Source organism: Canis lupus, chromosome 6, assembly GCF_011100685.1.
Source record: "Canis lupus familiaris isolate Mischka breed German Shepherd chromosome 6, alternate assembly UU_Cfam_GSD_1.0, whole genome shotgun sequence".
NCBI classification, from domain to species: domain Eukaryota; kingdom Metazoa; phylum Chordata; class Mammalia; order Carnivora; family Canidae; genus Canis; species Canis lupus.
In genome coordinates this window covers 17,439,257-17,717,435 of record NC_049227.1, presented here as the reverse complement: position 1 = coordinate 17,717,435, position 278,179 = coordinate 17,439,257, and the positions used below count along the sequence as shown (strand labels likewise).

Here is a 278,179-nt window from a genome sequence, read left to right as displayed (position 1 = left end):
TTCAGGATAGGGTAGCTTGGAAAACCACCACATGATGTCACCTCTCCTAATGGGACGGTCTGTTCTAGCCACTTACGGTAAGGCAGCCAGCGTGGTGGAAGAGACTACAGTTCAGGGCTCTGTAGCAGGACACCTGGATTTTCTGTTCGGACTCTGCCTTGCCTGACCTGGGGCTTCTGCTTCCCTTCTCTGGGCCCCTCCATGAAATCAAATGAACCTCTTGGGTCCTTCCCCTACTAAAGCGCACTGCCCTTCTGGCTGGCGCCCCCTAGAGCAGATCTAGAGCTACAGTTCGGGGCCCTGGGGCTACACTTGTGGACTGCCAGAGACCACCTCTGGCGGAAGCACCGGCCGCACTCCAGGCAGGGGAAGGGCTTCTCCCCTGTGTGCAGGAGCTGGTGCTGAGCCAGGTGGCTCCACTGGGCAAAGCGCTTGGCACACAGGTCGCAGGCATAAGGCCGCTCGCCTGAGTGCACGCGCCGGTGACTAGCCAGGAGCGAGGGGTAGGCGAAGCGGCGGCCACAGTCCTCGCAGGCGTGTAGCTTCTCCTCCGTGTGCGTGCTGCGGTGGATGGCTAGGGAGCCGCTCCGCCGGAAGGCGCGGCCGCAGTCCGGGCAGGGGTAGGGCTTCTCTCCTGTGTGCAAGAGCTGGTGCTGGAGCAACGTGCTGCGCTGGGAAAAGCGGGCCTCACAGTGCTCGCAAGCATAGGGGCGCTCCCCGGAGTGCACCCGCCGGTGGCTGACCAGGCGAGAGGATGAAGAGAAACGCCGCTCGCAGTCTGGACACGGGTAGGGCTTCTCGCCTGTGTGGATACGCTGATGGATGACGAGGGCGGTGCGCTGCCGAAAGCGGCGGTTGCATTCCAGGCAGGTGTAGGGCTTCTCTCCCGTGTGTGTGCGTTGGTGGATGGCTAGCAGGGAAGGATAGGCAAAGCGCCGCCCGCAGCTGGGGCACTGGTGGGGCTTTTCACCTGTATGCGTGGTCCGGTGATTGGCCAAGGAGCGGCTTCTACGGAAGCAGCGGCCACAGTCGGGGCAGTGGTAGGGCTTCTCCCCTGTGTGGATAACCTGGTGCTGCGAGAGGTTCTTGCGTTGGGAGAAACGTTTGCCACACTGGTCACACACGTAGGGACACTCACCAGAGTGTGCCCGCCGGTGACTGACCAGCAGGGAGGGATAGGAAAAGCGGCGCCCACAGTCTGGGCAAGGATAAGGCTTTTTCAGATTCTGGGCACACTTGTGGCTCTCCAGGGCCAGATGATCAGGGAAGGTACAACCACAATCAGGGCAGATGGGGCCCCCAGATGTCTGCCTGGGGATCAGCCGGGGTTTGCTGGGCCGCCGCCCTCTCTTCCCTTTTCGGGGTGCCTCCTTAGGCGGGAATACTTCCTTCTCTCCATTCTTCTTTCTGGTTCTGGTTTCTATAGAAACACAGGGAGAGATTAATTTAACAAATACTACTCCCCTATCCTTGCCCCTGACACTGTTACAGGTGAGAAGACAAACAGGCTCAGCCCCTCTTCAAGGAGTGTTAGTGCCAAGGACAACAAGCTGTGACATACTACTAAAGAAATAGGGAGGATATTCCAGTAGTCCCCAGCTCTATCTGGAGAAGTCAGGAAGAGTTTCTTGGAGGTTATGCAGATTTAAGAAATTACAAATTTTTGAAGAGGTTAAGTGTAAGGCAGGAAGTAGAAGCATGAGGTGTGAGATGGCAGTGACTAGGTCATAAGGCCCTCTAGGCCAATGGTTCTCAAATTTTATTGTGATGAGAATTATTTGGGTAGCTTATTGAAACAAGTTTGGCTTCAGCAGGTCTGGCATGGAGCCCAAGATTTTGTATTTCTGATTCTTTCCTGAGTGATGCTGCTGCTGGTCTGAGGACCACACTCTCAACCACTGCTGTTGAGGACCTTAAACTCCAGTGCTTCTCAAACGTAAACATGCATGCCAATCAACTGGGGCTGTTAACAAAAGAAATACAAGGTCCTAGATATCCATCAGAGTAAATTAATAGTTCTGGGTCCAGGAATCTTTTTTTTTTTTTTTTTTTTACTGAGTTCCTCAAGTGACTGCGCTATAACTGACAGCCACATGACAACCTGCCATGGCAAAAACGGAAAAGTTTTAAGCAAGGAAGTATCATGGACAGATCTGAATCTTGGAAAGACAGCCCTGGTCTCAGAGAATCCAGCACACAAACAGCAGCCCAAGCAGTTATATCCACCCCTATGGGTGAATCTGGGACCGGTCCACCTTAATGGCATTAATCAGAGCCTTGCTTGATCCTGAGAGCAGATTCCTGCACCGATTAGGGGTTGCCCTGCCAAAAGGGCAAAAAGAGGACCCTGCACCCCAGGCAGCTGTTCCCCATGAGATCCCTTCAACCCAAATCCAGAACACCCAGACAGGTACCAGGTGTCTCAGTCAGAGCCCAGTTCAGAGCAGACTGGAGGACAGGGATCCTGGGAAGGAGGCCAGAGGGTAGCTCCTTCTAAAAGCTCACCAATTCATTCACACAACAGAGAACTGCAGGCCCTTGGTTTGCAAACTGACATGTAAATCACTGTATGGTGGACCCACCCAACACCATCAGAGAGACAAGATCCTAAGGTGTGAAAATGAACACAGAAAATCAAGCATTACAGCATGGGCCACAGGCTCCCCAGGCCACCAACACTCTAGACTAAGTCGTTAGAGGTTGCAGGCCCTTTGCAGGCATTTTACACTCACTTCTTTGGACTGTTACCCGTCTTGGGCACTCCTGCGGATCCAGGGCAGCCGGTTCCCAATCATCGGTATTTCGTTCCAACCAGGAGATGAGGGCTGGTTTGGGGCCTGCGCACCCTGGGCGAGGAGAACCAGTCAGACTTCCAGCTCCTAGATAACGCTCGGTAAAGATCTACCCGGTGTCATCTCCTGTCCTCCTCCCCTGACACAACCTGGTCGCAGGCCAGGTCCCTGGACACTCTGGTCTCCCTGCCGCCCTGCCCTTACCCCCCGCCCGCTCCTAACCTCCTCCATCCCTTCGGGCCTCGCGGACGCGAACGGGGCCGGGCCTCACCGAGCGCGCCCAGGTGGCCGTAGGTCTCCCGCATCACGTCCCGGTACAGGGCCCTCTGCGCGGGCCGCAGGCAGCCCCACTCCTCCGGGGAGAAGTACACGGCCACGTCCGCGAACTTCACCGCCCTCGGCCTCCTTCCCCTTCTCCGGCCGGGTGCGGCCTCTCCTTGTCCCCGCGCGGACAGTGGAGCCGAAGGTGGCGCCATTGGACCCCAGAAGCCAGCGCCACGGCCTTCCCCGTCCCGGCCTGGACCCCTGGCGGACCCCGGGATTTGGGATCCCCAGCCGGGCCGGGGCTGAGCGTGCCTGGGGAGGCCCGGAGGGAATAGGAATCGGCCGCCTTGCGGGGCTAACGGAAACCTTTCGCTGTTATTCAGGAAACTCCTGCCCGAACTTGGGTGAAAGGCACCGGAAGATGCCTTCGGGGAAGATGGCGGCGCTGCTACCGCACCGCCTTAGCCTGGAACACAGGCGGCTTCCAGCTATCGATTTTATTGACCGGAGCGCCATGCCGGCTTCCTAACCTCTTTGCCCTCAAGTGTGATGGCGCTGCGATTGGGCTTCACGCCCTTTTTTCCCCCATTACACGCGCCCATTGGGCGGCGGCCGAAGATCGGGCGTTCTGATTGGATGGTGGCGAAAGCGGCCTGTTTGAACGAAGCCAACCGAAGCTTAAGGGCAGGAAGCCGAGCCTGGGCGCCGGGGCCCTGCAGCCAGATCGCAGGCGGGCGGCGGCGAGGCGGCTAGGCGGCTAAGTGACCGGCCCTGTTCTCTGGCAGCCGCTGCCTCCCTGAGGAAGGGAAGGATTTGAGTGACGGAGCCACCCCGGCCAACTTGGGGCTGAGAGTACCCTGGTGGCTTTCTCCGAATTGGACAACTTCCTGGTGCCCTTTCGGGAGGGGAAAGAACGTTGGCGTTTCCTGCACGCAGGCACCGTTCCCCTATGACACATTTCATCTTTTTTTTTTTTTTTTCTTTGCTACCGTTGTGTAAAGTTCGTGATGGTTATCCTCCGTTTCTACTGATAGGAAAAATCTCAAAGGGATTCTGCTTGTAAGGAGAAGAAACAAAGATTTAAACCCGAGGCTGACCGGCCCTTTATTAAAACCGCTGAAGTCGGCTCCCTTCCCCCGCACTATCAGAATTCGCTTGTCAATGATCTGACCTCCTGGCCTTTTCTCAGGTTCTATCTTCTGCACATTTCTCCATAGTTTATTTTTACGTGACATTTGTCCAATGTACAAAGCGTGGTGCTGGGCATTTTGGAAATGAGTCGTGCACCATGCTCTGAATGGAGTTAATAGTTGAGTGAGGCACATGCATTTAAAAGTAGTAACAGTGCTGCAAGCATCTATGTGAAAGGCATAGGAAAATTGCTGATGGAACCAGTCAGCCCTCACTCCATCGGTCCCCACTTCTCTGTGGCTGTGCAGGGTTTCCCAAGGATCTGGGGATCAGAGAATATGCCATTTGCTACAACATTTCAGCTATCTCTCCAGCCCATTAATCAATTTTTTAATTAAAAAAAAAGATTTTATTTATTCATGAGAGACACACAAAGAGAGAGGCAGAGACATAGGCAGAGGGAGAAGCAAACTCCAAGCAGGAAGCCCTATGCAGAACTCAATCCCAGGATTCCGGGATTACACCTAGCCAAAAGCAGAGGCTCAACCTCTGAGCCACCCAGACATCCCTAATCAACCTTTTTTAAGTACCTACTCTTAGCAAAACACCTACCCCCAAAGCCTGCAATGAGTAAACACAATGTGTCAGGAATTCGTAGGATAACATAGGTAGTAAGGGGTTCCAAGGAAGATGACTTTTTTTTTCAAGATTTTATTTATTTATTTATGAGAGACACACACAGAGAGAGAGAGAGAGGCAGAGACACAGCCAGAGAGAGGGAGAAGCAGGCTCCATGCAGGAAGCCCGATATGGGACTCGATCCCAGGTCTCCAGGATCATGACCTGGACTGAAGGCGGCGCTAAACCACTGAGCCACCTGGGCTGCCCAGGAAGATGACTTTGAACAGCGGAAGTAAGGGGGGAAAACCTGCAGTAAACAGGTTGAGTTCTCTGTTCCAAGCATAGTGACTGTTGATTGAACAAACTACTGGGGATGCAGGTGGAATGTCAAGATTGCCAAATGAATAAGACAGGGTCCCTCTGACGTTCCAGATTGATGCATCAGGTGAAAAATGAGTTTGGTCTATGAATGGGTAGGATTTAGGGAGGGCAGTGGTGCTCAATGTACACCCATTGAATAAACAGCTGAATTCCAGGGCCATAAAGATCTCTGGTACAAAACAAGGAATTCAGGAAAGTTCTGAGTGTGGAGGGAATGAGTCCACTTTCTGATGCAGTACAAAATACCATTAGGGTAAAACTGAAGGATCGAAAGGATAGGCTGGCACCAGGTATTAGATGGCTTTATCCTGCACACTGGGGAGTTCCAAATCAGTTTAGAGGAGTGAATTGCTTTCTGATAATGTTTTTGGAAAAATACTCTGGTAGTTTGCAGGGCTGATAGCTTTGTGCCTATGCTTTCTGCCTATACATAGTTCAGTTTAAAGAAATAAGAAGGTAAACTTGGGCTGCTAAGGGAATACAAAGGCCAATGGATAGCAAACCATTTCATTTGGAAGAAAGTGTTCAAACAATGGAAAGGCATCTGTGGGAATTTTGCCTAAATGGTAATGATGTGCTGTCAATGATGCTGATACCGAATAGGAAGGATAGGAAGGATGATTAAATACTGAGATGAAAAGGTGCTGAGCCCTCTTCCCACATATAGCCCGTTAGCCCTGGGTTGGAAAGGTCCCATTTGGCCTAGCTTATTTTTGTCTTGGTGGGAGCTACGAAGGCAGGATCTAGGAATCAGGCAGAGTCAGATGCTCTTAACCATAGGGAAACATTTTGGAGGGAGAAGCACCCAGAACTTAATGTAACAACAGAGGTTCGGGATCCCTGGGTGGCGCAGCGGTTTGGCGCCTGCCTTTGGCCCAGGGCGCGATCCTGGAGATCCAGGATCGAATCCCACATCAGGCTCCCGGTGCATGGAGCCTGCTTCTCCCTCTGCCTATGTCTCTGCCTCTCTCTCTCTCTCTCTGTGACTATCATAAATAAAAAAAACAAAAAAAACAAAAAAAAACAACAGAGGTTCTTGCTCCTTTCTGTATAAATTCCTGGATCCACATTGGGTACAAAGACAAGCAGGGCTCCGCCTTTTTATTTCCCCTGTAGAGAAGAATGGAGAAGATCCATGGAGTCTGCACACCAAGAAGCCACATAAGGACCAAGGACACCTTGTTTTGGGTAAAGGAAAATGGTGGTGAGGGCCAAAAAAGTACCAACTAAGTGCCACCATGTAGGCACATTGATATAGATGATCTCAATTGAAACTCACCTTCCAGGAGTGCCCAGCTGACTCAGTCATAGTAGCCTGTGACTTTTTTTTTTTTAAGATTTTATTTATTTATTCATGCAAGACCCAGAGAGAGGCAAAGACATAGGCAGAGGGAGAAGCGGGCTCCCCTCAGGGAGCCAGATATGGAATCTTTAAACAGGGTGCAGAACTCTGGGATCACACCCTGAGCCGAAGACAGACGCTCAACCACTGAGCCATCCAGGTGTCCCTAGCCTGTGACTCTTGATCTCAGGGTTGTGAGTTTGAGTCCATGTTGGGTGTAGAGATTACTTAAAAAAAGAAAAAAGGTTGGGATGCCTGGGTGGCTCAGTGGTTGAGTGTCTGCCTTCAATCCAGGGTGTGAATTTGGAGTCCTGGGATCAAGTCCCACATTGATCAAGTCCCCACATCCTGCAAGGAGCCTGCTTCTCCCTTTGCCTACGTCTCTGCCTCTCCGTGTGTGTGTCTCTCATTAATAAATAAATAAAATATTTTTTTAAAAAGTAGCCACGATGTACTTTAACAGATGAATGGATAAAGAAGATGTGGTGTGTGTATATATATGTATATATATATATATGTATATATGTATATATATACACACAATGGAATATCAGCCATTAGAAAAGATGAATTTTCACCATTTGCTTTGACACTGATGGGAGTGGAGGGTATTATGCTGAGTGAAATAAGTCAGAGAAGGACAGTCATCATATGGTTTCACTCATACCTGGAATATAAGAGATAGTGAAAGGGACTATAAGGGAAAGGAGGGGAGCTGAATGGGGAAAAATTAGAGAGGGAGACAAACCATGAGAGACTCCTAACTCTGGAAAACATACAAAAGGATGCGGAAGAGGAGGTAGGTGGGGGGATGGGGTGACTGGGTGACAGGCACTGAGGAGGGCACTTGATGGGATGAGCACTGGGTGTTATACTAAATGTTGGCAAATTGAATTTAAGTTTTAAAAATGTAAAAAAAAAAAACTTAAATAAGAAATTCACCTTTCAGAGTCCTTATGAGGACAATTATCAAACAGTGGAACAGCTTGCCCAAAACTTGTTAGTAAAGGCAGAGATGAGATTTGAACCTAGAGTGTCTTCTGCATTCCACTGGCAGCTCTAAACAGGGTGCAAGTCTTTGAGATTAATTTCTCCTTGTTTCATGCTCACTGAGAGGGAAGTACCTGGCAGTCCAACCTTTGATTTTTGTACACCATGGACTTCACCTTATAGACTAACTATAACCTAACCTTTGCCTCAAATGTCATTGCACCATAAACCCACACTCCAGCAAACAGTAGTCCTCGGAGAAAGTTATGTCATGAATAATGAAGGAATCTTACCTTCCCTTTTCAAGATTTTATTTATTTGAGAGACAGAGAGCGAGAGAGCATGAATTGGGGGAAGGGCAGATGGAGAGGGAGAGGCAGACTCCTCGCTGAGCAGGGAGCCCAATGCAGGGCTCAATCCCAGGATCCTGGGATCATGACCTGAGCTGAAGGCAGAAATTTAACCGACTCAGCCACCCAGGCACTACGGAATCTTCCCTTTTCCCAACAGATTCACATAGTCCAATTCTAGCCTGTGTGTTCCTGGGTGAGGTAACTCACTGGTACATTTCTGATTACCTCTATATACTGTTCTCTGAGGGAGGACGTCAAGGCACCTACAGATCTTTTCACTTTGTACATCTCACCCCTACCCCTCTTTCTTCTGCCTCTACTCGCTCTGTGTGGCTAACACTTGCCGAGAAGGGATATCTTCCGTTATAAGCTCCTTCACAGCACCCACATTTCTGGAATTTATCTAATAGTGGACATGAACTGAAGGGTCCTGATCCCCAAAGGAGGAGGGTGGGGCACAGGTCTCCCACATTTTGACCTCTCTGTGTTTTGGTTTTGTTTGTTTGTTTGTTTGTTTTTAAAGAGAGACAGAGCTCAGAATGCCTGGGTGGCTTAGCAGGTTGAGCGTCTGCCTTTTGGCTCAGGGCGTGATTCCAAGGTCCTGGGATCAAGTCCCACATCGGGCTTCCCATGGGGAGCCTGCTTCTCCCTCTGCCTGTTTCTCTGCCTCTCTCTGTGTGCCTCTCATGAATAAATAAAATCTAAAAAATAAATAAAATAAAATCTTTAAAGAGAGAGACAGCGCTCAGCGTGAGATTTGGGGGGGGCTGTCTGTGAGGGGCAGAGGGAGAGGGAGAATCTAAGCAGGCTCCACCCGCAGCATGGAGTCCTACATGGGGTTCAACCTCACAACCCCGAGATCATGACCTGAGCTGAAATCAAGAGATGCTTAACCTACTGGGCCCCCCAGGTGCCCGTGGCCTCTCTATATTTGCCTGATGGCTTCACTGGCCGGCTTTCAGGGTATACTTTCTTTTGGAGCTTTCAGCGCGCTCAGTGCAGGGAAAGGGCCTCTCATCAGAGCAGATATGCCTGTGGCTGAGCAGGAGGGAGGAGCAGGAGAAGCAGATGCCACACCCAGGCAGGGGTAGTTTCCTGGGGGGGGGGGGGGGGGGTGTGCATCTGTGAATGGCCAAGGGAGCCTATGGTGGAAGCACCACCTATAGCCACAGCACCATTAGACAATGATGGCGGGGCTTCCTCAGGTGCACAGGCAGGTGGTTGGCCAGGAGAGAGGGCCATATGATGTCACACCCATAGTCTGCCCCTGTGTCCACACGGGCACACAGGGCCCTACACAGGTGGATGTGGCAGCTACAGTGGACACAGGTGTGCCCTGTGTAGAACAGCTAGAGCTAGACCAGGTGAGCCCTCTGGGAAAAGTGGCCCCCGCAGGATCTCCCCGCACACACACACAGGGACAGTCACCAGAGTGGATCTGCCCATGTCTAATGGTGAGGGGATGGCAAAGAGCTGCCGACAGTTCAGACACATACAAACCTCCTCCTTTATATGGGTGGCCAGTACCCTACTTTGTTAAAAAGCAGCACCCCCACTGGGGGCAGGGGAAGATTGTCCGGCTGGTGTGGAGGGGCTGATCCTGGAACAGGTCCTTGTACTGAGAAAGGGGCATCCTCACCGTAACGTGGAGACAGAGACGCTGCTCAGCACAGCAGGCCTGCTGGGTTTCTCTGGAGCCTGACAGCACTGCTGTTGTGGCTCAGGAGCCCTGAGTTTCTGGCCATGCCCCCTGGAGCCAGGGCCCTCACTTACTTGAAAGGTGTCTTGCCACGCTGCCTTACATGGTAGCCTCACATAGGCTGCATTAAGTTCCTTTACCCTCCACTTCTCCCTTCTTTTCTTTACTCTTGCTTTCTGTGCAGACAAGAGAATTGCAACTATAGATTGTGGGGTGCTGTGATCACCACAGATGGAGCGGCACTGGTAACTGAATGCCCCGTTCACTCAGGGCAGAAGGATCTAAGTGTGAATCCCTCCCCAGCGATGCCCCACCTGCCTCAGGCAGACATTTCCCATTTTCAGAAAGAGTATCATTCCTTCTCAGTTCAGGCTTCCAGAACTAGAGAGGGTTCTCATAAAGAAGGGGCTGAATGCATTTCAGGGGGAAGCTGGCACCTCTGGTTATAGACCTTAAATATAGACATTTCAGTGGAAACATTTCTCAAAAAACAGACCTTCGCACCTTTGGAGCACACAAAAACACCTGTTTTCGTTCTAAACGAAAGATGGCAAGTTATTAAATTCTACAGGGCTCCGGGCAGTTTCAAATGGCAGGATATGACCTGAGACACGGGGGTAGGCCAATAAGCCAAACTGAACTTCTGGCCTCTTTCCAAGGCCAGTCAGAAATACAACATGCATATCTCTAGGCTTAAGTTAATTTTTAAAAAGATTTTATTCATGAGACACACAGAGAGAGGCAGAGGCATAGACAGAGGGAGAAGCAGGCTCCGTGCAGGAAGCCTGATTCAGGACTTGATCCTGGGACTCAGGGATGGTGCTCTGAGCCAAGGTAGCTGCTCAACCTCCTAGCCACCCAGGCATCCCTAGGCTTAAGTTAATTAAAATGAAAAATTCACTTCCTTGGGCACACTAGCTGTATTTCAAGCACTAAATGACCACATGTAGCTAGTGGCTTCTGTGTTCTACAGCACAGATAAAACATTCCCACAATCGAGGAAAACTCTAATGGAAGCAATAATCTAAGTACTCAGAGGAAAGAAGGCAAAGATCTCAATCCTCGACTGTTTCCCCAGTTGGTACCAGGGGGACCCACTACCCTTGAAGGCAAAGAGCCTCCAGGTCTGGGACAGAGAACTTTAGAAGAGAAGGTTCATCAGATTCTTAGGAATATTGGCCTTTTTTTCTTTAAGATTTTATTTATTTGTTCATGAGAAACAGAGAGGCAGACACAGGTAGAGGGAGAAGCAGGCTCCTCAAGGGAAGCCCAACGCCGGACTCAATGCTGGGTCCCCAGGATCACGCCCTGAGCCTAATGCAGACGCCAAACCACTGAACCACCCAGGTTGCCCTGGAATATTGGTATTTAAAGAGAGGGGTGTAGGTGTAGCTGACAGGACAAAGGGCCTGCCCTGCTGGCTCCCAAGAGAGGCTCCAGTCCAGCTCAGCCCCGCTTTCTTCACCTATCCCAGATCCTGGGTGCCTCATCCCCTCCACACCTCCTTTTTGCATTGCTAGATGAGGGCGGGTTTGAGGCCAGCGATCCCAAGCACAGGGGCCAATGGCGGGCGGGGTGAGAGGATGGAGCCTAGACTAGGGGAAGTGGGGTGCAGCCTCGTGAGCTAGAGTGGAGGGGACCCTCCCCAACAACAGGCACTGGGCACATCCGGGCCGATGCCGAAGGTGCCCCCTCTTTCTAAAATGCGGAGAAGGGGAGGGCTGGGACTTTTAGGTCACTCCCAGGTGGTCCTGGGTTCGCCGCTTCGCGTCCCTGCAGAGAGCCCAGGGCCTAGCGCCGGGACCTTAAACCCTTAGCCCTCAAGGATAATGGCGCCGCCGGGCTTCACGCCCTTCTCCCTCCCGCGCACCATCATTGGGCGGCGCGGGCCAGGAAGCCGGGAGCCGGCGTTCTGATTGGGTCGCGCGGAATCGCTCGGTTGGAGGGAAGCGGGCGGCAGCGTGCGAGCCGGCCTCCTTCCCGAAGGCCTGGCGAGCCCGGGATGCTCCTGGCCGAGCACCTGCTCCGTTCCCCGCGCGCTGGCGCGGCCCGGCGGGAGGCCCGAGGGCCCAGAGCACCGCTCCTCTTCCCCCGCGGGCTCGGCCGGGCCTCGCCAGAGCCCCGTCTGCATCGCCCGGGGACGGGGGTGGGCTCTCTGCCGGCTGTGCCCTCGGACTTGGACGACGTTTCCGCTCGCCTTGAGCGCCCCAGTTGAGCTCAGCTCCGGGAGCTGGGTACAGAGCAGGGAGCTAAACAGTCTCCCCGGCCACGGAGGCCAAGTTGCTCTCCACGGCCTTCCAGATTCCCAGGTCTCCGCTGGGTGTGACCCAAGGCTTAGTCCCATCGCCTGCAGCTCCCTTGGGCTGATGATAATTAAACGCGCGGCATCTGCAAACATAATGCTGGGGACTGAAAAGAGGTTGCTCTAAGCGGGTCTGTTCTCAGTGGTGCTTACAACCCGGGGAGGTACAGGGTACCTGGGTGGCTCAGTGGTTGAGCATCTGCCTTTGGCTCAGGGCATGATCCCGGAATCCTGGGATCAAGTCCTGCATCAGACTCCCATAGGGAGCCTGCCTCTCCCTCTGCGTATGTCTCTGCCTCTTTGTGTGGGTCTCTGATGAATAAATAAATAAAACATTAAAAAAAAAAAACAGGAGGTAGACACATGATATATAAGCAAAGGTCTGGGTGCCTAAGCCACAGTGACACATTCCAGGGAATTATGAGACCTGAGTTGAGCACCAGAAAAGATAAGCATTGTGAGTACCAGGGGAAAAAAAATAGGCAGAATATTAGTTTGTAACTTATTGAATCATGTAAAAGAGCTAGAAAATTTACATTAACAGCAGTTGTATTCAGCAGGAGTAATTAGGTAAGGGTGTCCTCAGTATTCAAACAATTCTGCAGGTGCAAAGCTTGGAAGGATATACACAAGTGAAAAGTATTGTACTAGACAGTTTTGACTGACTATATATTATTTAATCCTCACAACCACCTAGTATTAATGTATTCATTTTATAGTCAGATGTTGAGGATGCAAGAGATGAGCCAAGATTGAACATGGGATAAACTGATTCAAAGTCTATGATCCTCCTCTTACACTATGGCCCTTGGTCCAAGCTGTGATATGTTCTCCTGAGATCTAGAGTGAGGGGAAACCCAGAGCCGAAAGGTCTGAGGTCAGCAGTCAGGGCTGGGAGGAGACTGGAGGAGTCTCATGCTTTTCCTGGCAGGTTCTTCACTCTGGATGTCCTCCCTCTCACCTCCCATATCTCATAGATTCCAGACATAGATTAGCCCCCACCTCCCCATTTTGATCCCTTTTTTCTTTCCTCTCCTATCCCTTGCCCTCTGTGCACTTCCTTCCCAACACTTGATGAGGGAGACTCTTAAAACATTTGTTGCTAGTGGCTGCTTAAGTCTGTCATTCCCACTACTGGAACATGTCAGGAAAATGCTGGAAGTGTACTGATGGTTCCTGACCCTCAGGAACAGAAGCCTGGGCTGGGGGTTGTAACAGAGGTCTGTCACCCTTATGACTTGTCCCACCTGTACGATGGATCCATTGATGGGCTTCCAGGGCACTCTTTCGTTTAAAGGTCTTCCCACACTGGGAACAAGGGAAGGGCCTCTCAACAGAATGGCTGCGCCTGTGGCTGTTGAGGACACAGGAAGAGGTAAATTGGTGCCCACACTCGGGGCAGGAGTAGGGTTTCTCTCCTGTATGTGTGCGCCTGTGAATAGCCAGAGATCCGCTTTGCCGGAAGCAGCGGCCACAATCAGGGCATTCATGGGGCTTTTCACCTGTGTGAATGAGCTGATGCTGGAGCAGGTTATTTTGCTGGGCGAAGCGGGCACTGCAATGGGGACAAGGGTAGGGGCGCTCACCAGAGTGGACTCGCTGGTGATTGGTCAGGAGGGAGGGGTAGGCAAAGCCCCGACCACAATCAGAACAGATATGGGGCTTCTTCCTAGTATGGGTGCGCTGGTGGATAGCCAAGAGGGAAGGGTGTGTAAAGTGGCGTCCACACTCCATACACACGTATGGCTTCTCCCCACCATGTCTGTGTCTATGGATGGCCAGTGCCCCAGTCTGGCGGAAGCAGCGGCCACAATCTGGACATGAATAAGGCTTGTCCCCTGTATGAAGCAGCTGATGCTGGACGAGGTGAGCCCTCTGGGAGAACTGAACCCCACACAGCCCACAGACATATGGGCGGTCTCCAGAGTGGATTCGCCGATGTCTGACCAGCATCGAGGGATAGGCAAAGAGCCTCCCACAGTCTGGGCAGGAGAAGGGCTTCTCCCCTGTATGTATGCGCATATGGACAACCAGATTGCCTCTTTGGCGGAAGCAACGTCCACACTGGCCACAGGGGAAGGGCCTCTCCCCAGAATGGACCCGCTGGTGGCTGGCTAGGAGGGAAGGGTAGCTGAAAGAACGGTTGCATTCCAGGCAGGGGTAGGGCCTCTTGGGAGTCTCAGTGCACTGGTGTCCCATGTCTTTGGACACCTGAGGCAATGGATAGTTGTAGTCCCTGGAACTAGGGACCAGCCTGGCCTCTACTGGTGGCCCATTCTTCACAGGGGCATGCTCAAGCTCCTTGGCCGCTATTTTGCTGCTGGGTTCATTCTTCTTTTTCTTGCTTTCTAAAGAGACAAGAGAATTGAAATGCAATTCTGTGCTTTCTCTCACCATGGGGAGATGGAAGTGAATGGAGCAGCAGGGCATTTCTCTGGACTAGTCCGTGTTTCAGAGCCCCCAGGCTCATCTCAGACAGCAGCTCCCCATTCCATGGCCACATGCCCTTTTGTTTCCCTCATGTAGGGCTTAGAAAATTGTGGTTTTTGTCAGAAGCTGAAGGATGGTAGTGCCTGTTGGAAATAAGCAATCACCTGCTGTGTTAAAGCCCCTACATGCGGGCGTTTCAGCAGGAACAGAGATTTCTCCTGGTATAGGAATGAGCTGCAGGTCAGTGTCTACCAAAACAGTGGTCACCACCTCAGCCAAAATTGCTGTTCTCACTCAGTGAACTTCTGGCCGCTTTCTGAGGCCTGCAGACACGCCAGGAACATAGAGAGGAAGGTTCAGTAAATTCTCTTCCCCTAACTTCTCTTCCCCCTGCCTAGCTATCCTTGACCCAAGGAAGACACGAGGTCTGATAAAGGGAACTTTGGAAGAGAAGGCTCAGAGGATTCTTACCAACTAGAGTGTTTAAAAGAGGCTGTGTGTGGGAAGCGGGCTGCCAGGAGAAAGGGCTGGCCCCAGGCTGGCTCCAGGCTGGCTCCCAAAAAGCGGCTGCAGTCCAGCTCAGCCCAACTTTCCTCACCTATCCCAGATCCTGGGTGCCTGGCCCCCTCCTCGGGATCCTCGGCCTCCGGGGTCCACACCTCCGCCTTTCTTTCCAGCCAGGCGATGAGAACGGGTTTGGCGTCTGCGAATCCTAGGGGAGAAGAGGCCAACAGCAGACCGGGTGAGAGGATAGAGCCTAGACGACGGGGGCAGTATAACCTCCTGAACCCGGAAGAAGACCCTCCCAAATTACACACAGGAGCACCCAGACCCTAAGTCTAAAAATCTGTGTCATAAAAAGGGAGAGAAGGGGCGGGTGGGGCCTCACCGAGCGCGCCCAGGTGGCCGTAGGTCTCCCGCATCACGTCCCGGTACAGGGCCCTCTGCGCGGGCCGCAGGCAGCCCCACTCCTCCGGGGAGAAGTACACGGCCACGTCCGCGAAGCTCACGGCGCCGGGCCTCCCTCGCCCAGATTGGGTTTTTGCCTGCCTGCCGGCGAGGCGCGGGCCCCAGGGTGGCACCATGGGTCCAACGCTTTCCTCCCTCCCCCACCCCACCTCGGTTCGCCGGCGGGTCCGGGGTTCTGGAAGCCGCGTGGCCCAACCCGGCCGGTGCTCGGGCTCACAGCGCCGCCCCGGAGGCCCGAAGGGCACCAGGACCAGCCTCTCGTGGGGCCGTGGCAAACGCCTCCGGAGTTAATCTTACGGGTCCTTCATGGACCTGGGTTAGAGCACCGGAAGATGCCTGCGGCCACGGTGGAAGCACAGGAGACGCCCACCAACCCCTCCGCTGCACCCGGGCTCGAAACCCTTCGCTCGCCCTCAAGGATAATGGCGCCGCCAGGCTTCACGCCCTTCTCCCTCCCGCGCACCATCATTGGGCGGCGCGGGCCAGGAAGCCGGGAGCCGGCGTTCTGATTGGGTCGCGGGGAATCGCTCGGTTGGAGGGAAGCGGGCGGCAGCGTGCGAGCCGGCCTCCTTCCCGAAGGCCTGGCGAGCCCGGGATGCTCCTGGCCGAGCACCTGCTCCGTTCCCCGCGCGCTGGCGCGGCCCGGCGGGAGGCCCGAGGGCCCAGAGCACCGCTCCTCTTCCCCCGCGGGCTCGGCCGGGCCTCGCCAGAGCCCCTCTGCATCGCCCGGGGACGGGGGTGGGCTCTCTGCCGGCTGTGCCCTCGGACTTGGACGACGTTTCCGCTCGCCTTGAGCGCCCCAGTTGAGCTCAGCTCCGGGAGCTGGGTACAGAGCAGGGAGCTAAACAGTCTCCCCGGCCACGGAGGCCAAGTTGCTCTCCACGGCCTTCCAGATTCCCAGGTCTCCGCTGGGTGTGACCCAAGGCTTAGTCCCTAAGCGCCTGCAGCTCCCTTGGGCTGATGATAATTAAACGCGCGGCATCTGCAAACATAATGCTGGGGACTGAAAAGAGGTGGCTCTAAGCGGGTCTGTTCTCAGTGGTGCTTACAGCCCCGGGGGAGATAAACAAATATACAAAGGTCTGGGTGCCTTGAGGGGTGGAAAAGGCCTGGATTGGAGCCAGGAGTTCCAAGGTAATAAGGGCATCATAATGCAGTGCAGACTTCACTCCTAGCTCAGTGTGACTTCTGTAAACATCTGAGGGCAGGGTAGTTGGCCCCTTGCATATTATACCTTTGTCCAATATATTTACCTGTGAAGATACCTATGGGATCTACCATGGGAAGCCACAGTGGTAGCACTGATACACTCCAGGGAATTATAAGACAGTCTCTTCTTCTTCTTCTTCTTTTTAAAAGATTTCTATCCATTTATTCATGAGAGAGAGAGAGAGAGAGAGGCAGAGGGAGAAGCAGGCTCCATGCGGGGAGCCTGACGTGGGACCCCATCCCAGGTCTCCAGGATCAGGCCCTGGGCCGAAGGCAGCGCTAAACCGCTGAGCCACCCGGGCTGCCCAAGACAGCCTCTCTTCTGAGTTGAACACATAAAAAGACAAGCCCTGTGAATCAATTAGGAAAAAACTGGAGAAAGAGCTAGAGAAGTCACATTAAAAGCAGTTGTTTAGGGGCGCCTGCGTGGCTCCATTAGTTAAGCATCTGACTCTTGGTTTTAGCTCAGGTTGTGATTCCAGGGTGATGGGATTCCAGCCCAGTGTGGGGTTCCCTGCTTAGTGAGGAGTCTGCTTCTCTCCCTCTGCCACTCCCCCTGCTCTCAAAGGTGCTTTTGGGCTCTCTCTCTAAATTAAAAAAAAAAAAAAAATAAGCAGTTACTTAAAATAGGGATGATTAGATAAAGCTGTTCAATATTCAAAAAACGGTGCTGTTTTCCAAACCATTAGGATGCCTACCATTAAAAAAAGAAAGAAGAAAGAAAAGAACAAATGCTGGCCAGGATGTGGAGTAACTGGGATTCTGTGCACTGTGGGTGGAAATGTAAAATGGTGCAGTCACTATGGAAAACTGATAGATTCTGGGATCCCTGGGTGGCGCAGCGGTTTGGCGCCTGCCTTTGGCCCAGGGCGCGATCCTGGAGACCTGAGATCAAATCCCACGTCGGGCTCCCGGTGCATGGAGCCTGCTTCTTCCTCTGCCTGTGTCTCTGCCTCCTTCTCTTTCTATATCTCTCATGAATAAATAAATTTTAAAAGTCTTTTAAAAATAAAATGCCATTAGTACTTGGGTGCGTGGCCCACTCAGTGGGTAGAGCATATGACTATCTTGAAGTTGTGAGTTCAAGCCCCACACTGGGTGTAGAGCTTAGTTTGAAAAAGAAAAAAAAAGCCATTCGTACAGCTATTTTATAAGACTAAACATACTCTCAGTATATGTTCCAGCAATTATTCTCCTTGGTATTTACCCAAATAATCTGGTAACTTCTATGTCCACACAAAAACCTGCAGACAGATGCTTATAGCAACTTTATTCATAACTGCCAGAGCCTGGAAGCAACCAACATGTCCTTTAGTAGGACATGGATAAATAACCCATGGTACATTCACACAGTGAAATATTAGCATTAAAAAGACATAAGCCATGGAGTGCCTGAGTGGCTCAGTCGGTTGGGCATCTGCCTTCGACTAGGGCATGATCTCGGAGTCCCAGGATAGAGCCCGGCGTTTGGCTCCCTGCTCAGCCGGGAGTCTGCGTTTCCCTCTGCCCCTCCCTACTGCCTTTGCTCTCTCTCTCTCTTTCTCTCTCAGATAAATAAAATCTTTTTTAAAAAGACACGAGAGCCTGGGTGGCTCAGTGGTTTAGCGCCGCCTTCAGCACAGGGTATGATCCTGGAGACCCTGGATCGAATCTCACGTCAGGCTCCCTGCAGGGAGCCTGCTTCTCCCTCTGCCTATGTCTCTGCCTCTCTCTCTCTGTCTCTCATGAATAAATAAATAAAAACTTAAAAAAAAAGACATGAGCTATTATTGATACAAAAAAACAAACAAACAAACAAACAAACAAACCCGGGGATCCCTGGGTGGCGCAGCGGTTTGGCGCCTGCCTTTGGCCCAGGGCGTGATCCTGGAGACCCGGGATCGAATCCCACTTCGGGCTCCCGGTGCATGGAGCCTGCTTCTCCCTCTGCCTGTGTCTCTGCCTCTCCCTCTCTCTGTGACTATCATGAATAAATAAAAATTTTTTAAAAACCCATGTAGCCTTAAATACATTATTACTAAGAGAAAGAAGGCAATCTGAAAAAGCTATATACTGTATGATTCCAACTATATTACATTCTGGGAAAGGCAAAACCACGGAGACAGTAAAAAGATCAGTGGTTGCCAGATTTTGGGGAGAGGGAATAAATAGGTGGAACACAGAGGATTTTTAGAGTGATACGATAATAATTGGTGGATACATGTTATTATACCTCTGCCAAAACTCATAAAATGTACAAAACCAAAAGCGAACCCTAATGTAAATCGTGGGTTTTGGGTGATAATTATATATCAATCTAGATTCATAAATTATAACCAATGTACCAATTTGGTATGAGGTGCTGATAGTAGAGAGGCTAGGATAGGGGGTAGAGGGATATAGGAACTCTCAGTACTTTCAACTTAACTCTAAATTACTCTAAAAAAAAAAAAAACAAAAAACAAAAAAAAAAAAACATCTAGGGACGCCTGGGTGGTTCAGCATCTGCGTTTGGCTCAGGTCGTGATCGTGGGGTCCTGGGATGGAATCTTACATCAGGCTCCCTGCAGGGAGCCTGTTTCTCCCTCTGCCTAAACCTCTGTCTCTCTCTCTATGTCTCTCATGAATAGATAAATAAAATCTTAAAAAAAAAGAAAAACTATTTTAAAATGTCTAAAAAGTAATGATTCATAATACCACGTGGATGAACCTTCAAAAGAGTATGCCAGGTGAAAAAAGACACAAAAGACCACAGGGATCCCTGGGTGGCGCAGCGGTTTGGCGCCTGCCTTTGGCCCAGGGCGCGATCCTGGAGACCCGGGATCGAATCCCACGTCGGGCTCCCGGTGCATGGAGCCTGCTTCTCCCTCTGCCTGTGTCTCTGCCTCTCTCTCTCTCTCTCTCTCTCTCTCTCTCTCTCTCTCTCTCTGTGACTATCATGAATAAATAAAAAAATTAAAAACAAAAAAACAAAAGACCACATATCTAATGATTCCAATGATATGAAATGTCCAGAATAGGCAAATCGATAAACAGAAAGTAGATTAGTGGTTTCCAGGGACTGGAGGAGTAGAGAACGGGGTTGTGATGGCTAAAGGGTTTCTTTCTGGGGTGATGAAAATGTTCTGGAGTTAGATTGTGGTGATTGGTTGTACAACTCTCTGATAATCCTAAAAATCAGTGAATTGTATGCCTTAAAGGGATTAAGTTTATGGTGTGTGAATTATATCTCAATAAATGTTTAAAAAAAGAACTCTGGGGGATCCCTGGGTGGCTCAGCGGTTTGGCACCTGCCTTTGGCCCAGGGTGTGATCCTGGAGTTCCAGGATTGAGTCCCACATTCGGCTCCCTGCGTGGAGCCTGCTTCTCCCTCTGCCTGTGTCTCTGCCTCTCTCTCTGTGTGTCTCTCATAAATTAAAAAAAAAAAAACAACAAAAAAAAAACTCTGTTGTAGTCTTAGACAAGGAGATGGTTGTGTAAATTATTTAAAAAACAAAATAGGGATCCCTGGGTGGCGCAGCGGTTTGGCGCCTGCCTTTGGCCCAGGGCGCGATCCTGGAGACCCGGGATCAAATCCCACATCGGGCTCCCGGTGCATGGAGCCTGCTTCTCCCTCTGCCTATGTCTCCGCCTCTCTCTCTCTCTGTGACTATCATAAATAAATAAAAAATTTAAAAAAAATCTTAAGATTTGTGAAATCAGAAAAGACCTTATTCAGCCAGGGGAATATTGGAAAAGAAAACCAGAGCCGGGGACATCACAATGCTGGATTTGAAGTTGTACTACAAAGCTGTGATCATCAAGACAGTGTGGTACTAGCACAAAAACAGACACATAGATCAATGGAACAGAACAGGGAACCCAGAAATGGGTCCTCAACTCTATGGTCAACTAATATTCAACAAAGCAGGAAAGACTATCCACTGGAAAAAGGACAGTCTCTTCAATAAATGGTGCTGGGAAAATTGGACATCCACATGCAGAAGAATGAAACTAGACCATTCTCTTACACCATACACAAAGATAAACTCAAAATGGATGAAAGATCTAAACCTCATCAAAATTCTGGAGGAGAACACAGGCAACACCCTTTTTGAACTTGGCCACAGCAACTTCTTGCAAGATACATCTATGAAGGCAAGGGAAACAAAAGCAAAAATGAACTACTGGGACTTAATCAAGATAAAAAAACTTCTGCACAGCAAAAGAAACAGTCAACAAAACTAAAAGACAACCTACAAAATGGGAGAAGATATTTGCAAATGACATATCAGATAAAGGGCTAGTATCCATAATCTTATTAAACTCAACAGCAAAGAACCAAACAATCCAATCATGAAATGGGCAAAAGACATTTCACAGAGGGAGACGTAGACATGGCCAATAAGCACATGAGAAAATGCTCTGCATCACTGGCCATCAGGGAAATACAAATCAAAACCACAATGAGATACCACCTCACACCAGTGAGGATGGTGAAAATTAACAAGACAGGAAACAACAAATGTTGGAGAGGATGTGGAGAAAGGGAAACCCTCTTGCACTGTTGGTGGGAATGTGAACTGGTGCAGCCACTCTGGAAAACTGTGTGGAGGTTCCTCAAAGAGTTAAAAATAGGGATCCCTAGGTGGCTCAGCGGTTTAGTGCCTGCCTTCGCCCCGGGGCGTGATCCTGGAGTCCCAGGATCGAGTCCCATATCGGACTCCTTGCGTGGAGACTGCTTCTCTCTCTGCCTGTGTCTCTGTTTCTCTCCCTCTCTCTGTGTCTCTCATGAATAAATAAATAAAAATCTTTAAAAAAAAAAAAAAAAGAAAAGAACTGCCCTACGACCCAGCAATTGCACTGCTGGGGATTTACCCCAAAGATACAGATGCAGTGAAAGACCGAGACACCTGCACCTCAATGTTTATGGCAGCAATGTCCACAATAGCCAAATTGTGGAAGAGCCTAGGTGTCCATCAACAGATGAGTGAATAAGGAAGATGTGGTCTATGTATACAGTGGAATATTACTCAGCCATTAGAAACGACGAATACCCACCATTTGCCTCAACATGGATGGAACTGGAGGGTATTAGGCTGAGTGAAGTAAGTCAATCGGAGAAGGAAAAACATTATATGGCCTCATTCCATTGGGGAATATAAAAGATAGTGAAAGAGATTAAAGGGGAAAGGAGAGAAAATGAGTGGGAAATATTAGAGAGGGTAACGGAACATAAGAGACTCCTAACTCTCGGAAATGAACAAGGGGTAGTGGAAGGGCAGGTGGGTGGGGGGATGGGGTGACTGGGTGACTGGCACTGAGGGGGGCACTTGATGGGATGAGCACTGTGTGTTATACTGTATGTTGGCAAATCAAACTCCAATAAAAAATATATTTAAAAAATCAAAATAAAAATCACATTAAGGGGATCCCTGGGTGGCTCGGCGGTTTGGCGCCTGCCTTTGGCCCAGGGCGCGATCCTGGAGACCCGGGATCGGATCCCACATTGGGCTCCCGGTGCATGGAGCGTGCTTCTCCCTCTGCCTATGTCTCTGCCTCTCTCTCTCTGTGACTATCATAAATAAATAAAAATTAAAAAAAAAATCACATTAACGCTTCCAGGAGGCACTCTAACAATCCCTTCCTAAGCCTCAGCCCCGCCACTTTATTCCCTCTGTCCCCTATCCCCTCTAGGTCTTTTGCACATCCCAGTGGTTTCCGTGGCTGCAGCTCTCTCCCAAGAACTGGTTTAGATACGAGGTGAAAAATGAATGAGCAGCAAAAATGGGCAAAGCGAGCGCCCCCAAGTGGCCTTAGGTCTCTGGCGTCACATCCGCCATAAGGCCTTCTGAGCCTTGAAATCTGTGCATTCCTGCAAGAAAAAAATACACGACCTCCGCGGCGACGCTGGACAGGCAGAGCCTCCTCGGCTCGGGTGCAGGTTCTGCGCTCCAGATGGGGACGAGACCTGGAGCCGAGGCTTTGGACATTTCCAGTCCCCAGATCCTGGATCCTCCAACCCCGGGGCCACTGTCTTTTCTGGGCAGAGGAGATACCGCCCTCTGGGCCTGGCGTCTGAGCTGGCTGGGATCCCGCTTCGCGTGGGGCCAAGCTCTGCCTGGAATAGAGGAACCACGGCATCGTGGGTCACCCTGGTCCTGGGTGGACAACGGTCCCGGAAAATGCCTCAGGAGAATACGCTGCGACCTGCCTTCACAACCGTCATTCAGATGCACTCGGAAGCTGGTTATTCGTTTTGTTTGACCTTTTCTGCTGAGAGTCAGCTCCTAACACTCAGCTCCGGCTCTTAAAATTCCTAAGCCCTCGTTGGCGCTGGCGGAGATGGGCTAGACGGTGTTGGGAACGGAGCACTCCATCACTGAAATAACAAGGTCTGGGCCGCTGGGACGCTGTTGCTAGGTGACGCCTGACCGAAGGCTGGTTCCCACGTGCAGGACCAGGCCCGCGAAGTTACTCTGCGGTGAGGCCACACTGGTCAGCGTCCTCTGCGCGATGCTACCGTAGCCCCTTCCGTTCTGTTGGCCCCGAGGCCTCCTCCTTCCTGTCCTGAGAGAAGCCAATTCTAAGGGGCTCAGCACATTTATGGAATTTCTTCATTGTCCCAGGTTGCAACAGTCTTCTTGTGAATCATCTAACTCTGAGCAACGCTCCCTGTGAGGGTAGGGAGTGTGGTCCCTGTTTAAGAACAAGAACATTGAGACTGGCTCGTTGGTACTCAGGCCTATCTGGCTCCTGGCCCCGTGCTCTTTCTACTGACCTTATCAGGAGGGCTTTCCCTTCTGAGCCATCTCAGCCCGTGAGCAGTTCACACACACTCCTGGGATAGAAGTCCTGGCCACAATTGGACTTCAGTGGCTTACAGAGATGCCCTCTTCCCTTTTTTTTTTTTTTTTTTTTTTTTTAATTTATGGTAGTCAGAGAGAGAGAGAGAGAGAGAGGCAGAGACACAGGCAGAGGGAGAAGCAGGCTCCATGCACTGGGAGCCCGACGTGGGATTCGATCCCGGGTCTCCAGGATCGCGCCCTGGGCCAAAGGCAGGCGCCAAACCACTGCGCCACCCAGGGATCCCAGCCCTCTTCCATTTTATCCACAACTCTGAAGCAGTGAGAAATGCCATAAGTATATATTTTTTATTCTTAGAGAAGCCTTGAAGATTGGGGGTATGGTCTTTGCCCCATCTTTTTCAGAGTCCTATCCCTTAGTTATTCAAGTATCTCCCCAACCCATATCCTTGGTGTCCCCCTCACCCTCCCAGGATCAATTAACCTAGATTTCTGGAAGATATCTGGATAGTGCTTAATGGTCTCAGGTGAATCTGAATCTAAGAACTGAGACCTTAGTTCTTTTTGCTACTACTTAACATGTTTCTGGATTTTTTTTCTCCTCTACTGAGGGTGATTCTGCTGATGCTTAATCAGAGCTAATAGATGGAAAAATGTCAGGCCTTCGTGAAAGGTGTGAGCTCACTTCCCATTAACTCATTCAGGTGAGGTCCTTGAAAGAGCTGAAAAGGGCCTTGCACTTCCTATACCAGGAGTGAGATATTTCCAGGTATTGCTTCTGTGGCTAATCAGTTTGCAGGCCCTGGAGAAGCAACAGTCATACTCAGGAAAGAGGCAAGGCCATTCACCTTGGTGCAAATCCAAGGTAGAAAGTTTCTAGATCGCCCAATTACAGTCAAGGTAACATATCTTATTCTAGGGTTTACTTATTCTTATTCTAGTGGGGAATTAACACAGACTTGGATGCAGACCGTAGACGTCCCAAGACGCCAGAGCCTCATGCATGCCAGGCCATGGTCCTCAGTCTCAGGGTGAGACATCTGCTCTGGCACTGACATTTCTATCCCCCATGGTTTCTTGGCTTTTAGTCCCTTCCTTCTGCATCTGCTTCCTCTAGTTTTCTACTGGAAAATTGGGAGAATCTCAGAACTTAGACTGTAACCATTTTTGGTCCATGAAGGCAGTGGGCAAATTCAAAGACTTGAGGCAGAATTTCCCTGGATGGTTGTTTAAGAGAGGTGCCCAAATCCCCACGGCTGGGTCATAGTCCTATAGAATCCTGGGACCATTAATCCCTTATCAAGAGCCCATCTTGTCCATGAGGATTGACAGAATGCCTCAGTTGAAGCATTATTCTCCAACCGTGAAGGTAGCCTTCCCCCAACACGCCTTTCCAATAATAGGAACCCTCTAGGATTAGCTCAGGAAAAGACAACGGTCTTGAGAACTTCATCCTATAGAGACACTATTTCAGTATTCTTTACATTTTAGATTTCTAAAAGCCCAAGATTAGTAATACATGAGTATTCAGAAAAATGTAGCTGGAAACCTAAGAAACAAACAAGCACCACTAGATTCTAACAACTGTTTAATGAGTGGCATACTAAAATCCTGATCTTCACCTTGAAGTGATCACGAACATCGACTGACCTTGTACAACTCTCTCAATCCAACCAAAATGTACTGAGCTCCAACACTTAATTCACCTTTGGGACCCTTTCCAAAGAATCCATGTTTCCTTATGAATTCCCATTTGATCCTATGCCCTCCATTAGCAAGGGACTCAAATTCTCTGCCTTCATTTTCTTACCTATTAAATGGGGATAATTGTTTCTTTTTCTTAGGGATGTTGTGAAGATTAAATGAGATAACATAATTAAAGATCCTCTTTGGAACACTGAGGATCAGGACTTGAGTTCAGTTAGTGTTGATCAAAATTTATCTCTCCCCCAGTTCCATATCAGGACAACCTCTCTATATATCATTCACTGGAGGAAAGATGTGTAGAGAAAGAATAGTCAAGGGTTAGTTTTAGAAACTTATTGGGATGCCTGGGTGGCTCGGCAGTTGAGCGTCTGCCTTTGACTCAGGGCGTGATCCCAGTCTGGGGATTGAGTCCCACATCGGGCTCCCTGTAGGGAGCCTGCTTCTCCCTCTGTCTATGTCTCTGCTTCTCTCTGTGTCTCTCAGGAATAAATAATTTAAAAAAAAAAAAAGGGAAAGAAACTTATTGTTATATCCTCCAAACCTAGAAGAAGCGTGGTACCATTTGGAATCTGAGAAAATGGAACTAATTTAGAAAAAGTACGTAAATTGCATCAGATAGTTCCTTTAGAGGGAGATCTTTGTGAACGATGTGAGGTTTTCCAAGAAGTGTGACTTCAGGCATGCACTGATCCCCTCAACTCAGCAGACTTCTCTGAGATGTGCCTTATTTTGGTATCCTGGGCTTCAGAGGACCACAGACATCAACATTTTGTCCTACCCAAGAAACAAAGCTTCTCTCAGATCCTGGGGAAGAAGAAATGAGTCAGGGACGGTATAGGAGTCTCAGGAAGTGTGTGTATAGTAGGGAGTTGTAGGAGGATACAACTCTTGCAAGTCCTCAGCTAGGCATTATTGGAACCATTCTAACATTTAAAAACCTGGAGGCTCAGAGAAATTAAGTGGTTTGCCTAAGCCCACACCACATATAAGAAAGAATCAGAAAAAAAAAAAAAAAAGAAAGAATCAGGACCAGAATTCAAGCCTGTTTGATAACAGTCCCCAAGCACTCAACCACTTGGAAGTACTGAATGTGCTGACTCTGTGACCCATAGTTTTAGGATCTCAGAAGCAAGGGCTAGGCAGGTGGGAGGCAGAGGGTCTTTGGCCCCAGGCCTTACTTTCAGGAAACTCTGAAATGTAAACTTGATTTTATTGTCAAACAAGTACTCTGGACCCAGAGACCATTACTGGACCCTACCTTATGTATTATTTTTCTCTAATAGTTATTTCGTGAGTAGCACAACTACACTGCACTATATATTTTTTGTACTATATTTTTGTGTTAAAATCATCAGTATGGGGCAGCCCGGTTTAGCGCCTTCAGCCCAGGGCCTGATCCTGGAGACTCGGAATGGAGTCCCACGTCCGGCTCCCTGCATGGAGCCTGCTTCTCCCTCTGCCTGTGTCTCTGCCTCTCTCTCTCTCTCATGAATAAATAAATAAATAATATTAAAAAAAATAAAAAATAAAATCATCAGTATGCTAAATGCACTTAAGATACACCACTGTTACACTTTGTCTCCCCTCCCCGCCATCCCCCTTTAAAAAATTCGGCAGCTTGGGAGGAGCAGGGCTTGTAGGGATAAGGTATCTGCCGACCTTTTAATTAGGCCCACGACTTTTTAATTAGGCCGTTGGCCTGGGGCAGCACCTTCCCGCCCAGGAATCTTCCCCACTCGGAGCCCCAGGCCGCCCTTAAGTTTTTTTTTTTTTTAATTTTAAAAAAAAATTTATTTATGATAGTCACTCAGAGAGAAAGAGAGAGAGAGAGTCAGAGACACAGGCAGGCTCCATGCACCGGGAGCCCGACGTGGGATTCGATCCTGGGTCTGCCAGGATCGTGCCCTGGGCCAAAGGCAGGCGCCAAACCGCTGCGCCACCCAGGGATCCCCTGGCCCTTAAGTTTATGAGCTCCTAGAGGAACTCTCATTTTGGGTCCGTATCCTGACACAGTCGCGTAGAAAACCTGGCGACACCAGCTTCACCGCCGCTTCCCCCAGAGCTTTGTGATGACCTTTCCTCGGTAGGTCAGGTTCACCTTTCTGAACGGAGCCAGCGCAGCTGCAGGTCCAAGCTCTGGCGGCTCCGGACTCGGGGACACCCGGGGGCGGGGAGAGCTGGAGGCCGTCCCGGCATCGCGCTCGTTGATAGGCTGTTTCCAGCAGAACGCCGGAACGAGCTGCGCGGTGATTGGGCCTCGGCGCGGGGGCGGGGAGTTGTGAACTGCGCTTGCGTGCAGTGACCCGTCACCGCGGCTCTGCGTCCTCGCGGGCGAGCGACCGCGGTGCTTGGAGCAAGAGGCGGCCGGTGGCTGCCCTCGCTTGCAGTGCAGCCGGAGTCGGTGGGGGGAACCCGGGCGGCTTTCCCCGCGGAGCTCGGGCTTAGCTCCCCCGGCGCGGCTTCTCTTCCAGCGGGACTGGTGGATGGACTACGGCGGACTTCCCACTCCAGAGCTTAAGATAAACAGCTCCTCTACGTAGCGAACCCGAAATCCGTGTGCGACTTTAGGTTTCACACATCCTCAGCAACGGTCAATTTTCTCCTGTAAAATAGGAGTGTTGATCCTCAAGGATCATTGTAAAAAAAAAAAAAAAAAAATTCCCGCAAAGAAAAGGCTTGTGGAAGTCAAATAAAAATGTGTGAAGGTTTATATGAAATGACTAGAATAAACAAATCTGTAGAAGAAGGGCTGGGAAGGAGGTTGGGGAATATAACTGACAGTAAATGGATATGCAGTTTCTTCGGTGCGTGGGGAAAATGTGGTAAAATTAGATTGTAGCGATGCTAATAGATAAAACGCCTTTGAATTGCACTCTTTGAAGAGGGGAGTTCCGTGATGTGTGAGCTCTACCTCAGTAAAGCTGTTTTTAAGTATGTGAAAGTTCTTTTGTCACTTCGCTGAAATTTGAGGGCACTCTAGTATTACTAAACTTCCCCATGTGTTATCTAATTTGTCCTCCATCCAGTCCTTTGGGTTGAGCAGCGTTTTAGAAGGGAACACAAATAATTGCAGGGCGAAAAGGACAGTGAGAAATGTCCTCCTAGGAGATCAGAAGGCTTCAGGGAAGAGATGCCATTTGTCTGGGTGAGGATGGAGAAAAGGAGACATGAGGATGGCCTGGGAGATGGTGGGAAAGCATAGGATATATAGCATGGTAATAATTAGAACACTTTGGCTCTACTGTAGAGTATCTGAGGCAGAGATTTTGCGAACGTCCCCAGAAATATCCAAGTCGTAATCCCCAACAGCTCAGAATGTGACCTTATTTGGAAGTAGAGTGTTTGTAAATGTAATCCAGTTAAGAGGAGATCAGACCCAATTAAAGTGGGCCCTAATCTAATAGAAGTGATGGCTTTATTTACTTTTTAAAAAAAAGATTTTTATTTATTTATTCATGAGAGATACAGAGAGAGAGGCAGGCTCCATGCAGGGAGCCCGGCGCAGGTCTCAATCCCAGGTCTCGATCCCAGGTCTCCAGGATCACTGGGGCAGGCGCCAAACTGCTGAGCCACCCAGGCATCCCCATCTATTTGCTTTTTAAAGTATACTCTATGCTCAGCTTAGGGCTTGAATTCATGACCCCAAGATCAAGAGAGGCATGCTCTACCAACTGAGCCAGCCAACTGCCTCAGTGACTGGTGTCTTTATAAGAAGGGAAAATAGACATACAATGGCAAACTCAAGGAGAACACCCTGTGATGACAGGACAGAGATTAGAAGGATGCAGCTTCAGGCCAAGAAATGCCAAGGATTGCTGGCCACCATCAGAAGCTAGGAAGAAGCAAAGAAGCATTCTGCTCAGGGTCTCAGAGGGAACATGGCCCCGCTGACACCCTGATTTGGGACTTCCAGTTTCCAGAACTGTGAGGGAATAAATTCCTATTTTTTAAACCACTTAAGCCACAAGCTTGTGGTAGTTTGTTACAACAGCCCTAGAAAACTGATGCACTTAGCATATGCAAGGCATTAATAAGTGTTAGTTTCCCCCCTTTTCCCTGAAAATGAAACAAGAATTTTGGTCCTTACACTGTAGGTGGCAGGGAGATATTAAATGTTCTTGAGCAAGGGAGTTATATGGTTCTAAGATGTGGAAGAGGAGAACCTGGAGGTGAGAAAAGCTTTTGCTTTAGTTCATCCACATCAGAGCAAAAGGGGGTCTTAACTCATGGAAGAATAGTAGAGATGCACAGGAGTGCATTCTTTCCAGAATCTTCTGTGGTCTACTGTGTTCTAAAAGAATGGCATGGTCTCATACTGTTCCATTTCCAGAAAGTTCTTTTTTTATAATTTTAATTATTATTTTTAAAGATGTTATTTATTTATTCATGAGAGACAGAGAGAGAGAGGCAGAGACACAGGCAGAGGGAGAAGCAGTCTCCCTGTAGGGAGCCCGATGCAGGACTTTATCCCAGGATCCCAGTACCATGACCTGAGCCAAAGGCAGACCACTGAGCCAACCAGGTGCCCCGTGGTTTTTTTGTTTTTGTTTTTTTTAATTTAATGTTTATCTGTTTTTTTAAAGTTTTATTTATTTAAGCAATCTCTATGCCCCACAGGGGGCTCAAACTCATGACCCCCAAATCAGGAGTCGCATGCTCTTCCAATTGAGCCAGCCAGGTGGGCCCCCAGAGAAAATTCTTATGGCTCCCAATCCCAGGAGCCATCTCTTGAAATTAGTCTGAGGAAGCAAAGGATCAGTTCCATATTCCATTTCATGCTTTATTCCAACTTAATTTGTTCAAGCTCTGCTCCCTTCTTCCTTCAACGAATATCCTCTTTCTCTCTCGAGAAGGGAAAAGATTGATACTCTGTCCTTTCCAAGACTCTCCAGGGATGAGGAATGGCAGTGGAATACATCTTTGCTTTCTCTCTTCTCATTTCCCCTGCAGCCTCCACCTCTCTGATTCTTCCTCTTTGCTTTTGACCATGTTGTTCTTTATTTGCCTGGTCGCTTTCTTGTTGCTAGCAACCAGACTTCATCTACTCTTTCATCACCGGTCTCACCTAGGACTCATAGGTGTGCACAAGCACACACAAAAACACTGCAACCAGGGTTTTGTCACATTATTCCATTAAAACAATTCTCTCCCAAGACCTGCCAACATCCTCATTAAAACACTCTGCTGGGACTCCTGGGTGGCTCATTGGCTGAGCGTCTGCCTTTGGCTCAGGTTATGATCCTGGGGTCTGGGAGGGAGTCCCACATTGGGTTCCCCACAGAGAGCCTGCTTTTCCCTTTGCTTATGTGTCTGCCTCTCTGTGTGTCTCTCATAAATGAATAAATGAAAAATCTTTTAAAAATAAATTAAATAAATAAAAATAAACACTCTGCCACTTGTTTTTATTGACTTCTGAATCCCTCTTTGTTTTGTTCGTTTTACTTTTTGGTTCTTCTGTCTCTTTAACAGCCCTCATTTTTTTTTAAGTGGACTCCACACTGGGGAGCCCAATATGGGGCTTGAACTCATGACCCTGAGATCAAGACCTAAGCTGAGATCAAGGGTCTGATGCTTTTTTTTTTTTATAAAAGATTTTATTTATTCATGAGAGACACAGAGAGAGGCAGAGACATAGGCAGGGAGACTGATATGGGGCTCTATCCCAGGACCCTGGGATCACGACCTGAGCCAAAGAAGGCAGATGCTCAACCACTGAGCCATCCAGTTGTCCCTTTTTCTTTTTTTTTAAGATTTTATTTATTTATTCATGAGAATACACAGAGAGGAGAGAAAGAAGCAGAGACACAGGCAGAGGGAGAAGCAGGCTCCATGCACGGAGCCTGATGTGGGACTCAATCCCGGGTGTCCAGGATCACACCCTGGGCTGCAGGCAGTGCTAAACCGCTGAGCCACCGGGTCTGCCCTTTTTTTTTTTTTTTTTTTTTAAGAAGGAGTCTGATGCTTGACTGAGCCACCCAGGTGTCCCAAGAAGAAAGAAGAAAGCAATCTTTCTTTCTTTCTTTCTTTCTTTCTTTCTTTCTTTCTTTCTTTCTTTCTTTCTTTCTTTTTATTTCTTTCTTTCTCTTTCTCTTTCTTTCTCTCTCTCTCTCTTTCTTTCTTTTTCTTTTAAAATATTTTCAATTTGGAATGCCTGGGTGGCTCAGTGGTTGATCATCTGCCTTCATCTCAGGGCATGATCCCAAGCCCAGGGATCAAATCCCGCATCCGGCTCCCTGTGAGGAGCCTGCTTCTTCCTCTGCCTGTGTCTCTGCCTCTCTCTGTGTGTCTCTCACAAATAAATAAATAAAATCTTTTTAAAAATAAAATAAAATATTTTTAAGTTTATTTATTTATTTATTAAGTAATCTCTGCACCCAGCATGGGGCTTGAACACAAGATCCAGAGATCAAGAATTCCATGCTTTTCCAACTGAGCCAGCCAGGTGCCCCTGATAATCCCTAAAGTGCATTTCCCCAGGATTCAGGCATCCAACCCCTTTCCCTTGGTTTCACTTATCATTATATCCTCTAGGCCTGTGATTCCCAACTGGGGTGGGGAGGGTGATCTCCCTTCTCCAAGAACATTTTACAAAATCTAGAGACATTTTTGGGTTTTGAGGAGGATAGGGAGGGGATGTGTGTGTGCTACTGACATCTAGTGGGTAGAGGTTAGGGCTACTTCTACTAAACACCTTACCATGTTCCTCGACAAAGATTAATCTGGTTCAGACTATTAATAGTGCGGAGGTTGAGAAATCCTCCCTTTTGCCTACACATCTAACTGGCTACTTGTTACTTTTTCTAGATATTTTAATTAACTATTCAACTATACTTCACTCCTGTTACTGGCATATCAGACCTACTGTTCTTTCATCTGACCCCTTTTTCATGGCTTTTCCCTGCCAATCCTGAGAACCTATTATATACAAGAAGCTTAAGATAAATCAGTGAAGTGGTGCCTGGATAGGTCTGACTCTTGGTTTCGGCTCAGGTCAGGAACTCAGGGTTCTGAGATCCAGCTGCATGTCAAGCTCCTTGCTCAACAAGGAGTCAGGTTGAGATTCTTTCTCCCTCTCAAGCCGCCCCTCTGGCCACTCACTCTCACTCTCTCAAATAAACAAAATCTAAAAAAAGAAAAAAGATAAATCAGTGAAAAAATAGGCAAAGATCCTTTCCTCAAGAAGCTTACATTGCAAGGGGAGAGTATAGATAATTTCTGATAAACAGAGGTAAGAGATACTCCCAGATGATTAATTTACCTTGCTTTCTTTTCCATTTCCATCATTCCACCTGTGTGGAATACATTGCTTAAAGTTGAGTAGTTTAAACAATAAACAGTTACCATCTTGGTTTCCATGTGTCAGGATTTTGAGAGAGGCTTAGCTGGATGGCTGTAGGTCAGGGTCTCAATTGGTGGCAGGCAAGATATTGACCAGGGATGCAGCCATCTGAAGCCTTGACAGGGCTGTGAAGGATTTGCTTCCAAGCTCACTAACATGGCTATTGGCAGGAGGCCTAGGTTTCTCTCAAGTGAGTCTCTCTATAGGATTCCACAGAGCTACTTACAACATGTCATCTGGCTTCCCCCAGAGCAAATGATCCAGGATAGAAAGAGCAAAAGAAGGTGTCTTTTTATGACCTGGTCCCCAAGGTTGCACACTGTCAGTTCTGCCTTCTTCCATTTATTAGATTCGAGGCACTAGGTCTAACTCATGTTCAAAAGGAGAGAATTAGGCTCCAACTCTGAGGGGAGAAGATTCTAAGAATCAATGGATATATTTGTAAAACCACCACACCTCCATCCCTATTACAGCTAGTCCTTTTAATTTTGTTTTTTATTTTTTTAAGATTTTATTTATTTATGAGAAGACACACACAGAGAGAGAGGCAGAGACACAGGCAGAGGGAGAAGCAGGCTCCTGGAAGGGAGCCCAATGCGGGACTCAATCCCGGAACCCCAGGATCACGACCTGAGCCAAAGGCAGACGCTCAACCACTGAGCCATCCAGGCATCCCTCGCAGCCTTTTTTAAATAACTTTCCCCTCATATATACCTACTCTCAAACTCATCATGCACAGGAGTTGCTAAATCTTCCTAAAACGTGATCTTAATTTTGTCTTGTCCTTCCTTAAAAATCTTAATTATAAAACACATGTGCTAAGTCACACATATGTAAAGGTTATCATTGAAGCATTGTATTGAAACATAGAAAACAACTTAAATCCCATCAATAGAATGATTAAAGAAACTGTGGTATATTCATACAAAGGCCAACTAGGCAGCTGTTGACAATAACACAGAAGTGCTCTATGCACTGCCAAGGAAAAAGCTAGATGATGGAATGAAGAGCAGAACAATGTGTGTGGAGTGCGCTACCTCTTAAGTATAAATAAACAAGGCAGGGGGAAGAAGAGCAGATATGGATATTTGCTTTTATATGCACAAAGAAACTCTGGAGGATAGCTAAGAATCTAATGAGAATGATTTCCTATAGGGGGCCAGGACTGACGACAAAATTATTTTTAAAATGTAAACCATGTGAATGTACTACCTATTAAGAAGTGAAATTTATTTATTTATTTACTTTTAAAGATTTTACTTGTTTATTTGAGAGAGAGGGTGCACAAGCAGGGAGAGGGGCAGAGGGAGAGGGAGAAGCTGAGCAGGGACTCAGACTTAGGTCCTGATCCTAGGACTAAGCCAAAGGCAGATGCTTATAAATAAAATCTTTAAAAAACCCACCACATTTATAAGTATAGTTTTAATTCGAGGGGTACCTGGCTGGCTCAGTTGGAAGAGCATGTAACTCTTGATCTCAGGGTCATGAGCTTAAGTCCCACATGGGGTGTAGAGATTTCCTAAATAAATAAAATAAAGTAAAACTGTTTAAAAATGAATACAGTGGTTTTTTTAGATTTTATTTATTCATGAGAGACAGAGAGAGAGAGAGATGCAGAGACATAGGCAGAAAGAGAAACAGGCACCCCACAAGGAGCCCAATGCAGGACTCGATCCCAGACCCCAGGACCATGCCTTGAGCTGAAGGCAGATGCTCAGCCCATGAGCCACCCAGGCATTCCTAAAAACCAGTACAGTTTTAATCCTGACTTTTCCAGAGAGGCAGACACCTGTGTATATCAAGGGAAGATTGTATTTTGTTTTGTTTGGAATTTCACCAAGAATTGTCTGTCATTTTGGAAAAATCATGGCACAGATGGCCACACTTGAATTTGAGTCACCAGTGCAACCCATCTGTGACAGTCTGAGTTTGTATCTGCTGAATTTGTAGAACTCCTGTATGTAGATGCAAGCATGCGATGACTTCATTTTGACTATTTCACTAAATCTTCTGCCAAAGACCTCCCCAAGTGCTTACATACTGAGATGTACATTATTTAATTTTTAAAGAATAATATAATACAAAAAAGCACGCAATTCTTAAGTATAAGCACAATGAATTTTAAGCTCAGTGAATACGCCCACATCCCAGTACCCAGATCAAGAAACCAAAACATTTCTAGCACTCTAGACCCTCCCATGCACCTTCTGGTCACTGTCCTTCCCAAGGGTAACCAGTAGTCTAATTTCTAACATTATAAATTAGTTTTGCCTCATACACACACACACACACACACACACACACACACACACACAGAGGAGAGCCTGGGTGCTCTCCATTTGCTTCAGATCATGATCCCGGGGTCCTGAGATTGAGTTCTGCATTGGGCTCCCTGCTCCACAGGGAGCCTGCTTCTCCCTCTCCCTCTGTTTCTCCCCCTGCTTGTGTATTCACACTCTCTCTCAAATAAAGATTTTATATATAGATAGATTCTACTACTTCCCCAAATTTCTCCCCTCCTCCAACATCCTCACCATAAGCCCTATCACTTTACTCTTCAGTTCTTCTAACCTTGACTCCTTCCTATCATCTCTCCATCAAAAAAAAAAAATTAAAAAAAAAATTTTTAAAGGATGCAAGTACAGAACTGGTGGAGGTGGCTCTAACTGGGGAAGCAGAGTTAGATCAGAGGCAGAACCAGCTTTCTCAGACCAATACAAATTCTAGCAACTCACAGCAGCTAACCAGACTGGAAAGCCCCCAGAGGTGGATCTTGAAAGCTCCTCACCTGGGGAATTAAATTGGTCAGGAATTGCTGACACCTGACTGACAAAAATCCTTTAAGGGGGAGCGGGCTGAAGCTGTGGGAAGTAGCAGAGCCGGTGGCAATTTTGTGAGCAGGGAGGTAAACTCCAACCTCCCCGAGATAAGCACCTGTCTATCCCCAGGCATAGCATGTAGGTGTTGAAATCTTGTTAAATAGTTGATGCCAACCAGAACAGCAACCCAAACTCAAAGCTTCCTGTCATTTTTCAGAGGTGGTTCTTAGCAAAGGTGCAGTAGCTGACCATCCCACCCCTCCCAATACCCTGAAGCCACAACCCACCTCACCGTGGCTGATCTGGAGCTCAGCCTAGAGGCTTCTGCAGACAAAAGTACTGAGCAGAGCTGGCCCAAGGGCCAGAAGGGATAGGGTACTGAGAGAAAGAAGAGGTAGTTTTGTCATTTGAATTTTACCTGTGGCCTGAGAATTTACCAGGCACATTCAGATGTGTCTTCTCATTTGATCTTGATCTTTCAAGTCTATTTTGAAATAGACATGACAAAGTTTATTGTTCCCATTTTACAAGCTAGGCCACTGAGGCCAGGAATGGTTAAGCAGATGGGAGGCCCAGGTCTAAAGCGGCCCAGAGTTTCTGGAGAATGATACATCCATGTGGCAACTTCCAGCCACATCACCTGCCCCACTGGGAGCTATGTGGGACCTCTTGCCACTGGATCAGCATACATTGGCCATGCCCTAGAGTGTGTACACAGGTGGTAGGTAAGGTAAGAGTTGTTGAAATGGTAGTCACAAAGAAGGCAGAGGTGAGACCATAAGGCTATTAGGCTCAACATTGTGGCCTGGGCTTAGAGCGAAGACATCACAGTCTACATTAGACTCCAATTTGATGAAATCAAATTCATCACCCCACCTTAGGGTCTTAGGGCTACGCCTTCCCTACTAGATTCTCAGGCCCAGGCCCTGGCCCTTTGCTTAGGCTACATCCTTTGTCCTTGGTATTGACTTCTTCAGGAGACCCAGGGAATCAAAACTCTGATTAGGCATGTTCTGCTCTTGGGAGCTTTTCTTGCCCTGTGAGGCTTGAGAGGCACCTGTTCAAACAGGAAAGTGAGGGCAGCCCTGGTGGTCCAGCAGTTTAGTGCTGCCTTCAGCCCAGGGTGTGATCCTGTAGACCTGGAATCGAGTCCCACATCGGGCTCCCTGCATGGAGCCGGCTTCTCCCTCTGCCTGTCTCTGCCTCTCTGTGTGTGTGTGTCTGTCATGAATAAATGAATAAAATCTTAAAAAAAAAAAAAAAACCAACAACAGGGAAGTGAGAGCCTACAGAGGGGCTCTCAGCTTATCAAGATTGAGAAGGTTCTCCAAGCACTCACAGCTGGATGCATCTCTGTACCCCTAAGGAACATCTTCAAGCCCCATAAAGCCAGCAGGAATCCAAGGGAGAGAGGACACTTCTAGCTGGAAGAGCTGCCACCTACTCTCATCAGAAGTCTTATCATGGATTTCCAGAGGACCCAGCAGGCCTTAGGAAGAGAGTTGGCTGTAATCCTGAGAGAGCTATCTGGATGAATCCTTGCTTCAGAGTTGGGGAGTCTTCATTTTCCACACCACCTTGCTGATTCTTTTTCTTTCTTTTTTTAAAGAAAGAGAGACACACACAGAGAGGCAGAGACACAGCAGAGGGAGATGCAAGCTCCATGCAGGAAGTCGGATGCGGGACTCCATCCGCGAACCCCAGAATAACGCCATAGGCCGAATGCAGGCGCCAAACCACTGAGCCACCCAGGGATTCTGGGTGAGCCACCCCTGATTCTGCTCTTTCTATATCATCCTCTCTGTGTCATTTTTATCACTAAGTCCCAGAAGAGAGAATTATACTGGCTGGGTACTCGGCACCCTCATCCCACAGACCCAGGATTCTAGGCTTCAGGCTTTCCTGTTCCACCAAGAAAGTAAGTACAGGGAATTCTGGGATAGGAGAATTCTGGGTATTAGTGGAAGCACAGCCTCTGGTTCGGCGGTGAAGGTGCCTTCACCGTGCAAGAAGCTACTACATCCCCACTTCCTCGCCACCAGTAGTCTGGCTCCAGGTAAAGGTTGCATGATACAGCCTCTCAAGCAGCTCGATTCCATCCCCGATCCCTTACTACTAAGGACTAGTAGTAGTAGTAGTACTGTTACTAAGGACTATTTCCCTTGACACTGGCTTCGTGGGAACCTGGAACAGAGAGGAAGGCGCTGGACACCACCGAGCACGCCAAGGTGGTTATTGATCCCCTGCGATGTCGCCCCTATACTGAGCCCTCGGCGCGGGCCGCACAAACCCCCACACCTCCGGGAAGGTCAATGTCCCCAGCCTCTTCCCAATTTCGGCTCCGCTCAGTCTCTTCGGTACATCGCTCAAACCCTGGAGCCGGAGGCGGCACTATCCCTAGTCTCAGGTTCTTAGTCCCTCCCCCCACATCTCAGCGCCTTGGGGGGACTCGAGGATTCCCGGAGGGTAGCAGAATCGCTCTCAGTGAGGCCTCTCTAGGAAATTGGGAATTTCACATGTCGTTAGTATTCAGCTCACGTTTATTAACCTAAGAACCAAAGAACCGGAAGATGCCCTTAAAAAACGTGGCGGCACTCTATTCACTACAGCTGCCTCAGTAGCTCAAGAAACTTGGTCTAGTCTTCGGCCACTGACTGGCCTTCAGAAAATGACACCATCCGGTCCACTTCGGTTCATCGAGGACAGAGCTACCTGCCCTCAGCTATAATGGCAGCGCTGCCCAATTTGGCTTCTTGCCCCTAGGGAAGATGGCTGCCAGGTGGCTTCACTTAGTTTCTCACCACTCCGGAAGACGGGGACCGGCGATTGGGCGGTGCCCGAGGGCTGCGAGAAGAAGGCCCTCGGCGGTTGGGCAGTGCTGGCTAAGGCTGGTTTTAAAGGAGCCGGAGGTGGGAGCCGTCGAAGACCCGGGATCCGCGGGAGGCGGCGGTGAGCGGCGCGCGGAGGAGGGCACCGAGCGGCTGGAGAGAGGGCGGGAGGAGGGAGGGAAGGAAACATTTGAACCATCTGGTCCTGGGCTGGGGAGAGCGCTGGGTGGGGAGCCGGGGAGGGGGGAAGGAGAGGGTCTGTGGGCGGGACCTCCCCGGATTGGAGTGAAGGGGGTATCTGCTTGACAGTGGATCCCTGGGGATCCGGACCGAGTTCGTGATGCTCAGGCTCGGGCTGCCCCTGTCTGAGTGGAGCTTTGCGGAGCCCAAACTCACAGGGAGAGGAAGATCCTCGCGGCGTCTGATTGGAGCAACCGGGCTGTAGGATTCTTTCCGCAGGGATCCAGTCTAAGGGATCCGTGGGGCGGGGGGCACCGTCAGTGTGTGGGAGTATTGCTTCGGAGTTCTTGGCCACTCGCTGGCCGTGGATGAGGATTGCAGAGGGACCCGGCGGAAAGTGAGCCTCTCAGGACCGGGATCCCAGCTGATCCTGGGGGATCTCAGGGCGGATTCTGCGGGGACAAAGGCCCCAGAAGCTCGGGCCGTGGGAGAACCGGGGCCACTGCAAGCCAGGTTCTCCTGGCAAGTGCCAGTCCGGGTGCGCGGGTGATCCACTAATCTCGGGCGACGGCAGCGGGAAGACACCCGCTCCAGGCGGCCAGCCGGGGGCGCCCTTTCACTCCCTAGGGCTCTGGCCCATGGGCTACCCGGAGCGGCGGGCTGACCATTGAAGGGCGGAGCCCCTGGGGAGGGACTGGCCCTCACTCCCCGCTCCCCCGCTCCCCCTCCCCATCCCAGGCTGCAGCCTGGGATCCCCCAGGGACTCCCCGGAGCCGCCGCTTTCCCCATGGACTTGCCCGGGGACTCGAGGTGAGAGCGCACCCCGCCCGCCTGTCTTGAGCACGGGAAACGGGGAGCCTGGCGGCCGTACCGGGGAAACCACAGAGCCAACGACAGTCTCAGGCGACCGTCCTCTGCTTCTCTCATCCTCCAGCCCACCTGGCCGGCCACGTCTGTGCCGCCAGCCCCTGGCTCGAGTACTATGGGGAGCCAGGAGCCCCAAACGGCCGAGACTGCAGTCTCTGGCGGCCCCTTCACCTTTGGAAAAGGCCTCTCGGAGGGTCCTGGCTGTGGTGCTGGAAGATGTTATGACTGCCCACATGGTGAGCCCCTTGAACTGAGAGGCCTCCTTCCTCCCTCTGGTCCCCTCTTCAGTATCAAAGTCAGACCAGATCACTAATGAGGATAGTTGAGATCCAGATACCTCATTCTCACACCCATTGCTCAGGCAGCCTCCCTAATGCTAGAGTTCTATTTGGCTCTTGCTGAATCTACCTATATTTGGACAGGGTCTCTAGTGCCCATTCCCCGCCATCAACCGTGTTGGGCATAGAACCACATGGCTACAACTCTCTAAGTATGAGAAACCCTTGCTTTCTTCCCCAGCCCAACTTCCAAGCTATTCTTGGGAAGCAGGCTGAGGTCTTTAGCTCCATTGCACAGGTTAGGAAAACAGGCCCAAAATAGGGCAGTGACTCACCTAAGGTCACTCCTTTTCATTTCTCCAAACAGCCTGGGTGAGATTACTGCAGCTCAGGACACTATAATATCTGGCCCTGGAACTGATTCCGTTCAACTCATTTCTTTGGGTTCTTAAGTGAATTCTAGCCACAATCTCTATCACTTTTGTGGCATACGGCACTGTTAGGTTCAGTGAGGTCCTGTCCTGTCCCATCTCATTTCATCACCTTGCTCTTGACACTTCCTTCTCAATTAGGTTCCCCTGGTGCCCCAAGAAGAGACTACCACCCTACGGCACCGCAGCAACCAGCGGGATTCTATCCAAAGCCAGCCACCTGCTTCACCACCCCAACAGGCCACATGGTCCTCACAGACCAGGTGAGTATGGCAGGTTGAAGGGTAAACTAGGGGCATAACTGAGCCCCTCTGATCTTTCTGTTTTCTCTCTAGGTCTCCTGACCCACTGCACTTATGTCGAGAGCCCTTGAGCCGCATCCACCGGCCTTCTACTCTGAAGCGGCGATCAAGGACAACCCATGGCCCAGAGGAGGGCCCTTCAGAAAAGGAGGACTGGGTCCCCCAGCCCACTCTGGTGGTGATGCTAGAAGACATTGCTAGCCCAAGACCCCTGGCTGAGGTATGAGAATTTTGGGGTAAGGATGTCAGGGGTTCAGCTGGGGTAGATTTTGCTCAGAGCAAGGAGAACAGCATTTTAGATGGAAGACACTGAGGAAAGACCTGTAGGAAAAAGTCTTGGGTGTGAATGCTGGCAGGGTTCTGGAGACTTGAGAGGGTCAGAACGTGAGGAGCTAAAAAGGCCAAAGGGGGCTTCCCTGCCTCCCCCCAAAACATCCTTTGTTTACATCCAGGGCTTTGCTGACAAGACTCCCAACTTCATCATCCCAGCGAGAAGGTGAGAGGGCTGGGGAAGGGATTATCAAAATGTCCAGACAGCAACTGTTATCCCAGGAGCTAAAGCTAAAGGCATCAGAATTTACCTGTCGGATCCTTCCTTATAACACCTTCAGAAGCTTTCAGGGAAGAGGAGGTGCTGGCTCAGGTGGGATCTGGACCTGAAACCTCCCTGAGCCTTTATTTTGCCCCTTTACCCCAGAGCCGAGTCCATGACGATTGTTCACCAGTCAGTGCCTCCGTCCAGGGACCTGGATCCCCCATTCCAGCCATCTGCCCTGCCTGAAGGCCCTCCGGAGAGCCCACCACCAGGTAAGGACTCAGAGGGATAAGATTTAGGGCCCTGGAAAATCCTGGCTGAGCTTAAAAGTATCAGGGGCAGAGGCGGGGGTGGGGCTTAACTCCCCCCCCCCCCCATGGGAGCTTGGTGTGTGAAGTTGGGGTGTAGACTTCAGAGGCCTGATGTTCAATTCCTAAATTTAGGGCTTAGTATTTTAGGTGTGGGTTTATACTTCTGTGGGCAAAGGTTAGTGTCTGGGGGAGGGGCTGAGTCCACTGAAGTAGGGCTTAGACACTTGCAGCCAAGGAATGCCCACCTGAGCCTCTCCTTTTCCTCAGCCCCAGATCCTGTACTGGAGCCCCCATCGATCCCACCGCCGTCCAGCCTTTTACGCCCCCGCCTCAGTCCCTGGGGCTTGGCCCCCCTCTTCCGTTCTGTCCGCTCCAAGCTGGAGAGCTTTGCTGACATCTTCCTCACGCCCAACAAAGCCCCACGGCCCCCACCCCCATCACCCCCCATGAAGTTGGAGTTGAAGATTGCCATCTCAGAGGCTGAGCAGTCTGGGGCCACTGAGGACACTGCGTCTGTCAGTCCCCGGCCCCCTATCCACCAGTGGCGGGCCCAAGACCACAGTCCCCCAGCACCTCTCTCTAAGCCCTCTCTGGGCCGAAGCCACTCCTGCCCTGATCTGGGGCCCCCTGGCCCAGACACCTGCAGCTGGCCCCCCACTCCACACCACCCAAGCCGGTTACGGCCCCGGCGGCACACTGTGGGTGGTGGAGAGATGGCCCGAGCCCCACCACCCCCTCGGCCCTGTCTCCGGAAAGAGGTCTTCCCTCTTGGAGGAGTGGGAGTCTCTCCTCCCCTCATCACATCTTGCTCATCCACTGCGTCTACTTCCTCCTTCTCTGAACCTGCAGAACCCAGGTAGTGCTCTCGATAAACCCTCCTTTTTTTTTTTTTTTAAGATTTTATTTATTAATTTGAGAGAGAGATGGAGACAGAGAGCACATGCCCAGATGGAGGGAGGGGCAGAGGGAGAGGGAGAAGCAGACTTGCCACTGAGTGGGGAGCCCGAGGTGGGGCTTGATCCTAGGACCCTGCAATCATGACCTAAGCCTAAATCAGCTGCTTAACTGACTGAGCCACCCAGGTGCCACCCTTCTTAAAGCCCTGGCACAGGCTGGGCTCAGCCTCCTTCCCTACTATCCAGTGTGTGGGGGGGGAGATGGGGATATTGCTCTGAATGTTATTTGTCCCTGAGCCTCGACCTTCTCTGCAGGTTGAGCTCAACCAAGGGGAAGGAGCCAAGGGCCTCAGAGGACCAGGTGCTTTCAGACCCTGAGACCAAGGTAGGAGTAGATGGAGGGAGAAAATGGGGGGAGAAGACAAGTGAGGACCTGAGGCCATGCTGCACTCTTACCTCTGCCCTATTTTCACAGACCATGGGAAAAGTTTCTCAATTCAGAATACGCAGGACACCAGCCCGTCCTCAGCTAAACCTTACACCAATGGGGCTGCCTCGACCAATCAGGTGAGTGGCTCACTGTACATGGAAATACCTTGGCCAAAGGTGTAATAGGCTCAGATCCCCTGAAGTGTGGCTTTGTTTCTTCTCAGGGAACACAGTCCAGCTTGGAGGAGTCAAGTTGGTCTGGACATGGTTTGCACTTAGAACTTATCTGTGTGCCTTAGGAAGCACTCCTGGCCCTAACGTGTCCCAGAAACTGAAATGTAGACCAGGCCTTGCTTATCCTTTTTCCAGAGTACAGTGGCCTTCCGTTTTTCAATGGCCTCTGCTCTTTGTTCCCAGGTTGAACAAGAAGGAGTTCAGCTTAGAAGAAATTTATACCAACAAGAATTACCAGTCACCTACAACCAGGAGGTGAGAAACTTTGAAGGCATGGGGGTGATAGAGGGAAGGCTGGAACCAGGGGCCATGCTGGTAACCAGCACCCCTCCCTGCCTGGTCCAGGACCTTTGAGACCATCTTTGAGGAACCCCGGGAGCGCAACGGGACTTTGATTTTCACCAGCTCAAAGAAGCTTCGGCGGGCTGTAGAATTTCGGGACAGTAGCCTTCCTCGATCCCGGCGGCCATCTCGTGGGGTCCGGGCGACAGCTGGCAGGACCCTTACCTCCAGCCTGGCCCCCAGCCCAGATGTGGGACCTCTGCTGCAGCAGCGGTTGGAGGAGCTGGATGCCTCACTCCTGGAGGAGGAGGAAGTGGATAGGGAACTGCCCCATCGGACCTAGGAGCTCCATTTGTCTATCCATCCTGAAGCATCTGAGGCAGTTATATATTTTTCTCTATATTTCTAGTAAAGTTTTCAATATGTTTCTGATCTTTTTGTATGTCTCTAGCTGAGTTTGAGATTTACTATACTGGCTGTTTCTACTTTGGCCCCGAAAGACTGGGAAATGGAGGAGGTGCCAGGGAAGGCAATAAGGGTTGGATACAGGGAAGAAGTAGGGGAATGGTCGTCAGAGTTACTTTCATGATTTGAGAATTTTCCTGTGTGGAGTGATACTTTGGAATCTGCTCCAGAAGATATTGTGACCCTGCACCCTAGTAAGGGTTGTCTAAATTCACATATATCGAGGAGGGGACTGAGGGACCCAGAGTGGACCAAGGCCTTCATCAAGATGGCCCTGAATTCCACCTAACATGCAGGTACAGACTTTCCTCTGGATTCAAGAGATAAAAGTAATCAACTCTAACTGAGCACCTACAAACAACCTGTCATACATATTTGACCTGCATATAGCACTGTGAGAGGGAATCACACTCATTTTACATATAAGAAAGGAAATTGAGGGGTGCCTGGCTGGCTTAGTTGGTGGAGTATGCAACTCTTGATCTCAGCATGTCATGAGTTCCAGCCCCGTGTTGGGTGTAAAGATACTTTAAAAAAAAAAAAGCAAGTTGAGTGTGTAATGTGATGTCTTCATTAAAACGCTAACCCAGAGGCACCCAGAGGCCAGAAATAGCATTCTCCATCTTTCCAAATTTAAAGGCAGAATAGCAGTAACTAAGAGCACAGACTGTGGAGTTAGGCTTGAGCCAAATCCTATGTAGGAAACCAAATGTGCATCGATTCCCCTCCCCCTCTGTAAAATGGGGCTAATAGCAGTACCTTACTTTTTTTTTTAAGGATTTTTATTTATTTATTCATGAGAGACACAGAGAGAGAGGCAGAGACACAGGCAGAGGGAGAAGCAGGCTCCCTGCAGGGAGCCGGACGTGGGACTCGATCCTGGAATCCCGGCATCACGCCCTGAGCCAAAGGCAGACGTTAAACCGCTGAGCCACTGAGGCATCCGCAGCAGTACCTTCCTAAAAGAATTCTTCCTGCCAAATAAGTTAACGTGAAAAAGTGGCCTGGGCACGAACGCAAAGCGTTTCTTTCCTCATTAGCACGCAGACACCACAAGCCAGCACTCTCCCACTGAACGGAGCGATAACGGGAAGCGGATTCCTTCTAGCGCGTCTGGCGCTGGCAAGGCACGCCGCGTGCTCAGGCCACCCGGCACCGCGGGGGATCCCGCTGAGCTGCCAGCCGCTCGACAGTATCACCACGCGCGTGCGCGAGAAGCCAGGCGGCCTCTGGGCTAAGCCGAGCGGCGGAAAGGGAGAGACGACGTAACTGGCAGCCGAGAGGAACCTTCCGCCGCCGCACGCCGCCCAGCGGCCAACCGCCCCCTAGAACTCGCGCACCACATCCCGACTCCTAGTCTCGACGCCGTCTGAAGACGGACCAATGAACAGAGAGTAGGAAGAGGCGGGGTCACGTGGGGGGACCGCCCCAAGCGCCTACTTCTAACCAGTCGAGTCACAAGACCCGCTGAGGGGCGGGGCTAATATGACGTATACCCAATCCAAGATTTGAGGGCGGTTACATATTACCCACTCCCCAGTGCTTGACTCCGCCCCTCGCCTTGACGTACACTTCTCAACCTATCAACGACTAAGCTTGTGGAGGGGTGAGGGGAAGGGGGCGGAGAGTGGGAGGAGGCCGAGAGAGGAAGGAGGCGTAGGCTGAGGAGGAAGAGGGAGGAGGGGCAGGGAAGTCCTGGCGGAGAAGAGGCCCAAGACTCCAAAGGAGACAACAGAAGGGTGCGCTGGAGCTCCCTCGCTGCCCAACAGCCGTTCCGGATCCCTTACGGCGCAAGTCAGACAGAGACGGAGGAAAGGAGGAAGAGACTTTTATGTCGGCAGACAGAGAAGCTCTACCCGTCACCGTTGCCTCACATCCGGGACTTTGGAGGGCTGGCCCCGCGGCCCCGCCCCCCCCCCAGCCTTTCATGGCGACCGGAGGCGGAGGCTGGAAGAGCAGGGCCTGGAGGAGGCCCCTTTAAATCTCCTTAAAGGGGTGGCCGCTGAACTCGGCAGACTACATCGGCAACCTTAAAGGGGAAGCCATCGAACAGAAGCTGACAAATTCAGAACTGTGCTGTTGGGAGTGCTGGAGCGAGTGGGGATTCTCACCTCCTTTTCTCCCCCTCGCAAGAAGTTCTTTAAACTCAGCTTAAAGGGGAAGTGGCCGCTTGTGGAGGACCAGAAACTTCACTCCGAGCCCTTAAAGGGGCGGCCTGCTGTTTGGACGACCCTGGACTCCTTAAAGGGGTGGCCCCTTTTAGCCGGAGGACTTGAGACACTTTTAAAGGGGAGGTCTGCGTTTCGGGGCGAGCTTTCGGTCCCTTTTAAAGGGGTGGCCCTTCCTCTTCCTCGGGAAGACTTGTCTCGACCCCTGGCAGGGGGCGGCCACTGCACTAGGCCGGCTGGACACCATCGGGTCGTCTTAAAGGGGTCAGGGGCTGGACAACTTGAGGCCTCGCCTTAAAGGGACGGCCGCCCCGTTTTCTCCGTCTCGGCCCCGCCGGCCCCACAGGGGGGGCCCTCGGGCTTGTCGCCCCGGGGGCGGCGCCGGCTCCCCGGGCCTTGGCCTTGGGGCAAGCGTGGGGCCCGTAGATCCTGATTTAAAGGGAAAGCCGTGGCCTTTTCGTCCCTGTGTAGCCGCCACCGCCGCGCCTGCGACCCCGGGCCTGCGGACAGGCCGCTTCGGGCCCCGCCGCCTCCGGATGCGGCGCTGAGGGCGGTCGCCATGGAGACGGCAGCGGCCGCGGCTCCCGGCCCGGGCTGGGCCGCCGAGGGGGAGCGGCGGCGGCGGCGCTGCTCGCGCCGAGACCGAGACCGGGAGCAGCGGCGCCGCCGAGGTCCCGGCGGCGACGCGCCCCGGGCTCTGCTGGCTGCCCCGCGCGGCTCCTCGTCCTCCTCGTCGCCGCCACCGCCCGCCAGGCCTTGGTCGTCAGCTTCGTCCGGAGAGCGGCCCGGAGGCCCGAGACGACGGCGGCCCCGTCCCAGGCCTCGGCCCCCGCGACCCCGAGCTCGGAAGCGGCCTGCCGGCTCGGGCAGCCGCGGGGAGGAAGAGGAGGAGGAGGAGGAGGGGGGCGCCGACGACGGGGAGGCCGAGGAGGAGCCTGAGGAGGAGGAAGAAGAGGAGGAGGACTTAATCGATGGCTTCGCCATCGCCAGCTTCGCCAGCCTTGAGGCCTTGCAGGTGGGGCCTGATGGAGCCGGGGACCTTTGGGGGCTTCACAGGGGCAGAGAGAAGGGTATGGTACCTGGAGTGGGTGGAGTTGAGGGGGGAATGCTGGCACCCCAAACCAGAGCAACCGGCTCCTCTGGCCAGGCCTCTGCCCCACCCTGGGGTGGGAGGAGGTAGAGTTAGTCTCTAGGGACCAGCCAGGTTACCCGGCCTGAGAGCCACTTTGGTAGCCTGGTCACCCCTAGAGAGGTGGGGAGCTTTCCTTTCTCCATCTGCTTTAGTCCCACCTCCTCCTCCACAGAAGGATGCATCTCTTCAGCCCCCAGAGCGACTGGAACATCGACTGAAGCATTCTGGGAAGCGGAAGAGGGGGGGTTCCAGTGGGGCCACTGGGGAGCCAGGGGACAGCTCTGATCGGGAGCCTGGCCGGCCCTCTGGGGATCGGGCCCGAAAATGGCCCAATAAGCGGAGAAGGAAAGAGGTGAGCTTGTCATAGATCCTTGTCCTTTAAAAGTCTGGATAGGATACCCTTTACATAGACCTGTTTTCCATCAGCAATGCCACTGTCCATCATAAACAGTAATTTTATTCTGTAAGGGCAGGGAGAAGGCAGAGCAAATTGGAACCCTCACTCCTCAGTCCCGGTCTGACAGAGACATGCCCACAGTCAGACTTTTTTGCTTTTGGCGGCCCTATTCCAAACATGTTGGTTATTTAGAGATGTATCAAAAAGACTTAATGGAATCATGAATGAGTTAGATATGGTCTCAGATGTCTCCAGGCAATAGCAGTGTAGCAAGAAAGACACAATCTGAACAAATGCCTAGATCAAAACCTGAGAAGCTACAGAAGGCAGAGATCTGGGAGAGATGCTGCAGAAACCCACATGAGGAAGCCACTCATTCTGCCTGGGGGATGGGAGGAGGGTTGTGGTTAGGGAAAGCCCCCTAGGATGGCTTAGTCAGGCCTTGAAGGATAGTCATAAGCTTGCTAAGAGGAGAAATGGGCAAAGTTGTTTTGAGCAAAAGCACAGAGATAGAATATACTTGGAAAATGACAAAAGCATTGGAAACAAGGGTGGGCCATAGCAGGAGAAGCCGCTAGGAAGAGATTGAGTGTGTGTCATGAGGGGCCTTGAGTTCCTTACTGGGGAGTTTAGACTTTATCCAAAGGCCTCGTCAGTCAGCCTCCCTTACCTCTGGACTCTGGTCTTTCTCAGGCCTCCTCCCGTCATTCTCTGGAAGCTGGATACATAGTAAGTGCTCTCTACCTGTACTGGCCCCTCCCCTCTCAATTCCTCTTTGAAAGTCCCCACTCTCCCTTGGGCCACACTCTTCTTCCCTCTTGTGACACCTCTGTCTTTCCTTCTCCCCAGTGTGATGCAGAAAGCGATCTGGATGAGAGGGTGAGTAGGGCTAGAACTTGTTGGGTGGGCATGTTACAACTTGTAAAATGAACTGCAGCTTAGAGGTCTTCTACACTCGACAGAGCCTCCCCTTGAGTGGGCAACATAGGTTTAGCCGTGACTGGATTTGGGGCAGTGTGGGGGTGGGCAGATTGAATGGGTAAATGACTTTTTTTCTTTGGCAACTAGAGCCAGTTGACCAAAGAATAAAAAGCCCTTGCCTTGGTATACCATCTTTTCCAAAGCCCTTGGAGGTACCAGTGGTTCTCCACGGAAATCCAAGGTGGCTGTTGAACAGAGCTGGTCGTTCCTGCTAGCTGTTCGTCTGCTCTCACAGATTAGGATCTGAGCAGAGACCAGGGTTACGGTACTGAGAACACTAAACCATTGTGGTCAGTATAAGAACATGTCTTACAAAGTTATATTTCAGTTTATTATTAGGTCAGATGTGTCTGTTTTGAAATAATGTGTTCTAGCAGTTCATACTCTACCCCTGTAACTAAATTTGTATTCCATGATCTATATCTTGTTTTAGTTTAAAAAGTTGGCTGGACAGGGACTGTGGTGAACCAGAGAGTTCTTGTCTGTCTAAAGGAGGTGACCACTGTCTAGTCTAATTGTTGCCATGCAAGAATAGGGCCAATTCTTAAGAGAACCTACAAGTCTGAGTTTTTATGAGGAATTCCTGGGTTTGTAAATATCGGCAATTTTAAAAGTTTTTGCTGACACTAGTGGCCCCAACAGATCTGTAAGTCAGGTAGGCATGTGGGCCAGCAGTTAGCAATAACAGACACTTTGGCTTTAATGTGCTTATGTCTCTGCTATGTAAGTGTGCCTCAATTCAGTCCTACTGGCCTAATAGATTCTCAGGCTCAGCTATTCTACCCCTTTCCCCAAGCACAGGTCCCCCTAGAGCCCACGGTCCTTGCTGGATTTCAACTAAGCTGTTGGAGTAGACTTGCCACCTGCTGCCACTTCCTAGTAGGCTCTGGAGGCTTTTAGGCTTCTTGGGTGAGGGCCTCAGCAGACCAGAACCTGACTCTCCCAACCCTTCTTCCCCAGGTCTCCGATGATGACCTCGACCCATCCTTTACTGTCTCAACCAGCAAAGGTTGGTCTGAAGGGCTGGTGCTGGAGACAAGGGAGGGAAATGGGGTGAGTATGGGCCTCAACTGAACACATCTACTGTCTTGTCCTCACAGCCTCGGGCCCCCACGGCGCCTTCAATGGGAACTGTGAAGCAAAACTCTCCGTAGTCCCTAAAGTGTCGGGCCTGGAGCGGAGCCAGGAACAGCCCCCAGGGCCCGACCCGCTGCTAGTGCCTTTCCCCCCAAAGGAACCACCGCCTCCACCGGCCCCTCGGCCTCCCGTCTCACCCCCTGCACCCTTGCCGGCCGCCCCCAGTCTGCCACCCCCACCCCAGCCCCAGCTGCAGCTTCGGGTCTCGCCCTTTGGCCTCCGCACTTCTCCCTATGGCAGCAGCCTGGACCTCAGCACTGGCAGGTGAGTGGTCCAGGGGTTTGGTCTGGTCTGGAAGGACCTGGTCATTTTGGCACCAACCCCTGCATTCTCTAGCTGGGACATGGGAGGGTACCTGTGGAATGTGACTTGAAAAAAGGATTCTGAGGCTGAAAAGTTTGAAAGACACTGGGTGAAACAAAGTTAAAGTGATTACTTGCTTATAGGAACTTGTTAGAACTGTTTCACTCAATCTTTGCGTGCAGGGAAATCCACTGTGTGCCGTTTCCCAATTTTATGTGCTGGTGAGACCTTTTTTGCAAGACACATTTGCTAGGAATCGTGTTCTTCAGAACATACTTTGGGAAATGCTGACATGATGATTAAGAGTGCTGGCTTTGGTGTCAGTCAGACCTGGATTCAAATTCTTGCTCTGCCACTTAGTGGCTGTGTGATTTTTGACGAGTCACTTAATCTCTCTGAGCCTCAATTTTCTCTTTCTGTGGAAAAGAAATGACAGTAGTACCTTTGTCTTGATAAAGCTGTTGTGAGGATCAATTGAGTTAATGCAGTGTTTCCCAAAGTGTGTACGTGCATCATTAGTGGTATGTAAGATCATTTCAGCTGTTACGGGAGTAAATTTTTTTTAGCTGTTAATGGGCTTTAGAAAAACATGACTAGTATCTCAACCCCTTGATTTCACGTGTATTGCTGGGCGAGGCTAAGTAATTATAAAAAAAAAAGAAACTGAGTTAAAGAAAGAAGTAAATGGTACAGGTGGTTACGTGGATGCGGCAGCAATTGGAAAGGTGGTGTGACATGGTGGAGATTTGGATTAGCATGTAAAGCAGGTGTCAGCACTTGGCTACAGTAAGTGCTCGTTAAAGGGTAAGAATCACTGATACTATTACTACTATCGGTGCTATTTTTATTATTGTCATCATCGTTACCGTCCTTTTTCTTGTTCTTGAGAAAACTAAGGCTCAGAGAGGGGCAGTGACTTGCTCAAGGTCACCCAGGGTGTTAATGGCAAGACGGGCCTAGAATTCAGGTCGCCTGACATCTAGGCCAGGCCAGCAAGGTGCTGCTTCCACTGTCTTAGGGTGGGAACCCAGGTGGCCTGTTGTAATGAAGCGTCAAAGTGAGTGACATGTTTTGTGCCGTGGTTGAGTCAGGAGAGGGCAAGTCATGAGACCAGAGACGTCCGAGGTAGCTGTGTGGAAGAGACCTTGAGAGGGAGAGAGGGGGTTGTTGGGTGTGGGAGGTACCTCAGTCTGAGGATGGTTTCCCTGGGCGGGGGTGGGTTTCCTGGGGGCCGGGTTCTACCACCTTCCATGTTGGAGAACCAGGGTCAAGGTATCGCCCAGGCTTCTGACCCCCTCCCGTCAGAGCTGGCACCTCCCAACCCCTCACTCATCTCCCCACTTCTCTCCCCAGCTCTTCACGGCCGCCCCCCAAGGCCCCGGCCCCTCCCGTGGCTCAGCCTCCCCCCTCATCATCCTCTTCGTCCTCTTCCTCCTCATCTGCCTCCTCCTCGTCCGCGCAGCTCACCCACCGGCCCCCGACGCCCTCACTGCCCCTGCCTTTGTCCACCCACAGCTTTCCCCCCCCTGGGCTGCGGCCCCCCCCCACCACCCCACCACCCCTCCTTGTTCTCCCCTGGCCCCACCCTGCCCCCACCCCCACCCCTGCTGCAGGTGCCAGGGCACCCTGGGGCCTCAGCTGCTAACGCCCTTTCTGGTGAGTTTGGGGTCCTGGCCGGGGTGGGTGGGGGGCCATGGCCCCGGGCTTGGGCCCAGTCGGCTTTGGGGCATCTGGACCTCAGCAAACATCAGGGCTTGAGGAGGGAGTGGCTCAAGGCCAGAAGGGAAGGCCAGTCACCCGGGCCCAAGGAGGCTGACCTGGTGGCAACAGATGTTAAAGCCTTCTCCCCCTCCCCTCCCACAGAGCAGGACCTGATCGGCCAGGACCTGAACTCTCGCTACCTGAATGCCCAGGGTGGTCCCGAGGTGGTGGGGGCAGGGGGCTCGGCCCGGCCCCTGGCCTTCCAGTTCCACCAGCACAACCACCAGCACCAGCACACCCACCAGCACACCCACCAGCACTTCACCCCTTATCCCCCGGGCCTGCTGCCACCCCACGGCCCCCACATGGTGAGCTCCTCATTGGGCCAGTGATGAGGCTCAGCAACTTGGGGGGAGGGTGTGGCTTCCACGGGAAGGTCCTAAGTCCCTGGCTGGCAGCTTACTCTTCCCTTCTCTTCCCCAGTTTGAGAAATATCCAGGAAAGATGGAAGGCCTTTTCCGGCATAATGTGAGTGTGTGTGTGTGGTGTGGTGTGGTGTGTGGGCATGGATGCATCCATGTGTGTGGCCCCGACTGTTGGGGTCCAGTCTTCAGCTTCAAAAGCAAGAGCCTTGAGCCTGGGAGAGCTCCCCCGGGGCGGGTTTTAGGGTGGAGGCCCCAGGACTGACGGGCAGACCAGATGTGGGCCGCACCTCCACCCCCAGCTTGGACTAGCGCCCTTCTCTCCACAGCCGTACACGGCCTTCCCTCCCGCAGTGCCCGGCCTCCCTCCGGGCCTCCCGCCGGCTGTCTCCTTTGGCTCCCTGCAGGGGGCCTTCCAGCCCAAGGTGAGCTCCCAATCCAAATACCACCACCTCCCACCCCCTACAGACCCAAAGACCCCAACCCCCCACCCCAGATCCACATACCTTCCTCCGTTCCCCAAAGCCATACCCGTTCTCCTGCCCTCCCCTCCTGGACCCAGCTTTCTTCAGAGCCATGCTCCTCCCTCCCTGTCCCAGCCCTGGCCCCCATCTTGGTCCTAGACCCCTCTTATGCCTGGTGCCGGCTCTCCTGACTGATCACTCCCCTTTCCCAGAGCACGAACCCCGAGCTGCCACCACGACTGGGGCCAGTGCCGAGCGGGCTTCCCCAAAAGGGGACACAGGTGAGGGGGGCCAAGGCAGGTCCTGGGGGAACTAGAGTATCTGTTGAGGGAGAGCAGAGTTGATTGAGAGCGAACTACTGATCCTTTTTCTTTAGTGTGTGATCAGGGGTATCCCTGAGAATCTGACGAGAGCATTTCTGTTAAGTGACAAGGTTTCCCATGCGTGAGGAATAGAAATTTCATGAAGCTGCTCTAGAAATAAGATTACTAGGACAGTGGTTTTTGTAGGAGTTTTCAAATTTTTTAAGTTACAAAATCCTTTTTCTTAAAATGACATCATACCAGGAAGTCCTGTCCATAAAACAATGAAATGATAAGCTGCCCCTTTGTGAAGTGGGACAGGGAACAGCCTTCGAGCTCACGGCTCTGGAAACATTGGGAAGAACACAGGATGTGTTTCCTAAAGGGTAGACTAGACCAGATATCTTGCAACGTCTTCTAGCAGCAGTAAAGACTTTTTTTTTTCTAAAGAAATCTTAAGTAGAGACTCATGACATAAAGCTGTTAATAGGATAGCTTCTCTGGTTGAGAAACCCATCCTGCCTGCTTGCTAACCCACTCCCCAGTGTTCCAAGCAGGGCACGTCCTTGGGGCTTGGCTCAGAAACTTAGTGCTGGAGGGGAGATGCCCAGAGTGGGAGAGATGGGGAATGGAGTCTTGACAGAAGCAGGAATGGCCTGAGGGAGCTATGCAAGGTCTCTGGTGTTTGGGTGGGGATTAAAGACTGTGGAGATGAGGTGCCCAGGACAGTAAACAGGTCTGAATCGCCGCCAATCTCTGCTTTGCTATCCCCAGATCCCCGACCATTTCCGGCCACCTTTGAGGGTGAGTTTGGTGAGGACCTCAGGCTGCATGAGGCTGGGGGCTGGTCTCAGGGTGTTTGGCTGAGGGCGGGTCTTGCTTGGGAGTGAGCGAGAAGCCCAAGACGTGGAGGCAGTCAGATGTGGAACAGCAGAAAGGGCAAGGCTTATAAGCCACAGACCTGGGTTCCGATGTAATTGGCTGTGGGACCTTGGGCAAGACAGTTTATCTCTCTGAGCCTCAGTTTCCTAGGCCATGAAATGAACCTAGTCATCCCTCAGTTGTAGGGATGATGATTGGGGATGTGTGGAGAGGCTGGGCCGAGGACCAGGCCTAGAGTGGGTGATGAGTGAACGTTCTTTCCTTCCCTTTCCCTTTGGTTATCCTTCTGGGGCGGCAGAAACCAGGGAAGTGGTGTGCCATGCACGTGCGCGTGGCTTACATGATCCTGAGACACCAGGAAAAGATGAAGGTACTGGGGTGGGAGGGCTGGGGAGAGCGGGCTGGCCTGAGCCCTGGGCATCTGCCTTTGGCAGGTCTTGGCCAAATCTTGGCCAGACACATCCTCTCCTGTCCCCGGTCACTGCCTGAGTGCTTTCACAGTTTAGGTTCTTTGGCTTAGGGGGGTGGCCTGAGAAGGCTCTGAGAGAGGCAGAGGCGAGGCACCCAAGCCCCATCTTGGCACTAGCCAGCCCTCAAAGGGGACCTAGGGGTGGAAGAGCAAGAGCGGGACCCCACCTGGCTCCTCACTCACCACCCCTCTCCCTGTCCCATGCAGGGCGACTCCCACAAGCTTGACTTTCGGAACGACCTCCTGCCCTGCCTTCCGGGGCCCTATGGGGCCCTGCCCCCTGGGCAGGAGCTCTCCCACCCGGCCGCCTCCCTCTTCACTGCGACTGGTGAGTCTGGCCAGCCCTCTCAGGGCCTGAGGTTCCCTGTCTATAGCCCAAGGCCCACCTTGCGCCCACTCAGCCTCACCAGAATCTCCCACCTCTCTGCCCCAGGTGCCGTCCACGCTGCAGCCAACCCTTTCACGGCAGCTCCCGGGGCCCACGGACCCTTTCTGAGCCCCAGCACCCACATTGGTAAGAGCCAAGAGCATTTGGGCAACCCCAGCCTTGTCCCTGACTTCCAGGAGTTCTCAAGCTGGGGATGGAAATTAGACCTGAGAGGCAGCTGGAATGGGGGTAGGCCTGGTTCCACTTGGTTTGTGACCTTGGGCAAGTTACTCCAACTCCTCTGAGCCTTGATCTCATCGCCTGTGAAATGGGATAGGGGCAGAGCAGAGTGATTGGCCCGCACTGCCAGCTCAGATGCCATCTCTGAACTAGCCAGTGGTAGGGGCTAGCGTGCCACCTGGGAGAGGAGGACAGAGGAAGGCTGTGCAGGCCCGGGCAGAAGGTGGTCATTGGCTCCTAGCAGTCTTGGCAGGCTCTGCAGGGAGATTTAACTTGGGTCTGGGTAGACAGGAGGGCATCGAGCCTGATGGCATTGGGGAAGGTGTTCCCGTAGTAGAATAGGTTAGTAGTTCCATCTGTGCATGAAGTTAGAGTCAGGTCGGGAAGGGCCCTGCATGTCAGGTGGGAGGAAGCTAGCAGAGATCTTCAGGCGAACGGCTTGCTATAGAGCTGATCTGGGTGGCTGGTGTGGGGGATGGTGGGGCTGGAGCTCTGGAGTCAGGGAGGCCCTGGGCTGGGGGTACCACTTACTGGCTAGATGACTGACCGTTGGCAAGTCACTTCACCTCTCTGAGCCTGTTTCATCATCCTTAAGTGGGAGTGGTCCTGTCTGCCTCATGGGGCTTGTTGTTTGTGAGGTTAAACTACATGATGCATGTCAAAGCTCAGTGTCTCACAGGGGCCCAAGGAAGTGCTCAGCACCCAGTTGTTAAAACCAAGACCAAGCAGCGGGGGCTCTGGGGCCTGCTCCCTGAGCTGCCTCTTCCCTTCTAGTCTTGGTACCTGCTCCCAGCTGGCTGCCCAATGCTCTGACCACCCCCTTTTTCTCCTACAGATCCCTTTGGGCGTCCCACAAGCTTCGCCTCCTTGGCTGCCCTCTCCAACGGGGCCTTTGGAGGCCTGGGCAGCCCTACATTCAGTGAGTGCGGGTGGGGCTGGCCGGGTGGGTGGCCGTGGCAGTGGGCTTAGGAGGCCCCAGACATGGGACCTCCTCCTCCCTGTGGCGCCTGTCACTCTTTGCTTCACCCTCTGTCTAGACTCCGGCGCCGTCTTTGCCCAGAAAGAAAGCCCAGGGGCCCCACCAGCCTTCGCCTCCCCCCCAGACCCATGGGGCCGCCTGCACCGCAGTCCTCTGGCCTTTCCTGCCTGGGTCCGGCCCCCTGAGGCCGCCCGGACACCAGGCTCAGACAAGGAGCGGCCTGTGGAGCGGAGGGAGCCCTCTATCACCAAGGAGGAGAAAGACAGGTGCGCCGACCCTCCGACCCACTGCCCTGCTGCCCGCTACCCACATCCCGCACCGCCAGCCCTCCTGCCACCCCGCTCCCCACACCGCCCACCCTCCTGCCGCCCTGCTGCCTGCACCACCTGCTCTCAACGCCACTCGCAGTCTGGTCGGGTCGGACTGTTGGAGGCCCCCTCTCTCTCCCCAGGGACCTTCCCTTCTCACGGCCCCAGCTCCGAGTTTCTCCCGCTACTCCCAAGGCCCGGGCTGGCGAGGAAGGGGCCAGGCCTGCCAAGGAATCCGTGCGGGTAAAGGAAGAGCGGAAGGAGGAGGCCGCTGCTGCTGCTGCCGCTGCTGCCGCTGCCGCTGCCGCTGCCGCCGCCGCCGCTGCCACCACTGGGCCTCAGGGCCTTCACCTGCTGTTTGAGAGGCCCCGGCCACCCCCTTTTCTGGGCCCTAGTCCCCCAGAGCGCTGCGCGGGCTTTCTGGAGCCAACCTGGTTGGCAGGGCCCCCTCGCCTTGCCAGGCCACCCCGCTTCTATGAGGCTGGCGAGGAGCTGACTGGACCGGGGGCCGTGGCTGCCGCCCGCCTCTATGGTCTGGAGCCGGCCCACCCCCTGCTATACAGCCGCTTGGCACCGCCTCCACCGCCTACTGCAGCCCCAGGAACCCCTCACCTTCTCAGCAAGACCCCCCCAGGAGCCCTTTTGGGGGCCCCACCTCCACTTGTGCCCGCCCCCAGGCCTAGTTCCCCACCTCGGGCCCCTGGTCCAGCCCGGGCTGACAGGTGAGGGAAGGGCAGGGGCGGGGGCAAAGCTCCATCCCCCTTTCCTTTTGACAAGGTCCTAGAGCTGAGGTTTCAAGCCAGGGCTGGAGGGCAATGGTCATGACCTCACCAGCCACCTTTGAGGTCATGGAACCTGGGAGCGGAAGCCCCAACCCCCACGAGATCAAGCATCAGATGGACCTTGGGGTCACTGGGAGGGCAGAGGTCACAAGCCTCTAGAGAGAGGGGGTCTGTGTGTGTGTGTATGTGCACCTCTGTGCACATGAGAGATGAGAGTGGGGGTCATTTCAGAGGTCATAGCTCATGATCTCCTGAGGTACACCATCGCCCCCTCCAAGGGCCCCTAGGCCCTTGGCCTGCCTCCCCAAGGGCTCATTAAGCCAGAGGCCAAAGTGCCCCCCCTCCCCTTCACCTACCACCCAAGTCCTCATGCCCTCTCAGGGCTAGGGGAGGAGGGGCTAACGGAAGGGGGGTTCCATGTACATATTTATCTCTCCTTCCACATAGCCCCCCAGACCTTTTGTACATTTTTACAGGGGTGCCCCTCCCAATAATCTCCCTTCCTGGTTAATTAAATCCTCAGACTGGTGCTGTGTTCCTAGCCTCTGGCCTCTCTGTGGGGGGAGGGGGGATTGTAGAGGGAAGAGCTGGGAGGGGACAGGCAGGAACCCAGGGCTTATCCCTGGGAATATGGAGTCAGCAGGAGACAGAGCAACAGAGGAAGGGACCTGGGTACCTAGGCTGGAAAGAAGGGCAAAGGCTTCCTGCTTGGCTGACAGCCCAGGTTCCTCCCCACTTGTTCCTGTTACCTCTGTGTGCCACCATCCCCAAAAGGCTCAACCTCTAAGCTTCAGACTCCACCTCTTAGTGGCTCAGTCCCCCACTCCATTTCCAAGTGCCCCCAGGACTCCTGGGCCCTGCCCTCCAGAACCCTGTTCCCCGGAACCCTGCCCTAGGCTGGGGGGGGTGGGCAGAGAAGGTCACCATGTACCACACACCAAAGAAGGGGGTCGGCCCGGGGGTGGGCCACACAGGCAGCTTCTTCAGCGGCCTCTCGGCGGCAGTCCCAGCCTTCCCAAAGCAGCAGGTGCCCCCAGGCTGGGGCCCAACCTAGAAGGCAGGGGTCAGTTTAACAAAAACATAACGTTGACTTTTTTCCCCGGTGGGACTTATTCTGTAACATGACTTGCGGATATTTATATAAAAATGAGTGTTACAATGAGGCCCCTTGGCTGCTCTTTCAGTGTGTGGGGGTCATGTGGGTTGGGGGACGGGTGGGGGATTCGGATCAGGGAGGGATGGGGGAGGACAATACTAGCCATGTCCTATGAGGGTTCCCCCTCCCACCTTACCTGGGAGACCTGTTTTCTTACTTGTGGATGGATGAATTGGAGCATTGGGCATTGAAGTTTTCCATATTTTCTACAACCCAGGCATACATATTCTACAAGATTCAAGCAATATGAAAGGATAGCAAAACTAAATTTCCCATTTACCTGCCAACCTGTGCTATGCCCCATGCATTTCCTGAGGTAACCACTCCATCATTTGGTATATGCTCTTCAGGCCTATTTCTGTGCTTACCTACAAGTATGGACACATATAGTTCCATCAGAAAAGATCTGCAATTTAAAACAAACAAAAAAAAACCAACATTGGTTTTTCTTTTAGATCCAGTCACTATAAAACGAACATAGATATATACTACAAAGGGAAAGTGCCTCGTAATCTCAGCCCATGGAGGTGACCACTGCTAAGTGTCATGGATATCTTCCTCCAGTTATTTTTCTGGATATATATTTCAAATATTGTGGGGGGAAAATGGGGTCCTGTGAGATGTACTATTTGCAACTACCTTTTTACACTTAACATTATTTTTTGATGTGGTCATTAAAAACCAAGTAACTAAACCGAGCTAGAGAGGCTGGCACCCACCCGAGCTGCCCCAAATTGTCTTGTTCCACTATACCCATCACCTTAGGAAAGAGGTAGCCAACATTCATTCCTACCATGCCCAAGGCCTCTAGGGAAGGCTCAAACCTAAGGATGTTCCAACAAATCAGAAACAGGTTGACCAGAAGGACATGGCAGTCCTTGTTTTCAGCTTCTTTAGAAAAATCTAAAAATCTGTTGACACTGTACATGCTTTCCCCATGACTGCCCTTGAAATGGAGCATGATCCTCTTTCTCCAGATTGCCACTGTCTCCTCCACTCTTGTTTAGGAATGAGCCATTGTCACTATTGAGGTACCTCCCTGACCCCCATACACATTTGGGTGTGGAACTCTCAGGAGAATATGTTCTAGATACGTATATCGAACCTCTTCTAGATCCCCCCAAATGTAACTCAGATACCCAGTCATCTCCTATATCTGATGCTGTGTCCCCCAGCCTGAGCCACTTCCATCTGTTATCAGCACCCAAGTCAGAAAGCTCTCTCTTACCTCACTTGATTCACTATCTGAACTGCCTTTTATTCTTTCGACCACTGTTCACTTGATCATACCAGGCAGGCACTGACCTTGTAGCTGGGGCGCAGAGGTAAACAAAAATCCCCAGCTTTTCCAGAGCTTACATGCAGGTCCTGGGAGGAGCAACAGCAGCATGCTTCCTGAAGAAAAAGGGTGAAGGGCAGGAATCCCCAGGGCTGCCTTCTTGGGGCCTGTCCTCAGAACCACTACTTTCCCTTGATCCATCTCTGCATGTCCTGATCCGAAATCAGGAGCTCCTCAGGCAGAGGTAAAAGAGGAATCCAGAAAGACCAAATGCTGGTTGAAAAAGCAAAACAAAACCAAAATCATTTCACCATCATGAGGCTGCTATTCAGAAATGCATTTCTTTGTTTTGAATGAGCTTAGAAGTGTAGCTATGTAGTCTTAAACAATGTGCTTATTTCTGTGCCATGATTTATTTGTAGAATTGGGTTTTTTAAATTTGAAGATCTAATGGGCTCTGTTAAATGATTCATGATTGGGCAGCGCCCCATCTAGCAAATGGAGAGGCGCTCCTAAAATGGAGGGTTTTTAAAACAACTTTATTGAGATATAATTCATATACCACAGAATTCACTGTCTTTTATGACTGGCTTCTTTAACTTAGCATTATAAGCATTCGGGGTGCATCCAAGTTGTAGTTGTATCAGTCCTATGTTCCTTTTTATTGCCAAACAATACTCCATTATATAGGTGTACCACATTGCATTTATCCATTCTTCAACTGATGGACATTTGTTTCTTTTTTTAAGATTTTAAAATTTATTTATTTATTTATCCTGGAGGGGCTGGAGGGGGTAGGAGTAGAGGAAGGGAGCAAGCCAACTCAGCAGTGAACGTAGAGCCCAATCCTGGGGCTCAATTCCAGGACCCTGAGATCATGACCTGAGCCACTGAAACCAACATGCTTAACTGATTGAGCCATCCAGGCTCAATATTTTATATACCCACCAGCAGTGTATGAAGATGGAGGCTTGGATTTTTTATTTTTATTTTTATTTATTTATTTTTTGAGGTTTGGGTTTTTTTAAAGATTTTATTATCTATTTGAGAGAAAGAGAGAGAGAGAGAACATGAGGAGGGGGAGGGGCAGAGGGAGAAGCAGACTCCCTGCTGGGCAAGGAGCCCAATCAGAGGCTTGATCCCAGGACCCTGAGATCTGGACCTGAGCTGAAGGCAGACACTTAACCGACTGAGCCACCCAGGTGCCTCAAGATGGAATTTTATAATAGTTTTTTCTGGTATTGCTGTATGAATCCACAAAGTTAATTAGCACAAACTTCTTAGAACAGTGCCTGGCACAGAATAAGTGCTCAAAAAAATGATTGCTGTGATTATCAGTAATGCCTTTCTGTTTTGAAACTCTAAGAAGTAGATCTTAGGGCTCAATTAAGGAGAATGGCTTACTTACATGCAGTTTATTGGGAAGGCACATCTTTCAAAACAGACTTTGAGGTGAGGAGCATCTGTCTAGGGGCAGAAGGAGTCTGAGCCAGTGAAGAAGAATCCAGGTTTAAAGCCTTCTTCATCAGTCAGATCAGAGTTTGAGTTTGGCCTCCACCAACCAGCTCTGTGACTTTGGTTGGTCTTTAGCCTGTTTCCACTTTCCAAAGAACATGACCAGCCCAGCCCACAGGTTCACTGTGATAATTAGTTACATAGAATAATGCAGGTATAAGGTACTGAGCACAGAATTGAGTACACAGTAGACATTCACCAGATGAGAGTGTTGTTACTGATTGCAGTGGTCAAGACTATAAGCAGGTTCCCTATTTCAGGATGGGTAGGTTAAAGTTCAGAGAACTTTATATGATGTACAGAGTTAGGAGAAGAAAGGAGATATACACATTCAAGGAGGAGATTTTATTTTATTTTTAAAAAGATTTTATTTATTTATTCAAGAGAGACACGGGGTGGGGGGGCAGAGACACAGGCAGAGGGAGAAGCAGACTCCTTGAAGGAAGCCTGATGTGGGACTCAATCCTGGTACTTCGGGATCACATCCTGAACGGAAAGCAGACACTCAACCGCTGAGCCACCCAGGCATCCCTCAGAGAGGAGATTTTAAAAAATAAACTTGATGTTACAACAGTTTTAGCTGGACAAAAAAAAATTAGCAAAGATAGTAAAAGAGTACGGAGATTTCCTATGTGCCCAAAACTCAGTTTCCTGTTTTAACACCTATTAATATTTCACATTTGTTACAATTACTCAATCAGTATTGGTGCATTATTGACTTAAGTCCATACTTTATTCAGATTTCCTTTGTTTTTTTTTTTTTTAGATTTATGTATTCATTTTAGAGAGAGAGAGAGAGAGAGAGTACCAGCAGGAGGGGCAGGAGAGGGAGAAAGAATCCCAAGCGGACTCCTCGCTGAGAGCCAAAGCAGGGCTTGATCTCAGGATCCTGAGACCATGACTTGAGCCAAAAACCAAGAGTCAGATGCTTAACAGACTGCACCCCCAGGTCCCTCAGACTTCCTTAGTTTTACCTACTGTCCTTTTCCGGTTCCAGGATCCAACAAGACACCACATTATATTCAGTCATCATGTCTTCTTAGGGTCTTATTGATGACTTTTCTAGACTTTCCTTGGTTTTGATGATCTTGACAGTTTTGAGGAGTATTGGTCAAGTAGTTTAGAAAACGCCCCTTATTTAGGATACATATATTGTTTTTCTTAGGATGAAACTAGAGTTGGGGAGGAAGCAGAGGTAAAGTGCTGTTTTCATCACATCATATCAATGGTACATGCCTTCAAGATGATCCATGTCTGTGGCTGAGGCATGCTTGTCAGGTTCTATTGCAAAATTTCCCTTTCCCCCTTCTTGGCATATTCTACTCTTTGGAAGGAAGTTACTCTGTAGCCCAGACTGTGGGAGTAGGGAAATTATGCTCCACCTCCTGGAAGGTGGAGTTTCTACATAAATCACTTGGAATTCTGCTTGGGAAATTTGTCTCTTCTCCCTTTATTTATTCAATAATTTATTTATATTATAATGGATTCATGGATATTTCTTTTCTACTTTGGATTATACGCTAAGACTATGTTTTTGTTACTCTGCAGTTTTCTGTTGGCTCCTGTGTCCCTTTCATTGTGGGTTGCCTTTTTTTTTTTTTCCCTTAGCAGAGACTGTTTTACTGTTTATCCTTTTATATCTTTCTGCTTTTGTCTCATGTGCATGTATTGTCTGGCCTTAAAATTTAAAAACAACTGCCCTTGTAATTAACATAAAAAGTTTGTAGTTTATAAAAAAAGGTAGGATGGGGTGGCTGGCTGGCTCAGTCAGAAGAGCATGGGACTCTAGATCTCGGGGTGGTGAGTTGGAGTCCCACGTTAGGTGTAGAGATTTCTTAAACAAAAATTATTTTAAAAATTATTTATTTTTTACTTTTAAAAATATTTTATTTATATTTTTTAAAATGTTTTCAAAGAAGGTAGAGTAAAAAGTTTTGATCCATTCTCCTGATCATTCCTGCCTTGCTCCATTTCAGCTTTCCAGAGATACCATGTTGATTTCTTGTTTGTTTCTCCAGCACAATTCTTTTTTTTTTCTTCTTTCAAATATTTACATATAGGACATACTGTTCCCTATGCTGTTTTTCTCAGTAACTATCTCTTGCGGGTTGTAACATTACTTTGTAAGGCTACACCATAATATGTTTAACCACTCTCCACTAATGGACATTTATGTTCTTTCCAGTCTTACTAGAACAAGGAGTGCTGCAATGAATACCCATCTCCTTGTATACCTGAGCAAATAAATCTGCAAGATAAATTTCTAGGCAGAGAATTGCTGAGTCGTGAGTATATGCTTTCAAAATTTAGATGCTGCTGAATTGTCCTGCACAAACCTTGTGCCAATTGCCAATTTTCACTCTCGCCAACAACGTAGTAAGAGAGGACGTGTTTCCCCACACCCTTACTGACAAGGTTTTTGATCTCTGCCAATCCCACAGGTGAAGGACAGTGACTCACAGAAGTTTGAATCTGCATTTTTTTCATTGAGTGAAGCTGAAATCTTGCTGGACATTTACAAATCCTTTGTCTTTTTGTTTTCTGTGAATTGCCTTTTTAAATATCTGCCCATTCCTCTCTCCCCCTGCTCTTTGGGTTTGTCTATAACCTTTGTTCTGTGCCTCAGTGAAAGCTACTCATTCATTTCTTCCATTAACACATATTTATTTACCTACTGTATATCAGACTCTGTTTTAGCGATGTGACAGTAACCAGGAAGGGCAAAGATATTTTTCTCTGGGAGATTAAAATTCTAGAGGGGGTAGGCAGTAAAGGAACAAATACACGTTATGGAGGCAATACCTGTTATGGAGGGAAAGGTAGGGTATGGGCTAGAAAGTTCTGGGGCGCTATTTTATAGAGATGGATTAAAGAGGATTTCTCTGTGGGATGCTAAGGGAGCAGAGATGGAAATAAAGTGAGGAAAGGCTGTGTGCAATCATCTGGGTGAGGGAGCAGCAGTGAGAAGCCCATGAAGTAGGAATGTGCAGGGTGGGCTGGGGGATCAGCTGGAGGGCCAGCGTGACTGGAGCAGTGAGTGCGAGGCAGAGGGGGTGGGAGATGAGGTTCCAGAGATAAGTGGCCACTGGATCATGCATGGCCTTGCAGGCCGTTGTAAGGACTTTGGCTTCTACTCTGAGTAAGGTGCTAGCCATTGCAAAGTTTATTTATGTTGGCTGTACTATTTTTTTTTTTTTTTGGAGAGTTTTGAAGCAGAGGAATGGCATTATCCAATTTAGGGTTTTTTTTTTTTAAGACTTTATTTATTTATTTGAGAAAGAGAGCACAAGTAGGAGCCACAGAAGGAGAGAGAGAAGCAGGGTCCCTGATGAGCAGAGGTCCCTATTTGGGGTTCTATCCCAGGACCCTGGGATCATGACCTGTGCCTTCCTGAACCTTAGTTTCCTCAAATCACGATAAAGCCTATCTCAGCGGAGATGTTGTGAGAATTTTTTGTATTCTAAAAGTAGTTAGAATTACTGTGAATCTTAGTCTGCCTCCAGCACTCGCTGCTTGGGTTGCCTGTTGAATAATAAGAGTATAATTATTCTCACAATTATACAGAGAGGCAGGCAAGGCTGGTATGACTATGCCCATTTTATACATAAGTACAGTGAGGTACAAAGATGAAAGGGGCTTTCGAACTTCATGAAAAATTCAAGACAGGCAGAGTTTAGGGTCGTACAAAATATGAGTTTGAATCCCTGCTTTGCAGGCTATTTGCTCTGTGACTTCAGGTTTGTTAGCCTTCTCAGTCTGAGAGTTAACCACATAGGTGTCTATCAAAAAGGGACAAGGCCTCAGACCTCACAGGACTTCAAGGATTAAAAGCTGCTAGAAAAGAAAAAAGCCTCCCATCGTGCTTGGAGCCTGGCAGCTGTCCAGGAAATAGCTGCTATTAGGGTAATTATTCTGTAAATGTTCTGAATGATAATAATATTTATGGACTGAGGTGTCACCTATGTTAAGTGCTGAGGTCAGAGGAGAAACTAGGCCTTGTGGTCTCTAACTCTTTCCCTAATACCAGCTCCAGCCCTTCTGAGCGCCACTGTGAATGAGGAGGAGAGACCCTCAGTGATGCAAATGAATGTTGACCTTTCATTAACAAAACAATGGGCTCGTTGACACGTAGGGTAGAAATGTTAAAAACTTTGAAAGGAGAAAAATTGGTTCACAAGTGTTTGTTGATATACTCACCCTGCTCTACTTGTCAATAAACATTTCCCAAGGCCTGCTGGAACAGCTCCAGGTTGGACTCCTGTTGAGGTCTCTTAAATGCTGTTTGTACTGGGGCCTTAGGATGTTTCAGCCTAAATGATGCTAACTCCTCAGGGCTGACCGGGTTGGGGGCGGAGGCGGGGGATGGAGGGCTTTGATGAAATGTGTATGAAGAGCCTGGGACCACTTAGAAACTAAGCCATTTTTCTTGTGTATAAGGAAATCAGTTTCCTTTACCCCAAACCTCCCTACCCCACCCTTAATTTCAGGAGGACGCTGACCACAAATCAATAAATAAGCAAAACTCAACAATTCAGGAAGGAGTGCCTGGCTGGCTCGCTTAGAGGATGTGCCTCTTGATCTTAGGGTTGTGAGTTTGAGCCCCACATTGGGTTCAGAGATTTCTTTCTTTTTTTCTTTTTAAAAAATATTTTATTTATTTATTCATGAGCGACAGAGAGAGAGAGAGAGAGAGAGAGAGAGAGAGAGAGAGAGAGAGAGGCAGAGACACAGGAGGGAGAAGCAGGCTCCATGCAGGGAGCCCGACGCGGACCTGATCCTGAGTCTCCAGGATCACGCACTGGGCCGAAGGCGGCGCTAAACCACTGGGCCATCCAGGCTGCCCGGGTCCAGAGATTTCTTAAATAAATAAGCTCCAGGGGTACCTGGGTGGCTCAGTGGTTGTGTCTGCCTTCGGCTCAGGTCATGATCCCAGGGTCCTGGGATTAAGGCCCGCATCAGGCTCCCCAAAGGGAGCCTGCTTTTCCCTCGGCCTATGTCTCTGCCTCTGTCTCTGTCTCTCACGAATACATAAATAAAATATAAAAAATTAATTATATATAATATATAATTAATATATATTATCGGAGGAGTAAAGGGCTAAGAACAGAAAGATGCTTCTGAAGAAGAATAAAGAGAGAAGGCTTGCTCTACCAGGATTGTTAAAAAGCTGTAGTAATGAAGATAAAGTAGTGTTGGTAATAATAGTAATCTACCAAATCCAGCTCAGAATATAAGAAGCTCTGATAAATGACAAGAGTGGCAGAGCACATCGAAGGAGGGACTATTTGATAAATGGAACTAGAACAAAAATGGTCATCCATATGGGAAAAAACGAAGTTAGATCATTGCCTCACACTATCCGCAAAACCGAGTTCCAGATGTAAGAACTTAATTATCAAAAACAAAACTTTAAAAGTTTTAGAAGAAAGTCTAAGGGAATTTCTTTCTGGACTTGGAGTAACAAAAAATCTCTCTTTTTTTCCCCAAAGATTGTGTTTACTTATTTTAAAGATTTTATTTTTAAAAATTTATTTGTTTGTTTGTTTGTTTTTACAGAGAGAGAGTATGAGCAGGGAGGGGCAGAGGGAGAAAGAATCTCAAACAGGCTCTGGGCTTAGCATGGAGTCCAACATGGGGCTCGATTCTATGACCCTAAGGTCATGACATGAGCTGAAATCAAGAATCAGACGTTCAACTAACTGAGACACCCAGGTGTCCCCCTTGGTTTTTTTAAAGATTTTATTTTGGGCAGCCCGGGTGGCTCAGCGGTTTAGCGCCGCCTTCAGCCCGGGGCCTGATCCTGAAGACCTAGGATCGAGTCCCACGTCGGGCTCCCTGCATGGAGCCTGCTTCTCCCTCTGCCTGTGTCTCTGCCTCTCTGTCTCTCTCTGTGTCTCTCATGAATAAATAAATACAATCTTAAAAAATATATACGTTAAAGACTTTATTTCTTTATTCATGCGAGACAGAGACACGGAGAGGCAGAGACTTAGGCAGAGGGAGAAGCAGGCTCCCTGCAGGGAGCCTCCCAGACCACTCAGGCACCCCTTAATGATTTTAATTTTAAGTAATCTCTACGGGCAACATGGAGCTCACACATATAACCCTGAGATGAAGAGTCCTATGCTCCATTGACTGAGCCAGCCAGGAGCCCCACAAAGAATCTGTTAATTAAACAAAACACAAAAGAGTAATTATAAAAGAAAATATTAATATGTGAATTATATATTTTAATATGTAAGAAAAGAAAATGAAATTATAAGCTACAAATTTGCAGAAGAAACGTGCAAACACAGAAAACCATTCAAGTACCTATTGAGATACTCTAGACATTTCTGCAAATCAAGGACAATAGGCCAAGTTAAAAAAAAATGGGTAAGAGACTTGAAAATGCACTTGAAAGAAAAAGAAACATGACTAAAAATCTCACGAAGAGCTCAGCATCACCACTAATCAAGGAAATACAAATCAAGATCACGATGAGATGCCATACTGATTTATATGCAGTCTATGGCAACAGTTAAGTCAGATAACACCAAGTATCGGAGAAGGGCAATAGGTCTTTTGTACCTAGTTGGTGGGAATATATATCCATACGGCCATTTTGGAAAGCAATTTATCACTTTTTAAAAATATTTTATTTATCCATTCATGAGAGACACACAGAGAGAGGCAGAGACACAGGCAGAGGGAGAAGCAGGCTCCCTGCAGGGAGCTCAATAAGGGACTCAATACCAGGACCCCAGGATCATGACCTGAACCAAAGGCAGACACTCAACCACTGAGCCACACAGGCGCTGCCCAATTTATCATTTTCTTGTATAATTGAACATTCACATACCTTAAAACCCAGCAGTTCCACTCTTGGGCAAATATCCAGGAGCAAATTTTGTGCGTGTGCTCCAGGAGATATGTATATGAATATGCATAATGGCAGTGAATAAATGGCAAAAACCCCTCACCCAACAACAACAGAAAGAATTCCAACTTCCCTTCAACAGGAGAATGGATAAATACATGGGGGTATATTGACCAAATGAAATTACAGAAGAGTGAAATTTGAATGAACCACAGCCACATATCACCATTTAGATTATTTTTATTAACATAATATTGTAAAAAAAGAAAACAGGAACCCAGGGACTACCTACACCATGATATTGTTTTTCTAAAATTCAGAAACAACTACAATTAAACAATATATTGTTTAATCATCATATTGAGGACAAAGCTGCAAAATTAAACGCAAGAAAACAATAAACACAAAGTTCAAGTTAGTGGTTTCCTGGTTTGTAGAGGGGAGAAGTATCTTGAATAGGATAGAGGTAGACCCCATCAGAAGATATGAATTGTTGTCAATATGATTTTAATATAAATAAGTAAATATATAGGGGTGGCTCAGTTGGTTAAGTGTCTGACTCTTGATTTCAGCTCAGGTCATGATCTCAGTGTTGCAAGATCCAGTCCCAAGTAGGGCTCTGCACTGGGTGTGGAACCTGTTTGGGATTCTCTCTCTCTCTCTCTGTCTCTGTCCCTCCCCTCCCCCCTGCTCTTGCACACTCTCTTCCTCAAAAAAAAAAAAAAAGTAAATATAAAAACAAATGAACAAACAAAAACATAAAACAAGTAATTAAATAAAAGAGGACCATGAATGAACAGAAAGTAACAATGTGGCACAGATTAAGGATTTTAACTAATCGAATTCTTTATATCTGAAATACTTTCTTTAAAAAAAATGATCATGAACCATATGCCACCACTTGTGTAAAAAAATCAGTGGGGGACTATCCATTATCCATACATACAAAATGTTACTCATAAAACAGTCTTTTACAAGGTAATTGGGGATTGGTTGGGATGAGAGATTATGGATAGGGAGACTTTCTTTTTTTTAATTTTTATTTATTTATGATAGTCACACAGAGAGAGAGGGGGGAGGGCAGAGACACAGGCAGAGAGAGAAGCAGCTCCATGCACCGGGAGCCCGACGTGGGATTCGATCCCGGGACTCCAGGATCGCGCCCTGGGCCAAAGGCAGGCACCAAACCGCTGCGCCACCCAGGGATCCCAAGACTTTCTTTTTACTTTATACCTTTGTGTACTGTTGGAACTTTTATTTTGTGCATGGAATATCTTTTCAGCAAGAGCTGTGTCAAAATAAAGAAATTAAAATAAAAATGAAGCTTTTTATTCAGTACAGTTGATATTTTATCGCAGATGTTTTAAAGCTTGGTAATTAGTGGTATTGATGAGGGAGGGGCAAACAGGCACCCTTCATACCCTGTTGGTGGCAGAAATTGGAGGGCAATATTTAGTTGTATCTATGGAAATCTTAAATGCACATATTCTGACCTAGTAAGTCTCTTCCACTTTAAGAATCTTCTTTACAGAGTGCCTCGCTTGTTCAGTCAGTAGAGCATGAGACTCTTGATCTCAGGGTCATGAGTTCAAGTCCTGTTATGGGCATAGAGATTACTTTAAAAAAATTTACAGGTTCACTTGTACAGCTCAAGATGTAAGTGAAACAGAGTTGCCATCATAGTACAGTACAAAATTCAGTGCAGTACACACCATGGTGTATTCAAACAAGTGAGTATTCAGAGTCTATTTAAAAGTAAGAGATAAAAAAAAAAGTAAGAGATAAGTTTGTATGTATTAACCTGAAAAGATGTTACACATATATTAAGTGTAAAAAGGCAAAATGTGGAACAATATATATAGTATGATATCATTTTCAGGCATAAAAGATATACATAATCATGGAAAATTTCTAAGCAAATGCAAACAACTGTTAACACCAGTTACTTCTGGGGAGTGGAATTAAAAGAGTGAAGGGAAGGACATACTTTCTGGTTTATATTTAATATTGGATTTTATTTTTTATAAAGAGCCAGCATTTATTACTGCTATAATAAAAAAAATCTATTTTAGGAGTGCTGAGTGGCTCAGTTGGTTAAGTGTCTGACTCTTGAGTTCCCCTCAGGTCTTGAACTCAGTGTCATGAGTTCAAGCCCTGCGTTGGGCTCCACGCTGGGCATGGAGCCTACTTTTTAAAAATTCAAAAAAATAGGGATCCCTGGGTGGCGCAGCGGTTTGGCGCCTGCCTTTGGCCCCGGGCGCGATCCTGGAGACCCGGGATCGGATCCCACGTCGGGCTCCCGGTGCATGGAGCCTGCTTCTCCCTCTGCCTGTGTCTCTGCCTCTCTCTCTCTCTCTCTGTGACTATCATGAATAAATAAATAAAATCTTTAAAAAAAAAAAACCATAACACAAAAAATAAAATAAAAAAAATAAAAATTCAAAAAAATATATATTTTAGAAGTTCAAAACAAAGTATTATATGTCAATTATATCTCATTGAAGCTGGGGATATAGTTTATAAATCAAAAAGAAGGAATATGGGGTGCCTGGCTTTCTCAGTCCATAGAGCATGTGATTCTTTTTTTTTTTTTTTAATTTTTATGATAGTCATACAGAGAGAGAGAGAGAGGCAGAGACATAGGCAGAGGGAGAAGCAGGCTCCATGGACCGGGAGCCCGACGTGGGATTCGATCCCGGGTCTCCAGGATCACGCCCTGGGCCAAAGGCAGGCGCCAAACCGCTGCGCCACCCAGGGATCCCAGAGCATGTGATTCTTGATCTTGGCGTTGGGAGTTCAAGCCCCATGTTAGATGTATAAATTACTCAAAATCTTAAGGGATACCCGGATGGCTCAGTTAGTTGAGCATCTGACTCTTGGTTTCAGCTCCGGTCATGATCTTAAAGGTTGTGAAATCGAGCCCCCACCCCCACCCCTGCATGGGGCTCTGTTTTCAATGGGGAGTCTACTTGAAGATTCTCTCCCTCTGCCCCTCCTCCCACTTGTACGCACACATATGCACGTTCTCTCTCTCTCTCTCTCTCTCTCTCTCTCAAATAATCTTTTAAAAAATAAATAAAATGTTTTTTTTTTAATTTTTATTTATTTATGATAGTCAGAGAGAGAGAGAGAGGCAGAGACACAGGCAGAGGGAGAAGCAGGCTCCATGCACCGGGAGCCCGACGTGGGATTCGATCCCGGGTCTCCAGGATCGCGCCCTGGGCCAAAGGCAGGCGCCAAACCGCTGCGCCACTTAGGGATCCCTAAAATGTTTTTTTAAAAAGACTTTATTTATTTATTCATGAGAGACAGAGAGAGAGGCAGAGACACAGGCAGAGGGAGAAGCAGGTTCCATGCAGGGAACCTGATGCAGGACTTGATCCCAGAACTTCAGGATCACACACCCTGAGCCAAAGGCAGACGCTCAACCACTGAGACACCCAGGCGTCCCAAATAAAATATTTTTTTAAAAAGAAGCAAGGTGGGGTATCTGGATGGCACAGTTGGTTGAGTGTCCAACTCTTGGTTTCAGCTCAGGTTGTGATTTCAAGGTCATGAGATCAAGCCCCACGTGGGACTCTGAGCTCAGCATAGAGTCTGCTTGAGATTCTCTCTTCCTCTCCCCTGGCCCCATGCTCATGCTCTCTCTCATGCTCTCTTAAATAAATATAGACGTCTTTAAAAAAAAGAAGAGATGTAAAAAAGAAGTAATTTTTTGCTCACTACAAAAATTTTTTAAAAATATTTTATATATTTATTTATTCATGAGAGAGAGAGAGAGAGAGGCAAAGACACAGGCAGAGGGAGAAGCAGGCTCCATGCAGGGACCCCAATGTGGGACTTGATCCCGGGTCTCCAGGATCACGCCCTGGGCCAAAGGCAGGCTCTAAACCACTGAGCAACCCAGGGACCCTACAAAAATTTTTTTTTAAGGAAAATAGAGAAGCATTTGAAGAAGAAAAGTTTTTTTTGCCTTCTTATCCTCAACAAGATATAACATTTAATAGTTTGGGATATATTCTTTTAAAAAATTTGTCTACTTTATTTGCTTATTTAGATATGTTTATTTTTTACAGAATGGAATCATCTGTGTTATTTTTTCACATTTTACCATGTCAATGATATATATGTACAATATTAGTTGTTTCCAAAACCAGAAATAATTATACTTTTTTTTGTCCTGATAAGAAAAATCTGGGACACCTGGGTGGCTCAGCGGTTGAGCATCTGCCTTCAGCTCAGGGTGTGATCCCGGAGTTCCAGGATCGATTGCTACATCCGGCTCCCTGTGAGGGCCTGCTTCTCCCTCTGCCTATGTCTCTTCCTCTTTCTGTGTGTCTCTCATGAATAAATAAATACAATCTTTAAAAAGGGGGGTGGGCAGCCCGGGTGGCTCAGCGGTTTAGCGCAGCCTTCAGCCCAGGGCATGATCCTGGAGACCCGGAATCCAGTCCCACATCGGGCTCCCTGCATGGAGCCAGCCTCTCCCTCTGCCTGTGTCTCTGCCTCTCTCTCTCTCTCTCTCCCTCTCACTCTGTCTCTCATGAATAAATAAATAAATAATCTTAAAGTGAAGAAAAAAGCAAATGTGAGTGTGTGAAGATCTGAAAAAACCGTTTATGAGGCTAGCCATTAGGCTCTGTTCACAGTAGTTATATGTGGGCGATTGGATTGAGGCAGTTTGGGATTTTTGTAATGCGTTGCTTTCATAATAATCATACTTGCATGTGGTCACAATTTTTGAAAATTCAGACAAGCATACAAAAAGTTGAAATCATCCCCAAATCCTACCACTGAGATAACTCCAGTCAGCATACTAGTGCACGTTCTTTCTTCTTTCCTTCTCCGCCTAGAGAAACATATTCATCCTCTCAATTGAGAAACTGGAATCATACAGAATACACTGCTCTGTGCCCTGCTGTTTTCAATATGTTCCATGTCAGTACATCATAGTAATGACTGCACATTTTGCCATTATAACAACTATCCCATAATTTAATCAAGCGATCTCTTGCTGTTGCATATTTTTTAAACCTGTTTTTAAAACCTTTTCATTGTAAAGTATAAAGCATGTTAGAAGAATGTCTAAGATACATGTATTCTTTAAAAAGTAGTCATAAAAGAAAACATTTTTGTTACCTCTACTCTAGAAACATTTTAAAATTTTTAGTTTTTTAAAAAGTTTTTTTAAAATTTATTTATTCATGAGAGACACACAGAGAGAGGCAGAGACATCGGCAGAGGGAGAAGCAGGCTCCCTATGGGGAGCCTGATGTGGGACTCGATCCCAGGACCCTGGGATCATGACCTGAGCCAAAGGCAGAAGCTCAACCACTGAGCCACCCAGGCGTCCCAAAATTTTTAGGTTTTAAAAAATAAGAAAAGCATAACAAACACCTGCGTACCTCTCTAGAATTAACAAATACATGTTCTGTTAATTTTTTTGCTTCCTTTTTTAAATTAACAAGACAATAGAATACATAAAATAGAATGCATTTTATCCTAACACCTTGTTTTAGAATACAATACTTTATGTTCACTCTTTTGTGACTACTTCAATGGACCAAGGCCAATATTGACAGCTCAATATTCTTTTGAAGTTTCAATAGTCTTAGAGTTGGCTCTTAGTATAGGTTCTTGTGTCTTTCCAACAAGAGTTCATTAATCTTTGAAAAATTCCTTGCTTTCTGGTTCAACAAGGTATTGCAGGCTCACCTTGTACCTTTCAGCTTTAGTCACACACCTGGCCTTTTTGGCAACCAGCCCTACCCAGTTCCTTTTAGAGACTATGATCTGGATGCTAAGATGCTTTGTTAGGATGTAGAATTGTCAAAATAAATGCAACTTTACAGACACAGGTGAAGTTCTCTTTGCTCTGTGAAATGATTGTCATCAGTTTCACATTTCCCTGATTATTCATGAGGGTGACCATCTTTTCAATGTATTTATTGGCCATGGGGGATGTTTTTGATTGGCAAGCTTGCTTAAGATGTGCTGGATTCAACCTGTAAAGCTCCTGCACTGTGTTGGCCATGTTCTCAAAAGTTCCCAGTCCTCCCAGAGAGGAGAGAGGTATTCCAACAGCTCCCCAGCCTCTCCTAGTCTCCTTGGACCTCAGCCACTTTACAGCTGCCTTCTGGAGGCAGAGGTCCCCTTGGAAGAGCTATTTGCTATATCTGGCAACCCTACCACCAGGTTCCTGTTCTACTCCTCTCACTGAGCCTGCAGCAATCATCTCCAGATTTCACCCCTACTGTCTATTGTCTCCAGCAGCCTCTGCCCAAAGCCCTCCTGCTACACTGAGAATTCCACCTAAACTCCTTAGCTGGGCCTTCAAAGCCCTTCCAAATCCAGGCCTGGCCCTTCTCTCAGACCTCATTCCAAATGTTCCCCAGCCTCCTGGAACACTCTGGGCCTCCTGGTTGTTTCCAGTTAGGATAAGCTGGGCCAGCCTCAGAGTCTTTGTACTTTCTTACCTCTGCTCAGAACGTTCTCTCCCCAAAGCATCCTCTGTTCAAATGTTGCCACATCAGGTAGGCCTTGCCAGACCACCTGGCCTGAGACAGCATCTTCCATGCCCCAATCCTGCCTTACTTTTTCCCCCAACACACACCACTCACCCACCTTTATTTTATACTTTGACTTGCTTAATACATATGGCCTTTGTCTTCCCTCACCGGGAATGCAAGCTTGATAAAAGCGAACCTTAAAGTTATTGGTTAGTTTTTCCAACATCATCTCCCTGGTGCCTAGGATAATTCCTGGCACCTTTCAGACTTGGATCCGACAGGCCATCCTGCACAGCAGTTAAGGGCACAGTTGTGAGTCAGTCTCTCTTGATTCAAGCCCCTGCTCTGCTTGCTGCTTTCCAGGTGTGTCACCTGGGGCCAGTAACTTAACTATCCTTTTTACAACCTGTGAAACAGGGACGATAATCTGCTTGAATTGGGTTATTGTGAGAATTACTTTTTGAAGGTTTTATTTATTCGAGAGAGAGAGAGAAAGAGAGAGAGAGGCAGAGACACAGGCAGAGGGAGAAGCAGGGTCCCTATGGGGAGCCTGATGCAGGACTCGATCCCAGGACCCCAGGATCACGCCCTGAGCCAAAGGCAGATGCTCAACCACTGAGCCACCCAGGAATCCCACTATTACAGCTTTTGCACGAATTTAACACATATCGGTTTTTACTGTTACACACGCGCAAACATCACCCACCCCAATCTATTGACTTTGGGAAGGGAGAGAGACTGGCCCCAGGGAGATGGATTAGGAAGTTGGTAGGATGGACCAAGCTCTAGAACTCTGACTTACTAACAGGGTTAGGAGCAGCTGGCTGGATGGTAGAGAGCAGGAGGCTAGAGGACTTGAGAGCTTGAAGTTTCATTTGTGTAGCACCTTACACAAAACTGAGAAAACAGCAATTGTCCATACCAAAGAATGGAGTGGGGAGGCAGTGGAGATGGTGGTAGTGAGGAAGGGGGACTAAAGTCCCAGCAGTCCCAGGGTGCCTGGCTGGCTCATGTGGTCCCAACAAGCCAGTTCTTGGTACTGTCACTGATTTTGAGTCACCAAGGGCTAAGGATCAAGTGTGGGGCTGAGGATATATAGAATATTGAAATATTTAAGATGTGGGGTTCCTGGGTGGCCAGTCAGTTAAGCATCTGCCTTCAGCTCAGGTCATGATCCCAGGGTCCTGGGATCGAGCCCCACATCAGGCTCCCAGAGCAGCAGGGGAGTCTGCTTCTCCCTCTGCCCCACCCCCTGGCATCCTCTCTTTCTCAAATAAATAAAATCTTAAAAAAAGAAATATTTAAGATGTAATGGACAAGACTTGGTGGCTGGATGTGGGGCATGAGGGAAATGGAAGGTGATGGCTATGTTTCTAGTTTAAGCAACTGGGTGGATGGTGGCACCACCCCCTCAGAGCAGATTTTGTGGTTCAACTCAGTGAGTTCAGTTATGGAAGTATGAGTCTCCGGTGCCTGGGAGGCCAGGAGGAATCCAGTAGTTAGACAGATGGGAACACAAGTTCTGAGATGGGGAGAATGCTTGGCTTAAGAGGTGATAGTTGGAATGCACAATGAAATCATGACAAAATGCTTTTTTCTTCTGGGATCTCTTTAGGCAAATTACCAGAAATGCTTACATCTAAATGCTTTCTGGTTGCAGACTGGCTTCTCCACTTCATCTAGACTGCTCTATAATCCCCCTGATACTTCTAGCAATGGAGGGTCCCTGTAAAGAAGGGGTCCAGGAGCTTAAACTTCCTTAGCTTCAGAGTATCTGCCTCTGTTCCTGTGGATGTGTTGGATGAGAAAAGACAATTGAGGCAAGAATCTTGAGGAATGTCTACAATTGGTGGAGGGGTCCAGGAGAAGTGGTCTGTAAGGGAGACTGAGAAGGGGCATCCAGGGAGGTAGGAGTTAGGAGGAGACTGGGAAAGGCTTCACAGAAGGCAAGAAGAATGGCTGTTCAGAGGATCATTATCACTAGCAATCAACTGTCTGCCAAGTTCTAATGATTCCTCTCCCTCTATCTCTGCTGCCACCTCCTGGCCAATAGTCCCCATTACAACTGGGTAATTGCTCTGGCTTCTGGTGTCCAGCCTCTTGTGGAGACTGGGTCATGTCCATCCCTCTTCAACAACATTCAGTAGCTCCCGGTCACGTCCTAATTAATCCCACTAGGGCCTGGAATGCTGGACCTTTGGCCGCCTGGTTCCAGGTGACTTATCTGTCTCAATCTGCTCCCTTAGAAGATAAGCTAATCTATTCACTATCCCCACAACCCTCAACCTTGTAGCTGTGTCATCTTCCTGAATTGCCCACCCTTCATGCCTAAATTTTTCAAAGTCAGGCTCAAATGACATCTTATCTAGGAAGCCCTCCCTGATACACACTGGATCCACCTGACCCTTGGCCACCTTCTTCTGTGGCATCAAAACACTGCCCTGATATTCACGAAGTTCACAGATCACCCTCCAATAGACGAAATTCCTGGGAGTAGAGACTGTGTCATCTTCTCTCCTGTCTTTCCCATTTAACCCAGCATAGGGCCTGATACTCAGTGGGCAGAGGAAATGCTGATCAGGAAAGCACACTTACTACCTACTCATATGTAGGAAAAAGAAGTCGCAGATTCAACTACCCTCAAGAGCCAGACACAGATATGACAAATGCATGAAGTTGCCCAGTGCTCGACGATGAGGAATGGTGGGGCCTATGGCAAGTAGGAGCCTTCATTCTTCTGCTTAAAGTATTAATAACACTCAGAACATTAAAACACTATGGAAAGCCTGTCTGAAAACGAATCTTGTGGTGCCTGGGGGCAGGGGGGAGCTCAGTTGGTTAAGCAGCTGCCTTCAGCTGGAGTCATGGTCTCAGGGTCCTGGGATCTAGCTCAATGTTGGGATCGCTGCTCAGTGGGGAGCTTGCTTTTCCCTCTCTCTCTGCTGTTCCCCCTGCTTGTGTTCTCTGGCTATCTCTCTCTCTGTGTCAAATAAACAAACAAACAAACAAACAAACAAATAAATAATCTTAAAAAAAAAGAAAGAAATGGGCAGCCTGGGTGGCTCCGCAGTTTAGCGCCACCCTCAGCCCACGGCATGATCCTGGAGACCTGGGATCGAGTCTCACGTCGGGCTCCCAGCATAAAGCCTGCTTCTCCCTCTGCCTGTGTCTCTGCCTCTGTGTGTGTGTATGTGTGTGTGTGTGTGTCTCATGAATAAATAAATAAAATCTTAAAAAAAAAAGAAAGAAAACTAAACTTGACCTGAAGACTCAGGAGTTTGAGACTCTGAAATATGAGTCCAAAACACACTCCTCTGTTTAGGTGGCTCTTTAGAGCTTTCAAAGCATTTTTACATCAGCAACTCTATCTCCCCTTTACGTATGAGAAAAGTGAGGCTCAGAGAAGTGAGGTGCTTAAGATGACATAGCAAGGAATTAGTAGCACAAGGCTAGGTCCAATCCATTTGGACTCCAGCTTGGCCTCCTGTTTTCTGAAGGTGATGGGAAGAGGGTATAAAAAGATAAACATAATTCACTTTTTAAAAATTTTTATTTATTTATTTATGATAGTCACAGAGAGAGAGAGAGAGAGAGAGAGAGAGAGGCAGAGACATAGGCAGAAGGAGAAGCAGGCTCCATGCACCGGGAGCCCGACGTGGGATTTGATCCCGGGTCTCCAGGATCGCGCCCTGGGCCAAAGGCAGGCACCAAACCGCTGCGCCACCCAGGGATCCCCACATCATTCACTTTTTAAAAATTAAGGCTATTTTTAGAGCAATACATTGTTCATAGCATTGAGGGGAAGATAGAGATTTCTTTTCTTTAGGATTGTATTTATTTATGCATGAGAGACACATACACACAGAGGCAGAGACAGGCAGAGGGAAAAACAGGCTCCATACAGGGGGCCTGATGTGGGACTCAATCCCTGAACTCCAGGATCATGCCCTGAGCTGAAAGCAAAGCTTGACCACTGAGCCATCCAGGCGTCCCAAGATAAAGATTTCTTATATATGCCTGGTCCCCACACATGCAAAGTCTATTATCAGTGTCCTTCACAACAGTGGGACATTTGTTACATTTGATAAACCTACACTGACACAGTATAGTCACTCAAAGTCCATGATTGACATTACAATTCACTCTTGGTATGGTACTTTTTGTAGGTTTAAACAAATGTAATCACATGTATCCACCATTAGAGTATCATAGAGAGTATTTTCTGCCCAAAAAATCCTCTGTCCTTTCCTCCTATTCATTTCTCCCCCACTGACCCCTGGCAACTGCTGATACTTGTAGTCTCCATAGTTTTGCCTTTTCCAGAATGTCATGCAGTTGGAATGATACAGTATGGAAACTTTTCAATTTTTTTTTTTTAGATTTTTATTTATTTATGATAGTCACAGAGAGAGAAAGAGAGAGAGGCAGAGACATAGGCAGAGGGAGAAGCAGGCTCCATGCACCGGGAGCCCGATGTGGGATTCGATCCCGGGTCTCCAGGATCGCGCCCTGGGCCAAAGGCAGGCGCCAAACCGCTGCGCCACCCGGGGATCCCCTATGGAACCTTTTCAGATTGGTTTCTTGTATTTATGTTTATCCCATGTTTTTCTTTCTCTCTCTCTCTTTTTTTAAAGATTTATTTATTTATTCATGATAGATGTAGAGAGAGAAAGAGAGAGGCAGAGACACAGGAGGAGGGAGAAGCAGGCTCCACGCCGGGAGCCCGATGCGGGACTCGATTCCGGGACTCCAGGATCGTGCCCTGGGCCAAAGGCAGGCGCCAAACCGCTGAGCCATCCAGGGATCCCTTTTTCTCTCTCTTTTTTAGAGAGAAGGTGGGGAGGGGCAGCAGGAGAGGGGGAGAGAGAATCTTAGGCAGGCTCCATGCCCAGTGCAGAGCCCCATGCAGGGCTTGATCTCACAACCCTGAGGTTATGACCTGAGCTGAACTCAAGCATTGAACGATTAACAGACTGAGCCACCCAGGCGCCCCTCCTCCATGTTTTTCTGTGGCTCAATAGCTCACTTCTTTTTAGTGCTGAATAATATTGCACTGTCTAGATGTATCACAGTTTGTTAATGTATTCACTTATTGAAGGCCACCTTGGTTGCTTCCCAGTTCTGGCAATTAGGAATTAAACTGCTTTAAACATCAATGTGCAGGTTTTGTGTAGACATAAGTTGTGTGTGTGTTTTTTTTAACTCCTTTGGGAATTAAAAGGACTGTGACTGCTGGATTGTATGGTAAGAGTATATTTACTTTTGTAGGAAACCACCAAACCATCTTCCAAAGTGGCTGTACCGTTCCCACCATCAATGAATGAGAATTCCCATTGTTTCACATCTTCGTTGGCATTTGGTGTTGTCAGTATTCCTAATTTTGGTCATTCTAATAGATGTGCAGTGGTCTCTCGTTTTAATTGGCATTTCCCTGATGATATATGACGTTGGACCTCTTTTCATACTTTCATTTGCCATCTGTACGTCTTCTTTGGTGAGGTGTTTGCTAAGGTCTTTGGCCCATTTTCTTAAACAGGTTTTTTTATTATTGAGTTTTAAGAATTCTTTGAATATATTGAATAACAGTCTTTTATCAGATGTCATTTGTAAATATTCTCTCCCAGTCTGTGGCTTGTCTTCTCATTCTCTTTACATTGTTTTTCACAGAGAAAGGACACCTGGGTGGCTCAGCAGTTGAGCGTCTGCCTTCGGCTCAAAGTATGATCCTGGAGTCCCGGGATCGAGTCCTACATCAGGCTCCCTGCCTGGAATCTGCTTCTCCCTCTGCCTGTGTCTCTTCTTTCTCTCTGTGTCTTTCACAGAGAAGTTTTTAATTTAATTTAATTTAATTTAATTTTTTTTAATTTACTTATGATAGTCACAGAGAGAGAGAGAGAGAGGCAGAGACACAGGCAGAGGGAGAAGCAGGCTCCATGCACCGGGAGCCCGACGTGGGATTCGATCCCGGGTCTCCAGGATCACGCCCTGGGCCAAAGGCAGGCGCCAAACCGCTGCGCCACCCAGGGATCCCGAGAAGTTTTTAATTTTAATGAATTCAAGATCATCAATTGTTTCGTATATGGATCATCCTTTTCATGTTATTTCTAAAAAGGCATCAACACCACAGTCCAGGTCATCTAGGTTTTCTCCTACATTATCTTCTAGGTGTTCCACAGTTTTGGTCTTTACATTGAAGTCTGCAATCCATTTTGAATTAGTTTTTGTTAAAGGTGTAAGTCTAGATTAATATTTTTGTTTATGGATGTCCAGTTGTTCTAGCTCCATTTGTTGAAAAGTACTTTTGTTCCATTGTATTACCTTTGCTCCAAAGTCAGTTGATCCTATTAATGTGGGTCTATTTCTGGGCTCTCTATTGATCTATTTGTTTCATTCATATATCTGTCTATTCTTTTGCCAATATTACATGTCTTGATTACTGCAGCTTTATAGTATCTCTTGAAGTCAGGTAGCGTCAGTTTCCGACTTTGTTTTCCTTGAATAGTATCTTGGCTATTCTGGGTCTTCTGCCTATCAGTATAAACTTTAGAATCAGTTTGTTGATATTCACAAAATAGCTTGCTGGGATTTTGACTGGGATTGTACCAAATCTATAGATCAAGTTGGGAAGAACGGACATCTCGACAATATTCAGTCTTCATCACTCGCTTTTCATTTAACCATTTTCATTTGTCAAATGGACCAATCTCCTTTTCACAGGGTTGTTTGAAATTTTTTTCATATTTCAGTAATTATTTAGAGTACCGTAAACCCTATGACAATGTCCCTGCTCTTAGGGAGCTTATCTTTTAGAGGGTGGAGTGGGGTAGGCAATAAACAAGAATACAAATAAATTAGTAATTTCTTTTTTTAAGATTATTTATTTATTAATGAGAGACACACAGAGAGAGATCGGCAGAAAGAGAAGCAGCCTCCACGCAGGGAGCCCGATGCGGGACTCCATCCCCGGTCTCCAGGATCAGGCTCTGGGCTGAAGGCGGCGCTAAACCGCTGAGCCACCCGGGCTGCCCAAATAAATTAGTAATTTCAAATAAGTGTTGTGAAGAAAGCATGTAATAGGGAGTGACTGGCAGTGAAAGGGCTATTTAAAGTCAGGAAACTTCTCTAAGAGGCAGCAATTGAACTAAGACTTTCATGAAAAGAGAGAGCTAGCCATGAGGAAAAACTTTCAGATAGAGGAAACAACAGAAATAAGGCTCTGGAAGCAGAAATGAACTTGATGGATGATTTGAAGAAGGACATGGCAGTTACAGTAGTGAACAAGGGGTAAATGAAATTTTAAAAAAGACAGGTTATATCTTGTAGGATATTTATTTTTAAAATTTAAGTATAGGGACACCGGGGTGGCTCAGTGATTGAGCACTTGCCTTTGGCTCAGGTCGTGATCCTGCGGTCCCGGGATCCAGTCCCGCACCATTAGTAAATAAATAAATCTTAAAAAAAATTTTTAAAGATTTTATTTATTTATTCATGAGAGACCCAGAGAGAGAGAGAGAGTCAGAGACACAGGCAGAGGGAGAAGCAGGCTCCATGCAGGTAGCCTGATGTGGGACTTGATCCTGGGACTCTGGGATCACGCCCCGAGCCAAAGGCAGCCGATCAACCGCTGAGCCACCTGGTGTCCCTTAAAATTTTTTTTTAATTTAAAGTTTAAGTATAAAATATGTGCTTTGAGGTACACAAAGTATACACATTTTAAGTACACAGCTCAATGGATGTTTACATCTGTGCATACTCATGGAAATGATCTCATCTAGATCAAGATATAGAATAGTGGTCAGCAGACATTTTTGGGAAAGTACCAGACAGAAAAAAGTTTAGGCTTTGTGGGCCTATGGCCTCTGTTGCAACTACTCTGCTCTGGTACCGCAGCAGGAAAGCAGCCACAGATGCCATGTTAACCAATGAGTATGGTGGAATTCCAATAAATCTTTGGTTACAGACACTGAACTTTGATTTACATGGACTTTCCATGTGTCACGAAAGTTTTCTTTTGATTTTTCTTCAAACATTTGTAAACGTAAAAACCATTCTTAAACTTTTGATTTAGACTTGTTAGCATCTTAGCTTGTATGCTTTACCAAAACAGGTGCTGTACAGGACCTTTGGGCCATAGTTTACCAACTCCTGATACAGATTTCTAATATCCCCTTGTGGCTCTTCCTAGGTAAAATCTGCCCCCCTCTCAATGGTTATTATTTTTATTTTTATCACCATGAATTAGTTTTGCCCCCTCTTGAACTTTATATAAATGTAGTTACATGTATATACTCTTGTGCCTGGCTTCTTCAGCTCAATATAATGTCTGTCCTGTGGAGATTTTAAGTGATAATACATAATTTGGCTTTTCATTTAAATGAATTAAGATGCCAATTGGAGGTCTTAAGTGTTAGAGCAACATGATCTGATTTATATGTAAAGTTCACTCAGATTGCTCTGTGGAGAATAAAGAGAAACAGGAGTGGGAGTGGGAAACCTAGTCAGGCATAATTCAAGCAAGAGATGATGGTGGCTGGCTCAAGGGTGATAGTCATGGAAATAGAAGAGATTTCGGTTTTGTTTTCAGTTTGAGCTCATTAATCCTATACTGGTTATTGTTTTTTAAAGATTTTATTTATTCATGCGAGACAGAGAGGAAGGCAGAGACATAGGCAGAAGGAGAGGCTCCCCACGGGGAGCCTGATGTGGGACTCAATCCCAGGACCCCAGGATCATGACCTGAGCTGAAGGCAGACACTCAACCACAGAGCCACCCAGGCGTCCTTATTTTTGCTTTTAATCAAGTATTATAACACAAGTGGTTATACTAATAAATTTCCTTAATAATCTGAGACTGGTGTAGTGGATTTACATGAATAAACCATGTTTCTATCTTCAAGAGGTTAATAATACTTTTGGAGGGGGGGGGGACGGGCAGCCCGGGTGGCTCAGCAGTTTAGCGCCACCTTCAGTCCAGGGCCTGATCCTGGAGACCCGGGATTGAGTCTCACATTGGGCTCCCTGCATGGAGCCTGCTTCTCCCTCTGCCTGTGTCTCTGCCTCTCTCTCTCTGTGTCTCTCATGAATAAATAAATAAAATCTTTTAAAAAAAATAATACTTTTTGGGGTAGGGGTGGACAGATCATAAATCTAGATACAATGCAATCAGCGCTTTATGAAACCCAGGAGGCTATAGAAGCCAACAGTATGAAAACCAGGCTAGGGGTGGTCAAATGAGATCACCTGGGGGTGTGTGGCCCTGGAGCTCAATTTTGAAGGAAGAATGGCTGAAAAAGGATGAAAAAAGGTTTATGGGAAGGCCAAGACATGTGAAGTCTCTTGGGAGCTCAATGTGGTTCTATGATAGGGCCTCAGAAATATGTAAGCTTGGTATGGAAAAAAAAAAAAAAAAAGGACTTTGAACTGGGCCTGAATGGATTGGCATTTATCCATTTTTCAATCAAGCAATTTGGGTGCTTCTATATACCTTGAGGCTCCAGGATAGGCCAGAGGTAGCAAATTGGCAACCTGTGGTTAAATTTGACCCTTAGATGTATTTCGGACTGCATTCCTGCAGGATGACCACTGGAACAACCAGTGGTTGTTTCTCCCAGACAAAGCCTATAGTCTCCAGCCCCTCACATTCCTCTCCTGACCCTCTTCACTTTATTTACATCACCTTCTTGGCTTTTTTAGATATCTGAGTTTCCTTTTTTAAAACTTATTTTCTTATTAAAGTATAATTAACATACAATGTTATATTAGTTTCACGGGTACAAGTTTTTGAGTTTTCAACCCCTGATCTTTGCTGTAAGAAAAATAGAACTTCAAATCAGTGACACTGAGAAAGATCAACTGAGTAAAACAGTTAAGAACTAAACTGAGTGGATGAAGAGGCCCTGAATGAGACTTTATCAGGGTTTCCTAACCTGGTTCCCAGGGTGGGTTTTAGTTGGTAAATTTTGTGTGTGTATCCTTGTGGTTTATTTTTTTTTAAAGATTTTATTTATTTACTCATGAGAGACAGAGAGAGAGAGAGAGAGAGGCAGAGAGAGAAGCAGGCTCCATGCAGGGAGCCTGATGTGGGACTCGATCCCAGGTCTCCAAGATCACACCCTGGGCCAAAGGCAGGCAGGCGCTCAACTGCTGAGCCACCCGGGCGTCCCTATCCTTGTGGTTTAGACTGCTTGCCTATGAATGTTGGCTTTAGGCTCAGTCACAGGTTAATCCATGAGCTTGATTCATTTGTAAAATGGAGCATTGTTGGGATTAAAAGAGAATTAGTGCACAAAGTGGTCTCAGTAGAAGATAACTGTTACTATTCTATTCTGGGGTGAGGGTATCTCAAAGGAGTTCTTAACCTAGAAAGTTGGCCAACAAATGGCATATCGGTGCTTGGGAGCTATTGGGAATAACACCCTTGTGTTAAGCGAAGCAGCTATGTAAGTACACTGCCGTAGGAATCCAGAGGCCCAGGCTCTACTGCTAACTTGCTGAAAGTACCTGACAAATTGCTTCAGCTCTCTGGGTGATCTATTAAAAAACGGGGGACTGGTCCGAATTGGCAGCCGCAATGCAGCTCCACTGGCACTTTCTCCTGTGGAGAATAAAGACGCTCTGCCGCGGGGCAAGCGCGGAGTCTCCAGAGGACTACATCACCCAGCCTGCTTTGCGCTTCGGACAGCGCCCTACGCTAGCACGCGAGCCTCCCCGATCCTCCAACCTCCAGTTACTGTCTCTCGCGAGAGGACGGGCCGCGCCGGCGGTAGCGATAGAGAGCTGTGGTGGTGGTGCTGGTGGTGGTGGCGGCCGAGACGGCGGCGGCCATTTTGGTGGGGCCTCGGAAGCGGCGGCGGCGGTTCGCTGAGAGTAGCGTCTTCCATTTTTCCCACCCACCGCCCGCATCTCTGTGTCGTGAGAGGAGGCAATGGAAGCAAGGCGGTGGCAGTAGCCGCGGGCCCCAGGGGAATTTAAAGGCCGCAAAGGCGGCGGCCAAGAGGGGGCCCTCCCCCCTCCTCGGCGGGAGGGGGGGTGGTGCGCACGCCCCCGAGGACGCAGGTAAGGAGAGGGAGACAAGATGGCGGACACTCCACAGTTCCCCCTCCCCTGACGGGAGACTGCGCGCGCATCTTTCCGCCACCGCCTCTCCTCCCACCTTCCCGGGGTGCTGCGCGCGCACCTTCGGCCGGGGCCCCGGGGCCGGTGCGCGAGGCTGTCGGCGCGCGCCCATAGAGACAGGCTGAGGGGGGCCAGGCCGGCCAGCACAGGGCCCAGGCGCATCTCCTCTCCCCTCCCGTCCGTCTGCGCACGCGTGCCTGAGCGAGCGAGCGAGCCCTGAGAGGACGGACCCAGGTGCGCTCCCGCCCGCCCACCAAACCCAGGCCCCCCCCCCCCCCAGGGGCGCGCGGGAAGAGGAAGGGGGGCGTGGGACGAGGAGTCGGGGCGCGCGCCCACCATATCCAGTCAGTAACCAGGACCTGGCGGCACGAACCCTCCCTTATGTCAGCCCTTCGCGGTCTGGTGGTGGGGGGCTCCCTGACGGGTAGGGATGAGAGACTTCCCAGCCTGCGACCCTTGTGTGCGTGGGTTTGGGCTCTGGCGGGAGCCCCCGGGCGGTGCGCGCAGCCGGCTCTCTCCACCTCCAGGCGCGCACGCGCGGGCCCCTCCCCCAGTCTGTCGCGCACGTTGGGTGGGGTGGGAGTCTAGGAGGGGGCGGGGCTAGTTTAGGTTTAGTGGCAACTTGGGGTAGAGGTCAGGGGTCACGCCGGGTCAGTCTGTTGGAAGGAGTTGGGAGGCAGCAGTGAAGCCAGGGGTCAAGAGTTCAGGCGTCTTGAATTCTGGTTAGCTCGGGTCTTGTGAATCTGTTGTGGAGGAAGGAGTGAATCGAAGGCTGCACTGTGGCTAAGGAATTTCCTTAAACACTAGGGAAACACTTCCGGGCCTTTGGTGGGTTTACCCTACCTGTTTCCGGGGCATGGTTCTTTGCCGAGCGGTCTTTCTCACTTCTGACTTCTCCTCTAATGTCTCCTGCTGCAATTCTTGTGTTTGAGGAAGTGTCTCATGGGGCAGGTATAGGAGTTACGGGGCCCTGCCCTGAGGAAGGGTGGATTCTCCTGTGATTCTGTTCAATCCTCACTTGAAAGGAGAGCCAACATCTTTCAGAGCTTCTGGATGTGACAGCTTTTTTTGCTGTTATTTGCCCTCTGTTCCGTGGTTAGAACCTTTTACGCTTAAGCTTTTTAAACTTTTTGTTTCTTGTTCTTTGCTTCACTGCAGTGCTTCTCTTCCAGCCAGAATCTTAGCTCTCTTAGGGAATTGTGTTTTTGCAAAACATGATTTGCTTTTATTTTTTCTGAAACGAGAGCTTTCCTTACTATAATTCTCTTCAACCTTTGATTTTGGTGTATTTAAAAGCTTCAAAAGTTGTCGTAAAGAAGGCTTTGATGTTCGTAGATCATCGTGGAATAAACCGATCGTGGATCAGTTCCTCACTGCCTGTTTTCCTTCCCCTATGCTTGTTTCAGGCGTGATTCCTCTCAGTACGGCGGCACCGTGGAAGTACAGACTTTCACAGGGGGTGTGGTCTCAGCTCACACAGGTGAGGGTTCAGATACCATTTTGTGTACTGATGCTAATGGAAAAGATGTTTGAGATGAGAGAAATTATAAGTATTTTTCGTTTTTTGATAGTGGCACAAGCACAAAAGTTGACTTGTGAATAGAGAAAGGTCTGATAACCCTGATTTTCCCAAGGAGAGTAGCACCTTCTCCGTGGTTTTGGCATCAGACTACCTCAGTTTAAGTCTTTCTATCAGTTCCTTACTGTGTGACCTTATGCAAGTCATTTAGGTCTCTGTATGCTGACTTTCTTACATAAAATAGGGAAAATAGTAGAATGCAGGCTCCATTTAGGTCTGGGATGTTTTCTGTGTTATCTAACTTCAATATATTGAAGAAACTAAACGTTTATAAAGGTGTGAAAAATAACGTGGTTTGCAAGGTAGGTATGAAGATTACAGAATGTATCAAGTCAGTGTTTAGTACGGTATGACACATAGCGGAAGCCCAAGAAACATAGGCTTTAATCATTGTTTCTTTACTTTTGTTCTTTAATGTTATTCTTGGGTTTGTTTTTTTTTTTAAAGGTTCATTAATCTTATTAAAACCCATTTTTACTCTTTTTTACCCTACTTAGGTGCTCCAGAGGCCGGTGGACCTGAGCGGAGGCTGGGACGCCCTAGTGGGCCCCGGGCCCTGGAAGGCGGGTCCCGGTGGCCGGTGGCCCAGAATGAGGCCAGCTCCCAGCATGCCCTGCAGCCGGACGCCAGCCCCTCGGCCAGCAGCAGTGGTGATAACAACCCAGTCATTCTTCAGGCGTCCAAAGAGGAGCCTGGGAGTGGGACCATGCAGAGCAGCCCCTCCCCTGCTCACCCTCAGCTCCCAATCTTGCAGACACAGGTTTGAAAGTGGACGGGTTCCTTCTCTGCTTTTGCTTTGTGTGTTGTTGGCTCTGAGGCAGAAAAAAATGTGGCAAGTTTTAGCCACATTTCCATGATCCTAGCTAACTGGAAAATTTTTGGTGCTTATGTTGACCATCAAGCCTGTTAGATACATTCTTTTTGACATTAGTGTAATATTGGTCACTAAGAGTGTGGAACCTCCTTGTTACCTGAAATGGTTTCAACTAGGCCAGGTTGGAAATGGGTTGGCACAACATGCTTCTAAGACAGAGAGCTTTGAGAATAGCTCAGTTTCTTTAGGAATTGAAGCATTATGGATGGTGTGTAGCATTTATACTTTCCTTGTAATATAGCACCAAGGAAATGGAAAAGTAGAAAAAACATGGCTTTTGAGAATAGCCATATATAGGTTTGCATAGGTAGGTTTTTAATTGGTATGGATTTGATACTTAAAATTTTCCTGAGCACCTGGGGAATTTTGTGACATACAGTCTTTTGTCATTTAACTGAGGTAGGAATTTCAGTGGCACACCTGAGGCTAGTGTGCCAGAGTGATTTTTTTTGGTTTTCCTCACTACCTACATTTAAGTGAGATATTATTTCCTACTTATTACTGTTTGTGCAGTAGCTTGTAAAGTAATAGGTGAATACTTGAGAATAGTGACTCCCTTTCCTTCCCACCTTCCTAGTAAAGGAAACTACCAAGATTGTTGAAGAACATAAAAAGATTTAAGTGATCTTGGTGGTGGTCTTTGTTGCCTTTTGAATTTGGTGGTAACTCAGATTTGTTCTAATAGGTCCATATGCCACACTTGATGTATAAAGGAGGGAAGAAGAGGGAGTTGTTCATGTGAATGAAATTCTTGAGGTTCTGAAAGGATCATTAGCGTTTGAAATCATCTACTCTAGTATGTTCTTGAATTCATAAACTGTAAATGTCAAGCTATAACTTTTCTTGCATCTGTAAACTTGGCTTTGTTATCTTGAAGGTCTTTTTAAAATGATATCGCGTATATTTGTGTTTATAAAAACAAGATTGGGCAGCCCCGGTGGCGCAGCGGTTTAGAGCCTCCTGCAGCCCAGGGCGTGATCTGGAGACCCTGGATCGAGTCCCACGTCAGGCTCTCTGCATGGAGCCTGCTTCTCCCTCTGCCTGTGTTTCTGCATCTCTATGAATAAATAAATAAAATCTTAAAAAAAAAAAACAAGATTGATCATTTACTCTGGAGTTTTTCCTTGTGAAGGTAGAATGAAATAATATCAAGAATTTTTTTTTAAAAGATTTTATTTCAGAGAGAGCATGCACAAACAAGCAAGCATGAGTGGCGGGGAGGGGCAGAAGAAGAAGCAGACTCCCCACTGAGCAGGGAGTCTTACACGGGGTTTGATCCCAAAGTCCTGGGATCATGACCTTAGCCAAAAGCAGACACTTAATCAACTGAGCCACCCAGGCGCCCGATGAGAACTGCTGGTATGGTGCTAAGTAAAGTAAACATTCATTTTATTTATCATTTTTGTTTTTCTAGATGGTGTCGGACGGCATGACAGGCAGCAATCCTGTGTCCCCTGCCTCATCCAGTTCCCCAGCCTCTAGTGGGGCAGGCGGCATCTCCCCCCAGCATATAGCTCAAGATTCCTCTCTGGATGGACCTCCAGGGCCCCCAGATGGTGCCACAGTGCCCCTGGAGGGGCTCAGCTTACCCCAGGCTGCTGACCTGGCTAACAAGGGCCCAAAGTGGGAGAAGAGCCATGCTGAGATTGCAGAGCAGGCCAAGCATGTATGTATTGGGGAGGTCTCTGAGGATTCTTCTTTCTTCAACTCCTATGTCCTTTGAGCTTTTTACTTTTCTTTCCGTATGGATGGATGGATTTATTTATTTTTTAAAGATTATTTATTCATGAGAGACAGAGAGAGAGAGTGGGAGAAAGAGAGGCAGAGGGACAGGCAGAGGGAGAAGCAGGCTCCGTGTAGGAGCCTGACATGGGACTTGATCCTGGGTCTCCAGGATTACCCCCTGGGCCGAAGGCAGCACTAAACCGCTGAGCTCCCCCTCTTTGTGGATTTAGAGTATAGGCTCTGCCTTAACTTACATGATCTTGAGTTGCTTAATCTCTGAGCCTTGTTTTCTATAAGGTTGTAGTATGGTGTAGTAGTCTATAGAGTGTTGTGAGGTTTAAGTTAAGGGAGAAATAGACATAAAAGTGCTTTGTAAAGCTGTAAGGCTCTTTAAGATTTACTGGTTTCTACTTCTCATTTTTATTCTCCAGTCTCTCTTGCCTTATCCAGTGGTAAGTTTCATCTCTGGACCAGCAGCATTGGCATCACCTGGGAAATTTGTTAGAAATGCAAGTTTGGGGGATCCCTGAGTGGCTCAGCGGTTTAGCGCCTGCCTTTGGCCCAGGGCGCAATCCTGGAGTCCCGGGATCGAGTCCCATGTCGAGCTCCTGGCATGAGGCCTGCTTCTCCCTCCTCCTGTGTCTCTGCCTCTCTCTCTCTCTCTCTCTCTCTCTATGTGTATCATAAATAAATAAATCTTTAAAAAAAAAAAAAAGAGGGGATCCCTGGGTGGCGCAGCGGTTTGGCGCCTGCCTTTGGCCCAGGGCGCGATCCTGGAGACCCGGGATCGAATCCCACATCAGGCTTCTGGTGCATGGAGCCTGCTTCTCCCTCTGCCTATGTCTCTGCCTCTCTCTCTCTGTGACTATCATAAATAAAAATAAAAAAAAATAAAAAAAAGAAATGCAAGTTTGTTGGTACCCACCTATCTATTTAAAGCTGGAGGGGTGGGGTCCGTCAATCTGTCTTAAAAAGCACTCCAGATGATTTTGATGCATGCTTAAATTTGAGAGCCATTGATCTAATACCCCCATCTTGATGTTTCTTTCGCCATCAGGCCATTTAGTTCCCTCTGTCTTTGCTGGCTGTTTTTTCCTCTGATTAATTTTTGTTTGGAGAGGATAAGAATAATGACGGCAGTTGTCTTTTGAGTTTGTCTTTTTAAATATTTATTTTAGAGAGAAAGTATGGGAGGGGCAGAAGGAGAGAGACAGGGAGAGAAGCTATGTGGAGAGCCTGACCGCGGACTGGATCCCACAACCCTGAGATCCTGCCCTGAACCAAAATCAAGAGTCTAATGCTCAGCTGAGCCACCAGGCACCCCAGTTGTCTTAAGGTTTTTTTTGTTTGTTTGTTTTTTAAGATTTTTATTCATGAGACACACACACCCACACAGAGGCAGAGACACAGGCAGAGGAAGAAGCAGGCTCCATGCGGGGAGCCCATTGTGGGACTTGACCCTGGGTCTCCAGGATCACACCCCGGGCCAAAGGCAGTGCTAAACCGCTGGGCCACTGGAGCTGCCCAAGTTTTTAAGTCACCTTTGTTGATTTCAGATGCTTTTACTTCTTTATGAATTTAACCATTGTAGAAATAGTGTTCTCTTTTGTTATTTAATTTTTCTATGTGTAACTTCAATATTGTCATCAAAATGTATGTTTTTATAAAAGTAGTATTTTTCAGGCAGCCCGGGTGGCTCAGCGGTTTAGTGCTGCCTTCAGCCCACAGCCTGATCCTGGAGACCCAGGATCTAGTCCCACATCGGGCTCCCGGTATGGAGCCTGCTTCTGCCTCTGCCTGTCTCTCTCTCTCTCTCTGTCTCATGAATAAATAAATAAAATCTTTAAATATATATGTATTCTAAAAACAAATAGGATTATGTAAATTGGGCCTTAAATTTCTAAGCATGAACATACTCTTTCTCAAGCAGAATTCAACAGCGATGATGATCTTTTGTCCATAAGGAAGGGTTCATTCCCTGCTTCTCTAGAGGCTTCCCTTGGAATATGTTTTCCTCAGTCTTTCCTATATTCATAGGGCATGGATATTGAGTGAAATAACAGAATGTGAAATCTGGTGTCTGGAGTCATTAGACCTATTTTTAATTTCCAGCTCTTATCACTTCTTGGTTGTGTGATCTCAAATCACTTTTATCTTCCTATCTTCTCTCTTTTTTTTTTTTTCTCACTTGAAAAAGTTGTAATACCTGCTTACTTTCAGGATTGGTAAGAGGACTTAAGACATGTAAAATGCTCAGTCCAGACAGTGCCTATATATAATCAGTGCCCAGGAATTCAGCTGTATTTGTGAGGTAGGTTTTATTTGCAGTGGTTGACTTAGCTCCTCTTTGTTAGGAGGCTGAGATTGAGACTCGGATTGCTGAGCTGCGGAAAGAGGGTTTCTGGTCACTGAAAAGGCTGCCTAAAGTGCCAGAGCCTCCCCGCCCCAAAGGCCACTGGGACTATCTATGTGAGGAGATGCAGTGGCTCTCTGCTGACTTTGCTCAGGAGCGTCGTTGGAAACGGGGTGTGGCCCGTAAGGTATGTCATCAACTGGGCCTACCTTCCTTATTTCTTTTCCCAGTTTCCTTTTCGTTGATATGTGGGTTGAAGAAAACCAAACTGAAACAGTATAGGGTGGTTATTAATGCCTATAGTCTCAAGACACAAGCTGATTTCCCAGATTTCTTGGACTTGATTACGATCTTTGCTTTTGATTTGAGGAAGGAGTAGGAGATTGGCCTTGGAATGTTTTCACTCTGGTTCCTTATTCCACAGGTTGTGCGCATGGTCATCCGGCACCACGAGGAGCAGCGGCAGAAGGAGGAACGGGCTCGGAGAGAAGAGCAGGCCAAGCTACGCCGAATTGCCTCCACCATGGCCAAAGATGTCAGGCAATTCTGGAGCAATGTGGAGAAGGTAGGCAGCAGGGATTGGAAGAGGGAAATGCCTTAGGTTTGCTTGGTATGGTTAGCATGGTATCAGGAACGATCAAAACTTGAGAGAGAAATATTTTAACTTCAAGTGATTCTAGTGAGATTTCCATTGTGCATTGGATCTCTCTAGCATTGGGTGCCAGGAAGAAGAAAGAAGTAGAGTGGAAAAATATGGCCATACCTTAGGGGATTGTTAATAAGACTTTTTGATCCCTCTAGGCCACTCGTCCTCTGCAGGGCATTCTGCACACTTTTCCTACAACCTCTTAGTGCCATTTAGCTGGTTAAATACCATTGAAGTTCTCAGTAATCAACTTGTTCCCTTATGTTAAGTTTTATTGTTTCTCAAGTGCTACTTGGTTTCTGTCTATGTTTTCAGTCTTGTCTCCTGTTAGTTCCTTTCCTTTTCTTTCTTCGTTTCAAATATTCTTTCTTTTGCCCATCCCTGCTAACTTACCTGTGCTTTTTCTGCTGCCTGGAATGCATTTCTCGTCATTCCCACTTTGGGAACACCTACTAGTCTTAAAGATTCAACTCCAGATACATTTGTATATTTTTCCCTGCTACCTGAAGTTAAACTGGCTCTTCTCTTTCCTTTGTTCCCTTTGTGCTTTCCTTAAGGAAAGGTCATTTTAGTTCTTCTCTTTTGAAAAGCTAGTTCATAGTCTAACATAGAGGAAGTTTCCTTAAATGTTAGGTAAAAGGGTACATGAATAAAAGATTGTTAGTGACCTGTTCATTTCATGTTGTGGCAGGTGGTGCAATTCAAGCAACAGTCCCGGCTTGAGGAAAAGCGTAAAAAAGCTCTGGACCTGCACCTGGACTTCATTGTGGGGCAGACTGAAAAGTACTCAGACCTTTTATCTCAGAGCCTCAACCAGCCACTAGCATCCAGCAAAGCTGGCTCTTCCCCTTGTCTAGGCTCTTCCTCAGCTGCCTCTAGTCCTCCACCCCCGGTTTCCCGGCTGGACGATGAAGGTGTGTGTCCTCTTTGGCTCTGTTACTCTTCCTCATGTACCCTTTCCAGAGCTGAAAACCCACCCTGTGGCTTGCAGGGCCCCGTGGACTTTGTGACCTTGTTCTCCTGCTATAGATGGGGACTTCCAACCCCAAGAGGAGGAGGAAGAGGATGACGAGGAGACGATTGAGGTTGAAGAACAACAGGAAGGCAATGATGCAGAGACCCAGAGGCGTGAGATTGAGCTGCTTCGACGTGAGGGAGAATTGCCATTGGAAGAGCTGCTCCGTTCCCTCCCCCCTCAGCTGCTAGGAGGGCCTTCCAGCCCCTCGAGGACCCCCTCATCTCGTGACAGTGATATCCGAGATGGGCCTGAAGAAGGTGGTGAAGAAGAGCCCTCTCAGGTGATACAGGTATGGGGAGAATGAGTAGAGGGAGGACTCAAAAGTGGGAACAGAGGTAGAGGTTCAAGGACTGAGATCTGGTTTATAAGGTTGGTTGTGGTTTTCAGGAGTCCTCTCTGGTTAAGAGTAATTGGCTCTCATTTGGGGACGGATAAAGAATCTGGGTTTGGGGCAAGTTGCATTCTGATACGGGCAGTTTCTGATGCTGTAGTGGAAAAGTGTATTGTACTCTACTTTTTAACTGCTATGTCTTCTTGAAAAAAGATACTTAATCTGGTTTTTGCCACTTCTGTGAAATAGTCCTAATACTCCCTATTGGTTTCTAGGTTTGGAGCTAGGATGATAATCTTGAAGTCTTTTCTGGACCTAAGCTCTCTATCATATGTCTGAGTGCATAGGGATGGTGTTGGGGGCCTGTGTTTCTTATCTAGCACTTTCACAGATCCTCCCCCAGGCAGTGGGGCCAGGATTTGGTAGCTGGTGCTGAAAGAAAACCTTTGATTGCATCCTTGCCCTGGGACCGTACCAGTGGCAGCTGTCACTCAGTGGAACAGAGACTGTTCTGTGACAATGTATTCAACATCGAACCTTTCTCCTGTTGCTTAAACCTTAGGTCTTCTTCCTTTTTATCCTTTGCCATACAGGTGAAACCCTCACCCTCTGTTACACAGCGCAATAAACAGCCTTGGCATCCAGATGAGGATGACGAAGAGTTTACTGCCAATGAGGATGAAGGTCAGGCTTATTTTCTGTATCCTTTGCCCCTTTCCCTTTGAATTGTCTAGACATAATATTTAATGCTTTCTCCTTTGTTCAGCTTGGACTGGGTCCTATAATTCTGTTCCCATTGATTTTGCTTCATTCTCTTTCTTAGCGGAGGATGAAGAGGAAACTATAGCGGCTGAGGAGCAGTTGGAAGGGGAGGTGGACCATGCCATGGAGCTGAGCGAGTTGGCTCGAGAAGGTGACATTCACCAGATGTTTACTGAGCGTCCACTCGGTGTCTCCTTTGTGCAGAATTCCAGGGATAAAGGGATGAATAAGACTTTATCCTTCTCAGAGGAACTCCAGGTCTAATGACAAAGACAGATGTTAAATAATTATAAATAGAATATGACAAGTTTTGATGGAAGTTTGAACAAAGTGATAGGACAGCTAAGTGGAACTGATGTAAGAGGATGTTGGCTGTGTTTGACTTGAATCTTAAAGAGATTTAGTTTGATATCCTTCCCAGTGGATGGCAGCATCACCCATGGTTCTGGCCAAGGCTGTGTGGCTTGGCTTTAGTAGCAGGTGTTGAAAGCAAACTCTTACCTCCCTTCAGATCTGAGCCCAGGAGTGTCTGTAGAAACCAACATAAAATTAACTGGCAGCCCTCAGTCCTTTCTCCTTTACCTCCTTTCCCTTGAAGCACCAAGAAGCTCCTGTGTCATTTCTTCCCCAGGTGAGCTATCTATGGAAGAGCTCTTGCAGCAGTATGCGGGAGCCTATGCTTCTGACGCCTCTGGCCCAGGCTCTGGGAGTAGCGAAGAAGAGGACGAGGAGGAGGTTGAGGCTAACAGCTCTGACTGTGAAGCAGAGGGGGCCACAGAGGCTGAAGAGGCTCGTCCTGAGGACAGTAGCAGTCAGTCAGGTGAATGTGTGGTCATGGATGTGCTGTGGGGGAGGCTTTGGAGGGGAATGGGTGTGGTGAGCACTAAGCCTTGGTGTGCTTCAGAATCTGCTGAAGAGCAAAGTGAGGAAGAAGAAGATGAGCATTCAGAGGAGGAAGAAACCAGCGGGAGTTCAGAATCAGAGGAATCGGAGTCTGAGGAGTCTGAGGAGTCTGGATCACAGAGCCAGGCAGATGAGGAAGAGGAGGAAGATGATGACTTTGGGGTGGAATACTTGCTTGCCCGGGATGAAGAGCAGAGTGAGGCAGATGGGGGCAGTGGACCTCCTACCCCAGGACCCACCGCTACTCTAGGCCCTAAGAAGGAGATTACTGACATCGCTGCGGCAGCTGAAAGTCTTCAGCCCAAGGGTTACACCTTGGCCACTACCCAGGTAACCCCTGACCCCAGCTTCTGCTTTTTCTTATCTTGACTTTTTTGATTCTCAGTGACTAAGGCCTCATTTCTACTTTGATATCTCTCTTCCTCCCTACCAGGTGAAGACACCCATCCCCTTGCTCCTGCGGGGCCAGCTCCGGGAGTACCAACACATTGGGCTGGACTGGCTGGTTACTATGTATGAGAAGAAGCTTAATGGTATTCTTGCTGATGAGATGGGGCTAGGCAAGACAATCCAGACCATCTCCCTGCTTGCCCATTTGGCCTGTGAAAAAGGTAACAAGGCAGGGCCCTTCTTCTTGGATCTCCTTGACCAATTCCCTGTGAAGCTTATTTAATGGTGACTAGTTGCTGGATGGTGAAACACTGTTTCCTGCTTAGTAGCTTCCTTGACTGGTCAGTAACTAGGGAGATGCCAGTGTAGGTGCTAGGATTCTTAGGAGGGGATCATTAGAGTGATCAGGGTTATACCTGAGGGACTAGAATAGAACCGCAGTTTGCATTTCTTTACCACCTCTAATTTTTCTTTCTTTTTAAATTCTCTTTAAAATCTTTTTTTTTGGGGGATCCCTGGGTGGCGCAGTGGTTTGGCGCCTGCCTTTGGCCCAGGGCGCGATCCTGGAGTCCCGGGATCGAATCCCACGTCGGGCTCCCGGCGCATGGAGCCTGCTTCTCCCTCTGCCTGTGTCTCTGCCTCTCTCTCTCTGTGTGACTATCATAAATAAATAAAGAAAAAAAGATAAAAAATAAAAATAAAATCTTTTTTTTTAAGTTGAGGTATAATCGACATGTAACATTATGTAGGTTTTAAGGATCCAGCATAATGTTCTGATGTTAGTATGTGTTGTGAAATGATTAACACAATAAGTCTAGTTAACGTCCACTACTATACGTAGTTACAAAAACTTGTTTCTCGTGATTAGAATTTTTTAATGTGTTCTTTTAACTTTCAAATATGCAGTCCAGTATTATTAACTATAGTCACCATGCTGTACATCTCTTATTCTTTTGCTAAACAGGTAACTGGGGTCCCCATTTGATCATTGTCCCCACCAGTGTGATGCTGAACTGGGAGATGGAGCTGAAACGGTGGTGCCCCAGCTTTAAAATCCTCACTTACTATGGAGCCCAGAAAGAGAGGAAGCTCAAGCGGCAGGTTCGCTCTCCATGTGATCACCCCCCCCCCCCCCCACCTCTTTTACTCTTAAGCCCTTTCCTCAGAGGAGTTCCTTTCCCTCCTTTTTCTGTTGCTGCCTCCTGCTCCTGGGGCTTTCTCTTTTTTCCCAACCTGATTTATGTCCCTTGAGGACCTTAGCATGTCTTTTCTGTATCCTTTCTTTTCTTTTCATTCCACTATCTGCTGCTTTCTCCTGATATCTCAGGGCTGGACCAAGCCCAATGCCTTCCATGTGTGTATCACGTCTTACAAGCTGGTGCTGCAGGACCACCAGGCCTTCCGCCGTAAGAACTGGCGCTATCTCATTCTGGATGAGGCTCAGAACATCAAGAACTTCAAGTCACAGCGCTGGCAGTCACTGCTCAACTTCAACAGGTGGAGATGGAAATGGGGGTTTGTAGGACGGTTGACTTAGCTTGAAGGGTGAGATGCTCAGAAGGTTAGGACCTTGATGATCATCCTCCCTCTAATTCCCTCTGTTTCTTTGCAGCCAGAGACGCCTGCTCCTTACAGGAACTCCATTGCAGAACAGCCTCATGGAGCTGTGGTCTTTGATGCACTTTTTGATGCCCCATGTCTTCCAGTCTCATCGAGAGTTTAAAGAATGGTTCTCTAACCCCCTAACTGGCATGATTGAGGGCAGCCAAGAGTACAATGAAGGTCTAGTCAAACGCCTCCACAAGGTAGGGCCTATAACATTTGGCAGGGAATTGGGAATGGCAGGCTAAGGACAGTACCTAGAAAACCTTTAGGGAAAATGAAGCCAGTGCTGGGCTGAATTCACTCAGTGTCATGTAGCAGGGTTCTAGTGACTGAGCCGTAGGCAAATTGAGTTATTTCATCTTCGTCATTTTCCTTTTTTTACTGATGGGGACATTTCTGTCTTCATTCTCTAAGTAGAATAATACTGATCAGTCCTTGCTCAGATTTCTTCTTACTAGGGTTTTTTCCAACTTTGATTGGGTTCTCTCTCTCTTTTTTTTTCTTTCTCTCTCTCTCTGTTCTTGTTTTTTTCTGGCTCTTTCCTTTCGTCCCCCCCCCCCTTTTTTTAGCAAGATTTTATTTATTTATTTATTTGTTTGTTTATTTATTTATTTAGCAAGTAGTTTTTTTTTTTTTTTAAGATTATTTATTTATTTATTCATAGAGACACAGAATGAGAGGCAGAGACACAGGCAGAGGTAGAAGCAGGCTCCATGCAGAGAGCCCGACGTGGGACTCGATCCAGGGTCTCCAGGATCACGCCCTGGGCTGCAGGCGGCACTAAACCGCTGCGCCACCGGGGCTGCCCAGATTTTATTTATTTATTTTAGAGAAAGGAAGGGGGAGGAGCAGAGGGAGAGGGATAAGCAGCCTCCACCCTAAGCACAGAGCCTGATACAGGGCTCAGTCCGACAACTCTGAGATCATGACTTGAGTCAAAATCAAGAGTTGGACACTCAACTGCTTTGTCCAGCTTTTAAAATAACATCTCTCAACATTCTTGTCTTTTTTTAAATCTCAGTTAACATCTGTTTTTTTTTTTTCTTTTTTTTTTTTTTAATTTTTATTTATTTATGATAGTCACAGAGAGAGAGAGAGAGAGAGAGAGAGGCAGAGACACAGGCAGAGGGAGAAGCAGGCTCCATGCACCGGGAGCCTGACGTGGGATTCGATCCCGGGTCTCCAGGATCGCGCCCTGGGCCAAAGGCAGGCACCAAACCGCTGCGCCACCCAGGGATCCCTCAGTTAACATATCTTAAGGTTTCAAGAATTCTCCACTTTATATTTTTACAGTCTTAACCAAACTATTTAAATTTCTAACTTGATATCTTTAATTCTTTTTTTTTTTTTTTTTTTAATTTTTATTTATTTATGATAGTCACAGAGAGAGAGAGAGAGGCAGAGACACAGGCAGAGGGAGAAGCAGGCTCCATGCACCGGGAGCCTGATGTGGGATTCGATCCTGGGTCTCCAGGATCGCGCCCTGGGCCAAAGGCAGGCGCCAAACCGCTGCGCCACCCAGGGATCCCAACTTGATATCTTTAATTCAAAGTTTCTCTTGAACACACCCTGTTCTAAGCCAAAATCTCGAGTCTTATAGCCTCCTATTTCTACTCCATTTTGTTCCATCACACCTTCATTTTGGTAAATCAGAATAGAAACCAAAAAGACTTCACTAGCTATGTCTCTTTCCTTCGTTTTATTCCTATTTTCCATTTCTTCCATGTGAATTTAAAGACTATGTCCTATCAGATTTTACCTCTTGGGATTTCAGATTTGCCTTTTGTTTTCTGTGGTACTGTCACTGCCACAAGTTTTGTTCTCAGCTTCTCTTCTGGATTTACTCTCGTAATATTACAAATTTACATTTCCTCCTGGAAATGTAATTTGAGTCATTCCTCCTGTAGTTAGTTGCTCTGCCTTCAGTGTCTTTTTTTTTTTTTTAAAGCATTTCTTTAGGTATGGTATCATCTTTGTGTATGTCTCCTTCAACCGATAGTAAATGTTTGAGAAGAGGGCTTTCATTTGATTCCTCTCTGCGTGATTGGTTCTTGGCACGCTTTATGGCTTCATGAGTATTTACTGAAGGGCTAAGCCAGGGTTCTTCTGGTCATCAGCTCAAGACCCAGCTAGAGAGGCTAGGCTGGGGCTCAGTGCCCATCATTCTTCTGTCAGCCTCTTGCTTATTTGCTTTTAGGTTTTGCGGCCTTTTTTGCTGCGCCGAGTTAAGGTGGATGTTGAGAAGCAGATGCCTAAAAAGTATGAGCATGTTATCCGCTGCCGGCTCTCCAAGCGTCAACGCTGCCTCTATGATGACTTCATGGCACAGACCACGTAAGGGAGGCCCGAGGGTGGGCCCTGGGGCTCTTTATTGGAACAGATGTGATTGTCAGGATGCCCCATATATTTTTCCTCTCTCCCAGAACTAAGGAGACCCTAGCCACAGGCCATTTCATGAGTGTCATCAACATTTTGATGCAGCTGCGAAAAGTCTGCAATCATCCAAACCTGTTTGACCCTCGACCTGTTACCTCCCCCTTCATCACCCCAGGAATTTGTTTCAGCACCGCATCTCTGGTGCTCAGGGCCACTGATGTCCACCCCCTTCAGGTGAGTAGTTGCTCCCAAGATTATTGGCCCTATCCTAACCCTGCATCTTTTTCTTTAGGCTGGATTCTGACCTTTTGCATTTTTCCTTTTATATAATCTGAGCACTATTCTTCTAGTTTCATTGTTTCCTAGCTGTGTGACTTTGGGCAAGCTCTTTATTAATCTCTAATGCTGTTTGCCTTTGAAAGTAGGGATTATAAAGTCTATTATCTGCGGTTTGTGAAAATTGTGTTAATATTTTTGAAAGTGCCTGGCATGTTAGTTATACTTAAATACTTAAATGTTACTTTGTTTTCCTGTTCCTTCCCTCTTTTTTGGCCACTTTTCCCTCCAAACTTTTGGTTTTGTTGTGGCAAAATACAGAAATTGTATCATTTTAACCATTTTTAAGTATACGTTTCAGTGGCATGAGTACATTCACATTGTTGTGTGACTACCATCATCACTGTCTATCTTCAAAACTTTTTTTCATCTTTCCAAATTGAAACGCCATGCACACTAAATAATAATTACTCCTCATTTTCTGCTTTCCCCCAGCCCTTGGCAGCCACACTCTACTTTGTCTAAGTTTGCCTATTCTAAGTACTCATATAAATAGGATCATATGGTATTCGTCCTTTTGTGACTGGCTTATTTCACTTAGCAGAATGTCTTCCAGGTTCATCCATATTGTAGTACATGTCAGAATTTATTTCATTGTTAAGTTAGGGTGATGTTTTGTATCATATTTATGTCTACGTATTTGTATACATCCTGACATGTACGTGTGTATACTGTATTTTGTTTTATCTGTTTATCCATCAGTGGACACTTTGGGTTATATTTACTTTTGGCTATTGTAAATAATGCTACAATGAACACAAGTGTGCAAATACCAGTTTGAGTCCTGCTTTCAATTCTTTTGGGTACATACCCAGACAAGGAATTGGATCGTATGGTAGTTTTATTTTTTAATTTTGAGAAATCGCCATAGTATTTTCCATAGTGACTGCTCCGTTTCACATTGCCACCAGCAGTGCACAAGGGTTCTAATTTCTCCATATTATTGCCAGCAGTTGGTGTTTTGTTTTATTACAATAGCCGTCTTAACAGGTGTGAGGTGGCAGTACCTCATTATGATTTGATTTGCATTTCCCTAATGATTAGGGTACATGTGCTTATTGTGTATTTCCTTTAGAGAAATGTCCATTTGGTATATTTGCCTGATTTTTTTAATTAGGTTGTTTCGTTGTTGAGTTGTGGGAGTTCTTTATATATTCTAGATATTAACATCAGATACATGATTTGCAAATATTTTGTCTCATTACATAGCTTGATTTCTCATTCTGTTGATAGTATCTTTTGATACTATCAAAAGTCCAATTTATCGTTTTTTTTTTCTTTTGTTGTCTGTGCTATTGGTGTCATATCCAAGAAATCATTGCTGTATTGGTCTCTCTGACAACATGCTTTTGTGTTCTTCTTGTACCAGCGGATAGACATGGGTCGGTTTGATCTTATTGGCCTGGAGGGTCGTGTCTCTAGATATGAGGCTGAGACATTTCTACCCCGTCACCGCCTGTCCCGCCGGGTACTGCTAGAAGTGGCTACAGCTCCTGATCCCCCACCCCGGCCCAAACCAGTCAAGATGAAGGTTAACAGGTACCAGGGTTGAGGGATAAAGGGGATGGGTTCCTAGAAAAAGTGGCTATAGCTGGCTGGGGGTGGAAATTGGGGTGGAAAGGAGAGAGTTGGAGGCTAGGCTAGAATGTTTATATAGGATGGATACAACGTACTGGAGGAATTGGGGGAGACAATAACTAGAAGAGGATCCTGGGAGGGGCTCTTGTGTTTGTCACTGATTTGTTTCTCCCTTTCTCTGGTTGGTGCTTTTTGGTTATCTTGGATCTCTCTTTCTTTCTCCTTTGTGTCCTTTTCTTTTACCCCCTTTGCTTTTGTAATTTCTGTTACGTTTCTTCTTCAACTTCCTATTCCTTATTCTCCCTCCCTTTCCTACCCACCCTTTTGTTTCTGTCCTCATAGGATGCTGCAGCCAGTGCCCAAGCAGGAAGGCCGGACAGTGGTGGTGGTGAACAGCCCACGGACCCCCATTGGCCCTGTCCCCGTCCGACCCTCTCCAGGCCCTGAGTTCTCCGCCCAGCCCACCCCTGGCCCAACACCTCCAATGCTGCCAGCACCACTGATGGTGTCAGCTTCGCCTGTTGGGCCCCCACTTATTCCGGCATCCCGGCCTCCTGGCCCTGTTCTGTTGCCCCCACTGCAGCCAAACAGTGGGCCTCTTCCCCAGGGTGAGTTACAAGGGGGCCAGTGTGCTGGGGGCTACCTCAGGCAGATTGTGATTATGCCTGTTCAGATTGGGGAAGAAGTAATGAAATTAGAGTAGGGAGGATGCTAAATTGGAGACAGGTGTGGTATTTGATAGGTTGGGAGCATGTGTGGTGATTTCTGGGAGCAGGCTAAGGCTATATCTGACAGATGTTTGCTTTGTGTCTGCAGTGTTGCCATCCCCCCTGGGGGTCCTTAGTGGGACCTCACGGCCTCCTACACCAACCCTGTCCTTGAAGCCGGCCCCACCTGCACCTGTTCGCTTAAGCCCTGCTCCACCTCCAGGCTCCTCCAGCCTGTTGAAGCCCCTGACAGTGCCACCAGGCTACACTTTCCCTTCTGCTGCTGCCACCACCACCTCTACTACCACAGCCACTGCTCCCACCACGGCAGTGCCAGCTTCTACTCCTGCACCACAGCGCCTCATCTTGTCTCCTGATATGCAGGCTCGCCTGCCCTGTAAGTTCTCAGGAGTCTGTGAATGAAGGTTTTAAGATGGGAGGAGTGTATATATGCTACAGGGCTGGAGAAAAGCTTGAGAATGTTGAAAGTATAAAACTCCAAGTAGCTAATGCATGTGAAATATTTTACCATATGCTGGAAATTCATAGTCGAGTAAGAGCTGTCAAGGAGTTCTCAGGCTAGTGGGGGAAATGACACCAGAGATGAGTAAATAGTGATAGACCTAGAAGTAGAAAGTTATTTGGGGATAAAGGGCAGCATGGAGTTGGGGGTGATGATTAGCTCAGTATGGTGGCAGGCCATTAGAGGATATAAAGAAGATTGCTGGGCACACAATGGGATTGGAAGGGGTAGCACATCAAAGGCTCAAAGGCTGAGTTTGTTGGAACCTGGTAAATTGAGTTAGGAGGGTTGGAGGAACTGGAGACTTGTGCCTCTTGAGGCAAAGTGGTGTTAAAGAGTAGTTGCTGTGTACATTAAGTCCCTTCTTTGTTCCTAGCAGGTGAAGTGGTCAGCATCGGGCAGTTGGCCTCACTGGCACAACGTCCAGTGGCTAGTGCAGGAGGAAGCAAACCTCTCACCTTCCAAATCCAGGGCAACAAGCTGACTTTGACTGGTGCGCAGGTGCGCCAGCTTGCTGTGGGGCAGCCCCGCCCGCTGCAAAGTAGGTAAAACCCACCCCCTGTCCTGCTTTTTTTCTCCTCTTCCTTGTCTCTTTGTTTTTGTTGCTCTCTTCGGACGTCAGCCTTTATGTTTCTTTTCCTAACTTTTGGTGGGATGGGGCCAAAGGGAATGTTTAGAAGGGCTCTTTTGAGAAAAGTAGGGATGAGGTCATTCTAGAGAAGTTATCCCCTCTCTGTTCTTTCCTTTTCCTCTGGCCCTTGCCTCTATCCTCCTCCTGCTGATAGCTGCTTCTCTTTCTTTCTCTCTTCCCTTAACCCAGGGAATGTGGTGCACCTGGTGTCAGCAGGGGGGCAGCACCACCTCATCAGCCAGCCTGCCCATGTGGCTCTCATCCAGGCCGTGGCCCCGACCCCTGGCCCCACCCCTGTCTCTGTGCTGCCTTCTTCGACCCCCAGCACCACCCTTGCCCCCACTGGCCTCAGCCTTCCGCTTGCTGCTAACCAGGGTGAGGCTCCTGGCCTTCCTACTTACTTAGCCCTTGCTGGCCTTGGTCCTTTCAGGCATGCCCTGGGCTACTGTCTGTCCAGCCTTCCCCCAGTGTTGTTTTCCCTTGCCAGTATCTCCAATATCTGTCTGCTACCCTCTCCTGCCCCTGGACTATTTCCATCCTTTGGGTCTCTTGTTTCTTTTCTACCTTCCCCTCAATGTAGCTTCCTCTTGCAGTGCCACCAACCATGGTGAATAATACAGGCGTGGTGAAGATTGTAGTGAGACAGGCCCCTCGGGATGGACTGACTCCTGTTCCTCCACTGGCCCCAGCACCCCGGCCTCCGAGTTCTGGGCTTCCAGCTGTGTTGACTCCGCGCCCCACATTAACCCCTGGCCGGCTACCCACACCTACTCTGGGTACTGCCCGGGCCCCCATCCCCACGTCCACTCTGGTGAGGCCTCTTCTCAAGCTGGTCCACAGTCCTTCGCCCGAAGTCAGTGGTGAGTCCAGGTGGCTAAGAGCAGATGTTTTTGCCAGGAATGGACATAGGGTGGTCCGGAGGGTTTCTTTGTCACAGCAAGATTCTCTGTTTATCAGCATACTGACTCACTTTGTAGTGGGCCTCAGAGCGAGGCTGCTGAGCTCTTGCCTTATTTTAAAATATACTTCATGAAATCTTGGAGGGAAAGGAAATGTTAAGTTGTCAGAGTCTTTGCATCTTTGACTTCATGGTGTGGGATTGAAGGTTTTCTAGGAAATGGATAAAGCGTGGGGGTAAGGGAGAAGGGTGGGATGAAGTAATGAAAAGACTTCTGGGGCTAACTCATCCTCTGTCTCCACAGCTTCAGCACCCGGAGCTGCTCCCTTGACCATCTCTTCTCCTCTCCCTGTGCAGTCCTCACTCCCTGGGCCAGCCTCTTCTCCAATGCCAGTTCCCAACTCCTCTCCTCTTGCTAGTCCTGTGTCCTCTACAGTCTCAGTTCCAGTGTCCTCTTCACTTCCCATCTCTGTTTCGACCACGCCTCCTGCCCCAGCCTCAGCTCCACTCACCATCCCCATCTCAGCCCCCTTGCCTGTTTCGGCTTCTGGCCCAGCTCTGTTGACCAATGTGACTCCAGCACTGGCACCTGTTGTCTCAGCGGCTCCTGGACCTCCTTCTTTGGCACCAGCTGGGGCTTCCCCATCAGCGTCAGCTTTGACTCTAGGTTTGGCCACAACTCCATCCCTGTCTTCATCTCAGGCACCTGGTCACCCTCTGTTGTTGGCTCCAGCCTCTTCACATGTTCCAGGCTTGAACTCAGCTGTGGCCCCAGCATGTTCACCTGTCCTGGTACCAGCTTCTGCTCTGGCCAATCCTTTTCCGGCAGCACCAAATCCAGCTCCAGCTCAGGCTTCCCTTCTGGCTCCAGCACCTTCTGCATCTCAGGCTCTAGCCACCTCTCTGGCTCCCATGGTGGCTCCACAGACAGCAATCCTGGCTCCTTCTCCAGCTCCTTCCCTGGCTCCTCTTCCAGTCCTGGCTCCATCACCAGGTCCTGCTCCTGTCCTGGCTCCATCGCAGACTCCAGTTCCAGTTCTGGCTTCATCATCTACTCCGGGAACTCCTTTAGCTTCAGCTTCTTCACTGGTGCCAGCCCCAACTCCTGTGTTGGCTCCATCATCAACTCAGACTATGGTACCAGCCCCGGTTCCGTCGCCTCTCCCAAGCCCAGCTTCTTCGCAGACACTGGCCTTAGCCCCAGCTTTAGCATCCACTCCTGGTGGCTCGTCTCCATCTCAGACCCTCTCTTTGGGAACGGGGAACCCTCAGGGGCCTTTTCCAGCTCAGACATTATCACTGACTCCAGCATCATCCCTAGTACCAGCTCCATCGCAGACGCTGTCTTTGGCGCCAGGACCACCACTGGGTCCATCGCAGACGCTGTCTCTGGCTCCAGCACCCCCTTTGACTCCAGCTTCTCCGATGGGCCCAGCCCCAGCTCACACACTGACTTTGGCTCCAGTATCGTCATCTGCTTCACTCCTGACCCCAGCTTCGGTGCAAACATTGACCTTGAGTCCTGCCCCTGTTCCGGTGCCGCCCTTGGGCCCAGCTGCAGCCCAGACTCTGGCGCTAGCCCCAGCCTCAACACAGGCCCCAGCTTCCCAGACATCCTCCCTTGTGGTTTCGGCATCTGGATCTGCTCCCTTGCCTGTCACCATGGTATCCCGGCTGCCTGTTGCCAAGGATGAGCCTGAGACACTGACATTGCGCCCTGGTCCCCCCAGCCCTCCCTCCACTGCTACCTCGTTCAGTGGTCCCCGGCCTCGACGCCAGCCCCCACCACCACCTCGTTCCCCTTTCTATCTGGTAAGTTTACTCTCTCAGAGGAGAGGAAATAGGAAGTTGGGTTTCTTTGGAGCGTTGGTAAAGTGGAGTAGAACAATGTTATTTTTATCTTGGTAAATTACAAAGCCTAGTTTTGTGGACCTGGTAGTTGAGTGTGCAGTTGGATCAGTACCTTCTCTCTTCCTTGACTGGCCCTGTCCTCTTATCTGTATAATGGGAATAATATCTATATTCTGCCCTTCTCAGGGGAGTAATTGAGGACCTAATGTGCGTTTAAAACTTCAAAGAATTACTGGTATGTTCAAGGTTGCCTTGTTACTATTGGTTAATTTGGTACTTGCTTGCTTATTCTTGAGCTAGTGTTGGCATCTAATTGCCCATTTTACAGGTGAAGAAACTAGGCCACTTGATGTTATAGAGGTGACACAACTTGTGAGAACTCAGATGTGCTGACTCCATTGCTTTCTCCTCTTTTGGACAAGAGGCATTCCTCAGAGATAGGAAGACTTTTCTCAGTTGCTAAAAGCATCACATTTGTCAAGTATTTGAACGTCTGAGGGGAGGTGACACCGTGGAATACAGTTCCCTAAAGATTGCAAGCCTCTGACTGATGGTTATCTCTTACAGTTTTTTACCTCCATGGTGATCAAGTGGGCAATAAAAAGAACTATGTTTCTTGTCCTTCCATGAACTTTGTAATAGCTGTTTGTTTTCTGTTATGTGTATGGTTCCATATATGTTTGGTTGTTAAATTTACAGCTCAAATTGAGTGAAATAGTCCAGGAAGTAATAGGAAGAAAGATCTAGGGAATCGTTCCAGGCCCTCTTTGTCTTTTTCTCCCTTTATTTTCCAGAGCTGCTGCTTATACTTTGCCTCAGCACTAGGCCCCCACTATCAGTAGCATTTACTCCACCTTTGATCTTTCAGCAAGCCATGTTGGTCTGGCTTGCTGAAAGTAGAAAGGAGAACTAGATCCCTTACCCATGGTTTGTGCTAAATGTTGGTTGCTCTACAAGTATGTAGAAAATTCTTAAAACTCTTTTTTTCTTTGAACAGTTTGACCTAAAGACCATAGTATACCATGCAGCTTATCCATGTAAAGTGTGTAATTCATTGGCTTTTAGTATATTCACGTAGGTTACAACCATCACTGCATTCAACTTGAAAACATTTCATGATCCTAAAAAAGAACCCCACACTTTTAGTTATCATTTTCCAACCCTTTCATCTCTCAACTTTAGGAAACCATTAATCTTTCTGTCCCTTTAGATTTGCCTATGGAGTCATAGGGTATATGGTCTTTTGTGACTGGCTTTTTCATTCATCTTAATGTTTTTGAGGTTCTTCAACATTGTAGCTTATGTTGGAACTTTAATTGTTGAATAACATTCAATTGTAAGGTATACGTTTTATATATCTGTTCATCAGCTGATGGACACATTCGAGTTATTTCTGCTTTTTCACTGTTGTGAGTAATGGCTGCTCTAAATATTCATGTATAAGATTTTGTGTTTTCATATGTTTTAAGTTGTATTGGATGTATGCCTAGGAGCAGAATTGCTGAGTCCAACAGTAACTATGTTTAACTGTTTGAGGAACTATCAAACTGTTTTCCAAAGTGGCTATGCCATTTTACATCTCACTGGCAGAACATAAGGGTTCCAGGTTCTCCACATATGTGCCAACACTTGCTATTGTCTTTTTGGTTGTCGCCATCCTAGTGGGTATGAAGTGATATCTTGTGGGTTTTGATTGGTTTTCCTAATGGCTAATGATGTTGAGCATCTTTTCAGTGATTGGCCATTTGCGTATTTTCTTTAAAGAAATTTTAGATATTCAGTTTACGTTTATTTATTTTTGTCATTTTTTGATTTTTTTTTTTTTTTTTTAAGTAAATTCTACACCCAAAGTGGGGCTTGAGCTCACAATCCTGAGATCAGGATCAAGAGCATGCTGTACCAACTGAGCCAGCCAGGCATCCCTGCCCTTTTTAATTGGATTGCTTTACTGATTTGAGCTCTTTATATATTCTGGGTATAAATACCTTTTCAGATACATGATTTGCAAATATTTTCTCTTTTGCTACTATTTTTGAGAGCTGTCAAAAGCTGCTCTGCTAGGATGCTTTCCTTTTTCACTTTGATCACCATGAGCTTAAGAGGTCAAGTTTAAGGGAGCAGTCAGGGAGGGCGATTTGGGACACTGTTTTTTTTTTTTCAGGACCATCTCCTGGGGTCCAGTCTCCTCCTTTTCTTCATTCTAATATCCGCTGTTGATTGAGAGCCTACGTGGTGCTAGATAGTGGGTGATTATAGTGAGCAAGGTCAGATGTGGCTTGAATTTATATGGCGTTAAGTTTTGTGGATAGAAGGCTGTCTTATTAATTAAAGAGTCATACAGATGTAAAGCTGCAAATGTGGTAAGTGCTGAAAAAAAGGTAGTTTTATAGCCTGTGAAACCAGAAGCACTAGTGATGGGAAAAGACGGTGTCAAAGTCCTACAGATTTTCTCTCTGCAAGGGCACTCCTCTTTGTTCTCTTAGGGTGATGAAACCTAGATGTCTGATTTAGCTGTTCCCATCCTGCTCCATTTCAGTCTGACCCTTGGCAGAAACCTGCCGTGGATTTGATTAGCCACTCTATCCTGGTCAGTGACTTGAGGGCTTTTAATAATTGTTTTGGATCCACTTCAAGCATGCAAATTAATTTGAATGTTGTGGAGTAGGTGTTACTTAGGAAAATTCCCAGAAATCATCGATCTTACAAGCTTGCTGGATATACAGATCTTAATTTTGAAGATTTAGGCATTCTGTTTTGGTAGCCTATGAAGGAAGATCATGGTTTTTTTTTGTTTTGTTTTGTTTTGTTTTTTGCAGAGAAGCTATTTAACATTATGAAAGGAATAACTTTGATTATTGACAACTTAGAAAACTACTAAAGGCATAATATAGGTTTGAATCTTATGGTTTCCATAGGTTATGCTTAATTCTGGGAGGAATGGTCAGGTTTTTCAGGAGGACACTGATTACTTTTTCTGTGTTTTTTTTTTCCTCTCATCCTTAGGACTCTCTGGAGGAAAAGCGGAAGCGGCAGCGGTCTGAACGCCTGGAACGGATTTTCCAACTTAGTGAGGCTCATGGGGCCCTGGCACCTGTGTATGGGACTGAAGTCCTGGATTTCTGTACCCTGCCCCAACCTGTTGCCAGCCCCATCGGCCCTCGTTCTCCTGGCCCCAGCCACCCCACCTTTTGGACTTATACCGAGGCTGCCCGCCAGGCTGTACTGTTTCCCCAGCAACGACTAGACCAGCTGTCAGAAATCATTGAGAGGTTGGCAGGGCTAAGTGCTAATGGGAAGCGGGTCTTGGGGCCTCTGAGTGGATGTAGTGGTTAGGGCTGGTGAAGGTGCACTTCTGGGGCCTTTCAGAGTTCCATCTTTTATACTGCTTACCTTCTTCCTTCACAGGTTCATCTTTGTCATGCCTCCTGTGGAGGCACCTCCCCCTTCCCTGCATGCCTGCCACCCACCTCCTTGGCTGGCCCCACGTCAGGCAGCCTTCCAGGAGCAATTGGCTTGTGAGCTCTGGCCCCGAGCTCGTCCTTTGCACCGTATTGTGTGTAACATGCGCACCCAGTTCCCTGACTTGAGGCTCATCCAGTATGATTGTGGTAAGTTTGTTGTTAAGTAAGGATCCCTTGACCTTTTTTTTCCTCTCCTACTAGCAAGGCTGCCATATCAAAGGGATGCTGTATATAAGATTTTTGTGAATTTCATTAAACAGTTTTTCAGGTTATACTTAGAGGCAAGATAAAGAAATGTAGGCCTTATGATGGATTCTTGGCATTCATGAATTTGACTGATGAAAGTTGAAAATTTGTGCTAACTCATTCAGTGGTTCAGTTCATTCAGTGATTATTTTGTGAGTATATATTGTATTTTGCTAATCATTTGGGATGCAGTGGTAAATAAGATAGCCTAGCATAGAGTTTTCAGGTTCATGGGAAAGGTGCAAGGTGGTAGAAGACTGCACAGTAAATAATAGTTTTGGGGAAACACAAGGATCTTCTTGTCTTTGGTTAGAATCCTGTTGGTTAGAATGCATTTGGCTGCAGGTAATGGAAAACTGACCAGTAGTGGTTTTAACCACAAGAGCGTTTGTTTACTTGTTGAGAATAATGGTATGTGACTGGTTCAGCTTTTTGATGTCTTCATGGACCCAGGACCTTCTGGTCTTTCTGCAATCCTTAGGTTTTATCTTTTTATTCTCTTGAGTATTTCTTGATGGTCTTACTATGGCTGCCACAGTTCTAGGGAGCACAGCAATCCTCTGAGCAGGAAGCAGGGCTTGAGATAAAATACTCTCAGCAAGTTTCCCTTTTAGGGGTGGGGAGAAAGTTCTCATTGACTGTGCTTCACAACTCTCTGCCTTAATTTGTGCTATAGGCCCATCCCTAGAATAACCACTGATAAAGGGAAATGGCAAAGAGGAACTATGGCTTATTTAGACTGATCATGATTTATCTGTTGGGGTTGGTTTGGGGTTTCTCGTCCCTGGGATCAGAGGATCCTTGCCAGGTACCTACAGTGTAAATTGGGTTCTGTTAAGTAAGAATATCTTTTGAAAAGTAGTGAATTGTTTCTGCCACAACCCTGCAGAGATATTATTATAGTAACATGTTTGGAGATTTCCTAAGTGGTCTTAGAACGTAAGACAGCAAAATACTGGGATGCCTGGGTAGCTCAGCAGTTGAGCTTCTGCCTTTGACTCAGGGTGTGATGCCAGGGTCCAGGATTGAGTTCTGCATCGGGTTCCTGCAGGGAGCCTGCTTCTCCCTCTCTCTTTGTGTCTGCCTCATTCTCTCTCTGTCTCTCAGGAATACATAAATCTTTTTTTAAAAACCAGAAAAATATTTTTATTACTATATATGTACTCAGTATTTTAGTAAATAATTTTGTGACATTTGAAAAAATATAATTTTGTAACATTTGAAACCATTTAGAGTAGATGAATTGAAAGTCTTTGTTAAAAGCATTCAAACTGATTTATTAGAAACATTGCAGGGTTGTTTCTGTGTTTGATGGGGAGGTTGAACTAAAGATAACCTCATAAGATCCTCTTTCCATGGTTCTGATCTCAGTGATTTTTCAATCCCTGTATGTAGGTCATGACAGCCAAAAGATGTTGTTGATGCCTGTCCTGTGAATGTTTTGTGTTTTAGCTGGCATAACTGAGTGTAGTACTTAAGGATTTCCTTCCTGCTTATACACCATTAAGGGTTCCTTTTTTCCTCCCAAGGGTCTATATGTTTTCCTACTCTTGGCTAGATGCAGAAGTGAGATCCAAGACGGAAGCAGACTGAAGAGGGGACCCCATAAGGGAAGAAAAATAAAGTTAAAACAATTTTTTTAAGGTTTAGTTAATTTTAGGGAGCATGGACGTTCACACCTGTGTATGAGTGAAGAGGGGGAAGAGGGAACCTGGAGCTGGCTCTGAGATTACAACCTGAGCTGAAACCAAGAGTCAGATAATGAACTGCCCAGGCATCCCTAAAGTTAAATAGTTTTGATCTCTTAGGCTAATTGAAATCCCCACCTGAATCCCCACTTATTATCTTTCAACTACAGTCTTCCAGTGCTAAGTGTTCTCCCTATTCCAGCTTATAGCAAGCTCCCTGTACCCCTTCATATTTCTTCAGGAAAGTTGCAAACATTGGCAGTGCTGTTGCGACAGCTAAAGGCGGAGGGCCACCGGGTGCTCATATTCACCCAGATGACCCGGATGCTGGATGTATTGGAACAGTTTCTCACCTACCATGGCCACCTCTACTTGCGTCTGGATGGGTCTACTAGAGTTGAGCAGAGACAGGTAACCTGGGCATCTGCAGCCCTTCGAGGTTCACATCAGCTACTGTCTCCATTTTCCAGACCTCAGGGTTCCAGAAGGGGACCCACTAAGCCTTTGGTCTGTTTGGGGGGGATATGTTTCCTGATAATATTTTTTTTCTTTTTCTCTAGGCTTTGATGGAACGATTCAATGCAGACAAACGCATATTTTGCTTCATCCTTTCAACTCGGAGTGGGGGTGTGGGTGTGAACCTGACAGGAGCAGACACTGTCGTTTTTTATGACAGCGACTGGAATCCCACCATGGATGCGCAGGCCCAGGATCGCTGCCACCGAATTGGCCAAACCCGAGATGTCCACATTTACAGGTATTGCCTAGTTTCCCCTCAACTTGCATCCTCTTTACTGATAGGCTTTATTAATGTATTTGTCTATTTATACATGGCTTTCATCATTCCTTAGACTTATCAGTGAACGGACAGTGGAGGAGAACATCCTAAAAAAGGCAAATCAGAAGAGAATGTTGGGAGACATGGCCATTGAGGGAGGCAACTTCACCACAGCCTATTTTAAACAGGTACCAAGATCTTCCAGTCTAAGCAGGAAGGCATAGAGAACTGCTATATGTCGCTAGGGGTTGTTCCTGTTTATTAAAGAGGATACTGGGGCTTCTGGGTAGTTCAGTTGGTTAAGTGTCCATCCTGCTGTTGGTTTCTGCTCAAGCTGTGATTTTATGGGTCATGAGATTGAGCCCGGCAGTGGGCTCTGCTCTCAACGGGCAGTCTGGCTTGAAAGATTCTCTTCCTGTGCCCCTCCCCTCATGTGCGTGTGCTCACTCTTTCTCTCTAAAATAAATAAACCTTTTAAAAAATAAAGAGGATGTTTTGGCCTCCACAGATCTTTCTCTTCAAGTAGTGGCATTTTTTTTAAGATGTTATTTATTTATTCATGAGAGACCTAGACAGAGACATAGAGAGAGAGAAGCAGGCTCCATGCAGGGAGCCCGATGTGTGGGACTCAATTCTGGGACTCCAGGATCACACCCTGGACTAAAGGTAGGTGCTCAACCACTGAGCCACTCAGGTGTCCCACTAGTGGCATTTCTGATTACTACTACTTTTTTTTTTCTTTTCTTTTGAAGATTTTATTTATTTATTTAACAGCACAAGCAGGGGGATCAGCAGAGGGAGAAAGAGAAGCAGGTTCCCTGCTGAGCAGAAAACCCAATGCATGCAGGACTCGATTCCAGGACTCTGGGATCATGACCTGAGCCAAAGGCAGATGCTTAACTGACTGAGCCACCCAGGCACCCCATTCTGATTACTTCTAAGCTATTATCTCATAGATCTGGGCCATCATTGCATTGGTGCTGACACTTCCCTCTCTCTCCAAAGCAGACCATCCGAGAGCTGTTTGATATGCCCCTGGAAGAGCCATCCGGCTCATCTGTGCCCTCTGCCCCTGAAGAGGAGGAAGAGACTGTGGCCAGCAAGCAGACCCATATCCTGGAGCAGGTGAAGAAAGAACAGGCAATCTCTAGGGTAGAGCTAATAGTTACAGTGTGGGTTTTCCAGAGGGAAAGAATGTTTTCCGCTGCTTCCCAGATGGCTGTTGGCCTTTGATATTTGTGAGTAGATTGTTTATTGTTTCATAAGACTTCATAGAAGAAAGACAGGATTTGAAATTCTTGGTTATAGGTTTGAATTCTAACAGTACTTCTTACTAAAATGTGTCTGTTAAGCCAAATCTGCTTAATTTTCTGAGCCTGGAATCTTTTCACTTTTCTGAACTGTTCATGGAAGAAAGTAACAAACACTGACTGATAATAATAGGATCACTTGGGAAGCCCTTTTTGTTTTTTTGTTTTGTTTTTTGTTTTTTTTTAATTAAGTAGGCTCCATGCCCAGCATAGGGCTTGAACTCACATCTTTGAGATTAAGTTGTACACTCTACTGACTGAGCCAGGTAGGTGCCCTGGAGAGCTTTTAAAGGATTGATTCTGGGATCCCATCTGAGAATCTACTGTCATTTGAGGGGGATAAAGGGTGGGTGTTTGTATTTTTTCAGAAGAAGATGTTTAGGAACTACAGGTGTACAGTACCATGGAGATGTTTTTCCCTACCAAGTGTCTTCTCCTCATTGCTGGGCACACCGTAGGTTGCATCCCTTGATGACTTCGGTGTGACCTTTCTGGATATTCATCATGGGAAAAATCAGGTGTGGTTAGTCTGTTGTCAAGAGATATCTCAGTGCAAAAAAGAATGAGGGATTTTTTTGTATCTAAAGCTTTGTGGGACTGCTCTTTTTAAGATCTTAGTCTAACTTGCATGGAAAAGGAAACAGAGCTAGAGATTTCTCTTTTTTTTTTTTTTTTTTTTAAGTTTTTTTGTTTTTTATTTATTTATGATAGTCACACAGAGAGAGAGGCAGAGACATAGGCAGAGGGAGAAGCAGGCTCCATGCACCGGGAGCCCGACGTGGGATTCGATCCCGGGTCTCCAGGATCGCGCCCCGGGCCAAAGGCAGGCGCTAAACCGCTGCGCCACCCAGGGATCCCGAGCTAGAGATTTCTAAAAACAGTTCTTACTGGGGGGCCTCCAGGTGAAATCTGTTTCATCCTCTGTGGAATACTGCATTGCTTTGATAACTTTGAGGGCTGAGAAGGGAGTTGAGCTTAGTTGTAAGCCTGGTTTGGTGTTAACTTGTCCTTTAATTTTTGCCAGAACCAAACCAAAGGATGTAGGATTCTTTAATTTTCCTGGTTTTTCTTCCCCACATCTTTGCAGGCACTATGTCGTGCAGAGGATGAAGAGGATATCCGTGCAGCCACCCAGGCCAAGGCTGAACAGGTGGCTGAGCTGGCAGAATTCAATGAGAACGACGGGTTTCCCACTGGTGAGGGAGAGGAGGCCAACCGACCTGGCGTGGAAGATGAAGAGATGTCCCGAGCTGAGCAGGAAATTGCTGCCCTTGTAGAACAGGTCAGTGTTGGACCCACTAGTTCTCAACCTCACTCTTCACAACTACTTCCTCTAGACTTTGTGATCCTCCTTCTGTCTTCTCTGGTGAAAATAAGGGTGATGGGCCCCGGTTACCAAACCTGTATGTTCATCACTACTGCTCCTTCCCACAGCTGACCCCGATTGAGCGCTATGCCATGAAATTCCTGGAAGCCTCACTGGAGGAGGTGAGCCGAGAGGAACTCAAGCAGGCAGAAGTGAGTATTTCTAGGGGGTGGGGATTGAAGGGGGAAGTGGCTGCTTTCTACCCGCTCCCCACCCTGCTTGCCTCCCTCTGACCACCCACTGTTTGGGCTCTCTTGGTAGGAGCAAGTGGAAGCTGCCCGCAAGGACCTGGACCAAGCCAAGGAGGAGGTGTTCCGCCTACCCCAAGAGGAGGAGGAGGGGCCAGGGGCTGGGGATGAGGTTTCCTGTGGGACTGGTGGAGGCAGTCACCGGCGCAGTAAGAAGGCCAAGGCCCCTGAAAGGCCAGGGACTCGTGTCAGTGAGCGTCTTCGTGGAGCCCGGGCTGAGACTCAAGGGGCAAACCACACTCCTGTCACATCCACCCATCATACCCGCAACATTTCCACACCCCCACGCTGCAGCCCTGCCAGGGAGAGAGTTCCCCGGCCAGCACCTAGGCCTCGACCCCCTCCAGCTTCAGCTCCTGCTGTAATTCCTGCCCCAATCCCTGTTCCAATCCCTGCCCCAATCCCCATTTCAGCCCCAAACCCTATAACCATGCTTCCTGTTCATATCTTGCCTTCTCCACCACTTCCTCCTTCACAGATTCCTCCCTCTTGTTCTTCTGCCTGTACCCCTCCTCCTGCCTGTACTCCTCCACCAGCTCATACCCCACCTCCCACCCAGACCTCTCTTTCAACTCCTTCCTCCCCTCTCCTGCTTGGTCTACCTTCTGTGCCCATCTCCCCCCCAGTCACAAACCTCCCCTTGGGCTTGGGGCCTGAGACAGAGCTTTGTGCACAAGCATTGGCATCTACCGAGTCCCTGGAGCTGGCTGATATGGCCAGTTCCGAGACTTCCCCGCTTACTCTTGTGCCCCCTAAGGATCTGTTGCCAGTTGCTGTTGAGATCCTGCCTATATCAGAGAAGAACCTTTCTCTCGCCTCTTCTGCACCTAGCCCAACCCTGGAGGCTGACAGCGTCCCCAACGGTCAAGAGCAGGAAGTGCCAGAGCCTGCTGAGGGGACCATCCTCACAGTGCTGCCTGATGGTGAGGAGGTGCCCTCGTGTCTGAGTGAGAGCAATGGGCTGGATCTCCCACTTTCAGCAGCATCTGATGAGCTACTTCAGGAGCCATTGGAGGCTGACAAGAGCTCAGAAGAGCTGGTGGAGGCCCAGACCCCAACCTCCAGCCCAGAGAAGCCACAGGAACTTGTTTCAGCAGAGGTCGCAGCCCCATCCACCTCATCCTCCGCCACCTCCTCACCTGAGAGTCCTTCACCTGCCCGGCCCCCTCGGCGTCGCACCAGTGCTGATGTAGAAATTAGGGGTCAGGGGGCTGGTCGGCCAGGGCAGCCTCCAGGCCCCAAAGTTCTCCGCAAGCTGCCAGGACGGCTGGTGACTGTGGTAGAGGAGAAGGAACTGGTGAGGCGACGGCGACAGCAGCGGGGAACTGCCAGCACCCTAGTGCCTGGGGTCTCTGAGACTGGTGCCAGCCCAGGAAGCCCATCTGCCCGCAGCATGTCAGGGCCAGAATCCTCACCTCCCACCAGTGGGCCCTGTGAAGCTGCTCCCCCATCCACACTGCCCACCCCAACTCAGCAACCCTTCATAGCTCGCCGTCGCATTGAGCTAGGGGTGACTGGTGGGGGCAGCCCAGAGAATGGAGAAGGGGCACTGCTTGCCATCACCCCTCCTGCTGTGAAACGTCGGAGGGGGAGGCCCCCCAAGAAGAACAGGTCTCCAGCAGATGCTGGGCGAGGGGTGGATGAGGTACCTTCATCTGCCCCTAAGGGAAAAACCAATGGGGCTGACCCAGTCCCTGGGGCCGAGACCCTTATTGTTGCGGAGCCTGTCCTGGGACCCCAGCTTAGTCTTGGACCCCAGCCAATTCACAGACCCGAGCCCATCATCCTATCACCTGTGGAGAAAAGAAGGCGTGGGCGGCCCCCTAAGGCACGAGATTTGCCCCTTCCTGGGACCATTTCCTCTCCAGGGGATGGCAACTTAGAGAGCCGGACACAGCCACTCCCGCTACCACCTCCCCTGCCACCACTCCCACCACTCCTAGCCTGTCCCACTGCTACTGTCGCCAACACTGTCACCAATCTCACCATTTCAACATCCCCACCCAAGCGGAAGCGGGGCCGACCTCCCAAGAATCCACCGTCACCTCGGCCCAGCCAGCTCCCTGTCTTGGACCGTGACAGCTCTTCTGTCCTTGAGAGCTGTGGATTGGGGAGGCGGCGGCAACCCCAGGGCCAGGGGGAGAGTGAGGGTAGTTCCTCTGATGAGGATGGAAGCCGCCCCCTCACCCGCCTGGCCCGCCTGCGGCTTGAAGCAGAGGGAATGCGGGGACGAAAGAGTGAAGGGTCCATGGTGGTGGCTGTAATTCAGGATGACCTGGATTTAGCAGATAGCGGGCCAGGCGGGTTAGAATTGACACCTCCCGTGGTCTCGTTAGCTCCAAAACTGCGTTCGACCCGGCTGCGTCCAGGGTCTCTAGTCCCCCCACTAGAGACTGAGAAGGTGCCTCGCAAACGGGCAGGGGCACCAGTTGGCGGGGGTCCTGGGCTGGCAAAGCGGGGCCGCTTACAGCCCCCAAGTCCCCTAGGGCCTGAGGGTTCAGTAGAGGAGTCTGAGGCTGAAGCCTCAGGTGAGGAGGAGGAAGTAGATGGGACCCCACGTCGCCGGCCTGGCCCCCGCCGACTTGGTGGGGCCACTAACCAAGGGGACCAGCGCATCCTGCGCAGCAGTGCCCCTCCCCACCTGGCTGGCCCTACCATTAGTCACAGAGGCCGAAAGGCCAAGACGTGAGTGGGCTGCCCCTCCACCTAGGCTTTCCGCCATGGCCCCTCTCCCTTCACAACCAGGCCTGACTCTTAACCACTACTTGAAGTCTTTTGAGGGGGGAAAGCCTCCAGGGAGACATAGGGGCCTTCTCCCTTCTTTCCACCAAAGTAGGGGGTAGGCAACTGGTTGTCATGGAAATGGGGCTCTTCACATAACCCCTTCCCTTCCACCCCACATGGCTGGGCAGTGTTAAGGGTGGCAAGATAGTCTCTGTCCCCACCCCCTTGTACTTGATTCCCCAGCTATCTTTCATGGCCCCTCACCCTTAGGGGAAGGGGGAGGGGCTTCTCTCTACCATGAGTTTTTTTTTTTTCTTTTTTTTTTTAAGAAGAAAAAATAATAAACTTAGTTTCTGTATGAGCATCCGCGTAAGGAGGCTTCTGATTTTCTGGTCTGGTGGAGGGTTGGGTGGGAACTTGGGCATCATTTTTCTCCTCTCTCTTGTTCTTGCCAAAACCCTAGTACCTGATATCTGACCCAGAATTATGTGTCTTTGAGGCAGAAATCACCCAAGGGGAGGAAAGATTGGCATATCTGATCTGGTAGGGTTCCTTTTCCTAAAGTTTCTGTTTTAAGTCTCTCCAACTCATACTTTTTTCTCTCCTCCTATTCCCTTAGTTCCTGGACTCCCCCAGAGCTCTCTGATGCCTCAGACTTTTTTCCTGCTTTACCCCTTTGCTCAGGTGCTTTCACTCCTTTTCCAGAAGGCAGGCATCTTACCTCCAATTGCTCTATCCTCCCCCCCCCCCCCCACCTTTGCTTTCCTCCATCCAGCCAAACTAGTTTGAGTCAGCCACACCCCCTTCCAAGCTCCCGGGGCCTTTCAGGTGGTGGCTGGCCACCCAACCCCACCCCTGGGCTTGGTTTGGAGACCTGAGTCAGCTCCATCTCCACCCAAGCCAAATCAAACCTGAGGCAGGAGCCGAAACTCACAGTCCCTCAAGGCCTATAGACAGGTAAGAGCCCCTGTTCATTTTTACATTTTCTTTGATCTCAACTCCCTGGATGCTCTCATTGCATTTTCCCCCTAATGACTATGTTTACCTCATCGGTTCTTTCCTCATACCCACTCTCCTGCAGCCTTGTGGCAGAGATTCTTTGTGCTCTGCTTATCTTGCCTCCTTTATTTGACTCTCTGTTGCTTATGTTCAGAGAACTGCAAATGGTTCTATTTTATGTAGGTCGTAGGGATGGTTGGAGATGAGGGTGGAAAGATGGTTTGATGCCACAGCTCAAGAGAATTTGAGAAGTTAGTAGATGAGAAATGATTAGAGCATCATTATGCAGGTTTCTGTGTGGGTTATGAGGTCATAGAGTTATCTGAATTAATTGTGTGGCCTGGGTTAAAATGGAGAGAGTAACAGGGAGTCAGCCTAGCAAAGGAGGCCCGATTTGGGAAGATAAGGTTATTCCTGATGTTCAGCTTCCTCAACTATGAAGGGAGCCTAGCCGGGTCCTTTCCCCTCCCTGTGTTTTCATCCACTGTGTTTTCACATGAAATGGCTACTTTGCTTGAAGTGGGTGGGATACAGGGCTGGGGTGCCATTTTGTGACCCCTCAGTATTCAGGGGCAGCTTCTGAGGAACTTGAGATAATTTTTAAGGCCCTTTTAAATACTGTTTAAAATCACTTGACTTGTGTAATCTTGATTCCTTGCAGCTTTTTGAGATAATGTGTTTCTCCTGCTTGTCAGTATGCACCTGTCATTTTGTGTTTCCCTACTTGTCAAAACAGTTAAGTAATACAGATAATGCTATGTTCACACAGGCTTGCCTTTAAAGACTCAGAATCTGGGGCTGAGAAAAAAGGATTCCGGCCACACATTTCCTCTCTTGGTCTATGAGTCATTTGAGGAATTCCCCAGTAAGGCAGCATTCCTGAGAGCTGGACTAGGTCACAAGGACACATCAGAGAGAGGGGTGGAGTCTGACCAAGCCAGACCAATGGCTCAGTTGTTGGGCTTACAAGTACCTTGACTGTATCGCCCACAGGTGATGGAGGACGAGGAGAAGGCAGTGGACACCTTGGTGAGCAACATGGAAGCTGCTCATTCTCCATCCCCCATCCGATGCTGCTGGCTCCGCCTCCGATACTTGGCAGCTACTAGCATTATCTGTGGCTGCTCTTGCCTGGGAGTCGTGGCCCTTGTGTTTGCCATCAAGGTGAGGAATGCAATTCCTATGGGAGCAGTGGGAGGTGGTGTAGACAGGCAATGGTTTAGTGTATTGGATCTATTTACATTGATCACACAGTTACTAAGTACTTGTCAGAGTTTGGCTCTGGGCCTGGTATCAGAAATAAGAATAAGACATGGTTTTTGCCTCAAAGGGCCCACACAGGCTAATGAAAGAAAGAACTGTGAAAATGGATAATTATTAATGGAATGCAGCCCATCAGTATTGTGATGGAGGAAACAAGGTATCCTGAAAGCTAGGGAGGATATGTACGTGTGATTATATACACGTGTATGTAGAGTAGGTGACAAGAAAGTAACCTTAAAGGATGAGTGACTAAGGGTGAAAGGGTACTCCAGGTGAAGGGAGGAATGTGTACAAAGCCTGGACTATTAGTGCCACATGACTAAACCAGTGAGGAATGGTGACAGATGAAGTGGGCCCAGATTCCCAAGGGCCTTGAAAGTACTCTCCAGTTTTTGCAGAGGAGAGTGACATGGTCTCGTTTGTATTTCAGTGCCTACAGGGAGGATGGGTTGGAAGGGGCAGGACTTGAAGCAGTTGAACAACGCCTAGAGCAATCTGTAGCGGTCCGAAAGATACTGGGATTTTTGAGAGGGTTCCACCATTTCCAAACATCTAGCCGAGACTGCACATGTAACTTTTGAAAAGCCACACAGGCTAACTTAAATACCATGCTGGAATTTTCTCAACCCTAGCTGTATTTTAACGATCAGAAACTATTTTTATCATCATGAGAATTTCTGGCTTTGTCAGGTCAAAATCCAAAAAACAATGCATAATAATGACAGCGAAGAGGCCTGAGCTAATAAGGGGGTTTTGTTTACCTAGACAGGAGGGAAATACTGAAGATAGCTCACAGTTTCTTGTCAAGGATTCCAAATTCTGAATGAATGTGGGATAAGTAGAAAAGGATGAGAGATAAGAGGATTGAAAAATACTTTCCCATATGTGATCTTGTGAGCGTTAACAGCTACTTGAACAAGTACACAGAGCTGAGTGGGAATCTTACTTTGCAGATGACGCATGAGAAATAGACATTGGAAAGGGAGGGCAGGGGGTTTGGGTGTCAGGTTTTGAACCAAGACAAGGATGGAGGATTGGTGTGGGGCAGTGGGCACTTTGGGGCAGAAGCAGGGGAAGAACCTAACCTAAAACCTGCCCCCACAGGCGGAAGAGCGGCATAAGGCAGGCCGGTTCGAGGAGGCAGTGCACTGGGGGGCCCGGGCCCGGAGCTTCATCCTGGCCAGCTTTGCCGTCTGGCTTGCGGTCCTCATTCTGGGCCCCCTGCTTCTGTGGCTGCTCTCCTACGCCATCGCCCAGGCTGAGTGACCCTGGGTGGCCTCTGCTGAGAGTCAGCGAGACCTCCTGGATCCTGCAGTGCAGCATTGCTTCGGCCTAAGGCTGGCAATGGTCCTTCCTGGCTGGAAGGATGGTGCCTCTCTCAAAGGGCTTTGGAAGAGCTCTTCTAGACCTTTCCAAAAGAAGGCAGCAGCTGAGACTGTTGAGGGGAGGCCAGCCTGCTCTGTTCTTTCAGTGCCCACCATCCCCTATTTCCCTCAGCCTACATCATCTTAGGGGCCTTGACCCAGAGGTGGGGTTGAAGACCAGGCCTGATTTTATTAGAATTTGTTTTATAATAAAAATCTTTTTTAGTGGTGAAACTCTCCTGTCTAATTGTTGTTCCCCTACTTTCTCTGGGCCCTTGGCGAGAGCCAGACTGGACATCTGACTGGTGGCAAGACTCTGCATTTTCCCTTACTTAGAGCTCCAAGAGGGGTCTTCTTTTTATCCTTTTCCTGGAAGTTTCCCTTCTTGGAAAGACCCCAACTTCTCTGTATATATGACCAGAGACCGTGTGGCCCGATAGGAAGAGGAGTGGCAGCCACTGCTCTTTATGGAGTGCTTCCTATATTTCAGGCTGTATTCTTTTCTCTTTTTTTTTTAGATTTTATTTATTTACTAATGAGAGACACACAGAAAGAGACAGAGACATAGGCAGAGGGAGGGGAGGCCAATGCAGGACTCGATCCTGGGACTACAGGATCACCCCCTGAGCCAAAGGCAGATGCTCAACCACTGAGACACCCAGGCGTCCCAAATCTCTTTTTTTTTTTTTTTAAGATTTTATTTATTCATAGAGATGCACAGAGAGAGAGAGAGAGAGAGGCAGAGACACAGGCAGAGGAAGAAGCAGGCTCCATGCAGAGAGCCTGACATGGGACTCGATCCCGGGTCTCCAGGATCATGCCCTGGGCTGCAGGCGGCACTAAACCACTGCGCCACCAGGGCTGCCCTAAAATCTCTTTTAAAAAGAAGCAAGGTGGGGTATCTGGGTGGCACAGTTGGTTGAGTGTCCAATTCTTGGTTTCAGCTCAGGTTGTGATTTCAAGGTCATGAGATGCTCAACCACTGAGCCACCCAGGTGTCCCTCCAGGCTGTGTTCTTAAGCATTTTCTATTTCTTAACTCTTTCAGCCCTCAGAGCCACTCAGTAGGAGGTACCATTTTTTTCACTTGATAGTTAAGGAAGCAATCATCCAAGGTCATATAGCTAATGAGAGGCTGAGTTGGCACTGAACCCAGACACTTTGGTTCTAGAGTTTAGAGAGGAATGAAAGGGTTGGATGGCAGCAGGAGGTGAGTCTCTGCCCTAGATGTGAAGCTCTGTAGGATTAAAATGAATTTTCATATCCTTTATCTTGGGCCTCTTGCTAATATTTTTTATTTTATTTTATTAAGATTTTATTTATCTAGGGCAGCCCAGGTGGCTCAGTGGTTTAGCACTGCCTTCGGCCCACGGTGTGATCCTGGAGACCCGGGATCGAGTCCCACATCAGGCTCCCTGCATGGAGCCTGCTTCTCCCTCTGCCTGTCTCTCTGCCTCTCTCCCTCTCTCTCTCTTTCCTTGTCTCTCACAAAGAAATAAATAAAATCTTAAAAAAAAAATTTTTTTATTTATTTATTAGAAACAGAGAGAGAGAGAGAGAGACAGGCAGAAGGAGAAGTAGGCTCCATGCAGGGAGTCCTACATGGGACTCGATCTCGGGTCTCCAGGATCATGCCCCGGGCTAAAGGTGGCATTAAACCGTTAAGCCACTGGGGCTGCCCTCTTGCTAATATTTCAAACATATTTTCAATTGTGAAGTATATCATAACACAGGAAAAATCCAAAACAAATACACAGCTTTTTTTTTCTAAAAAATATTTATTTATTTATTTATTTATTTATTTATTTATTTATTTATTTATCAAATGCACAGCTTTTAAGTTAACACAAAGCAGACATCTGAAAACCACCAGTCAAGAAATTGAACATTGCCAAAGCTCCAAAACCTTTTTTATACCCCTTCCAATTACTACTACTTCCTTTCTTCCCACAGATACCTAGCATTTTTTTTTTTTAAGATTTTATTTATTCATGAGAGACAGAAAGAGGGAGAGGCACAGACATAGACAGCGGGAGAAGAGGCTCCATGCGGGGAGCCCAATATGGGACTCAATCCCGGATCTCCAGGATCACACCCTGGGCTGAAAGCGGTGCTAAACCGCTGAGCCACCCGGGCTGCCCCTACCTAGCATTTTGGCTTCTAACAATGGGTTTAGTTTTGCCTGCATTTGAACATTATATAAATGGAGTCCAAAGAATTCTTTTTATGTCTGGTTTCTTTTACTTAACATTGTTGGTGAGATTCATCAATATTTGGTGTAGTTGTCATGACTGTATATTATTCCATTGTGTGAATATATTACAATTTATCCATTTTCTCTTGGTGGACTTCTGGGATGATTGCAATCTGGGAGTATTATAAATCTTGCTGCTGTGGACATTCTCATACATGTCTCTTGGAGTACACGTGTCCTGGGGAATTGAATTTTTGGGTTATTTCACCATAATCCAGAGATCAGCAGAGTACCTAAAGGAATTAGAGATATTTGTTGCACACGGAAGAGAGAAGATCAAAGGGGAGGATGGTTGTCTTCAGTGTTCCAAAGTGGTCCAGGGAGGAAAAGTGAAGAGCATCCATTGTTGACCCCAAAGGTTAGAGTTACAACACGGGGTGGAAGCCATACCTAGGGCAATGGCTCTTAATCTTGGTTTCACAATAGAAACACATGGGGAGCCTTAAAAAGCACTATGTCTGGGCTTTAGCCCTAGAGATTACAATTTAATTGGTGTAAGGTGCTGCCTGCGTGGGCATCAGGGTAACGCATTTTAGAAAGATTTTTTTTAACAAATATTTTTTAAAGCTAATATTTCATTAATCAGCAGCTTCAGTTTACTAGAGGAGACTATCCCATTCCCTCATAGTGATTAAGCTCACTATTTTTATTTTTATTTTTTAAAAAGATTTTTTCATGAGAGACACAGAGAGTGAGAGGCAAAGTCATAGGCAGAGGGAGAAGCAGGCTCCATGCAGGAAGCCTGATGTGGGACTCAATCCCAGGACTCTGAGATCATGCCCTAAGGCAAAGGCAGACACTCAATTGCTGAGCCACCCAGGTGTTCCAAAACTATTTTTAAATTCAATTTTGAAAAAACTTTCAAACCTACTAAACAATAAAAGAATAGTACAATGAATTCATGTATGCTCTTCACCTAGGTTTGTAATTTTTAACATTTCACCACGTCTGTTTTGTTTATTTTTAAATATTTTACTTATTTGACAGAGAACACAAGCAGGGGGAGCAGGAGCTCAGGAGTGCGAGAGGGAGAAGAAGCGGGCTCCCCACTGAGCTGGGAGCCCACTGGGCTCGATTCAGGTCTCTATCAAGGGACCCTAGAATCATGATCTGAGCTGAAGGCAGACTCTTAGCCAACTGAGCCACCCAAGCGCCTCTTACCACATTTGTTTTAGATCATTCTAAGTACACATACTATTTTTGCAGAGCCATTGGAAAGTATGTGGAAGGCCCTTCGTTCCTAAATTCTTACAATTTTTAGTGCCAATACGGTCTCAGATTGTTTTTTAGTTCGTTTTGTTATATCCATTACTGTCATCCTTCTTAAAATATTTGGTTGAGGTATAATTTACATGAAGTAAAGTGCACAGGTTTTTTTTTTTTTTTCTTTTTTAAAGATTTTATTTATTCATGAGAGACACGGAGAAAGAGAGGCAGAGATACAGGCAGAGGGAGAAGCAGGCTCCATGCAGGGAGCCCAATGTGGGACTCGATCCAGGTACTCTGGGATCAGGCCCTGAGCTGAAGGCAGACACTCAACTGCTGAGCCACCGAGGTGTCCCAAGTGCACAGATCTTAAGTGTGTATCTTGGTGCATGTTTCATATGAACCCATTGGTATAACTACCTACGTGAATAGAATGTTTCTAGCACATTAGAAGGCTCCCCATGGCCCTCTCAGTCTGATTATTCTTTTTGTTCCTGACTTTGGCTGGTGGAAATTGCATCAACCTGGTTCTTGTGTCCTAATAACTACCCACATTTCTTCACTTGCTTTCTGGTACAAATTATTCCAGGCTCATCTTATACTTTCTCTGCTCCAGCCTGGGAATTGGCCATTTCTCCCAAGGAGTCCTAGTTCCTTGAACTGGAGACTGTTATTTTGAAATCAGTATCTGTACTAGTTGTGCTTATACTCCAGAGATGTTCCTGCTTCTAAGCTCTTTCAGAGGTTAGAGATAGAAAATATCTAATTTAATCTTTTAAATCTATTTTTAAAATCATGCCTCCAATTTGTCATAAGTTTCCTTTCCCCATCCCAAATTCCATAGTCCCACAGTAAGAACCTTGACTGCCAAATACATCAATGTTTATTCATTTGCAAATATATATATATATATCCACTTGCTAAATTTCTGAATAATTATCCCATTATACTACTAAACAGTAGGCCTACTAAGTTTAAGGTTCCTTTGCAATTTCTTTTTAGATTGATAGTATAAAGTCAAAGTAGTCCATTAAAAAGTTACTTGGATTCGTTTTTCTCTTATACGGTTGCAATCCCAAGGTGACATTTCTAAGATCGAAGATTAAATGAATTCATTCTGTGCCTCTTTTGCTGGAACATAACTTCCACAAAGGTAAGGACTCCCTCACCCCACCCCCACCCTACTGCTGATAGTTTAGCGTTTAGACGCTCAGCAAATATTTATTGAATGACTAGGTGAACGCCAGGGTTGAGCTGTGCACTGGAAAGGCTTATGAAGTAAGTCGATTCTGGCAGTTTCTTACAACTCTGCAGGTGCAAGCTTAGAAAAGAGTGGACACACCCCAAGGCTTTTGGGAGATGGTGGTGGAAGACTGGGAAAACGTGTAACCCCAGGCGGTGAGCACGAGGGCTTTGGAGGTATTCCAAAATCGGAGCAGCCAGAGGACTAAGAAGCCTCTTCTGGGGGATGGGCCGTGGTTTGTCCAAGTCCGCATCAGGTAGCAAGTTGGAGCCAAGCTTTGCGCTACGAGTGTTTCAAAGCTGGAGGCGGCCCCTCAAAGCATGCATTTTGGATCAGGCTGCCAATTTCTAAAAGAGCCGAATTCGGATAGTGATGCTAGGAGGAGAATGAGGGAGCCATGCCCAAGTCAGGGAACCAGAGGCACAGCGAGTCGGACGTCCTAGGTACACAGATGTCAGACTTCCGGGTAAACCTAACTTCCGGGTCCCGTTCCGGGCCTACAACCCCAGTATCCAATAAGCTCCGCCCTCTGCTGTCCCCTGCCCTAGCGTCTCAGCCTTAGGGCTCCAACGCCCGCGCCAGCCTCGCGACTCTCCGCTTCCTATTGGGCTGCCAGTTTCCAATCGGAAGGGTTTTTGAACCTCAGTCTTCAGGCGGCGCTGGCCATTGGCGGACAGGATGGGGGCGGGGCTTGGGGGTCGTTGCCGGCGCCACCCGGGGGTAAGGTAAGGGACGAGAAGCGAACCCCGCGACCGAGCGGCCTCGCGTCGACCTGGCTTCTTTATCCTCCCCCGCGGGTGAGCCTGCGCGAGACCCCGCGCCCCCTCCCAGCACCCACCCAAGTGCGCCTGCGCAGCAACAGCCACCTACCAGTGTGCCCCTTCCCTTCTTCCTCCGCACCTTCTCCCTTTCCCTTCCCCGCCCCCCTCCCTGCCCTGACACCCCTCCCGCCCTAGTCTAGGCCCTTTTGTAGGGTCTCCCCAGCCCTCATCCTTACCCCACCCCGTCCCCATCCCCGAAGATCCTGGCGCCCCAGCCACAAGGGCTGCGCTTCCGCGAGCCGCGATGTGCGTCCTCCCAGAGCCTTTGGGCCTCACTGCCCTCACTGCCCTCACTGCCCTCCGTTTCCTCCACACAGGCCCCCACCACCTTCAGAATGACGCTGGACGTGGGGCCGGAGGATGAGCTGCCCGACTGGGCTGCGGCCAAAGAGTTTTACCAGAAGTACGACCCTAAGGACGTCATTGGCAGGTAAGGCTTAAGCCACGGAAACAAGATGTGCAGAATACACGGTTCCCTCGGAGTGCTGGATAGTTCTAAATAGGAGAGAACAGTGGTTAGTAGAGGAACATTTGGTGATTAAACTCTTCCTCTGGGTCAACCCCCATTTCTTCCAAATTCACTCATTTATGTGTTCAACAAAGTTAAAAAAGGTACTGTCCGCCAGACACAAAGCTAAACACAGGGCGGGTAGGGGAGATGTTTTATGCCTTAGAGGTGAAGTGATTGAAAAAGACCCATGAACATTCAAGTAGTATCAGGTTGTGTGTGATCAGGCTCAGAAAATCACAGCTTTCCACAAGGGGTGCTATTTGGGTCTTGAAAGGTGAGTAGGAGTTCAGAGCCTGGAAGGAAGTCCACACCTATAGAGACAGTGGCAGGTAACATGTATTCATCAAAGGTTTCCGAAGCACGTCCAGTGTGCTGGGTGCAGTGTGCAAGGCACTGGGGATACAAGACCCATATGTTTTCTGTTCTGGAGTTTCTATTGCAGTTATAGAGACCGATAAACACAAAAACAAACAAACAAAAAGGCCTTCATATGCTCAGATGATGGAATGAGAGTAATGAACAGGACTGAGACTTGAAAGATGGGAATGAATAGGTTGTGAGCTGAGTCAGGATGTATTTGGGACCGAGGGAACAGCACATGCAAAGGCACAGACAAGAAAGGGCCTATTCAAGCAATAGGTAGAAGATCATGGTGACTAGAACGTAGTAAGAGTGGAACAAGATGGAGGAAATTAAGTCAGAGAGGTAAATAGAGGTTAGATTATGTAGGGCCTTATGCCAGAATGAAGAATTTAGATTTTATTCTAATGAAACTGGTGGTTTCAAACAGCACAGTAACATGACCTCATTTACATTTCTGTGATTTGGGGGGTAGGAGCTTAGCCTTTCTGTGCCTCAGTTTCACCATTTAAATTGGGAATAAAAATATATTCCACCTTGTAGGTTGCTGTGAGGGTGGTAAGAATTAATATGATAGTCTTAGAACACTTCCTGGCACATGGTAAATGCTCAACCCAAGTGTGTTAATACATTTTTAAAAAATCATTCTGGTTCTTTTGTAGAGAATAAATAAGGGAGGGACAAGAATGGATGTATAGAGACCAGTTAGGAAGCTGTTGATTGATTTGGGCAAGAATTGGTGATGGTTTAGGTTAGAATGTGGTGGTAGAGACAGGGAGAAATGGATAGATTGAGGTGATGATTTGGAGAGAGACTGATATAGTTTCCTGAGAGACTGGATATGGGCCATGAGAGGAAGGGAAAGAAACAAAAATAAGGTCTAAGCTATGGGTTTGAGCACTTGAGTACCATTTTCTGAAATGAAGAAGATTGAGGTGGATCAGATTGCTGGGAGGGCCAAGCATATCAAGAGTTCAGTTATGGAAATGTTAAGTTTGAGATATACAACTGGAGCTGTCAAATGGGTACATGTGTCTACAACTCGAGAGAGAGTGGACTAGAGCAATAAATTTGGGAGGCATTAGCATACAGATAGTAGCTGGCGAGAAAATATATGGAGACAGTGAAAGGGGCCTAGGTTCAGGCCCTGGAGCATTGTTACCAGTAAGGAGTTAAGAGAAGGAAGACTCAGCAAGGGGATACTAAGGAGATAGCATCTGTGAATTGGAAATAAAAACACAAAAAGAATGTGCTTTCAGGGATGCCTGGGTGGCTCAGTAGTTGAGTGTCTGCCTTCGGCTCAGGGTGTGATCCCAGGTGACTGGGATTGAGTCCCACATTGGGCTCCCTGCATGGAGCCAGCCTCTTCCTCTGCTTATTTCTCTGCTTCCCTTCTCTGCTATGTCTCATGAATAAATAAATAAATAAAATCTTTAAGATTTTATCCCTGGTCTCCTCTGTGTTTTCCCTTTGTTTCTCCTGCATGGTTAATTATCTGCACACTCTCACTAAATGACTTCCCAGAATACCAGTTTCTTCACGTATAAAGGTCTGAAGCCTTAAAAGAGCTTGCCACATTCTAGAAATTGGTGATAAGTTACAAGTCAACGAAGCAAAGATTGAATAGCAGAGACAAAGCCAAAAATGAGGCTGAAAAGAAAGTGGAAGGCCTTAAATGACAGGTGAAGGAACTGGGATTTGACTTCTATCTCGCAGGTAATAGGGAATATGGAGAGAAAACAATTTTGAGTGCCCTCCATAGTTAACTATAATGTTGAAATTATTAGGTCTCATTTAGAAAGAGCACAGTTGGCTCTAGGGGTCCTGCTGAGGAATGTAGGAACGCTCAGAACTTAGGGGATTTAAGCCGGAAAGTTTTTAAGCAATGAATGACATGATTGGGACTATCATAAGAAGCTCATTCTGGAAGGAGTGCAGTGGATGGGTTGCAGTGGCTGAGACTGGAAGCAGGGAGATCAGTGGGGAGGCTGATATAGCTGTGGGGGTGAAGTCCTAGGAAACAGATTTGAGAAAAACACAGAATGGAGTACACTGGTTGGATGTGGTGGATTGTGGAGGAGAGGAAAAAGCCAAGAATCATACCAAGATTTCTAGTTTGGGAATCTGATGGAGTGGCATTACCATTAATGGAGACCAGGGAATTAAAACTCTGAAGTGGCAGGACGCCTGGGTGGCTCAGTTTGTGAAGCATCTGCTTTTGGCTCAGCTCATGATCCTCAGAGTCCTGGGATGGAGCCCCGAGTTGGGCTTCCTGCTCAGTAAGGCCTACTTCTCCCTCTCCCTCTATGTGGTTGCACACTCACTTGTTCTCTCTGTCTGAAATAAATAAATGGATAATCTGAAGTGGCCTAGAGTAAGAGGGCAGAAAGTGGTGAGCATTGTAGGAGCTGGAACTTTCTTGTCCCACCTAAGATGGGAATTCAGATTTGAAAAGAACAACTCCGTGACCAAACAACACATTTGTGGTCTGTGTTTGGCTGGAGGGTCAGTGGTTTACATCTCTTGATGGAACCAGAGATGTGGATGACAGGCATTCTAAGCATAGGGAATTATGTAAGGGCAAGGAAGCAGTGAAGGGCAGCCAGGGAACCAGCACAGGAAATGTGGGTGTGAGGTCTGATCTTGGAGAGATTTGCACTTAGCCTGAGGTACTTGTAGGATCATAAGGAATTGGTGACAGGGGCACCTGGGTAGCTCAAGTAGTTAAGTGTCTGCCTTGGGCTTAGGTCATGATCTCAGGGTCCTGGGATCAAGCCTCACATCCGGCTCCCTGCTCAGCGGGGAACCTGTGTCTCCCTTTCCCTCTACTGCTCCCCCGTCCCTGCTCTCTCTCTGTCAAATAAATAACTTTTTTTTTTTTTAAAAGGAATTGACAGATTCCAAGCAAGTACATACCTATCTAGGACTTTCTCTTCACCATGCCAAATGGACTTTTCTGTTTTCCTCCTGTCTTTGGACATCTCTTTAAGATGTTGGCCACATTTCAGAGCCGGCAAAGTAGAAGTCCAGAGACCTACGTCAGTGGGACACTTGTTGGAGTTTAATTCATGGCAAATTTGGGACCTAAACCAAAATGATCCACTTCACAACTTTGGTTGTCCAGTCAATGGCCTAATATTTATTTGGACCCCCTTGTACTTGAGATATTATAGAACTTTGGGATTTAGATGTGGTAATCAGGGAAGTGAGTAAAATTTGGAGGGAGCCTTAGATCATTTCTTCCTGCTTTCTCCTTGTGGGATTGCAGGGGAAGGGGCAGGTTCTGGGTCTCAGTGTGGAGAGGACCTGCCTTGGCTTACCCATGCAGGGAGTGACAGAGACTAGATGTGAACCTAGGACCCCCAGCTGCCTTCCCTGTAAGCTTTGTGTTACACCTTGCTGGGTACCCAGGTTGCTTGCTGAGGCTACTGTGAAGCTACTGTAGGCCAGAGTGAGCTCCTTGGGAGGTTGTCTTGTTGTCCAGATGGGTCCTCAGAGTATGGTACAGTGGGTATGAGGATGGCAAGACTCCACTCTGTATGGAAGTGAGAGAGCAGGAGGCCCTGACTTGTGTGCTGTCTGACTCTGGCAGAGGAGTGAGCTCCGTGGTGCGCCGTTGCGTTCATCGAGCTACTGGCCATGAGTTTGCGGTGAAGATCATGGAGGTGACAGCTGAGCGACTAAGTCCTGAACAGCTAGAGGAGGTGCGAGAAGCCACGCGGCGAGAGACGCACATCCTTCGCCAGGTCGCCGGCCACCCCCACATCAGTGAGGCTGCATTCCCTGCTCCTATTAGCTGACAGCCACCTCCTGCTGGCCCTGCCCACAGCCCAGTTCACCCCAACACTGCCTCCGTGCCTCTGCTCCCTTTGTCATGGCTCTGCTCCACCTCAGAGTGTGGCCAGCCTTTGAGTCCCTACTGCCTCCTTTTGGTTCTCCTTCCTTCCCGGTAACAGCCCACAGCCAGCTTGGGGTGGAACGCCCCTTTAACACGCATCCGCTCCTTTCCATCTCCATATCTCTGCCTTTCTGCCTCTTTCCCAGTCACTCTCATCGATTCCTACGAGTCTTCTAGCTTCATGTTCCTGGTGTTTGACCTGTGAGTATCTCCCTGCCCTCATCTGAGAAGCCTTCTCCTCCCCTCTGTGCGTGGCCCTGGCCTGACAGTGCAGTGGGCTAAGACTCCCCTGGCTCACACCTTCCTGTGTGCCTGTGACCCTGGCCTCTCTCCCTAGGTGCCCTGATTAGTCAAGTTCGCCCAGAGTGTTAGTGACCAGCCAGTTAAAAAGGGTTTTCATGACCCCAGGGGTCACTGTCCCAGTTCCCCATGGTTATAAGATTGTCAGGGAAGAATAGGCTGTTTTAAGAACTGACTACTTATCAACAGCTCTCTCTCCCCCATTTCTTGCTGTTTAATACCTTGCATGGTGTTTATCTCTGCCCATTGATTCATATTCTGGGTAGTCTGAATCCGCGTGTGAGATGTTATACGATATAATATAAACCAGTACAAAGGTACTTCAAAAGAGAATGGTTTGAATAGCAAATATTTAAGGGAGACCCCTGGAAAATATTCACAAAGTATTCATACAGAAATGACCCTCTGCAAAAGTTGTGGGGTGAGGGGCAGTGGGAAGTGTCTGTCACCTCATCATGCAACTTTGCAGAACAATCATATGCACCCAAACACCTGATTTCGAGGATTGACTTAGAATTGCAATTATAACCTGGTTTTTAAAGACTAGATAAAAAGAAACAACTTTTTACTGTTACTAATTGTGAAATTTTGGTCCATGGTCTAAATAGATTCCCTTTAAAAGTAAACCCTCGTGTGATTGCAAAAAAAAAAAAAAAAAAAAAAAAAAATTCCCTTTAAAAGGCCCTCTGTGAATACAATTACTCTCAAATAATGAGGACCTCCTGTAAATTACTGGCACAAGAAGGCACTTTTTCTTGCTAAACTAGCCCCCTCATGGCACAGTGCATGTATTTTTACTGCCAACCCCCTGGGCCAGCTGTCCCTGGCATCCTGTTCACTCTTGGAGCACTCTAATTGCTCATAAAAAAAAAAAAAAAAAAAGAGGGGTGTCTCTTCACCAACCTCTTCCATGGTATTTTCTCTGCGTGCTGGCTTATTTTGTCAGCCCCCACAAAAGGTACACCTACCTCCCAACCCCTCCTATCCCTTAGGATGCGGAAGGGAGAGCTGTTTGACTATCTCACAGAGAAAGTGGCCCTCTCAGAAAAGGAGACCAGGTAATGACTGAGCTTGCTACCTTTGGGGTGATCAGGGGCTGGGGTGGGGTGGGGAGAAGCAGAGAAGACTGTGCCTCCCCCAGGTCCATCATGAGGTCTCTGCTGGAAGCAGTGAGCTTTCTCCATGCTAACAACATTGTGCACCGAGACTTGAAGCCTGAGAATATTCTCCTAGATGACAATATGCAGATCCGACTTTCAGATTTTGGGTTCTCCTGCCACCTGGAACCTGGCGAGAAGCTCCGAGGTGAGAGGTCCTGGTGCCCTGAGAGGCTTGGGAGGGTAGGAGACCCAGGCCTGAGGCTAGTTAGCCGGGTCTGACAGTGGAGTACCCAGCTACCAAGAAAAGGGGAGAAGTCAGTGAGCACTTGCCAAGGACCTTCTGGGTGCAAAGCCTTGTGTGCATTTCAGAGTGGGCTTTCTGGTCTGGGTGGGAGAGGGGACAGATTGTGGCACACGGCAGGTGAGGGACTATGTAGAGGAGGCCAGCGGGGAGCAGCACCTAGTTCAGCTGGAGGGACGCACAGAGCAGGGGGCTTCAGAGCTGGGCTGGTCCCATGAGGAAGAGGAGGGAGGAGGGTAACAGGACTCAGCTGCTTGTTTAGGTTTTGGTGGAGACAGGATCACAATGTGCTGCTTAGGTACTAGGAAGAGCCTGATGTGGCTAGACAGTGCTTCTCAACTGATGTGCTTGACACACCCATTGTTAATCCCTTTGTTGTGACTAATATCTTTAGCGCAAACGGGAAACTTCACAACATTTGACTGTGGACTCCTTAGAGCCAATAAACTCCTACTTTCCCTTAGCGGCTTTGCACTGTGCTGTTAACAGCTAAGGTTCACTGGGCACCACACTGAGTCTTTGGCTGGGTTCTTTAGATCCTCTCCACAACTCTTTGAGATAGAGTCTGTATCACCATTTTATAAATGGGCTTAAAGAAATGAGGGGACTTGCCCATAGTCAGGTAGCTGGGACTTGAATGTGGGCCATCTGACTCCAGAGTTCATCTTCTTAACATATGGACTTAATATGTTTGTCTTGTGAATGCTATGCTTTGTTTCCCTTTGGGCTTCCCCATACACTTTTCCTCATTCTGGAACCATCTTTGCCCCTGCTCCACACCAACCTCACCCTTGGCTTTGGCAATTCAGGTTTCACATTAAAGATCCAGGTCCAGTTAGATCCCTTGCTTTCTGTTCTGGTATCTTACTCTATCTTTCGTGTTCTCTTTCTGGTAGACAGCTTGGTAAGGGCACATCTAATTCACCAGTGTCTAGTATGGTGCTTGGTACGCGGTAGGCATTCTTAAATACCTTTTGTGGGGATGAATTTCCCAGGAGAGTCAGGCCTATTAAGGCCTATTAAGATTTCTTGGAAGTATGCCATGGAACAGTTTGGCAATTGCTGGGATGGAATCGGCGCCTGAAGTGGTAGAAACAGCTAAAAATAAGAGGTTCAGATCAAGTTGTGGAGTGCTTTGTGCTGTAGGAGTCTAGACTTGAGCCTGAGGCCACACGGGGGGGGGGGGAGGGGGGGCAGGGAAAGGTTTTACCTAGTCTTAAGGGACTTACCTAGTATGTACCTTAAGAAATTCCATATGCCCACTCCTTCTCCTTGTTTGAGTGATGAGTCTGCTACACAGAATAGCAATCATAGGAGGAATCAGTTTGGGTAGAAAGGAACATAGAAAAGAGTAAAAATTCGTTTTCCTTATGTATTATGTACATAAAAACGTGGCAAAAAGTTAGGGAGTGGGAGGGTGGGTTGAAGGTGGCAAAAGATATGGTGGGGTAGGACCTTGAAGTCAATCCGAAAATCAGGTTTTTCCAGGAAGGCCACCAGGAACCTTGGTGGATATCTGAGTTGTTCAACAGGGATAGAGGGGCTAGGACAGCCCTCAGTGGAGGGCGAGCAGGAGCAGAATGGGAACACGTACGGCCCTGGCAGTGTTGAGGCTCCAGCAGAGGTCTGGAGTTATGGGCCTTTGAAGGAGCTGGTGGCATCCATCAATCTCAGCCTCTCTCCCCAGAGTTGTGTGGGACCCCAGGCTACCTAGCACCAGAGATCCTTAAATGCTCCATGGATGAGACCCACCCCGGCTACAGCAAGGAGGTTGACCTGTAAGTTTTTGGTCTCTCTGTTTCCTTCCTCCTTTGTGTCCCATTGTTTGACATATCTGCCTGGCACCTGGTCCTGCCTAACTTTGCTCTCTTTCCCAGCTGGGCCTGTGGGGTGATTTTGTTTACACTCCTGGCTGGCTCACCACCATTCTGGCACCGACGTCAGATCCTGATGTTACGCATGATCATGGAGGGCCAGTACCAGTTTAGTTCACCTGAGTGGGATGACCGTTCCAACACTGTAAAGGACCTGGTGAGCTGGGGCCATGAGAGGGCTAGGAAGGAGGCCCAAGAGCTGGCTCTCATGCTTTGGGGTTTCCCCTAGATCTCAAAGCTGCTACAGGTGGATCCTGAGGAGCGCCTGACAGCTGAGCAAGCCCTACAGCACCCCTTCTTTGAGCGTTGTGAAGGCAGCCAACCCTGGAACCTCACCCCCCGCCAGCGGTTCCGGGTAAGCCTGAGAGTGTCCGGGTCCCATGATCTTTCTCCTGTAGTGGATGCTCCACTGGAGCTCACACTGTCCCCTCTTCCCAGGTGGCAGTGTGGACTGTGCTTGCTGCTGGACGAGTGGCCTTAAGCACCCAGCGTGTCCGGCCACTGACCAAGAGTGCACTGTTGAGGGACCCTTATGCGCTGCGGCCAGTGCGGCGCCTCATTGACAGTTGTGCCTTCCGGCTCTATGGGCACTGGGTGAAGAAGGGTGAGCAACAGAACCGAGCCGCGCTCTTCCAGCACCAGCCCCCTGGGCCTTTTCCCATCATGGGCCCTGAAGAGGAGGGGGACTCAGCTGCTATCTCTGAGGAGGACGCCATGCTGGCACTGGGCTAGTGCTTCAGCCCTGGGGAACACCAGAATGCAGTACTCTCCGGGAGGAGGATTTTTATCATTCCAGCCCTTCTGGGCTTTGGCCACAGGCCCGCCTGCCTGGCAAGGCCCACCACTGCTCATACTACCATAAAGACCAGCCCTGTACACCTGTCCCCACCAGCCAGGGTTTTGGGATCAGAGTTGAGTTGGAAGGCAGCCACTCGCAACAGCATGCCTGGCCTTGTCAATGCTGCCTCTGCTGCATTTGCAATAAAATCTGCATGCTGGAGGGAGCCAGTGCCTGGTGTCTGGTGTCTGGCTTTAGTAGGGGAGCCCAGAAGGCGCTCAGGATGGGGGCGGGGATGAGGCTGCCCTGCCCAAGGCCTTTATTGAGAAAAATGCTGGGGGTCACTTGGTCTTGGTCTTGCCTTTGCCAGGAGGTAGCTGGAAGGGCTGCTCTAGTGTGGTCAGCTTGTTGTTGAGCCTCTCTTCGCTGGCCTGGAGCCGCTCCTCCATCAGCTGTTGGAGCTGCCTCAACTCCTTGTTCATCTGGGTCTTGATGTAGGCTCGTAGGATGGAGACCTGGCCTGCAGGTGCAGGGAAGAAGCGGCAGGTCAGAAATGCTGTGGGGCTGAGGAACTGACCCCTAGCTGGGTGCCCCTGGGAGCTACACAAGTAGCAGTGTAGCTTCTGTTCAGAAAAGGCTAGCTGGCCCTTCTATGGAGAGAGGTGGGGGAACTGGCCAGGCTAGACTCTCTGGATTGGTGATCAGCAGATAAGTGACCTTACAGAGGTGATTTAATCTTTGCATATCTCGGTTTCCTCTTGTGTACAGGGTAGATAGGATAGCACCTAGTGCCTAGGACTGAAGGAAGATTAAATGTAAAATGCTTAAAACAAGCCTGCCTAGCACCACAGTATTGCCAAATATGTGCTGTCTTTTTTTTTTTCTTTTTAAGATTATTTTAGAGAGAGGAGTGTGTGAATGCATGAATGGGAGGGGCAGAGTGAGAAAGAGAGACAATCTCAAGCACACTCTACAAGGAGCATGGAGCCCAACATGGGGCTCAATCTCCCGACCCTGAGCTTAGGACCTAAACTGAAACCAAGAATTGACCACTTAATCAACTGTGCCACTCAGGCACCCCTGTAATTGGTTTTATGATGATCCTTTCCTAGAGCTCCTGCTTCACCGCCAGCTACTGCACTCTTATTACCTGTTTGTCACCTTGGGCTTCTGCATAAGACATCATTTGGAGAAAGGACACTGTGCCTAAAACAGACCTGAAGTCCTGATGTACTCTTAAACCCTTCATTTTCTACCTGCCCAAAGTCACAGGGGATCCTAACCCGTCCTCACTTGGCTCTGGCTCTGGCTGGACCATGGTTTCTGCCTCCTCCTGTGGGGTGGCTTCCTGCTCCTCCACCTCCTCACCGCCTTTCTCTGCAGGCCAGAAGCAGAAAGAAGCTTCAGCCCCAGCCCCAGCCCCAGCCCCAGCCTTCTCCCTTACCCTTCTCCCTTACCCTTCTCTTCCTCTGGCCAGAGCGTGGGTGGCTGTAGCCCCATGTAAGTCAAAGACAGATCCAGCCGCACCTGTGAAGAGGAAGGAGGAGGGAGGCTGAGAGGACGACATCTGCACTGGGTGAAAGGGGGAGATGAAGGGTGGCCTCCGTACCTGGGGCGTGAAGACATATTTGTAGAGTTTGAAGTGGCGGAAGTAGGTGTTGACTACATAGTCTGCCAGGGCCAGCAGCTGTTCCTCCCTAAAGAGGTTGATACTGAAGGGGGGCCGCTGTGGGGATGATAGGGAGTTAGAGGGCTGACCACCTCCAAGAACCCTGACCTTTTCTCCAAGTGCCCGGCCATCTAAGCAGGCGGAGCCCCCTGCCTCTTCAGAGGAAGGTGAAGGTGCTAAGTGTGGGAGAAGGCAATGGAGATCCCATTCCAGGGGAACTGACCCTGACTCCATGGCAAAAAAGGACACTGGTGAAGTAGTGGTAACATTCCTCCACGTTGCCCAGTGGGGTTGCTGGGAGGGAAAGCAAGATGTGACAAGTTAGTCCCGTCCCAGATAACCATTTATTTCACTCATTCACCAGCTACTCATTAAGCATGAGCTTTGGAAGTCAACAGATCTAAGTTTAAGTCCTTGCTTGTTTCATTAACTCACTCAACGGATAGTACCCACAGTGCACCATTCTAGGCACCATCCTAGGCATTCTAGACAGGCGAGGTCCTGCCGTTAAGTGATATACGATAAAATAAGAAATATGCAATTTCAGCTCTTGTTAAACATTCTGCAGGAAATCTGTCCCAGGAAGAAAGTGGGAGGTGGAAGAGGAGCTATTTTATTGAGCACTGTGTTTCTATTTATGAATACTACCTACAGTATTTCTCAGAACAATCTCATAAAGTTGGTGCTGTGTATAAGGAAATGGTTTCACAGCTGAAATAACTTGTGTGTGGTGATACTGCTTGTGATGACAGAACAAAGATTGCAGGTGGTAATCCACTACTTCCTGTGGTCACTTGGACCATCCCAGCCTCCTCTGTCCCCTGGGCTCAAGCCCTTTGGTAGCCTTCTCTCACCAACACAGGCCTTATGAAGATCTTGGAGCAGAGCACAAGCTGTCGATGTCTGTTCCAGTGAGAAGCCCTGCTGGCGGCAGAAGATGAGTGCATGGGAGAAGAGGTCCAGGGTGATGGCATCCCGCAGGCTTTGCTCAGGATAGCCTAGCCCCAAGAGCTCAGCTAGCACCCTTGGGAGGGAGACAGGAAGGAGGGACTGAAGTAGCCTCCCTTCACCACCCCACACTGGTGCACCATGTGCTCTGGAGGCAGGCATTCATGCCTTCTCAGCCTAGCCCCCTTAGACTCCCCCAGGAGCCAGTTCCTCTGCTCGCCCCTGTGTCCCCCCATACTCCCTCATCTCCTCAGTGTTGGCTGTCTTCTCCAGCCTGTGCATGGAGTGGATGTCCAAATACTTCCTGTAATAAGAAAAGAGGAGAAAAGGTGTTGGTGGCCGTCAGGCATTAGTCTCATGACAGGGCTAGGATGGCTAAAACACTGGACTGGGAACCAGGAGACCTGAGTTTGAAGATTAGCCCTTCCACTACCCTCTCTGGGTATAACTTTCTTCATCTTTAAATAAGGGATATAAAATAAATAAATAAATAAGGGATATGGCTTAAACGAATTCTTACAATCCTCTTCATTTAGAAAGCTGAGGATTAGGAAACTTGAATTCTTGACTCTTCCACGCCCCATGTGGCTTCAGTGTCTTCATTTATACAGTGCTCCATAGCAGTCCATATTCCATTTACATCCTTAGTCTTTGGCTCTATCCTTCCCACCCACCCTCCTTCTTTGGCCTGGGGAGGCAGGAAGGCTCTACTTAACTTGGATAATTGCAGTTTCCTCATCTGTACAATGGGGAATGCCCTAGCTGTTTGACAGGACTGTTGGGGAGGAGTAATGCCAAGTGTAAAGTGTAACTTTTCCCCAAGACTTCACACTCACCACATGCAGATCCGGGGCTGGGGCAACGGCGGCTGCGGAGAGAAAGCGGATTGGGCAGGCGGAGCCGTGCTGTCCATGGCCCCAGTCCCTGACCCTTCGGGAATCTCCAGCGGGCCTGAGAACCTGCTAACTTGCCTTCTCATGTTAAAGGTTATGTATGAGCAACGCTGGCAGGCCGGGCTTCAAAAGGCCGTAAGTACTACTATTCATGAGCATTTAACAATCGGAGTCACACACCCCTGCCTCTTCACCAAGGCACCCAGGAAACGTCTTGAACGTTAATAAGCATAAGGACGGGGGATCCCTGGGTGGCGCAGCGGTTTGGCGCCTGCCTTTGGCCCAGGGCACAATCCTGGAGACCCAGGATCGAATCCCGCGTCGGGCTCCCTGCGTGGAGCCTGCTTCTCCCTCTGCCTGTGTCTCTGCCTCTCTGTCTCTCTCTGTGTGACTATCATGAATAAATAAATAAAATCTTAAAAAAAAAAAAAAAAGCATAAGGACGGTGGCACCCTGCCGGGAAGCCCTTCTACAAACATGAGCGGACCACTCTGTCCCGCCCTCACCGGGAACAAGTTGGCTGCAGGATCTTCATCCGCTGCTACCGAGGCCGCGGTGCCGGCCGCGGTCCCGGACTCGGTCCGCACACCTGTTGCTATCCGCGTGACGGACTCCTCCATAGAGCTGAGGTCCTTCTCGAGTTCCCGCTGCAGTTCGGAGGGCTGTTCAAACTCCGACTGCATCTTCAGCCCCATGAATTGGCTAGACTTCTGGCGGATCATCTCGTCGCTCTTCCTCGTCACGGGTCACCACAGGCTGTGTCCCGCCCGGGTCCTGGGAAAGCCGGTTCTGGGGCCGGGACTGACTGCCAAGCCCTCCCTCCAGCGACGCCTCAGCCAATCTACGCCGCAGAGAGGCCGGTGTAACCAATCCGCAGGGGGCGTCTCCCTCCGTCTCAACGGCGACCGTTGCTAAGGGAGCTCGTGGTGGGAGGGAGCAAGGGTAGGACGCTCGCCAATCAGTGAGAAGGAAATGCACATGCGCAATAAGTTTCAGGCGCCGTCTGGGTGCCCTGGCTTCAAAGCGGCTAACAGGATGCCGGTGATGCCCTTAGAGCTAGGGGTTGTGAGTGTGGTGTCAGTTGCCACGGGAACTGTCTACTGGCCAATCACTGGGAGAGAGAGGAGGTGTTCAGGAAGAAACCAAAGGAGACCCGAGAGGCGGGACAAAGCGCGACCAATAGAAACAGGAAATGAAGTTTCGCCACATCCGGCATTGCCTGCGGCGCTTGCGCTCTTGGCTGAGGAGGCCGGTGACGTCCGGTGAAGTCCAAGATGGCGCTAGGCTGAGCCTGCTGCGGGTGAGGGGCCCGGGGCTGGCGGGGGAGGGATCCATCAGGTGTGTGCGGGGAAGGCTTGGAGCTGCGGAGCAGTGGCCGCCTCCACATCTCTGCTCTCTGTCTTCTGCAGGTGACGGAAGTGCTGCCTACGCTTGCTTGACGTCCCTCGGGAGACCCTGCGCCGCTCCTCGCCGCCGCGGCCATGTCTGGACCCGGCAACAAACGCGCCGCCGGCGACGGGGGCTCAGGGCCCCCAGAGAAGAAGCTGAGCCGCGAGGAGAAGACCACGACCACGCTTATAGAGCCTATTCGTCTTGGGGGCATCTCTTCTACGGTTCGTGGGCTCCTGCCTCAGTCCTCACAACTTGCCAGCCTCCCCATCTCTGGTTTCCGCCCAGATCGTCCAGAACCTTACATCCTAGCTCCCCAAGCTTAGCAGGAGCCACTTTACAGAATCCTCTGTTGAAGGAAACCGAGAACACGACGTCTGCCTTCCTTTTACAGATAGGGAAACAGGTTCCCAAAGGGAGTGTGAGTTGTCAAAGACTTGAGAGCTAGAGGCAAAAGCAGGACTTGACCCTCCTCACAATCAAGATGCTTTCTCTGGGGGTGTCAGAACCTCTTTAAATTCTGTTAGTGGTTAGTCTGGGGATACCATTGCTGTGTCCATTCCAGTTGCTCTCTTTTGCCTCTCTCTGTGACTGGTTTCTTGGGCTCTATTTGACCCTCTCCTCTGCCCCTTTGTTTTTCTTGGTAGGAGGAGATGGACCTGAAGGTTCTGCAGTTCAAGAACAAGAAACTAGCAGAGCGATTGGAACAGCGACAGGCTTGTGAAGATGAACTCCGAGAACGAATTGAGAAGCTGGAGAAGCGGCAGGCCACAGATGATGCCACACTGCTCATTGTCAATCGCTACTGGGCCCAGGTGGATGCCCCTCTGCTTTCCAAGACCTGGCCTCGATCCAGCTGCCAATCCTCAGACTACTCTGCTGGGAAAGGAGTATCATGCTGGGAAGCACCTGAGAGATTCATAACGTTTTTGGTGCTTTCTCCCTTCAGCTGGATGAAACTGTGGAAGCCCTTCTTCGACACCATGAGAGCCAGGGGGAGCTGTCTTCAGGGACAGATGCGCCTGGGACCCAGGAGGGGCCAGCACGTGATGAGACCCCTCTCACAGAACCAGGGACATCGGAACTGAGGGGTAGGGCCAGAGCCCTAGGATCTGGGCAGCTTAATTAAGTTCTGGGAAAGGTCCTGGAGTGGAGGGAACTTTCATATTACTCTACTGAATTCCCCACCACCCTTCACACACACACACACACACACACACACACACACACAACGATTTCATGATGTTTGGACAGCAAGTGCAGTGTTAGGTAAGGCCCCAGGCTTTGAAATCTGAGTGACTTGGTTCGTATTGCATGTCGTATTTGACACTCATTTAGTTCAAAAAACTGTCAGTATCTTGTGTTATCTACATAGGTAGTACTGTTAACAGCTTCAGAAGAGACAAAGATAAGAAATCTTGCCTCTGCCATCAGGGAGGAAGTTTTTTGTTTTTTGTTTTTTAAGATTTTATTTATTTATTAATGAAAGAAACAGAGAGCAAGAGAAAGGCAGAGACTCAGGCAGAGGGAGAAGCAGGCTTCATGCAGGGAGCCTGATGTGGGACTCAGTCCTGGGACTTCAGCATCACGCCCTGGGATCCACCCAGGGATCCACCCAAGAGAGAAAGTGATTTTAAATCATGAATAAAAAGGATAGGGACTCTTGAAAGAGAATTCGTGTATATGCACTCATGTGTATGGTTCTAATTTAGATAGAGAAGGCAGAAAAGGCTTCTCTGAGGAAGATTTGGAAGTCCTGTGGCCTTAAAATTATTTTAGCTCCCTGAACCTCCGTAGTTATGTAATACCAGTGTATTACAGGCATTGCTTGTGTTGGTTCATTGAGCATTGAGTGGCGAAGGGCTTGGTCTAGAACGTGGTATGGAGTGGTGGTAACTGCTGCTGGTCCCCTCGTGAGATTCTCACGAGGGTCTGTCCATTCCTTGCAGAGCCCCTACCAGTGCAGCTGCGGCCCCCCCTCAGTGAGCCAGCTTTGGCTTTTGTGGTAGCACTGGGCGCAAGCAGTAGTGAGGAGGTGGAGCTGCAGCTGCAGGGCCGAATGGAGTTCTCCAAGGCAGCTGTGTCCCGTGTTGTAGAGGCCTCAGACCGCCTACAGCGCCGAGTGGAGGAACTCTGTCAGCGAGTATACAGCCGAGGTTAGTTTTGTGTGTCCTACCGCAGAGGTGTCTATCCCTGTCTGTGTCTTCATTGTATCCCCTAAATGCCTGAGCCCAGAGGCAGCCATAATTTTCCAAGGAATGAATCAGCCACGTTCTCAGGGAAAAGTGTAGGTTGTAGAGGGGGCTCTGCTTTTGATTCACGGGGTTGAGTTCTAGTGAGCTGGGTGGGAGGAGTTGTTGATGCTTAAGGGGCCACTGTCTTCCAGCCGAAGACCTCTTTGGAGCACTTTGCACAGATTTTGGTTGCAGTTGCTCACTCATGAGGCATAGTAGTAAGTGTCTAGGCCTTGCAGGCTGACAGCCCTCATCCTGTCATTTTAGACTGGGCATTCTGGGCAGATGGCTCTCCTCTCTGAGCTGGTTTCCTCCTTTGTGCAGTGGGGATAAAGACTCCTGGCTTTGTCATGAGAAATTGGCAAGACAGCTGGTGGATCACACTGGGCACATAGCAGACTCCAGAATGAGTTAGTACTTTGCCCCATTGCCCTGGACTTGGCTCTTACCCGAGCCCTGCCTTCTCAGGGGACAGTGAGCCCCCCGGTGAGGTGGCTCGGGCACGTACCCGGGAGTTGGGTCGTGAGAACCGGCGGCTGCAGGACTTGGCCACCCAGCTACAAGAGAAGCACCACCGCATCTCATTGGAGGTGGGATTACAACCAGGGCAGGGTTTGGGTTAGATGTGCACCAAGGCTCTCAGGGAGCCAAGTCCTCTCTTCTAAGTATCTGACCCGATCATTGTCTCCAGTACTCTGAGCTCCAGGATAAAGTGACATCAGCAGAGACCAAGGTGCTGGAGATGGAGACGACAGTGGAGGATCTGCAGTGGGACATCGAGAAGCTGCGCAAGCGTGAGCAGAAGCTCAATAAACACCTGGCGGAGGCCTTGGAGCAGGTGGGGTTTGGTTGCTGGGTCAGATGGAGCCACGGCTGAGTACTCGGAACCCACGCTTCTTTCCTCCACCCCCATCGGTCTGTCTCTCCACAGCTCAACTCTGGCTACTACGTATCTGGGAGCTCCTCAGGTTTCCAGGGGGGTCAGATCACACTCAGCATGCAGAAGGTGAGCAGGCACCATTCTTTCCCATCCCTCCTGTGCCCTTTTCTCTGCCTCACCTATAAAAGTTTCCTCACAATTAAGGACAAACCATTGCATGGTCTCTGAGTCCCTTCCCTGTCCCTCATGGGTCTGTTTCATTCATTTGTTTACGTATTTAGTAAGTAGTTGTTAACATTAAGTGCTGGGCATGGTGCTCAGAAGCAGGCAGTATCAGAGGACAAAATAGATAAATAACAAAGTTTTCATGGAGCTCAGGTTCTAGTTGGAGGAGAAACAGGAAGTAAGATAGTACGCCAGGTGGTTATAGTTGCCCCAAAAAAGAAAGGATAGGAGAGAGACAAATGGGAGTGGGAGTGTGTTGTATTGGCTGGCATTCTTTTTTTTTTTTTTTTAATGTAAGCTGCAGGTTGTTTTTTGTTTGTTTTGTTTTGTTTTGTTTTTTTAGATTTTATTTATTCATGACAGAGAGAGAGAGAGGCAGAGACATAGGAGAGGGAGAAGCAGGCCCCTTTTGGTGAGCCCAGTGTGGGACTCGATCCCAGGATCCCGGGATCATGACCCGAGCCAAAGGCAGACGCTCAACTGGTGAACCACCCAGGTGCCCGTACTGCCTGGCATTCTTGGCTGGCTGCCTGAAGACAGCACTGAGAGAACTCAGGGTCTCACTGAGAGAGCTCTCACTTCTTGCTCATTGCACATCTTTTTGGTGCTGTAGGGGTCATCGTTCCCTGTTAACTCCTTATTTCAGATTCCTCTCCAGGTCTCTCAGGAAGGCTTCCCTAACTGCCTGTCAGTTACAAGCCTCAGTTCCTAGCCCTGACTGCTCATTGTTTCCTCCCACTTACTTGGGAGTCCTTAGGAGAGTGCTTGGGTCTGACTTGTCTGGGAGTTTCAGAATCCATCATCAGCCACACTCAGTGGGGATGTGAGGGGAGTTCGCATCCCGGCCTGGTCCTGCCTCCCACAGCCCCTCCCATTCCACAGTTCGAGATGCTGAATGCAGAGTTGGAGGAAAACCAGGAATTGGCCAACAGCCGTATGGCAGAGCTGGAGAAGCTACAGGCTGAACTTCAGGGCGCTGTGCGGACCAACGAGCGCCTCAAGGTGAACTCTCTTTAGGACCAAGAGGGCCTGTACCTGCCAGTTGATGACTGGGCCCTGAATCCTCTTACTGTTCTTGGGCACCCTACCCCTAGGTGGCCCTGCGGAGCCTTCCTGAGGAGGTGGTGCGGGAAACAGGGGAGTACCGAATGCTGCAGGCCCAGTTTTCACTGCTCTACAATGAGTCTCTGCAAGTCAAGACCCAGCTAGATGAGGCCCGGGGGCTGCTGCTGGCTACCAAGAATTCCCACCTGAGACACATTGAACACATGGAGGTATGGCCCTGGAGCAGACCTCAGGGTCAAGGTATTCCTGGCTTTCGCAGGCCCTGTGTGCTGCTGGGTGGAACCTGGGAATAGATTGTTCTAGGCCACTGAGGCCTGAGGTGGGGGGAGAAGAGAGGAGTTTCCCAGGGGGCTGAGGGATTGTGTGGGTCCTTAACACCTCAACCTACAGAGCGATGAGCTGGGGCTGCAGAAGAAGCTGCGCACAGAGGTTATCCAGCTGGAGGACACGCTGGCCCAGGTACGCAAGGAGTACGAGATGCTGCGCATCGAGTTTGAACAGAACCTGGCAGCCAACGAGCAGGCGGGTATGTGGTGAGGACGAGGTGGAGGTGGGGCCTTATCTGGGATTGCTGGTCCCTGGTGTGGGGATGCTGCTTATCCAGATGCAAGGGGTTAAGCCCCTTCCTTTCGCAGAACCTCCTCTCCCTGGCCAGAACAGAGATCATACCACCTGGCTCAAAGGCATGGTAAGGGTCACAACCAGCTGAGGTGGCTGACAGAGCAGGCACAGCCAGAACATGAGCTGTTGGCCCCATCTGTGGTTCTCTGACCTTACGGTGTTTCTCTCTTAAAGGTATTTGTTCATTTTACAAAGATTTTTGAACATTATCTATAAGTCTGGTTCTCTTCTAGGTTTTGGGATTGTCTGTGAACAAAACACAGACAATCCCTGCTACTGTGGAATAGTATTGTAGTGGAGGAAGACAACAAAGTGAAAAATAGACCATGTGTGTTAGGTAGTGGCAAATATGTCATGAAAAATAAAGCAGGAAAGATAGGAAGTGTTAGGAGATGAGGGGGTTGTAGATTTGGATGGGGAGGCCAGAAGAGTGAAACTCAGAAGGTCACCTTTGTTTAAAAATATAAAAGAAGTAAAAAAAAAAAAAATAAAATATATATATATATGTATATATATATATATGTAAAAGAAGTGGACTAATTTAGTTTGATGAATATTACAGTTATATGTTCCTTTGAAGGAAATTTGGAAATACTAAAAAAAATTTACATTAACAGAGATAATACAAATAGTCTCTCAAGTTATTACTTTTGGGTGAATTTCCTTCAAGCCTGGGTTATCACTTTAATGAGATCACACTCTGTGTAAGGCCTCACTTTCCCTTTCCTCTACAATGGGAATGATGGCTGTGGCTCCCCTGCTTCCCTCACTGAGGGATCAGGCCCTTAATGCAGAGGCCGGTCTAACTCCTTACTTTACAACCCTCTCCCAGGGCCCATCAACCGAGAGATGCGCCACCTGATCAGCAGCCTCCAAAACCACAACCACCAGCTAAAGGGGGACGCCCAGCGGTACAAGCGGAAACTGCGGGAAGTGCAGGCTGAGATTGGCAAGGTGAAGACGGGGCTGCCTGGGAAAACCCTTGGCTGGACCTAAGTGAGCACTGTCTCACCTCAGCCCTGTTCTCTGCCTTTGCAGCTCCGGGCCCAGGCCAGTGGCTCAACCCACTCCGTCCCCAACCTGGGCCACCCAGAGGACTCTGGCCTCAGTGCCCCAGCCCCAGGGAAAGAAGAGGGTGGGCCAGGCCCAGTCACTGCCCCCGATGGCAGGAAGGAGATGGCTTCAGTGCCTGGTGTCACCACTACTACCTCCTCAGCAAAGAAGGAGGAGCTGGTCCCTTCTGAGGAAGATGTCCAGGCCCTAACTCCTGGCTCCCAGGGTCCCTCCTCCCGGAGCCGAGAACCTGAGGCCAGGCCCAAGCGGGAGCTTCGTGAGCGGGAAGGGCCTGGTCTTGGACCCCCATCTGTAGCCTCAGCTCTCTCAAGGGCTGATCGGGAGAAGGCCAAGGTGGAAGAGGCCAAGAGGAAGGAGTCAGAACTCCTCAAAGGTCTCCGAGCAGAGCTCAAGTGAGGCCCTATTCCTGGTTTCTGTCCCACCCCTATCAAAGTGGCCTCCAGCCGCATTCACCAAGCCTTCCTCCTGTACCTCCCCAGGAAGGCCCAGGAAAGCCAGAAGGAGATGAAGCTGCTGCTGGACATGTACAAGTCAGCACCCAAAGAACAACGGGATAAGGTGCAGCTCATGGCAGCTGAACGCAAGGCCAAGGCTGAGGTGAGGACAGGTAGGGTCCTATGGGGCATGCGCAGAGGCTGCCCTGGGGGATTCTGACCAGAGCAGAGCCCTAGGTCAGCGGGAAGCAGTGATAAAAGCTAACTCTTTCTGGTGGTTGTAGGTTGATGAACTACGGAGCCGCATTCGAGAATTGGAGGAGAGGGACCGAAGGGAGAGCAAAAAAATTGCAGATGAGGATGCCCTGCGGCGCATTCGGCAGGCGGAGGAGCAGATCGAACATCTGCAGCGCAAGTTGGGTGCTACCAAGCAGGTGTGGCCCCCTTGTGGTCCCCTGGCCTCTGAGTGTTGGGATTCCCTTAACTCCTGTTGAGTGCTTCTAGCAGACGGTCCGGGACCACTCTGTTCAGCCCTGTTTTCCTGTGGTTTTCTCACAATCATCTCCCATGTTCCATCTCGTCCCTGTCCATTTGCTGCAGGAAGAGGAAGCTCTGCTGTCAGAGATGGATGTAACTGGTCAAGCTTTTGAGGACATGCAGGAGCAAAATGGGCGGCTGCTACAGCAGTTACGGGAAAAGGATGATGCCAACTTTAAGCTGATGTCAGAGCGGATCAAGGCCAACCAGATTCACAAGCTACTGCGGGAGGAGAAGGATGAGCTGGGCGAGCAAGTTCTGGGCCTAAAGTCCCAGGTATGGCTGACCTGGGCTCGCAGGGTGGAGCTGGAGGGGCAGTGGCTCCCCAGCACTGAGTCACCACCCCTGACCTCAGGTGGATGCCCAGCTGCTGACCGTGCAAAAGTTGGAGGAAAAAGAACGGGCCTTGCAGGGCAGCCTTGGGGGTGTGGAGAAGGAGCTGACGCTGCGCAGCCAAGCCCTGGAGCTCAACAAGAGGAAGGTGAGGCCAGGCCCGAGGGGAGAAAGCAACCTAGGAAGGTGGCTTGCAGCTGAAGCCTGCTGTGCCTCCTTTCCCAGCCCAGCTCACATCGAGAATGCTTACTGTGTTCTAGTCCTTGTGCTGAGGTTTGTCCGTGCCGGGTTGCCTTTGGGTCTCATAACAACTATAAGATGGTGTTTGTTATTATGTGCTTTTCTCAGTGAGGAAACTGAGGCTCAGGGCCGGCAGCTGACTTGCTCAATAAAGAGTGGACTTGGAATTGGGGCCTGGATCTCCTTAGCTCCAGAACCTACGTCTTGAGCACAGCACCGGTTAGCTGCAAAGGAGGGATGCTGGTCCCTGTGGCATTGTTGTATTAAACCTCAGGAATGTCTCTGTGACGGCAGAGGCTTAAGATCAGTGTTGGTTTTCATCTTTCCCCGTTGGGCTTTTTTCTTCACCCTTTCATTAATTGATAAAAGCGGTAACATTCATGCTCTTACTATGAACCCCCAACACCAAGTGCTGGGGAGAACCTGGTCCTAGAAGTGGGGACTTCCAGTCTCGAGGGGCAGATAACCAACCAATAATCCCACAGATAAAATACGTTCTCGGAGATTCCGGTAAGTCTGGTGAAGGGAAGCTAAGGTGCTCTGAAAGAAAAATAGGGGAACCTGCCTCGGGAGCTGAATATAAGCTGAGGCCTAAGGGGGCCACTAGGAAGAAATATGTGCATTGAGGAGTTAAGGAGAGCAGAGAGAAGAGCCCTGTGGAGGCTCACAGATGGAGGAGAGAGCATCATGCAAGTGAGGAAGTTTGTGGGGAACTGCAGAGAATAGAAGTAGGGAAAGGTAGGTTAGGAGGCAGGACTACAGTGAAGATACTAGACTTGATCCCAAGAGCAAGAGTCACTGAAACATTTGATACAGGCATCTGTGGACCATGGCTCCACACGCCTGACTCCTCTGGCTCAAGCAAACGGTGCCCACCCCTACCTGTCCCACCTACCTCAGGCTGTGGAAGCGGCCCAGCTGGCTGAGGACCTAAAGGTGCAGCTGGAACACGTGCAGACGCGGCTGCGAGAGATCCAGCCTTGCCTGGCAGAGAGTCGGGCTGCTCGTGAGAAGGAGAGCTTCAACCTCAAGAGGGCTCAGGTGAGTGCGTGTGGGGCAGGGGCAGTGCAGGGCAGGGGCAGTGTGGCTCAGGGTCTCACTGAGGTGGCATCGGGGAAAGGAGTTCAATAGGAGAACCCTTGGACTTAGCCTAGTCCTTCTGCCCCAGGAGGATATATCACGGCTGCGACGCAAGTTGGAGAAGCAGAGGAAGGTGGAGGTTTATGCAGATGCCGATGAAATCCTTCAGGAGGAGATCAAGGAGTACAAGGTGGGGCTGTGGGATTGAGTTGTGCCCCATCAACCCAGGAAATCTTAGATGGGGAATTGGTGAGAGCTATAGTGGATAGTCTGGGGACCCCAGAAATAGGTAGCAAAAAGCGGGCAGAACTTTGGTTATGGAGAGTCAAACAACTGACCAAGTGTCATAAATGTACTTGTGCCAGGCACAATGCCTAGCTAGGTGTAGAAAGGCTAGGATCACGCCCTAGTTACAGATTCCTTGAAGCTGACCATTTGTTACAGGCAGTCACGTATTCAGAGTGATGAGCATTGCAATGGCAGAGACTGGGAGGGTGTGGCAGCTCTGGGAGTGGTTAGCAGGCTTCCTGAAAGGAATGTAATCCAAGGAAAACCTGAAGGAGGAGGGTTGACTATGAGGACTGAGGACAAGAGGGTTCCAACAACGGAAAAGGCAAAAGTCGAGGCCCATCACTGAGAGTGGTGTGCTGGAGGACAGATTGCTGGACACAGTAGTTAGAAGGCAGAATGTGGGTTTTGTGGGGAGCAGGAAGGCTGGGGGCCTGGGACAGTCATATCTTAAGGGTGTTGTGAGTCAGGTGAATTATTTGGCTTATCCTGTAAGCAGTGTAGTAGAGACATCACAGGGTTTTAAACCAGAGTGATGTGGTCTAATTTGCTATTAGATTTGGCAGAGAGGAGGTAAAGACTAGAGACAAAGAAAAAGAAGTTTGTTAAGATTTTGGAGTTATTGAGGCAAAAACTGGTAGGGAGCTAGCCTGGGGTGTTAGAGACAAGTAGAGGAGGTCGGGATATTCAGGAGGCAGCGGTGGACTCAGCAGTGGATTGGTGCATGGAGGGAGCTGGAGATACTGAGAACGCCTGGGTTTGATTTGAGAAACCAAGGTGCATGACAAGTGGCACATAATTATGGGATTAGGAAGTCTGTGGAGGAGCAGGTTTTGGTGGACAGTGTTGTGTCTCAAGGATATTGAAAATGAGGTAGGTGCCTGTAGGAGGCTGGTTGGGAAGGCACTCAAAGCAGAAGGACCCTGGATGACAGGGGCTTGAGGCATTGTGAGTAGAAGCAGTGGTGGGAGCCACATACAACTGTGGTTACCCAGGGAGGGTCTGTGGCATGGTAAAGGACAGGTCATTCTTTTCCCTTAGGAATCTCAAAGCTTTATTAAATGATAGGTAGAAGAAGAGAAGCCTGTTATTTGGCCTTGAAGGGGCAGAGGCAGCTTGGGGCAGCCATGGGTTGGGGATAGGAGGGCTTCTTTAGAAGAGATGGACTTGGACAGGTGGTGTGGTGTGAAAGCTAGGGAAGAGGTGATGCTGGGGCAGTGGGCTGGGTGGGCTAGGCTGGGCTGGGCTTTCAAGCAGTGCAGAGGAAAAATGTTGGGGAATGCTGAGTTGAGGGAATCCCTGGAGTTGAAAGTGAGATCTGGTGGCTGGTGGGAGGTATCAGGATAGGAGAGGAGACTTGTAAAACCTCATAGAGAAGCGTGAGTCCAGGGACCCAGCAGAATCTCTGGGTGGTACTAAGGGTGGGCCCAGTTAAGGGCAGAGACGGCAGGTTTCTAGTGGTACTGCTATACCCAGCTGTGACTGAGCAGGTACAAATGAAGAGGAGGTAGACGGCTTCAGCCAGGATTGGGGTTTGCCAGAGGTGGCCAGAGGGGTGAGAGATCCAGCCTCAGCGTAGAGGAGTCTGGGCTGAGCCTGTGGGTTGCCATCCTTGAAAAGGGACATGTTGGCCACTGGCCACCACTGCATAGGGTAGAATCCCGATTCTACTACTTTCTAGTTTTGAGAGCTTACTCAGCTTCTGAGCTTCAGTTTGCTCATGTGGAGAGTGTTCTGCCGTGGTTCCGGGGAGAGTTAGATGGAGTCAGTTATGTGGTGGGCTTAGTCTGGACGACCTCCTGCTATCAGCTCGGGGTCTGGGTGCCATCAGGACTGCCCGAGCTGATGCCTTTGCCTGGCCCAGGCGCGGTTGACCTGCCCCTGCTGTAACACCCGCAAGAAGGATGCAGTCCTTACCAAGTGCTTCCACGTTTTCTGCTTCGAGTGTGTGCGGGGCCGCTATGAGGCCCGCCAGAGGAAGTGCCCCAAGTGCAACGCGGCCTTTGGTGCCCACGACTTCCATCGTGTCTACATCAGCTGAACCTGTAACTCAGGGGACTTTGGAACACCCACGGACCCTGGGGGCTGTGCCTCCAGTCCCTCCCCACCCCACATTCAGTGGCCCCTACCCTCCATTCCAGACCCTGTGGGCCCAGCCCCCCTCCACCTGGTTGGTTTGGGGATCCCAGTGCATGCTAGTGGGAGTGAGATCCGTCAAGCTCAGTTCCACCTTTGACCACAGTCAGAGCTACAGCCTAAGGGGCACCTGCCCTGCAGGAAGGGTCTGCTGTGAGTGGCCTGAGGGGCCTAGAGCACTCAACTGAGCTTCTAGAAGCTGGCCCTAAACCTTTTCCATGAGTTGACTCCTAGTCAGCTATCTCCATGGGCCCATCCTAGTCCAAAGGGTGAAATCCCCCAGGCTGGACCTCCTACCCAAGAGGAGGTTTACTACCTGCCAACCCACAAGTGAGGACCAAGGGTGGGCCAGTGTCCCCAGCGCCTTAACTCTGGGGCCCAGGGAGGCTTTCCAAGCTTGGGTGGGGCTTCCCTCCTGTGGAGTTCCCGGGGCTCTTTGGTTGGCTCTTATGCTAAGGGCCAAAGCAGGTACCCCCTGAGAGGGGTGGGGCACTATCCTTTTCTTTTGGGAAACTTTGGCTGCTGCAGTCATTTTGCCCTCATCTCAGGAGTGTTGAACCAAGGTCATCAGTCTCTAATCAGCCTCCCACCTCCACCCCTATCTGTTTCTCTCCCGAACCCCCTTATCCCCACCTCATGCTTCCTGACTCCACTGGGTCCCCAGCCCAGACCCTGCTTTCATTCTGATGGCCTTAACTGCACTGGAGGCAGAACTTCCCAGGAGGGGAAGGGACAGACTAGTGGCTGGGCCAACTTCTGATCATTCCAGGTAGAGGAGCTTCATCTAACACTCTGTGACTGAGCCTGTCCCCACGACGCTTCCTGTGCTGCCTGCCTCAGCAAATTCCCATGGGTTGTAAAGGCAGCAGGCAGGGACCTGGAAGGTGGAGCTGCTGACAGGTGCAAGGGTCCAGTCAGACCCACAGGCCCTGCTCTAGAGATGTCTTGTATAGGCTGTTGATTGTTATGAATAAACGTCCAACCCTCAGCCGACACTGCGAGTAGCCAGGCTTTCTGCTAATCATGGCCCCGGATTTTAGCTGCCACACTTATCCTGGTGCTGCCCTGGCTGGCATGTGAACTCCAAGGCCTGCACAGAAACCTCGACTTACCCCGCTCCCAGCATCTAGTTACGTTTGAACCTAACTTTGGTCTCGGATCCCAGACTTCTCACGGGAGGAGCATGTCTGCAGGGGGAGAGCATTCATCGATGCCAACCGTCGCCAGCCTGCCCCCTGCTCCCATGGGGCAGGGCCGACCCCGGATCCTGACAGCCCTGCCGGCCCCCTCCCACCCGGGCTCGCCACGCCCCTCGCAGTCTGGCCGCAGGAATGCCGGGAGCCTCGTGTTGGATTCCGGGAAATGTAGTCCCTTGTTGGCACCTGCAACAAGGTCCTCGGTGGGGAGAGCTGGTTCCCGGGTTGTGCCGGCCAAACGCAGGCCTGGACCCAGGCTGTGGGCTGTCCCTCCCCAGCGGCTTCAGCCGCCCCTCCCCCGCGGGCGGACAGATTAGAGCAGCGCAGCGGGTGACTTTCTTCATTGCAACTTGGCATCGGGCGCTGGCCCTGTCCTCGAGAACCGCGTGTCGAGTGGCGTCTGTGGGTTCAGCTTGCTGTCAGGTCCGTGGGCGGAGCCTTCACTGCGGCCGTGACGGGGGTCGCGCCGGGGCCGGCGCCGACCCGGCTAAGTGCCGGAGTTGGGCCCATGGTTGTGGTGGCGGCCGCAGGCTTGGCAGCAGTCGTGCCTTCGCGCGGCCCTTCCAGCGGTCGCACCCTCGCGGGGGCTCGCGGCCTTTTCCGCCTTCGGGCCCCACCTGGCGTCCAGGCTTTCAGCGGGATAGCAGCGGCTGGACCAGGTTGGAGTGGAGACCGACACGCGGGCAACGGTGACTTCCGGCGCCGGGGTGGCCGCGGCGGGTACGCTCGCCGAGACCCGGGCCGCGGCGGGGGATGGCATCGGGCCGCCGAGGAAGTGTCCACCGCCCAAGGGCAGCGGACGCCAGGCCGGGAAAAAACGCAGCATATTGCATCATAGAGATGCGGGACGGCTCTGAGAGAAGGGGGGCGCCCGGAGCGGGCCGGGTCAGCCAATCCAATGTGAGCACTCTTCTCTTTCCCAGGAGTCTCTGCACGGGCTCTTTCAGTAAATCCAAGTCTCTACACATTACCTCCCCAAATGTCTTTGGTCAGTCTCCATATCCGAAAAAGTAAAAATTCAGGTCCTTGTGTCTAATAAAGTAGACATTAAACCCCTTGTTCAAGCTCAAGCCCAAGGGAGTGGGATAAAGATGCCAGAGTTTCTGAGGGGGCTCTGCCTTAGGGGCTGGTCAGATCCCTTCACTCAGGTTTGACCCCTTACAGCCCTCAGCAGTCCTGGGTGGCCTCAGCAGCTCTGATACCCTGGGCCCCTGGGATGGGCAGACCAAAGTTCCTCCTGAACAACCCTGACCTTAGCTGGCTTCAGGGGTGAGTGAGCAGATGTTGGCCTCAGCGGTCAAGGTGCCTGTCTTAGCCAGAACTAGGGCCACTTTTGTGTGATTGGCCAGAGTTCAGCAGAGCATCTGACACTGACCACTCTCTAAAACTTCCTTGGACTGTGGTGCTACAGTCTCTTGACTGTTCTCACACTGTCTTCTGCTGGTCCTATTCTCCACCCCTAAGCTCCACCCTTTCCTCTCCTCTCCACCACTCTCCCTGTATGTTTATCCGTGGCTTTGGCCACAGCTAAGCTGCTAAGATCCAGTGCTCCAGTGCAGTTCTCCTTCCTGAGTTCCAGACCTAGAAAAACAACACCGTGGGGGGCGGGGGGGGGGGCGGGTAAGGTCGTGACTCTCCTCCTCCCAATGGTGCTCTATCCCCCAAGTTCCAGGCAACACACTCTGGCTTCTGTTCTCTACCTCAATCTCTACCCTTCTATGCTTTAACCATCTCCTCTACCACCAAGTAACTTATATACGTTCTGTCCCCCACTCCACTCCTAACCCCTCCTCTCTGCTTCGGGTCACCTCCTCCAGCCAGCCTGATCTGCTGTGGCAGGTACCATGTCTCGGTCCACAGCCTTTTCTGCTAAGTCTGAACCGATAACTGTGCTCCAGTGCCTGTTCTTTCCCTGAAGTCCCCTCACTTCACTAAAGACTCCTGTGCTGGGATCAGGGCAGGGAACACAGAATGCAGGATAGACTTCACCCCACTCCTTGCTTTCCAGATGGGGAAGAGGGAGAGAGTGACCCTGTCCCAGAAGTCTGGGTCAGAGAGACACAGGGAAACTGGAGACAAAGCTTCCTGGGTGGGACAGAGGCAGGCTACAGATTAGAGCAAGTGTTGATCTCAGGGGGCCATGGGCAGGCGTAGGCCCAGGAGATGGTGCTGAAGCAAGCCTGGTATTGAGAATTCAGCAAGAGCAGTCCTGCCTGACCAGACAGTGTGGAGCCCAGGCCAGGCCCAGGCAGGCCCTGTGCTGGGGGAGGAGAGCCTCAGTTGGGTGCAGAGCCTGCTCCCGGCTGTTCTGGTTTCCCTCACTGCCTTGCTGTGATCTTGGGCAAGTGGCTTCCCTTCTCTGAGCCTCCCTATACAGTGAGGGCTCATGGGCTACATCCTGACAGTGAGGTCTCCACTCATCTCCTTGGGGTCTAGGAGGCTCTGGTCCACAGGAGGGCTGACTAGGCCCCAGGTGAACCAGGGAAGGTGCCACCAGCTTCTGGAATTAGATCTTCAGAGCTTTCCCTTGTGGCCATCTGGGAAGAGTGCAGTGGTTGTGGTCAGAGAGGCCTCCCCTGGGGCTGCATGGCTGGACTAGAGCCAGCTGTGGCCAGGGTCACCAGGCAGCCACCCAGCAGTCGCCATGTCATGCTGGTGGCAAAGCCAGGCACCAACAAGACCTGCTTGGCTCTGCCACCATCTCAGCACATTTCTCCCCCTTTCTCCCAAGGACATGGATTTAAAACAAATCCATAAACCCTCAGGCCTACCCGCAAACACTGTTTGGGGAGTTGAGGGCATCTGAGCAAAGGGTGCAGGTGCCTGGGCCGGGCTGAACTTTTGAGGTTACACACACAGCCTGGCTCTGGGGACAGGCTCCTTTAGCTTGCTCCAGGCTTGAAAGAGAAGACAGAAAACACCTGGGAAATCTTATTCCCTTTATTCTCTTCAACTAATCAACATGACCACCAGTGACACAACACTGTTATTGACACACAACACTCAAAAGTGGGGCCTCTCTTCACTCCACGGGAACAGGTCAGGTTGAGTGGGGCTTCCCTCATGGGGGCAAAGGAGTCTGGGGGCCCCCAGCTTGGGAGCAGTATCATGGAATTCCACCTCTTGGTTGTGATGGTTTCAAGTTTCCCCACCATTCAGGATTCATGCCCAGTTCTGCCGTGTTCCCACGTGACCTCCATAGCCAAAGAAGTTTCAAGTTGCACCCTAAGCTCAGATCAGCGTCTACTCTCCCCTCTGCTTTCACCAATGACTCTGTGACCCCGTCTGTTGGGCTCCTCCACCAGGGCACTTCTGAAGTCAGGCCTGCATGGAGCTGGACAAGAGGGTTTGGCTACACTGTGCCTTCTGGACGAAGTTCTGGTGGGCATGCACCGGCCGTCCCCTGGACCTTTGCCTAATCCGGTCAGAGGGACTCTGGCCACTGCCACCTCCCCAAGCCAGCTCCCTGCTTAGTTCCTCCCAAGATGTAGCTAGCTCTGGGAGGGAAGCACCTGGGTAAAGAAGTTTGGGGAGGTGGGCCAGAGAGAACAGGTCATGACCCAAAGGTCTCTGATTCTGCCCCTTTCCTGCTACGAAACCCCAGATCCCAACTTATCATGTCCACACCATCCATTCAGTACTGGAGCCAAGACCGCTGGCCCTCACCCGTCCCTACAACATGCGAGCATCCTACTACATATGCTACACCCTAGTCCTCAATAGGCCTACGGTTGGCCTTTGACCACACTGACACTTCCCCCACCCCCGCCCTGGACTGGCCTCCAAGCCCCAAAGGCTGCTCTCCAGTCTTCTGAAGACAGATTCCTCAGACCTGTTTCCGGGGGGAGCTGTTTCTAGCTTTTCAAGGGGGTCTGTCTCTACAACTGAAGCTTCTTCCTACTACCATCTTAGAAAAAAATCTGCTTTGACTTGGAGGATTGTCTCCTGTTCCTCAGTCTCATGGGACACCCCCTCTGTTGACACTTCTGTCAGTAGAGATTCGGCAGGCAGGCTCCTTCTCCCCTCTCAGTAGTGCTTCCTGACCTGGCACTTGGGTGGGGTGGGGTTTATGCAGATGGTGACAAGGGTCTCCCCACAATCATCCAAGGCCTGCCTTTTCCTTCTCCCCAGCAGGCCTTGGGTTTTTCCTCTTACAGTGTTCTAGATTTTGATCCTTTGAATTTAAGGTCATCCCTTTGGGGGGCAAGAGAGATGAAGGGTGAAGGGCTTTCACCTGTTGATCTTTTAGGTAATGGAATTAGAGGTTTCTTCCACAGCTCTGAGGAATCCGGGCCACCCTCTCCAGGGATGCGACTTCCGAAGGGCCCCCTCACCTGGCATCTCAGTTCTCTGACTCCTGGGCCACAGTGCACGACTGGTGCCAGCATCAGGTCAGGGGGCACTTCCTTTGGGCCCAGCGCCAGACAGAGTTCTCTCCTTCTTTAAGGGCCTCCAGGGTTAGGGGTGGGGTTCTTTTTACAGATGTTGCACGAGTTTCCACTCAACCATTTCCTAGGGCAGCAGCCTCTCTCCCCTCCTGCCACACACACCCAGTCACGTGAGCGGGTTTGGCTGGGTTAATGAAAGAGTGTGACGGTGTGGTGTACGAGGACAGGAGATGGGCCTGGCAGGGGTGTGGGTTTCTCATCTTTTCATTTCCCTCTGGCGGTTTCTGGCTAGGGAGGAGAGGAGCCACAGGGGTGGGATCTGTCCCCTCCTAAGGCCACGATCGGGCTGGGTCGTCACCACCTCAGAGAGCTCCGAGTACCAGGGTGAGGAAGGTGGTCAGGCCTCCATATGCTGTTCAGGGACCCATGCCCCAGTCTGCGGGGGTGCCTGGACACCCACCACTATGTGCTGGCTGGCTCATCCCGCCAGCAGCCTTGCTAACAGCTCAGATCAAGAGTGAGGTTTAAAAGCAGGTTGCTGGCTACTCAGAGTGCTCTATTCTGTCGACTTGCTGTCCCTCGTTGCCACAGAGAACCCACACGTGGCTCTCGTTGACTTGGAGAAGAGAAGTCTAGGGAGTATTTAACCACACACAGGCCTGGAGTCTCTGAAGGGCTTTATTCTTTGGAGGTCGACTAGCAGCGGTTCCCCTCTCCACTGAGGACAGAATTCGAGGAAGTGAGCTGCCACGGCAGCAAGACTGGTGGCAGTTGGGTTTCAGGAGACACCTCCTGACAGTGAGACCTGAGAATGAGCAGGAGGGCCCCTCCATCCCTGGAGCGTCTTGGAGTGGAAGTCCCCAGTCCTGCCTGGCTGCAGGGAGGGAGCCCTGGCGGCCTGAGCTGGGATCTGCTTGCACTTGCAGCTTAACAAGCTCCCGGAAACGGGGAGGAACAGGGCAGCCCCAAGAGTTTGCTGGGTTCCTTCCAGACGTGGCTTCACCTTGGTTCACGTTCCTCAAAGCACTCTAACAGAAATCCCTCCCTGCCCCCTAATTTTTTTGTGGTTTCCCAATATTCTTTAAAGTTTCTCTGCACCCCAAACTTCAGCCTTTAAAAAGGCTCGACATCACTTTTTTTTTCCTTCCCCATTTTTGGGTTCTTCCTGATAAGGAATTCCATGGGCCTCTTCCTCTAAAACGCAATCACCTAAGATCAGCCTCATCCCCCAAAGAACCCCCAGGGCAGCAAGCTGAACTTTCTCTTCCTAGTTCCCTGGGTCATTTCTTCTCTGTGGGCCTGGGGGCTCCTTATCGCTTATTTTTCTCCTCTCCCCACACTAGTCCCCAAGCGTTTTCCTCAGTATCATTGTCCAAGGTTTCTGGGAGAGAGGCTCCCTCCATACTCCAGGGGGAGAGAACACTGTGAAACAAGTTCATGGGAGGCTCTACTACACCTTCCAGGGGTCACTCCTCTTGAGTCAATGCCATTGGATTCCCTGCACTTCCATGACCCTATAGTTTCACAAGGATTTTGATACAGTTTTATAGGGTTGTCTAGAGACGTATTGGGACCTCTTCCTACAATTAATAGGGTTTTTATCCACTATGGTTTATAGGGTTTTTCTGCTACAGACTTAAGGGCTTTTTTTTTTCCTACATATTTATAGGGTTTCTAACCCAACAGTTTTTCTCTACTGCCTTATAAGTGGTTCCCACCAACAATTTTATAGGGTTTCTCATCACTGATGTAAAAGCACTATTTTTACCCAGGGTTCTTTATCCTCCACTTCTCTACAACCTGATAGGGTTTTCCTCCTTTCCCCACATGATTTTTGGGGAGATCCAGTGTTCCTCTCAGGAGAGAGAGGCCCCTGGTCTCCAGACCCATTTCACAAGGTGACCCCTGGGTGGCAGCTCCTATGGAGGAGGAGGGCTGCGACTTCTGTGAATCCATCTCCACACTCAGGGCACAAATAGGGCTTTTCTTCCAAGAGGGTCTTGGGGTTTTCCCCATCCCCATGGCTGCTGCTCCCCGTGGGGGTGGGGGCCTCTCCCTCACCTTCCTGGCTTGTAGACAGAGTGGCTGGCTCTGGAGGGGGATCCTCAGGTGTGGGGGACTTTTCCTGGGTGTGGGTCTCCTGGTGCCGGGACAACGCCAGGCGATCAAGAAAGGAGGCCCCACAATCTGAGCAGCTGTAGGGCCTGGCCCCCAGGGGGCTCCTGAGGTGCTCCAGGAGGACAGAAGAGCTCTTCCCCAGCTCCGGACTCTTCTGAGTTTTCCCACCCGCATGGACTTTCTGGTGCAGCAGCAGCTCGGAGCTGAGGGCAAAGCTTTTTTTGCATTCAGGGCATTTAAAGGGCTTTCCGCTCAGAAAGGGACTGGGCCCTGCCCCCTCCCCTAGACCAATCCTATAATCGGGGAAGAGAAAGGGCTTTTCGTTGCCGTGGGTGAGCTGATGTTGGAGGAGCACGGCGCGATCCAGAAAACTTTCTCCACAGTGGGAACAAATGTAGGATTTGGAGGAGAGGAGGCCCAGCCTTTGGCTGAAGCTCTCCTGTCCCTCCGGCGTTTTAAAGGGCTGTCCGGGGGGTTCAGCTCTGCCCTCCGCAGCACCTGGGTAGGAATTCCCTCCGAAAGGGAGCCTGGGGGGTCGGAACTGAGGCGCCTTGGGGGCTGGGTGTGCAATGAGGCCATCTGAATTTTTGTAGGGGTTTTCTCCAATATGGATCCGCTGATGCTGCATGAAGATACCCTCGTCGTTGAATCCCTTTCCGCAGACAAGACACTTGTGGGGTTTGGCTCCGGGGGGTGGCGTCAGCAGGGTGGGGTCACCCAGCCCCAGCAGGGTGTCACCCTGAGCTCTCCGGGCTGGTGTCTTGCCCCTTTCGTGGACCACCCGATGCTGCTCCAGCTCGTGTGCCTCCAGGAAGGCCTTTCCACAGTCGGAGCACACAAACAAGTTCTCATCCATGTGGGTGCGCACGTGGGTGATGAGGTTGGAGCTCTGGCTGAAGCTCTTGCCGCACTCAGGGCACTTGTAGGGCTTCTCGCCTGTGTGGGTGCGTCGGTGCTGGATGAGGTGGGAGCTCCGGATGAAGCTCTTGCCGCAGTCGGAGCACTTGTAGGGCTTCTCGCCCGTATGGATGCGCTGGTGGCGGATGAGGGTGGAGCTCATGATGAAGCTCTTGCCGCAGTCGGCACAGATGTAGGGCCGCTCGCCGCGGTGGATGCGCTGGTGGTTGATGAGGTTGGAGCTGACGCTGAAGCTCTTGCCGCACTCGGGGCACTTGTAGGGCCGCTCCCCTGTGTGCGTGCGCTGGTGCCGCAGCAGCGTGGCGCTCAGCGTGAAGGTCTTGCCGCACACCGGGCACTTGAAGGGGTCCTCTCGCAGGTGAGTCCGCTGGTGCTTGATGAGGGTGGAGCTGTGGCCAAAGCTCTTGCCGCACTCCAGGCACTCGTAGGGCTTCTCCCCGGTGTGCGTGCGCTGGTGCTGGGTCAGCTCGGAGCTCTGGATGAAGCTCTTGCCGCACTCGGTGCAGCGGTACGGCTTCTCGCCCGCGTGGATCTTCTGGTGCTTGAGGAGGTTGTGGTTCTGGCCGAAGCGCTTGCCGCACTCGGGGCACTTGTAGGGCTTCTCACCCGTGTGCGTGGCCTGGTGCTGAATGAGGTCCGAGCTGCGGTAGAAGGCCCGCCGGCACTCACCACACTTGTACGGCTTCTCGCCGGTGTGCGACCGCTGGTGCTTGATGAGATTGGTGCTCTGGGTGAAGGCCTTCTCGCACTCCGTGCACTTGTAGGGCTTCTCGCCCGTGTGCGTGCGCTGGTGCTGCACCAGGTTGGAGCTCCAGCTGAAGCACTTGCCGCAGTCGGGGCACTTGTAGGGCTTCTCGCCCGTGTGTGTGCGCTGGTGCTGCACCAGGTGCGAGCTCTGCGTGAAGCTCTTGCCGCACTCCGAGCAGGTGTTGGGCCGCTCGCCCGTGTGGATGCGCTGGTGCCGCAGCAACTTGGACCACTGGCTGAAGCTCTTGCCACACTCGTTGCAGATGTAGGGCTTCTCAGCTCCAGAGGGGCGGCCCTGCACCAGCTCCCGCAGGCTGGGCTCGTTCGCCGGGACCACTGGGGGGCTGTTCCACGTGGTCAGAGTCCCCCACTGCCAGCTGGCCTCACAGGCCTTGGTCCAGTCAGATGGGGTGGGGACTACCTCTGGGGTGGGGGGATCCAGAGGGGTCTGGTGGTCCAAGGGGCTGGGGTGATCCAGTGGGGTTGGGGGGTCCTGAGGACCTGAGGAATCCTGGGAGGGTCTCTCCAAAGGCATCTCTGATGGGTCCTTAAATTCTGGACTCTGAGCTGGATCTCCCAAGATGATCTCCTCCCCAGAACTTTCCTGCTGAGGGCTCTCCTCTTCATTTCCACTCTCGGTACCTACAGAGAGAAAGGGAGTCTCCAGCCCCTATCTCCTTTCAGAACATGGGGTTGGGTTTTGCTTCCCTCCCCTGGGTATCCCCCAGAATCTGGGCCCCTCCCTGCACTGGGGCCACTGTCTTGTCAGGACTGCAGTCCCTTCTGGTGCCCCTCACCTCTATGAGCATCGCTGGGGCTCTGTTCAGGACCCTGAAGACCTGAGCTCCACAGCACCGTGTCAGGCTCCATCCCAGAGCTCCGGACTGCCCGGTGTTCCAGGGACCCTGGTGGGAGGGGCAGGGGAGAAGACAGGAACACACAATGGCAGCGGATCTGCTTTTCTTTACTTCCGAGCTGGCTGGCCCGGGCACTAGTGCTCATCCTGTGAACTTCATTCAGTTCCCCACCTCCCCATTTCTCTGGGCCTGAATTCTCACCCTGGCCCCCCCCTCCCCTCTGCAGGCCTGATTCGGCTCCAAATCTTAAGATCACAACTAAGCCGGTAGGTGAATTTAAGAGTGTAATTACAAGCTCATCAGTCATAACCCTTTAAACCCAGACTGGGGGCTAGAGAAGTATCTGACACCCACAGGGGAAGGAGGCGCTCACCCCAGCCCTCTGATGCCCAGAGGCTGGGAAACCTGTTATTTCGCTAATCAGAGGAAGCTCATTAAGACTCTAATTTTCCTCCTTAATGGGGCTGCTAATTGGGACCAATAAACTTGCCTTATGAGCCCAGAGAACTGACAGTGCCTGGAAAACTTGAAGGGTTAAAAAAAAAAAAAAAAAGCAAAAAGCAAGAAAGCAATCAGATTTCCCTGAGGGGAAAAGGCCTCCGAAAAGGACTGGGGCCTTTTTCCGTTATCCAAGCACAGAAAGGTCAAGCCAGAGTTGTGGTGGTGATGGGGGGAGCAGTTTGAAGCCATCGGGGGCTTCTGCAGGGATGACCTTGAAAAGAAAATGGGAAGGAGAAGGGAAAAGTGGGTGGAGGCCACCCAGCTGTTGATTCGGTTGCCCATGCTGTCCTTATCTCTCCTGATCCTCCCCACAGACCTGCAAGAGGATCCAGGAGGCAGCTTGTCCATTTTACAGATCAGGAAATCAACACTCAGAGATTTCTCCAAGGTCACATACTGGTAAGTGTGGCAGGTCTAAGACCAGAAATGCAAGGTTCTGGGTCTGGCTTGCCCCGGCCTCTGCTAGGAAGATGACCTTGGGAGTCACATGAAACTCCTAAATGTGGGCTGCTGGCAGGAGACAGCTGAGGAGGAAAGCTTGGACACAACCTACAAGTCATGAGATGGAGAAATGCCCAGGACCACCAGCTTTCCTTGGCTTATTGCATCCAGTGATGATGTCCTGCAGTCTGGGTGGAAGCCCCCCATTAACACTCCCATCCCGGCACCCCTTCTTCTATTTTGTTTGATCTGTTGTTGTTGTATCCTGTGCCTAGGACGGTGCCTGATACGTAAGAGGTGCTTCATAAATTTTGTTGAACAAATGAAGGGGAGTGAGTGAGACCCCCTTGTTCCTGAAAAACCTGTCTGGTCTAATGCCTTTTAGGTCATTTTGCACGGGGGTTGGTGCCAAAGAAACAGGAGTTCGGAGTGGCCTTCAGGTAAAACCTAGCTTAGCTATCGCTCCAGAAAGGGTGACAGGATTCCAAGTTGAGGGAATAAGGCCGCCAGAGCTAAATTCTAGGTTCCCACAATGTTTAGGTTTTAACAGAGCCCCTGGGGAGGGCCCAGGCTCTGAGTGGCTGTGTGGGATGGGCACTGTGTATGGGGTCAGTGGTGCAAGACATGGCAAAGACAAGGAGGCAGCTGGGAGGCAACCAAAGTGAAGCAGGGGCAGGCTGAACCCTGCCAAATAGCGGTAGGGGATATAGGTGTTGGATTTGGGGAAGTAAATTAATTTCTTCACCTCCGCAGCTCCTAAAGCCACGAAATGCCCCTGCCCCCCCATCTGTAGGTGTCTTTGGAGGGTGGGAGCTGGGCGCGGTGGGCGCGGGGCCGTGGGAGCGGGGCCTCCGCCCAGCTGGGGGCTGCCTCTTCTGAAGAGTAAGGACAGGTAAGCGCCTCTGAAGCCTCATCGTCCTCATCGTCCGGAGAAATTCAAGCTCAGCGCTCCCGAGCGGAAGGGAAAGGGTTAAAGCCCAGGCCGCCATGGAGCAGAGAAGTGGGAACACCTAGGGAGGCGAGGAGGGCAGGCCCCGGGCACCGGCCTTGCACCCCGGCCGGCCTCACCGCGGAGGGCAGGGAAGGACGGGAGGAGGCGGCTGCCTCGCACGGAGGTGCGGAGAGCGGCCCAGGGTGACCCTGACACGAAGGCGGCTGCGGGAAGGCAGCCGCCCTGGCCCGGCCCCCCGCGCCCAACGCCCGCACCAGCTCGGCGCGGACCCCCGGACCGCTGCTCGGACGGCTCCCCGCGACCCTCTTCCGGCTCCGGGGCCGGAGCCCGGCATCCTGGCCCCCCACGGCCCGCGGGGCCCCCGGGATTCCGGCGCTCGCTGCGCCCCGGCCCGCCGGCGGCCCCATTCCCTCTTCCCAGAATGCTCACGCCCTCCTCCCCTCCCCCACGGCCAGACCCTCGCGCTCTTCCCAGAATCCTCGGCCCCTCGCGGCCCCGGCCCGGCCCCCACCCCACCGGCGCCCGGGGCGGGGAGGGGGCGCAGGCCCGCGCGCCCCCGCCTCCCGCGCCCCATTGTTCCCGGCGGCCGTCCCGGGCCCTCCGGGCCACCCCCCAGGAACCCAGGCGTCCCCAACTCACGGCTCTGGGGTCTGGGGAAGGCCGGAAGGCAGAATCCAGCCCCAGGGGACTTAACCCCTTGAATGCCCTGACTCGGGGGCCGGGCTGGACGCCGAGGACTCTGGGGTCCTTCTCAAGGGGTGATCCCAGGCTGAGGACCCGGGGACCAGTTCAGGGTGACTGGGACGGAGCAGGAAGTGACCCCAGCTTCCCGGGCCCCTCTAGCCTGGAGTCAGAGCATCAGCTCTATGGGATTTAACCCTTTGCCTCCCGCAGCCTGGGAAAAAAGAGGACGGGGAGCAGAGAGGTGGCCGAGACGACGCCCCTCTCTCTGTCTCCAGCGGGAGCGGGGCCTCCGGGGGAGCCCAGATGCTAGTGGGGGGGTCTCTGGATTGCTGGCCACTATCCATCTCGGAGGGGCTCTACCGGCCACTCCCGGAAAGCCCCATTTCCGATTTGGTGGCTGCTGGTCACCCGGGGGCCTGCCTTTGTTGGGACTCAGACCCAGGGTTGGGGCTCAGATGCCTGGGTTGTAGGGTGGGAGCACGACAGGTGCCGACAGGGAACAGCCTACAGACTAGAAATGGCTTAAATGGAGTAGTAAGTCCAGGCAACTAGAGTTTGGGCTGAGGGGACAAGCCCAGCTGGGAGGGATTTGCAGCCTGCCTTGCCTCTTCCCCGTTAGCCCCCTCAGAGCTGCCTTGGTGGCTGGAGGGAAGTTGGGTGGGGGTGTCCCTGCCCTGGGGGGGGGGGGGGCTTTCCCAGCCACTCAGGGGCACCTGGCTCAGAGCAGGAGAAGCCTTTCAAATCCCAAGGCCCAGGTGACCTAGGCTCCCAATTTTTATAGCCTTTATCTCATCCCTCCCCACCACAATCTGAGACCATCCGCATTTTACAGGAGGGGAAACTGAGTTGTGAGAAGTGAGGTAACTCACTTAAAGGCCAGGTCGTTACTGCCATTGCCCATATTTGTCTGGTGAAGCCCGGGCAGTGCGGGGAGCACGGTGGTGGAGAGATCTCCCAGGGGAACAGGAATTGAGCTTTCTATCCTTAAGATCTCAAGAAGTTTGACAGTGTGGAAGCTATAGACACAGGAGAGTCACAGGAGAAAGTGAAGGGGACTAGCTGTCCAGGGACGCGAGGGAGCAAGCCCAGGAACAAACCGTGTGTCACACATTGCTGAAGAGGATTCGGTCCCTCTGGGCTACATCTGGGGTGCAGAGAGTGTGGTCACCAGGAGAAGAGGGGCCCCGGGTCCTGCCTCTGCTCGCTTCTCTGTCTCCTTCACCCACCTTCCCGTCCAGGCACGTGCCCCTCTTATCTCTGGCTCCCTCACCTGTGATTCCTTACTCTCACCTCAGGGCCTTGGCCCTTCCTGGCCTCCCCTTCTCTGCTCTGTTTCTCACAGCACAGCAGGCAGCAAACCCCAACAGAACGTTTGCGAGTTTGCCGTCTGTGTGCACCTGTGCCTCCCTCACACGCATACGCACACCGCACACCGTCACGTCAGCACCACCAGGGGAAGGGCTTGGTCTCTTGGCTTCCCTGCTGTCTCCCCAGCTCCTGGAACAGTGCCCAGCATGTAGTAGGTGCTCAGTTCACTCAACGCGTGGGATGAAGTCCTTCTCCTGCCTCCTCCATCCATTTCTGGATCAACCCCCAGGCGGGACAGATGTGGCCAAGTCAGGTAAAACTGGGCTCTGGCTTCATAATCACATTCATAGTTCAGACAACTTCACCCCCCGCCCCCCCATCATTCTGAGAGACAGGTGAGGAAGAGGCAGACTGGGGATCGGGATCCGAGTGGTGGATCTGGCCCTCGCTACTGTCTCCTCCCCTGAACCACTGCAAAAGCCTGACCTGGCCTGGGGGCAGTAAGTCTGGGGGGCGAGGAGGGAAGCTGCACCTGGAGGCTCCTAGATTTTGATTTGGCCTACACCCTTTCTGGTGTGTGTGCATGTTTAACTGAATGAATCGCCACCTTTAAAAATCAGTACGTTTGGGGTACCTGGGTGGCTCAGTGGCTGAGTGTATGCCTTCGGCCCAGGTCCAGATCCTGGGGTCCTGGGATCAAGTCCCCCAGTAGGGAGCCTGCTTCTCCCTCTGCCTTTGTCTCTGTTTCTCTCTCTCGTGTCTCTCGTGAATACATAAAATCTTAAAAAGAAAAACATTAGGGCAGCCCTGGTGCCTCAGCGGTTTAGCGCCGCCTTCAGCCCAGAGCATGATCTTGGAGACCCAGGATCGAGTCCCGCATCGGGCTCCCTGCATGGAGCCTGCTTCTCCCTCTGCCTGTGTCTCTGCCTATCTCTCTCTCATAAACAAAATTAAAAAAAAAATTAGTATGTTTCACATGCAAGTCCAGATTTCCCACTTCTTTGGAAAATCCAAAGATGTGGCAACAAGACCCAAATGTGCACATGGGAGCCACTGGCTGAGCAGTAGCTTCCTTCCTTACAAGGCCACTGGCTTTCCAGTGTGTCAGTCCCTGTCACTCCTATTGTGTCTCCAACCCTGAGGCTGAGAGGTGGTTTCAGTATATCCGTGATCTTCCACTGTTGATGCTCCAATACCCACTTCATGGTAGGTGCTGATTCTGTGCCCCTTGGTGTGCTCCCCAGGTTCAGAGTGGTAAGTATGAGGATGATGTCTTCTGAGTAGTTACATTTATTGAGTATTTACTATGTGCCAGATGCTATTCCAAGGGCTCCATGAATCTTCACAATAATTTGCGAAACCAATATTATTCTGACAATAGAGTAAGTCCCTGGTACACAGCTAACAAGTGACAGAGCTGGATTCAGATCCAGGCACACTGACATTAGAACCACATGGCTACTAACCACAACTCTCAGAATGGCTCATGTGTGTCTGGGACCAGAGCGTGAGCCACTCAGCCTCGCCATCCTCTCCCACACCTTACTCCAGGAGCTGGAGAGAGGAATCAATTGGCAAGGGTGTTCAGGCCAAGCCATTCTCCAGCAACAGTTTGCTTGTCCTGCTCCTAGGGAAGCAAAGGGTACACTGACTGTAGGTGACAGTATGCTGTCCTGTCACCTACAGTCAGCTGGGACGCTGGACAGAAAGGAGACCCTCCTGGCAGAGTACACCTGGAAGGATGAGGACTGTTCTCCCTTTGGCTTTCCCGGGTAGACCACCGCCATGCTCTTCTCAGCCACAGCTTGGCAGCCTTCCACGTGGCCCCTTAGCCATGTGGGCCCTTGTGTTCTGAGCCCAGGGTTGTGTGAAAGCGGTGAGGTCCTGTAGGTGGACCCTGTCCGGACCCTGCTCTGTCCTCACTGCTCAGTGTGGTGGTCGTGGGCAACTCACTTTGCCTCTTGGAGATTTGGGTGCATCTTTGGAAAGGGGATGAGGTTTGGTTCCCAAAGGGACAGGAGGGTTAAATGAGATACGAGAATTCAGAGTCAGCCAGGGTGCCTCATTCTCTCTCATCAGAGTGCACAGCCCCCGGCCCGCTGGGCAGGAGAGCCAGGAGCCTGGAAAGTGTGTCCTGAGAGAGACGGGGAGTGCGTAACTTCAGAGGATCTGGGGCCGTGACCTGAGACTCCAATCCTCTGCTCTATGGAGGGGCCATTCTTAGGCAGGATGCAAGAGCTGAGGAGCTGCCACCTGAGAAGCCTGCTTCTGACCCCACCCTTCTCACTGGGACAGCTGCCAGGCAGGGGACCTCTAGCCAGTGCCACCAGGACCAGAAGGGCCTTCTTTCCTGGAGATGTGCATGCCCACAGGGTGTATTGGGGGCTGCTTCTTGGGAATGTGGTCCTCAACTGTAGAACAAGAGCAGGGTCCCAGGACTGGGAGATCCTGTCTGCCTCTAGAGTCCAGGATCGGTCACTCCTCTGCTCAAGAACCTTCCGTGGCTCCCTAAGACTTCTCACATTGAGTCCTACCCTCCTGGTGCCTCCTAACCACCATGTCCCTAAGGCTCAGAGCCACGTCCTTCCTTTACATTCTCTTCCTCAGACATTTCCTGTTCGATGTGGTCAGTTCCAAAAACCCTTCCATGTCAGCTGCTAGCCTTGTCCCTGACCTTGAGGCCTTGTTCTTTCTGTCCATTTGCCTAACAGACCTGTCCATGTCACGGTCATCCAGATTCACCAGCTTCATCGCTCTCCGTGATACCTAGTCATCCTGCTCCCCAAGGCCTGAGCGGCTCTCCTCTGTACCCTGTTCATTAGAAAGTCCTCAGGCCTATGGCACCTTGCTGAGTCTGCCCACCTCTTCTGTCGCCCTGCCCCAGGCCATTGTCATGCCCTGGTTCTCATCCCTGAATGACCACAGTAACTTTCTGACAGGTTCTCCTGCCTCCAGCTCCGTTGGCTTCTTCCCACCCATCTGGTCCCCCAAGGTTCTTCCAAAAAAGCACCAGTGTGTTCACCCTCAGAATGCCTCCTTCAGTCCTTATCATCAGTAGAGAAGGTTTTTGTTTTGTTTTTTAATTTTTGAAAATTAAGAACTTTTATAATTTTATATCTTAACAATAACTTTGATTAAGCTATAGAAAGTCACATAATTGGGTGAATAATACATATTTATATATTAAGTAAATGTAGGCATGTATAATTTAAAAATAAATATGGGGCACTTGGCTGGCTCAGTCAGTAAAACATTCAACTCTTGATCTCAGGGTCATGAGTTCAAGCCCCACGTTGGGCATGGAGCCTACTTAAAAAATATTTTTAATAAATAAAACATTAAAGTAAATAAGATATATGTATATTGTTTGTTACTAAGTATTTTCTTTTTTTTTATAATTTTTATTTATTTATGATAGTCACACAGAGAGAGGAGAGAGGCTAAGACACAGGCAGAGAGAGAAGCAGGCTCCATGCAGCGGGAGCCCAACATGGGATTCGATCCTGGGTCTCCAGGATCGCGCCCTGGGCCAAAGGCAGGCACCAAACCGCTGTGCCACCCAGGGATCCCTGTTACTAAGTATTTTCATGAAGGTGTGAACTGAAGTAGCTCTGTCATCACGTGTCTGGGCCTCAGTCACCTCATCTGCAAAATGACACTTCAGATCAAATGTTCTCAACGGTAAGAGTCTGACCATATGGAAAACTTTTGTGTATACTTGACTATTTGGAGAGGATACATAAGTGCCTGGAAAGGACAGTGACTTCTGGGGAGGAGGCCTGAGGATCTGGGATAGGAGGAAGGCTTAACTTTGGATTCTTTGATTTTGTTTGATGATCTCCAATTTGTAAAAGTCACTTTTTATTTTTTATTTTTTTATTAAAAAATTTATTATTTTTATTTATTTTATTTTATTTTTTTAAAGATTTTATTTATTCATGAGAGACATAGAAAGAGAGAGAGAGGCAGAGGCACAGGCAGAGGGAGAAGCAAGCTCCATGCAAGGAGCCCGACGTGGGACTCGATCCTGGGACCCCAGGATCATGCCCTGGGCTGAAGACAGGGACTAAACAGCTGAGCCACCCAGGGATCCCCTAAAAATTTTTTTAAAATTTATTTATGATAGTCACACAGAGAGAGAGAGAGAGAGAGAGAGAGGCAGAGACACAGGCAGAGGGAGAAGCAGGCTCCATGCACTGGGAGCCCAATGTGGGACTCGATCCCGGGTCTCCAGGATTGTACCCTGGGCCAAAGGCAGGCGCTAAACCGCTGCGCCACCTAGGGATCCCCAAAAGTCACTTTTTAAATGGTAAATGTTGGGACGCCTGGGTGGCTCAGCAGTTGAGCAGTTGAGCAGCTGCCTTCGGCTCAGGGCATGATCCCAGGGTTGTGGGATAAGGTCCTGCATCCAGCTCCCCTCAGGGAGCCTGCTTCTCTCTTTGCCTATGTTTCTGCCTTGTCTCTGTGTCTCTCATGAATAAATGATAAAATCTCAAAAAAGAAAAAAAGTATATAAATGGTAAACGTTTACAGTATAAGGCTGGACTGGAGATCATGGGTTAAAATAACACATTGATTTCTTTTTCAGGTTTGTTCTGATCCAAGTCACATTAAATTAAATTCAACTGATTTCCTACCCATATGTTACGCGTGGACTAACCTTCAAGAGAGGTCCCCATTCCCCCTGGAACAGATGCTCTACTGCAGCCTAAGCATGGGAAAGGAGATTGAAGACAGATGGAAGAGAGGATTATATTGTCACACACGGTTACAATACTTAAAAAAAAATCGGTAAGCTCCCAAACACTTGAAGCCTGATTCTACCCTTGGCACACCCCAAGGACCCTAGACTTGTGGCTGGAGAAGTCTAAATGCCAGAGCACCTGGTCCTTTTTGAAACCAACCAGCCTTTTCCCTCCTCTGCTCAGTGCCCCCCACCCCCAGTAATCCCCATTGTCATGCAATGTCTGTCCCAGGCTCCACCCCAACCCTCCCCCAACACAGGATGGTCCTGCTTCTGGGGCCTTTCATCAAGCACTGACTCCCTTGGCCTCCTCTAGAAGGCCTCTGCTTCTCCCCTCCACACAGACAAATCTTGTCTGTCTTCAGAGTCCTGTTCAAATGCCAGCCAACCTAAGTCTGGGCCCTGGTATTCACCCTCATTGATTGTTTTATAACCTATGATTTCACTCACATTAAGGCATTTGTTTCTCTTGGTAGAGGCAGTTATCCTCACCTTTTTATTCATGAGGGAACAGGACTTCAGACAGGCAACATGTTCCAGTCACAGAGCATCCATGAGAACTTGGGATCCATAGGTCTTGGATTTTCTGACTGCGAGTCTGAGACTTCCCTCATTCAGAATCCAGCTAAATTCCTCCTCTTCTCTCCTAAACTACATCGTCTCCTAGAGAACCATCCTCAGCTTTTGTCACAAACTGACTGCAGGGATTCCTATGTTTTACTAGCCAACTTGGCCACATCTGGGTACCCTGTATGGTGTTGATATTTTTCTTCAGTTCAGTGTGTTTGTCTTCACTGAAAGAAACATATCTGAGAAGGAAACTCAATATCAGTGTGATAAATAGAAAATTGCTTGTTGGGCAGCCCGGGTGGCTCAGTGGTTTAGCGGCCCAGGACCTGATCCTGGAGACCCTGGAATCAAGTCCCATGTCGGGCTCCCTGCATGGAGCCTGCTTCTCCCTCTGCCTGTGTCTCTGCCTCTCTCTCTGTGTGTCTCATGAATAAATAAATAAAATTTTAAAAAAAAGAAAAGAAAATTGCTTGTTACTGGGGAGCCTGGGTGGCTCAGTTAGAAGAGCATCCAACTCTTGATTGTGGGGTTGTGAATTTGAGCCCCACATTGGGTGGGTCTTAAATAACTAAGACTTAAAAAAAAAAAGAAAATTGCTAATTATAAGTGTAAAAATAAATACAAGGCAAAAGTAATACCAAATGGTTCAAAGACCTAACACTATAGAATTTTTAGAAGAAAACTTAGGGGTTAATCTTCATGATCTTGGATTTGTCATTGGCTTCTTAGATATGATACCAAAAATACAAGCAACAAAAGAAAAAATAGGTAAATGGGACTTAATCAAATTTAAAAATTTTGTACATCGAAGGAAAGTATCAAGCAGGTGAAGACACCACAGAATGGGAGAGGAAATGTTAACAAACCATGTGTCTGGTAAGGGACTAGTATCCAGCATATATAAAAAACTGTAGGGGCACCTGGATGGCTCAGTCGGTTAAGGGTCTGACTCTTGTTTTCGGCTCAGGTCATGATCTCACTGAATGTGGAGCCTGTTTGAGATTCTCTCCCTCTCCCTCTGAAGAAAAGAAAGAAAGAAAGAGAAAGAAAGAAAGAAAGAAAGAAAGAAAGAAAGAAAGAAAGAAAGAAAGAAAGAAAGAAAGAAAGAAAGAAAGAAAGAGAAAGAAAAAGAGAGGAAAGGGATCCCTGGGTGGCGCAGCTGTTTGGCGCCTGCCTTTGGCCGGGGCGCGATCCTGGAGACCTGGGATCGAATCCCACGTCGGGCTCCCGGTGCATGGAGCCTGCTTCTCCCTCTGCCTGTGTCTCTGCCTCTCTCCCTCTTTCTCTCTCTCTCTCTCTCTCTCTCTCTGTGACTATCATAAATAAATAAAAATTAAAAGAAAGAGAAAGAAAGAAAGAAGAAAGAAAGAAAGAAAGAAAGAAAGAAAGAAAGAAAGAACTGTAAAAACTCAACAATAAAGTCAACTCAATTAAAACATGGGCAAAGAGCTTGGACATTTCTCCAGAGAAGATCTACAGATGGCCAACAAACACATGAAAAGATGGTTAACATCATTGGCCATGAGGAACATGCAAATCAAAACCCCATTGAGATCCCTCTTCACGCCCACAGGGACAGTTATAATAATACTTTCTAAAAACCTGAGAGTAACCAGTGTTGGTAAGGATGTGGAGAAACTTCAGCAACCCTCATACATTGCTGGTGGGAATGTAAAATGGTGCAGCCACTGGAAAACCACTGGGTGGTTCCTCAAAAAATTTCCTAATTTCCTAAACATAGGACCTACCTATGACAGAGCAATACCAGGTCTGTACCCAGGAGAAATGAAAACGTATGTTTACGCAAAAACTTGTACACAGATGCTCATAGCAGCACTATTCGTAATAGCCAAAAAGTGGAAACAACCCAAATGTCCATCAAGGTATGAATAGATGAACAAAATGTGGTGCGTATCCATACAATGGAATATCATTAAGCCATAAAAAGGAATAAATTGCTGCTATGTGTTACAACCTGGATGAACCTTGAAAACTTTGTTAAGTGCAATGTAATAGATATACAGGGGCTGCCTATTTTATGATTCTGTTTATATGAAGTATCCAGAACAGGTGAATCCAGAGAAACACAAAGCAGATGAATGGTTGCCAGGGGCTGGGGAGAGGTAGGAATGGGGAGTGATGGCTTAAAGGGTACAAGACTTCCTTTGAGGTGATGGAGTGTTCTGGAACTAGATAGACATGATGACTATAGATAAATGTATGAGATGTCACCGAATTGTATACTTCAAAATGATTGAAATTATGAATGTTATGTGAATTTTACAATTAAAAATTCAGTTAGAGGTGCCTGGGAGACTCAGTTGGTTAAGCATCTGCCTTTGGCTCAGGTTATGATCTCAGGGTCCTGGGATCGAGCCCACATCAGGCTCCCTGCTCAGGGAGGAGTCTGCTTCTCCCTCTGCCCCTTCCCCTGCTCGTGCTCTCTCTCTCAGATAAATAAAATCTTTTTATTTTTTTTTTAATTTTATTTATTTATTCATGACACACACACACACACACACACACACACACACACACACACAGAGGCGGTCTGTGCCTCTGTGACAGACCGCAGAGGGAGAAGCAGGCTCCATGCAGGGAGCCCAATGTAGGACTCGATCCCAGGTCTCCAGGACCACACCCGGGACTGAAGGTGGTGCTACCACTGAGCCACCCGGGCTGCCCTAAAATCTTTTTAAAAATTCAATATTAAATTATGTTAATAAGTGCCTTCAATATATTGTTGCACAATTAGGGGAAGGCTCTGGTGAAGGGGCTCATTTCATGTGTATGTGAGAGTGACAGAGACAGAGGCACAGTGGGAGTTAGGAGGTGATAAAAGCCTCGCACCAACCTGAGACCCTGCCCTGGGTGGAATCAAAGGGTTCTCCTGGGAAGGAGAACAGGAAGGACCACCTTTCTCCTGGTGCTGTCTCAACCCACTGACAGAGACACCTGATGCCACCTGGGCACACCTTGCCTGCCATGTGGATGCCGGTACAGGTTATGTCACCGGCTCCGGGGACAGATACCATGGCATTTCCACCTAGACTTAATCCAACAGCTGAAGGCCACATTGCGGGGGCTGCCTGCCCAGAGACGGGATCTTTCCGCAGTTTGTCTGTCCTGAGGGGGCACCTTTCTGTAAAGCACTGAAAGACACCACAGATTGGCAGTGGTCCTCTGTCGTGAGACAGCTGGCAGTGCAAGGGTAGGAACTGGAAAGCTGCCAGTCAGACTTTGTTTCAATTCTTGTTTCTGTCACATTCAGCTGTGAGACCTTGTTCTAATTACTGGACCTTCTCTGAATCTCCATTTCCTTGTCTGTAAAATAGGGAAATAACCCTTCCAGAGTGTGAAAACTGAGTGAGGTGTGTGCACATACCGTTAATTTTTTTTCCTGGTAGTTACCTTAAGCTTTCATCTTTGGCTTTTTTTTTTTTTTTTTTTTTGCGCTAGAAAAATAATATAACTAATGAAAATATTAAAAAGTGAAATTACTAAAAAAAAGTGAAATTATTCATTTTTCATCTCCTATTTCAACTATTTTTGCCTTTCGTTGTATTTCTTTCTAAGCTTTTTTTTTTTTTTAAACTTAGTTATAGGTTTTTGTTGCTCCTTGTCTTCACGGCCATAACTTTAATGGCCATCTACACAATTCCTTCTATGTACACCATATTTTGCTCAGTCATTTCCATGTTGTTGAATATTTACACTGTCTCCTGTTTTTGTTCTAATAAAACTTCAGTGAACATCTCTGAGGATATATATCTCTGAAATTTTGTCTGTTTTTTTTTTTAATTTTTATTTATTTATGATAGTCACACACAGAGAGAGAGAGAGAGGCAGAGACATAGGCAGAGGGAGGAGCAGGCTCCATGCACCGGGAGCCTGACGTGGGATTCGATCCCGGGTCTCCAGGATCACGCCCTGGGCCAAAGGCAGGCGCTTAACCGCTGCGCCACCCAGGGACCCTTGTCTGTTTTCTTAAAAGACATTCCTAGCAATAGAAATGTTGGGTCAAATCTAGGAGAATTTCCCTGGCTTTGGTGATGCAAATTATTATGCAACCTTATAATTTGTTGTGACTCTAAATGCAGAATATGGGGCAGCCCGGGTGGCTCAGCGGTTTAGCGCCGCTTTTGGCCCAGGGCCTAATCCTGGAGACTGGGTATCAAGTCCTGTGTCAGGCTCCCTGCGTGGCACCTGCTTCTCCCTCTGCCTGTGTCTCTGCCTCTCTCTGCATCTCTCATGAATAAATAAATAAAACCTTAAAAAAAAATAAATGCCGAATACTCAGTCTCTGTCTTGCCTAAAGGATGTGAGGAGAGATTTGATTACATGCTTTGCTGAAGTCCATCTAAGTGAAATCTAGAACATTTCCTTGGTTTGTGAACCTAGTAAGTAACCTTATAACCATGAAAAATCATTCCTACTTCCTAGGATTAAAGGCACTGTCACATGCCCGCCAGCATAAGTGAGCACTCGACCAGCATTCCTTTTTCTTGTTCTCACCTTGTAAAGTGTGTGAGAGTACTCTGGGACTACAGGTCTCTATGGCCTTCTAGTGATCTCTGCTTTCCTTACCAGGCTCTGAGGATTTGACTTCTGTAAGGTTATTATCACCTGATTAATGGCTTCTGATTGCTAAGAGGTTTTGTTTTGCTTTGTAGACTTGTTCATTTCCAAATACAGGTCCATAAGGAGAACTATGAAGTCAGGGATGTGCAGCCTTTCTCTAATATATACGACAGTATAGATATTTAAAAGATATTAAATCAGATATTAAAAAGCCACCTTTAAGTGGGTACCATAAAGGAGATGAGGGAGTCTGGCAGTTGTGCTTGTTTCTTTATTTATACCTTGCTTGGTTTCAAAAAAGGACCCGAGGCATTTACAGAGCCACATATCCAAGGACAGGTGCCTGGCATCTAGTAAGACCCACAGCTGCTCAGCATCGGCGATTATCACTGACTATAGCAGTAGTGATAAAGGGTCATTAACAAGACAAAAACAAAAAACAAACCCAAAACCAGAAAAGGCAGAGGGAAAATAAAGGGGGAAATGATAACATGAATCCAGAGTTGGTGCACAGAACATATGTATAAAACTCTGCTGATAGAATTCCTAAAAGTGAGTTACACATTTGCTGAGCTTTCCAGAGGCCCAAGCAGAAGTTGGTTAGGTAATTCATGTGAGGTTCGGGAGAAAGTTCTGTCAGTCCTCATCAAAATGACATTTTGTAATTCAGAGGACCATGTCTTCAACCCTATCCCCTAATTCTGAATCCAGTCCAACACAGAGACAGATGTGCTGTAGGAGGTGGATCATGGCTGCGCTAAATTCATAAATTCAGCCAGTCTGCTTTTAAAGCCACTGTTACAAATCACACACCCCGGCCTTAAGCAACCCCAATAAGGGGATTAGCTACAACATATGTCCTTTGGCTCTAGGGGGTTGGTAGATACACATATTTCCTCCTTGCCAGCCCCAGGAGCCATTCACAAAGAATAGAACAGGGTGGCCCTTGAGATATACACTGGCAAGAAGATGGCTTTGTTTCCCATTGTATGGGGATGATATGTGGAGTGTCCGCTGTTTGGTTTTTCACCCTTGAGATCCGACCACCTGGTTTGGAGCAAGCCTGCCTTTCACAGGGGCAATCAAGCTGTGCTTGTGTCCAGCTGTTCTGTCTCCAGATCATCTCCCTGAGAAATCAGGGGTCTAGGGCCTATAATCCCAGAGGGCTTGGATTTGACCTTCTTCCTTTCATTTTAGCTAACATCTTTTGTGCCAAGCATTTGACATGAATTATTTTAGTTTTACCATAACTCTGGCAGGTAGCTATTGCTGCCCCTTTTTTACACTGACACAATAAAATTCCAGAGATATACGAAGTGCTTTCCCCAAGGTTACCCTGCTAGTAAGAGCTGTGATTTAATGCAGTTCTGTAGGATTCGAGATTCTTATTCTTCCCTGCACCAGATGATTCTTGTGAATCATCTATCCGACGGTCTGATTTAGGATTCCAACTGAGTTAAACATCAAGTTTTCTGACCTTTGGCTTGTGTTATTAATATCCTTCCCTTGTTTTGAAAACTGGTAGGTACTTCATTGGTCTGTTTCCAGATTTTCTATCTCTTCTCCAATGAGTCAGGTGTCAATTGCTCATTGGTGATTTTTCTCATTTTACTTCTCCAAGTCAGCTCAGGAGATGAGGATTGAGTCAAAGATTAATGCTCTTTAAAATTTTTTATACCTCTAATATCTAACTATTTCCTCTTACCAGTGTTTGTTATAAAAGAAATCTCAGGGGTGCCTGGGTGGCTCAGTCAGTTAAGCAAATGCCTTTGCTCAGGTCATGATCCCAGGATCCTGGGATTGAGCCTTGCCTGCATCAGGGCCCTGCTCACTGGGGAGTATGCTTCTCCTTTTGCCCCTCCCCCAGCTCATGCTTTCATTCTCTCTCTCTTTCTCTCTGAAATAAATAAATAATTTTTAAAACCCCAAGAAATCTCATAATAAAAAAACAACCCATGTAACACTATTTTTAACCTAAGAGGTTTGCAAATATAGTTTGCTTATAGACTATGTGGAGAATCAGGCACTCTCAAACATTAGTAGAGAGCAGACATCTGCACTGCCTCTTTTGGGGGAAGGAAAATTTGGCAACACTGATCAAAATTTAAAATGTGCACACCCTTTGACCCAACAACTCCACTTCTAGAGCCTACAGGCATGGTGGCACGTGCACCCAAAGATGTGTTCACAGTGCTATTCAGCAAAATGTTGCTTCTATAGCAAAAGATTGAACATAATCTACATGTCCACTAACAGGGAAGTCAACTGAATAAATTATGGCATATCCATATACCAGAATACTCTGCAGCTGTGAAAATAGGAAGCAGCCATGTACAGACCGACACGAGACATTCTCCAAAATACGCTGTTATGTGAAAGAAGCAAGGGGAAAAGCAAGTAACTGCAGTGCGTTATCATATTTGTGTTTTTCTAAAAGGAGACACTTGCATATACATAGACTATCTTTAGAAAGACACACAAGAAATCAGTCACAGTGCTCAGGAGATGATGACGGGGGCTAGGGACAGGCAGAGGCAGGAGGGCAGCCCGTTTTTCCTTTTTTGCCTTTGTATATTATGTGAATTTTTCCCCCTAAATATAAAAAGAAGTGAAAAGGAAAAATGTAGGGGCGGCTGGGTGGCTCAGATGGTGAGGCATCTGCCTTTGGCTCATGTCATGATCTCAGGGTCCCGGGATCAAGCCCGACATCAGGGGGAAGGGAGCCCACTTCTCCCTCTGCCTTGCCTGCTGCTCCCTTTGCTGCACACACACTCTCTCTCTGTCAAATAAATAAAATTTTAAAAAAGAAAATTTTAAAAAGTAACCTTATTAGAAAACCTCTATCCTGTGTTGTAAGGGCATGATTTTTCTCGCTGAAGAAAGTGAATATGGCCCTTAGACCAGGGAGGCACCGGACTCCTCATTGCACCCTTGGGTGTGTGACATGAGATACCCAGAGCCCTGTTCTGACTAAACCACTAATTTGTGGAGTGACCCTGGGAAAACCTCACACTTCCCTGGTATTAGGGTGCAGAGGACAAAATGGACAATGTCCTGCCGTCCAAAAGCTTAAACTAGGTAGAGGGAGTGGCGTGGCCAAGGGTGTGGAGGTGAGAAAGTCTCTGGTTCTTCATCTCTCAGGGCCACCCACCCCTGGCTCTCACAGCTCTCATGCTGGGACTCTCCCCAGCTGCCTTCCTGCAAGACTATCAAGGTACTAAATCTCTAGCGAACGAAAGGCAAGGACAGCCTGACCATGTCCTCCAGGCTCCATGAACCCTAATGAAAGGCTATTAGTACTAAACACTGGAGCCCAGCGGAAACTGCCCAGAAGGACCCCGAGAAGCAGGGAGAAGTGGCAGGCCGGACTGGTCCCTGAGGTTCCCACAGGTTGTGTCAAAGGTTGGACTGCTTTGTAATCATTTTTGCACATGAAAACATGAATTTACTTTATCCTTAAAAAATAAGGGTGCCTGGGGGCGCATGGGTTGCTCAGTTGGTTGAGCATCCAACTTTTGGTTTCTTCCCAGGTGTTGATCTCCAGGTCAGGAAATCCAGCCCCTCATGGGCCTCTGCACTTAGAGTGGAGTCTGCTTGAGGCTCTCTGTCTCCCTCTCCCTCTGCTCTTCCCCCTGCGTGCTCTGTCTAAAATCAATCAATCAATCATTAAAAAAAAAAAAAAAATAGGGGTGCCTGGCTGGCTCAGTCAGAAGAGCATGCGACTCTTGATCTCCAGGTGGTGAGTTCCAGCCCCAAGTTGAGTGTAGAGATTGTTAAAATAATAATAATAATAATAATAATAAACTTTAAAATATATATTTCCTCAGTGCCTTTCTCTCTTTGGATGTCTGCAACTTGCTTCTTTTGAAGGTCACAGTATACTTGTCTTTAAGCAAGGAGAGCATCCTTGCTGGGGCAGCGCCTTCATTACTGAGATCAGCCTGGTTGGGAACTGGGTGGTTTTGCACAGCCTCCTCAGCTCTGGACTAGCGGGGCATCCGGGTCTGACAGCACTATTGCTTTCGGTTCAGAATTTCCAGAAAAGGTTTCCAAAATCAGAGCTGCAGTGTGGAGGAGAAAAAAAACCATGCGCCCTGCAGTCAGAGGGCCTTGAGTTCAAACCCTACGCCCACATCCCCTCAGTTCCTAACTCCCTCCATAACATGGGAATACTAATACTGCCTTCACAGACCTGCCCTAGGGCTGTAGAGACAGGTGTGTCAGGAAGCCCGCACAAAGAAGGCCCTCCATAAATACCAGCTCTTATCATGTCCATTACGTTCTTCATTCTCATGCCACAAGACTGACCCTCGCGCACCTGCCTTTTTCCAAGGGGCGCAGTAAAAATCGTAGCAATGACGACTAGCATTTACTGAGCACTGATTAAGCGACAGACCCTCTTCTAAGTCCTTTACGCATTCACTGAATCCTTACAGCCGCCTTTGCGGTAGATACGGGGATTTCACAGATCGGCCAGCAGAGGCTCAGAGAGGTTCAATAACCTGCCCGAGGCGGCCCAGCACCTCAGCCGAGCAGGCCCACGAGCCCAGCGAGTCGGGCGCTGTCCTTTAGATAAGGGCACGTTCGGTTCAAGGACCGAACCGAACGGTTGCGCAGGGAGAACACAAGTCAACTCAGCCCTTGGCGGGGCCGAAGGGGTTATTCCCACTGAGACGCCGGCGCCCGGGGCTGCTAGAGAGGCCGAGCCAGGGGCGGGAGGAGCGCGCACTTCCGGCCGCCGCGGGACTCGGGGCGCCCCGGGGCCGGCTCGCAGATCGGGGCGCGCGGGGCGGCCTCGGGGCGCAGAGGGCGGGGCCCCCGGGGCTCCAGAGCGGGAGCGCCGAGCGCGGAGGTGTCGGATCGTGGCCGCCCGGCGGCTCCTGGCCTCTCCCCATAGGCAGGCGGGCGGGCGGTCCCCCTCCCCGGGACCCCGACCCCCCCCCCCCCCGGGACCCCGAGCCTCCGGGAGCCCCGGCTCCGAGAGCGCCTGCGCCTTCCGCCCCCTCCCCGGTGCCGGCCCGTCCGCCTCCCCCTTGGTCCCCACAGCCGCCCCGAGAAGCCGGTGGCTTCACCCCCACCTTATGGGCGACTCGCTCATACCGCCTGTTCCGTAAAGAGCCGGAGCCGCTTGCTGGGCCGGAGCGGAGCGGAGCGGGGCTGCGCGGCGCCGGGCGGGCCCTGGCGCTCCTGACCCCTCGGGACCGTGGGGCCGGCTTCTGGAACCTCTGCGGGCCCCCACCCGACCTGGCCGGCCCTGCCCTTTGGGGTGAGAGAGCCTCGCTCAGTTTTGCTCCCGCGGCCCCCGGCTTCCCGCATCCTCCAGTGCCTGGTACACTTCACCTTCTTCTTGTCCGCTCCGTTTTGCTCATCCCGCTGCCACCCTCTTCCAACCGCATTGCCACAAACCTGACTGCAGTGACCTTCAACTCTGACTGCTTCCTCGCTATTTCACATGCCGCTGTACACCTCACCGGTCCCCAAACCTCTGTATCAAGTCACACCCCTGTTCAAAGAAGGTTTTTGGTAAAAACTGAAGCTGTTAATGAGCTCAAGTCAAAACTCTTTAGCACAGCATTCGAGGCCACATAAAACTTTGCTTCACCCAATCTTCCTAACCGATCTCTCTCTTGGTTCCCTGAGGAGAAGTTACAGACTGGTAGCTACGATTTGAAAGTGTGTTTCAACTGGTAGGCAATTTCTTTGGAAAATTAGAGTTGATATTTACTTTAGATTTGAGAGGTTCATTTGAAAAACAGTAAGAGCCAGATTTCTAGCTTTTGATGCATCAGTAGAGCTGGAAACGGTGTGCTCATGTTCTTACACTATGGAATGGGTTCAAAGTGAGAAGTGGGTGTCCCCCTGAGGAGGACTGCGTCCCCTGGTTCGCCCTCCACTCCCAAGTCTTCCCTGTCTCAGAGCCTGGGGATCAGCCGGCATGCTTGCACCGATGTTTTCCCCCTAAGAGAAGCAGGTTTGGGTTCCTGTGTCTCTATCAAAAGTGCACAAATGGAAGGTAAACCAAGAGGCATTCAGGTGTAAAGACCCCAGAGGATAAGCAGTCAGCCTCCACGCAGGTCCTATTCTTTCCTGTATCCCATAGCCATTTAAATTCCCTACTCGGGCAGCCCCGGTGGCGCAGCGGTTTGGCACCGCCTGCAGCCCGGGGTGTGATCCTGGAGACCAGGGATCGAGTCCCACGTCGGGCTCCCTGCGTGGAGCTTGCTTCTCCCTGTGTCTCTGCCTCTCTCTCGCTCTCTCTGAATGAATAAATAAATAAATCTTTTAAAAAAATAAAATAAATTTCCTACTCAAGGGCAGCCCCGGTGGCGCAGCGGTTTGGCGCCGCCTGCAGCCCGGGGTGTGATCCTGGGCACCTGGGATCGAGTCCCACGTCGGGCTCCCTGAACGGAGCCTGCTTCTCCCTCTGCCTGTGTCTCTGCCTCTTTCTCTCTGTGCCTCTCATGAATAAATAAAAATCTTAAAAAAAAAATTTCCTAATCAGGCCCTAAAGGAATCCCTCACATACAGCCAGATTAATGGCCTCACAGACTCTCAAATGAACCTGAGGACTATATCTTTGCACCATCTCTAGTGAGTCAACTCTATTCTGCAAGGTCCTTGGCTAGATCTCCTACTGTGGGAAAGCTTCCCTGCCAGCCAGCCTTCCAACCAACTCCATCCATCCATCTTGTCATGATTTATGGAGGCCAGGCTCTGAGTTAGCTGGGTCATGACCAAACCACCACCACCTCCCTCCTGTGGATTTCTATGACTGTGACTCAATCAGAATCTTATACAATCTTGCACCCATGGTAGGTGATCGATAAATACTTATCAACTGGGTAAGTGGCATAGTCATGCCCATCATAGTCCCCTTGTTACGTGGTAAGATCTTTGAGGGAGGGGTCCGAATCGTATCCATCTTTGCACTGCCCTAGTGACTAACGCACTGCCTGGCACGTAGTGGGCATTTGGAAATATCCAAGGGGAAAAAAAAAAAAAGGAAATATCCAAGGAAACATGTGCCATAAAGAGATGCCCCAGACAAGCAATAGATACCGAGATTCAGTCCAGTCCTGTGGCTGGAAGCAGCGCCCCCTCTCCCCTAACCCTGAGGGATGCAGGGGAATGGAAAGGCAGCCCCAGAGAATAGAGAACAGAGGGCTTACTCAGTCCTGACAGCCAGGAGCACTTCACAGACCCCTCGACCTGGAGGCTCTGCTCAGGATTCAGCTGAAGCTGTGTCCAGGACCCAGCTGTATCCATATGACCTTGTGAGTGAAACCCAACCCGATTCTGATTCTGAATTCCAAGCTCTAGAATAACAACAATGGTTAGCATGTACTGAGGGACTCTGAGCCAAGCACTGCCAAGTGCTTCATACCCATGGCCTCCTTCCAGCCCTACAACGCTGCGAAGTCAATGCTGTGAGTATCTCTTCTTTGCAGATGACAAGGCTGAGTCTCCAATAGAGAGCTCCGTGCCTAAGGCCACATAGTAACCGGCCGAGCCAGGAGTTCAAGTTCATGTGGGCTGAATCCAGGGCTCCTATGCTTAGCTCTGTGCTCCTTCCAAACATCCAAGGCTGTATTTAATACCACTGAACTGTACACTTCACAATATTAAGGTGGCAAATGTTATGTGTACTTTTATTTGATATTTAAAAAGCGAAACAAAAAACTCAAGGGGGATCCCTGGGTGGCGCAGCAGTTTAGCGCCTGCCTTGGCCCAGGGCACGATCCTGGAGACCTGGGATCGAATCCCACGTCGGGCTCCCGGTGCGTGGAGCCTGCTTCTCCCTCTGCCTATGTCTCTGCCTCTCTCTCTCTCTCTCTCTCTCTCTCTCTGTGACTATCATAAATAAATAAAAATTTTAAAAAAAGTTTCTAAATAACTCAAGGGGTGCCTGGGTGGCTCAGTGGTTAAGTGTCTGCCTTTGGCTCAGGTCGTGATCCCAGGGTCCTGGGATCAAGTCCCACATTAGGTTCCCTGCTGGAAGCCTGCTTCTCCCTCTGCCTATGTCTCTGCCTCTATGTGTGTGTCTCATGAATAAACGAATAAAAAAAAAAAAAACTCAGGCTGGAGAGGGATTTGGGGCAGGTCCCAGGGACTGAGCATTCCACTTTACTAGGGTTCTGGATAATGTGCCAAGTAGTAAACATGAGGCAAATGCCAAACCCAACTCCCCATTCATTAATTTTGTCCCATGGCCTTTAACTCCCTACCTAAAGAATTAAAAATTATACTTTTAGAATTAATACATACCTTCAAAACTCCCTAAGAGTCCAAAGAGAAAATTTTGGCTTAAAAAAAAAATCAAACTGACAATGTAGCTTTAAACTCTTGAGGATCAAGCCTGGATTCACAGGAGAAAGTCACAGGAGAGAAAAGTAGTCCCCCCCACCCCAACCAAAATAAAGGGCAGAGAAGGAAAGCGATAATTAATCAAATGTTTACTATATGCCAGGGACTGACCGCTGCTTTCATATTTTATCTCACTGAATCCTTACAACTATGAGGGTTTTATCCTATTGTGCAGAAGAAGGAAGTGAAGCTTTAGAATGTTTCGTAATTTTGTGAACGTTAAACTGATTCTGAGAGCTGGCATTGGATCGGAAACCAGTCCTGGTTGTCAGAGAAATGACTGGAGGGGCACCTGGCTGGCCAGTTGGAGAAGCATGGGACTCCTGATCTTGAGGTTGTGGGTTTGAGCACCACATTGGGTGTAGAGATTACTTTAAAAAATAAAAAAAATTTTTTTTTTAAAAGGTGACCAGCATTCATCCTCTCTGCTGTCTCTATATGATTCAGTTAAAAAAGCTCTTAACTTATGAGTTCATCACACTAGTTCCTCATCACCCAAATGATTCGGGGTTGGGGGGATCTCTTTCTGTCTCTTGCCTCACAGTTCCAAATCTGTTAGATTTACCACATACTTTTTTAAGATTTTCCTTTTTAAAAGATTTTATTTATTTATTCATGTGAGACACACACACACACAGAGGCAGAGACACAGGCAGAGGGAGAAGCAGGCTCACCACAGGGAGCCCGATGTGGGACCCTGGGATCATGACCTGAGCCAAAGGCAGCCATTCAACCACTGAGCCACCCAGGTGTCCCAAGACTTTCCCTTTTTGTTACAAAAGTGCCCCAGCATGTTGTAGTTCATTCATTTATTTATTTGCTCATTCAATAAATATTGAGTGCTTGTTCTGGGCTCTTCTAGACACTGTAGATATACTTGTAAACAAGACAGCTAAAAATTAAAACCCAAACCCCCAAATCCCTGTCCTTACAGAGGTTAAACCCTAAGGAAGACAGATGGCTAATAAGAAGAAACAACAAAAGTAGCTGGGGAGTGTGGAGGGTAGGGAAGGTGTTGAAGTCTCAGGTAGAGAGGCCAGGGGAGACTTCTCTGACATGTGACGCTCCCTCCAAGAACTCCTCTAGGAAGAAGACAACCCAGACCAGGAGGAAGGCTACCCACACACTATCTGCTGTCTCTGAAGTAGCCCAGGAGGGGGAGAAAATCACAAAAGATTGATGCTGGTTTCTTTTCCTTCTCAACATTCCCTTTTGTTCTTTCTGATTTTCTCTTAGACGTCTCCCACTTCTTCACTCTCCCATGAGACTCACCTCTATACTGCGGTGTGTATACTTCTCCCCTCTCCTTTTTTTCCCCCTCTCCTTTTAAATTTTTATTATTTTTAAAAGATTTTTTTTCATGAGAGACACACACAGAGAGGCAGAGACACAGGCAGAGGGAGAAGCAGGCTCTCTATGGGGAACCTGATGTGGGACTCGATCCCAAGACCCCAGAATCACGACCTGAGCCAAAGGCAGCTGCTCAATCACTGAGCCGCTTTTTATTTTTTAAATATTTTATTTACTTATGAGAAACACACACACAGAGAGGCAGAGACATAGACAGAGGGAGAAGCAGGCTCCATGCAGGGAGCCCGACGTGGTACTCGATCCGGGGGACTCCAGGATCACGCCCTGGGCCGAAGGCAGGTGCTAAACCGCTGAGCCACCCAGAGATCCCCACTGAGCCACTTTTAAAAGTCATCTCTACACCCAAAGTGGGGCTTGAACTCAACTCCAGACCAAGAGTTGCACTGACTGAGCCAGCCAAACGCCCCGTCTCCTTCCTTTCTTTATCCCAGTTCCAACCAGGGTAGACAAGAAATGAAGTGGCAGGGAGCAGGAGAACCAGCATGCTTCCTTCAGTTACATGGAGCCAGGCAGAGTGCAAAGTGGTGGTTGGAGCAGGAGGTAGACCACCTGGGGGTGATGCCCTTCGAGATTCAAGAATGTCTGCCAGGGCAGATACCCCAGAACGGCAACCCAGATTTCCTAAGAATGAGGGGATAGAACTCATAGAACCTAGGGAAGAAGCAAAGGCACGTTTTGGTTTGCTTTGTTATTGCTTTCTTTAAAAAAAAATTTTTTTAAGTGTTCTCTACATCCAATATGGGGCTTGAACTCATAACTCCAGGATCAGAGTGACATACTCCACTGACTGAGTCAGCCAGGCGCCCCTGTTATTCTTTCTGGCGGGTCTCCTTTGTTGTTGCAGCTTCATGGAGATAGGGTTCCCGTACTGTACACTTTGACTTCAAGTGTGGTGCACAGTCCAGTGAGTTTCAGTCTATTCAAGAGTTGTGCAACTGTCACCATAATTTTAGAACATTTTCATCACTCCTGGAACAAACTTTGTATGTATTAGGAATCACTTCTTGTTTCTCCTCAGTCTACACACACACACACACACACACACACACATGCACTTTAAGCAACCACTAATGTACTTTCTGTCTCTATAAGATTTGCCTCATCTGGATATTTCATCTAAACGTCACATTTGGGTTTGGGATTTAGTTGTGTTTTTGTTGTTGTTGTTGTTGTTGTTTTTGCTTTTTAGTTGTGGGGTTTTTGTTTGTTTGTTTGTTTGTTTTTAGAAAGTAAGTGGATGACCACTGCAGAATATCACAGAGTGGGCTTTGGGAACACGAGAAGTTGAGAAGCTCTTCTGGGAAGATAAGGGTGACAGGAAAAGCAGAAGAGGGAAATAACTTGCTTCTGTTTTATTTTTTATTGCTGTGTCCTGCATTGTAGGTCACCCAAATGTAGGCAGGATACAAATCTCAAGTAAACAAACATGGGAAGTTTCTAATTAAATTGAAAAGATTTAAAGTTACAAACTAAATTGCTTTTATTTCTGTGGACAATTTCTTTATCTGCTTTTACATGTTTATGCCTTCTGTTTGCTGACACTATGTGCAAAGCGACTGATCATGCAGTCAAGTCAGAAAACCTGGGTTCTTCATATTTGCAGCCTGACTTAGCTACTCTCGTAGTTTTCTCTTCTGTAAAGTGAGAGGGTTAAAGGATGGAGGATTATTCCATTCTCCTCTCCAGCATCATCTCCTGAACCGCAGGCTTTCACTTCTTCAGTAACTGTTGACAGTCTACTTTATTTTTAGGTGCCATTCTACTTTTCCCTTCATTCCTGGAACTTCTGGGCACAGAAAGTGGAGGAGGATGAGCAGAGAGCAACATGAATCGCTTTTAACAGGTACACATGTTGAACATTTATAAGGAAACTCTACACGTGTTATCAAGGCTGCTTCATAACTAGGAAGAATAAAAAGGGACCTTAGAGGACATCTAGTCCAATGCCCTTCACAGTGAGATGAGAGGACAAGCATACAAACGAGATGTGACTTGTCCAAGGCCACACTAGTGAGTGCCAGAGCTGGGGCCAGTTCTGGGTTTCCCCATGCCTATTCATTTACACTTGAGAAAGCCAAGCCCACAGAAGCCCAGGGACTTCCGTAAAGAAAAGGACCTGTCAGATAGGGCAGGCTCCTTGGAAATCATCTGCTGAATCTGATTCCTCTTTTAACAGCGGCTTAGGCGAAGTGCCGGTCTTGGGCCGAGGTTTCTCGGAATCTCCGGGCTGGCACCGCAGTCTGAATGAATAACCGGAGAACCTGTGATCGCAGGATCCCGGGGCTGAGGCACGTTCCCCGCGCCGGCCCCGGACGATTACCTGGGGAAGGGCTCCTGCGTCCCGGGCTCCGAGGGCTCCTTGCCCGGCCCGAGCCTCGGAATCCTGCCCCCGGCTGCAAACCGCTGGGGGCGTGACGCGAGCCCTGTTGGGGGCGTGGCCCTATAGTATCCAGCCAATCCTAAGCCGCGCCGTGTTAGGGGCGGGAAACCCGATTCCACACCCCGCCCATTTGCCCTCTAGGCGGGGGTAGAGCTCCGCGGTGACCTAGGCAACCGCCCCAGCGTACCGCCCACCTGCTAAATTTGCTGCGTCCAGCCCTCTTGGCACCACCTTTCGGAAAGCGAAGTCCTTTAAGGGGCAGAAAGGACGGAGATTTTGATTGGTTGGCTGGATGAGTGACCCTGGCGCTGGGGGAAGGGGAGTCTCGCCCAGGTTGGACTTGGGAAGCTTGGAACACAGGCTTTGCAGAAGCTGAGCAGAGAAAGGGCTTTGGTGAACTAAAAATTCAGTGTTTGCAATCCAAAGTAGCTGCCTTTCTGGATGCGTGTGAAGGCAGTGGGAGTCCAAGAACCTCTGGGTCGCACCACCTGGTATTATTAGTCATACTTTAAAAATATATATAAATATATAAATAGATATTTAGAGAGAGTGAGCCAGTGGGGGACGGGATAGAGGAAGAGGGAGAGAGAGATGATCTAAAGCAGACTTCCTGATGAGTGCGGAGCCCCACGGTGGGGTGGGAGGGGCTTGATGTCTCGACCCTGAGGTCACAGCCTCAGCCAGAATCTAGAGTCCCCAGTTTAACTGACTGAACCACCCAGGCGCCCCATGTTAGACATACGGCATTTAAAGTTTAAATTTGGGGTGCCTGGGTGTCTCAGTTGATTAAGACTTTGCCTTTGGCTGGGGTCATGATCCCAGAGTCCTGGGATGGAGTCCCACAACGGGCTCCCTGCTCAGCAGAGAGTCTGCTTCTCCGCCTCTGTCTCCCCCTGCTTGTGCTCAAATAAATAAATAAATAAAATCTTTTAAAAAATCATTTAAATTTAACATTTATTGAGCACCTGCCACTGTGACAGACACTGTTCTAAGTTCTTGGGCTCAGTAAAGAAAACAGATTTCTGGTATCTTTTTTTTTTTTTTTAAAGATTTTATTTATTTATTCATGAGAGACACACACACACACACACACACACAGAGGCCAAGACACAGGCAGAGGGAGAAGCAGGCTCCATGCAGAGAGCCCGATATGGGACTCAATCCTGGGTTTCCAGGATCATGTCCTGGGCAGAAGGCAGGCGCCAAACTGCTGAGCCACCCAGGGATCCGGTAGCTTCTGTTCTTAAATGAGGGAGACAATACGTTATGTAGTGTGTTAGAAGATGTGACAAGTCTATGGGGGGAAAAGCATAGTACAGATAAGGATTTCTACACTTATCTGTAGGTGTGCATGTAGGAATATATTCCAAGACTCCCAGTAGATGCCTGAAACTCCAGATAGTATTGAACCTAATATATACTATATTTTTTTTCTTATACATACATACCTATGATAAAGTTTAATTTATAAGTTAGGCACAGTAAGGCTAGATTTAATACCAGTGAGAAAGTGAGATCCAAACAAAGAATTGGAGGAAAGATGGTTAACCAATGAGCTTTCTGGTGGAAAAGCATGCCAGGCAGAGGGAACAGCTACTGGTGTTACTGGAGAACAGCAAGTGTGGGTGGAGCATTGTGAGTGAGAGGGGAGTGGTAGGAAGCGACTGGGGGGGGGGTGCAGATTTTATTGGGTCTTGTATGGTTGGCTTTTACTCTCAAACAGGGACCCGTTGTAGTCTTTTTGAGCAAAAGAGTGACATCATCTGACTTATATTTTATTTTATTTTTTTTTTTTAAAGATTTTATTTATTTATTCATGATAGTCACAGAGAGAGAGAGAGAGAGGCAGAGACACAGGCAGAGGGAGAAGCAGGCTCCATGCAGGGAGCCCGACGTGGGATTCGATCCCGAGTCTCCAGGATCGCGCCCTGGGCCAAAGGCAGGCGCCAAACCACTGCGCCACCCAGGGATCCCTGACTTATATTTTAAAACAACAATTCTGGCTGCTAGGTTGAGAACTAACCAGAGGGACAAGAAGAGAAATCAGCAGGCCTGCTAGAAGATTATTGCAATAATGCATGCCATGGCGTGCAGGAGGTGACGGTAGCTTGTACCAGATTGATGATGATACAAGCAGTGAGAAATGGTCAGATACTGGATGTATTCTGAAAGTAGAGCCCCCAGGATTTCTCAAGATGTTGGAAATGGGGGATCCCTGGGTGGCGCAGTGGTTTGGCGCCTGCCTTTGGCCCAGGGCGCGATCCTGGAGATCCGGGATCGAATCCCACGTCAGGCTCCAGGTGCATGGAGCCTGCTTCTCCTCTGCCTATGTCTCTGCCTCTCTCTCTCTCTCTCTCTCTCTCTGTGACTATCATAAATGAATAAAAAATTTTAAAAAAATGTTGGAAATGGGTTATGAGATAGAGACACAAATTCAGAATCACTCCGAGGTTTTTGACGTGAGGAACTGAAGGAGGAGTTGCCATCAATCGAGATAGAAAAGGCTGAGAGGGAGCAGCCTTGGGGGCTTGGGAAAATAAATGTTTACAATATTTACAAGGAGAGTGTCTTTATTATTATTATTATTTTATTTTTAAGTAATCTCTACACCCAATGTGGGGCTCAAATTCTAACCTCTGAGATCAAAGTTCACATGCTCCACCAACGGGCCAGCCCACCGCTGCACAAGGAGATTCTTTCTTTCTTTCTTTCTTTCTTTCTTTCTTTCTTTCTTTCTTTCTTTCTTTCTTTCTTTCTTTCTTTCTTTCTTTCTTTCTTCTTTTTTTAAGATTTTATTTATTTATTCATGAGAGACACACACACACACACACAGAGGCAGAGAGAGAAGCAGGCTCCATGCAGGGAGCCGGAGGTGGGACTCGATCCTGGGTCTCCAGGATCACGCCCTGGGTTGAAGGTGGCGCTAAACCGCTGAGCCACCAGGGCTGCCCAAGGAGAATGTTTCAATCAGAGAAGCACAGAAGTGACCAGGCACAGAACAGGGTTTGGTAACATAGTCAAGAAGGCTTCCTCTTACCTCTGTAAGGGATAGGAGTTACGCCAGTGAGTCTCTAATGAGTGATAGTGGCCTATCAGAATCACTAGAGAAATCTTTTCCATCTAAGCCACTGAGAGGGGCGCCTGGTTGACTCAGTCACTTTAGTGTTCAACTCTTGATTTTGCCCAGGTCATGAACTCAGGGTCATGAGACTGAGTTCCATGTCAGGCTCTGCACTAGGCATGGAGCTTGCTTAACATTCTCTCCCTCCATTCCTTCTGCCCTTCTCTCCTCAACTCCCGCCCCCTTCTTTTGCATGTACTCTTAAACAAACAAACAAACAAACAAACAATAAAACCACTGAGACTATCTTTACTCCCCTGAATCTTGTTTACTGGTGGGGGTTGGAAGGGGTGGTGGGAGCAGTGGCGGCCGGAGTGTGTGCAGTATGTCCATCAATGAGGACTGAGGGTGACAAGGAGGGAGGGCAGGAGGGTATCTACTCTTTAGTAAAGGGCTCATCTTGTGGAACAAGTATTTCCCTCAAGTTGGAAATCAGCCATCAAGTGACAGGACTGGAGAGAAGCATCCTGTTCAGTCTCTAGACTTTCATTCTTTTAGTCACATTTTTATTTGTAGAAATGGTATAATAAGACATTATCAGGAGACTCCTATTAAATATGGTAGTCTGCAGGCACTTATCTCTAGCTTTTCCAGAAAGTCTTTTAAAATAAGAGGGAAACCAGACACCTGGGTGGCTCGGCGGTTGGGCGTCAGCCTTCAGCTTAGGGCGTGATCCTGGAGTCCCGGGATCAAGTCCCAGTATCGAGTCCCATGTCCGGCTCCCCACAAGGAGCCTGCTTCTCCCTCTGCCTGTGTTTCTGCCTCTGTGTGTGTGTGTGTGTGTGTGTGTGTCTCATGAATAAATATATAAAATCTTTAAAAAAAATAAGAGGGAAGGAATTCTTCTTAAAGATTTTATTTATTTACTCATGAGAGACAGAGAGGCAGAGGGAGAAGCAGGCTCCATGCAAGAAGCCTGATGCGAGACTCGACCCAGGTACTCTGGGATCATGCCCTGAGCCAAAGGCAGATGCTCAACCACTGAGCCATTCAGGCGTCCCAGGAATTTTTAAACAGGTCTAAGGACACAAAAACAAAGAACTATAGAGGAGATGAGAACTGGTAAGAGATAACTTTTTTTTTTTTTAAGCTTAAAAGCAGAGAACCCGCTCGGGTAAATATAGCAGGCTATTCAAACTAATCTGCTTACTGAAAACAATGAAAATACAGAATAAAAGATATAAAATAATAATTAAAAAAATAACATTACTGTATTATTAGTTTCGGGGGTAGAACTTAGTGATTCATCAGTTGCATATCACACCCAGTGCTAGGTACATCACATGCCCTCCTTCATGCCCATCACCTAGTTACTCCTTTCCCCCACCTCCACAGTTTGTTTCCCGTAGTTGAAAGTCTCTTACGGTCTCTCTCTGTCTTTTTATCTATTTTATTTTTCCTTCCCTTCCCCAATGTTTATCTACTTTGTTTCTAAATTCCACATAATAATAAACTTCTTAAAAGTACCGAAGAAAGAGGGATCCCTGGGTGCTCAGTGGTTTGGCACCTGCCTTCCGCCCAGGGCGTGATCCTGGAGTCCCAGGATTGAGTCCCACATCAGGTTCCCTACATGAAGCCTGATTCTCCCTCTGCCTGTATCTTTGCCTCTCTGTGTCTCTCATAAATAAATAAATAAAATCTTAAAAAAAAAAAGAAAAGTACTGAAGAACAGGGGTGCCTGGGTGGCTCAGTCCGTTAAGCATTTGCCTTTGGCTCAGGTCATGATCCTGGGGTCCTAGGATGGAGCCCCCTGCATGAGGTTCCCTGCTCAGAGGGAAGCCTGCTTCCCCCTCCTCCACTGCCCTTCTCTCTGCTTATGTGCTCTGTCAAATAAAAATCTAAAAAAAAAAAAAAAAAAAGGTACTGAAGAACAAAGAGGAAGTATCAACCTAAAATCTAGGTGGAAATGTGAACCTAGAGAGAAACCTAAGCACTGATACTGCCTTCACCCTGAAAGCATTTGCTAAACTAGGTCAACTTGAGCAGGCGGTTCAGGACAGAAATCCAATCCTCCTCCCAGTGATTAAGAAGAGATGCCCCCTGCTGGATTAAGAAAGGAGTTAACCAAGAGTGACCTAACCCAGGCCCCCTGCCCTAGGGGAATTGCAAAGTAAGTTTCTAGGTGCTGAGCACAACATAGGGAAGAAACTATTTCTGAGTTGTGATAGGGAGGCAGGCCTGGAGTGGATATGTAGCTTCAAATCACATCATTTTGTAGTCAAAACCAAACCAAAACAAAACAAAAAAACACTCCAAAACAAAAACTCCTCAAGCTGTATATTTAGTTTACAGTGACCACAAATTGGAAGCGTTTAGGCAACTAGTAGAAGCAAATTACTTCAAATAAGTTCAAAGAGAATATACAGTTAGAAATATCCCAGCATACAGAAATGATAGAAAGCAGAAGCCAACACTTGTATTTCATATATTGGAATTATTACATAAAAATTATAATCTCTGGGATCCCTGGGTGGCGCAGCGGTTTGGCGCCTGCCTTTGGCCCAGGGCGCGATCCTGGAGACCCGGGATCGAATCCCACATCGGGCTCCCGGTGCATGGAGCCTGCTTCTCCCTCTGCCTGTGTCTCTGCCTCTCTCTCTCTCTCTCTGTGACTATCATAAATAAATAAAAATTAAAAAATTATAATCTCTGATTATTATGTTTATTTATTTATGTATTATTTATGTATTTAAGTAATCTCTACACCCCAACATGGGGCTTGAACTCACAACCCCAAGATCAAGAGCCACATGTTCTACTCACTGAGCCAGCCAGGCACCTCTGATTATTATGTTCAAAGAAATAAAATATAAACTTGAAAAATAATTGCAAGAATCAGGAAACACCACCACTACCACCACCAAATAACCTAGCAGATTTGAAAAAAAGCCAAATAGAATATAAATACAATACAAATAGCCAAATATAATAACTGAAATTAAAAACTCAATAGAAAGGAACTGCCTCATCTCACAAAATATGTATAGAAAAAAATCTACAGGGGTACCTGGGTGGCTCAGTTGGTTAAGCATTTGACTCTTAATTTCTGCTCAGGTCATGATCTAGGGGTCATGAGCTCATGCCCAGTGCAGAGCCAGCTTAAGATTTTCTCTTTCCCTCTCCCTCTTCCCCTCTTCGTCCCTGTTCATACATACTCTCTAAGAAAATGATAATTAATTTAAAAAAAGAAAAAAAATCTATAGTCAAGATCATACTTAAAGGTAAAATATTGTGGGGTGGCACCTTGGTGGCTCAGTCAGTTAAGCATCTGCCTTCAGCTCAGGTCATGATCCCAGGGTCCTGGAACCGATCCCTGCTTTGGGCTCCTTGCTCGTCCAGGAGCTGGCTTCTCCCTCTCCCTCTGCCTGCCACTTCCCCTGCTTGAGCGCTCTTTCTGTCAAATAAATAAATAAAATATTTTTTTAAAAAGGTAAAATATGGGATCCCTGGGTGGCTCAGCGTTTTGGCGCCTGCCTTTGGCCCAGGGCGCGATCCTGGAGTCCCGGGATCGAGCTCCCGGCATGGAGCCTGCTTCTCCCTCCTCCTGTGTCTCTGCCTCTCTCTCTCTCTCTCTCTCTCTCTCATAAATAAATAAATACATCTTTAAAAAAAAAAAGGTAAAATATCGTATGCTTTCACTCTAAGATTGTGAACAAGCCAGAGATGACCACTTTCACCACACCTATTTGATTTTATTAGAGGTACTAGCTAGTGCAATGAGGCAAGTAAAACAAAAGGCATAAGTATCGGAAGAGAAGAAATAAATTGTCTCCATTTGGAGCTGACATTATTTATAAGGAAACCATAAAAACAGCTACTAGAACTAATAAATGAATTTAGCTGTGTCTAGGATATAAGGTCAAAATACAAAAATCAATTGTATTTTTTTAAGTTGGAGTTTTTGTTATAACGTTAACAACATTTGGAAAATAACATTTAAAGTGTCCATTCTCACCTCTCATATGCAACAAAATAATGGAAGTTCTAACTCATGCAATAGGGCAAGAAAATAAAATAAAAGGCATTTGGATTGTAATGAAAGAAACTAAATGCTCTACTTGTAGATAACATGATTGTTTACAGAGTAAATACCAGGACTCTACCAAAAAAACTCCTAGAATTCAGCAAGGTCTCAGAATGTAACAACATTAAAAAAATAAATTGTGCATCTATATACTAGCAGTGAACATGTGGACACTGAAGTTAAAAACATAATACCATTTAGATTCTCTCAAAACAACAAAAAAGAAATATTTTAGGTGTAAATCTAATAAAACATGTGTAGGACTTATATGCTGAAAATAACCCAATACAGATAAAAGAAATCAATGAAGATCTGGGGTGCCTGGGTGGCTCAGTTGGTTAAGTGTCTGACTCTTGGTTTCAGCCCAGGTTGTGATCTCAGGGTCATGAGATCAAGCCCCGTGTTCCGCTCCATGCTCAGTGGAGAATCTGCTTGAGGATTCTCTCCCTCTCCCTCTCTGTTCCTCCCCTCACTCATGTGAGCTCATGCACACACTTTCTCTGTCTCTAAAATAAATAAATTTTTTAAAAAGTAATCAATGAAGATCTATGTAAATGGAGAGACATACTGTGTTTCTGGGTTGGAAGTCTCAACAGCAAAAATATTAATTCTCCCTAAATTAACATACAGGTTCAACTATATTCCTATCAAAATCTCAGCAAGATGGATGCCTGAGTGGCTCAGAGGTTGAGCATTTGCCTTCAGCTCAGGGTGTGACCCCGGAGTTCCAGAATGGAGTCCTACATCGGGCTCCCTGTGTGGAGCCTGCTTCTCCTTTTGCCTGTGTCTCTGCTTCTCTCTGTGTCTTTCATGAATAAATAAATAAAATATATTATTTAAAGTCCCAGCAAGATTTTTTGTAGATATAGACAAGATTATTCCAAAATGTATATAAAAGGCAAAGGAACTAGAATAGCTAAAACAATTTTGAAAAAAGAAGGATAAAATGGAAAGAGTCAGTTTACCAGATTTTAAGACATTATACAGCTAGAAATTGATGCACACAAATATTCCCAGCTAATTTTTAAAAGATTTTATTTATTCATTCATGAGAGACACACAGAGAGAGTCAGAAACACAGGCAGAGGGAGAAGTAGGCTTCCCAGCTAATTTTTACAAAGGTACAGAAGCAATTCAATGGTGCTAGAGCAATTAGGCATCCATAGGCAAAAACAAAAACAAAAACAAACCCCAAAAGACCATACACAAAAATTAGCTCAAAATGAATTATAGCCTTAAATATTAAATGTAAAAACTATACAACATTTTTTTTAAAGCATAGAAGAAAATTTTCAGGCTTTAAGGTTAGACTAAGGGTTCTTTTTTTTTTTAAGATTTTATTTATCCATTCATGAGAGACAGAGAGAGAAGCAGAGACGCAGGCAGAGGGAGAAGCAGGCTCCATGCAGGGAGCCCGACGTGGACCTGATCCGAGACCCCGGGGTCATGCCCCAAGCTGAAGGCAGGCACCAAACCACGGAGCCACCCAGGGATCCCCTAGACTAAGGATTCTTAAACTTGACACTAGACTCATGATTCATAAAAGAAAAAACAATAAATGAACATCAAAATTTAAAACTTTAGGGACGCCTGGGTAGCCTGGGTAGCTCAATGGTTGACCGTCTGCCTTTGGCTCAGGGCATGATCCTGGAGTCCTGGGATCGAGTCCCGCATCGGGCTCCCTGAATGGAGGCTGCTTCTCCCTCTGCCTTTCTTTCTGTGTCTCTCATGAATAAATAAATAAAATCTTTTTTAAAAATTTAAAAATAGCTTTATTGATATATAATTCAGATACCATACATTCATCTATTTAAAGTGTACAATTCAATAGGCTCTTTATATGTCATTAATTTTTTAAAATTTGGTTATATGTAACATAAAGTTTACCATTTTAACTATTTTTAAATGTACAATTCAGTGATATTAATTGCATTCAATGTTGCATTAATGTTGTACAATCCTCACCACTATTTCCAAAACATTTTTAGACAGAACCCTATAATCATTAGGCAATAACTGCTCATTTCTCCCTCCTTTCAGAACCTGGTAACTTCTAATATCCTTTCCCTGTGAATTTGTCTATTCTAGAGATCTCATATAAGTGGAATCACACAATATTTGTTCTCTTGCATCTGGCTTATTTCACTTAGCATGTTTTCAAGTTTTATCTGTGTTGTAGTATGTACTAGAACTTCATTCCTTTATACGACTGAAAAAATTCCATTATGTGTATACACCACGTTTTGTTTATCCATTTATCCGTGGATAGTTTGGGTTATTTCCACCTTTTGGTTATTATGAGTAATGGTGCAATGAACATTGGCATGCAAGTGACTGCTTGAATCCTTGCTTTCAGTTTGTTTGGAAGGAAGAAATAGTTTAATCATATGGCAACTCTATGTGTATCCTTTTAAGTAACTACCCAACTATTTTCTACAGCTGAAAGTAGAGTATTGAGGGATCCCTGGGTGGCTCAGCGGTTAAGTGCCTGCCTTCTGTCCAGGGCGTGAACCTGGAGTCTTGGGATCAAGTCCCACATGGGGCTCTCTACATGGAGCCTGCTTCTCCCTCTGCCTGTGTCTCTGCCTCTCTCTGTGTCTCTCATAAATAAATAAATAAAATATTTTTTTAAAAAAAGTAGGGTATTGAAATCTCTAACTATTATTACTATAAAATTGTCTAGGGGTGCCTGGGTGGCTCGGTCAGTTAAGCATCTACCTTCAGCTCAGGTCATGATCTCGGGGTCCTGGGATCGAGCCCAACATTTGGTTCCCTGCTCCACAGGGAGCCTGCTTCTCCCTCTGCCTCTGCCTGATGCTCCCCCTGCTTATGTTCTCTCTCTGTGTCAAATAAATAAAGTCTTAAAAAATAAAATTGTCTATTTCTTCCTTTGATTCTGTCAATGTTTGCTTCATACACTAGAGGCTCTTTTATTAAATGTGAAAATATTTATAATTATTGTGACTCCTTTGTATTGAATCTTTTATCAATATATAATGTCCTTGGTCTCTTATTATCTTTTTCAATTTAAAGTCTATTTTGTCTAACAAACAAAAATTATATCTTGATAGTAATTTAGCCACCCCAGGTTTGTTTTGTTTACTGTTTGCATGGAATATCCTTTTCTATTCTTTTAGTTTCAACCTCTTTCAGATTTTTTAAAATTTACTTTGGAGAGAAAAGAGTGCAAGTGGGAGGAAAAGAAGAGGGAGAAGGACAAGTAGACTCCATGCTGAAGCAGGGCTCCATCTCATGACCCTGAAATCATGACCTGAGGTGAAATCAAGAGTCAGATACTTGGGTGGCTGGGTGGTACAATTGGTTAAAGCCTCTAACTCTTGGTTTTGGCTCAGGTCATGATCTTGGGGTCGTGGGATTGAGCCCCACATTAGTTCCAGCTCAGCATGGAGGCTGCTTGGAATTCTCTCCCTCTCCCCCTTTGCCCCTTTTCCTCCCCTGCATACACATGCACATGCACACACATACTCTCTGTAAAAATAAATAAATAAATAAATAAATAAATAAATACATCTTCTAAAAAACTATTAAAAAAAAAAGAGTTGGATGCCCAACCGCCTGAGCCACTTAGGCACCTCTCAACCTCTTTATATCCTTATATTTAAAGTGGATCTCAAAATAAATAAATAAATAAAATAAAGTGGATATCTTTTTTTAAAAAGATTTTATTTATTCATGAGAGACACACAGAGAGAGAGGCAGAGGCAGAGGGAGAAGCAGGCTCCATGCAGGGAGCCCAATGTGGGACTCAATCCTGGGACTCTAGGATCACACCCTGAGCTGAAGGCAGACGCTCAACCACTGAGCCACCCAGGCGTCCCTCTAGCATTTCTTAGGGCAGGTCTACTAATATTGATCTCCCTCAGCTTTCATTTATCTAAAAATATCTTAATTTCTCCTTCATTCTTGAAGGGTAATTTTTCCAGGTATAGAAATCTTGATTGACAGTTTATTTTTTGACAGAATTGAAGGAAGGAATAGATAATTCAATAATAATAATTGGAGTCTTCAATACGCCACTATCAATAATACATAGAGCTACTAGGCAGAAGATCAACAAAGGAGTAGACAACTTGAACAACACCATCAACCAATTAGCCTTAACATAAATCTGTAGAACACTCCATACTACAATAGCAGAATACACATTTTTATCAAGTGTGTATGGAATGTTGTTCAAGAGAGACCATATGTTAAGTCATAAAATATGTCTCAGGGCACCTAGGTGGCTCAGTTGGTTAAGTGTCTGACTCTTTGGACTCAGGTCATGATCTCAGGATCCTAGGATTGAGCCTATGTCAGGCTCCATTCTCAGCTGGGAGTCTGCTTGAGGATTCTTTCTCCCTCTTTTTTTTTTTTTAAGATTTTATTTATTTATTCGAGAGAGAGAGAGAGAGAGAGAGAGAGAGAGGCAGAGACCCAGGCATTGGGAGAAGCAGGCTCCACGCAGGGAATGCAGGGAGCCCAACGCGGGACTCAATCCCGGGATTCCAGGATCATGCCCTGGGCCAAAGGCAGGCAGTAATCTGCTGAGCCACCCAGGGATCCCTCTCTCCCTCTTTCTCTGCCCCTCCTTTCTGCTCATGCTCTCTCTCTCTCTCAAATAAATAAATAAATAAATAAATAAATAATTTTAAAATGTCTCAGTAAATTTTTTATTTATTTTTGGTTTTAGTAAGTTTAAAAAGATTGAATCAAACAACTTTTTTTGAGGTATAATGAACACATAATATTATATTAGTTTCAGTGTGTAATGTAATGATTTGGTGTTTGTATACACTGTGAAATGAATCACAAAACTTTGACAAAAGTAGAATGATATTAGAAATCAGTAACAGGAGGAAATTTGAGAAATTCACAAATATGTGGAAATTAGGGAACATATTCTTACATAGCCAATGGAACAAAGGATAAATTATAATGAAAATTAGAAGACATTTTGAAATGAATGAAGATGAAAACATTACATACAAAATATATAAGATGCAGCTAATACAGTGTTTGGAGGGAATTTTACAGATATAAGTACCTACATTATATTTAATTTATCTATTCTTTTGTTATTCATGATTTTAGTATTTTTTAATGATTTTAGTATTATATCTAAAACTCCATTGTAGGGGATCCCTGGGTGGCTCAGTGGTTTAGCACCTGCCATGGGCCCAGGGCGTGATCCAGGAGACCCGGGATTGAGCCCTATATCGGGCTCCCTGCATGGAGCCTGCTTCTCCCTCTGCCTGTGTCTCTGTCTCTCTCTCTGTGTTTCTCATGAATAAATAAATAAAATCTTTAAAAATAAATAAATAAAAATAAAATTCCATTGCCAAATTCAATGTCATAAAGATTCACCACTTTATTTTCTTCTAAGAGTTATACTTTTAGCTCTTTTATTTAGGTCATTGATTCATTATGAGTTAATTTTTATATATGATGTAGGTATGGGTCCAGCTTTATGCTTTTGCATGTGGATATCCAGTTGTCCTAGTACCATTTCTTTCCACGTTGAATGGTTTGGCACCCTTACAAAAATCAATTGACCACAGATGTATGGCTTTATTTCTGGACTCTCATTTCTATCCCTTTGATCTATGTGTCTATTTCTAGGTAAGTACTATACTGTTTTGATTACTGAAGCACTGCAATAAGTTCTGAAATTGGGAAGTATGAATTCTCCAACTTTGTTCTCCTTTTTTGAAATTCTTTTGGCTCTCCAAAGACCCTTGCAACTTCATATAAATTTAAGGATTGGCTCTTCTATTTCTACAAAAAAAAAAAAAAAAAGTCGTTGGCATTTTATAGGGATTGCATTGAATCTGTAGATCACTTTGGGTAGCATTGTCATCTTAACAATATTAAGTCTTTCAGTCCATAAACACATGGTGTCTTTCCATTAATCTGGGTCTTTAATTTCTTTCAACAATATTTAACAATTTTTAGCATACAGGTCTTTCACTTCTTTGGTTAAATTCATTCCTAGGTATTTTATTCTTTTTAAAGTTATTTTATTTATTTATTTATTAAATATATTTTTAAACACTTTCTTTTTTAAAAAGATTTATTATTTTATTTATTCATAGAGACACAGAGAGAGAAAGAGGCAGAGACACAGGCAGAGGGAGAAGCAGGCTCCATGCAGGGAGCCCGACGTGGGACTCGATCCCTAGTCTCCAGGATCACGCCCCGGGCTGCAGGCAGCACTAAATCGCTGCGCCACCGGGGCTGCCCTTTAAAGTTATTTTAAATAGAATTTTCCTTTTGGATGATTCATAGCTGATGTATAGAAACACAGCTGATTTTTTGGTATTAATCTTGTACCCTGCAACTTTGCTGAATTTGTTTATTAGTTCTAGTGATTTTTGTTTGGTGGAATCTTTGGGATTTATTTTCCATGCATAGGATCACATAATCTGTGAATAGAAATAGTTCTACTTCTTTTCCAGTTTGCATGCTTTTCATTTCTTTTCCTTGCCTAATTGCTCTGGCTAGAATTTGGAATAGCAATGGTGAAAGTGGGCATCCCAGTCTTGCCCTTGATCTTAGAGAGAAAACTTTCAGAGTTTCACCACCATGTTACCTGAGAGTTTTTCATAGCTGCACTTTATGATGTTGAAAATGAGTCCTTCTATTCCTAGTGTACTGAATGTTTTTATATTGAAAAGTATTGAAATTTATCATGTGTTATAGCATCAGTTAAGAAGATCATGTATTTTTTCCCCTTCATTCTGTTAGTGTGCTGTAGTACACTTATTAATTTTGTGTATTGAACCATGTTCGCATTTCTGGGATATATCCTAATTGGTCATGGTGTTTAATCTATTTATCTATCGATCAATTGATCGATCAATTTTATTTTCAAGTAATCTCTTCACCCAACATGAGGGTTGAACTTACAACCTTGAGATGAAGAGTCACATGCTCCAACAACTGAGCCAACCAGGCACTCCAATCCCCCAAATTTTGAGAACGTTTTCATTATTCTAAACAGAAATTCTGTACTCATTAAATAACAATCCTCTATTTTGTTTTGTTTTGTTTTGTTTTGAGAGAGAAAGAGAGAGAGAAGGAGCATGCAAGTGGGTGGGGGGGAAGGGTAGAGAGAGAAGGAGAGAGAATCTTAAGCAGGCTCCACTTTCAGTGCAGAGCCCAATATGGAGCTCGATCTCACAACCCTGAAATCATGATCTGAGCCGAAATCAACAGTCAGACATTTAACTGACTGAGCCACCCAGGTGCTCCTGCCCTAATCCTTTTAATATGCTATTGCATTTGTTTTCCTAATATTTTGTTGAGGATGTTTATACCAATATTCATAAGTAATACTGATCTACAATCTTCTCTTCTTGTGTTGTCTTGGTCTGACTTTGGTATCAGAGTAATCCTGGCTTCATGAGTTAGGAAGTATTTCTGCCTCTCATATTTTTTAAGAGTTTGAGAAGAATTAGTGTTAATTCTTCTTTAAATGTTCAGTAGAATTCAACAACGAAGCCATCAGGGATCACTGGCTTTTCTTGTTGTGTCCAGTGTCTTGAAAATCATTGTTTCATCTATTTTGTCCTGTTATTGTTATCTCAGGCAAGAGGGTAATCTGGTGTCAGTCACTCCATATTGGCCAGAGGTCAACATTAAGCCAATGCCTTTGTTTTTTATTGTGGTAAAATATATGTAACATAAAATTTACTATTTGTGATGGTTAATTATATGCATCTACCTGACTGAGCCTTGGGGTACCCAGATGTTTGGTTAAATACTATTTCTGGGTATGTCTGTGAGGATGTCTCTGGGTGATATTAAATCTGAGTTGGTAGACTGAGTAAAGCAGATTACCCTACCTAATGTGGATGGGTATCATTCCATGTGTTGAAGACCTGAATAGAATAAGAGGCTGTATAGGAAAGAATTCTCTCTGCCTGACTGTCTTTGAACTGGGATATCGGTCTTCTCCTTCTTTTGTTCTTAGACTGAAACTTATACCACTGGCTCCTGGGTTGGGACATCTCAGCCTCCATAATTGCAAGAGCCAATCCCTTTAAACAAATTTCTTCCTAAGATATATTGATTATGTTTCTCTAGAGAATTCTAATACTTAACCCTTTATAAGTGCACAATTCACTGGCAATTAAATACATTCTCGTGTTGTGCAATCATCAACGCTACCCATTTTGAGAACGTTTTCATTATTCTAAACAGAAACTCTGTACTCATTAAATAACAATCCTCTATTCCTGTTCCTACCATCCCTTGGTAACCTGTATTTTATCTTCTGTCTCTGTGAATTTACCTATTCTAGGGACCTCATATCTGTGGAATCATACAGTGTTTGTCTTTTTGTGACTGGCTCATTTTACTCATCATAAAGTCCTCGAGGGTCATCTGTGTTGTAGCAGGAGTCAGAATTTCCCTCCTTTTAAAGGCTGAATAATATTCCATTTTGTGTATATGTATCACATTTTGTTTATCAATTTGTCTATTGATGGAGATTGAGTTGTTTCTGCCTTTAGCTTTCATGAATAGTGCTGCTGTGGACTTGGGTATATAGTACATGTAAGGCATGCCTTTCTAAGCTCACGGTTCTTTTTTTTTTTAAAGATTTATTTATTTATGATAGACATAGAGAGAGAGAGAGGCAGAGACACAGGAGGAGGGAGAAGCAGGCTCCATGCTGGGAGCCCGTCGCGGGACTTGATCCCGGGACTCCAGGATTGCGCCCTGGGCCAAAGGCAGGCGCCAAACCGCTAAGCCACCCAGGGATTCCCGCTCACAGTTCTTTTCATCAAAGGAACCATGTAGTGGGCATCAGCTTTTTTCTGTCCAGTGACCCTCCCTTCTGTCATGGCCCTTCCTTCCCCATGAAAAGAAGAGAATCTATAATCAGGGATCAATCACCCCAATTGTGTGAAATATCTCCTCTGCCCCAATTGTGGTCACTTGGTCCCAAGCTGAACAAAGCAGGGCGGAGCTGAGGAAAGTGAGGTAGGGACACTGTTTGCAGCCTTACCACCAGCTATTTGGAAATTCCACTCTCAGGGAATAGAGCACACCTACATAAAGTATTGAGAGAGTTGGAGAGGATGCCCTGATTCCAGATGCCTCCATGGCCCAGGTGTACTTCTTTCCTTCCTGTGATGACTTGGATACTCCAATATCCCTCTCATCCTCTTGCCTAAGCTAGCACCTTTTGGATTTATGTCGTGTGCAACCAAAAGGACATAAACTCAAAAAAAAAAAAAAAAAAGATGTGAACTCACTACTCTGCTCGGTCCATGTCAGAATTCCTCCTGTCAGGAAGGAGTAAAGCAGTTTATCTTAGGTTAGATTCTCCTAGAAGCTTAACCCAGGCCAAGGATTAAAGGGCAAGTGATTTATTAAAGCAGTGGTCTCAGGAAAAACCATTAAGGGAATGAAGTAGGTGGATGAGTGAGGTAAGCAGGTGAAGAAGACTATAAAGTGTGTGTGCGCAGCTCTGGAGTAGAAATAGCACTGTAGGGATCCCTGGGTGGCGCAGTGGTTTAGCGCCTGCCTTTGGCCCAGGGCACGATCCTGGAGACCCGGGATCGAATCCCATGTTGGGTTCCCAGTGCATGGAGCCTGCTTCTCCCTCTGCCTGTGTCTCTGCCTCTCTCTCTCTCTCTCTGTGTGTGACTATCATAAATAAATAAAAATTAAAAAAAGAAAGAAAGAAATAGCACTGTATAATTGTCCTGCTCCAGTCCAAGGAGCTGGACTCCAGCACTGACATACCAGTCACCGACTATAAGCCCCCTTGGAGCAGGGAGGGTGTGAGGACATGAAAGTTCCCATGGATAAGTATGTTCTATATCCAAGGGCAAACCTCTGAAGGTTGCAGGTATAAGCCATTGGCAGGGAAACCCAGAATTCTGGCTCACAGTGCTGGTAAAAAGGATCTGAGGATCTGAGATGGAGGACACAGTGTTTGAAGTGACATCTGGGGAAAGCTTGGGCCTCTCTCTCTTCCTCGCAGCCCACCTGCCCCATCCCCCCCGTTAAGGCTGGAACTGCCATTAATACTCACATATCCATGAACTGGCTGACCCAGTGATCCATCATCAAAACTGATGTGTGTCACTCTGTGTTTGCATGCTGGGAAGCTGTCAGCTTTTCCTCGTTTTTCACAGTGACTTCTAATGTTCTACATGAGGCATTCTGTTTATCAAATGTGTACTGGCTAGAGAAAAAGAAAGAGGTTCTTTAAGGCCTTTTCTGCCTCCACAGCAAAGGCTCTGAATGCCAGCAATGGTCAGCCAGGCAATATAACAATGATTATAATAGTGAATTCTAGCTTTATTGAGCACTAAACTATGTACTATGCTTTATATTCATCTCATTTAATTGAATAATTATACAAGGGAGTTACCAGGGGGGGGGGGGGTTGTCCCTTGGTGGCTCAACGGTTTAGCGCCTGCCTTCGGCCCAGGGTGTGATCCTGGAGTCCCAGGATCGAGTTCCCTGCAAGGAGCCTGCTTCTCCCTCTGCCTGCATTTCTGCCCCTCTCTCTCTCTCTCTCTCTCTCTGTCTCTCATGAATAAATAAATAAAGTCTTTAAAAACAAAAATAAAAAACAAGGGAGATACCATTATTATCTGCATTTTCCAGATAAGGAATCTAAGCTAATAAATGATGGAGGTGGGGTTTAAATCCAGGTTGTCTTGACTCCACAATTTAATTAATTTATCATGTGTTAAATAACAAAGATCCATGAAATAAAATATTGAATAATATTAGGAGAAACAGGGGAAGCTGGGTGGCTTAATGGTTGAGTGTCTGCCTTTGGCTCAGGTCATGGTCCCAGGGTCCTGGAATTGAGTCCCACATCCGGTTCCCCTCAGGGAGCCTGCTTCTCCCTCTGCCATGTCTCTGCCTTTCTCTCTGTGTCTCTCATGAATAGATTAAAAAAATCTTTTAAAAATATATATTAGGAGAAACATGAGAAACAGTTTTATTGGAAATATTCTAATACATTTTCTGAACAAGAAATCAAAAAATAAATAAGGACATAGCAGATATGAACATCCAAAGTTTTTTAACCTGAAAACAAATAGTGTACCTTCTATTCAAGTTCCATGGACAGTGACAAAATTCAACAAGAATATTAAGTTACAGAGAATATTTTGGTAAATTTTGAAAAGTGGAAATTCTAAAAGTCAGTCTCTGATCAAAATGCAATACAGCTAACAATAATATAAAACACGCCACTTAGAAATGGAAAAACATGAATAGCATATCAAATTACAAGAAGTAAATCAAGAGTAAAAAAACAAACCATTAGAAAATAATTTTAAAAACAGGATACAGTCAAAACTATCTGCAGAGGTAATTAACACCATTAAATGCTTTTAGGGTCAAAAAGAGAAAAATAAAATGAATTAAGCACATAAGTTGAGATTTTGGAAAAGAGCATAAAAATAGCCTTTCCTCCCCTAAAAAAAATGGAGAAAGGAAATACTTGAAATAGAAAACAGAAAAAAAAAACACACACCCAGAAGCTTAAGAGTAGGAGAGATGTGCCTTCCAGCCTGTTGACAGAGAGGTATATAGCAGCACTCAGCATGAACTTGGTCCTCTGACAGGTGTCCTCAATCCTCCCCCTCCTCACTGTGCATGCTCTGCTTGGTGTGCTATCTACTGCTGAGTTCAGTTACCCCAACTAGTAATGACTAGTAGTCATTTCTCCAACTAGTAACAATTTCTCTATGTCAGCACCACATCTTGTACACAATGTGCCTGCATGGTGGCATTTTCACATGCTTTACAACAAATTCTCTCCACTGTGATTCCTGTTCTATTAGACTTGCAGTCTTTAGAAGAGGAACTATGTCCTGATCATCAGTGTATCCTCAGGACTTGGGACAGGTGAGTCCTTAATAAATGTTTGTTGAATGAAGGAATGAGTGGATGGGCTCAAGCACTGACTCCTGAGTTACATTTGGTCGTGGGTTGCTTCTGTCCCCACTACCCAACCACAGGCTCCAAGCCAATGTCTTGAGGCCTGGAAATGAGTTATTCCAACAGTAAGAGGACTAACCATAAAGTAGCTGACTAATGGGATATTTATGTAACCGACAATGATTGTGTGGACAATGTCAATAAAATATGAGGAAAAAAGAAAAAAAAAAGGAAAAAAAATATATGAGGAAAAAGGGCTTTGATTTTTTCCCTTATTTTTCTCTTCTGCTTGAATGATCAAATGTTTCCTTTGTGAAATGGAAAATAGTCCTCTCTGTCCTCAAGGCTTAGTTCAAATGCCACCTTCTCCAGAGAACTTTCTCTCATTTCTCCAACTAGTAATAATCTTGCCATTTCTGGCCTTCCAGAACATCTGCCCCTCCCTCTGGTCTCTTGAAATTCTACCTTTGCTTATTTGTGTCTCCATGAGCTGTGGATATTCTCTAGACAGGATTGTGGGTCTTCTGCATAGCACCACCCCTGATAAGTGAAGGATGCACTAGGATGTTCATCCAGACTCAGCCCATTTTCCTTGGCATGTGTAGGGGTGCAGACAGGACAGCATACTTTGAATGGGTGGTTGGTTGCCTGGCTGACAGACTACACTGAACTCAAAGCCTGTGAGGGCAGAGAATCACAGTGACCAAACAGACTCCCGCAAACCTCAGGATCAGCTTCCACCTACAATGCACCTTTTCACCTTTTCAATGGGCTTAGAAAAGATCCCAGAGGGAAGTTGTGCAGCTCCAGCTAGAATGAGCCAGGGAGATGAGGGATGCTATCATTACCAGAGGCTGAGAAATAGCCCTGAGGCAGATGTGTTGATCATCTTTTGTGCCCAGGTGGATAAGGAGAGGGCATTCCAGACACAGGGATCCATCTGAACAATTGTCAGTGGCAAGAGGATAGCAAATTTACTTTAGAAAGAACCATAGTGTTAGCCACTGCCATGACTCTCCCTCTTTACTTGGCTGTCAGAACAGTCTTTCTAAAACTCAGATCATACTGTGGCATTCACTCCCCTACTCAGAACTCTTCAGTGGTTCCCCATAGCCCTCAGTATTTGGTCTGACATTACAGGCTTCACACAACCTGGCCCCCCATCTCTCCATTGTCATCTCCTGCTACACACATCATGCCTCCAATCAGTGAACTCCCTTAGGATTCCTAGTCTTGCCTCTCTTTCCTCACTATACTTACAGCATTTCATCCAGGACCATGCATTCAAAAATCACCCATACATGGCAACTCCTAAATTGTCCTCTGCTCTGGACTTCTCTCCAGAACAAAACATATCCAATTACTACTTGACATCTTCACCTGGATGTCAAAGACATCTCAAACTCAACTATCTAAAATACCCATCTCAACTGACTCCCTTACTCTGCTTATCTTCCCCATATCAGTAAATATCTCCACCAACCACCCAGTTACTCCCTGGTCATTCCCTCTCTGTCCACTTGCACTTTCCCACACCATGAGTTCCCACCGATTCTATAGCCAAAGTTTCTTGAACATCCAAATTCATTCTCTGATCTAAGCCACATATCCCACCTGGACTACACAAGAGCCACCTGCCGGGTCTTCCTGCTTCCTCCTCTGAGCCCCTACAACATATTCTTACACACAGTCAGAGTCTAATATGCAAATTGAACAAAGCAGGGTAAAATCCAGGCTTCTAGTTTTAAGAGGCTTCTACTGGCCAAATCTGGGATAATTTGAGCACCAAAATAATTAAGGTTAATAACTAAGATTATTGGAAAGCAGTAGGAACCCAAAAGTCCCGGCTAATAATAAATATATAAATAAATAGGCAGGAAAATGTCAAGGGGAGAGAGAGCTGAAGCCATTCTGTAACCCTCCTAACACTGATTTGCTCCAGGCAAGAAGCCTCCTTGGATATTAAATCTCATCTACTTAGTAATCTCTGGAATAGGATATTTGCACATTTGTAACTATCTCCCTGATTGCTTATCAGTGACAAGGGAAAAACAGTAAGTACAGCTTAATCAGACAAAATTTAAATCACCAAGGAGGAGGAGATAGACTGTGTATGCCTTTTGTTGTCTCACGGGAAAGACACAGTAACATTTCTATCATCTTCCAGCAGGAATGTGTGATGAAGAAATAGAGGACAAATGAGGAACATTCTCTTAACGGGGAAAACTAAATTTTCCCATCATGTCAATGTCATGGAAGACAAAGCCAACTATTCCAGATTAAAGGAGACTAAAGAGGGATCCCTGGGTGGCGCAGCGGTTTGGCGCCTGCCTTTGGCCCAGGGCATGATCCTGGAGACCCGGGATCGAATCCCACATCAGGCTCCCGGTGCATGGAGCCTGCTTCTCCCTCTGCCTGTGTCTTTGCCTCTCTCTCTCTCTCTGTGACTACCATAAATAAATAAAAATTTTAAAAAAAGAGACTAAAGAGAAATAACAATGGAATGCATCACTTCATTTCTAGACTGGATTCTGGACTAGAGGGAAAATGCTATGTAAAGGACATTATTGAGCTAATTGACAAAAAAGGGTGGTAAATGAGATATTGTTTTGCATTATAGTTCAAAATAAGGGTCACATGTAACACTTCATATAGAGAAAGAATCGGTAATTTTAACAGGTGAATTTGGGACAAAGGACAGACGGATGCCCATTGTACTATTCACCTCTCTTTGTAACTTTGAAATTATTTCCAAATAAAAAGTTAACCCAAAGAATCCAGGCTCCTTAACATGGCCCACAAGGCACCTGCCACCCCCTTCCCCCCAGCCACCCTGTCCAGTCTTATCTTGACCAGTCTTATAACAGCCAGCATACTCAGCTCCATTAATCCATTGACATGGTTGCCTTTCAGGTTCCCCAACATAGCAGTTCTTGCTCACCCCTGGGTCTTCATGCGCACACCTACTATTGCCTTTATAAGGACTTCTCTTCCCCCAACTCAGTTCTCAGTGATACAATAATTATCATTTCTCAAAATGGTTTTTGACCCCCACTCTGACCTAATACAGACCTATTATATTCTTTCATAGCTCCTCGACTTTTGCTTCATGATACTTATCACAGTTTGTAATAGTTCATATTTTGGGAGGATTCCTTTTTTTTTTTTTTTTTTGGGAGGATTCCTAATGCCATCTTCTCTAGTAGCCTGAAAGCTCTCTAAAGCCAGGGATCTCATTTGTTTCACTCCTGAATGTTGTCCTCCATCCCTGCTACTGGACCTGGCACACTGCCAGGCACTTAGGACACAGCTAATTAAATGATGAATTCCACCCTCCAAGTTCACCCGCAAATTGTTGACAGCTCTCAGAGAACATACCCTACAATCCACATCTAGTTCCAGGAACGGATTCATGAGGCTCTGTCTATTCAGGCTTCTTGGATTCCCTATCACTACACCAGTGATTGAAACTAAGAGGCCATGGTAAGGAAGAAGGGGGACTTGGGGGAAGGCGTATGTTAATGGAGAGCTGATGAATTCAGCTGAGAGCCTGGAACCTCAGAGGGGGATGTCAAGGAGGTAGTTGGCTGGATTGAGCTGGTGCTCAGAGGGGCAGTTGGGATTAGAGAGGTGACCCATGGCCAAAGCTGTGGGCATCATCAGGAGGATCCCTCACACACCTGTATGTGCAAAAGAAAGATAAAAGAGTCCAAGGAATGGGGCCTGAAGGACCCAGACTTAAGGGCTACACAGGAAAAATGTCTCTGGAAGCAAAGAAACAGTGTCCAGAAAAGTAGGAGTAATATTGGGAAGGAGAAAGAGAAAGAGTTGTCATAGAATGCCAGAGAGGAGGCCAGTTAGGCGCTAAACCCCATACATTTGTGTTTCCTTTTTCCTTGTTCAAGCTCAGCATCTGGCATCCCATGAGTTAAGCTGGACTGGTGGGGACTAAGGGCTTGGACTCTTGCCTGAATCTTGACTCGACCACAAATAGGCTGTGTGACTTGGGGCCATGGACTTAATTCCCAGACTCCAAGCCCCTGTCTGTAAAACAGAAATTGTGCTAGTATTCACTTTTCAGGGCTGCTGCCAGGATTACATGAGCTCATCTCTGGAGAGCTCTTTGATCCATGTTTGGTTTATAGTCTGGGGAATGAGTGAACATCATAGGTGCACACATGGCAGGAGCCGGATGCACGGCCCAGCTAAGAGGATTGTTTTCCTAGGATTAGCCAATGATAGGGCTTCAGACAATAGTCAAAGAACCCCCTCACCACCTTCTATCCAGGTCCCCTTCCCCTGATCCAATCCCTATTAAACAAACCTATAGTGAGCAGATTCCATTTAACACAGTCCCTTCTCCAAAGCTTCTTTCTGAAAATTCTTTCCTTCCACCCTCCAAAGCGTGCCCAAGTCAGACGATGCCAGAGTCTGTCCACTTGATTGCAACTAAACCCTGTTTCCCAAGTAACCATGGTGACACCTCTTCCTCAACACAGCCACCTTCTGTGAATATCAGTAAGTATTCCCAGGCCTCTTACTCCCAGCTCTAATGTCTGTCAGTAACTTCTGACCATCCCATCTCTGAAGGAAAGAGAAGCATGTGGATACCACTTCACAGCTTAAAAAGCAAACATAACTCTCCTTTCATCCTCACAAAGGCCCTGTGAGGTAGATACAGCAGATGATAACTCCCCTGGCCCACGTTTATTGAGTATTTACACTGTACCATGCTCTGTGTGAGTCATTTTCATATGTGATCTCATTTAAACTCACCCAAATCCTATGAAGTGGGCTCAGTTTTTCCATTTTACAGAGGAGAAAAATGGGGCTCAGAGTGGCTAGAACTTGGCCCATATCAAAGAGGTAGTAAGTAATGGGTTCAAACCCTCAGACCATCTATTTGACTCTAAAGCCACACTTAACCCTTCAACAGTCTGGCCTCACAAAACAAGTATGTTATTTCCAGGCACCATCCTACCCATTAAATTGAAGCTCAGAGAGGTAAAGTAACTTGCCCAAAGTCTCACACCCAGGAACTAGCATGGAGCTGAGATCCACAATTGGATCTTCTGGCTCTGAGAGCCCTGAAACCAGGGAGCATCAGTGACTGGGCCTGATGATATACTAGGTAACTATTTCTGTAGTCAATTTGCCTTGCCAATCCTGCTCAGCCCAGGATAGTATTTCTATGCAGGAAGTCCTTCCTGATATTTTCTGGGAAATTTGTGTTTTTCTGAATCCCAAGACCAATCAGTAAAGAGATTGGGAAAATAGGAAAAAGTGTTCTAATTCTCCTGTGAGAATTCATGCTTAGCAATAAACATAGGGGCATTCCTGGTATGAAAGAATCACTGACATCCAGTAGAAAGCATGAGAAGAAAATACTGATATACAGAGTCCAAGATTAAGGCAGACGTGTCGGAAACTTGGGTCAGGAGGAGAGAAGTGGGGATGCCTGGCTGGTTCAGTAAGAGGAGCATGTGACTCTTGATATTGTAAACAGAATATTAATCTGTTTACATGCATCATATATCTCATACAAATTCTATGAATGATGCTCCCAGAAATAAATTTTGGAAACAAGTCTTCAAATTGGCAATTTCAACACATACTTCTGTGTGGTACAGTTATCTTGATGAAGATTTAACATTTTGTTATTAAAATACTACCCAATAATGTTCTTTGATATTTTTTGGTTTTTCAATATTTGCTCTAGCCTACAGTTCTTTGTAACTACTCTCATTTATTTTAAAGAATACAGAAAATTATGAAAAATACAGAATAATATGATTTCAGGAATCCCAAAGAATTCCAATTTCTCATTTCCAAACCCTGAAGATGAGCATCTGTTGGGAAATTAGAAACCTTAGCCCAGAGGAAGTGGATGAGCTTCCAAGCAGCTTCTGGGATGGCAAACTACGAGGCCATCTTTCTTGGTTTTCAGGAAGTCTCTGCATAGGAGCAGATCCAAGAATAGAGCTTCCTTGGCCAATATCCCTCTAAAGGCAAGGATTCTGAGAAGAGGTTACTTCAGGGATCCATGGGCTGAGCCTGAAGTATTGGTCTTAATGTGGGATGTCTGAAGGCTCAAGTTTTATCTCAATCTCATTCCAGAGAGTATCTGCTCATTTTAATATACAAAGTTTTGTGCAATTATCATGAGAAAAATGGATGCTCCATAAATGGATGCCCTGTCAAACCTGCACTTTCACTCTTGTACCCGAAGAAGGGCTACAGCAAGCAGGGTGAGCTGTGGAATCAGGCGGGCAGACCTGGATCTGTATGCTGGTTTTGTGCCACATATGGGCTGTGTGACTTTGGGCAGGTCCCTTAACCTCTCTGAGATTTAGTTTCTCCATCTGTAAAATGTTGATAATGAAAACACCGGTGTCACTGGGATGTTGTGAGGATTAAATGAGATAATCGATGTAAATCACAATGCCTAGCACAGAGTAAGCTCTCAATAAATGGGAGACATTATTTGCTAATGTGACAGGCCCAGTGGTGGAGTCCGTGGAAGCTCTTGGAACCACTCAGGGCTCCTGTGCCCCCATCCTTCTGCAGGTGAGGATTTTCCAGGTCTCTGGGCTCTGCCAGAACCCTGGGATACCCCCTCCCAACACACACACACTAGCCCAGGATGCCTTCTCTGGTCCCTGCGGGGCCAGGCTGTGAGGCGAGTGGGCACCAGGGCAGAAAGGCCTCTGCCCCACGTGGTTCCCAGGGGACTGGCGAGTTTGGCACCAGGTGGAAGCTCTTGAAGCATGTCCTCTGGTGCTTGAGGTAACCCTGCCCCAGGCCTGGCATCCGTGGGCCCACCCAGGGTGGAGCTGGGTTTGGGGTTGAGGTGGGGCTGGAGGGGAGGTGGTGTTTGGGGTGGGAGATGGGGGTTCAGTGGGGGCGGGGTGCTGCATGGTTTCCATGTGTGCCCCCGCCCAGGGGGGTGGCTGGCGGTGTCGCAGGAGGCTGGAGGCCAGCAGACGCGGGGTGAGGGCATTGGTGACAGAGGAGGTGGGCATGGCGGAGCCTTCGCGGCCAAGTGTCCTCAGGCGCTGGGTGTGGTCCCAGTTGTGCCAGAGCCCTTTTCACACTTGGGGTGCCAGGGGAACCCGCTCACTGCGCGGGGGTCAGTGGCAAGCAAGATGGGTGCTGTGACCTTAGGTGCGGGGCAGGCTAGGGCAGCTCGCCACCCAAAGTTCTTGCTGTAGCTGTAGGGCTGGGAGGCTCCTTCCACCCTAGGGCATGGGCAGGTGGCTGGATCTTGGGGCGGCCAAGAGAGACCCAGGGGCCTCACCTTGCCTGGGGAGCCCACTCACCTCCCCTTCCCCTGGGGGATCGTCCTGGGTGCCCTAGGGGTCTTGCTTCCTCCCCCGGGGGCTCTGGTGTCTGGCAGCACCATGGAACCTGGCCGGGCATTTGTCCGGAGGCCTCTTCTGGGAAGGAGCCTCCTGAGGGGCTCTGTCTTCAGACCTTTCTCATGGAGGGCTCTTCTGGTCATTCTCACTCCCGAATCCTGCAGGAGGAAGAGAAGAATCTGGGTACTTACTGTTTTCTCCTCCCTCCACCCAATACTAGGAAAATTCTGCCTTGGGAATCTTCAGTGCAGCAACTTGGTGGGAAATCTGCCAAGGACAGAGTTTGGTGTTTCTGACAGCAGGTGGAGGTTGAGGTAGGGGTTTGTGGGAACCCAGATCCTGAAATTTGACAGAGCTGGGCCACTCTACACTTTGTTGCCATGTGATTGGAGGCAGGTTACACAACTTCTTACAGTCTTAGTGGGGATAATGGTGAAGGCAGCTTCAAAGGACTGTCAGTGTTCAGGGAGTCCACAGACCCTCAGGAGGGCAGGGCACAGCAGTGATACTTTAAATTGGAAAGGTCAAATATAAATCTGTGCCTTAAAATTTTTTCCAATTCTGTCGTTACCAGGTGAGGTCCAATATCCCCTCCCCCCCTACAAACTACCATGTATACCCCTAATGCCCAGATATCAGTGTCTTATATTATTTAGCATTAAAATAACTAGGAGTCCTTGGAGAGTAGCTGATTCCATTTCTTCTTCTTTTTTTTTTTTTTTTGATTCCATTTCTTAAACAAGAAAAATCTACAAGCATCTTGTTGATGCCAAAAAACAAGGATATTTTCAAGCATGTTAGGGTAGTGTTACAAAGACAAATATCCTAATTTTTTTCTTTTTAGATTGTATTTATTTATTCATTAGACACATACACACACACACACACACACACACACACAGAAGCAGAGACACAGGCAGAAGCAGGCTCCATGTAGGAAGCCCAATGTGGGAGTCGATCTCAGGACTCCAGGATCACGCCCCAAGCCAAAGGCAGATGCTCAACCGCTGAGCAATCCAGGCGTCCCGACAAATATCCTAATTAAATGGACTACCATTTTCAAAGCTATTACGATTTGAGCACCCTAAAATCTATAACAATCATTCTGCACAACTGAAATATCTGGGGAAGGCTGTGAGTCTCTCACCTACTCAAAAGTAGAAAGTTCAGGGATCCCTGGGTGGCGCAGCGGTTTGGCGCCTGCCTTTGGCCCAGGGCGCGATCCTGGAGACCTGGGATCGAATCCCACATCGGGCTCCCGGTGCATGGAGCCTGCTTCTCCCTCTGCCTGTGTCTCTGTGCCTCTCTCTCTCTGTGACTATCATAAAATAAAATCATCATACTATCATAAAATAAAAGCTACAGGTCCCATCACAAAAGATCCCCAGATTCTATAATAAGGGATTAATATTCAGGATAAAGAACTCTCACAGCTTAACAACCACAAAAGTAACAAACATTAAAAAATGGGCAAAGGACTCGAACAGACATTACTCCAAAGAACACCACAAATGGCTAACAAGCACATGAAAAGATGCTCAACATCGCTATTAGGGAAATGCAAATCAAAACCACAATGAGAAAACCACAAAACCACAAAAATCACACTCATTTGAATGGCTACTATTAAAGAAAACCCCAGAAAATAACAAATGTTGATGAGGGTATGGAGAAATTGAAACATTTGCAGACAGTTGGCAGGAATGTAAAATGGTGCAGCTATTGTGGAAAACAGTATGGCAGGCCTGAAAAGAGCTGGCAGGGAAGCACGCGTGGCTCAGCAGTTTAGCGCCGCCTTAGCCCATGGCATGACCCTGGAGTCCCGGGATTGAGTCCCGCATCGGGCTCCCTGCATGGAGCCTGCTTCTCCCTCTGCCTGTGTGTGTGTGTGTCTCTCTCTCCCTGAGTCTCTCATGAGTAAATAAATAAAATCTTAAAAAAAAAAAAAAAAAAGAGAAGAGCTGGCAATTCCACTGCTGGGTAAACAAAAATAATTGAAAGCAGAGTCTTAAAGAAATGTTTGAACACCTAGTCAAGGGATGGAAGCAACCCAAGTGTCCATTGATGGATGAATGGATAAACAAAACATGGGATATTATATACAATGGAATATTATCCACTCCAAAAAAGGAAGGAACTTCTGACACGGGCTGCAACATGGGTAGATTATGAGGATATTCTGTTAAGTGAAATTAAGCCACAAAACAAAACAAGTACTGCATGATTTCATTCATAGGAGGCACCTAGGGTAGTCAAATTCAGAGCCAGAACGTGAAAGAGTGGGGGGTCAGAAATTGGGGGGAAAAGGGAAAGAGGAGTTACTGTTTAATGTGTACTGTTTCAGTTTTGCAGGATGAAAAGAGTTCTAGAGATTGATGGTGGTGATGGTTACACAACAAGATTAATGTACTCAATGCTACAGAATTTTCCACTTAAAAATGGTTAACATGGGGGTGACTGAGTAGCTCAGTTGGTTAAGCAGCTGCCTTTGGCTCAGGTCATGATCCCAAGGGACCTGGGATTGAGCCCCGCATCGGTGTCCCTGCTCAGTGGAGAGCGTGCTTCTCCCTCTCCCTCTGCCTGCTACTCCCCTTGCTTGTGCTCTCTGTCGTCAAATGAATAAATTTAAAAATCTTTTTTAAAAAAGATTTGCTTCAAAATAATAAGGGAGGAGAATCAGTAGCCATGAGTTGAAATTGTTTGAGTAGTAGGTGAGACACAAGCTGGGGGAGAAGCTGGCTCCATGCAGGGAGCCTGATGTGGGACTTGATCCCGAGACTCCAGGATCACAGCCAAAGAACACCAAACCGCAGGCAGGCACTAAACCGCTGAGCCACCCAGGGAGCCCTATATTTACCTTTCCATTTGTTTGACATTTCCATAAGTGTTTCTTTAAACATACAAAGGAAAGAGAGAGAGAGAAAGAGAAAAAAGAAAGAAGGAATAAACAAGAAATAAAGACAGAAAAAGAAAGAAACGTAAAAGCTACCCAAGGTAACAAGAAAACTTGATATAAACAGGAACCGGGGCTAAAGATCCTCAATTTTGAATCTTCATAACTGTGCAACCTGATCCCATGTCTCTGGCCAGAACCTGCATCTTGAGCTTATTCTGAGACAGTTTCCTTTTTCTTTTGGGTCTAGTAGGATTACAAAAACTCTTTAATGACTGTAGGATTACTGAAACCCGAGAAAGGTATAAAAATTGGAACCTCAGGAAGGTGTTGGAATTAAGTACAAGAGAGAAGGTTAAATCCATGGTTTTAGCACTTTTATAATCAGTTTTGATGGCCAGGTTTTAATAAATTCTGTAATTACTCCTTGTTTTGGGTTTTTAAAAAGATTCTGTTTACTTATTTGACAGAAAGCGAGAGTGCAAGAGCACAGCATGGGGATCAAAGCAGGGAGAGAAGCTGGCTCCCCACTGAGCAGGGAACCATAGTAGGGCTCAATCCCAGGATCCTGGGATCATGACCTGAGCTGAAGGCAGGCACCTAGCTGACTGAGCCACCCAGGCACCCCTACAATTACTCTATTTGTATATGCTTAAAGTATATGAGTAGTCAAAAGAATCCACCATATTAACTTTGTCTTTCTAGTTAAATTATTTAAAATAACTCAATCAGTTAAATTTGTAATCAACCCTAAGTCCCCTATGGGGGGGGGGAATGGCTTTCAATTGTTTCTTTTTGTTCTATAGAGTCTAATAAATTGAGCATATTTCTCTCCATCCCAGAACTCTCAAATATGAAATCATCTATCAGGGGATTCTTACCTCACATTAATGAGCAGATGCAGGTAGGACACTTGGCACAGGGCCTATAGCATAGGATGACCTCAAATCCAATTCAGATGAGCTCATTTATGGGAAAGGGAAGGGGTGCTGGTAGGGGTGGACATCAGAGAGGTGAAGCACAGAGAGGGGCTCTCACAGACGTGTGTCTGGTTGACTGAGTAGCTGCTTGATCCTTCAGCAAATGCTAACTGCACCAAGAGGGTGCCAGGTGCCAGAGATGTCATAGTTAAAAGGAGAGGCCCACCATTTCTCTTCCTTCCAAATCCCACTGGCCATCCCTGTCTTTCAGCCACAAACATCAACCTACCTTACTTTTTCCCTTTGGGCCACTCTCATGAATACAGCTACGATGTTCCAGGCCACTGAGGAGAAGCCCTGGCTTCTGGTCAAGAGGCAGAGAGTTAAGGTCTCAATTCAGGGCCTGGGAACTTACCTAATCTCCATCTAAGTGGTTAGAAGCATGGGCTTTGGATCCAATGGCATAGGTGTGAGTGAGTGAGTCCTGACTCAGTTGAACTTTTTGTTTTGGTTTGGGTTTTTGGGCTAGGTGGCTCAGCTTCTTTTATCCTTGACCTCCGGCAAGTAATATAACATCACTAGGCCTGTTTTCTTGCCTACCTCATCAGGGTAATGATCCCTACTCAACAGGGTTCCCAGGAAGATTTTTTAAAAATATTTTATTTATTCATGAGGCAGACACATAGGCAGAGGGAGAAGCAGGCTCTCTGTGGGGGCCCCGATGCGGGACTTGATCCCAAGAACCCGGCATCATGACCTGAGCCAAAGGCAGAAGCTCAACCACTGAGCCACCCAGGCACCCCTCCTGGGAGGATTACATGAGTTTATGTATATATGTGATTGTATGTAATATATCTATAATAATATGTAATATATGTATATAATATATAATATATACATATAATATATATGTATATAATATATCTATAATACATCTATAATAATATGTAATAATATGTAATATATCTATATCTGATCTATATCTTTATGTAGGTAGAGATATAAGCACTGAGGAACTTTAGTGGCTGTTATTACTTTAATATTATTACTTCAAAGTTGGCTCCTTAAAATATCTTTGCTTATGGATATAACCAAATAGATTAGATCAAACCACTGGCAAAAAGTATTGTTTGTTTTCCTGAGTATTAATTCATCACCCTATTCAGGCCAATTGATGGCTATTCTAGTTCACATTTTCCCCAAATCAACAACAGATAAAAATAGGTGAAGAATGTCAGAAAGAAGGTTCTGGGAAAACATGTCTCCAGAGACGACAGTGTGGGCAAGTGGTTGGAATGTAGAGGATGTATCTGATCTCCCTGGGACCAGGGCCACTGCTGAAAGCTTTGCAACCTACGCATGGCACAACTCTGCTTCCTGGTAACCAGAAATCTGTATAGTTATTACAACAGAGTTCCAATAGATGGCAGTAGATTGTTTTAAGGAAAGGGTACCTTTTCCTAATTCATGCAATCATGTTAGGAATTTATGAACCATTTGAAGAGTTGATTGTGGTCTGTCCAGATGAGAGGGCATATAACACACTTTACTGCCTTGTGTACCAGGCCAGGATCTAAGAAACCTGTGGCAGAGAGGAACTGCCTTCCCACAAGGTCTAGAGCAAAGATGAGAATTCCTGGTGTGGTAGACAGAATTCTAAAGATAATTCCCTAAAATTCCTGGCTCCTGGTTTTTCAATCAAACACTAAGCTAGGCACTGCTGCAAAGGGATTCTGAGGATATAACTAAAGGTGTAATTAAAGTTCCAAGACAGGGATCCCTGGGTGGCGCAGCGGTTTAGCGCTTGCCTTTGGCCCAGGGCGCGATCCTGGAGACCTGGGATCGAATCCCACGTCGGGCTCCCAGTACATGGAGCCTGCTTCTCCCTCTGCCTGTGTCTCTGCCCCTCTCTCTCTCTCTGTGTGTGACTATCATAAATAACTTTTAAAAATTAAAAAAAAAAGTACTATAAAAAAAAAGTTCCAAGACAGCTTATGTGAAGATATGGAGATTATTACCCCATCAACTAGTGACTTAAAAGCAGAGTTTTCTCCAGCTGGTAGCAGAAAAAGAAGTCAGAGACATGAAGCAGACTTGAAGCAGGAGGAAGACTGAGCTATTGCTGGCTTGAAGATGAAGGGAGCCATGGGATGAGGAATGTGACAGCCAGCAAGGAAACATCGAACACAACCCTACACAGCAAGGAATTGAATATGGCTAACCACCTGAACTCCTTTGGAAGTGGATTCTTCCCCTAAGCTTCTAAGTAAGAACCCAGCCCAGCCAACACCTTGACTTTGACCTTAAGAGACTAAGCTGAGAACCTCGTCAAACCAAGACACTGAGCAGAAAACCCAGCAAAGTCCATAGCATCTGTAAAGGGGTGTTGGTTTAAGCTGCTAAATTTGAGGTGATTTGTTATGCAGCCAGATAAGACTAATAGGCTTGGTTTCATGAAAGAGCTCAGTGGAAAGAACATGGGAACAGAACCCCTTCAGGAAAGGACTACAACATAACACTGGTGGGGAGGACACATTTTCCCCACTCCCAATATTTCTTTCCACATAGAGGGAGGACAACTGGTCTATACTCCTGCCTTTCCTCATCTCCTGGCCTACTTACGAAGGAGAAATATATTCATATACCAGTTCCTTCCTCTACTTTCCCTTGAGGGTACACCGGCTGGCTGAAACTTGGTTTCTCTTCTACTCCTCCACCTTCCAAGTTTTACAAGGGGAGAGTGGTCATGGTCCAGTGCTGCCAGTGACAGTAGACAAATAAATCATTCATTCTGGGAATTAATAACATGGCTCAGAACTCAAGAAGGGGGGTAAAAATATGGGATCCCTCCTCCTTCCCTGACATGTAACCCTGGAAGAGCCTACCTAACCTGCTCACCTGGAAGGGAGCTCTATAGGTAAACTGCTTACAGTTGACTGTGTGCTGCCTACATAAAAAAACGTATATGCCAAAGTTCTAACCCCTAGTACCTCCAGATGTGACTGTATTTGGAGAGAGGGTGTTTAAAGAGGCAATTAAGTTAAAATAAGGTCATAAGGGAGGGCCCTAAGCCAGCATGACTGGTGTCCTTAATAGGGAGAGATTAAGACACAGACACAAATCATATGCAGACACAGGGAGAAGATGACCATCTATAAGCCAAGGACAAGAGGTCTCAGAAGAAACCAAGCCTGCTGACACTTGGATTTCAGACTTCTAGCCCCTAGGACTGTGAGAGAATAAATTTTGTTGCTTCAGTCACCACTGTGGCACTTTGTTATGGTAGCCCTAGCAAACTAATACACTGGCCCCCATACCACTTCCCTGTTGGCAAGGACCTAGTATCCTGTTCTGGCTGCTAAGAGTAAAAAAAAAAATCATGAACAGTTAAAGAAAAGCTAACAGCCCACCTAAGGGGACCACACCGGACCTCTGGATGAAACAGTTCTAATTGAAATAAAAGTTGTTTGAAAAGGTCTGTTTAAAAAAAAAAAAAAAAGGTTACAAGAGGTCAAACTTCCTTGTCACCAGTCTTCTAATCCTATTCCTTCTGAGTCCCAGACCATCCAGCCAAATCATTAGCAACTGCCCCTGAATTAGCATAGTTGTGTACTTCTGGCCCTTTCTCATGCCACCCATACTGAACAACCAAAAGCACTTCTTGAAGTTCTGTCCACTGCAAGGACTTTTCTTCACCGCCATCCTTCAGGTTCACCCAAGTCAGGTTGCGGTCTCACAGCTGTCCCTGTCAGGTCACAAGAGCATATCAGACAGACTCATCTGTATAGGCTTGAGTTTTTTCTTCCTCAGTCAGCTGGGAATAAGGGCCACCCCAGCATGTCACAGGTACTGATTGAGGGAGAAAAGATGATGCAACAGGAATCACCTGCTCGTGTAAATGGCTCATGCCATCTGGATCTTTCCAAGCCTGGTCTCTTAGATATCATTTTCACTTGATAATACATTACTGCTGTTCACACCCAACCATACGGTTATATTGGCCAGACAACACTTCATTTGTGATGAGAATCTCAGGTTTCATGGTCACCTGAAGTCACCCAGGTAGGTGTTTGATCCCTACCAAGTCCCAATAGCAAACCAGAAACTGTTTCTCAAAAGAATGGTTGTCTGCAGAAGAGGGCCTCCATTTATCAAATATCCTGTGAGTCTTTCCTTTAATTTTGCTATTAACGAATACTGACTGGTTTCTGCTAAAGGATCGATATGGCATCCCTGTTTGCCATGGACACTTTGGGTGTCACTTGCCCTGCTAGATCAGCACCAAATGATAGGGCAGCATGTACAGCAGCCTCAACTGGTTGTAGGGTCTATTCTTATTCTGGTCCCTAGTCAAAACTGACCCCTCACGGTGACTCTATTGATGAGATATGTTATTTCCAAAATCCATGGGCCTACCAACCTTTGTGCAACTTTTGGAGTAACTAGTTGTATAAGGCACAACTCGTATTTCCCCTTGGAGAAGACATCCTTGCATACTCTAGACCACTGAATTTCTAGACACTTTCCTGAGTTGGTAGGCCCCTGAATTTTTTTGTGGAGTTTATCTCCTACTTTCTAGTTTGCATTTGTCTTACTATGGCAATTAAAATATTAAAAAAAAAGTATTTGTTACTTCCTGCTCATCAGCTCCAATAATATTGCCAATATAATGGATCAGTGTCATGTTTTGTGGAGTGCTAAGGTGATCAAGATCTCTGCATATTATATTATGTCAGGGTAGAACTGGCATAGCCCTGAAGATACATGATGGCCCTGCCAGCTAAAAGGAAAGTGCCCTGGTGAACCCTTCACACTGTCACTGAGAGGAAGCCAGGTGATAGCTACATGCCAAATATCCAGGGCTGTGCTGACTTTCCCTGGGAAAGACACTAAATCTGGGACAGTGGCTGCAAATGACATAAGTTCATGATGGTCCCCAGTCATTCTCCAAGACCCATCTGACTTCTGCACAGGCCATACTGTGGATTAAGTGGGTATGTGATAGGTCTCACTACAACTGCTTCTTTCAACTCTTTGACTGAGGCATCTGTGGCATGATGCACTTTTTCCAGGGATGTGGTATTTTTACTGGGTTGTTTTTGTAGGGAGGGGAAATTTCCAAGGCTTTCATTTAGTCCTTCCTACTCTGTTGGTTCCTAGTCTATGGATAAGAGAGCCTATATGGGGATTCTGCTACTATGTCAGTTTTTAATTTATTGCCTCTCATCTCCAAATTCACCCTCCAGTATCTGCCCTGAGATAATCAGTTGGACTATTTACGCATTTCTTGGCGCACTGAACGTGATGTTAAGCTTTACCAGTAGAGGGCACCCGAGGGCCATTGAACGAGGAAAGGGATGCCCTTCCTGGTTCTAGTTCTGTTGAGGTTTCAGTTTTCTCGTTTTTTTGCTGCGCAGTTTTGCCGCATGTATGTGGGCACATCCTTAGATATGTGTCCAGAGTAAGGAGTTCTTTGGTGGACCCCATAGATCCCAGCTTGCAACCGCCTTGCTGCACCTCCTCTTCCCGGACTCAGACACCAAAAGCCGGAGACCACATGCTGCCTTTGCGGTAAGTGGATTCCTTACCTCCTCCTTTTGCACACTCACCCACCCGTCTTGACCCTCATACAGCTTTTTCTAGCACTGAAGTTCTGCAGAGCAAGCTCTGTCTGGCCCTTGACTTCTATAGCAATCTGGTTTTCTCCTGCACTGTGCTCTTTCTTTCTCTCTCTCTCTTTTCTTTCTTTTTTTTTTTTTTAACCAAATGCACTTTCTGTTTGACTCCCGCAATGGCTTGGCTTGCTACAGCGCTGGGCTCCTGTGTTGGCGCAGTTTTCTCCAGCACCAGGCTCTTGCATAGTAGTCATGCCCTGGCTCTTGACACCGGTCATGGCATGACTCTCTGCAGTGCTTAATCCCTGCACTAGCAAAGCTCTCGCGCGCCCTGGGCTCCTGCAAAACACACTTCCTATAGTCTTAGTTCCAGCAATACCCAGTAATTAACAACTTCACCTGACACTCTAGAGGACAGATTTCTAGAAAGTTCTATTGTGGGGGAAACATTGCTGACTTTCCTGCCATGCCCTTACCTTTTTTTTCTTTTTTTTTTCTAAGTTTCATTTACTTAAGTAGTCTCTATACCCAGCATGGTGCTCAAACTCACAACCCCAAGATCAACAGTTGGATGCTCTTCTGACTAAGCCAGACAGGAGCCCCTCTGCCAAGCCCTTTCAAATAAAGCTTGGATGTTACCTGGTGGAAGAGGACTCTTCTATCGGTGTTCTATCTCAGCCCTAGGGATAGGTAGCTAGCTGATCTTTATGCCTGCTACTTCTATATTCTTTAGAATTGTCTTTATTTTATTTTATTTTTAAGATTTTATTTATTCATTCATGATAGACATAGAGAGAGGCAGAGACACAGGCAGAGGGAGAGGGAGAAGCAGGCTCCCTCCCGGGAGTCTGACATGGGACTCGATTCTGGACTCCAGGATGGTGCCCTGGACCAAAGGCAGGTGCCAAACCGCTGAGCCACCCAGGGATCCCTAGAATTGTCTTTAGCTCTCATTAGCCTATTCTCTAATATTCCAGGCCCCTATTAATAATTCTTTATGTTAAACTTTCTCATTGTGGCTTCTGTCCCCTGATTGGATCTTGAATGATCTAATAATTGGTACTGGGAGTGGTCCTAGGAGACAGACCCACAAAGATGGGGTTTTGCAATTGATTTGGCCACACCCGGGCTTCAGCAGTGCTGAGTTCTTTGCCAGTGGGAACTGGTATGCTAATATTCCACAGTATGCAGCAGCATCACAGTTAAAGCTGTCACCTGTGGTTGATTGTGGTTGTGATGAAGGAACCCAAATGACTTCTACCCTTGACTACAATGGCAGTAGTAATGACTAATGACTGTGGAGTGGGATGGATTCTTTTCAGTGCATCTGCATGATCACCCAAAATGACAAGCTCAGGTCTACTAACTCTCAACACAAGTCAGTCTGAGAACCAGGGTGCTTCCATGACAGTCCTAAAACAATCTCTTAATTACATAGATCCAGTGCTAATACTGCTAAAAGTCAAACACAAAATGTGATTGTGCAGGTTGCTGAATTATAATGACAGTTGAATTCAGTATTATCAAATTTGTAATGGGAAAACTAGGGCATTGATCAGGAAAGAATAGGATCTAGAAATCCGGAATAGGGGGCAGCCCGGGTGGCTCAGCGGTTTAGCGCCACCTTCAGCCTAGGGCATGATCCTGGAGACCTGGAATAGAGTCCCACGTCAGGCTCCCTGCATGGAGCCTGCTTCTCCCTCTGCCTGTGTCTCTGCCTCTCTCTCATTCTGTGTCTTTCATGAATAAATAAATAAAATCTTAAAAAACAAAAAAGAATAGGAATCTGGAATGGTGCATCTGGTTGGACCCAAATGAAGTGGACAGTATTGGGCAGCCTGGGTAGCTCAGCGGTTTAGCACCCCCTTCAGCTCAGGGTGTGATCCTGGAGAGCGAGATCGAGTCCCACGTCCAGCTCCCTGCATGGAGCCTGCTTCTCCCTCTGCCCGTGTCTCTGCCTCTCTCTCTCTCATGAATAAATAAATAAAATTTTAAAAAAATGAAGTGGACAATATTAAACTTCCAAGTCATTTTGCATCTCTCTTGCTGGGGAAATAGCTTACCTTCCTGTCTGAAGAGACCAGCCTTCCTGTCTGAAAACTGTGATAACTTCACTTGAGGCAAGTGCCTTAACAAAGGATGCTCATCCCCTCAAAATCTATCACAAGTTCCCTGTTGCCATCAGACCTTTAACAAGACCTTTAACAAGGATCAAATCTTAGTATGTTCCAGGAGGAGAGGTACACACTACAGTCCAGGAGAAAACAGTTAATATACCAAAAAGAATTGCAATATGTTGCTAATATGTTGGCAGAAACCTGGGAAGTGTGTGAAAATGGATTCTCGGGGTCTTAGACCAATGAGAGTAGAGCACTAAATAGGGCCAAATGCGTCAATATGGGTGTATTTACTAGGGATTCCAGACTTTTTATTTTATTTATTTATTTATAAGAGACATATAGAGAGAGGCAGAGACATAGAGGGAAAAGCAGGCTCTTGGCGGGGAACCTGATGCAGGGCTCAATCCCAGCAACGTAGGATCACAACCTGAGCCAAAGGAAGATGTTCAACCACTGAGCCACTCTGGCATCCCACCTTTGTATTTTCTGATAAGAAGTCAGGTATATAGGCTCCCTGCTCACTGGGGAGTCTGCTTTGCCTTCTCCCTCTGCATGCTCTCTCTCTCTCTCTCGTTCTCAAATCAATCATTTTTTTTTAAAGTCAGCTGTTAATCTTATTGAGGAGCCCTTGTACATGATGAATTACTTTTTTCTCTTGCTGCATTCAATATTCTCTGTCTTTTAAAGTTTGGCTATGATATGTTTAGATATGAAACTGTTTATCCTATTTTGAGCTTCTTGGATATATAGATTTTTTAAAATCAAAATTGGGAGGGTTTTGTCTATTATTTCTTCAAATATTCTTTCTATCCCGTTCTCTCCTCCCCTCTGGGACTCTCATTATATGTATGTTAATACACTTGATGTTGTCCCACAAATCTGTGGGGTGCTATTCATTTTTATTCATTCTTATTTCTTTCTGTTCCTCAGACTGAATAATCTCAGTTGACTTGTCTTGAAGGTTGCTGATTCTCCTGCTAGGTCAGATCTGCTACTGAGCCTTAGTGAATCGTTCATTCCAATTATTGTACTTTTTAACTCCAGAATTTTCATTTTACATATATATAATTTATATTATTATATTTATTATATACAGATTGTACATATGTAATTTTATCCACTTAATATTCTCTATTTGATAAGACATCTTTATACTTAAAATTTTTGAGACATGATTTTAGTTCTTTGAATATATTTATAATAGCTGATTTAAAGACTTTTTCTAGTAACTTCAATGTCTAGACTTTCTCTAGGACAGTTTCTTTTTACTGTTTTTTACCTTTACCTTTACACACTTTCCTGTTTCTTTGCATGTCATAATTTTTTGTTGAAAGTGACATCTTAAATATTTTAATGTGGCAACTCTGCAAATCAGATTCCACCCCTCCCCAGACTTTATTGTTGTTGCTGTTTGTTTGTTTAATGATTTTCCTAGAGTAATTCTGTAAAAAACTGTATTCTTTGCTGTGTGGCCACTGAAGTCTCTACTCAATTAGCTTAGTGATCAGCTAATGGTCGGACAGAGATTTCCTTAAATGCCTTCAACCAAGAAGTCTCCTGTGGGGCCTTGTGTGTCTGTGTGTGCAGTACTGCTTTAATCTTCACTTCTTGCTTGTACAAAACCCTCAAGGTTAGCTAGAGGTAAGAGCTTAGGATCTCCTCAGGTTTTTCCTGGGTATGCACACAACCCTACATTTGCTTATGAATGTCTAGGAATTTCCAGTAATATGCCAAAGCTTTCAAGGGCCTACATATCTCTCTCATTCCTTTTAAGTTGTTTGGTCAGCTTCTTGTGACCACAAACTGGTACCAGTCACCTTAGGCAGCTGAAATGTTAAACAATTGCCACTGATTGTTTTCTACACGTGCCCCAGAGTTATGGCCATTAGCATAGATAGAATTCTGATTTAGGTCAAAGACAAACTCTGAGAACAGGCTTTCTGGAGAGCTAACAGGTCAAATAGTGGCACTTCTCTGAGGATGGAGCTGTTGGAAAGCTTCAAACCTGTTCTGCCTCCTCTGGTGGCTGCTAAGCCATTGGTTTTCACAGCTCCCTTAGTTATAAGGCTTTTAGTTTTCAAGGTTTCTGTGGACCTGGAGAGAGAATGGGACTAGGGCAAGTTAAAATTTCACAGAGTTCACTGCTCTCATTAGAATACAGCTATTTTTCTTAAATAAACATTCCTTCAATTGGAGCTAACCTTTGGTTCATTTCCAGAGTTCTGAAAAAGCTTATTTTGACAATGTTTTTGCAGAGTTCTTGTTGCTTTAATGGAGGAGTAGATTTTTGGAAGTCTTTACTCCACTATTCTGGAAGTGTTTCTCTCCTGCTTGATCTATCTATACAATAGGAGAAATCATAGGTCTGGCAGCCAAAATACGAAGTGGAGAGTCACAGCCTCTTACCAGTTCCCAGACACAAGTCAATCATAGACTGAGAGCGCCTTGATTGAAGGTGATGCTAAGTCTCCTAGAGGAAGGAACCTGCATCACTGCTGCAAGTACTTATCATAAACCTTCTTCCCAGCCTTCCCCAGAAGGACCTACAGCTATTTAGTAGGGTATCTATGCACTGGGGAAAGAAAAATCCCAGATATTTCTGGGATTATTAGACATCTGGCTCTAAATAAGAAGTATTCCTGGGGACCTAAAATGCCACTGTGGTCCACCATTCAAAGTAGGGGCTTACTGCAATCAGGTGATAGATGGAGTCTTTTTACTCCAGGCTAATTAGTAGGCCCAGGTGGCTCATGGGTCGGCCCATGCTGTGGTTATTTCCTCAATGCCTGAATTTATAATTAGAATAGATACACTTGGTAATTGACACAGACACAAATGAGAGACTCAAAGATGCTGGAAGAAATCTTACAACACCTCAGACATATAAAGGAAAGGAAATCATGTCATTACATGTAAATTTTAAGGACAAATCCAAAAGACCTAACATGCAAATAGGAGTCCCCTAAGAAAAGAAAAGTAACGGATGGAAAGGGAGATTTGAGCCTAGGGATTAAAAGGAATCACATGAATAAAGATAAGTATCTAGACATTGCCTGATGAAATTCCTGAACTTCAGAAATAGAAAAAACAATAACAACAAAAAACTTACTTCTGGACTAGGTTATTTAAAAAAGGAATGAGAATCAGACTAGTTTTAAAGCCACCCATCTGCAATACTATGAGCTAGAAGACAGTAGAATACAGACTCTAGGAGAAAAGAACATAAGCCAAGAATCAAAAATGGCAATCATATCATTACCCAGCCAGGGCAAAAGAAGGACATCTAGCATACAAGATTCAGTGCATATATCATGTGCATGACCTTTCTGAGGGAAGTGCTCAAGAGTTCCTCAGTAATGATGGAGAGCTCGAGAAATGACAGATGAAGAAGTGAAGTAGCAGAGGTGAGCAATGAATCTTGCAATACATACATACATACATATAAATATAGTTCAGGGATCCCTGGGTGGCGCAGCGGTTTAGCGCCTGCCTTTGGCCCAGGGCGCGATCCTGGAGACCCGGGATCGAATCCCACGTCAGGCTCCTGGTGCATGGAGCCTGCTTCTCCCTCTGCCTGTGTCTCTGCCTCTCTCTCTCTCTCTGTGACTATCATAAATAAATAAAAATTAAAAAAATATATATATAGTTCAGCTTAAATGTTAGCAGTAGACTGGGAATTTGTGCTTTCTTAAGTGTTAAATAAGGATTCTTTTGCATAAGTGATTAACTTTAATGAAGAACCTAATAATAGATGAGGACAAAAAAATTGTAAAGTATCTTAGTAGTACTCTAGGAGAGTGAGGAAGGTCAAAGCATTCTAGAACTATCATCTTTTTTGGGGGTTTGTGAAAGAGAGGGCAAGTAAAATACTTGATGAAGGAGAAAGATTATGACCATGCACTGATAAAACAGTTTAAAAACAATTATGATTGGGATGCCTGGGTGGCTCAGTGTTTGAGTGTCTGCCTTTGGCTCAGGGCGTGATCCCAGAGTCCTGGGATCAAGTCCCGCATCAGGCTGCCTGCAGGGAGTCTGCTTCTCCCTCTGCCTATGTCTCTTTCTTTGTCTCTCATGAATAAAATAAATAAAATCTTTAAAAAAAAATAAAAACTATTAATAAAAATATAAAAAATAAAAAATATTATCATTGGGAAAAAGAAGATAAACACTAGCAGGTTCACAAAGAGGGGGAAAGGTTAGTAAATAGAAAATTGACCAAACCCATAAAAGTTTTTTTTAAGCAAACAGGGAAACATTAATGAAAAAATGAATAGTAGGGATCCCTGGGTGGCGCAGCGGTTTAGCGCCTGCCTTTGGCCCAGGGCGCGATCCTGGAGACCCAGGATCGAATCCCACGTCAGGCTCCCGGTGCATGGAGCCTGCTTCTCCCTCTGCCTGTGTCTCTGCCTCTCTCTCTCTCTCTGTGTGACTATCATGAATAAATAAATAAAATCTTTAAAAAAAAAAAAAAAAAAAAAAAAAAAAAAAAAAAAAAAGAAAAAATGAATAGTAAATATAAAATAAAGTGGCATGAAAAAAGTATGTAGATTAATTCAATAAACAGGAACACACTGAATTAATATCATGACAGAACTTGTCAGACTAAGTTACTTTTAAGATCTGCTATAAGCAGAAGAAAAAGTTAAAAATTCCTTTAATCTGCTATAAACAATTTATATGAAACATACATAAAACAAAAGTGAAAAAATATCTCAAATAAATAGATGGACAAAACAATTTCAGGCAAATGCAAACAGAAAACATGATTACGTAGGGGGTTTGCTGAGATTCTGGCAATGTTTATTTCTTGGTTTGGACAATGGTGGGTAGTTTACTTTAATAATATTATGCTAAAATGTGTATTTTCCTATGAATGTTTATGCATGTGGATGATATTTTATAACAGCAATAGGCAGAATAATCGCCCTTGCTCTAATTCCTAAAATGCCCATGTCCCAAACCCCAGGACCGGAGAATGTGTTACTTTACATGGCAGAAGGGACTTTGCAGATGTGATTAAGTTAAAGACCTTGAGATAGGGAGATTATCCTGGATTATCCAGGTGGCTCAGTATAATCACAAGGGTCCTTAAAATCAGAGAACATTTTCTGGCTATGGACAAAGGGAGATGTGACAGTGGAAGTAGGGTCACAGGGAAGTGACATTGCTGCTCTGAAGATGGGGGAAGAGGACGATAAGCCAAGGACTGTGGGTGGCTTCTGGAAACTGGAAAAGGCAAGGGAGTGGATTCTCTCCTAGACTATCAGAAGGAACATAGCCCTCGCCCACATCTTGACTTCTGAACTATAGAATTATAAGATAATAAATGTGTTGTTTTAAGGCACTAAATTTGTAGTAATTTGTTACAACAATAAAATACTAATCTCACAACAAAAAAAGATTTATTTTTTTTAAGATTTATTTATTTATTCATGAGAGATACAGAGAAAGAGAGGCAGAGACACAGGCAGAGGGAGAAGCAGGCTCCCTGCAGGGAGCCTGATGTGGGACTCGATCCCAGATCCTGGGATCAAGCTCTGAGCAGGAGGCAGATGCTCAACTGCTGAGCCACCCAGGTGTCCCCAAAAAACGATTTAAAAATTTTGCCTTCCTGGGTAGCTCAATAGGTTGAGCAACGAACTCTTGGTTTTGGATCAGGTCCTGATCAGGGTCTGCTTCTCTCTCTCCCTCTGCCCCTCCTGCTCATGCTCTCTCTCTCTCTGAAATAAATACATCTTTTAAAAAATTATCTTCTTGGGGCAGCCCGAGTGGCTCAGTGGTTTAGCGCCGCCTTCAGCCCAGGGCCTGATCCTGGAGACCAGGGATGGAGTCCCATGTCGGGCTCCCTAGCAGGGAACCTGCTTCTCCCTCTGCCTGTGTCTCTGCCTCTCTCTCTCTCTCATGAATAAATAAATAAAATCTTTAAAAAAATTATCTTCTTGTTAGGACTTCTGCTTCACCTTCCTTCTCTTCTCAGCATCACTTTTAATTTACAGTTTTCTCATGACCATAGCTTTGTGAGGCAGCAGTCAAGGGGAGAGAACAAGTGGAGAAAGCATCAAACCTGAAGGGGACTTGCTGAGTAACTCAGCCTATTGCTTTCCCTCTCTGAGCCCATAACTTTTAATTATTTTAATTGGATTTGTAATTATAATTATAAAGTGAACAAAGGCATTGTTCAGGAGTATAATCCTTTCCCAATCACAAAGTCTGCTTACACAAAACTCTTAAATATGTGGCTAACTACATACCTCTAGCATGCTCAGAACTTATGACAATCAAGTCTCCCCTCATAACTTTCCTAACGCTTAGGGCTAGGACCACCCTGTTGAGAATCCTTGCTATGGAAAGTTGAGTTCCTAAGCCTATCAGTGATTTGAGAGAGAAATGGTTCCTTTACTCCGAATGAACTGCAGATGTGGCTGCCCCTTGAATTAAGGAGACACCTAATATAAGGCCTTGACTTCTTTAACTGGGACTTCTCCCACCATGGGGGTTTGGAGGCATGTAATCATTTAAATTGGAGAAAGGGTACTATAATAAGTAGAGGCATTTCTATAAGGAAAGGGAACTGATCTTTATTTCATTATAAAAGCAGTGTACGTGCATTGTAGAAAGTTAAGAAACACAGATAAACAAAAATAAGAGTAACACTATAGTCATACCACCTAGTGATCCCTATTGCTAACATCTGGAATTGGTCTTTTCTAAGAGCCTGCCATGGAGACTAGCAGAGATTAGAACCTCCATGACTGGGATCCCTGGGTGGCGCAGTGGTTTAGCACCTGCCTTTGGCCCAGGGAGCGATCCTGGAGATCCCGGATCGAATCCCACGTCGGGCCCCCGGTGCATGGAGCCTGCTTCTTTCTCTGCCTCTCTCTCTCTCTGTGTGACTATCATAAATAAATTAAAAAAAAAAAAAAAGAACCTCCATGACTGCTGAAGGAGTGGACAGAAATTATTCCTTCCCTTTAAGTTAAGAAGTAGGATGAAGTGATCTCAACAAAACTCCCATCTAAAAATCTAGAAAAGTAGGGTGGTGGATAAAAATATGACCTCTAGCATATATATATATGTGTGTGTGTGTGTGTATGCATACACATTATACACACACAGCATTTAGCCCAGGGCCTGGCACCTTATTAAGACCCAGCAGAAAAAAAAAAAAAAAGACCCAGCAGATAAGCATTGTTATCACCACACAGGCTCAAGTGTCCCCATCTCTTCTCCAAACTCCAGCCCCCCAGCCTAGTTGCTGTTCTAGAACCCAGGCAGAAAATCTCTTTAGAACGTATGACTCCCCCCAAAAGGAAAGGAACTCCTTTATAAGAACTCTCTCTTGGGATCCCTGGGTGGCGCAGCAGTTTAGCGCCTGCCTTTGGCCCAGGGTGCGATCCTGGAGACCCGGGATCGAATCCCACATCGGGCTCCCGGTGCATGGAGCCTGCTTCATCCCTCTGCCTGTGTCTCTGCCTCTCTCTCTCTCTCTCACTGTGTGCCTATCATTAATAAGTAAAATAAAATAAAAAAATTTAAAAAAAGAGCTCTCTCTTTATAGTAGTCTTTGAGTCTAATTTTAAAATTGAAAATAAAACAAAACAAAACAAAACAGGGGCACCTGCGAGGCTCAGCTGCTTGGGCAAGTGATCTCAGGGTTGTGAGATGAGCCCTGGCTCCCCTGAGCATTCAGCGCTGAGTCAGCTTGTCCTCCTCCACCCCCCACTTGCACATGTGCAGTCTCTACCTCTAAAATAAGTAAGTAAAATCTTTAAAGAACAAAACAAAAAACTTTCTCCAACTTTTGTTAGAAAGTTGAGAGACGCCTGGGTGGCTCAGCGCTTGAGCGTCTGCCTTCAGCTCAGGGCATGATCCCGGGACTGGAGTCCGGCATCAGGCTCCCTGCAAGGAGCCTGCTTCTCCCTCTGCCTGTGTCTCTGCCTCTCTCTCTCTCACTGTGTCTCTCATGAATAAATAAACAAAATCAAAAAAAAAAAAAAAAAAAGGAAGGAAGGAAGGAAGGAAAGAAAGAAGAAAGAAAGAAAGAAAGAGAGAAAGAAAAAAAAAAGAAAAGAAAAGAAAAGAAAAGAAAAGAAAAGTTAGTTGAGAAACTAGAGGCGGGTAAAAAGAGATTTTGCAAATAAGGAAATGGAGCCAGAGAGAGTGAGAGGCTCACTTGGGTGCCACAGCCAGTTACCACCTCCCAGGAACCCACTTATGTGGTTCTCAACTCTGTCAGGTCACTAAAGCATTAACAGAGCAGGAGACTCAGAGATGGGCATTCAGGTTCCAATCCTGTTGCTCCATTCACTAGTTGTGTGATCCTGAGCAAGTCACTTGGCCTTCCTAAACCTGTTTGCTTGTCTATAAAATGGGGATAAGTCCTTATTGGGCTGTACCAAAGAACAGAGAAATTACACATTTACCCACCCATGTGGACACATAACAGTAACTTGGGTTAGCAGTCTTGAGGCAGGGTGAACAGCTTTAGTTAATTTATGCCCAGAGGCAGGAGCTGGGGAGGGAGAAAAGTGTCCTGAGTGAGAGATCCAAGTCTCAAAGTGCTCTGATTCCTCTTTGGGGAGGAGAGTCCTCAATTCTGCTTCCCAGGTAGCTACAAACTACTTTCCAATATATGGAATACTAAAGTATTGCTGTAAATGATGGAGGAGACAGTCTGACTTCTGAGTATGTGCTCTGTGTTTGAAAGCACACTCTGAAGTCAGATTATGTGGATTGAAACCTGTCTTTACTATTTACTACCTCTGGTGCCTGGGACAAAAGACTTAACTTCTCTGTGCCTCAGTTTTCCCATCTGTAAAATGGATACAATAATAGTACTTACCTCACAGAGTTGTTGAAATGATTTTTGTGAGATTATGCATATAGAGCTCTTAGAATAGTACCTGGATCAAAGTTAGTTATCTTGTTTTATAGTGGTCAAGAATTACTCTTAGATCTAAGCTGTTTGGGAGTTAGGGCTGAGACTCACTCAAGCTAACAATAGATGGACTTTTGATTGCCTTTGAAGGAGGACAGGGTATAGTTAACTTCAAGTTTGGGTCCAAGCTGAATTGCACAGCTACAAGATGAGAGGACTGAGTTACAAAGGTGTTGACAGCAGTGTGACAGGACTTGGTTGTTTTGTCTTCTATTTGTTTTTTGCTTAAGTTGAAGTTTAAAAATCAAACTCTCTCTGCCCTTGAGGAAAAGGAAACTAGTTTTATTGGAAATGGGCTTTGAGGGGCACCTAGGTGGCTTAGTCGGTTAAGAAGGTGCCTTTGGCTCAGGGCATGATCCCAGGGTCCTGGTTTTGAGGCCCACATCAGGCTCCCTGCTCGATGGGGAGCCTGCTTCTCCTCCTCCCTGTGTTGTTCCCCCTGCTTGTACTCTCTCATTCTGTCAAATAAATAAAAATCTTAAAAAATAAAATAAAAAAGGAAAATGGGCTATGAGTTTAATGTGTTATTGAAACCCAGAGTAAAAAAAATTGAAGTGGAATAAGAAAGGTATATTAAGGGGAGAGGCAGAGTCCTGGTGCATGCCATGGCTGTGCTCCAGAAAGTAGCCAGTCTTGAGAGCAGATGGCTGCCTGGTATTCCAGGAAACATGGGAACCCTACATATAAGGAGTCTTCGCCCACCCAGAGATTCTGGTGTCCCACACAATATAGGGCAGAAGCCACTATGGGCTTGGATGGTGATTACCAACAGCAATCAAGATGAACCAGAGATTAGAGTCTCCTCAGCACCAAAACATGAGTGCTCAAGCACGCTCTCACACACGCACATACCCCTCGTTATCCAGGCAACACCTCCTGGGTTTTGATGTGCCCTTAAGAGAGGAAGAAAGCCCCAACAGTGACTGAGATGGGATTTCTGTTTAATCACAAATTAAGTTACTTTATAGAAATACGTGAATATTTGTTGAGATACCAAGAATAACAGAACCAGCCTGGGGACACCTGTGTGGCTCAGCGGTTGAACATCTGCCTTCGGCTCAGGGCATGATCTTGCAGTCCTGGGATCCAGTCCCACATTGGGCTCCCTGCATGGAGCCTGCTTCTCCCTCTGCCTCTGTCTCTCTCTCCATTTATCATGAATAAATAAAATCTTAAAAAAAAAAAAAAAAGAACCAGCCTGGTTCCCACATATTTTGCTATCTTGGCTAGAATCTTCCCTCAAGGGATGGGTGGCGCAGCAGTTTAGCGCCTGCCTTTGGCCCAGGGAGCGATCCTGGAGATCCGGGATCGAATCCCACGTCGGGCTCCCGGTGCATGGAGCCTGCTTCTCCCTCTGCCTGTGTCTCTGCCTCTCTCTCTCTGTGTGATTATCAAAAATAAATAAAAATTAAAAAAAAAATAGAATCTTCTCTCAAGCCTGCTCATCCATTCTTCTCCCTCAGTTTTAGGTCCAGATTTGTTAAGTAGTGGTGTTTGGAATTAGACCTTAGGTTAAGTCTAGGTTCTGTCACTGGTTGGGTGACCTCGGACAGGTTACCATACTAACTTTTCTGCGCCTGTTTCATGAGTAAGATGATGTACTGGAGAACCTCAAATCAATCTGGTGTTTCCCAAACTTCATTCATGTCTTACCTTCCCAACTTTTGGACATAATTGTGTACTATCTCTACTACTATTTATTTAATCTTGTCCTTTAAAAATGTTAACTCACTTTTTTTTTGGAAGCAAATTTATTCAGAAAGGAAATTTCATATCACTATCATAAAAAGGAAATACCTATCATTCATCCCAGAGTGGTAAAAACAAGTACAACAAAATCAAAGCAAGGCTATTCAATTCTAGCTGGGTATGGTTACAGGCCAAAGCTCTGAGCTGAGGCCTGGACTCTGTTTAAAAAAAGATTATCTCAGTCACAAAAGGCCATTTATGGCCTTATAGGAAATGGCAAATCTAGAGATACAAAGTAAAGTAGTGATAGTTTAAGACTGAGGGACAGGAAAGGGGGGGTTGTAATAAAAATGTTCTAGAGTTGACTATAGTGATAGCTGCACAATTCTATGAATATACTAAGAACCACTGAACTGTGGTGAACTGTATGATATGTGAACCTTATTTTAACAAAACTGTTATTAAAGGTGTTAAATCTGATTCTTTCACCTTGAGGAAAATGAAGGGATGCAGACACCTGACCCAAGCCCACTATTCTATAACCTGGCCAGGTCTGTGACACTCCCTCCCGCCCCCTTCACCTCTCAGCTTTTGCCCTTTGTGAAAGGATTTGGTCGTAAGCCCTCAGTATTCCCCCTGCCCCCCCCCCCCCCAAACAGATCTGCCAGTCAAGGGAGACAAACCTGAGCTTACAGATCTCGCTACTCAGCCACTGACCTGCATCATCATGACTTTGGAGGAAATCGCTCTGAGCCTCACTTTTCTTACTGGTAAAGGTGGATACAACAGCACCTGCCTCAAGAGGTTGTAAAGAGGGTGAGAGGAGATACTCAGGTAGGGCTCCCGACACACAGAGATGTCCTTAGACTCCCCCTGCGGCGGCCTCAGTTTCCTTGACTGTGCGGTGGGAATACAGTGGATCCCGGGCTGCAAGTAATTTGAAGAAACCGACTCTCCTCGGCCTGTCCCGGGCTCCTCACGCCCCGCCTTACAGCAGGGGAAACCAAGGCCGCCCACGGTCGAACACCGCTAGTCCGGAACTCGGGGGCAGGGAGGCGGGGGCCCGGCCTAAAGGGCCCCGGGGGGAGGCCGCCGCGGGGCGGGCCTCAGAGGCACAGTCCTCCGCCGCGGCGCCGCCGGCCTACGGGGAAACCGCGAGCGCGCGGCGCAGCGCCACAGCCAGCCAGCGTCCTTCCCGAGGCGGCGGCGCGCTGACCAGCCCCCGGGGCGCCCCGCGCCGGAAGTCCGCCCGCGGCCGCTCTAGGACTGGAGCGCGGCGCTCGGTGCCCTTAACCCCCGCGGCGCCGGGGCGGGCTCGCCCGCGCTCGGCCGCTTCGGAGGCACGCGTCCCTCCTTTGTTTCCTCGGAGCTTCACAAAAGGCTGTGAGGGGAGAGGGCCTGGGGATCCCATTCTACAGGTGAGGGCACTGAAGTCACACCGCAGCTGAACCAAAGCCCAGGCGCCTTGTTTGGAGCTGTTTTCATTTACACCAACCGCCTCTCTCGGCATCCCTTACAGTATCTTAAAAGTATACACATTAAAACCTCAACTGGGGTTATTACAGATTACCACGAGCTTTTATTTTTCTTTGGCACTGAATTTCCTAATTTCCTAGAGTGCCTGCAATCCTACCCGTGATTCTCAAAATTAAAGGTTGGAAATAACTAGTACTTTCCAAAAATTTGGTTTACATACAGCTTCTCTCGTGTGCTGCAATTGGTTCCCACTGTTCCTGACATGTTCAAGGATGCTGGACCCCAAACATGAGGAAAAGATTATTGGCTCCAAGTTTCAGATGAGGCAACTGAGGTCCAGGCGGGGACGTGACTTGCCCAAGATCACACAAGTTCATGCAAATCAATTGCATCTGAAAAAACCTCCATTCCTATCCTATCCCGACCATCCACTACCCCACAGTTGCCTCTCAGAGCTGATCAGAGGAACAAAGGAAGGGACTGGAAGAAAAGCCACTGCCAACTGAAAATCAATAAATCGTAAGGGAATGGAAAGTTAGTTATTAGGCTCTACCCTTGTGCTTATCCCCTATGGGGCCTGGGTGGCCAACCGGACACAGCCCTGCCTTCACAGGCACACAGAGACCCAGTCAACTGATGTGGGGATTCTCCCCATTGCTGAGTATGCCTATTCTAATTATGCATTCTGACACTGAGAAACAACCACAGAATGGGTTTGGGGACCCACTGGATTGTGAGATAGACCTGAGCTTAGTGAGGTTTGGGTCTCCAGGAGAACAGAGTTGAATACTATAGTAGAAGTGCAACCAGAAGGTAGAATTTTGCCAGTGGAGAAAGGAAGATGTGCTTCTTTCCTTCTTATATTCATTTGTCATTGATGAACACCTACTATTGACCAGACACTACATTATTTACCTAGATCCTAGGAGTACAGAGATGAGCAATGTAGCCTTATTCTAGCAAGGGAAGTGGGATGTCAAGCAAAAGAAGAAGTGCAGTGACTAACCAGTGACCTGACCTAGTTCAAGGGTCAGGGAAGCTTCCTGAAGGAGGTGAAATCTAAGCCAAGGCCTAAAAGGTAAGCAGGCATTGGCCAGGAAGAAAGAAAGAAGAGAGGAAGGGGAGAGTTATCCAGGCAGAGGGAGCTAGCCTGGCCAGCCTCAGTATTAGAAGTTCTGTGTGTTGGATGAATTTGGGAAAGAGGGGAGAGAGGGGTGGCTGTGGGCAAACAGAGCAAGGCCTTGTCTGCCTTGATAAGGAGTTTGGAGGAAGAATTGCATGGGCAAGAGCAGGTGTAGAAAGGTCGGGCAGCCCGTGTGGCTCAGTGGTTTAGCGCCACCTTTGGCCCAGGATGTGATCCTGGGGACCCGGGATCAAGCCCCATATCAGGTTCCCTGCATGGAGCCTGCTTCTCCCTCTGCCTGTGTCTCTGCCTCTCTCTCTGTGTCTCTCATGAATAAATAAAATCTAAAAAAAAAAAAAAAAAAAAAAAAGGAAAGAAAGAAAAGAAAGAAAGAAAGAAAGAAAGAAAGAAAGAAAGAAAGAAAGAGAAAGAAAGAAAGAAAGAAAGAAAAAGAAAGAGGGATCCCTGGGTGGCGCAGCGGTTTAGCGCCTGCCTTTGGCCCAGGGCGCGATCCTGGAGACCCAGGATCGAATCCCACATCAGGCTCTCGGTGCATGGAGCCTGCTTCTCCCTCTGCCTATGTCTCTGCCTCTCTCTCTCTCTCTCTCTCTCTGTGACTATCATAAATAAATAAAAATTAAAAGAAAGAAAGAAAGAAAGAAAGAAAGGTAGGTACATAGGTCATGGCGGCGAGGCCTGTGTGGCTGGAGGGCAGGAAGTGAGATGAGGGTACTGGTACAGTTAGCAAAGAGGCCGTGGAGCCAGGATGTTAGCCTATAGGCCACGCAAAGGAACATAAAGGGAGCAGAGTAAGCACTAGGGAGTGGTGGAGATTGTGGTGATCAGAGAACACATGCTTTGTCTCCAAGAGCAGCAGAGCTCCACACCCCCTGGTGGTTACCATACTTGGAAGCACTCTATGTCTCAGACCTGCTTTGTCAAAAGTAGCTGGGAGTTGGTGGGCCTGGGTGGCTCAGTTGGTTGAGCTTCTGATTGATCGTTTCAGCTCAGGTCAGGATCTCATGGGTTGTGAGATCGAATCCTGTGCTGTGCCAGGGCTTGGGACTCGGTGCTCAGTGAGGAGTCGCTTGGGATTCTCTGTATCCCTCTCCCACTGCCCCTCCCCTGTCATGTGCATGCACGTGCTTGCTCTCTCTCACTCTCTCTAAAATAAATACATATATCTTTTTTAAAAATGTAGCTAGGAGTCTAGATTTTTCTATGGAATCTTTTGATTTTAAATGTTGACAACATAAGCAAGCAAATCATATCTATAGGCAGGTGGTTCCCAAACTGTGGCATATAAGCATCACCCATGGAGCTCTTGAAACTTTGTTTTGTTTTTGAAACTCCTAATGCCCAAGTCACATCCTATACCAATTAAAATGTCTGGAGTAGAAGCCAGGCATCAGAATTCCCCAGGTGGTTCCATTGTGCAGCAAAGTTCGAGAGCCACTGCCATAGGTTCAGTATATCTTTTGGGTTGCCAGGCAAAGCCATGAAGAGCCATGGGAGGTTTTAGAGCAGGGAAGAAGCAGATCAGTTTAGAATTTAAAGACAATCAAAACTTAGGAGGAACAAAGTATAGTCCGGGGTGAGAAAAGGCCTGAGGCCCTAGGGACAGTGGTGGGATCCTGCCAGGACAACCACCCATTGCAGTTTTCCCAGGGATTCCCAGGAACAGGACTTGAAATGCTAAAACTCGGAAAGTCCTGGGCAAACCAGGATGCTCGGTCACCCTACATCCTGCTCCTGAAATAGTTCTGTCTCTCCAGATTTCTGGGGGACTGCGGTCATAAACTACATTCTGGAAAGGTCGTGGGGAACAAGCTATCTGTCTTCCTAGGATATAGTCATCCAGTGCTCTGATCCCTAGGCTTGACAGGCTTGTGCAGGGAGCTAGAAACAGGGAGAGGACTTGGACCTATCTGTTCTCCATCCAGCAGAGCATTCCTAGTCAAAGCAAAGCCTATGGACTATAACCTAGCAATAGAAAAGAGCATGCTATTGATCTAAGCAATGGTACAGATGACTCTCAAAAACATTATGCTGAAAGAAAGCAGATGCTAAGAAGTACATACTGTATAATTCCATGCATATGAAGTTCTAGAACAGGTTAACCTAATCAAAACAAAACCAGAACAGTAATTGCCTCTGGGGAGTTGGGAGTAGGATGAGGGGCAACAGGAAACTTTCCAGGAGGGATAATGATGTATTTGATAAGAGCTTGCATTATGCAGATGTGTGCATTTGTTGAAACTCACTGAATCATACAGTTAATAAGTATGCATTTTGCTATGTGGATATTTTGTTTCAAGGGCAAAGAAAGACAAACCTATAAGTTAATGACTGGCATACTGAAGTACTTAGAGGGAAGCACACCACTGTCTGCAACTTACTTTGAAATGTATCAAGAAAATACACTAGATGGATGGATGGATTAGGAGATATGATAAACAGATACAGTAAGATGTTATAGAATCTATGTGGTGGGTATATGAGTGTCACCTTTATAATTCTTCCAACTTTGCTGCATTCTTGAAACTTTTATAAAATATTGGAGGGGGGCATCTAAATCTGATCATGTCACCCCTCTTCGCAGACCTCTTCAATAGCTCTTCATCTTGCCCAGAATAAAAGCCAAAGTCTTGACAATGGCCTCCAAACAGGATAGCCATACATTCTGGTTATCACAGGTATTAGCTATTATCGGGCATAATTATTAATATATCCTCTTTTATTCTTGAAGTTTGATAGACATGTTATGTACCTGCTCTGCCTATGAGGTCCTACATGACCTGACCTCACTTCCCACTGCTCTCTCCCTTCTTCCCTGTGCCTCAGCCACACTTATCTCATTTCCAGGCACACTCCACCTCAGGACTATTGCACTTGCTATTCCCTCAGCCTGGAATACTCTTCCCCAAGATATCTGTATGGCTCTCTTCCTCACTCCTTCAAGCTTTTCTTCAGATGTTTCCTCAGTAGGGCATCTGATCTCCCTATTTTTTTCCATCTCCCTGACTTGATTTTTTTTTTTTTTTACAAAGTAAAAAGTACTTCCTAAGGTGATATAATTTATTGAAGTTAAACTCCGTGAAGGCAAAGATTTTTTTTTCCATTTTGTTAATACTTTGTTCCCAGGGTCTAGAAGAGTCCCCAGTAAACAGCGCACAATAAATATATATCCCTATGAATAAATGAATTCTCCTGCCTTTGTTGAGCAGGTTATCTGGCACCAAAGATCGAAGCCAACTTGGACCATCACAAGGGAATATCTGATGTTCCAGGAAAAGGCAGAGGTGGAGGCAGAGGAGGAGGCAGGGGTGTGACAAAGGAAATCACCAGGAAACCAAGGTTAGGAAACAAAAAAAAAAAAAAAAAGAATGCATCTCCAGGTGAAGAGAGGGGCACTCCTGGCAGAGCAAACAGCATTAGCAAAAATCTAGAGGTGAGCACAGCAGAGTGGATTACAAACAGTTCTGGGGAAGCAGGGTGGTATGGGGTGGAAGTGGCAGGGACAGCTCCATCCTGCAGGGAAGGAGGACAGCTATGGGGTTTTCACCCAGGGCAGGCACATGTAGGTTTCTGAGACTGCCCAGCTGCTGGGGGGAGAATGGACTGGAGGTGGGCAAGAGTGAAGCAGAAAACCCACCAGGAGGCATCTAGCAATCGAGAGCACCCTAGAGATAGGGGCAGATGGGAGACATACTCAGGGAAGAGACCTAATGAAACATGGTCACTCACAGGACTCTGACTTCTGGGGGCTCCAATCTGGGCCAACTCCTGGGATTAACAGGCCATTTCTGAGTATAGGCGATGGTAGGGACAGATTGGGAGAAGGAGGAGGCTGAGGGTCTGGACATCCCAGGGGTCTCTGAGTCTAGAGGTGGGGTGCAGCGCTTGGATGCTGAGACTTGGGAGCCATTAATTCAAAGAGTAGGCGGACTTGGCAGGGAGTATTCATGAAGAGAAGAGCTAGGCCAGGACAAGAGATATTTAAGGGCTCAGGAGGAGGCGAGAGTGACAGAGCAGAAGAGAAGGGGGGAGCACTAGAGGCCAGAGTCTGAGAGCCAGGAGTGGAAGAATTTCCCAAAAGAGAGTATGAACATTGGGAAGGAATGGGAAGAGGGGAGGCAGGGAGGGAGAGGGAAGGTGATGACTAGGGGTGTGGCTATGGAAGAGGTGGATTTTATTTTACTTTATTTTCTAAGTTGTTATTTATTTGACACACAGAAAGAGCGTGCACACAGAAGCAGGGGGAGCAGCAATCAGGAAAAGGAGGCTTCCCACTGAGCAAGGATCCTGATGCGGGCCTCCAACCCAGGACCCTGGGATCGTGACCTAAGCCAAAGGCAGAGAGCCACTTAACTGACTGAGCCATCCAGGGGCCCCAGAAGAGGTGGATTTTAAACCAAGTTACAGAGTGGATCACAGAGCTGGAGGGGAGAGGCCTGGGAATAGGGACAGATGCCTGGGGTCTGGGGCCAACAGAGGGACAGGAATCAATGGGGGTGACTCAAACTTTAGCCCTTCAAGTGTGCTCAGAAAAGGACTCTTCTTCCCCAGTCTCAGTGACAGGCAAGTCTCTGGCCTCTATCCCTACACCCTAGTATCCTCACCTGTAAAATGGAGTAATAGGAAAACAGCTGTCATTTATTGAATACTCACTGTGTGTCAAGCCAAGGACACTCTCCACATACTTCCTCACATAATCCTTACAACACGCTCACCAGGCTGTTAATATTATCCCCAGTTTACAGATGAGAAAACTGAAGCCCGGAGAGGTTAAGTCCCTTGGCTCAAGGTTATAAGCGAACAAATGGAGATGCTGATATTCAAACCCAGAGCCTGTTGTCTGGGCTTTAACACTGTACTGCTAACCCATACAAGGCACTTACAGTTTACAAAGGACTCCCATCACCTACTGTGGTGGTTGAAGGCAATAATGACCACCACACCTCGAAAATGCTGAGATTACCATATGTAGTAGGCTGAATAATGGCCCTCAGAAGATGCCCCCGACCTAATCCTCAGAACCTGTGGAAGGAGCCCAAGTCAAGGAACGTGGGTGGTGTGTAGAAGCTGGAAAGGGCTGGGAAACAGATACTCCCCTACAGCCTTTTGGAGGAACCAGCCCTGCTGATACCTTGACTTTAGCCCACTGAGACTAATTTTGGACCTCTGGCCTCCAGAAGGGTAAGATAATAAATTTGTGTTTCTTTAAGTGACTAAATACATTTATGGTAATCTGTTGCAGGAGCAATGAATATACCATGTCACCCTACATCTGGCTCCTCTGGCTAGCCCTGGTTCAACTATTACAACTTCAGCCGCTATCAGTAAACAGCCCTACATTTTAATATAGTTCTTTAAAGTTCCAGTTTGGTCCCTCTGAACCTCAGTCTCTTTCTTTGTTAGAAATAAAAATAGGGCTAATACACCTAAGACTCTTTGCCAGGCACAGAGTGAACGTACCTTCTATTATTTGAAGGTTTCCACAAACCACTAGGGCGGATGAGGCCTAATTATTGTCCCCATTGCTCAGATGAACAAACTAAGGCTCAGAGAGGGGGAAAGGCACGCATAGGGCCATACGCCTAGTGAGTAAACAGAGCCAGGATTTGAGCCAGAACTTCTGACTTCATATCTACCACACTGAGGTTCATATCTCACATTCCACCTCCTCAGGGAAGCCTTCCTGGATAGCCTCAGCACATTCATTTACTCATTCATTCACCAAACAGTTGCTATGATTGCTCTATGCCCAGTGTGGTTGCTAGATAAGGCTGGAGACCAAGTTCAGCTGTCAGGAGCCCAAAACCTAGTGGACAAGACAGACACACAAACCAGCCATCCCAAACAGCCTGATAAATGCCAAGACAAAGGGGGAGGAGGCACAGCAGGTGATGGAAGCCCAAAAGAAAGGAAACTGATTGAGCTAGGGGTCAGTCTGGCCCTGGCCAAGACTTCCTGGAGGAGGTGGTGATTGAGGTGAGGACAAGTAAGTGTGAGGAGGGGTTCCAGTGGAGTAATGGGTAAACGGAGGTGGGGGCAGGGGTACAATGTTGTGGCTTCTTGAGGACATGGAACGGGTTGGGTCATCTGAGACCCCAAAGTCCCTCTGGGCCTCTGTGTTCCTGTGTATGAACAGGAATCATGGGCCAGCTTCCCAGAGCTTTGGTAATTGCTGAGCCCAGGGGAGGGCTGAACAGGAAGAAGACCGGTCCTGGGTTTCCTAGAGGAGGAGGGCTGAAGGTCAGGAAGGGTCAAAGGTAAGGGGACAGGGCAGGGTGGAGGGAGTTCTGGAGAGGCAGGTCCTGGGCTCAAGCTCCCATTCTATGTCTGACTCATGGTATGATTACAGAAAAGTCCCCTTAGAGCCTCAGTGACTCCATCTGAGAAATGGAGCATGAGACAAAACTGTCTCCAAAGACCCTCCCCAGCCCTGAAGGGGAAATGACATGACACAAAATTACAAAAGGGTCTTTATTTGTAAAAAGCCAAAGGGGCCCTTGGGGCAACAGGACAGGCAGGCCGGCTTCTCAGGGGTCGGGGGCATTTGGGCAGATGCGCTTGAGTGGGGGGGCGCCCTCCGAGTCCTCTGTGTCACCCTGGGCTGCCTCGGGGACAGGTGGCACTGGCTCAAAGACGGGGTAAGCTTCGGGGGCCTGGAGAGGAAGGGCGGACAGGCGTGAGCTCCACCCAAACCCAGGAGTGCAGCCTCCTAGCCTCTGCCTTCTCCAAGCCTCCACTCCACTTCCCTTCTGCACCTAGGAGTCTAGCCCAGGGCTAGGGACCCAGGAAGCAGATGAATAGGGCACTGGAAATAACAACACTGTTTTGGGGAAAGAGACTGATACTTGATATTTCTGGAAAATGCCTCAAGGGAGTCCTTGGAGGAAAAGTCAGAAGTTTGTGGGGGTCTCTCTTAAGCTAATTTTATAGTTTAGGACTAAAATAAATAAAATAAAAATAAAATACTTGGAGGAGCACCACAATCTTTTCAGGCTTTTAATGGTCTTAAATCAGCCCCGATCCAGCCCACAGGACTTTGTCTTAAAACACCCTTTCCTTTTCAGACCCAAGAACCCAGCCTCTGAGACTTTGAGCTGTGTCTGAGGTCTATATTTCCTGCCTGGACCTCAGGAGTGCAGCCCCCAAGCCTTCAGCTGCCCCAGAACCCCCCACTGCCTCTGAGACCCAGGGGGCCCAGCCATCTGGCCTCTCTCACCTCAGCCTCCAGCAATTCTGGAACAGGCTCCTCCTTGGTCAGCATTGGGGGTTCATCCGTGCTGCCTGCAGTGATGCCCCCAGGATCTGGAACATCAAGTTAACAGAATTCCCTGAGTGGCTCCTCCGTGCCACAACACAGACCCTGGTTGGGGACACCAAGGAGTGAGCTGGGAACCTTGCTATTGGCCAGAGGAAGACACAGCAAGGACATTTAAGTGGGATCTTGATGGGTGAGTAGGATCTGATCGGGTAGACAAATGTGGAGATGGAGCACATTTTAGGCAGACAGACTATATGTTTGTGAGGACAGATTCTGAGGTTGGATTCCTCCGGTTCAAATCCTGACCTTGGGCAAGTGACTTAATTCCTCTGGACTTAGTTTCCCCACCTGCAAAGTGGGGATAATGATAGTAATTACCACATGAGACTGTTGTGAGGATGCAATGAGATAATACAGGTAAAGCCCTCAGTACAGTGTCTAGCACATAGAAAGCGCTCAATAAATGCCTGTTGTTTTTGTATTAGTAAAGGTACCCAAGTGCACGGTACAATCTAGACACAGCCCATAGGCCCATAGGCCCAAGTCATGGTATTCCTGGAAAGGAACAATGAGACCAACAGGGATAGTTCACGAAGGGCCGTGAGTGCCAAGTGGAGGAGTCAAAGGCCATAGGAGCCATTGAAGGCTTTGAAGCAGGAAAATGAGCCTGCCATATCTATGCTTTAGAAAAAGTTGCTCTGGCAGCTGTGTAGAGGTGACTAGGGAAGAGGAGACCCACAAGGAGGCTGGAGCCAGGCACAGGTAAGAGATGGCTCTTATAGGAAGGGAGACACATTTGCAAGGTGGTTCCGACCAGACAGGGGATTGACTATATGGAAGAAAGAGGAGCTAAGGCAAAATTATGCCCAAGATGCTGGCTCATTGGCCATGTGAGCTTAGGAGACTTCTCTGGGTTTCAGCTTCTCATCCACATGTGGGGATTATAACTTTCATAGGGTTATAGTGAGGATTAAATGAAATCAAACATGTTCAGTGCTTAGAATGGTATCTGGCACACAGAGCTCAATAAGTCTTAGCTATCATTATCACTTATTAATCACCCTCAGGAATATCACTATTATTCATTCCTTAACAAATATTTATTGAGTACATTCTATGTGTCCCACATTGTTCTGAGGATCTAGTAATGGACAGGAGCAACATGGGCCCAAAGTTCAGGAAGCCAACATGAGGTGGGAGTGGGGGAAGAAATTTGAGTAGTAAAAAATAAAATTTACATGAAAATCTCAGACAGTGATTAATTACATAAAGACCCAAAGGGAAAAAAAAAAAAGACCCAAAGAAGCCGGATGAATGAGACAGTTAGCTACTGGAGGTAGGATGGTGACTTTCTGCAGGAGTCAGGGAAGGCCTCTGGAAGGGGATAACAAGGAGGGGAGCAGGTGTAGGTAGGGGTAAGCTGATGGCTCCAACTCAGCCACCAGCCAACTCAGAAGAGAGGGCTGCAGGGAGGCACCTGGTCCTACCTCTCTCTTGGCCCAGCCGTGGGGGCTGAGCATCCTCTGGGACCCCTTCTGGTGGTCCAGCAGGTGACACAGGGCGGCTGGGCTGGGGGGTACCCCCAGGGCTGGGCTCGGTGCCCTTTTGCAGGGAGCCTTCCGAATGGAAACTCTGGTTACTGTTTTCATCTGTGGGAGCAAAAGCCGAGAGCATTGGGCCTGAGAGCCCCAATCTGCTCCCTCAATTCCCCATCCCACAACACCCCCCCAAATCCCAGGATCCCTACATACCATTGAGATCCAGCAGGATGAGGGGACCACCCCCTCGGGGACTGGTGCCCCTGCCCCGCCGCTCCCGGCCTCGGGATCTCTCTGTCCCGCCACCTGCCCTCCGTCGTTCCTGGGGGTTAGAGGGATAAGGGTCAGCTCCGGCTTTCCAGTTAGTGCTTGCAAAGCCCCCACTGTCCAAATAAGGAGACTGAGGCACAGAGCAGCAAAAGGCCCTACAGGAGGCTGGCACAGTGGATTAGGGCTTGAACTCAGGGGTCTGAAGCAGGAAAAAGGGAGAAGGGGGTGGAGTTGCTAATAATTGTTAACATCTGTCTTGGCTGCTGCATTTGAGGTCTCAGAGCAGGACTGGAGGTGGAGGCTGGGATTGGAAGGGGCTTGCCTGAGGGTGCACAGTGGGGGAGTTTGCTCACCTCCTCCTGGGGGTCCACCACTGGCACCCACTTGAAGATACGAAGGGAAGTGTCGCCCACAGTCACCCAGCGCTTCTCCCTGTGGGAGGGGGGGACTGGGTCAGAATTCTGAGGAGAGAGCCCCCCCCAGGAGCTGAACACATCTGGGGAGACCTGTAGACTTGGGGGTGCTGCGGTTTCGCTAATGGGGCATATGGTTAGAAGGAGAAAGAGAGTCCTGCAGACCCCAGGCCATAAACAGGGGTGCCTCTAAGGAGAGAGCACGGTTTGGGGCCATGGCTCTGCAGACCCCTGGGGTATACAAGGGAGCAAGGCTGAGGGCCTGGCTGGGGACCATAGCAATGAAGATCCTGGACATACTTGAGGGAGGAGTGTCAAAGCTTAAGGGGGCGGGGCATAAATGAGGGTACGGCTTGGGAACACGCTTTGTAGACCCTAGGGTGTAGCCAGAAGGGGGACAGAGCCCTGTAGCTCCGGGGGGCACACCTAACACCCTGCGGCCACGGCCGGCGAAGGGGAGGTTAGACGCATTTGGGGGAGGAGTGGTCCCGCCGGGTCCCATCCCTGGCCCCCGGGCAGCGCTCACCATCTCCGGACCTTCTCGATGGTCGCCATCACCTTCTTGATGTCATCTTTGGCCCGGCTCCGGGTCTCGGCCCGCACGGTCCGGCCGGCCATGCTGGCGGGACTGGGGCCGAGGCCGAGCCCGCGGCTGGGCCGCCTCCCGTCCGGCGGGCTCAGGCTCGGGCCAGACCCGGGCGCCGCTCTCTCGGCCTGCCGTCCCTCCGGGAGTTGGCCGCGCCCTCCCTCGCTCCCCAACGCCTCCGCGAGTCCCCGCCCCGTTTCCTGCTGCCGCGCCCCGCCCCGGCCCGTCCCCGGAGCGGCCCGGCGGTGCGGGCGGCCAAAGCCCAGGCCTGGAAGCCGGCCGGCCCCGCCCCGACCGGGCCCGCCCCCTCGGGGCGCCCCGACGCGCAGCGCCCCCTACCCGCCGCCAAGAGGGAGGGTTGGGGACAGCTTGGCGCCAGGGCGCGCGCCGCCGGGCCGGGGAGGTGCGTTCAGACCACGTGGGCGCGGGGAGGAGGAGGGGGCGCGAGAGGGTCACTCTCACGGCGAGCGTCTGTGGCGCGGGGGTGGCCCTCGTGCTGCGTGCAGAGCGTGTGTCCAGCCTCCCCTGGCTGTCGCTCCCGCCCTGTCCAGCTCTTCCTCAGCCATTCATTCAGCAGTCTATTCAGAGTGCCCATTTCTGGCCAGATGCTGCAAATATGAGTAGGTCTCCACCCACCAGAATGGCTAAAATGAGAACGACAGACCATATCAAGTGTAGACAAAGGAGTAGAGCAACCAGACCTCTCATGTTCCTGGGGTAGTGAAAATGGATAGAGATGCTTTGGAAAACGGGCAGGTTTTTTTTTTTAATTATTTATTTATTCATTCACAGAGACACAGAGAGAAAGAGAGAGGGGCAGAGAGACAAGCAGGCACCATGCAGAGAGCCTGACGTGGGACTCGATCTAGGGTCTTCAGGATCACGCCCTAGACTGCAGGCGGCGCTAAACAGCTGCACCACCGGGGCCACCCAAACTGGCAGTTTTCTAGAGAAGCTGAGAGAAATGCGTAGGTGTGAGCACCAAGTGATGTGTACTGGAATCTTCATAGCACCGTAGAGCACGGCCTCAAATTGGAAACAGCCCATCAGGAGTAGAGTGGAAAATGAATTGTAGCCTGTTCACACAGTGGACACAGCAGAGAGTGATATCCTGCTACACAGACAACAGGGACAAGTCTCATGAAAGAAATCAGATACAACAGTACGCATTATATGATTCCTTTTATATGAAATTCAAAACAAAACTAATTTGTGGTGTGAGAACTCAGGATAGTGGTCACTCTTGGGAGAGGCCAAAAGGGAGCTCTTGGACTGGTCACATTCAGTTTCTTAATCTGAATCTGGTGCTGATCCCCCCACCACCACCAGTACATTTACTCTGAATATTCACCGAACTGTACACTTTTCCCTATGTATATTATATGCTTCAATTAAAAGTTTACTTAAAATGCGTGTGTTTTGGTTGATTTTATTTGAATCTGTTTGCCAGTGTGTGTTGCTCTATGTGTGTGTTTCAAGGGTGTGTGGCTCTTGTCTCTGTGTGTTTTGGTGTGATTATGTCCAGAGGGATTAAGGTATAGGAGGGTGATTATGACCAAATTTCTAGAGCCTAACTGCTCCTGGGAAAATCCCAGCTCTTCATGTCCAGTGACCTTGGACAACTCATTTATCTTTATTCCCTCAACTGTAACATGAGAGTAAGTTAATATCTAATGCAATTCCTGGAGCCATGCCACGCACATAGTAAATGCCCAATAAATATTCACTGTTAATGACTGTGTGATTGTGGCCTCTACCAACAGTCTGGCTTCAGTTGCACCCACTTCCTCTAGTTAATATCTTCTTTTATTCTGGCAATTGTCTGCTCATGGTCACAGGCCTCCTTCCCAGTCCCTTCACTCATAAACCCCATTACCTGCTGTTGTTTATGGTTGCCTCCATAAGACTGTGGGCCCCTAAGGGGGCCAGAGACAACGTATGGATCATCTCTGGGTCCCAGAGCCCAGGACAAGTAGGTGCTTGGGAGCCATTTATGCGTTTAAGTGTGCACAGACCTTTCATCATTTATCTGCACCAGGACAGGGGTTGACATGTCAGTGTGACCCCCTGTACCTGTCTCTGAAGTTTGTTCCTGGGTGAGAATGAAGGTCTATATGCAGTAGATGTGGCTATGTCAGAGGGTTCTCTTACTGCGCCTGGTAAAGTGAAGTGAACTGATGTATCTCTTTCCCTTTTAAGTGTGACAAGAGAGGGCGAGCAGAAAGTATCTAAGATAGGCCAGGAGGTATTTGTCTGGGCAGGTGTGGCCCAAGCCTGACGGCCCTCCGCGACCTAGCCTCTCTCGCACCCAGCTTCCCCCTTCCCCCTAGACAGGAGGGACGACCAGCACATTCCGGTCTTGCCAGCTCCACCCTCTCTTATCAAGCCCTCTCCTCCCACCCCCACCCCTACCCCCACCCCCTGCCTGCTTTCTCCAAAAAGAAGCTCGGTCACTAAGCCTTGCCTCAGGTCAGAGCCTGAGCCTCCTCCTCTCGCCGGTACAGGGCTGCCTCCCAGGCCCCAGCACACGCAACCTCAAGGTTTTGAGCCCACTACGCAGACAACCTGCCAACCCCCCGCCGGCCCCTTTCCTGACTGGGCAGCGCACGGAAGGAGCTGAGCTCAGAGCCAAGGAATCCTGCCTGGGGCGGGCGGTGGGGGGGGGGGGGAATTGTTTGGGGTCTGAGCCCTGATTGGCTGCGCCCGGGCCACGCCCCTACCCCTTTCCCCATCTCCCCCTTCGGAAGGGGGGCGTGGAGGCAACCGGGAGCAGCCTGGGGCCAGCATGAGCCGGAGGGAGGGAAGTCTGGGTAAGGGGCTTAAGGGCGAGATGCCGAGTGCCCGAGGGGAGCAGGGGTCAGAAGGGCTGGAAGCTTGGGGTCTGGGTCCCCGCCACCCCCGGGTCCGGGAAGGGAGCGGCCCGAGCTGGGGAGAGCAGGGCCCTGGTGTCAGGTAACGAGCCGGTGAGCTATGGGACAGGACAAGCGCCAGAGTTTAGCAGAGGCCTGGGCTGTGACTTCAGGGACTTGGGCTCAGGGTTTAGATCACAGGTTCGAGTACACCCTGAGAGAGAGGACTGGGGTCGCAGCTGGGGCTGGACGCCTGAATCCTCTGAGTATTGAGAAAGAATCCAACTGGGGACCAGAGGAAGGATAGAGTTAGGGAAGGAAGTCTTTGGGCCACAGGAGCTAATGAGTGACAACAGGAGACGAAAGTCGAGGCTGTTAAGAATAGAGCAAGCGGTGGGAAACTCAGGCGCGGGGGCGGGGGGCGGGGGACGGGGGGGAAGGACGGGGGCGGGGCGGGAGTTGCTGGGCCGGGACTACAGTCCCCAGTATGCCTTGGGCACACGCGCTGGGCATCTCGGAAAATGTAGTCATCCTTCCGGGGCTCCACCCCCTAGTTTGCACTAAGAAAGGCTAGTCATTGATGCTGCAGGTGCCCAGCCCAGCGTCTTGCAGAGACGGTCCATCCGGGAGAAAATGGGACTTCAGTCTCCCAATCTGTAGGATGGGCTTAAAGGAGCATTCTGATTTGAAGTTCTGTGCTTCAGTGATGGTAAATTTCACCAACAATCAGTGAGGTATGGAGATATGTGAAACCTTACCTCAAAGGGCTCCCAGGCTGAAGCAGATGCACCCAGATAAAAGAGCAATAAAAAAAAAAACTACCTTGGGAGTGTGAACAAATGGCCTTAAGTAAAAGGAAAAAGTTAATTTAGGGGAGGGGTGAATCTGGAGGCCACACTGAGAAGGCAATATTTGAATTTGGCTTTAATAGGATTTCAACAGTGATTTGGAGTATACATATCAGGCAGGACAACTGTTTGGCAAATGTCCGGTTTGGTAAATGTTGGCCTCATTTACCATCACTTGAAATGGGACAGAGGCTGCCTGGCTTAAAAGTTGGAGAATTCAAAGCAGAACTTCTGGATTCAGGAAGGAAGAGCTAGCCTGGAAGAAATAGTCAAGGAGCAGGGGTTTGGGCTGCCCTCATTCATTCCCCTTTTCACCACCAGAAGATCCACAGGCTGACTCTTCCATCTCACCCCTTCCCCACTTGGAGGCCAAGATCCATCAGACACACAGCCTCGCCCGCCTCCTCACCAAATATGCTGAGCAGCTGCTCCAGGAATATGTGAGTGGGAATGGGAACGAGGGTGCCAGGGGCCTGAGGAATGGGGAAGTACAGATCACAGAGGTTCCTGACCACCCATTTCTCCAACCTCATTTCCCAGATGCAGAAATTGGGGCTCCTGGCCATACAGCAAACTGGAGGACCCTCTCTGTGCTCCAAATGCCCCTCTCTCTGTCTCAGCTTGGAGGTTCCCCCCACAGTGCCTTAAGGCAGAAGCTGAGAGAGTGAAGAGAATTCTGGTCTGGGAGTCAGGAAACCTAGGTTCCAGGCTCTCTATGATCTTGTCACCTCCCCTCCATGGGCCTTGGTCTCCCCAACTATAAAAGGAGACAGTTTAACAAGATGAGTTGTGAACTCTTCTACCTATGCTATGCAGAGAGACCAAGAAGGAGTTTCAATCTGGAGCAAAAGTTCCAGGCCAAGAGGGGACTTTTACAGAGGAGGAGGATCTGTCAATAGCTTTGGTCGGGCATAGGGCCCTGCCCAAGAAAGGAGAGTATTTCCATCAGTTACTCTGGCGTAATGGAAGAAGGGTGTGGTTTTGAGTCAAATAGACTTGTAGACCTGCTAACTTGCTGTGATGTTGGGTACTAATGATAAAATGAAAAAATGATGATGTAACAATCATGAAAGTGGGATAATAGAACTAGCTTTATAGTTCTATGAACTTTGGTTCAGAATCCAGCACTGTCCTTTCCTAGATGGATGACCTAGGGCAAGTCAATTTACCTCTCAGCTTCAGTATCCTCATTTATAAAATCAGCGGCATCATAATCACCATAACCATTATTGGAAAGATTAAGAATAATGTGTTTAAAGCAGCAAGCATGCCTGAACCAGAGACAAGATGTTAGCAAAAAATAAATGGTATTGTTGTAGATTTTTACAAATTACCAATCTCCTTCATCTTTAATTTGTTCATTCATATATCAGTTATTCATTGAGCCCCTACTGTGTGCCAGGCAGGTGCAGAGGTGGTAGCGGATGGGAGGAGAGAGCGAAACAGGTCGAGTTTCTGCAGTATCTGTGTGATTCTCAGGAGATCCCTGATAGAAAGACTGGCTGGGGATCTGATCCCCCATTTTACAGATGACAAGACTGAGACTCAGAGAAGGGAAATGGTTTTGTATGAAACTGCACAGCTAGCAAATGGGGGAGACCGGATTTTCACCCTGATCTGTAAGATAGTATTAATAAAATCGCTAACGTTTGTTGCGCCCTTCCGGTGGGCCAGGATTTGCCTGAACCATTTCAACGTGCTCCTAACTATCCTAATGAAGTTCAGACTGTTACCTCCATTTTAGAGATGGGTGTAAAGCCCACTTATTTTGTGGTTGTTTTGTAGTACCTCAAACACAACAGCTGTGTTGGGAGGAAGGCGTCATTTGAAAGCGGGGAAACTGAGGCTCCAGAGAGATAGAGGAGCGGAGAGCGCAGGGGTTCCGTCGCTCCTCGCGGGGGCTCCCCCCTGACTGCCTGTGTCTCCGCAGGTGCAGCACCAGGGAGACCCCTTCGGGCTGCCCGGCTTCTCGCCCCCGCGGCTGCCGGTGGCCGGCCTCAGCGCCCCGGCTCCGGGCCACGCGGGCCTGCCCGCGGCCGAGCGGCTGCAGCTGGACGCGGGGGCGCTGAGCGCGCTGCCGCCGCTGCTCGACGTGGTGCGGCGCCACCAGGCTGAGCTGAATCCGCGCGCGCTGCGCCTGCTGCGGCGCCTGGAGGACGCGGCGCGCCAGGCCCGGGCTCTGGGCGCCGCGGTGGAGGCCGTGCTGGCCGCGCTGGGCGCCGAGACCCGGGGGCCCCGGCCCGAGCCCGCCGTCGCCGCCGCCGCCGCCGCCACCGACGCGGGTGTCTTCCCTGCCAAGGTGCTGGGGCTCCGCGTGTGCGGCCTCTACCGCGAGTGGGTGAGCCGAACCGAGGGCGACCTGGGCCAGCTGGTGCCCGGGGGCCCGGCCTGAGCGCGGGGCGCGGGGCTGAGCTCGCTGTCCGCTCGGCGGCCGTCTCCGTCTCTCTGTCTCTGTCTGTCTCTGTCTGTCTCTGTCTGTCTCTGTCGTCTCCCTTCGCTTTGTAAGCGCTCCGTGTCTCCTCCATCGGACCAACTTGCGTTTGTGACTTCTAAGTCCCTTGCTTTCTTGCTTTCCCCCTCCTCTTCCCCGTCGCTTGGGCCTGCCTCCCCCTCTCTTTGACTCCCCCTTTACCCGTCTCTGGGGGGGCCTCTTTGTCTCCCCTTTTATCCATCCTTCGGCTTCCCCGGGCCCCACGTGAGCAGGCGTACCTCTCAGCCTCATCTCCAGGAGGGAACCTCTCATCAGCTTTGTTTCCCTCAGTGCCTCGCTCTGGCCTTTGCAGGCTGGCAGGGGACTTGCCTGCCAGCCCTGGTTGGAGGGCTACTCCAGACAAATTTCAGCCACTTGCCCGCAGCGTCACTCCGCCTGTTGCACCCTGGCTCCCCGATCCATCCGGGCCCCTTGGGTGGGCCCTGCTTGCTTCCCCCTTGGATGCCCTTCCCCTCCTCTGCCCCATCCCTACCCCTCCCCTGCCTCCCCACCCAAGCCAGGTCTATGGAGAGGAAAACCAACACCTTAAAAGAGTTTTATTTCTGAGAATAAATTAATTTTTTGTAAATAAAATGTTTAAAAATAAAAAGAACACTAAAGTTACCAGTATATATAGTTGTTGATAATGGGGAGACATTTGAGGAGAATAGGATCCTTGGGGCACAGCTGATGCCCCCGCTATACCCGAAAGCCACAGTATAAATAGGAGATTCACAAATGCCCCCAGGACAAGGATATCAGTCACTCTAGAACAGGAAGTAGATGTGTCCTGAGCAGGAAACATCTACACCAGTCCTTGTTTTTTCAACTGGACTTCCATTGATCAGGAAGTGAAGTCCCTCAAGATGAAAATTGGAACAGTGGCGGTAGTCAGGGAGGTAGACTAGGGGAGGCAATGAACTCCAGCAAGAAGGGAGGCCTCTCTGCTTGGAAAGCCCATAGCTTCATACAGGAAGTGAGGTAGAGACAAGAAGGCAGCCCTTGGACCTCCCAAAAACTTACAGGAAGAGGAAGAAGACCAACTGTCCTCTCCCTGTGGAGTGGGAAGTGAAGCCTCTTCAAAAAGGCACTTTTTTTCCACCCAAGATGTGGAGAACCAGGACCACTGGATTGAGAATCCACAAAATGGTGTCTGTAGAGTCCCACCCAGATCTGGATGGGAGGCCATAGGACCTAGGCAGGAAAGGCCGGGGCAATAGAGACATGAGGCCTGGTTCCTAGGAAATGCTCCCAAATATACATGCCCTGTCTGCTAGACAAGACGTGTCTCCTTTCTAGCCAAGAAGCAAGCCAGAAAAAGAGTAATTGGGAAAGAAGTATTACAGCCTCTGACAGGAAGTCCTGCCTCCTCTATCCAGGGTATTTGGCTTTGAGCAGAGCCAAGTCCCTCACAGCTCTGTCCGTCCACTGGCCATATTCCCGGGTCACTACATAGCCTCGACATTTCCTCTCAAAGGCTGAGGCCCCAAAGGGGACAACCCCAAGAGTGTCCTCTTCTGGGGGGATGGGCAAGCCCAGGGCAGTCATGATGGCAGCCATGTTGCCCAGCAGGCCTTGGGCCCTGAGTCTTGCTGCCCCAAGCTGAGCCAGCAGGATAGGACTGCCAGGGTTCAGGTCTCTCTGGTCATCCCCCACGAGCTGGAGGTGCTGGGTCAAGGCCAGGAAGGCCCCCTGGGCATGGCCCAGCCGCTCCTCGTCATCCAGGGCATGCCAGATCTTGAAAGAGACAGCGGCAGGAGGCAGGCTGCTGAGCTGAAGCTCAGGTGCTGAGAAGCCAGGGTCGCTGAAGGGGCTGCCCTGGTACTGGAGCTGTATGAGAGAGACAGACAGGAATGCAGACTAATTCCTGGGGCTCCCCCTGACTTCACATCTGTCTTCTATAAGACTGGCATCTTCCCAGGGGGTGTTGGTGGCCATCTCCTAGCACAGAGCCCGGCCTCTGTTAGGTTCCAGGTTCCTGTACAAGTTGTACAACTTTGAATCACAGCTTCCATAATTCCCATGCATCAGCATTATTGTGCCAGTGATAAGAAGTCATATATATAAGGCACTTAGCACAGCACCTGGCATACAATAGGGCATGATAAGCCACTGTTTATAATATATTAATATCATGATGCTATGATTATATTATTTATTATATACTATTTTCACTCTAGATAATTGACAATGTGGTTATAGTCTATATGGTTCCTTTCTATTTATAGCATTTAGTCATTTATGTTTATTAATTTTATTATAATCTTTAATAAATAATTCTTAATATTATTAAATTTAGTTGAGTGCCTTCTCCATTAAACTTCTTGCTTCCACAAACCTAAACCCATGGAATCTTGGTGCATCCTGATAAATCCCCAAATGAATAGACCACCTGGTCCCATGTCCCTATTTCACAGGTGTGCCCAAAAGGGTGCCCAAAGCTACCCAAGGAATGGTGGCATCTATGGGACTAGAAACTAGATTTAGTAACTTCACATGGTCCTGGAATATAGTACAGCAGAGGAATCACAAACCCCAGGGCTTCTAGGGGCCAAGCAGATTGTGTAACTTGGGGAAGAAAGCAGAACTAAGATGGGATGAGGAGGGGGGCCAGGAGGGTCCCTGGGCCTGTTGTAGACAGGCCGTCATGTTCATAATTTGAACAAGTATTTCATGGCCCAAACAGAAAACATCTGTGGGTCAGATTCAGCCTGGGCTGCTAGTTTGAACTTCTGGACAGTGTGGGGGGTGGGAGAGGATTGGCATCTAATGCCACAGACCTGGTTTAAAATCCTGGCACTGCCAGTGATGAGCTGTGTGACCTTGAGCAAATTATTCACCCTCTCTAAGACTCAGTTTGCTCAACTGGATTCTAATTCCATCTCTCAGAACTGTTTGAAGAGTCAGCAATATAACGGGGATGAGTGCCTAGTGCCAGCATGTGGCTCCAGTAAGCACCCGGCACAAGGTGGTTGGAGAAGTCATCATAACCCTGTAAAGTCTTTCTCTGCATGGGCTGTCTTTGAATCTTGTAACAGTCCTGAAAGATGAGCAAACGCAGGATCACAATTCCATTTTGCAGATGAGGAAGCTGAGACGGAGAGAGAGAAGGAATGACTAGCTAAAGGTCACCAGCCATCAGTGACAGTGTTTGAGTGAGTCTCTAGTTGACAGAGCTCCTGTACTCTCAAACTCAGAGAAGAGCTTTCTCCTGGCTTTGCTCTGCTTCCCCTACCCGGGGCTGGGCCAGGAGGGCAGTGTCCCTCTCCCCTCAACCGCTGCTGGCGCTGTGTCACTCACGTAAGTCTGCAGCAGTGTTGATGTATTCTTCTGCATGTAGAGGGCCAGGCTGTAGGCTTGACTGATGGGCTCTGCTGGGGAGACGGGGGCCCCCGGCCTGGGAGGTGGCAGCAGCAGGGTCAGCAGGCAGAGCGGGGCTGGCAGAGGGAATCAAAGGTCATATCAAATCCCCGAGCCTGCCTGCTGATTCATTGATTCTTTGTCACAACTCCTCAAATGGGCACAGTCCTTGTGGCCTGTAATGATTTGGTGTATCCAAGTCGGGGCAGCATCACCCTGTAAGTAGATTATTTCCAGCCCAGACATTCCCCTGAACTCCAGACCCGATCTATTCAGCTTCCTGCTTGACATTATTGGATATTAATAAGCATCTCAACTCAAAATATCCAATACTCAACTCTGGATTCCCCTTCCACACTCCTCCCACAGTCATCCCCATCTCACACAAGGGTGCTTCCATTCTTCCAGTTGCTCAAAACCTGGGGTCCTCTTTGGTGCCTCATTCTCTCTTGCTCTCCACATTCACCCCCACAGTAAATCCCATCGGCTCTGTCCTTAAAAGGTAGTCAGCACAGCTCTGTGTTTCTTGATCTGAGTGCTCATGACACGGATACGATCACTTTGTGAAAATTCATGGAACTGTACACTTTATAAGTTGTGTCCTTTTCTGTTTGTTCTTTTTAATAAAAAGTTGTAAAAGTTGAAAAGCTGTATCCAGAATCTACCCACTTCCCCCCTCCTTCCATTGCCATCACCTGAGTCCCAGCCACCAACCCTCTCACCTGGACTGTTACAGGCAGTAGCCTCCCTGCACCCCGTCTCTGCTTCCACCTTTGCGGCCCAGCCCACAACAATTAGATTCCTCCTGTGCCCTAACACTCCCTCTGCTCCCACCTCACACAGAGGAAGTGTGGAAGCCAAAGCCCTCTGGTGACCTACAAAGGCCTGGCCCCACTGGACTGGCCTCCCATCCCATTCCTCCTCAGGCCCTGCCAGGACCAACCCCAGACCTTCCCAAGGCTGGCCCCTTCTTGTACTTCAGGCCTCCACTCAGATAAGCTGTCCTGACCATATATCAAAAACCCCTTCCCCCTCCCTGATTTATAGTCTTCAGAGACTTTTGCTATTTTGTTTATTTATTTATTTGTCTGCTTGTTTGTTACTGTCTCTCCCCCTAGAATGTTGGCTCCAGGAAAGAGGAGACCTCCCCTGATTCATTTGTTGCTGGTTCCCCAGCACCTAGCACAGAACTTAATAAATATTTGTTGCATGACTGAGTGCTGCCGTAAACAGCCATATCACAGATTCTTTGGGCACTTTTGAAAGTGGGGATATGCCCATTTTAAATTTGAGTAAAGGCTGCGAATTGTCCCCTTACAGGTCAGGGCCAATTATATTCCCAGCATAAGGCTGGGGGATGGTTACCTAAGGTCACCAGCAGGAAGCAATGGAGATGAGAGGCAAATCTGATGGCCTCCATTGTTCCCCTTTCTACGTTTCTGAGTTCCCTAAGTTCAGAACTTAAGAGAAGGCTGACAGTGAAGGCCCATTCATTCATTCCAAAAATTGGCTCGGTCCACTCACCTTCTATCACACTGACACTATAATTCACTTACTTTTAAAAAAGATTTTATTTATTTGGCAGGGGAGAGAAAGAGAAAGGACACAAGCCGTGGGGAGGGGCAGAGGGACAGGGAGAAGCAGACTCCCCACTGAGCCCCGACGGGGGACTTGATCCAAGGACCCTGGGATCATGACCTGAGCTGAAGGCAGACGCTTAACCGACTGAGTTGCCCAGGTGCCCTGTAATTTGCTTACTTATGACGATGATGTGTATTGTCTGTCTGCAGAATGAAATCCCCATGAGGCCGTAGATTTTTGTCTGTTTGTTCACTGCTGTATCAAATGTGCATAATAGGTGGTCAGTAATTCTTCTTGAATGAATGAATGAATGAGTGAGGAATGAAGCCTTCTGTGTGTAAGGATTTGGAGGTTCCTAGCATTCAAAGATGGCCAGGCACAGGATTTCGAAGGACCAGAGAACCTAGTGAGTAGCCCCCCTCCTGGTCTCTAGGCTCTGGCACTCCATCCCCCGCACTCACCTAGCTGATAGCTCATGCTCTCTCCTTGGCTCCTTCTTCTCTCCAGGCTCAGGATCCTTCTGGGGCACCTGTCCTCCCACCCCTCAGGTGGCTTTATACCTGAGCTGAGTGCTGAGGCCGCCCAAGGAGGGAAGGAGTCACACCCTAGGGTGTGTGTGTGTGTGTGTGTGTGTGTGTGTGTGTGAGGGGGGGGGGCACAGGTGCAGAAGTTCCAGAAACAAGGGACAGGCAAGGAAGGGGACACTGAGGTGACACCCTAGTCCCCAACAGTCCCCAAACTCGACCTTAAACCCTGGTTGCTAGGAGGGAGGGGTCAAGGCTGGGAGGGGATTATCGGGGGACAAAGGGGCCGCCCTGCTCCCTGCTGCTCCGCACGTCCTGGGATCCAGTTTCTTGTGAGGAGGCGGCCTCCTGCTCCGCCCCACTGGGACCCAGGCATTGGGCCCTGGCTTCCCTAGGAGTTTGGAAAAGGAATGGGAGTGGTGGCATGTGAGCAACATCACCCACAACCAAGGTACGCCCTTAGACACAGCAGCATGCACACGTCTACACACACACACAACACACACACACACAGAGGCATAGACACATACATTGGCACACGGGCACACACCAGACGTGAGCACTTCCCTACCTTAATTCATTTAAGCAGTACTGGTGCCTACTATGTGCTGGGCCCTGTTCCAGGTGCTGGGGTAGAACCAAGAACAAGCTAGACAAAAAGCCCTGCCCTCGTGGACCTGACACCCTCGGGGACTCAGCCTGCACGTGTGCGGAATCACACACGCCCTGCCAGGCCTGCACGTGTTACAGAGGCACAGTGCACACGTGTCCCCACTGACACATGCAGACATGCAAACACATAGCCACACCCAGAGGCCCCACCAGAAGTACACGCGTGAAGCAGACACATACATACGTGGGGTGTGCACACATCATGGTCACATGCACACACAGACACACCTGTGGCTGGAGGTCAGGAATCCTGAGATCTTGCCATGTCTTAGTCCCTGCTATCCTGGAAGATCTTGGGCCAGTGGCTGCCCTCTGCCCAGACACAGCACATACAGACCACAGACACATACCTAAGGCCCTTTCTACCTGGGGAAGACTTGTGGCAGAGGAGGAGATGGGGAGATTGGTGCTGGGTTCTGATCCTTCTTCAAAACTTTGCCAGTCTCTCTATGAGGGGGCAGTTCAGTTCTCAGTCCCTGCCCACTCACTGGGTCAGAGTGCTCAGTCAGACCCCCACCCCACTTCTATGGATGGACTACTGCTCTACCTTCCTCCCTGGTGTGGAGAAAGAAGGCCCACACCCTTCCTGCAAAGGCAGGAGATACATCTGTTCATTCATTCACCCATGTATGCATTCAGTGGGCAGATACTAACGGAACCTCTTCTGTGTGCTGGTACCAGGGTGGATGTAAGATGGGCCGGGTCCTTGCTTCACAAGAGTACACAGTCCAGAGGGGGAGAGCAATAACAAAGGTGTGAGCTGATAAAAACAAAATGTCCTGAAGCAACAAAGTGCTGAGAAGAAGCCAACATAGGTTGCTGTGATTTACTGGGGAAGCAAGGAGATTTAATAAGGAGCTTGAGGCCCAGAGAGGGATAGCTACTTACCTGGAGTCACACAGCAAGGACAGAACTGATCCTAGACTCCTGCCCCCCAGCTCGGGACCAGATCTGGGGTGTCTCTGATCTGAACTGTGAGCTAAAGGAGGGAAGAGTTTGAAGGAAAGATGGGTTCTGGGGTAGGTAGGGGATCCTAAATGAGATCTCTGAGGTGGGGGGGGGCTGCCAGGGCTGCTAGAAAGGGCCTGTGCTGGGCAGCAGTGATGTCAGAGGATTAGACTAGGCCCTTTGAGTGGGTGCACTGAGGCGTAGGCCAGGCTAGGTGGTGAAGGGGGAGGTGGTGGAGGAGGAGGAGGGCAGGAAGGGAGGAGGGCAGGAGGGAGGCAGATACTCGATCTGGTGCTATTCACAGGTAGACGGTGGACGTGGGGCTGGGCCTCACCCCAGAGGGCAGGCTTACCCTCACCCAACTCCACTGCCTCCTACCTCTCATGGGGGCTTCACTTTCTCTCTCATTGGATCCCTAGGTACCCTTCACAGCTGGAGGGATTGGCCCCCAACCCAGGCCCTGATTTATCCCAAGACATCTGTCTTGGTAAAGGTCATCAGCTCTGCCACCCTGACTGTCCCCACCTCACAGCCCATCTGTCTCCATCTCTGTAGTATCACCAGAAGCTGATGCTGTTCGTTGCCATCCCCAGATGAAGCTCCTTTGCTCTCCCATTATCTGCACCCCGTCTGTCCCCAAGGTGGTTGGACACCACAATGACCAAGCAAGACCCACAGATCCACCAGTGATCTGCCCATATGTCCTAATCCAGTCCCAACTCGGCCCTTTGCAACCTTGGGAATCCAGCCAAACTTGGCCTCTGCTTCCTGAGCAGCCCAAGGCCTGAGGAGGAAGGCCAGGGGAGTAGGTATAACAAGCCCTGTCTTAGGAGCAGAGGCTTCTGGTAGGTTAGGGTGTTGGATTAAAAACCAGGAGAAAGTGAAGTTAGAGCCAGCAGGGCTGTCCTTTATCCAGAGGTTACACTCTGAATTCTCATTCTGTGACCTGAACTTCCCAAAGACATAACACATAAACAGAGTCTAATCAAATGAGCAGACTCTGCCAAAAAGAAAACTTACCCAGGGTAGTGACACCTGGGTGGCTCAGGGGTTGAGCATCTGACTTTGGCACAGGTTGTGATCCTGGGGTCCTGGGATGGAGTCCTGCATCAGGCTCCCCCACAGGGACCCTGCCTCTCCCTCTGCCTATGTCTCTGCCTCTCTCTCTCTCTGTCTCTCATGAATAAATAAAATCTTTTAAAAAAGAAAAACTACCCCAAAACTCTACTATATTAAAACTGTGTGATGGAGATAAGGAACTGGACAAGTAGGTTAATGGAACAGAATAGAATAGAAGAAACTGGAATAGACCCATGTATACATTGCAATTTAGGATGTGATAAAAGGGCCATTTAAAATAAGGGAGAATAAGGATAAACCATTAAAATAAAAGGCAAGGTGCTGGGATAGCATAGTCCCTTGAGCGTCCAACTCTTGGTTTCGGCTCAGGTCCTTGATCACAGTGTGTGAGTTTGAGCCCAACGTTGGGCAACAAGATCAACAAGTAGTCTGCTTGAGATTCTCTCTCTCTTCCCCTCTGCCCCTTCAGCTCATGCTCTCTCTCTCAAATAAACAAGTAAATCTTTAAAATGAAATGAAATGGGGATCCCTGGGTGGCGCAGCGGTTTAGCGCCTGCCTTTGGCCCAGGGCACGATCCTGGAGACCCGGGATCGAATCCCACGTCGGGCTCCCGGTGCATGGAGCCTGCTTCTCCCTCTGCCTGTGTCTCTGCCCCTCTCTCTCTCTGTGACTATCATAAATAAATAAAAAATTAAAAAAAATGAAATGAAACAATAAAATAAAAGGTATTAGGACAGCTGGAAAGTTATAGGGAAAAGTTTGAATGAGATCCTGTAATGCATGCAACTGGTGTCCCACTCAGATCCCTTTTCTTTCTTTTTTTTTTTTTAAGATTTTTAAAATGTATTTATTCATGAGAGACACAGAGAGAGAGGCACAGACACAGGCAGAGGGAGAAGCAGGCTCCATGCAGGGAGCCTGACGTGGGACTCGATCCCGGGATCACGCCCTGGGCTGAAGAAGGTGCTAAACCGCTGAGCCACCCGGCTGCCCCAGATCCCTTTTCCTAGCAGGGCACCTATCTCCTGGCTGATAGGACTGCAGGCAACCAAGGACTCATAGCTGCCTCCTCTGTCTGACCAAGGGACACATTTACAGTAAAGGAAATGCAGTGGTGGACACACTGCCATTTGATGTACCATCAAGAAGCTGCTGGCCTCTTAGGATAACGGAACAACCTCTGGAAGGTGAAGCTGAGATGCCAGCATGAAGAGGACACTGCAATGTCTTTTAGTATGCAATATATACCTTAAAGCAATGCTGCTTTATGGTGCTGTGCCCCAGAACATAGGTATATGAGTCTGGAAACCTAGGATTGGAAGCAGGAGTGGCCCTGTTTACCATTACTCCCAGTAACCTCCTTAAAAGAATTGTACTGCCAGCCCTCTAACTTTAGGCCCTGTGTCTAGAGATCACAATTCCCAGAGTAGGAAAGGACATTTCTGCCAGACCATGGAAAGAGTCCCTATTACTTTTGAGCTACATCTGCCACCTGGTCCGTTTGGTCTCCTTATGCCAACAGACCAGCAGACAAAGAAAGGACTTGCCGTACTGGCAGGGTTAATAGATCTCAGTCATCACCAGGAGGTAGGACTGCTGCTATGCAGTGCGGTCAGCAAGAATATGTTTAGTGCTCAGGTAATCCACTGGGATATCTCCAGATAGCCATGCTGAGTTTTAATTGTAAATGGGCAAGTACTATAAGCCATGGCCTGATAGGGCATGGTAACTAGGGACTCAACCCTTCAGATGAGGGCCAGGATCAACCCACCAGGTAGGCTATGGAGACCAGCAGAAATACTAGCTGAAGCCAGGAGTAGAAGGGAAGGGAGGGCTAGAATGAGTGAGTGTCAGAGGAAGGAGATGATGACTATCAGGGGAGGTTGTAGAACTAATTCTCCTCTTCTAAGTTTACCTAGAAATTGTGACCAATCAGGGACGCCTGGGTGGCTCAGTGGTTGAGCGTCTGCCTTTGGCTCAGGGTGTGATCCTAGGATCCGGGATCGAGTCCCACATCTGGCTCCTTGCGGGGAGCCTGCTTCTCCCTCTGTCTGTGTCTCTGCCTCTCTCTATGTGTCTATCATGAATAAATAAATAAAATCTTTAAAAAAAAATGAGTGTGGATGTGAATATTAAAAAAAAAAAAAAAGAAATTGTGACCAATCAGAATCCTGGAGAAATTGTACCTGCATGGAGTGAACTTTACGGGGAAAGCAAGTAGGTGTGAACGGTGCAAAAGTGAACTGTAGTGCACGCTGTGGGTGCCCTGCCAGATCCCTTTACAATAGTACACCCATCGCCCAGCTGCTCCCATCTCTGGATACCTGCCTAGCACTCCTCCTCCTCCTGGCATACCTTGGTCAATGGCAGACTGGCACAGATGTATGAAAGGCCTCACCTCCAGGTGGAACTAACCTGGTAGTACAATTTGGGCTTCAGAGCTTTCTCCAGGATCAAACCAAAGGTAATAAATAAGTGATTAAAGATTTACATGTAAAAGAGATCTCTGAAATTACTAAGCAAAAATATAGAAGAATATTTTAAAAGCTTGGGCTTGAGCATTATTTACAATAGCTAAGACAAGGCAATGACCTAAATGTCCATATGGATGAATGGATAAAGAAAATGTGGTATGGGCATACAATGGAATACTATTCAACCATAAATGAGAGGGAATCCTGATATTTGCAACAACATGGATGGACTTGAAGGGCATTGGCCTAAGTGAGGTAAGTCAGACCAAGAAAGACAAACACTGTATGATCTAATTTATTTGTGAAATCTCAAAAAACCGAACTCAGAAAAAGAGATCAGGGCAGCCCCGGTGGTACAGAGGTTTAGCGCCACCTTCAGCCCAGGGCGTGATCCTGGAGACCGGGGATCGAGTCCTGCGTCTGGCTCCCTGCATAGAACCTGCTTCTCCCTCTGCCTGTGTCTCTGTCTCTCTCTCTCTGTGTCTGTCGTGAATAAATAAATTAAAAATCTTTAAAAAAGAAGAAAAAGAGATCAGATTTGTGTTGTGAGGTAGGATTTGGGAGGGGGGCGGGGAGTGGAGGAATTGTGTGAAGATGGTCGAAAGGTCTAAACTTTGGTTTAGATAAATAAATAGTGAGGATATAATGTAAAACGTGATGACTATAGTTAACACTGCTGTGTGATATATTAGAAAGTTGCTGAGAGAGTAAATTCTAAAATTTTTCATCACAGGTAAAATTATTTTTGTGTAACTACATGAGGTGATGGATGTTAATTAAACTTATGGTGGTAATCATTTACATATATATATGACGTCTGGGTGGCGCCATCAGTTAAGTGGTTTCAGCTGTTCACGATCTCAGGGTCATGAGATCAAGCCACATCAGCTCAACATCTGCTTGAGATTCTCTCTCTCCCTCAGCCCTCCCCCCTGCTTGCTCTCTCTCTAAAATAAATAAATAAAATCTTTATTATTATTTTTAAATATTTTATTTATTTATTCATGAGAGACACACAGAGAGAGGCAGAGACACAGGCAGAGGGAGAAGCAGGCTCCATGCAGGGAGCCCAATGTGGAACTCGATCTCAGGACTCCAGGATCATGCCCTGGGCTGAAGGCCAATGCTCAACCGCTGAGCCACCAAGGCATCCTAATAAATAAAATCTTTAAAATGTATATATAGATGTCAAGTCATTGTGCTATACACCTTAAATTTGTACAGTGTTATATGTCAGTAATATCTTAAAACTGGAAGAAAAGGGCAGCCTGGGTGGCTCAGCGGTTTAGCGCTGCCTTCAGCCCAGGGCCTGATCCTGGAGACCTGGGATCAAGTCCCATGTCAGGCTCCCTGCATGGAGCCTGCTTCTCCCTCTGCCTCGCTTTCTCTCTGTCTCTCATGAGTAAATAAATAAAAATCTAAAAAAAAAAAAAAAAAAACTGGAAGAAGAAAAATCAAAGAAAAGCTTAGTCTAAGAGAAAGCCTTCTAAATCAAGTCATAAAATGCAACACCCATAATGTAAAAAATAAAAGGTTGATAAATTTAAGCACATCTTTCTTTCTCTCTCTTTTTTGTTTTACTGTCAGTACATCCAAATATTGCTCATAATTACTGACACGCACTGTCTCACAATACAGAAACACTGATGGGTTATGCTTCTACTGATATTTTCGTTCATAAAAAGATTTAAAAATATGTCCATTGGCCAGCCCGCGTGGCTCAGCGGTTTAGCGCCGCCTTCAGCCCAGGGTGTGATCCTGGAGACCCCGGATCCGAGTCCCATGTCAGGCTCCCTGCGTGGAGCCTGCTTCTCCCTCTGCCTGTGTCTCTGCCTCTTTCTCTCCCTGTGTGTGTCTCTCATGAATAAATAAAATCTTTTTAAAAATAAAAAAAAAAAAATGTCCATAAATCCTTTGGTATGCCTCCCTTTGAAAGGAGGAAGCTGAATTCTCCCACTCTTGAATGTGCACTTGTTTGAGTGACTCACTAGTAACAACCAGAATGAGGCCGAAGTGCTAGTGTGTGGCTTCTGAGGCTAAGTCATGAGAAATGTCTCTCTGGACACTTGCCCTTAAAACCCAGGCCATGTTGTGAGGAAAGCCAGGCCACATGAAAGGCCACAGGTGGGTGACAGCCCTAGGCTAGACCTTCAACCAGCAGCCAGCATTCACAGCCACACGTGTAAGTGAATGAACCTTCAGATGCCTCTAGTCCTCTTGCTTTCAAATCTAGCTAAGACGCCAGACATGGTGGAACAGACACAAGCCATTTCTGTTATGCCCTGACTCAATCGTGACCTGCATGAGATATCATAAAAGATTGTTGTTTTGAAGTCATTAAATTTAGGAAACAATAGAAAACTAAAAGAAGGACTGTGTGAAATATTTGGCATAAAGATGAAGAATAATTGAATGACATAGATTCAGTAGCAGTTTGCAGAAAGCATCCAAAGAAGTTCAAAAAAGGGTGTTTAGGGGCAGCCCGGTAGCTCAGCGGTTTAGCGCCGCCTTGGGTCCAGGGCGGGATCCTGGAGACCCGGGATCGAGTCCACGCTGAGCGCCCTGTGCAGGGCGCCCTGTGTAGGGCCTGCTTCTCCCTCTGCCTATGTCTCTGCCTCTCTCTCTCTCTCTGTGTCTTTCATGAATAAATAAATAAATAATATATATATTTTAAAAAGGGTGTTTAGGGATCCCTGGGTGGCTCAGTGGTTTGGCACCTGCCTTTGGCCCAGGGCACGATCCTGGGGTCCCGGGATCGAGTTCCGCATCGGGCTCCTGGCCTGGAGCCTGCTTCTCCCTCTGCCTGTGTCTCTGACTCTCTCTCTCTCTCACTCTCTCTCATGAATAAATAAATTTTTTTAAAAAAGGTGTTTAACTTTTCAGACTCCCAAGAATTTCTTAAGTCTTCAACAGTTCACATGCAATTGGGTCTATTTCCCCATAAATAGTGGAAATTGCCTTAGAACGTAGAAGAAACTTCAGCAAACTGAGAAACCAAATTGGCTCTCCTGTGCAAGGACTTGAGTGTGTACATGTTTACTTGAGTGTGTACATGTTATTCAGTAACACTGAGTGTGTGAACCAGTAACACTGAGCATGTGAGGATGTGTGTGAGAACATCTCTAGGCCCAATTGCCCCACTCTACCTATAACTTAATCCCTTTCTCTCTCATGAAAGAGGGCAAATCCGTGAACCAAGAGAGTAGGAAAGGGAACAGCAAGGCACATCCTCCTACAGAGTAAATGCGATGAGGATCCTATCCTGCAGGTGAGGAGACAGAGGTTCAGATGATGAGAGAGGTGAGGCCACACAGTGCCCCACAGGTAGTGTTAAAGCCAAGCCTCCAAACCAACTTTGTCTGAGTCCAGCCTTCAGCAGACAAAAGGATCCCCTGGGATGCTCTTAGCAGTAGAGAGTCCTAGTCCCCTCAGAGATTCAGGAAGTTCCAAGGAGCCCAGGCATCTGTATTTTTAGTATGGGAGCCACTGCCACCCCATCTTCCTGGGGATTCTGGGTCCTGCTTTGAAGGACACTGAATAATACAACTTTGTCTTCCAAACAGGACCAGGCCTGGCAAGAAAAAGACCACAAGAGGTAAGTGAACTGTTGTAGATGAAAGAGATTCAGGAGGCATCAGAACAGGGTTAGTTATCTACTGCTGTGTAACAAGTTACCCCAGAACCCTGTGGTTTAAAATAATATTCATTATTTCCATTTCAGTCAGTCAGGGATCTGGGCTGAGAGGCTCTCACAAGCCTGCAAACAATGTCAGGACTGTAGTAGTTATTTCTCTCTTTTTTAAAGAATTTATTTATTTATTTTTGAGAGAGCACAAGTGGGAAGGAGGAGAGGGAGAAGCAGGCTCCCCACTGAGCAGAGAGCCTGAAACAGGCTCCATCCCTGGACCCTGACTTCATGACCTGAGCCAAAGGCAGATGCTTAACCAACTGAGCCACCCAGGTGCCCCTAGGGCTGCAATCATCTCAAGGCACACACATCTGCTTCCAAATTCACTTACGTGGTGTTGGCAGGATTCAGTTCTTCAAGGCTTGTTGGTTTGAGGGCCTCAGTCTTTCCCTGGCTTTTAGCAGGAGGCTGCTCTCAGTTCATGTGGACCTCTCCATAGGGCAGCTCACATGATGCCTTGCTTTATTTTTTAATTTTTTAAAAAGATTTTATTAATCATGACAGACACTCACACAGAGAGAAAGGCAGAGACACAGGCAGAGGGAGAAGCAGTTTCCATGCAGGGGGGCTGATGTGGGACTCCATTCCGGAACTCCAGGATCACGCCCTGAGCCAAAGGCAGACACTCAACTGCTAAGCCACCCAGGTGTCCCTGATGTCTTGCTGTATCAGAGAAGCAGAGAAGAGCCAAAGAAGAGTGCCAAGATGGAAGTCACAGTCTTTCGTAGCCTTATCTTGGAAGTGTGGTCCATCACTTTTTCTGATTCTATTCATCATACAAGCAAGTCACTAGGTCCAGCCTACAATAAGGGGAGATGAATACCAGCCAGCAAGGATCATTGGAGCCATGTCAGAAGCTCCCTATTTCTTTTCTTTTTTAAAAAGGATTTTATTTATTTATTCATGAGAGACACAAAGAGAGGCAGAGACATAGGCAGAGGGAGAAGCAGACTCCACGGAGAGCCTGATGTGGGACTCGATCCCAGGACCCCAGGATCAGGACCTGAGCCAAAGGCAGATGCTCAACCATGGAGCCACCCAGGCACCCCAGAAGCTCCCTATTTCAACAACCAAATACAATGTGTGAACTTGCTTTGGATTCTGATCTCAATAAACCAATTGTACAGAGACGTTTATGAGATAATCAAAGAAATTTGAACATGGACTATGTATTAGATAATATTAAGGAATTACCATTACTTATTTAGATGTGACAAACTTCCGTGGTCATGTTAAAAAAATTCCTTATGTCTTAGAGATATATCCTGAAGAATATATTTTTAAAGATTTTATTTATTTATTTGAGAAAGAGTACGTGAGCTACAGGGTTGGGGGCACGAGTAGGTACAGAAGGAGAGAGAAGCAGACTCCCAGCTGAGCTCAATCCCAGGACCCTGGTATCATGACCTGAGCTGAAGGCAGACTAAGCCACCCAGGTGTCCCTATCCTGAAGAACATTATAAAGGAAATGTTTTGAAGTGTAGAATTCGCTTTTTTTTTAAAGATTTTTATTTATTTATTTGACAGAGAAAGAGATATATAGAGAGAGCACAAACAAGGGGAGCAACAGGCAGAGGGAGAGGGAGAAGTATGCTCTCCGTGGAGCAGGGAGCCAGAAGATGCTGGCTAGGCTCGATCCCAGGACCCTTGATCCCAGGACCCCAGGATCCTGACTGAGGTGAAGGCAAATGCTTAACTGACTGAGCCACCCAGGCACCCCAGGGATTTGCTTTAAAATAATACAATAGGGGCTGGAGGAGGGGAGGCCTGGGGGTACAGTTGAAACTGGATTTGTCATATGTGGGTAATGGTTATGTGGAATGAGGGGCTGTTATACTGCTCCTACTTTTACATGTGTTCAAAACTTTCCACAGTAAATTATTAAAAATCAAAGTGAATTGAAGCTAAAATTGGTACACGCAAGTTGAAAGAACATATAGGTTCTAAAGCTGTTGCATATTAACTGTATTTTAATCGTTAGAAAAGACAATAACAAAAGAAATATTAGATGACCATAAATATGAAAAAAGAAAAAAAAAGGAAGAGTGGAAAAAAAGAAAGGAAGATGGAATTAGGCTTGGCAGGTAGCTTGCTATGGAAGGTGGCTGATTCCTGACCTCTGTTTAACCAAAGGAAGTGGGATTCAGGTCATTCTTGTGGAACTGAGAGCTTTAGACAGCAGCAAATCCAAGTCCTCAGGGATTTCTAATATCTGTGAGGAACCAACTGGAATTTAGAATTTGCCTTGAGCCTAGAGGGTTGGGGAAGCTGGACTCATTTCAGAAAGGGCATGGAGGCAGGAGGCCCAGTAGCAGCTGGTGGGGAGGTATTACATGGGAGTTCAGGGCTCTTCATAGTGCTTTAGAAGGATGCCATATTATGCAGGAGGTCATGGTCTGTTTTGCAGATCTTAGAGTATAGGAGAATAAATCCCAAACTCTCCTCTTTAGACATTCTGAATTAGGCCAGGAATTTTGCATCATAGCTACCTAGCATGGGGCTTGGCATACAAGATGTGTTTAATATCCATTTATTCAATCCAGTGGTAGTAGTCCTTAACCAGATGGGTACCTCAGAATTTTCCAGAAAGATTGTAACACATTTTGATTCTTTACAATTGTGTATGGTTCTTTACAAGGTAATGTAGGTAATGTAATTATTTGGGGACAGGTAACTCATTTGGTTCAATATGCAAAAGGGTCAAAAGACATTTGATTAGTACAAGGGTTTCCTCCCACCTCTGCTCCCCAGCCACCCAGTTCCTCTCCCTGGACACAACCAAGGCTACTTGTTTCTTCTGAATACTTTTGAGGACGTTTTATGTACATGTAATCAAATACATATGTTTGAATTTTCCTTTTTAAAACAAGCTGTAGCAAACCATACACATTATTCTGCATCTTGCTTTTTTCACTAAATAATGTTGCTCAACCATTTGTAACGACATAGATGAAGCTAGAGAGTATAATGCTAAGCGAAATACACCAGAGAAAGAAAAATACCATATGATTTTACTCAAATGTGGAATTTAGGAAACAAAACAAACAAGCAAAGAGAAAAAAGAGAAAGACAAAGAAACAGACTCTTTTTTCAAATTTTTATTTATTCACGAGAGACACACAGAGAGAGGCAGAGACATAGGCAGAGAGAAAAGATGCAGGACTCAATCCCAGGACCCCGGGATCACAACCTGAGTCAAAGGCAGACATTCAACCACTAAGCCATGCACGTGCCCCCGAAACACTCTCTTTTTATTTCAGAGAGAGTCCACACACACACACACACACACACACACACACACACACACATGCATGCACAAGCACGCATGTGGGGAGAGGAGCAGGAGGGAATCTTAAAGCCAAATCCTTGCTGAGCAGGGAGCCATATGGGGAGAGAGGTTTCATCTCATGATCTGCAGATGCCCCCAAAGAAACAGACTCTTACCTATGGAGAACAAACGTTGTTAGCAGAAAAGAGAGTGGTGAAATAGAGGACGAGGATTAAGCAGTGCATTTGTCCTGATGAGCACAGGATGACGTATGGAATTGCTTAATCCCTATATTTTATATGTGAAACTAATACAACACTGTATATTAACTAATTGGAATTAAATTTTTTTTCTTTTTAAATTTATTTATTCATGATAGTCACACGGAGAGAGAGAGAGGCAGAGACACAGGCAGAGGGAGAAGCAGGCTCCAAGCACCGGGAGCCCGGTGTGGGATTCGCCCTGGGCCAAAGGCAGGCGCCAAACCGCTGCGCCACTCAGGGATCCCAACTAATTGGAATTAAAAGAAACACTTAAAAACAAATTTTTTAAAAAAACAAAAAAATTTTAAATGCTGCTCAAAATCATCTCATACTAGTTGTTTGTTTTTAAACCAATGTTATCAGGACACCTGAGTGGCTCAGCGGTTGAGCGACTGCCTTCAGCTCAGGGTGTGATCTCGGAGTCCTGGGATCAAGTCCCACATCGGGCTCCCTGCATGGAGCCTGCTTGTCCCTCTGCCTGTGTCTCTGCCTCTCTTTCTGTATCTTTCATGAATAAATAAATAAAATCTTAAAAAAATAAATGAATGTTATCTATTTGTTCTATTTTTGCAAGAAAGTGAACATGACTGGAATATAAATTTGACAAGTTTCCAAGTGGGGATCCCTGGGTGGCTCAGGGGTTTAGCGTCTGCCTTCGGCCCAGGGAGTGATCCTGGAGTCCCGGGATTGAGTCCCACATCGGGCTCCCTGCATGAAGCCTACTTCTCCCTCTGCCCATGTCTCAGCCTCTTTGTGTGTGTGTGTCTCTCATGAATAAATAAAATCTTTTTAAAAAAGTTTCCAAGTAATATTCTGAGTTCATTGCATAATTTAAGCCTATATCTTCTTTTTTTTATATCTTCTTTTTTTTTTTTTTAAAAAAAAGATTTTACTTAGTTATTTGAGAGAGAGAGAGAGAGCATGAGCAGTAAGGAGGGGTAGAAGGGTAGGGAGACAAGGACACTTCATGCTGGGCAGGGTGCCCGACACAGGGCTCGATCCCAGGACCTTAAGATCAGGACCTGAGTGGGAGGCAGACATTTAACTGAGTGAGTCACCCAGGCACCCCTGTAATTACATTCTTAAAAATATACATCTAAAGGCCTAAGGACTTTATCATTTTTGTTCAAGTGATACATGTTCATCATAAAAATTCAAGCAAACTAGAACAAAAAAAAGAAACCAACCATCCTATTTTAGCACTGAGAAATAGCCATTATTGTACCAACATTCGATGAACATTATTTTAGACATCTCATAGGTTAAAAAAATAGAAAAAATTATCAATTCATACTATGTTCTATTTTAAAACAAAAACATTACCTTGAACTTTATTTGAATTTAATAGAAGAAAGAGATCGAAATGAAATTGAAAGAATGGTGGAACTTTAGATAAATGTTTCCTCATTACAAAATGACATTTCCTGTAATATTCCTCTGAAGTTAAGCAAAAAAGATTTTGAAAAACATGGGAGGATGGACTCATTATTATTAATCACATGCTTTCAAGGTAAACAGGCTAGTTGACTTCCTGCCCCAGTAGCCATTGCCAGTTAATTCCTAATATTTCTCTCACTGTCTTCCTCTATGTCCAAATTTTTTAGTTATATTATTATTGTTAGTTTTCTGATATTTATAACATCTATAGTATATTCTATTCTGCAACCTTGATTTCCTTAATTGTTTAGGATTAGACTGATAATTAAATATTTCTTCTCTTTAAAGATTTTATTTATTTATTCATGAGAGACAGAGAGAGAGAGAGAGGCAGAGACACGGGCAGAGGGAGAAGCAGGCTCCCTGCAGGGAGCTCAGTGTGGGACTCGATCCCAGGACACTGGGACCACCCCAGAGCCAAAGGCAAATGCCTAACCACTAAGCCACCCTGGCATCTCGATAATTAAATATTTTTTTGGTAACCAACAATTTTTTTTTGTGAGTACCTGTCTTGTGGTTTAGCTAGATTTTATCTTCAAATAGCTTTTTTTTAAAAAAGATTTTATTTAGGAATGCCTGGGTAGCTCAGCAGTTGAGCATCTGCCTTCAGCTCAGGGCGTGATCCTAGAGTCCTTGGATTTAGTCCTGCATCAACCTAGGTGGTTGTTGGTAGAACATGCAACTCTTGATCTCGGGGTCATGAGTTTGAGCCCCACATTGGGGCTCAAACATAAATTTAAAAATTTAAAAAAAGGGGGGACTTTTACAATGTCCAGAACCCTTGCTGCAGGAACCCACTTAGAGCACAGATCCTGGTTCCCAAATGGAAAGGTACATCTGCAAAAATAAATGATATTATGGGGCATCTGGGTGGCTCAGTCGGTTAAGTGGCCAACTCTTGGTTTTGGCTTGTCATATCTCAGGGTCCTGGGATCAAGCCCTGCATTGGGTGCCTCACTCATCAGGGAGTCTGCTTGTCCCTCTCCTTCTGTTCCTTCCCCCACTCACTCTCTCTCTCTAAAATAAATAAATAAATCTGTAAAAAGTGATATTATCTACATGATAAATTTAAAGAAGTTTAAGCCCATGCTTCCAGTGGAAACTCAGTTTGCTGTTGACATCAGATCCTCTGGGAACACTAGTAGAGCTCTACTGAAGGGTTGTGGGGCCACCTGAAGCCACGCTCATTGCTGAGCATTTCACTTCTGGGATCTTCACTAATCAGATCCAGGCAGCTTTTGCGCACTTTGCTGTTTTGCCTTTTTTTTTTTTTTTTTTGAAATTTATTTATTTCTTTATTTAGCAGGGGGAGGGATAGAGGAAGAAGGAAAGAGAGAATCTCTAGCAGACTCTGAGCTGAATGTGGAGCCTGACGTGGGGCTCAATCTCATGACCCTGAGCTCATGACCGGCGCCAAAACCAAGTTGGATGCTTCACCAGCTGAGTCACCTAGGCACCCCATGGGGCACCTTGCCTTTTGTGATGATTGATCCCAGAGCTGACCATCAACCTCTCACAGAGGGATTTTCTGTTCATTTGTCCATTATAGTTCAATGTATATCAGATTCCTCTCTACTTTATGTGGATGTCCCCATACCATATGATAACAAAAGAGCTCATTCACTGGGTGTCTCCTAGTGTATGCTTGCCCAGAAAATGCTCTAGATGGTGGCACTTTCTCCTAGGGCCCTTAGGAAGCTGTATTTGTTATTGGGGTTGCTCACAAGTATTCCAGTTCTTCTTCCAGGCATATGGAGAGATCTCTGTTCTGTCCCCTTCTGCAGTTAGGTGAGATTATGTACAGGTTGGTACAATGTGAGCAGAAATGTCACATGGAAGCTCGTATCAAGATGGAGCCTCTCCCCTGAGTGAATAGAATGAACAGACCATCCCCACTAGCCATGCAGCAGGAGTAAGAAACAGACCTTTGTTGTTATAAGCCACCCAAGCTTGTTGTTATTGCAACTTAACCTAGCCTATCCTGGCTGATACAGAAGCTATGAACGTATACAGAGATCCAGAAGAGATCGAGAAGAGAAGAGTAGCCATTGCTACTTCAGAACTTCCAAGATAAATGGGCTGCTCCAGCTCCTGAATTCAGTGTGCTCATTCCAAGATTTCAGATAGTTCTTTTTTTTTTTTAAGATTTTATTTATTTATTTGACAGAGAGAGAGAACACAGGCAGAGGGAGAGTCAGGCAGAGGGAGGAGAAGCAGGCAGGGAGCCTGATGTGGGGCTCAGTCCCAGAACCCTGGGATCATGACCTGAGCCAAAGACAGATGCTTAACCAACTGAGCCACCCAGGCGCCCCAAGATAGTTCTGAAAGTAGGAAGGTACCCTTCATTCCTTTTTAGCAGTTCCTCACTAGAGACTGAGTGGTCTGACCTGTTTCTGAAACTGGTCTGTAGTTCTACCACCCAGGCCCTCACAAAGAAAACCACCACCACTGAGTGGTCATAAGCCATCCTTCCAAAGTGTCTTATACAAAATGCATAAATAAGGTTGACAGAAAACAACCATCATTTTTGTACAAATGAAAAGGACTCATGAGTGCCGGATTCCTTGAGTTCACTTATTTTGAGGTCTGTCATTTTTATATTTTAATGTCAACATGGTTGGATTATAGTATTTTCAACTCCTGTAAATGTAATAATATCTGCTCATGGTAAAAATGTTAAGCTGTAGAGTGGGGTACAAAGTGCAAAGTAAAAGTTTGTTTTTGGTTTTAAGATTTTACTTACTTATTATTCATGAGAGACACAGAAAGAGAGAGGGGCAGAGACATAGGCAGAGGAAGAAGCAGGCTCCACTCAGGGAGCCCAATATGGGACTCGATCCCAGGGCAGAGCCAAAGGCAGATGTCTGCTCAACCACTGAGCCGCCCAGGTGCCCCAAGTAAAAGTTTTTCTATATTTTTTATATGCAATTTCATTCTGCCGTCCCCCTAACCCCCCTAACCACCTAGCTGTGGGTATAGAAATGGGGTCTGGCACAGGGGTGCTATATATACAGCATAAGAAATGGCCCTGACCCTCAATAGGCTTATTATGGTTGTCTCAGTTAATGGAGTGGGGCCCATAATGCTTACATTAGAACTAAAGCAAGCTAGTGGGGCTGGGTGGTGGTGGTGGGTGGTGGTGGACCCGACGAACGAACGGTGTTGAACTGGTAAGTACATGTCTTATCCAAAATGGCAGCCGTTTGCTCAGGTCCAGTTGTTTCTTGTCCAAGAAACAGGGGCTCGGTATTGCTAGATTTCAGGATTTCAAGTGAAAGTGGAAATTTCAAGAAATTTGTTGCTGTTGTGTCACATTAAGCACACACATTTGGCTGATCAGTTTGTGGATGTTGCAGTAGTCCTCAGGATGGGTCTGGAGTTCTGGGTTTGAATCCTGGCTCTATCACCCATTTGTTATAGCCCAGTCCATTTATAGCCCTCATCTATAAAATGGGATTTCTACATCATAGGATTCT

General features: G+C 47.9%; 13 protein-coding genes, 5 long non-coding RNA genes and 1 other non-coding gene across 39 annotated transcripts in view; 12 read left to right on the top strand and 7 right to left on the bottom strand.

The window, feature by feature from the left end:
- Window positions 1-3,951, bottom strand: part of ZNF689 (zinc finger protein 689) — a 7,333-nt gene extending 3,382 nt beyond the window's left edge. Inside the window, exons 1-3 of the mRNA XM_038539808.1 lie at window positions 3,064-3,951; window positions 2,733-2,846; window positions 1-1,420 (exon numbers count right to left, since the gene is read on the bottom strand). The exon at window positions 1-1,420 is cut by the window's left edge and continues 3,382 nt beyond it. Of these exons, the coding sequence (XP_038395736.1) occupies window positions 237-1,420; window positions 2,733-2,846; window positions 3,064-3,268 (1,503 nt within the window). The 5' untranslated portion in view covers window positions 3,269-3,951 and the 3' untranslated portion in view covers window positions 1-236. The remainder of the gene's footprint in view (window positions 1,421-2,732; window positions 2,847-3,063) is intronic.
- Window positions 1-4,603, top strand: part of LOC102154020 — a 4,742-nt gene extending 139 nt beyond the window's left edge. The window contains exons 1-2 of the long non-coding RNA XR_005360733.1: window positions 1-2,893; window positions 3,440-4,603. The exon at window positions 1-2,893 is cut by the window's left edge and continues 139 nt beyond it. This is a non-coding gene — a long non-coding RNA (uncharacterized LOC102154020). The remainder of the gene's footprint in view (window positions 2,894-3,439) is intronic.
- Window positions 4,604-10,271: 5,668 nt separating this feature from the next.
- On the bottom strand, window positions 10,272-15,858 carry LOC489911 (zinc finger protein 688-like). Of its 4 annotated transcripts, none has more exons than XM_038539802.1 (3): window positions 15,195-15,713; window positions 14,904-15,017; window positions 10,272-14,223 (listed from the first exon to the last, which is right to left on the bottom strand). In XM_038539802.1, the coding sequence occupies exons 1-3, from the start codon at window positions 15,388-15,390 to the stop codon at window positions 13,007-13,009; spliced, it is 1,527 nt and encodes a 508-aa protein (XP_038395730.1). In that variant the 5' UTR covers window positions 15,391-15,713; the 3' UTR covers window positions 10,272-13,006. The 4 variants fall into 4 exon arrangements, with proteins under 4 accessions (XP_038395730.1, XP_038395731.1, XP_038395733.1 ...); XM_038539803.1 differs by having other exon boundaries at window positions 14,136-14,448; window positions 14,777-15,017; window positions 15,195-15,858; XM_038539805.1 differs by having other exon boundaries at window positions 14,136-14,628; window positions 15,195-15,838.
- Window positions 15,859-37,158: 21,300 nt separating this feature from the next.
- On the top strand, window positions 37,159-43,117 carry PRR14 (proline rich 14). 3 transcript variants are annotated; one of them, XM_038539800.1, is made up of 13 exons: window positions 37,159-37,340; window positions 37,876-38,061; window positions 38,859-38,930; window positions 39,055-39,223; window positions 39,838-39,959; window positions 40,032-40,218; window positions 40,451-40,494; window positions 40,696-40,805; window positions 41,112-41,700; window positions 42,056-42,125; window positions 42,216-42,307; window positions 42,587-42,658; window positions 42,809-43,117. In XM_038539800.1, exons 3-13 carry the CDS (start codon window positions 38,908-38,910, stop codon window positions 43,026-43,028), a joined length of 1,698 nt encoding a protein of 565 aa, XP_038395728.1. In that variant the 5' UTR covers window positions 37,159-37,340; window positions 37,876-38,061; window positions 38,859-38,907; the 3' UTR covers window positions 43,029-43,117. The 3 variants fall into 3 exon arrangements, with proteins under 3 accessions (XP_038395728.1, XP_038395727.1, XP_038395729.1); XM_038539799.1 differs by having other exon boundaries at window positions 37,168-37,340; window positions 42,749-43,117; XM_038539801.1 differs by lacking the exon at window positions 38,859-38,930 and having other exon boundaries at window positions 37,170-37,340; window positions 42,749-43,117.
- Window positions 43,118-45,862: 2,745 nt separating this feature from the next.
- Window positions 45,863-57,347, top strand: FBRS (fibrosin). Its single transcript, XM_038539798.1, is given in 19 exon segments — window positions 45,863-46,333; window positions 46,623-46,802; window positions 47,541-47,576; window positions 47,697-47,726; window positions 48,789-48,837; window positions 48,929-49,229; window positions 50,622-50,805; window positions 50,807-50,924; window positions 51,132-51,337; window positions 51,453-51,497; window positions 51,721-51,816; window positions 52,068-52,136; window positions 52,932-52,961; window positions 53,338-53,409; window positions 53,716-53,836; window positions 53,942-54,022; window positions 54,951-55,034; window positions 55,153-55,360; window positions 55,546-57,347. Coding segments are annotated over 19 exon segments (2,949 nt in total). The 5' UTR covers window positions 45,863-45,877; the 3' UTR covers window positions 56,129-57,347.
- A 26,891-nt stretch (window positions 57,348-84,238) lies between these two features.
- LOC479773 (Snf2 related CREBBP activator protein) lies at window positions 84,239-117,885 on the top strand. Of its 6 annotated transcripts, none has more exons than XM_038539795.1 (34): window positions 84,239-84,557; window positions 86,024-86,097; window positions 86,694-86,956; window positions 88,485-88,736; window positions 91,150-91,335; window positions 91,573-91,713; window positions 92,486-92,708; window positions 92,824-93,101; window positions 93,737-93,827; window positions 93,967-94,056; window positions 94,537-94,725; window positions 94,810-95,138; window positions 95,242-95,419; window positions 96,163-96,299; window positions 96,526-96,695; window positions 96,811-97,003; window positions 99,001-99,137; window positions 99,227-99,413; window positions 100,885-101,054; window positions 101,436-101,701; window positions 101,910-102,197; window positions 102,703-102,864; window positions 103,144-103,329; window positions 103,548-103,814; window positions 104,157-105,664; window positions 108,707-108,972; window positions 109,109-109,311; window positions 111,340-111,509; window positions 111,659-111,855; window positions 111,950-112,064; window positions 112,882-113,001; window positions 114,274-114,468; window positions 114,621-114,704; window positions 114,814-117,885. In XM_038539795.1, the coding sequence occupies exons 3-34, from the start codon at window positions 86,903-86,905 to the stop codon at window positions 117,487-117,489; spliced, it is 9,708 nt and encodes a 3,235-aa protein (XP_038395723.1). In that variant the 5' UTR covers window positions 84,239-84,557; window positions 86,024-86,097; window positions 86,694-86,902; the 3' UTR covers window positions 117,490-117,885. The 6 variants fall into 6 exon arrangements, with proteins under 6 accessions (XP_038395723.1, XP_038395724.1, XP_038395720.1 ...); XM_038539796.1 differs by having other exon boundaries at window positions 102,700-102,864; window positions 112,885-113,001; XM_038539792.1 differs by having other exon boundaries at window positions 102,700-102,864; window positions 114,814-117,489.
- Window positions 93,520-93,648, top strand: LOC119872418. The gene has a single exon (XR_005361507.1). It is a non-coding gene; the product is annotated as a small nucleolar RNA SNORA30/SNORA37 family (small nucleolar RNA).
- A 379-nt stretch (window positions 117,886-118,264) lies between the features above and the next one.
- Window positions 118,265-121,384, top strand: TMEM265 (transmembrane protein 265). The gene is made up of 3 exons (NM_001304281.1): window positions 118,265-118,481; window positions 119,517-119,687; window positions 120,891-121,384. Exons 2-3 carry the CDS (start codon window positions 119,520-119,522, stop codon window positions 121,050-121,052), a joined length of 330 nt encoding a protein of 109 aa, NP_001291210.1. The 5' UTR covers window positions 118,265-118,481; window positions 119,517-119,519; the 3' UTR covers window positions 121,053-121,384.
- Window positions 121,385-126,508: 5,124 nt separating this feature from the next.
- PHKG2 (phosphorylase kinase catalytic subunit gamma 2) lies at window positions 126,509-135,824 on the top strand. 2 transcript variants are annotated; one of them, XM_038539789.1, is made up of 10 exons: window positions 126,509-126,649; window positions 126,991-127,103; window positions 131,137-131,312; window positions 131,589-131,643; window positions 132,735-132,800; window positions 132,884-133,047; window positions 134,831-134,921; window positions 135,021-135,174; window positions 135,247-135,372; window positions 135,456-135,824. In XM_038539789.1, exons 2-10 carry the CDS (start codon window positions 127,009-127,011, stop codon window positions 135,747-135,749), a joined length of 1,221 nt encoding a protein of 406 aa, XP_038395717.1. In that variant the 5' UTR covers window positions 126,509-126,649; window positions 126,991-127,008; the 3' UTR covers window positions 135,750-135,824. The 2 variants fall into 2 exon arrangements, with proteins under 2 accessions (XP_038395717.1, XP_038395718.1); XM_038539790.1 differs by having other exon boundaries at window positions 126,559-126,577.
- On the bottom strand, window positions 126,842-134,291 carry LOC111096248. Its single transcript, XR_005360728.1, has 3 exons — window positions 134,115-134,291; window positions 130,461-130,578; window positions 126,842-127,168 (listed from the first exon to the last, which is right to left on the bottom strand). It is a non-coding gene; the product is annotated as an uncharacterized LOC111096248 (long non-coding RNA).
- Window positions 135,825-136,136: 312 nt separating the features above from the next.
- On the bottom strand, window positions 136,137-140,130 carry CCDC189 (coiled-coil domain containing 189). Its single transcript, NM_001195695.1, has 9 exons — window positions 139,812-140,130; window positions 139,249-139,280; window positions 138,651-138,716; window positions 138,319-138,488; window positions 137,688-137,758; window positions 137,405-137,521; window positions 137,253-137,322; window positions 137,089-137,172; window positions 136,137-136,315 (listed from the first exon to the last, which is right to left on the bottom strand). Exons 1-9 carry the CDS (start codon window positions 140,025-140,027, stop codon window positions 136,137-136,139), a joined length of 1,005 nt encoding a protein of 334 aa, NP_001182624.1. The 5' UTR covers window positions 140,028-140,130.
- A 320-nt stretch (window positions 140,131-140,450) lies between these two features.
- On the top strand, window positions 140,451-152,836 carry RNF40 (ring finger protein 40). The gene is made up of 20 exons (XM_038539781.1): window positions 140,451-140,605; window positions 140,715-140,918; window positions 141,342-141,509; window positions 141,644-141,785; window positions 142,644-142,850; window positions 143,397-143,518; window positions 143,620-143,766; window positions 143,860-143,934; window positions 144,916-145,035; window positions 145,128-145,307; window positions 145,489-145,624; window positions 146,552-146,673; window positions 146,758-147,185; window positions 147,273-147,390; window positions 147,512-147,661; window positions 147,828-148,040; window positions 148,120-148,245; window positions 149,238-149,378; window positions 149,506-149,607; window positions 151,570-152,836. The coding sequence occupies exons 2-20, from the start codon at window positions 140,787-140,789 to the stop codon at window positions 151,744-151,746; spliced, it is 3,006 nt and encodes a 1,001-aa protein (XP_038395709.1). The 5' UTR covers window positions 140,451-140,605; window positions 140,715-140,786; the 3' UTR covers window positions 151,747-152,836.
- Window positions 152,837-155,963: 3,127 nt separating this feature from the next.
- Window positions 155,964-237,680, bottom strand: ZNF629 (zinc finger protein 629). Of its 7 annotated transcripts, XM_038539782.1 has the most exons (6): window positions 237,276-237,680; window positions 214,345-214,541; window positions 205,155-205,307; window positions 183,016-183,162; window positions 162,006-162,113; window positions 155,964-161,850 (listed from the first exon to the last, which is right to left on the bottom strand). In XM_038539782.1, exons 4-6 carry the CDS (start codon window positions 183,110-183,112, stop codon window positions 159,317-159,319), a joined length of 2,739 nt encoding a protein of 912 aa, XP_038395710.1. In that variant the 5' UTR covers window positions 183,113-183,162; window positions 205,155-205,307; window positions 214,345-214,541; window positions 237,276-237,680; the 3' UTR covers window positions 155,964-159,316. The 7 variants fall into 7 exon arrangements, with proteins under 7 accessions (XP_038395710.1, XP_038395711.1, XP_038395714.1 ...); XM_038539783.1 differs by lacking the exon at window positions 214,345-214,541; XM_038539786.1 differs by lacking the exons at window positions 205,155-205,307; window positions 214,345-214,541; window positions 237,276-237,680 and adding an exon at window positions 181,253-181,349 and having other exon boundaries at window positions 183,016-183,166.
- Window positions 164,484-171,673, top strand: LOC102153220. The gene is made up of 4 exons (XR_005360724.1): window positions 164,484-166,264; window positions 169,370-169,632; window positions 170,540-170,742; window positions 171,172-171,673. It is a non-coding gene; the product is annotated as an uncharacterized LOC102153220 (long non-coding RNA).
- Window positions 182,897-209,423, top strand: LOC102153170. 2 transcript variants are annotated; one of them, XR_005360722.1, is made up of 4 exons: window positions 182,897-183,273; window positions 187,333-187,424; window positions 206,929-206,992; window positions 209,193-209,423. It is a non-coding gene; the product is annotated as an uncharacterized LOC102153170 (long non-coding RNA). The 2 variants fall into 2 exon arrangements; XR_005360721.1 differs by having other exon boundaries at window positions 182,912-183,273; window positions 209,196-209,423.
- LOC111096249 lies at window positions 222,182-250,623 on the top strand. Of its 3 annotated transcripts, XR_005360726.1 has the most exons (5): window positions 222,182-223,767; window positions 242,385-242,514; window positions 243,394-244,356; window positions 246,240-246,623; window positions 250,033-250,623. It is a non-coding gene; the product is annotated as an uncharacterized LOC111096249 (long non-coding RNA). The 3 variants fall into 3 exon arrangements; XR_005360727.1 differs by lacking the exon at window positions 243,394-244,356; XR_005360725.1 differs by having other exon boundaries at window positions 243,394-246,623.
- BCL7C (BAF chromatin remodeling complex subunit BCL7C) lies at window positions 245,633-249,369 on the bottom strand. The gene is made up of 6 exons (XM_038539791.1): window positions 249,181-249,369; window positions 248,595-248,673; window positions 248,185-248,293; window positions 247,921-248,082; window positions 246,392-246,477; window positions 245,633-245,828 (listed from the first exon to the last, which is right to left on the bottom strand). Exons 1-6 carry the CDS (start codon window positions 249,270-249,272, stop codon window positions 245,703-245,705), a joined length of 654 nt encoding a protein of 217 aa, XP_038395719.1. The 5' UTR covers window positions 249,273-249,369; the 3' UTR covers window positions 245,633-245,702.
- Window positions 250,624-251,978: 1,355 nt separating the features above from the next.
- On the top strand, window positions 251,979-255,523 carry CTF1 (cardiotrophin 1). Its single transcript, NM_001287141.1, is given in 3 exon segments — window positions 251,979-252,050; window positions 253,259-253,377; window positions 254,868-255,523. Coding segments are annotated over 3 exon segments (606 nt in total). The 5' UTR covers window positions 251,979-252,025; the 3' UTR covers window positions 255,330-255,523.
- Window positions 255,524-256,643: 1,120 nt separating this feature from the next.
- On the bottom strand, window positions 256,644-260,825 carry LOC489915 (cardiotrophin-2-like). Its single transcript, XM_038541716.1, has 3 exons — window positions 260,810-260,825; window positions 258,708-258,844; window positions 256,644-257,237 (listed from the first exon to the last, which is right to left on the bottom strand). Exons 1-3 carry the CDS (start codon window positions 260,823-260,825, stop codon window positions 256,779-256,781), a joined length of 612 nt encoding a protein of 203 aa, XP_038397644.1. The 3' UTR covers window positions 256,644-256,778.
- Window positions 260,826-278,179: the final 17,354 nt, after the last annotated feature.

What these genes read in the sequence shown, in the direction of transcription:
- LOC489911 (XM_038539802.1), bottom strand. Translation starts at nt 15,390, where the DNA reads ATGGTGCCACCCTGGGGCCCGCGCCTCGCCGGCAGGCAGGCAAAAACC. An exon ending in CGGCCACCTGGGCGCGCTCG is followed by an intron (nt 15,018 to 15,194) that starts GTGAGGCCCCAC and finishes CTTCTCCCCTAG; the next exon opens with GATTCGCAGACGCCAAACCC. An exon ending in GCACCCAGGATCTGGGATAG is followed by an intron (nt 14,224 to 14,903) that starts GTGAGGAAAGTT and finishes TTGTCTCTTTAG; the next exon opens with AAAGCAAGAAAAAGAAGAAT.
- PRR14 (XM_038539799.1), top strand. Translation starts at nt 38,908, where the DNA reads ATGGACTTGCCCGGGGACTCGAG. An exon ending in ACATGGTCCTCACAGACCAG is followed by an intron (nt 39,960 to 40,031) that starts GTGAGTATGGCA and finishes TTTTCTCTCTAG; the next exon opens with GTCTCCTGACCCACTGCACT. An exon ending in GCCCAAGACCCCTGGCTGAG is followed by an intron (nt 40,219 to 40,450) that starts GTATGAGAATTT and finishes GTTTACATCCAG; the next exon opens with GGCTTTGCTGACAAGACTCC.
- LOC479773 (XM_038539794.1), top strand. Translation starts at nt 86,903, where the DNA reads ATGCAGAGCAGCCCCTCCCCTGCTCACCCTCAGCTCCCAATCTTGCAG. An exon ending in CGAGATGTCCACATTTACAG is followed by an intron (nt 111,856 to 111,949) that starts GTATTGCCTAGT and finishes ATCATTCCTTAG; the next exon opens with ACTTATCAGTGAACGGACAG. An exon ending in AGACCCATATCCTGGAGCAG is followed by an intron (nt 113,002 to 114,273) that starts GTGAAGAAAGAA and finishes ACATCTTTGCAG; the next exon opens with GCACTATGTCGTGCAGAGGA.
- TMEM265 (NM_001304281.1), top strand. Translation starts at nt 119,520, where the DNA reads ATGGAGGACGAGGAGAAGGCAGTGGACACCTTGGTGAGCAACATGGAA. An exon ending in CCCTTGTGTTTGCCATCAAG is followed by an intron (nt 119,688 to 120,890) that starts GTGAGGAATGCA and finishes CTGCCCCCACAG; the next exon opens with GCGGAAGAGCGGCATAAGGC.
- PHKG2 (XM_038539789.1), top strand. Translation starts at nt 127,009, where the DNA reads ATGACGCTGGACGTGGGGCCGGAGGATGAGCTGCCCGACTGGGCTGCG. An exon ending in CCTAAGGACGTCATTGGCAG is followed by an intron (nt 127,104 to 131,136) that starts GTAAGGCTTAAG and finishes TGACTCTGGCAG; the next exon opens with AGGAGTGAGCTCCGTGGTGC. An exon ending in ACCTGGCGAGAAGCTCCGAG is followed by an intron (nt 133,048 to 134,830) that starts GTGAGAGGTCCT and finishes CTCTCTCCCCAG; the next exon opens with AGTTGTGTGGGACCCCAGGC.
- CCDC189 (NM_001195695.1), bottom strand. Translation starts at nt 140,027, where the DNA reads ATGATCCGCCAGAAGTCTAGCCAATTCATGGGGCTGAAGATGCAGTCG. An exon ending in CTGCAGCCAACTTGTTCCCG is followed by an intron (nt 139,281 to 139,811) that starts GTGAGGGCGGGA and finishes TTCTCTCCGCAG; the next exon opens with CCGCCGTTGCCCCAGCCCCG. An exon ending in TCTTCATAAGGCCTGTGTTG is followed by an intron (nt 137,759 to 138,318) that starts GTGAGAGAAGGC and finishes TTTCCCTCCCAG; the next exon opens with CAACCCCACTGGGCAACGTG.
- RNF40 (XM_038539781.1), top strand. Translation starts at nt 140,787, where the DNA reads ATGTCTGGACCCGGCAACAAACGCGCCGCCGGCGACGGGGGCTCAGGG. An exon ending in TTGGGGGCATCTCTTCTACG is followed by an intron (nt 140,919 to 141,341) that starts GTTCGTGGGCTC and finishes TTTTCTTGGTAG; the next exon opens with GAGGAGATGGACCTGAAGGT. An exon ending in TCAATCGCTACTGGGCCCAG is followed by an intron (nt 141,510 to 141,643) that starts GTGGATGCCCCT and finishes TTCTCCCTTCAG; the next exon opens with CTGGATGAAACTGTGGAAGC.
- ZNF629 (XM_038539782.1), bottom strand. Translation starts at nt 183,112, where the DNA reads ATGGATACAGCTGGGTCCTGGACACAGCTTCAGCTGAATCCTGAGCAG. An exon ending in CTCCTGGCTGTCAGGACTGA is followed by an intron (nt 162,114 to 183,015) that starts GTAAGCCCTCTG and finishes CCCTCCCACCAG; the next exon opens with GGTCCCTGGAACACCGGGCA. An exon ending in CCCCAGCGATGCTCATAGAG is followed by an intron (nt 161,851 to 162,005) that starts GTGAGGGGCACC and finishes TTCTCTCTGTAG; the next exon opens with GTACCGAGAGTGGAAATGAA.
- BCL7C (XM_038539791.1), bottom strand. Translation starts at nt 249,272, where the DNA reads ATGGCCGGCCGGACCGTGCGGGCCGAGACCCGGAGCCGGGCCAAAGAT. An exon ending in ATCGAGAAGGTCCGGAGATG is followed by an intron (nt 248,674 to 249,180) that starts GTGAGCGCTGCC and finishes CCCCTCCCACAG; the next exon opens with GGAGAAGCGCTGGGTGACTG. An exon ending in TGGTGGACCCCCAGGAGGAG is followed by an intron (nt 248,294 to 248,594) that starts GTGAGCAAACTC and finishes TCTAACCCCCAG; the next exon opens with GAACGACGGAGGGCAGGTGG.
- LOC489915 (XM_038541716.1), bottom strand. An exon ending in CAACACTGCTGCAGACTTAC is followed by an intron (nt 257,238 to 258,707) that starts GTGAGTGACACA and finishes TCTCTCATACAG; the next exon opens with CTCCAGTACCAGGGCAGCCC.